The sequence below is a fragment of the Lonchura striata genome, chromosome 2 (assembly GCF_046129695.1).
Source record: "Lonchura striata isolate bLonStr1 chromosome 2, bLonStr1.mat, whole genome shotgun sequence".
Lineage (NCBI taxonomy): Eukaryota > Metazoa > Chordata > Aves > Passeriformes > Estrildidae > Lonchura > Lonchura striata.
Window position 1 is genome coordinate 55,926,346 of NC_134604.1, and position 288,358 is coordinate 56,214,703.

General features: G+C 36.0%; 1 protein-coding gene across 2 annotated transcripts; it reads left to right on the forward strand.

Annotated features, from left to right (window-relative positions):
- Positions 1-41,837: 41,837 nt before the first annotated feature.
- On the forward strand, positions 41,838-242,200 carry DIAPH3 (diaphanous related formin 3). 2 transcript variants are annotated; one of them, XM_031504802.2, is made up of 29 exons: positions 41,838-42,055; positions 52,790-52,822; positions 61,341-61,514; positions 65,011-65,115; positions 70,673-70,803; positions 72,912-72,986; positions 73,153-73,222; positions 73,586-73,722; positions 74,175-74,280; positions 83,190-83,300; positions 83,741-83,859; positions 84,584-84,700; positions 85,903-86,021; positions 86,140-86,204; positions 86,802-86,906; positions 89,140-89,472; positions 90,479-90,593; positions 121,995-122,027; positions 124,790-124,885; positions 125,819-125,913; positions 133,456-133,557; positions 144,878-145,117; positions 147,731-147,860; positions 157,405-157,529; positions 166,728-166,892; positions 170,787-170,922; positions 186,590-186,685; positions 187,125-187,184; positions 240,692-242,200. In XM_031504802.2, the coding sequence occupies exons 1-29, from the start codon at positions 41,906-41,908 to the stop codon at positions 240,946-240,948; spliced, it is 3,600 nt and encodes a 1,199-aa protein (XP_031360662.2). In that variant the 5' UTR covers positions 41,838-41,905; the 3' UTR covers positions 240,949-242,200. The 2 variants fall into 2 exon arrangements, with proteins under 2 accessions (XP_031360662.2, XP_077637497.1); XM_077781371.1 differs by lacking the exon at positions 121,995-122,027.
- The last annotated feature ends 46,158 nt before the right edge of the window (positions 242,201-288,358 follow it).

Sequence of the window (288,358 nt, forward strand, 5' to 3'; positions counted from 1 at the left end):
GTGCTCTCCTCACTATTTGTGTGTGTGCACAAATGCACACTGAAACGCTCACTGTTAAGACGTAGATGTGGGATAGAATTCTCTGCCTCCACACCCACACGTCTACCAGAATTAGTTAGTGTGCACCTTTCACATGTCAGGACGTACAGCCTTCATTATCCAAGCTGCATAAAAATCACAACTCCAACATTTTGATTTAGCAAAGAGTTTAGTCCAGTGCCAGCCTTAAGCGTGTAAGTAGCCCTGGTGAGTTAATGCTGCTCCTCACGTGACAGAACTTGAGCATGTGCTTAAGTGCTTGATTTGGGGCCAGAGCACTGAGAACACTGTGAGAGGGAGCTGCAGGCAGGGGAGTGTGCCCTGCTAAGGCACCGCTCAGATAGTAATGGCTTGGTTCAAAACTCTTTCTTTCCAACAGGCAAAAACTTTGAAGAAGCCAAAAGTTTTTGCGGCACTTTGAAAGGATCATCATAGCTCAAAATTCGAGGCAATAGGGGGAGCAAGGTGGCAGTACGGACTGGATATAAACCAGAAAAAAATAGGATTAGAAAGAACAAGAAGCATATGAGATACAGAAAAATGTCAAAACTAATAAGAGGAGATTTCAGCTACCCAGACACACAGGAACAGGGACACAATGAGAGAAATAAATCAAGCAACAGTCATGTACTATATCCTCAATGTATTAAAAGGTGGCAAAAAAGACCAAAGTTCTGACTTTCAACTGTGCAGCTGTTAGGAGACAGAGGTGGAGGACTCACTAATGACCATAATCCAGTTGGATTCATTACTGCAGACTGAACCTACAAGAGGAATAAAAAACCTCCAAGGACTTTGAACATAGAAGAATGGGGAAGTGCTGGAGGCAATCCAGTGGGTTAAGCACCTAATGGGAGGTGTGGGAGGAGGGAAGGACACGGAGGAAATGGAAACTGTTCAGAAAGCAATTACAGCATATCCAAGGGTGGTATGTATTATCCAACAATATGTGCACTAGGGTGAGAAAAAGACCGTAGCAAATAAAAACAGGATTGAAAAAGATATTGAGAGATAAATAAAAAGGATACATAAGCAGCGTAAAATTTCAGGTGCAGAGGGAGAACAGAAAATTGATACAATTAATTTAAGATAAATGAACACAAGGATACAAAAAGTGCAAGTAGATAATTAAATTAAATCAGAAATACACTAATATCAGAGTATATCCCTAGAAGATGTAACAAAAACTCTGCAGAGAAAGCAGGTTTACAGGGTGAAACCAAAGCGGTGTGATAGCGTGCACTGATTCAAGCTCCATTTGTTATGGCTGAGTTTGCCATTCCTGAAAGGTTGAAAACAATAAAACAATTGGAAACACTTGTTTTTAGACCAAGCTTCTCCATTTACTACACTATGGAAGAAAGACAATCCTTCTATCACCATCTCACAGCCACCTTTCCCAGTTCATTGCAGGTGAGTGAAAGGTAACCACATATCATCCTTAGCAGACATTGCAAGATGCTTGGGCATTGCTTCTTTTACTGCCATTCCACCTCCTCTTTTCACAAACTGGAAATTAGAAATTATAAGAGGCACTGGGTCTGAAGATATATTTACAGTTCTAGAAGGATTCATTTGTACTTTCAGGCCAGTTTGACCAGTAGGATGGGAAACAGACCTTGAGTGTAATTTGGGGTGTAATTTTTAGATAGACAGTTTGCCTGAGCCAAAATATCCCAAGTAGCACCCTACAGATAAGCTCCACAACATAGAGTGCACCTCTCTATTACTTCAGATGTGGGTTGATGTGGGTCCTTGTGAAAACATCATTTCAAGGACACTTTTTCTGTCTTTTCATTAACAACAGAGGAAATCTTTGCAGATCTTCCTCCCCAGGCCAGTCCTTGTCCTCTTCCCTTCTCCATCCCCCAGCTAACAACCTAAGCTCATACTGCTAGAATAAGTGTGGTTCAGCTCAGAGGACTCCTACTATCTTGGCAGCACTATAGATTACAGCATTATCAACTACCATCTTTCACATCTACTTGGTAGAATCTTACAGGACTTTATCAACTCCTTTCTTAGGAATGGAGAAATTGGTTTTTGAGCTGCCTTAAGTGGTGTTCCTAGAACCACCACTTCATATGTTTTTTTCTCCATGGCAACATGTTTCTGTCAGAAAGCTATGGTTGTACTTTAATAACAATTGGAAGAAGAAATAAAACAATAGACAAATAGCCAGCAAAAGCACATTACCTCTAACAGTAATTAGTGAAGTCCACAACAGAAAATATTTTGCTAAAAGCAGAAGACTACATCCCCTAATTTACTCCTGTATTTGAACCACAGTAATAAACTGCATAGGACAGTGTTGTTACTTTAATTACTTCTGTGTAGATGTCTCATTTTGTGAGCAAATTTTATCACATTTCTTTCATTTGAGATTCTCTACTGTTTTGGAAGGAAAATACAACACAGCCAAAACCAGTAACAACAATGTTAAATGACAGCTGGACATTGGAGAAATGCTGTACAGTTTGACAAACTGGTCCAGTCAATCAAATGCTGTATTTGGAAACAACAGATAGGAGGGCAGGTACTTCCTTATCACCATTTGTAGTGGAACTCTATCTGCAGCTCCAGTTCTGTTTGAGATGTGCGCACAGCACACAGTGGGATACAGAAATATAATAGTCAGAGAAGCTGCTTAAAGCCACAAGAGAAACCGTGGACTGGTTTGACAAAGATACAAAAAGCTCTTGATATTCATGAGATTCAGTAAGCACTGATATAAAAGTTCTTCTGATACTTAACGCTTTATAACTTATGGTTGTTTTTATTCCCACTGTAGCATATGCTCACACTCCTGTGAGCTACTGGGGAAAAAGCTGAGAACCATATACACCAGATATCATATGGTACCACTTCCCTTGTATGGTATAGTGCAGTTAATTCCCTCATGACATCTTCTTTTAAAATCCCAGAGCTAAGAAGAAATATAAGCTTGTCCTTTATTGATGGTTATACTAAATTACTTTGTTCTTTTGGTTACACATAAAACGTTCACTGTAGTTGAAGATATCAGGGCTATCTAATGTATAGAGAAGCTGTTGCTATTTATACAACTTTCACATGAAAAATATACAGATTTAATGTTATAACTTAACTCTATTAATCTCACTTAATCTGTACAAAATACACTTGACTAGAGATACCTCTGTCCCTTCTGATGTAAGTCTATAAACCAGTGTATGTACGGCTTGCCCTTTATAATTCCAGTCAGTAGCACACATACTGTATATAAATGTGTCTTGATTTTATTTGCTTTCAAGTTCTGCATCAGTGAGAATCTTCAATAATGGAAGTAAAGCACTTAAAGCTCTCTGCTCCCCTCTGCACCTTTCAGCAATAAATAAATAAGACCCCAGTACTTAAGGTAAGGCTAACCCTTTGGTCTACCAGGGAGACCTTATTTCAGTAGTTTCACACAGATCAAGTTAAAGGGTAAAGGTTTCAATTACTAACTGCAATGACTTGTCTTTTTTTTTTTTTTTTTTTTTTTACACAACTCTTTCTTTTCCACAAAAATATTCTGAATTTCAGAACATGGAAAACCAGGACATTTGACATAAAGTTTTCATTTGAGAATTTTTTTTAAACAGCTGAATATACACTTTATTTCTTCAGAAAAATAAAGGCATTTTAAAAAAATACTTTGCTAAAACTGTAATTAAAAAAGTCTTTCCTGAAAGCTTTTTTAGGTGAACTAAATTATACTGGACATATATAAATAAAAAAGAGCAGAGAAGAACATGAACATATATTACTAGTGTAATTCATCAAAAACAGTTGACACTTCAATCTAATCCAGAAATGAAAACACAGAACTTTATAGAGTTATAGGAAGTAAGCAATTTAAACGTACCATGGCACAAGGTCATCTAACAATGAAGATGGGAAGACGTTCTCTTTTATTCACTCTCCTTCACTCCTTTAATCCTTCTGAACTATCAAGTACAGATTAATATAAATCTTTTTAACAGCCAAAGGTGATCTTGAAATCAGATAATTAATAGTAGTGGTCCAAGTTTGGTATAACAGGTCTATCTTTCCATTTTAATATAAAATGAAAGGGTACCTTATGTAACTAAGCTATTACTCTGGGAAAGGTTTCTTTTTCCATATTAAAGTGTAGGTCTCAACTAATTATTTCATCATTTTAAAATGTAATTTTTGGTAAAATAAAATTTTACTCACTAAAATAGTTCATCTTTCTTAAAAGGGTGTTGATGTGGAAAAAAACAATTCTCAAAATACACTCATTGCTGCTCATTCAAAACACTCACTTGCCGAATCATTCCCCACATAGTTCAGAACTAAATGTATGAAGCCGAGGAAATGCACTCAATTTGCTTTGAAAGTAAACCTCCAAGGCAATTTTGTAAGCAAAAATAATATGCATGTCATACAGATACTGTGGTTAAGTCTATGATCCCAATTTGGCCTGGAAAGCTTTCAATACTCTAGAAAAAAAATACTTCACCAATCTATATGTAAATACTTCAGTAAAACCACTGAACAGTGATCAAGTTCAGTATTAATATCACAAATTAAAGATGGCATCTGAAAACATACTGTCTAGAAGAATGATCAGAGATCATGCTGAAGAATAATCTGTGTTTTCAGCAGCCTATAAGCATGGAAAAAACGGTGGTGTTTCAGTCATTAACTCACAGTGTTACACAGCCAGTGGTTTGGTGGCAGCAGGGTGGGTAGCAGGCAATCACCTAGAAATGTCAGTCTAAAGAAACTCATGGTAGGATTAGCAGACCTATGTTGTACGGTTCAAATTGGCAATTAAATATACTTTATGAGCTTGCATTTCTATTATATGTCCTTAAACAAGAAAAAAAATCAACCAAATAACCTAAATAACCTCTCCATTTCTAACTATTTGTTTGTATTACTGAAAGTGTGTTTATTCAAGCAGATGTGATGGCACATTTGTTTGCCCCAGGGGAGAGTGGGAAGAATTAGCCAAATGTCCTTTTGAAGTCCTATTGAGAGGCCAAGATAGTTGTACTGGAAGAAGGAACAATCATTCCCATACTTTCCAATAGTTTAGGGGTTTTGTAGCTCCAAGACACATATTCACATGTAACTTGTTTATTTTACACCACTGCCCACTTTCACATAGGCCAGCATTGCCCTAGGATTCTAGCTCTCACACAGCTGCACGAAGAAAAGCCAACTGGAGTGGGCCAGTCCATCTGGTAAGGTCTCTCAAATATTCTTGCTTCTGCTTCTCTCCCTTGGCTTCACTGTCTTATATTGAGTCTTCTGGATGTGGGACACAGATTCAGACAGTATAATTTCTCCAAGCAGCCACTAAATTGATGTGTAAATTAGCTACAAGACATATGGGGCAGGATTCAGGTCCAGATGATAGATACCAAAATAGAGGTGACCACCTAGGCAGTGGATACACAAGGTCTCGCTTCAGATAACAAAGGTTAACTTGGTACATATACAAAGCTGTTAAGCTCCATTTTAGATGGATGTCCTAAGGTCTCAAAGACATCAGCCAAAGATTAGCAGACGTGATACAGAACTCACAGGAGATTCTCAATTGCAGCTGGGATTCATAATAGCAACTGGCATTAGAACAGTATCCTACAAGTCTTAAATGACACTGCAATGCCATAGCAATGTCACATTTTCCTGCCTTACCTTCATAAACCTTGTCACTGCAAGACCTATTAACTTAGCTCTATTACAGAAATAGCATAAACAGGAAAAAAAATCACGCTTCCATCCACAATTCCTCATTGCTGGACCTTGTTGGACCAACCCAGCATAAAGAGCAAGAAGCACCTGAGTTCAATATGTGTACTGTCTGACAAGGCAATTTTCACAAAGAGATTCATAGGCAAGAGGAGGGCGCTCCATTTTTCAGTGCAAGGTAATTCTAAAATGGTTTTAAATTGCAAGGTGCTGAGAGTCAGAGACATTCTCCCTGAGAGATGAGCTGCCACATCTCTCACTGTGCCAGCATGGAGATAGGCACACAGGGAAGCACTGGGCTGCTCTGCCATTTGGGGGCTCACAAGAGATTTCAATGTGCAGTAGGCACCAAACAGAGGACAGGATCAACAACAACCAAGAACCAAAGCTTAACAGATAAATGTAAATTATGAAAAAAAAAAAATTGTTGCTTTTCTTAACATAATTTAATGAATTAGATATTCCTCTAAATGCTGTTGTGTCTAGGCATTAGATATCAGCTGCTTTTTGGTATGACCCATGAAAGAACTGAACTGGAGGAAGAGAAGGTCATCAGAGCCTTCTGACCCATTTTCAAGAGTTATTCTGTATGCTGTGAATGACATGGGATTTGGCATGCAGTTAGGCTGAAAAGAAAGTAAGAAAATGGCTATGGCAAAGACAGAGGCTTAAAAAGTAGCATAAAAGCCAATGAGTATATGCAAAGTAGGGTATGAAATTCCCTGAATGTGTAGAAGGGAAATCTAAACTTGATGAGAAAAGTGTGAGATTTCATAATACTTAAGCAAACCCTAAGAGACTGAAAGTCTTCAGGAGCCAACTTGCCTTGCTTGAGTACAGTCAGTGTAGCAGATCTTTGGATTAGGACTAATCAGCTGCAACATTTTTTCTGCTTACTCACTATTTCCCATGTGTCAAAGGAAAGGTAACAAAACACAGCTCATAAGGTAAAACAGTTTTCACCCACAAATGCAAAGAGACAGGAAGGCTCACAAAGGAAGGCTCATCTTCTGTGATGTGGGAGAAGAGGTCTCTGTTCTCTCAAAATTTGTATCTCATAAACAAAACCAGGAGACAAGACACCAGGAAGCATGCTAAAAGTACTTACCACAAAGTACAAATTCCATTTACAATTATACTGTAACTGCTTTTAGCTGACTTAAATCTTCCCCAATTGGAATTCACCCAAACAATACATTACAGTACAAAATATTTTATAGATGTCATCTAGAATTGAAACTTGTTGCACCTACCCATGGCCAGTGTGCAAGCTATGTGCAATAGGGATGATCATTTGTCTTCATGAAAATTATTTGACCTCAATATGTTACAATTATCTACGATACTGCATGATTGTAATACTTTAAATAATGGCCTAAATCTGCCTATGGTCCAGATCTTCATTTTGAACTCACTATTTTATAACAGTACAAAAGGAGTTTAACTTGTCAAGTGGTTGGCAAAGCTGAAAATGAAATATCATAAGAAAATATGTCAGACGTAGACCTTTCTGACCCAAACTTCTCTTTGGCCAGCAGAACAATTTGTCTCACCAGTGACTGTATTGGCTGCATCAATCGTACAGCTGATGTTTTTTCTGGACTTGCATCAAACAATCTCAGCACATTGATCAGGATATTCTTAAATCTCTGTCCTTTCATGCTATATCCAAAAGCTTTCTTTTCATGTGCACTCAAAAAATAGACATTCACAACCTCAGAACATAAAAATATGATGGATTTTATCGTGAAGGACCTAGAATAATTAAATGCAGCCAACTTGTTTCTGAAAGGTTTTCCTTCAGCTCTGCTTCAAGGATGTGACATTTTTGCTGTTTTCCTCAGTTTTGATTTCTTTTGCTTTGTCAGGGAAAGTGATACTGTTATACATCACACAAAATAGTGATGCAGTAGGGAGAGATGAGTGACAAAATGCAGCAGAGAAAAAGAGTTCAAACAAAAGTTTTCATATCTTAATCACTACAGGATTTTTCCAATAACATAAAAAATGTTAAGACTTGGCAGATACTTTTAACCAGGATTTGCTTTCCTTATAGAATAGAAAAAAGGAAAAAATTCTTACCACAGATAGGCATGAGCAGTCAACAAAAAACTTCATCATCATTAGGAATGCAAATTCAGGGTAAATTTATCAAATTACTTTACTGAAGAAAAACTGTGAAAGGTAAAGTCTGGAAGGGAAAGATCTAAAATCCATACTGCTGTCCATTGTTCATTTTTACATACATTTTGTTTTACCTTATTCACCTGCGTAATTCTGTGGTATCTGACATCACTGTATCAAACATCCTAAACACTTAAAATACTTGCAGAAATAGTTTACCTGTTTTATGCTCCTACACATGTGAAAAATTGGAACAATTAGGTGAAGGGCTTATTTTTAAATTTTCTATTCTAAACACAATAATCTGCATGATTCTTCTCATGGAAGAGTGGCAAGCAGAGTGCTATCAGGTAGCCTTGGCAGCACCAGACCAGCATGGCTAGCAAGGGACTGGCAGCATGAGGCACAGCTAACACAATCACCATCTCATTCTGGCTCACTCTGAATCAGTGCTTCCCAGTAATCCCAAATAATTTCAAACTGAGAGTGCAAATGACTGGAGAAGAAGGACCTATTTACGCACACATACACACAATTGACAGGGAAAAAGACTACAATTCTTTAGGAATTAATTATGGCTATTTTGTTTTTTTATCTCCATCAAATAACAATATTATTTATTGCATCATTTGATTCATGATTGTGCTTGTCAAGTCCAGGCAGATGCCCAAGCTAATAAAGATTCCAAATAACAAGTAGAATATATGCAATATTAGTTTTTAAAAGCTAGACACTCTTCCTTCAGAATAGTGGCTCTACTCAAGATCTCATTTTGATAGGCTATAATAGCTGAATAAACAAAACAAACTAGATTAAAATTTGATCATGCAAGCACCACTAGATCATTATTACATTCTTAGTGAAGGAAGGATTGTTTTAAAGAAAAATATGAAGTCTTATCAGATACAAAGCCCCATATTAAGTAAACACTATCTGTAAATAAAAAGTAAATACTTTTATAAAACAGCAAAGAGATTCATTTAATCATTGGCATATAGCTGCCTCTGTAAATCCTGGGTAAGTTAAGATCATAAAATCAATTAAATAGTATTACTGCTAATATCCTAATTCCTATAGTTATTTCTGATATTCCAATTTCTAACTGTCAGACACATTGAAATTCAAGGATATATACATGGCACCCACATTTAGTTATTTTTGTTGAATACTGGCACTTGAAACCAGGTCCTTTTTGTCACCAGAATATGGAAAACCACAGATAAAGAGACCACAGATAAAAAGATACTGCTAAGAAGATGGAGCCTCCGGATAACTGAATGAAGGAACAAAAGCAGTGTAAGGATTATGTTGATAATAGATCTCAGCCAGATGTTCACTGACTTTTTCTGCCTTTTAAAAGCAGTGAAGCTTGCCTAAGAGACATTTTCAATAGTACTACTGCACCTTGGGGATTCTGAATAAAACTGCTACTTGCAAATGTTGTGTACTTGAATTTTTTCCCCTAAGAATGACAAATTTAGTAGTTACTCCTTTTTATTTCTAGCCTGTACTTCATATTTTGTTAGGTTTCTTACAACTACATTCCATCTACTACAGCAGTCTGTGGATGCTGTGGATGCTGAAACTGTGGATGCCCCAGGTTGATGGCACCATGAACAACCTGGTCTAGTGGTTGGTATCCCTGCCCATGATTGGGAGATTGAAACTAGATGGTCTTTAAGTTCCTTCCAAAGGACAACCAATTGTCCCTTGCCAGGAGGAGGATGAAACTTCAGCCCCAGTTTTCTCTTTGCCGGGATTCAGAGATGCTATCATGAAAAAACATACTACCCTGATGGGAAGCATTGAGCTCAAAACTGTAAAGAAAATGTGGTTTGATTTTAATGTCATCATAGTTCATAGGAAAAAAGAAATAGTCAAGTGCAATGTTCACAGGACCCTGTGTAGGGAACAGAACAGAAATTGTGATATTTAGAGGACAGACTGTCTTCAGCATTGTGCCAACATTTACCTGTTGATACTTGCTGCAACACACCACGTCTTGTTTTTACTGACCATCTAGACACAGAAAATGGTTTTCCTTGTGTGGAAGACAGTGCTTCCTGAGAGCATGGAGGCCTCTCCAGAAGCTTTGTTTGCCATTCATTTCCTTCATTGTATGGGCATGTTCATCCTGTTTTGTTGCACTGATGTCTGGATGTGTCCTGCTTCCACCTATTCAAAGCATTAACTTTCTTCTCTCAAAACAGCATTCAGATTCCCTCCCAAACCAGAGATGCTGTCCCCAGCTATCTGCAACACAAATCTACCAGTGAATCTATTATACCTGCAACTCAGCCCTGGTGAGGGCACATCTGAGCCATTGAGATCCCCAGTGCAAGACAGGGATTTGCTGGAATGAATTCAGTGAAAAAAAAAAAAAAAGTTTAAGGGACTGGAGCATCTTTCATATGAGGATATGTTAGGAGAGACAGAACTGCTTAGACTAGAGAAGAGAAGGATCAGAGGGGTGTTACCAATGTATTTAAATACCCAATGGCCAGGAATAAAGATGAGAGGCTGTCACTAAGTAGTGACTAAGAAGAAGCAATAGCACAAGATGAAACACCTGAAATTACACTGGAACACAAACCAACAATTTTTTACTGCAAGGTTGATCCAACACTGGCATAAGTGGCCAAGAGAAGTTATGAGTTTTCCATCTGAGTACAACTTTACACTATGCCTGGATACAGACCTGGGTAACTTTCTGTAGCTGCCCCTACCCTGAGCTGGGATTGAACTGGATGATGTCCAGAGGTCCCTCCCTATCCAACCTATTCTGTGACTCTGTAAATCAGTCAAGATCCCTGAGTTACAGACTCACAGGAGAACTGACACTGAACTAAATTAAGAGTTTTACAAAAATATGGGAAAAGTTTATCTGAAATGCTAAGTTTTCTTTTTTTTTAAATACAGTAAATTGTAAATGACATCAACAGAAATGCAATTCTTGTGTGTAAAATTATATGCATGACAGATAAAACCAGCTAAAGCAGATGTAAGATGTAAGATGCATCAGTATTTTTGACAGATATCCTTTTGACAGATATTTTTTTTTTTAAAATTGGCTATTATCAAACAGAAGTAATTTGTAAGAAGTATTCTTTTGTAAGGTTAGGTGTATAATCAATTCAGAATTAACATGCAGCTTCTATCCCCAAGAATATTTTATAGGAAATTATTTTAAAATAAGATTCAAATCTTTATAATTAAGAAGGGCAAATAGATTAATAAGTATAAAGATATACATTTCTAATCTCCAACTTGTGCAAATTACTCTGTGATTTTTGTCATTTACTTCAGAAACAGAAGAACAATACAGTTTTTTCACATGCATGACAATCCTTCTCATTTATGTGCTTGACACATTGCAACTGGATATTTATTCTTACACAGCAAACTTTAATGGTATTGAGACTGTAAGTGCGTATCTTTCATTTAAATATATTCACACTTCTAAAGCCACAATGTTTATAAATATTTTTCTTTACAAATAACCTTTATAGGACTTTCAAAAGTAAGCCTATTTGAAATATTCATTAGGTACAGAATTACAGGTGGTTAAGGGGATGACTTTGCTTCATAAAAATATTCATATTTCCTTTTTGGCTTTGCTATATTATTGTCCACATGCCAAATAGCAAATTTGAACTCTGTAGTTAACAGACACATCAAATATATTTTTACACCTAGGAGAGAACTGTACAAATAGAAAGAGTTTGATATTGTCTCTCTTCACCCAGCTAGCATAAGGAAGAACCATTTGCTGACACCAAAACTGTGTAATCATGGCTATTGCACAGTGCATGTACAGCACACTGGGACTCCCTCTGCTCAGTTGAGGGATTAGACAGGACATGTCCAGATTATGCATTGGAGAAGCCAACAGAGAGTCCTAAGGTAGCTCAAAACAAGACAAAGGCAAGTGACTTGCTAACACAGCCTCACTGCTTTAAATAAGCAGTTCCTTTGTAGTAAATATGGGAGCTCTCCAGGCTCCTTGTTTCTCTGCTTTTTTCACTCAGAATGGGTTCCAGCACCTCTCATACTACCTACCTGATGCTGAGAGGCATATCCTGAAAAATGATTCATATGTTAAGAGACAGGAAAGAGGAATTTTCCCAGGGACTTGCAGGTAGCAGAGCAAGGAAGGGCTGTGGGCAGGGGAATTGAACAGCAGTGGGGAGGGATCAACTATATCCCAAGCTGTGCAAGCAGGTGATACAGAAGAAACACATGGGTGTTATGAATCCTTTCAGACTTAGGAGTGAAATTGTGACTGTAATGACCTGGGTTGCTTTGGCATTTTCTTTTTGCACTATGTCCCTAGCTTCAACCACTGCCTTCTAAGCACCATCCTATTCCCCATCTTTGTAATTTGTCTTTTGTGTGCCTTCCCTGTGTTTCTTTTACAGGCTCTCCATGTACTAAAATAGTACATTTGAGGAGCATGTCCTCCTCAAATGTACTATTTTAAAAAGAAAATAAAGAGGAAAAGAAGCACAGTTCCTATGTTGCTACTTCCTAAAATTTACCAAAACCCCATGTCAATAAGTTCACGTCAATTTTCATATTTGATGTCTATAATTCCTTTGGTTTCAGTAACTCTCCATTTTACATACCCAAGACCACACCTATGCACTGAAGCAGCTGACTAATTTGCACTGCTATAAGGAAACATGATTTGAAACTTTTCAAATGTAACTAATCTTGTGTAAAGATATAAATATTGGAAAGCTTCCTCCTGTGAGGACTCTCAATATTGGAGGCTACATTCTGTCAGCAGCATCACTTTCCTGTAGTCAGTGTCAGAAACCTTCATAACAGTCACACCTAATAGGCAGTATTTCTTCACACTGAAGGAGGACACAATTCTGCTTCTTAAAAGCAAGGGATGGTAGAAAGAAAAATAATCCCAAATAAAGTAATATTTTCTATATTCTTTGTAACAGAACTTCAGCACATATGCCAGTGCCAAGATCCACATGGGATGTGCCATAAACACTAGGTCCAGAAATACATACTGGAACAGGAAATGTGTTGCCCTGGCATAGCAGCTGTTTGTGTATGCTTTTCCAATCACATGAATATAAGGGACTAGAGCAGCAACTGCCTCCACTAAAAATCTGTCCTCAGTCTCTTTTCAGTGTCAGTAGAACAGGTTGACTTGATACAAATCAAGCAGTATCTTTGAAGCAGGCTGAGCTCTGCCTGTTTTGTTTCACAGAGGCTTTTAAGACAACACTGACCAGTAACAGTTTTTGTCTCATTCTGGCTGCATAAAGCAAAGTAGCAAAGGTGGCAATATTTATGTCACTCCAGATGTCAGTGTTTGGGGCTTACTTTACTCATCTGCTCCAAATCCTCATTGATCTTATGTCATTGTCTCAGAAAGTCAATAGGCCGTTGCTAGTCAGAACAAATAGCAATTGCACCTATAAACAATTAATCTTGTGAGTGTCTTAAAATGCCTTGGGAATCATGGCTCAGTTGAACATTAAAAAGGAAGAGAGGTCATCTGAATTCCAATGGCCTAATTAATTAGTATCAATAGCTTGTATTAATTCTTATTAATAAAATTACTGTACTGCTCTTAGGTGGCAAATAATTTTGTCAATATTCAGATAGAACACATTAACCAAGGGCATATTCTGGCACATATTTACTTGATATATTTTCTTCCTTAAGTCTGTACTTGTGATATTGCTGATTGTTCAACGAAATATCTTCAACTCACTACCTGTTACACTCACTACATTCTATGTACTCACTGAATAATTATAAAGAGTAACTAGGAGGTGCCACTTTATAGGCTATATATACTTAATGCCTGTGGTGCTGCTGCAGTGGAACTATCTTTGCATATCTTTTAGACAGAGGAAAAAGTTATGAGTTGTCAGTCAGTGACAGAACTAGAGACCACGTCTAATTCTGTTTTGTAGGTGTGGTGATTAACAGCAGTGGTTAACAGCCAAACTCCCACCCAACTGCTTATTCAGGCCCCTGCTCAGCTGGACAGGGGAGAAAATAAGACGAGAAGGCTCATGGGTTGAGATGAGGGCAGGAAAATTGTCCCCCAGTTACTGTCACAGGCAAAACAGATTTGACTTGTGGAAAATTAATGTAATATTTTAACAGTTGAATAGAATGGTAAGAAACAAGGACAAAACTAAAAACACCTTTAAAAAGTAAACCCCCCCCTCCCAACCTGCCTTTTTTGCAGGTTCCATATCACTCCTTAACTCCCAGCTCCTTTCCTTCCTCCTCCTCCTGAGTGATGCAGAGAATGGGAGTGGGAGGTTGGAGTCAGTCCATAAAAGCTCCACTGCGTCACTCCTTCCTCCTCAAACTTTTCCCATGCCCCACTATGGTCTCCTCCAGGGGCTGCAGGAGAACCTCTGCTCCTGCCCTAGGACACCTCTTTTTTTCTCTCCTCCCTCTCTCATTTTGGTGTCTTCAGGCTGACATTTCTTTAATGTTTTCCCCTCAATCGTCATTGCATGTGCAGCATTTAGCCTATTTTAAAATACCTTTTCCCTGAGATGTCACTCCCATGGCAGCATGGCCCAGAACTGGCTGTGTCCAGCCTGGGGCTGCCCTGGACACTCCTTGCAGTGGCTGCGCTGCAGCCCTTGCTGCCAGCACCCCACCATGGACACCAGTGCACAATGACACCGCTGTACGTGACAGGCATCTCTGCTCAAGAGTAAAGGACAGAATCAGCCTACCAGCTCCCATTCCCTGTAGGATCCATGGTGTCTATTAGTACAGGGATAAGAACAACAGAAGAGAGATTGAAAATGCAAAGCCTGCCTCACAAAGATTCAGAGCCCACTCCTCAAAATACCCTTCTAGGAGGGTCATCCTAGCTCTACCTCATTTTCTTGAGCATCAAAGCTTTAAGGAAAGTTGAATTTATCTTCTTGTTTCAACACTTCCAGCTATACTGAGGTAGAAACACAGCTTTGGTTCACACAATTTGAAGAGCAGCAGATGGTCCAGGTTGATTCCAAAGATCCACATGTAGCAAGAGTTGACTTGGAACCATATATGGACCAGATGAGTTCTATCCTGTGAAGAGCAGCACCCCCTCTAGCGCTTTTCAGCCAGTGAGGATGGCTCTGGCTCCACAGAGAGCTACAATGCAGACCCATACTTCTCTGCACGTGTAGCTCTCTGCTAGTGTCATGCTTTGCCAGGCTGCTGCTAGCTTATTTGCAACCACACTTACTGTGGGAGAAAATCAAGACAGAAAGTTTTTCCTAGTTGTTGCAAACTTCTGGTGGAAATGAACCCTAGCAGAACAAAGGCAAGAGCTCCATCTGATGGTCACCACTCATGGAGACAAAGGCCACCTTACCCTGTTCTCCTGCTGAGCTTGAAACACACTTATACCTGGGACTGCAAGAAATAGCTTTTCAGTCTCTGTGGCTCAGGTCCTTCTTCAGGTTCTTCCTCCTTCAACTAATTCTCCACATATTGAATTCCTTAGTTCTGCCCCTCCCCTCACACCTGATTCTTACCAACTGCTCTACTACTGAACTTTTGTAATTAATTTTACAGTATGAAAAACTGCAGAAACCAACTCAGAATCAGGAGATTTGCAGCAACTGACTATGCTTATTACCTACAGAAATATAAATGTCCAAGGAAGATAAAATTCTCATCATAATAATGGATAAAATGTGAGAGAATATAATTTTAAAATTCCAGCACTTATTAACTAAACAATTCAAGTGGGGGAATTGAAATTTACGTGAAATAATTAGAAATACTTAATATTCTTGAAACTCTCAAAATACATTTTTAGTGTGAAAAGTTCATGCATCCCTATGCAATATTATTATGAAAAATTGATTTCAATATTAAAATCCTATAAGTGCAATGCATATGTCATTTCTGTTGCTGTAATATAGATTTTTACAATGATCAATTCCCAATTATTAGCCTGAAAAGCATCTCAACAGACAGAAATAGAGATGAATACATCATTGCTATAGAGCCAACATCAGGTACTTTAGTAATTTTTTTTCCTTTTCTTTCAAACAAGGAAATTAAACCTCTGCTCATAAGATTTAGTGGTTCTTCAAAAAACAAAGTCATTAGAATGAGTGACACATGATCAAAAAAAGTGTATTCCAAGTGTCAGAGCAGTTAATAAGCTGTTGGACTTTGAGATATTAAAACAATAAATTCAAGATACAAATTCATGAACAAGAAAAGCTGTGAAGTGGTAGGCAAGTTCTCCATAGCATTCCATTTATTTATTTTATGGCAGTGAGTCCATGTATATTACAGTTCAAATCAAAATCCATAATGGAGACAGAGGGACAAAAGGTGGGGGAGTGGGACACTATTTAGGGGACATGTTGTAGAAGGCACCAGATAAAGTGAGGAAGAATAAAAAATGTAATTCAGGTGTCAGACTTCACCTTTGTCATTTTACTTCTGTCTTATTTCATCTTATTGACTTGTATTTAACTGCTGGGGTAAGGACTAATCTTTGAACTTTGAATATGTAAAATTCAACTTTTTTTTTTTTTTTTTTTTTTTTTTACTTATTGCATGTGAAAATCATATAAAAAGAACAAGATCAGCCAGCTGTGTTGCTTACATTATAAAACCCACCCATGTGCCATCATGTTTTCCAAGTCATTATTATTATACAGAGTAACATATTATCGCAGTACTGAAAAATATTAAACCAAAAAAATCCAGAGGAAAATGTCAGGTAAAAGTTTAAGAGACATGGGTTACTGGTGGATAAAAAGATAGACAGCAGTCAGCAATCTTCATTTGCAGCCCAGAAAGCAAACCATGCCCTGGGCCTCATCAAATCGAGTGTGGCCAGCAGGTCAAAGGAGGTGATTCTGCCCCTCTGCTATATCCTCATGAAGCCCCACCTAGAGTCTTTAACCATGTTGAAGTGTGGGGCAGAGGAAGGACAGGGACCTGTTGCAGCAGAACCAGAGGAGGGGCATGAAGAGCCTCTCCTATGAAGACAGGCTGAGTGAGTTCAGTTGAGGTTGCTCAACCTGGAGAGCACTCTGCAAAGACCTCATTGCAGTACTCTTTTCAGTACTTACAGGGGTTTATAAAAACAGTGGTGAGCACTTTTCACACAGGCAGACAGTGATAGGACAAGGGGGAATGGTTTTAAATGAAAAGATTTAGATTAAATGCTAGGAGGACATTTTTTACTGCGATGGTGGTGAGGCACAGGAATAGGCTGCCCAGAGAAGCTGTGGATGCCCCAGGTTGATGGCACCATGAACAACCTGGTCTAATGGTTGGTATCCCTGCCCATAGTTGGGGAATTGAAACTAGATGGTCTTTAAGATTCCTTCCAACCCAAACCATTTTATGATGCTATGATAGGGGCAGTTTGTTGCCTGAAAAATTTGAAACTATTGAAACAATTTTCATCAATCAAACCAGCAAGGTTCTAAAATACAAACTGTCCAAGAGTTTTCACAAATTTGTAGACTTCACAGTAAAAGAAATAAGACTTTGGAGGAATTATGGAATGTTAGTGAGCTGAATTTGCAAGTGTTACCTAAAAAAATCCCTTCTAGAGAGGTTAAATAGAGAAAACATAAGGTTCTTTTTTGAAAATTTTTCAAGTAAATCATGAATCTATGTATCATTACAGATTAGAAGAAATCTCTGAGGGAGAATAACTAAGGTGATAGAAAAGAAGATGCAGTAAAATGTTAAATATGTTTGCTTAAAGAAAAGGGTAGTCAATTCTAAACTCTTTCTTTTATGCAACTACATCTTTAAAGCCAGAGATCCTTCCAGCAACACAGCAGGATAAAGAAGGCTCCAAGATCTGTGTTGACCATTGCTTTAGAACTTGGACTAGGAGTAAGATCAATTAATTGGTGACAACCATACCTCAGGAATGAAGATCACAAAACTCAATTGTATAACGCTGCCTCGGAAAAGGACTTCAAATTTTCTTCTTTGTCTTTGGGATTACAAGTGCAGGCTATCTGCATTCTTTACTTTCTAATAAATAAAGCTTCAAAAAGACCACAATGAAAAATAAATGGGTCAATTGCTGTGTGAGGTCAAAAAACCAGCTTTACCCTTTGACTTGCATAGTATTGCACTGGGTGCAAATTAGGATTAGTATTTGAATAATTCTGTACCAGACAGTCAATTTGTATGATGAAAATAGAACTTGCCTACTCAATAAGCTATTTACAATTGCAAATGAAGGATGAGATTGATAAATCATCCAATTTCTGCCAACTTCTACACAAATAACTTACCTATAGGCCAGAATTAATTTGTTGCAATGACATTGCAAGGTCAGGTGTTCTAAGGAAGCATTGTGCTAACCCTTCCAAAAGGGATTATGGCAGTCATTCTATTTGTCCTCTTTGGGTTTAGAACTGATGTCTTTAGCAACTTTTTTTGACATGAAGAGTTGATGGCAGGTCAGATGAGGAGGTTCTGAACCAGCAATTTTATAGTGACCTGCATACTGAATGGAGAAGAGTAGTAGTTGCATTCCCAGTATTACTGATGGTTCAAAGACTGTGAAAATGGAATTTAGAGAGCAAATTTGCATCCCTGCATAATCTCACATGCCAGGCTGTTGTAGGGAATAGGTGAATATAAAATTCCTATCTTCATTCTTCATATGTAATTTTAACATACTCTTTTCACCTGGGAAGTCTGGCTCAATGAATCACTTGTCTTATCTAGACTCTTCTGCCTTAAAGGTTTGATAAAGGAGTATGGAAAACTACAAAATCTCTCTGTGGGAAGAGAAAAAGCAAAATAAAAAGTTAAAGAAGAAATAAGCTCTTCCTTAGCTACTGCCAAGTATCAAATTAGTTTCTGTTCATTTGAAGACTCACTTTATATTAACTTTTCTTCTGACATTATAGAAAACAGAACTTGCCTGAGGCTTCATCCTTTAAAGACTGTTTCTGAGATGTTCTGCCTGTAATTGTTGGTTGTCATGAGGTTGCCTTGCTCTTGGATCACAGTTTGTGAAGAGAAAAATCTCAACAAACATATTATTTTTAAAACCACGATGATATAGGATAGCAAAATGTCATTCATGTCCCGTTTCTGCGTAGTGATCTTTTCTCTGCATTCATGAGATATATTCATAATGGTATGCTTAAAGGGAAAAACATGTGCTTGAAAGAAAAAGACCCTGTTCAACAGTTTAAAATGCAAAACAAATCCTATTTACCAGAAAAAGAAATTCATATCAATGCCTATGATTCTCCTCGCCTCCAGAATGTAATGGAAAATATGAGGCAATTAAAACAAAACCCGAAAGTTTTTTTTTTTAATTTGCTTGGAGCACTGAGATTGAAGGACACTAGAGTAGTAAGACAATTAATCCTGATTTTGTTCTTTATTGGACACACCAGCAAGTTAGTGAGGATCTGTACATACAGGTCTTAGCTGAATTTATGACTAGGTAATGAAACTGTTGACCCTGAATGCAAGTGTTTCTAAAAAGTGCAGAGGAGCAACTGTTAGTAACCATGAATAGTAATCTTAGAAAACTGTATTTCACACTATTAAAAACTAAAACAAAGTATGAGATTTACTCTGTAACTGCTATAAATGCAAAAGATAGAATGAAGCAATATTAAAGTAAATCCTCAGGTTCTCTCTCTATTCAATAGAGAAAAATGTGGCTTTCAAAAAACTTTTACAGGGAAATTTTAGGCACCTAATTTTGGTGTCTAACTGCAGACACCCTTATCCTTCTTTATCTTTTTTTTTTTCTTTCCTGCTGTATGGGTTAAAAAGAAAGCCCTTTGTCATTACATCCCTGGGGACTCTATTGGGAGTATAAAGGCCAAGGAAGGGGTTGAGTTCCTATCCCTGGAGGTCTTTAAAAGGTATATAGCTGCTTAGGGACATGATTTAGCAGTGGACTTGGCAGTGCTGGGTGGGACTCGATCTTCAGGATCTTTTCCTGTATAAATAATTCTATGATTACAGTGGTATTGATAGTAGGAGCTAGTAACTCATACACATAGTTTGAGAGATGTAAGAAAAGGAAGGCTGGCTTGCTTTCTTTCCTTTTTTTGCAGGGGGATATCCTAAGACAAACTGACTCATATGCTTATTTACCATCCTAGGAACATTTTCTCCAGAAACACATTCTCTGGTGAACACTTATGAAACTACGTGAAAGTATATTAATGTAAACACAAACAGTTGCAGCTGCAAATACAAAACTTTTGTATTCTTGAACAAATCTTTTATCTTCTTTGCACTGGAACAACCAACCAACTAACCAAATGTGCAGGTACCAGATAGGCCATGTCACTCTTTGGGCTTCAAACCACAGCATCTCACAGCTGTGCTACTGACTCCTTTAGGCAATTGGGGAACAATATTTTTGTGGGTAGTTTCAGAGTTTTCTCACTTAGAAGATGGGTATACTATGATATACTAGGTATCTGACATAACTGATGAAATATTTAGCTATGGCTTTAACTATCTCACAGAATTAAGACCAATAGGTGAAAGTCCTTCCTTTATGAGAGATGTTAGGCCAGTGAATATTATTAAATATATGATTTTTTTTAAATAAAAGCAGACCTTTATGACTGAAAAAAACCAAACCAACCTCTAAGTCTTGTATTTAAAAAATCTTAAATAAGTTATCTGGGAAAGCATGTTTGAGAATGCAAGGACTTGTGCAATATCATGTCACTTTTCAAATTACAAGTTATGAATTTATGCTGCACTGTTAAACATTTTTTGTAGCTTTTCAGCCTGACAGTACAAAGTGCTAGTTATACATGACATAATGAAGTCATACAAGACAGAAATGAATTATTCATTAAACAGGTCATACTTATTCTGAAAAATTTTGCATTTATTATTTTTCACATGTTATTCTATATAGCTGGAAAGAAAACCTGGGAACAAAATGAGTGGGAGGTCTTCACAGACAAAGAATCCCAGACACACAAACTTTTCTAACTGTTACAATTTCTCAAACTGCATCTCAGTCTCACCCTGTTAAATCCAGGTCTAATAATCTGCAGCTATTTGGGGTGGCTATAGCAACAAAGTAGTCTCTTAGTGTGTTTGAGATGGATATAATAGCAAAATACCCTCAGAACCTTCTGCAAGAACTTGAAAAAAGGAGCACAATAGATTTTTTTCTCAGAGCTACTGTATTGTAGGATAAAGAGCACCTACTGAATCTAACCTTCACTCTTGAACTTTACCATCACATTTTTTTCACCCTTAAAATGATATATTAATTAGGTTCTTCTCTATCTTTAAATTATTAGAAAAATAAAAGAATATTACATAAATTACTCCTTAATTTCCTTGCTTGGTGAAATGTTATCTTTGAGGTGAGTAAACAATAAATTTACCTTTTTTCATGTAATTTCACAATTTATTATTTTTCATTATTGAAAGTAAGGGTTTTTTTTAAATACAGGTGACTCTTCAATGATTTCTGTGCACACATTCTTGCTCTCTTCCTGAAGAATGCTCCATTTATGAAATAAACAAAAAAAAGAACTGTTTTATGAATTCAGTTATGACAATGGAGGAAAGAATGAGTAAAGCAGAATGTTAAAAGCAGAAAAAATTTCCTTGCAATTGGCAAGGAACTACAAATATACCTAGTGCACTTGAAAGTATCAGGATTGTTCTCTGTGATGAACAAAAATGCATAAAGCAATTCAGTCCTTCAGAGGTCTGGATTTTGTCTTCTTTGATATGAACACTGAGACAAGTGTTTGGAGTGCTGTTCCTGATAAGAAATAAAATGAAGTAGGAGAAGGCATTTGAACAGTGCAGGGATAGTCACACTTGTAATGATTAAACACAGTTTCATACAGAGTAATTTCAAAAGCAAAATCATTACAAAGGGGAGAGAATATATTTTTAAAAGAGCTTTATCTGACATGGCAGCACTATTCTAATGTTAGTAACATAAGCTAGTTTCATAGTCTCTGTTTTGATTGTTTATGCAATCTATTATGTGTGCCAGGGTCCTAATAATTGCAAAGCTAAGCATCCCATGTTTCTTCTTTGTCCTTTTCCTTTCTCATCTATATTCTCAACTTTTAGAAGTTTTGCTGTTACTATTGTTATTATGTTTACTCTTAACTTCCAAAGATGAGGATCATGGATGTGTAGAAAGCAATGTAGCAAGGTTAACCTCAATGGACTGAGAGCAAGACATGGAAAGACAACAAACTGCAGATTTTTGATGACCTCAAAAGACTAGGACACCACTCTAGAAAACAGAAAATTCAATGTGGGCTTGTTTCAAAGTGTTCTGAATCACTTTGCTATTTTCATCCAACATAATCACATGCTAGTAATCTGCAAAGTAAGAGGAAAAACTCCATGCAGCATTGCAGAGAAGGACCAGCAGGGAAGCTATCTTGGTGGCCTGTAAGTTCAATGTGAGACAGCCATGTACCCTGTTGTGACAAAGGTTAACCACATACTGGGCTGCACCAGCAAAAGCTTAGCCAGCAGTTCAAGAAAGTTGATTATTCCTCTTTAGTCAGCACTATGGAGGCTGCATTTGAAATGCAGTGATCAGGTCAGGGCTCCCCGAGATGAGATATGTTGTCAAAATAAACTCCAACAGGACATAAGAAAAAAATTATTTCCGAAGGTGACATAAGAGTTGGAAACAGCCTGTCCAAATGGGTTGTACCATTTCCAGCATGGAAACATTCAAAACCCAGATGGGGAAGGCTGTGAGTCACTTCAATGACCATTGAAGTGCTCTGCTAATATCAGGAGTTGGGACTAGGTAATCTTCAGAAGTTTTTCCTGAATTATGCTATGAACTATTAGGAAACTCAGTTTCTTACTTATCCACAAACTAATTACAGTGTCATAATTCTCCAGTAATTTACATGTCGCACAGGCCAGCTAAATAAAGAGATCCATTATGGTTCCCTTATTAAGCCATTCATTCCCATCCTTTTATTAACTGCTTGCTTGTGCCAACATAAAAGTTTGTGCTTTGCAGGCAGTAAACTAGGCAGAAAAACTTTTCCAAGTTAAAAAATGAACATTTATTTCTCTTGCTCCTCTGCCATCACCTCTCTTTGTCAAGCACAGCTGTTTGTGTGGGCCCAGCAGCAGGAAAAGTAATCCAGGGAAGGCTGAATGTCTCTTTTGTCAGCTTGAGGAGTTCAAAGTGATGCTTAAACTACAGCATAAATTTCTCTAGCTTATTCCCAGCCAATCCCCCTCAGATCTCTGTAATAAATTGTTTCTGTGGTTATACTCTCTCCTTGTGATTTCTGCTCAGTTAGCTCACCTCAGGCCGTAAGTTGTGACCTCTGTGGCATGTTACATCTGCTGTGTAATATTAATCACAACAGAAGCAAAATTTTAAAAAATGTCAAATAATTTTTCATCTCTCATTTTTAAAATTTCTTATTTACAGGACACTAAGGCCCTCATGTGTCCTAGGGGGGTCTCCAGCTTTATTAACTACAACATTATGACAAGATTGAAACCCACTGAAAGTAATTTATGAAAATTTTTCTTCCTTTAAGTGGAGGAATGCAAAGAGAGAGAACTAGTTACTGAAAACATTCCTCTTAATCTTGGTAGGTGCCTCCATAATTGCTAGGTACTGATTACTGTAACTTTAAAGGACAATAGGTGGGGGCAGGGGGGAAATAATGCTGGGGAGTATCCAGCCAAAGCAGTGTTACACACACATAATCTTAAACTCTTACAAGTGTTCACCAGCTCCAGCAGCTCCAGGCCTGGGGATTCCTCCTGCCTGGCGATTGCAGCCCAGCCCAGGGAACCCAGGGTCTCTGTCCAGGCTGAGAGACATGGCTGACACTTTCTTCTTTTAAGATTTGCCCCCAGCCATCTCTTCTCCAGGCTAAACAGTGCCAGCTCCCTCAGCAGAGAGAAGTTGCAGTCCCTTAACCATATGAATTATCCACCACTGAACCCTCTCCAGTCTCTCTTGTACTGAGGGGCCCAGAACTGAGCACAGCACTCCAGACGTGGCTTCACCAGGGCTGAGTAGAGGGGCAGGATCACCTCCCTTGACCTGCTGGCAATGCTCTTCTTAATACAGCCCAGGATACCATTTGCCTTCTTGACAAGGACACACTGCTGACCCATGGACAGATTATTGTCTACCTGGGCCCCTAGGTCCTTCTCCACAGAGCCTTCCAGCACATCAGCCCCCAGCCCATACTGGGGCATTGGGTAATTCCTCCCCCGGTGCAGGGCCCTGAACTTGCCTTTGCTGGACTTCATTGGTTTCTTCTCTGCCCAACTCTCCAGCCTGTCCAGGTCCCACTGAATGGCAGAACAGCTTTCTGTTGTGGCAGCCACTCCTTCCAGTCCTGTATCATCTGCAAACTTGCTGAGGATGTGCTCTGTCCCTTCATCCAAGTCTTTGATGAATAAGTCGAACAAGCCGGGGCCCAGTACTGACCACTGAACTGGATTTGGTGTCGCTGACCATTGAGACCTACCATTCAGCCAGTTCCCAATCCCCCTCACTGTCTCCTCATCAAATCCACACTTCCTTGGCTGTGCACAAGCACACACACATTTACAGATCCCCTGAGCACTTGTATGGCCCCTCTGCCCACCTCGTACCTCTTCCCACATCTTGTTCCCCTTACTTGCCCCACAGGCCCCTGACTGACTGGCTGGTCCTGATGGATGCTCACTGCACACATGCAGCACTCACATACTTGTCCCACGGGTGTCCCACACTCAGAGGTTTGCCCAAATACCAGCTCAGACCTTTTGCCCACCTGATAACCCTGCCTGGACACAGGGCCACCTACTCCAAGCTGGTTCAGCTTGGAGTTTGCTGGGGAGTGAACACCCCCCCCCATATACACGTGGTTTGGGGCAGGTATGGCACATAGAACTGGAGTCTTTACTCATCCACAGATTCAGTGTGTGGCTTCTGAGAAGTCATTTGAGCTACTTTAGTCCTCAGTTCTTTTTCTCCAAGGCGGTGGTGAGCCCTCCTACTTCGCTGTGCTGTTCTAAAGATCAGAGAAGTCAACTTTAGAGGTCTTCAGACATTTAAATAATAAGGCCTAAAAAAAAGAAGAGAGAATACCTTGATGAATATACTGAACAAAAGCTCCCTTCAAAGCAGAAGGAAGGAACAGGGAAGATTAAAAAAGGCACCTCACTGAAGAGGTTCAAAGCACAAAAGAGGAGGAGGGAATTCCTTTCACCCAGCCTCAGTCAGGTGCCACATTAGCAGGACATTGTGGAGGTAAAAGAGAATCAACCTTCCTGATGCTCAGAAGATAATTTATGTAATGTATCATTAATTATTTGAGAAATTTCATCAACTACATCTACAGTGTGAAGCCTTCCCTGGTCCAGGCACTGACTACCATGGCTGTACTGTACACACAGACCAACCCTTCATATGCCTCTGGGTACTCACAGAAAAGGAATGTGCATTTGGGGAAGACAGACACAGCACATTTCAGTTGTTCCCTTATCTAGAAAGCTATGAATGACATTTAAATTAACCACACTAGAGAGGTTAAACACGGCCTTTGCGACTGGGTTTTCAGCCTCTGCTTGCTTTTTTAGAGTCACCATGGATCTGTATCTGAGCAAAAACAGAACTGGGTCTTACATCCCACTACAGTAATGTATTAATATCCTTCACATTTAGAAAAACTAATAAAACAAAATACTTCTAAGAACTTCTATTCTTAGTCCCTATTGCCTTGGTCCCTTGTGCCTTAGCACGTAGCTCAGCCTAAGTTAGGATCACTGAGAAAAGTACATAGATCACCTGCCTGTGAAGAATATGGGATCACACAAAATCAAAGAATCATAGAAAGGTTAGGATTGGAAAGGGCTCATGGGAGGTCTTCTAGTCCAACCTTCCTGCCAAGCAGGGTCTCCTAGAACTTGTTACTCAGGGTTGTATCTAAATGATTATTGACTATCTCCATGAGGAAGACTGCTCAGCCTCTACAGGCTATCTGTTCCAGTGCTTGGTCACCTGCACAGTAAAAAAAGCTTTAACTCATATTCAGGTGGAACTTTCTGCTCATTGCCTCTTGTCTGCTATTGCCTGGAACCACTGAGAAGAGCCTCTTGATTCCCTCCCTTCAGATGCACACCTGATAGGCCTGGCTCTTAACCCTTCTCTAGCTTCCTTCTTACATGACTGCTGCTGGCTGACTATTCAGTCTGGTCTCTGCTTTTCAGTTTGTGAGTTGTCTAAGATTTCTCTTCCTCTTGAAAGAGATTTAAGAACTGCCTCATGAAAGAACAGGGGCCTTGGTGATTAGCCTCCTTACTTAGCCATTATGTCTCTCCAAGTAGGAAGACAGCTGACAAATAAGATGTATAATACTACAGGACTCCCCACTGTGGCTGCTACCTAAAGACTACCTGTCATTAAAAGTGTCTCAGAAGCTTTTAATAAACTCGGGGGAAAAAAAATAATCTTTACAGTGGCCGGTGTCCCAGAAGGTAAAATGAGATTTATTAAGAATTTTTGCAGACTTTAGACACCTTGGTGTTCATGCAACTCCTATATTGATTTATACTAATTTCCATTAAATGTAGCTCTTTGTCAAGAAAAAAAAAAAGTTGTTTTTTTTTCTTTGAGGAGTAAAACATATAAAAATTTCACATTCCCTTACCACGCAATATAATTGAATATTATTTGTTTCTTTATTAAGACTGTTAAGGTTGAACATGTCCTCCTCAGAGGTATCTCTGGTGAGATTATGCATCTACACCCAACACTAATCAGCTCCACAGACTTTTAAAACATGTTACTTAGCTAACATTGAAGGCTATAAAGGAGAATAAACCAACCCAAAAAAACACTCTATATTCTCAGCCACTTGACAGTGAATAGATATAAAGATCGATTTAAACATTTTAAGATTGTTCTTAGACTTTTAAAACTACATTGCTAGTCTTCACTCCCACTTTTACTGCCTTCAGCTAATTTTCTGCTGAACATTAACAGTAAGCAGGTGTAATAAGAAATAGAAGAGGATTCACAAAACATACGGACTACATTTTACAAAATTAGGCATAATCTGGTCTAAATTATGCATACTGAAAGCTATATAAGGTAACAGATTGAGTGTAACACTAATACCTAACTTGTACTGCACAGGAGGCATTTGATTAATGAACTGCATATTTCAAGTTTTGAGTGTCTAATTTTGAAAATTTAGCCCATGTATCCATTTACTACAGCAAGTTACAGTAATGAATAAACCACTTTTACTCTTGTTGTCTATTTAAATTGTACTTATCCAAGTAAAATAGACAGGCATTTGGACAACAGGAAAATGGCTGTATTAGCTCCTTTCCTCTCCACCTAGATACATGTATTTCATAAAGCAGCAACAGAAACTACAAGAACCAGTTCACTTACTGGATTATGAAGTGTTCTCTGTAAGGAAAAAAAAAAGAGAACTCATAGACAGCTTGTTTATGACTAGAAGAGTGTAAACACACATCTATTTTATTTAACTCGCTAATCCTCTGACACAACTTGTGATGTGTCTGATCAGCAGGCTTCTTGTTCATCTTCTACCGTAGATGTATCTCGGCTTTCCTTAGGGGTATTGACAGCTGGCAGCAATCAAAACCATCTAACTGCCAGTATCACATTTAAAGGCAATGACATTCAGCTACAGAAATGAAAATTACTTTAATTCACTCTATTGTACTGTGCATCTCAATGAAAAAAAATGCAAACTCTCTTCTGGAAAGGATTTTGTTCACTTATCAGTACTTCAGCGGCGAGTAGTGCAGGATATTTCTTGTTCTTGGGCAGACCTCAGGCATAAAGCAGATATGTCTGTCATAATCCACTTTGGATATGTTGTCTTCAAGTTCAACATTAGGAAGCAATCTTCTTCAGAATTAGCATAATTGGTTTATTTGTGGTCTTTCAAACAAAGGCAACACATTTTTCAGGAAATCAGACTTTCAAAACAAATCATTCCACCTATCCGGATTTTCAGTTCATTCATGGCAAGTTAAGTATACGGTATCCTATAATGTGCTGGAGTGCTGGAGTAGAGTCTCGTGTAATTTCCTTCTATCTTGTCCTCTTATCCGATTCTCAAAGAAAGTCAAGCCAAAAAGGTTTTTAATGACAGAGATGGAAGGTGAAATAACTTTTCCTAAAAATTTCAAGTGGTATCAAGCTTTCTCAGCATATTGTCCTGACTTTGAAAAATGTTAGGGGCTTAGTCTCCTTAAACCCAGTGTATAATAAATTTCCTGGAACTACCAAGTAGCTTTCCAGCAATTCCCAGCTTCTCCAGTGTCAGGTTTTGATATAGCACAACTCCCTAGAAAAGTGAAAAAGGGAAACTGAATGTCCCAGTTCTCTAGAGAACTTTATATATTACTGTACTGATGGATTAACCAGAACCAATGATGGGACTGGAACAATCCTTTCCTATGTCATCTCTTGTAACTTCTGCAGAGCAGCCCTGGTTACCATAGTATGTCCTGGTTGCCACAGTATAAGCAGGTCTGTATCAAAATTTTAACCCATGCATGTCTCTACCATATGCCAATCATCTTTCTTGTCCTTTAAGTCGGTAGTTTCAGAGCATGGTAGGCTTCTTAAGCATAAATTAGTCCTCCTGAATTCAGTTCTTGGGAAATAATAGCTATGTCATGCTTTTATACATTAACTCTGAATCTTAGATGTGTATTCCAGTTTCCAATTTCAATCAGGATTTTTATCAGATGTCTCTTCTTTCCGGGCATTACATATTTGGCTTTTGCATCACTAACAGATTCTTACCTGTTTTCAGACTTTTTTTTACATTCATCCTTCATGCATTTCACATTTGTGTGGAAGGCTCCATCCTCTATCCGGCTTCATAGTGTATTGACATGATGAAGTTACTTAACAGCTATCTTAAATTATTAAAAATTATGAAGCATAACAAGTGAACCAGATATATGTGAAGTGAATGAACCAGATATAACTATGAACCAGATATAGTTAGAAGTTAAGGACATCATGATTGTCTTCCTCCTCATTCATTGCTTAGATGGAAAATGTAAGTGTTACTTAAATTTTTTGTTTGTCTTTGACAACGCAGGTGAAAATTCTAGTGGTCTTTTACATGTCCTATTTTTCAATTCAGATTATTTCATCTACCATTTACTCACAATACTTGTCTTCAGTAGCCACATCAGGTCAAAGCACTTAGATGATATCTTATTTATTCAGTGACAAATGCCAAATGTTTCTGCATAATAGAACACATATACAGTTCATTCTTTGGCTCTCTAATTCAAACCTGGTTATTATAACAGCAGATTATAAATCCTCACATTTCCTCACATTTCTCACATTTTTTTTTTCTCTTTTAACATGACAAGTTAATTCCTCAAATATAATTCTCTCTTTTAACATGACATGTTTGCTGTAGTCCAAAACAATTATTTAAAATAATATTTTAAAAGTTTACTATATCCCACATTTCATATTAATTGCATAACCTACAGATCAGGTTACCCAGAGGATGAACTGTGCTAAAATTCCATACTGAAAGACATGCAAAACACAAAAAGCTTTGAGTCGTCCTGTACCAAAGTAGACAAAAGTCCAGTTGTGGGAGCTGCAGTGAAGTGATGCAGAGACTCAAATTGACTCAAGTTGTTTCCATGGAATATTCTATGAAAAAATGTATCCAGCAAAACCTTGGATTAGGGGAGAACTGGTATTGCTATCTACTCACTACCAGAATAAATAACTCCACTGATCCAGAAAACTGACTACATTTCTTTCAGCTATAAAAATTAATCGAAATATTATCAGTACTCCTTTGCACTTTTCTCTGCCATTTTCCCTCATATCTGTATATTTTTCCAAACTTATTTTGAAACAAGTTAAATTTTGCACATAGCATTAGAAGGTATGCATTGAGCAGTTAAATAATGGGTACTTACTTTTTTCTAATTCCATTTCTGGTCCATTTTCTTGGAATTGTAGAAGGTCTTTCCACAGTTTTCCTAAACTGACTATTTCATCAGTCAAAGCCTAGGTAAATCAAGAGTAGAGAGATTAAAAATGTCATTAGTGTAAATGCTTATTATTTTTTCCTTGAGGCGACATCAGATACAAAACCCTTGCAGCTTAAAACTGAACCAAGATATATACTGCAGCAGATTTCCCATCTGGTGTGACTTCAGAGTATTAAAATATTCTGCAATCTATCAGCACAAGGACCAGTCAAAATATTTGCAATTGCCCAGACATCTTATTTCACACTACATGGAGTTGTGTGATCTCCAATTAAGATGTTCAGAATCATCATTATTAGCTTGTGATGAATGTTGATCATATCACCCAACCACAACAGTTCTGCATTTCAGTTGTAACCATCCAGCTAATATGAAGTTACTGAAACAAGGTTTTGTCTGTGATCCAAAATATTATAGAAAATCAGGAACTGTCATTTACAGTGTGAAATCAAATGACTTTCTAGACTCTGTTGAACACTGTCACTGTAGATTAATGTGATATACAACTTCTAAATTATTGCAAAGCCATGATTTACATAAGACTGAATCTGAATGAATATAGCTTGTATAATCTCCCAGTTTAAAATAAATGGTTATACAGTGACAATTTTGATTCTAGATACATAGACCATTTTCTTCTATTTCCAACTAAAACATAAATGGATAATTATATCTATCCCCACCTCCCTCTCAGAAGCTATATTAATAGACATGGGGATAAAACATTCAATTATGAGATTGTGCACATGTATAGTTCAAAGCTAGAAAATACCACTAGTCTGAAAACTGCATTGAACAATGTCAGTTATAAAGCATGGATTATTTACTAAATGTGGTGAACGTTTAGAAATTACAACAAGCACTTAGTTGTAATACTATTTGAAGAGTGGAAAGTTAAGTATGGAAAGCAAGCATTGTTTATTCTGATTTATCTGTTCTGGTGAATTTTCTCATGCAAACACAGGCAGAAGCTAAGAGAGAAAGTCTAGAAATTTCACAGAGTTTACATGTTGTAGTCTTCACATGTAACACAAGTATTAAGCTCTGTGTATTAATCAAGACATTTATTATTGTAAAATGCCAGAGCTGTTTTGAATGGAAAAAAAAGCAATGCCCCAAAAGCTTCCTGTCTCTTTGTGGAAGACAGACAGAAGATGAAGACTAAACCAGGAGCTATACATAACAATGAGAGAGGCTGTATTTAATGCTTCATTTCTGTGGGCAGTTTGGCAAAGGAGAATTCTAAAGAAAGATTAAAAAATAATAATTGAGTTGTTTGCAGATGCTTACATATGACTTCTTCATAGACTGAATGCCATCTGGAGAGAAGGCACAAAAGTATCTGTTTAGAAAGCTAATATATTAATGATGGGACTGATGTCATGTATCTTTTAGAGAGTTAATTTCTTCATCTTGCAAAAGTTTCCAAGGTTGAATGCAAAGCTCTGCAAGTGAGAAATAAAATCCAATATATTGTAGCTAAAAAGAAAAAAAAAGGCAAAACAGAAAAATGCAACAGATTTTGCCAAGGACATGTTTTAGAACACTTAGGTTAGTAGCAGTATTAATTTTTTTAATCACCATCCAAGTAATTCTGTACAACAGGAGAGTATAGTTGCAACTTAACACTTCCCACAGTTTTTGAAGTAGTTTAATATCCATAATGATAACAGCCTTCAGCAAAAGGAGTAAGGGAACTTTTCATTAAATCTTTCAAGGAAAAAAATATCTGTCTTCAGTTTTCAGACTATCAAAAACTATTTTCAAAGATGTGCAGATTACCTTGGAAGTGTGATTATTCAAGATTTTATTCTCTGAGGATCACAAAAGAATTTTATTGTTAATTCCAAGGAGTCATTAACATTGCTATTTAAATATATCTTTGATTCTGAATTCATATGAATATGTGCAATAAAATCTATTGAAAGGGAGTGAATATATTGACTGAAAATTGCTGAAATCCCCAGAATAATTTGAGAGAATGAGATTTACCTCACCTGCCTTTAGCATCTAAATGTACTCTTTTGGTCTAAACCAGGTATCAAAGCATCTTCTATAGTCAGTGAAGACAGAAAGATCTCTAGAGGTTCTCTTTTCTGTTTGTTTTAAATTCATATTTTAAGAGTAGATGAACTGATTTTTGTAGATGTTAGTTTTTCTTCACTAGATAAAAGTGACAACTTCACTTTAGTGCTAATTCCTTAATCATAGAATGAGCCTAGCTTAGTTCTTTACTAATTCAAACTCCCACATATTTTGTTTTACAGAACCATACTACTTTGAAATACTTTCTTATTTCAGTTATATTGTCACTCATTCCCAGTATCGTTACTGACTTGTGACATGAAGGGCCACAGGGAAGTCACATCACCTAAGCAGAACTTGGAGTGATCATTACAGGGACAAGGAGTGTTAGACTGTGTAACACCATTGTTGGGGGGTGGAGAGTGGATGAGTCAAGCTCATGATATGCTGAAGCAATGCAGTTTATTTGGGATCAGTACATTCCAGCACTCACTTCTCAGCAACATTCCATACATAAGCCTGCCTGCTGCTTTTGCTGATGAGCTCTTTGCCCCGCTCTTGCTCCTGTGCATGCTGTTCTTCCAAAAATACTTTCTTGATATCCTATTTCCCACAAAGAATGAAAAATATTTGGGCACTGTACTGCTTTTAATAATGTATACTTTGAACAACCTTTGGGGCAACATTCTTCCTTTTTCCATGTTGTAGTTCATATAAAGAAAGTACGTACCATGCACCCAATGCTGTATCTGGATTATCACATTTTGACTGCCTTTGTTAATCTCCCAGCATCCTGTAAACCTGAGTAGATAGATCTTCATATTCCCTCTCTTTCAATGGGACCAGAAGAGGTCTTTTTTGGTGCTTTTCTAAATGGAAAACTTGCATCTACCTGATGTCCAGATTTGAAGCTCGCAAAACATATGGTAAATAATAATTTTATGAGCACTTAGTGGGGTATAGTCATTGACTTCTTGATGACTTCCTGCTAGATTTTAAATCTTCTTAAAGGCTTTCCTTCTTCAAGGAGGCTTCCTCTTCACTGGTACCAGTGAAGCATGATTGCTCAATACAAGGGGAAATGAATTCATAAATGAAATTAGAGCTTTGTAGATGGATGAGGATAAGGAATTGCATTACTTTTCAGAGACTAATAGGCACACTTATAATAAGGATTTTTTTTCCTCTCAGATTAAGGGTGGCTGTAGAAGTAACAAAGCTCTTGAGCCTCATGTGGTTATTCATGGGAGGCACACACATGATGGTGTATCACACCACAGAAAAGAAGACAGACTTTCACGCTGCCAGATATGAACCCTGTTGATCCCGCATAGTATGTGACTCCCAAGCTTCTTGTGTTTCATCACTGTGGATACAACCAATCATCTCCAAACCCTTGTTACAGCTTCTGGAACTGTTCCTGACCCCGATCTTTGGCCTGACTTCCTCAGACTTGCTTCATCATCACAAAGCCGCCTGGCAGTCTGGACTACTGGATAAACCTGGCTATCACCTCTCGGCTGGTCTTTCCTTCCTCTGGCTGGGGTCAGTGGGATGGGCCCTAGTAAGGGCCCTTGTCCTGCTGGCCATGGTATCTTCCTCAGCAGCACATCCCTTAGGGGAAGCTGGTGTTCACCATGCCCTGACACTTAAACAGAGGCTGAGATTATGTTCTCTCTAAATGTTCCATTTATAAGGTAACAGAAGAAATGTCAACTGGCCTTTACTTTTCTGGAAAACACACCTTGGTTTCATAAGTGTTTGTTCTGGTTAGGCTGTCATACAATGAACCAAAAGCATCTTGAGACCCTATTGCCTATGGCCAGCTGAGGGGCAATCCTGTAATTGTTACAATTTCTTTCATTGCCTCCCTCCACTCAAACACATATCTGACAGCTAATTGTGTCTCTAGGTCCTACAGGATATCACAATCTAATACAACCATATCTCCATTCCTGCAGAAATACTTTGTAAAAGTAAGTGAAAGTGTTAGTCTTTCTTAACCAACAGCTTTCATTTATTATAACATAGGTAAAGGAGGATGGAAACTTATGAAGTTTGCTCTGATTCACACTGTCATAAAACTGCCACTTAAGAAATTTCCTAGGAAAAAACCCTAAGCTTAGCTGTGCTGCACTGGAAGACTACTTGTGATGCAAAGTACACGCTCCAATTACACTCTTCATCATCCTATGACAAGAGATGAAGCTACTATTTAGCATAAGAAAGGCAGTGCATTGCACTCCGTAGAAATTTATGACTATGTGTGTTAAAAAGCCATTAAAAATCAGGTTGTCCATTGAAACTTGCCAAGGAATAGAGCATCAAAAAAATAATAAGCAGTTTGGATAGCAACAGAGTGACTTCCATTACCCACAAAATAGCTGATTATGTTTCATATAAAATGTATTTCAGGAATTTCCCCAAATGTTATATATTGTTTTTTTTAAAACAAGAGGATGCTTTTTCTTAATCTACATGTACAGTACTTACTGTAACTGAATATTAAATTGCAGTAACCATAATATGATTAAATGCACTACTCTTGCAAGAGGAAAAAGTAAAAGTAAAGACGGATTAGAATAAGAAAATCAGTCAGAGAAAAATAGAAACTATATAAACAAATTATAGTCAAATTTGAGATTTCTGCAATACATAACTAACACATAAAAAGCATTATATATGCACATACATATATGTGTTTATCTCTCTTTCCCTCCCTCCCTCTCTCTCTTTAAATGATACATCTGTCAAAAGAAAATAAAGGATTTCTGAAAGCAAACTGTATCATGCCCTAGTAGAAAGTAATATAAATTATCACAGGGAAAAATGAAAGACAGAATCTTAGAAGGAAATTTGGAAAGTGAATAATAAAAAAATGCAGAAGTATATTAAAAAAGGAAAGCTACGAGGAATTTGGAGAGTTATCAGGAAGTAATGGAAGATAATTACATCTCAGAAGTCTGACAGAAGGCTTGAAATCTTTGCAGTGCATGCCCTGAAAAAAATCACTAAGCTTGATCACACTTCTATGGACCCTTATATTCACAAAAAAACCCTTCAGTACAATTTTATCTCTGAAAACATATTTTTTTTTTTTTACAAAATTGAATGCTTGCAATAATTTTACTAGAAGCATAACGATAGAATAGACAAGGTTTGAAAAGCTCATTTAATTCTTTAGGCGGCTCTGAAAATCCCATATGAAGTATAAAATTAAGTAACACAGCCTTTATTGCGGCCCATGACACTCAGACCATTCACAATTTATATCACCTGTCAAGCTTGGCCTAGTCACTTCAACTAAAGTTAGAACTGAAGATAATTTGGCCCATAATTAAATTACAAACCTGAACTTTATAATAATGTAGTATGCGATGTATCCTAAATAGCACCACAAATCACATCTCAAATATCCTCATAAAGATCCATTTGATGAACTGTATAATGGACTTCTTTACTGTTTTTTTCCCATCTAGGCAGTAACTTGAAGGAGGTATATTAGATTTCCTCAGCTGAATGAGAAGCTAGTCTAAAATATTTTGTGAGAAATTATTAGCAACATGTAATCCACAATAAATTGATGAAGCAAACTACTTTCCTACTTCTTATAGCTTCATCTTTTACAGAGTGACTTTGAAAGCTTCAAGAAGGAGAGTGGTACTATTCAGACCACAACTATTTCTGAAAGTCCTTAAATTCTAACTCGAAGACACAGAAAATGAATCCATTGCAAATTAAATTTCATTTGAAATTTCAAAAAGGTATGACTGATATATCAATAACAGGACTGTGACATATGCTGTCCTCAAGAATGCCTTTCTTGTATGTCCATTCTGGAGTAAAGACAGCTATATCTGCAGGTTCTATTAAAAGCTGTAAGATCTTGCTTTGTTGTTTTCTTCAGTAAAAACTCTCATGTTATAAGAAAAAAAGTTTCTGGTTTCCAAAAGTATTTCTACTGGTAACAGAAATGAATTGCAAGAAATAGGACCTTAAGACTTTCCTGGAATACAACCATAATACTTTTTATATAAGAAAGGGAAGAAAATAAGTATTTTCTGAAGACTCTAGTTCAGATATTTTTAAGAAACAAGAAATATATGTGCCAAGAGGTCTGTGCCAAGAACAGGTTTACCAACACTGTGATTGAAATGGCCCAAAGCTGCTTGCCTGTACAGACTATTTGCCATACCAGGCAAGACAGCATTTTCTTTAATTATCTGTCCTGTCATAAGTCCCTCTTTACTTCCACCTAAAATATGATACAAATATTAACTAGCACACCCTACTTGTCTTCCAGGGTGCCAATGAATGATGGCAAACAATTGTTTTGAGTACTTCCAACTGTACATAGCATGCTGGGCAGTCAAGACAGATGAGAGCAAGAGCAGGGCTTTAGAAGAGATGCATCATAAGACAAGTGGCATCCTACATTCTTAAAGCATCACATGAGAAAAACGATCTTGTCAGCAAAGAAGAGTCCAAGGAATATCAAAGAAAATTACTATTTTTTAGCACTGTCTTGGTTTAAGACAATATAAAGAAGTGCATTCTCTAAGATAAGTTACCTCCCCTAAGTTTCAACCAATTCCTTTCCACAATAAGCAATGAATAGGAGTCAATGTAAATGAAAAAATAACTATTTGCTAACAAGCAAAACAGCAAGAGGCAAAAAATAACAGTGAATAATCACTAGATAGAAAATTGGTAAATCTCACTAACTCCAGAGGAACAAAGAAACACTCAAAATGTTTTCAAATCTCTTGCAAGATGGTGATCCCCACTGCTGACTACATCTGGGGAGACAAAGGGAGAATGGTGCCTTCCAAGGGTGCCAATGCAACAACCCAGTTATTTGATTCCAGGATTTAACCAAAGTTCTTTTGCTCTGGGTAGGCACAAAGGAGACAATCCCAACCAGATATTCTTAAAAGGTAAAAAAATACACAAAAGTTTACTGGCAAAGCACAGGAAATAAAGGCAATAGTAAATGCAACATAACATCACTTATCTCACAAGAGACTTAGCCCGGAGAAAACATTTAAAACCACTTGATTTTATGTTATGAAATAAGAGAGTTAGAAGAAGAAAGAGAGAAAACCAGAAAGGCAGGAGAGGTATAGAAAAACAGTGATAGTTCTCAACTCCTGGGTTGCAGTGCTGTAACACCCCAAAGAGGGCAGGAAGGCTAAAAGCCAACAGGCTTCCCCTGTGGTCAGGCTTCTTAAAGCCTTGGCCTATCCAGGGCTCTCCTCCCAATGGGACTGGCAGTCTCTCAGCCGCTCAGGGGCTGGATCAGGCAACACTGAGGCTGCTCCATTGTGCTCTGACTGACAGACACTGTGGGCCTGGTGGGTATCGGGGATACGGCACCAAAGCAAGCTCTGACCCACCCGCTACCACACATTCCGAGCTTCCCAAGATGTCTTGAAACAGATTGCTTTTCCAGTCTTTGACAGCCTACCACGGGTAATCGTGTGGTCTGGGAAACAAAGGGAGAAGATGTTGGCAAAAAGACCTCTCCCAGGAAGGTAGCAAACAAAAAGCCAACTGCCCAAAATAACCCCCTCTGAAGCAGAGCCTCCACCTTCAGCAAACATGGCCAGGCACAAGAGCAGGTTGGCTCAGGTGTCCCAGACTTGTAAAGGGATCAGGGGACCAGCACCTCCCACACGCCCTGCAATTGCAGTCCTTGCCGTGCTGGGTCTGAAAAAGACAGTAACAAGTTTCAGACAGAGATAGATATAGAATATAATAACATTCTGTGTTACCCATGACAAGCATTTAGCTTAAACTCATTTCTCAGAATCTCTTTAAACACACGTGTAACAAAGAGAAGTTATCCTGATCATGAGCTTAAGCAAAGGAAAAATTCAATCCCTTATGAAGACTATTAAAACCAAAACTCCTTTTGTCACATTTTAGTAGACTTATAATTCTGTAGGCTTATACAATTAAGTTCATAACCATAACCATATATCAGAAAATGCCTAATACATTTTTGTCATGTAAGAACTTAAGGTTAGCGTCGTATTAGTTGGTGAATTTTCAGATCTTTCCTTTTTCTGATTATCATTATCTTCTAGGATAGTTTTCTATCGGTGCTACGATTGCCAATGGGGAAGAATGATGTCCAGAACTCCAATGATTTCAGAAGGCTAATTAATTACTTTATTATTCTATATTATACTATAACTATATTACACTATATTACACTAACAAGAACTATCACTAACTAGCTATAAAACCCATGACTCTCTCCTGAGAGTCCTGACACACACGTGGATAAAATTGGTCCATGAATCCAAACAACCATCACCAGAATCCAATCAAGCAATCAGTTTGGGTAAACAATCTACATACCACATTTCACATGGGCACAAACACAGGCACAGATAAGAATTGTTTTCTTCTCTCTGTGCTTCTTCAGGAAAAAACCCTGAGAGAGAGAATTATGTCTCTCTGTTTGGAGAATATGAGTGCCACAATTTTTAGCAATGGATTTTCATTTTTCCCAGTCTATGCTAAAAACAGAATGTAGAGATGACATATACTACTACAGTTGCAGTGACACTGACTAAAGGACAATCAAATTATGTGCAAAAAAGCCAAAATAATTGTTTGTTTTACAGGAAATAAAACTAAAGCAAATTTTTGTCAATAAAACTTTATTAATTGAACAGAGTATGAATTTTTGCATAACTGTAACATAAATTTGTTAATTGATTAGTAAGATAAACTTACAGCCATGTTCCTTAGTCAACTTAATAGGCTAGACTAGATTAACAATTTGAGATTTTATCTCCCCATTATCCTAATAATGAAATAATATGTTTTGCGAGCCACCCATTTTGTGCAAATTAAGTAAGATCTTATCCACAGGTTACATTTAAGGATATTACATTGCAATAAATTCAAAATAATAATGAATAAAAATACAACTATTAAAAGATTTTCTTAGATAAAACAAGCATCAGTTGACTCTATAAGACACAAGGACAGGCCATGTTTTTCTAATGTAATTTCTATTTGCCTTATGAGTTAACAATCATATCTTTTTGTAATTCATGTATGAACTTTTTTAATAAGATGGTAGGAAAGGTATAAAATACATATTCAATTGGTACAATGTACAGATAGCTATGCAAGTTTGAGGGATTTGGGCGAGAATCGCCTAGAATTGGGGCTTTCCATGGGAGAAAGGTGAAGCCATTTTCCTGAAAAGGCATGTGCCATTTGCTTGTCTCTACCAAGCCACAGGAACTGTGGCTAGGAAGGTTTTCCTTGTTACCATTCTTAAATAGAGTAGTATTAAACTTGTATGCTTGCTTTGTAAAAACAACAATATTGCTAACAAAACCCTTCATAACTTTTATGTGACAGGCCAAAAGGATGGACCTCATGAAAGAACAGTTAATTGACTGCTTTATCTTCTTCTTATAGGAAAGAACTAGATGTCTCCAGATGAAATGTGGACAACTGCCTGAACACAGCAGAGGCCATATTTGAAATACTTTGCACAGGAATATATTTGAAAAACTGCCTCTCTGAAACAGTGAATATTAGGAGGATAGTCTATTTTTTTTTAAGTCATGAAGCACAATATATTAAAAAAAAAATAAAAGAGACATGGAATAGGATGCTAAAAGCCTAAATGAATCCATTTAGTCTAAAGGACCTATTTCTGTAAATGTCCATGGTTAACTTTATGCACTTACTTTGTCTCAGACTTTCATATTTGAAATATTCTCATTTCAGTAAAAAAATAATGCAAAATGGCCAAGCTATTTGCATGCCCCAATCTGCATGCTATGACTAAATAGAATCTGCACAATTTTAGGATTAGTGATGCATTTCTTTCTCACAGTTTTTTTCCTCAGTCATGATTAATCTTAGTAAACTGAGCTGTTCCAAGAGTGTTTCTGTGAAACACCTTACAAGCACAAGAGGGGCAGTATAAAATAATAATAATAGATTTAGAGTATTAACATTTACTTTTGGCTTAGTAAAACCGTCTGATAAATTATTCCCTTCAGTGTTTCTCTGTTATTGCAACGCAGTACCTTGAAAGTGATGTATTGGCACAAGCCATTGTGTAGTACCACAGTGCAATTAGGAGGCCCATTTAAACAGCTTTATCATACGCACACATAACTTGATTAATTTTCTAATCAAATGTTCCAGGAAATCATTAACCATGACATTAAACACTGTTCTGCTAATTATAATCTCCACAAAGAATTCCAATATAAATTTACAAAACATCTATAGAAAGGTGCCAAAGGATGAACAGTTTAACGTATACGAATAATTACGGCATCTACTCTGCGTGGCCCCACAGCTCCTCGCCCTGCAAAGGTTGAGTCTGGGGCTGAATTCTGCTATGTTTCACCAGAACTCTGTGTACTGGCAGATGTTACATTTTGTAGGTCACTGCCTGTGTAAGAGATGGTGAAGGACTGAATGACAGAAAAGAAATTCTTCTGTTTTAGGAAATACTCTAGAGATATAAATGTTGAGTATTAGCCTTTTCTTAATGATCCCTTACACTGAGATTTGGAAATAGATTTTCCCCTACATAAGTCTCCAGTTTGCATCATTATTCTAACTACTCTTAATTTAAAATAAAGATAAATGCAATGTATTGATTGTAGTAATGAGAATTCAATTGCCTTGTAAACCATATGCAATTTGCTAGTTTACAGCATAATGAAATCTCTATTTATGTATTTTCCCATAAACCACAGTGTCTTGCAGGTCTTTCAGTGATGGAAAACAACGGATTGCATTAAACAAATGCAGACAGTAGGTACACCTGTTCTTTTGGCCTTGGCGGCACAGTTAACAGCTCCTCCACACAGACTGTGCCCATCATAGAACAGAAACCTGGGCGCAGGAAGATTATGGTTTTGGACAGGGACTGTGTTTCTTCTGTGTCATTCTGCCTTAACCCAATACCACCAAGTTGGTATAAAAGTAATATGAGAAGCATTAATAATATATAACATATATATGTATGTGTATATTTACGTATGTATGTCTATTTATGTATGTTTTGCTCTATACAGCTACCAGAGAAGAGGTTCTAATGGAGGTAGGGACAAGTCACTATTGTGACTGCAGTGGAAACCAGAGGAAATGTCCTAAAACTGAGGCAGGGGAGATTCAGATTAGATATTAGAAAATTATTTTCACTGTTCAGATGGGCAGGCATTGGAATAGGCTGCTTGGGGAGGTGATGGAGTTACCATCCCTGGGTGTGTTTTACGAGATGGTTTGGATTTTTGGACTGGATGATCATAAAGGTCTCTTCCAAATCTCATGATTCTACGATTCTATATTATAATGCATATTTACATATAAAAGTCAGTGCTCTGCTTATCTAAAAAGCTCATATAGAAATAGATAGAAACAAACTCTCCTTTCCTCTGCGCGCGCGTGTGCGCCTCGGAGGCGGCGCCCCTCAGCCCCGCGGGGCCGCCCCGCTCCGCGCGGGGCCGGCGCGCTCCGGCCGGGCGGGGCGGGGCGGGGCCCGGCGCGAGCCGCTGACTCACCGGCGACGGGCACCGGTCCCGCCAACCGGGAGGGGCCGCTGCGGCCGCGCCGGCGCGGATTGGCCGCGGGTTGGGCGCGGCGGGCGGGCGGGGGCGGCGCCGGCGGTGGCGGGACGGTTCGGACCGCGGGACGTTGCCGCGCTCCGCCGCCGCGGCCGTTGGGAGCGCGCGGCCCCGCGCGGCGCGGGCGTGGCGGGATTAGCGCTGCTCCTCGCTAAATCCTGCGCCGCGGGCAGGCCGCGGCTTTAGCGCTGCGCCCCGCTCCTCCCCCCGAGCGCCCTGCCTGCCCGAGCCCAGCTAAGCCGCGCTAATCGCCGGCGCCCAGCTCGGCCGGGGCCGCTGGGCCCGATCGTGGGCAGCGCTCCCCCCTGCCCATCGCCCTTCGTCGCCCGTGCGCGGCCATGGAGCCGCCGCGGCCGCGCTACTGCGCCCCGTCCTCGCCGCCGGGTCGCGGCGGGCGGGAGAACAAGGGGCTCCGTCGGAAGGGCCCGCCGGGAACCGGCAGCGCCGGGGGCCCCGAGGAGGCGGCGGACAGCAGGAAGCCTAAATTCGTAAGTACGAGCCGGTCCCGCGGCGGGGGTGCCCGAGGACCGGGGCCTCGCTGGCCCGTGCCGAGGGGGCCCGGCCGTGCGGTGACACCCCCGCTTGCCCCTCGCCGGCCCCGGCCTGGGCCCCGAGATCGGGACACTGAGTGGCAATGCTGGGCGCCGGCCAGCGCAGCCGGGCTTCGAAGGCTCATCCCGCCTGGTCCAGCTCGCCTCTTGCTTGTCCGTGAAAGGATACAGCAAGTTTACAGGTCCCTCCCGAGGGCTTCATCACAAAGGTTCATTGCCTTTACTTGCTGCGCGACAGCTGTGGGTGCAAGGGGAATAGAACAGACTTCCACCACTTAAACAGTATTACTTCTAATAGGACTGCAGTGTTTGTTTTGTTGGGTTTTTTTTTGTTCTTGTTTGTTTGGGTTTTTTTAAACTTTAGTTATATAACTCTACAGTGTAAAAATGGTCTTTGAATTTAAAAGACATAATAAGTTCTCTTCCGTAGGCCTTCTTTTATGCTGCACATCAAGAATTTGGCAAAGTCAAGATGGCTTATAACTGTTCACGAGATAATGTGTCTGCAAGATGAGCTCTAACCAAAGTGTACCCAGAAATAACCAGTTTTTGTTTGGACATGATGAAAATTCCAAGCATTAGAGTTGGGACCAATATATATTCTACAGGCCTTGAATCTACAGAATCAGTTGGGTTGGAAAAGACCTCTGGAATCATTGAGTCCAATCTATGACTGAACACCACCATGTCAACTAGACCATGGCACCAAGTGCCATGTTGAGTCTTTCTTTAAACACTTCTGAGGATAGTGACACCGTTACCTCCCTGGGCAGCCCATTCCAATGTCTAATCACCCTTTCTGTGAAGAAATTCCTCACTGTGTCCAGCCTAAATATCCCATGGTGTAGTTTGAGACTGTGTCTTCTTATCTTGTCATTGGTTGCCTGGGAGAAGGGGCTGAACCCATCTGGATACAACCTCCTTTCAGGGAGTATCTGCCACATGCAGAGGAAAAGCACCCCATGCTCATATTTAGGTGATGCATGTTGATCTTTTTTCAGCTGTCCCTGGGCCCACCTTCTCTAAGATGTATCTATTACATAATTACAAAAGAGATACCATAACACTTATATTAGACTCTTGATTCTAAGGTGTATTTATCTAACACTCAGTATTTGAGTGTCTGGCACTTGTGCACAGGTTCAAAAAAGTTAGCCAATAAACGGTATCAAACAGGCTGGCCAGACCTGTTCTGGAAGGTCAGAACTTGCTCTTGGAATATTCCTGTTTGCTGCAATCTTTTTGTATTGTGGCTGCAGAGACTGCTGTTTGAGCCATGTCTCTGTGCATTTTCTTGCATTTTAGAAGAGGCATATATGAAACTGACCAAGAGCTATTTGCTTGCCTTTATAAGTGGCTGTGTATCCACTGGGGACACGTGCGTTTTGGTCATGCAGGTGACATGGCGGGACACATGTAAGGCCCCTCACTTGATGAGGCTTTCAAAAGGGCTCATGGTTGTTCCTGTATTCTGAGTTAGATGTACAGGAGAAATAGCGACAAGATCTTCTCAAGAGATCAAACCAACAAAAAAGACTACTGGCAACCTCAGAAAATCAAAGATCTTTGGCAAAAGGTTTAGTGCAACATTCAATCAACATAAAATACATCTCAAAGCATTAACTTAGCCCATTTGACTTGGCAAACTTCAAGGCTGTTTGATTTTAAAGAAGAAAAAGGAGAGGAAGACAAAAAAGACATAAAAAAGAACACCTATAGCTACCAGCTGCTGGGTTCCATCACTGCTCAGCTGATAGAAATTCCAAGAGGAGGTAGGGTCAAGACATATGCTTGCCTCGTGTTCAGCTTTAAATACCCCTTGGCCTTCTGGGGCCCTCCCCCCAGGTGGGACTTCTGTTTGTTTGGCCACTCAGGAGCTGGGTTAGGGGCTCCAGAGGCCAGGTGTGCAGCATTGCCTCCACTGTGCCAGGGATTGGCAGTCAGTGTGGGCTGGGATACAGGCCCCAGGAGTGGGGTGTGTGTGCAGAGCAGGGCATCACCTCACCATGGCAAGGCCCAACCAGCCCCTTGCCCCACACACATGTACCCCAACTCAGTTGTATAGGGTATATAACCCTCTTGTAGGTAGGTGTGGATTTTGATATTTTTTTTTTTATTTTGTCTCTTCCTATTTCCCTGCCCAGTTTCTCTTTAAGCAGGGGTATATCAGAATGTTCTTAATTCATGAGAATGTTTTGTCAAACTGCAATTTTCAAAAGCATTTCACCCTAACGATAGTCGTATTTTTCATCTTTAAATAATGTCTTAAAGCAAAGATTTTATCCTTGGATGTTGATAGGGACTGAAGAATTATGGCTTGAACATGGATTGTATTCTAGGTATGCCATTAACTCACTGGCTGACCTCATTGCTCTCTGCAACTGGAAGGAGGCTGTAAGGAGGTGGAGGTCAGTGTCCTCTCCCAAGTAACAGAACAAGAGGAATGGGCCTCAAGTTGCACCAGGGTAGGTTTAGATTGGGTATTAAGTGAACTTTCTTCACTGAAAAGGTGGTCAAGCTCTGCAAGAGGCTGCCCAGAGAAGTGGTTGAGTCACCATCTTGTAAGGTGCTGAAAAGATGTGTAGATGTGGCACTTAAAGACATGGTTTAGTGATGGACTTGGCAGTATTTGGTTTATGGTTGGGACTTGATGATCTTAGAGGTATTTTCCAACTTGACTTCTTTGCATCTCACTCTTTCTGTAATACATCTTCAATGTAATTTTAATAGTTAAATTAGTTTTGTGTCAGAATGTGTAAAGCCTGGCTCTTATGCTTTTGGGCTCTCTGTAATCCAGTCTTAGATTTACTTTATGCCCTTTTCTCTATTTCAGGTACTTAGAGTGCCATAGCTCATTTACCTCAGTTATATTTCTATCTGTGTACATTTGTCAAATTAAAGTAGCTGTTAGATTTATTGACCTCAAGTAATACAGATTATGTGAGTGTAATATTTCTCAGTGTTCAAGGCTTGAAAATAAGTTCCAGGTCGGACCCTTCCAGTCAATGCAGCATATTGATCTGTCATAGTAGATATGCTAATCTGAAAAATAATTTGATTCCCTGACAAACCTTGAGGTGAAATTGGATTGCTCATTGACAAAGGTGACATCATTAACATACACCTCCTCCTTTTTCTCCCTTCTAAAGAAAATTCCTTTTTTAACTGAGGAAAATACTGTTTTTAAAAACCCACTGCATATGAGGTGTGGAGCGGGGAGAAGGAGGCATTGGAATCAGCCACTATAACTGTTTAGCCCTGCCAAATGAGGCCTTCAAGGACTCTTTTTGAATAAACTAGCTTTTCAGAAGAAGTGAATGAGTTTTAAGCCTCAGTTGTCTCAGTTCTTTTGCAGAATCATTTTAAATACTTTTTTTGAAGGAGTGATGTTTCATTTTGAAGCACATACCAGCATGATTTTGTTCAACAGGCCCAAGTTTTTAGAAGAGTGGGACTTTTAAAAGGGTAAAAGAATTTCTGTGGTACTGTGGTACTTCAGCTTATTGACTGTTATCTGTATATACACTGACTTAGCAAGAAACTTCTGAAATCTGAAAGGGCAGGGTGGGGTAAAAAGAAATTTTTTGCCACTTCCTCTCCTTGATTCCCCCCCTCACTTTAGAAATGTTTGGAAATCATTGCAGTGAGTGCTATATTATGTGACTTCCAACTGCACTTTACAGATACTCCGTATTGTAGACACTGGTCTTCAAAAGATCAACTTCAATTTCTAGATCAAATAAGAGGTGTTTCTATTAATTTCAGTTTACCATTGACCTGACTTCAGTGACTTTCAGGGTATGTTCTTGATTAAGTTCTCTATGAAATTTATGAGTCAAGAAGGGTTTGTTTACACCAATCTGTTAAAAATAGACAAATTAACAGTTGCATTTAACAGTGTCTATAAATCAAAGAAAGATGTAGTTAAGAAGAAAAACACTTCCATTTCTCTGGCATAGAGTAGAAAGGTAAGACCAATCTGTGTCAATATCTTTAATTACAAAGTGACTGAATTATTGCTGCAGTTATGCTGCAGTGTAAGACCTTGAATCTAAACTAGTCTTTTAAAGAAATGATTGCTGAACAGATGTTACTTAAAACACTTTATTGCGGCTTTGTAAAATTGTAAATTCTTCATGCTGTTATTTTTGTTGGCATGAATTAACACTGTGGGTTATGATACTAAATTTTAGTGTTGTGTTCTAGCACTTTGTTATATGATCTTACCTGTAAGCACCAATTTTGAGTTTAACTCATCAATGCCTAAAGAATATCACTGTGTAGAACCCGTCATGTTAAGGTGGTTTTGCTCCTGATTGCTTTTCAGTCTGCTTTTCAAGCAGCAGAGACAGAGTGTGCGATAAAGCCATTATCTAAATGCTGAAGTAGTATATTGGAAATTAAAAGCAAGAAATGGTGTAGAGTTTGTAAATTGGATTTTCAGACTGAGCAAAATTACTGAGGGAATATTGTTACAAAGGAGATCCTAAAGTGATAGCATTTTCTGTAATCATCCAATTAACTTTTCTCTGAGTCTACAGGTTTCCTTCAGTCCTTGATTTGGTCTTCTACTTGTGTTTCTGCTGGAGAAAATCCTTTGGGGGAAAAAACAGCTAGTGTTGAATCTGGTTTTGATGATAATATTAATGGCAATGCATTCTTGCTCACTTTTGAATTTATGAAGGTGCAGAGTGGATGATGTAATTATATGAACATCCCTAGTTTTCGTTTGTCTTGTTTCAGTGTTTAGGCGTTAGTTAGCTGGTTCTTCTAAAAGTCATCTTGCTTAAGCCCTCCTTTTTTCCATTTTTTTTCCTCATAGCCACATGCAGACTGGAAGCTCTTTGTAATTTATTAAAGAGACTATACATGTGCATGGTGATTTGGAGGGGGTGTTATATGTGGGTTTGTTTCTTTTTTTTTTGTCTGTAAAAAAGGCAAAATGAATATCCCAAAAGATTGGGAGTGTGGGTTTTTAATTTTTTTTTTTTTTGTAAATTGAAGTACTTCAAGGCGGTGGAGGACATTCATGTTGAAATTGTTGTTTAATTGCCTGACATCTTGTTATGTTGCATGCCTAAAGCCCCTCTAATATTGGCAGGGGTGTATGGCACTATGCTTTTCTGTCTTCTACTTCCATTTATGATCAAAAAATCATATTTTGTTGGTCTTTCTGTCATACTAACAGTGCCCATCTCTGCTAGGCATGATCTGAGTTCAAGTACTAAACAATCTATGTTTAAACTATTTGCTTTCATTCAGAGAAAGTTAGATGAGCAACATAATGAGCATTGTGCTTATGCCATGGTGAAAAGACCACTTGTGGAGAATGTAGATGCTGCCTGTTTTGTTGGAGTGCCAAAATTCTTAGATGATACAGACTACACTCAATATTGTACTAGGCTAGTCTTCATTGGTTCCAGGCCACACTGACCTGTAGTACTGGTGAAAAAAATGCTGAAGACATGGGATCAGAGTCCTATGTGAGATGTCATTACTCTGAATTCTAATCCTGTTTACCTGAATTGCTTGTACCACACCTAGAGAGAATTTTGTCCATAAATGTGCATATGTAAAGATAGGGAAATAGATCTAAAGACACACAAGATCAGACTAGTACTGTTGATCCAATTAAGTGGGATTTGCCATTGCTTTGCTTTGCTTCACTGTCTCTACCTGGACTTGACTGGGTAATTATATAGGCAATCCCTTAAGTTATTACATTCTGTCTAGCAGATGAACTTCAAGTATGTACTGCTGTTTGGATGTGTCATCTTGCATATTGATACATGGGCAAAAAGATAATGTTGCCCCATCACCCTCCCTGCTTCACCCTCTCCTCCCTTCCTTTCTTTTGATGCTGAGGCAAGGAGATAATGCTTGAGCTATGCAAAAAGCTGTAGCTATGTGGAAAGAAGTAGTTACTTTGTAACAGGGTATGTGAATGAATCACTTTTTAGAAATCAGCAAATTTAGCAGAACAAGCTCACTGCAAAAAGCTAACCAGTGGCTGTTTCATCAGACAAGCTTATAGAGCATGCACAGAGACAGGTGAAAAGTTCATACCCGAGGAAGACTTCTCAGCCTTCATCCAAAACCACCATCAGCAAGCTGATGACCACCTTGTGCAGAAATCTCACATGTGCTACAAGGGCTTTTGTAATCATGTAATTAGAAAATATGTTACAATGTAAGGGTTAGGAAAGTATAATGTGCACATCAAGTAGAAAAAGTATAAAAGCTTGTACTGTGCAGAGAATGGAAGAATGAGTCTGGGGTGGAGCTATCCCCCTCATTCCTGGCATTGAGTAAAATACACCTGCTCTATAGGCCTTATGCTTTGGAGTACTGTTTTCTTGCCTAGTTTTCAGGTATCAGTATGACAATAGGATTCTTTACTGTGAATGTATGAAGCCAAATAGTATTTGGCTTCCTTTAGCTGAGTGGTGTGAAAGTTCCATCACACGTGTCTTCATCATTTGTGATCTTTTCAAGAGACACAGTACTCCTGTCTTGGGAGCAGTCATCTTGTTGCTGTGCTTGTGTTGTGAAACTCAGCCCTTGCATCCTCTTGTACCTTTCAGCTTCTGTTTAAGACTCTCACTATCCTTGGAGTTTTGCCAGCTCGTCAAGAACACTGTACCACATGCTGCACATGTATGTATATCTTCTGTCTTATGACACTGGTTATTCAGCAGTATGCCTGAGGGATGTGTCAGATTGCTTGCTTTCTTCAAAAAATATACACCTATGTATTTCTTTCTCATTTGACTTAGCTTTAAGTGAACTGCTTCTACTCAATTGCAAAACAAAATTACCTCTTCCTCCATGTCCTAGACTAAAAACTAAGGTACACTGAGGAGTGCAGTTTTAAAATTTAGTTTATGAAAGTGTTTTTATAGCTGAAAACTAAGCAACGGTATTTCTTCTGCTTTTCTAACTGTAGGTACTACTGATAAATCTTTCCTGAACTGTCCTAATTGACTCTAATCTCTTTGTGCTTTCGTATATCTCTGACTAGAAAACATGTCATAATACTTAAAATATTGATAATTTGTTTTTCAGTGTTGCGTATCTACTTTCTACATGATAGACTAAAGGAATACTTGTACATAGCTCCTATGCTTTCAAATCAAGAATTCTGTTACTGTGGAGTAGTTCACGGAAGGCTCAGAATAGCACAGGAATATTTCCATCCATTGTGAAGCAGTATTCTGTAAAACTACTTAATGTTTTTAGCAGTGACTGAATATTATAGGAATATTACTTAAGTCATATTTATTCACTTGTGGGCCTGTGTTTAAGGCAACCTGTTCACTTGAGCAGAATGTATCTTTTGTGAACTGATATATCTGAGCCTGGAAATAGAAATATGTCCCTGTGGTACTAAAGCACTCTAGCCTCTATCTGGCATTTACCTGACTCCTAATCTAGTTAGTTTTCCCCTTACTAGAAATTTGTTTCGTTTGGCCTGTCAAGAATAAAAATATGTTCTTGTTCTTGAGTCACAGCAGTCCTCTATCTGCAATGCCATTAAAAGATCCAGTGTGGTAAGTTTCTTTATTGTGGTTGTTGTTGTTAAGACCACAGGTAATGTTCCACATCTCTATCCTTGAATGCTGTAGAAAATCAGTGAAGCTGTCAACTGATTTTATTTTTGTCCTTCAGAAGAGAAGGACTTGGTGAGGGAGAGGAGAAAAAGAGAACCCCAGTTCTATTTTAACTAACTCCTCTGACTGAGAAGCATTATAACATAAAATTTACTAAGTAAGTGTTTAGAGATGTCTTACAGCAAGTCATTCAGCCTTTTGAGTGCTGAAAGGACGTAACATTAGGTTGTAGTTTGCATGGAATTTCTTCTCCTTTATAAAGTCTCTATATCACCAGTGTTGATATTTGGTTCTGGTTAGGTAGATTCTTACTTAAGAACCTGCTTTTAGCATTTGCCTTCAAACTAGACTCCACAACTTTTTATGAAAGGAATGCTGATATTTTTTAGACTTCCATACTCTAGGTATCCAGTACGATGAAGACTTTGAGAGAAGGCTCATATCTGTATGTTGAGTTTGTTATACCATTATGGTATCCTTAATTGGTTGTGTGGTAGTCTTTTTTCACTAATTAGTCAGATGACTTGGGTCAGTGAGGTGTTCTGATATAGAAAATGATATAGAAACTTTTCATTTGTTATTATAGTAAATTGCACTGCTGAATTTCATGACTTAAAATAAAAATACTAGCTTGAACTATCTCATTAACTTCTGTCTTTTTCAAAGAACATAACCTGAATATGAAATTGCCTGGTTACCTGCATGATGATGGTGTCTTGTATGAAGCAATTACAAAACATCCAACATATGTTCTTAGGTGGAAATGAACCTGATGTTCTTGCTTTCCTGCATTTTTTTAGTGGAGTGTGCGTGCGTTTGACATGAATCTTGAATTTCTACTCAAAGCATAGAATGCATGTTGTTTCCATTCTGAGCAGATTATGTAATCTCCCGCCATGTTAGGGGAGCTCCGTGATGGTATTGGTGCATTGCTAAAGGCTTAATGGTTTAAGTCATCTGTATGAAAAAGGAATACATTTTCTCTAGCTAGTTGCAGTGTCAGACCATATGTTAGTGTGTTCTCTTGCAGTTTTGCTCTCTTAAGGACAGAAGTATTATACCAAACCTTTCTGCGGGATTTGTAATTCTTTTGTTTTCCCCCCGCGGTCCTTTGTCCAGACCCTGCGTTCCCTTGTCACTCCCCCTCGTTCCCTTGTCACTCCCCCTCGCCACCGGTCCGGTCCCTGCCCCCCTGCCTCTCCCATCGCTGTCCCCGGTGTTTCCCTGTCCCTGTCCCGTGCCTCCCGTCCCATTGGCCGCGGCTCAGGTTCCCCCCCGCCCCCGGCACAGAGCCGGTCTCGCACGGCAACACCTTTCTAAATGCAAAGTCATGAGCTTTTATAAATTACACCAGTTAAGACTTTTACTGTCTTTGTAGATATTTAGCAGAATGGGAAAAGCAAGTAATAAACCCCAGTTCTACAGCAGTTTGTGGGGCAAAAGTCTGATCGACCCCTGTGGCAGGAGAACACCAGTGAGAAGATTGGGATTACAGATCTTCAGTCTTCTGGCCAGATTGGCATAGTTTTCATTTTCATTTATTACAAATCCTCACTTATTAGAACATGGAATGGAATTGTCATAAAGGTTCAGTAGTAACCTACCTCCTTTTTTAACAATTTTTTTGATAGAGTGTAGTGTGTCACTGAATACTCTTGCACCTCATTTTCTTCTATTTTTAACTTCATAATCATTCATCAGACACTTCTTCCTCAGTTTCTTGACATTATTCAGACTAGAGCAATTGTGTGATAATGTTTGACTTAACACAATTGTTCTTTAATTCTGAGGGATGAGCCAGAGAAGATGTCAGAATTAATTGTCACAATCATAGAACCATTGAAGTTGGAAGCCTCTGAGATCATCATCATTAACTTAGCACCACCACTTTCACTGCCAAACCCAAGTGTTACATCTCTGCATGCCATTAAATGCTTTCAGGGATGTTGATTCTACACTTCCCTGGGTAGCGTGCTCCAATGCCTGGCTACCTTTTCAGTGAGTAAATTTTTCCTAATATCCAAGCTAACCTCCAGTGGTGCAATTTGAAGCCATTTCCTCTTTTCCTATTGTTAACTGGGAGAAGAGACTGATCCTCACCTTGCTATAATCTCCTTTCAGGCTGTAGAGAGTGATAGCCAATTATTGTTGACTTGGTGAAGAGTTTCCAAATCTGGTTAATTAGGATATAGCTGTTGACAGTTGCTGCAGCTGTTGCCAAGCTGTGTACACTAGGGGAGTCTAAGAGAAGGGTAAGAGTCTATCTCACTAAGTATGTGACTTCACATTCTTGACATTTTCCTGCCAAGTCTGTTCTCAATCTCTTCATAAAAATGAAACATGGGATCCCTGTAACACTGACTCATCAGTTGCCAAAGTGCTGTGCTGCTCTTTGGTTTTGTGGAAGAGCTGTACATCCTAGCACTTGCTGTGTTTGTGGAGAGGAAGTGCAGCAAGTGTTGGTTCAGAAACTGCTGTTTTGAGTGATCTAGATCAGATTTTTTTGGATGCTACTATTATTAAATGCTTAGTTCAGTTTCTGCTCACAGGTTCATGTTCTGCTTGCTGCAGAGGCATTATTTGAACTGTTCAACAATGTGAGTAGTTTGAGTGTTGCAGCTTGATGGATAATTTTTAACTTTTGAGGAGCTCTGTGTTCTTCTATGGAGTTTGAAATCTCTGGACTATTTGTTGTTGGTGTCCCTACAGCCATCTTGAGAAGACATATGTGCAGTATCTGAATTTTGAGCGGGTCATATATTTAGCTCTAAAGCATAATTTAGTTATGAAATATAATAAAACACAACTTGTTTCAAGCTGTGCTTAGTTCATAGTCTTTTGATGTTCCATTGGAGGATCAAATGGACGATTTTTTAAATCTGTATAATTTGCTGTGCATTATAAACCAGCAAGGTACAACTTGCCAAGAACTTGGTTTATTTCAAGTGTCAGGATTCAACACTGTTTAACTTGAATGTGATTTTGAATACAAAAACTATAACTGAGCTTTTTTTTTTTTTACTGAACAATTTTGACTTCTGCTTTCCCGTTTGATTTACAGCACTTAAATATCAAGACACTGACAGATGATGTGGTAAGACAACTTAAGTTTTGCTTTGGCTGGGTTAAGCAAATAACCTTACTGCTAATGCAATAGAAATAACCTTACTAATACAAGAAACTATCTTTGAGGATAATTTATTTAATTGGCAAAGTCTCACTGAACTGGTAATTATCTGTAACATGATCAGTATGAGTAGCAAAAATGTATGGATGGCTTTGAAGTATGCTCTAATCACAGCTAAATGAGCCTGACACAGGTAATTGTGCCAATCTACATGCAGTATAGTTAAGATATCTGTGATTGCATGTTTAATATTAAAGTTACTTAGGCTGCATGGCTAGCTTAAAATAACATGTTTAACAAAGTAACATTTAACATTTGCTTGTGAAATTCATTAATGCTTGTTCAAACCACTTTAAGTATATTCAGTGTCATGCTTAATACAGTGTTTCTTGAATTTGATCAGAGATGAGGTTCTGTATCTAACCACAAACCAAATTTTTTTTTGCTCTTGAAGTTACCTGTTTCACTGCCTATACTATTCTTTTGTGGGTAATAATATTTTTTCTTAAAATACATAATTTTATAAAGTCTTTGAATTTGCCTAGGAGGTAATGTGTTGTCATCAACTATAGATCAGCTGTTACGATTTCAGTGCTATACAGAATTCTTACTGAAGTACTTCAGTGTGTAGCTGGGAGCTGAAGTGCAGAGAGATTTATGTCTATCAGTACTAGTTTGACTTAAATAATATGTTTCTATTAAATGGAAATTTCATTAAATGGAAATTGTTACGAAGAAATTTGAGTATGACTGGCTGCTAATACAAATTTGGTTGATAATACAAGTTTGATTGTATAAACTTGTATATCTTGGAGAGCTAGGGAAATGCTATCATCTTTCTGAAAGCAAAAATATTTTTTGGTAACTAGAAAACAAGTTTTGATAGTGTCATGTAAGGATTGTAGTTGGGATACATGAGATTTTGCTGTTTGTTTTTGTGAGGTGCCCTTTTTCCTGTTAAAGAGGTTAGCTTGCTGCCTTTTTCCACTTGTATTTTACAAAGCTTATTGGACTTGTCATGCTTGTAATTGTAGCCCCAAAAAGTCGGCAGGTTTATTGTGGATTTTGGGATAAGGACAAAAAGCCTGTAAATATTTGAAAGTGGATTATGCTTTTTTGTACCATTATTCTCTGGTACATCCCATCCAGGCCCATAGACTTGTGGGTGTTTAACTTGCATAGCAGATCACTAGCTATTTCCTCCTGGATTATGGGGGGCTTCACTTTGCTTCCCATCTCTAACTTTCACCTCTGAGATTTGGGTTTCCTGAGCACAACTTGTTTGGTATTAAAGACTGAGGTAAAGAAGGCATTAAATATCTCGGCCTTTTTGTCATCCTTGGACACTACACTATATTCTGCAACCAGCAAAGGATAGAGACTCTCCATAGCTGTACTTTGTTGGCAATGTATTAATTTTAACTTTTGTTGTCTGTAACAACAGTGACCAGGTTTCTTTTCAGCTTTGACTATTCTACTTTTTCTCCTTACATAACCTTACAACGCCCCAAGTTGTCTGACCCTCCATCCAGAAGTGATTTTTCATTTTCCTGGTTTCCTGGTTTCCTTTTTTTCCCCTTGTTGTTTCCTTTTTTCCCCTTGTTGTTTCCTTTTTTCCCCTTGTTGTTTCCTTTTTTCCCCTTGTTGTTTCCTTTTTTCCCCTTGTTGTTTCCTTTTTTCCCCTTGTTGTTTCCTTTTTTCCCCTTGTTGTTTCCTTTTTTCCCCTTGTTGTTTCCTTTTTTCCCCTTGTTGTTTCCTTTTTTCCCCTTGTTGTTTCCTTTTTTCCCCTTGTTGTTTCCTTTTTTCCCCTTGTTGTTTCCTTTTTTCCCCTTGTTGTTTCCTTTTTCCCCCTTGTGTTTCCTTTTCCCCCCTTGTGTTTCCTTTATCTTTTTATTTTTTTTCCTTTTCCTTTTTATTTTTTTTTTCCTTTTCCTTTTCATATCTGAGCCCTGAGATTCAGCCTAAAGTTCTCTGTTTAGCCAGGCTGGTCTTCTTCTCCACTGGATTTTCTTATAGCATATGGGGACGGCCTGCTTCTCTATCTTTAAAATTTTCCTTATTAAAGTATGTTCAGCCTTCCTGGACTTCTTTACCCTTCAGAATTAATTCCCAGGGGACTTTGTCAGTCCATGTTCTAAAAACGCCAAAGTCTGTGTGCCAGAAGCCCAAAGTGGTAGTTCTGCTGGTGCCCATCCTTACTTTATTCAGAATTGAAGTGTGCTTCCACTGCCCAAAATGGCCACCGTGCACACCATATCACCCACTAGTCCTTCTCTGCCTACAAACAACAGATGTACTGGGACAGCTCCCTTGGTAGGTTGGGAGGGGATTCACCTGACACCCCAAGCAGGGACCTACCTGTCTCTTATGTCCCCTCCTGCCTGTTGGGGTGATCTTCCACTTTGTGAGATGCAGTTTGCTGGCCTGCCTGACTCAGTGTTGGCAGAGGGGGGAGAGTAAGACTCAGAAAGGTTAACTAAACCTGCATATTAACAGAATTTTATTAAAAGATATCTTATGGAGACAAAAAAGAAAAGCATACTAAAATTCATTAGAACATTAAATTATACTGATTTCATAGCAACTGCTTTAAAGATTAGAAAGGCTGTATAATTTTCAGTATATAGAGAAATAAGATTCAGAGTAAAATATTGTCTACACATTTAGGATGTGATTGTGCACAGGTCTAAATTCTATACATTTTAGACTGGTAAAATAATATCTGAGATTGAGTTTATTAGGAATAGGAAGTAATTTTATCAAAGGGATTCTTCTGTGTATCTTGGTTTATGCAAGTCTTGCTCTTCCTAAAAGCTCTACTGCTAGCAGTGGAATTTCTCATATACTAAGAAGTTAATCTTGTAGAGCAATTTGACTGTCAAAGAAAGAATATATTTTTTTAATCTTCTGGAGCTTCAAGGAGGAAAAATATGTTAAGAGGTCTTTGACTCAGAGTCATTGGAAGTAACTTCTTTGATCTTTTGAGAAGTATTTCTGCTGGTTGCTTTAAGTTCTGAAGATACTGAAATTAATTGTTGCAACCCAGTTCATAGTGTTGGTTCACTATCCAGTAAGAATAATAATTATTTCAAGTGAAGACACAGGATTTGTTCTACTTTGCTTTCTCCTTTTGTTCTTTCCTATGTTGTTAATGTTCCCCTAAGCCTTTGTCATCCGTCAGCATCAGGGTTTTACAGCAGACTTTCATGACTGAGCTGTTGGCTTCTGTGACTAAAATGACTGGCAAAATGTCTGGGAGACTGAGTTATTCTGTAGGGCTTGAGCAGATTTTTTAGATGTGAAAATGTGTTTACTGAGTATATAAATAGCAGGCAGTCAAAAACGTGAACTTGAAAATAAAGGGTGGAAGTACTTTTTGTCCTACATATCTATAAGGCAGAGTGAGAACACCCGGAAAAAGACCAAAAACTATAAGCAATACTCTTGGCTTTATGCTTTCACTCAAGAAAGGAATATTTTATACCTGTATATATTTCATATCAGAACTCTGCTAAGACTGTGCTTAGTGATCACCATCAGTATCTTGATGGCCCGTATATATATATATATATATATATATATTTATTTATTTTTTATATATATGTGAATGTGTGTGTCTCTTCATGAGACTGGGAGTGAAAGAAGGAAGGTTGTTCAGTAGTTCTAGTAATGTATTTTAGGTTAAACCATAATAATTCTGCAATGCTGTGTTTTCATGATGAGGTATCAGATGTTGTGTCCTGGGGAAGACAACCTATGGGGAAGATACCTTTGTCAGGGACCGAAGACGGGTCTAAGGCCTGACATATTTGGTCTGTGATTGTGCACGTCAGCAAGATAATGTAGAAGAAGAACTTATTGTTAGTTGGTAGGACTAACCTTCAGAAATGAAACTGTATCAGTGGAATTAGTTCTTTGAAAGGGGAATAATAAAGCTGTTGTTGGCAAGGAGGTGTGATCATGGGCTGTTGAGACTTATTTTCATGCACTGGCCCCATGTGAGATGATGTTGAAACTGGCCACTCCTGAGGGGGAGATACAAGAGTAGAGGAGAGAGGATGACATGATGCACACTGTTTTCATCAGGGGGATGCCCTGAAGGTGTGCTGACCTCCTGCCTTTTCCAGTCAGGAGCTGTGCACTATCTCCTTCTCCTGCTCAGCAGCTTCTCCAACATCCAGGGGTTGGTATGTATTTATTGCTAACACGACTAATAAAATTGGCTTGCTGTGTTATTCTGACTCTGTCTTGAGTTTTTTGTGTACAGGCATCCTTCTGAACCCGTAACAATACCTTCCTGCATCTTTCTTCCTTCCCCCTTTCATTCCTTCTCCAGACTGATTACAGTAGCCTTTGAGAATTTTAAAGATTTTGAATAACCTTTGAATAGCCTTGAAACCTACCTGATCCTTTTTCTTGGAGCCAGCATGTTATTGCGTATGGTTCAGGTCTTGCTTAAGATCAGACTTTTAATTAAGAACATCACCTGGACATATGTCCAAAAGCTGGATAGTTTGGAGTGGAGGAGTGTGTGGCACTGTATGGGCCGGTGTCTAGGGCAGTGGTCTGTGTTTGTACTTTACCCCTAGCAAGAGCATAATCCAGAAAAACTAGTAAAAGTTCTGGCCTTGGAAAAGGTGTGCTGTCACCCTAGTAACCCAGGAGGACCCAAACCACTGCAATGTGTTGGGGCCTGGCCCCAACTGAGCCATGCCCAGCACTGCCCAGTGCCCTCAGGAGGGAAAGGTGGTCTCCGAATCTGACCGTGAGACACCAACCCCTGCAGCTGCTCCAGCCACCGTGACAGACACTGGGGTTGGTTCAAGCCTGATGACAAACAGTGCCACTGAAGCAGAGAAAAAAATGTGCTGGTGTCACTTGCCCCTGTACACAAGCAGAAGAAATGTATATGAAAGTAACCCTTCAAAAAAGATTTAGCAAAAGCAGTCAAGGAGAACAAGGAGGTTGGAGAGAGTGGAGCAGATGAAGGAGCAGAGCCATCACACGGGCCAATTTTAGTGCTGTTACTAAGGCCATCCCTTACAGTGATAATGTTTTTTTTTACATGCCTGTGCTGGATTTAATTTTTGAGGAATTTCATAATATAGGAATAGGTGATTTCATGTGTTAACTAAGGGACAGATGAGGGTGGCAGTGAAGTAACACCTTTCATTCCTGCATGCATAGCAGCTCTCTTAATAGGTGATATTTTGATAAGCTGTAGTGCCAAAAAATATTCTAGCAGTAACTAATCCATTGATTCCTGCATTATATTGTGTAAGTTCGATATAAGCTCTTTTGTTATGGAGGATGGTATAAGAAGTCATCACTAAGATCAAAATCAGAGCACAAAAAGATTTACTTTCTAGGGACCTGATTAGAAAGTGTGATGAGCCAGAAAGTTTGTATTGTGGATCTCTGTGTAACTTTTTGATTTTTCAGGGCCATGGTGTAGGCATAAAATTACTTTCTTATTTCATGGGCTCTCAGTGGAATAATAGTCAATCTGTGAAATAAGCCAATAAAACCTTTCCATTCTTCCTTGATGGTTGCTTAATTTTGGCTCATACAGATATTTTTCTTATTGTCCTGGAGCACTGTTCCTGTATGCATCTATATGTATCCGTTGATAAAATAAATACAAAAAATTAGAAAAGATGCAAGGTCAAACCTGCTTTAAACTCTAGTGAAACTGTATCAAAGCTAAGCTTAGCTATAGCCTGTTGGTTAGCCTGATTTAAAATGTTTTGGTGTAACATGGAAGATTATTGAACTTTTTTTTTTTGCCATTTCCTCCTCTATGCACTTGGATCGCCAGCAGCATCAGTGGTAGATTTCATTACACCCAAGCAATGAAATTTCTTTTCTTTCTGTATAGTGCTTTCTGTGGACCATGAAATTATTTGCCTGTATGGAATACTGAGAAGTATTAACTTTTCTGAAGCACTATCAATGTATAATTCAAAAGGGAAGCGTATGTAGAATATCCACACTCTACTACTACTGTGCAAATCTTGTGAATTCCCTTTTATTAATGTATGTGAATCTTGTTTTTAGACTGCATTGTTTTAAATTATTTAAAGTAATTTAAAGTTTGACACATCTTTAAATGTCTTTATAATTCTATTATCTCAATTTGTCTTAAATGTTCTGTCTGATCAAATATATTCCAAGATGTGCTTTCCTCCTCTAGGATGAGTGGTATAGGATTTGGTGAATATGGGGAATATTAATGTTACAGCGTAATGTATAATGATGCAAAACATTTACTATACATTCAAGAGAAACTTAAAACTAAAACATAAACTAAAAATGGGAACAAGTGAAATATCTCTTTTCAAGGAGGAATAGGCTCTTCTCCCTGAATAAGGGCTGCCTGTTTCTAGCAGACCTATGGGACTGCATGTGATATTTCATGGTAGTTCTGCCTGACCAGTACTTCTGTTGTGGCTGCTGTGTGTAGCAGAAGGAAGAGGAGACACTTGGGGAGTACAGACTGTAAAGAAGGGACTGAGATTTTTCAGGAGATACTGGAAAAGGAATTTAGGGCACAGCTGTTGTAAACCAAATTTGTTTTCACTGATTCATGGGTTGAAATCCATTATTTCAGCCAAAGTGTCTTCCCTCTACACCTGTTTCAAGTCTGTATGTGAACTATCTGCAAATACAATGGCTTGTGTCTTAGGTTATGCACTTTATAGTGAAGATGTGGGGGCATGGAGAAGCTACTGGCTAACTCATTTTTAGGAGCGGGCATGTTGCCTTTCATCAGTATTCTGTGAAAGATGTTGCTTGAAAAGACGAGTCTCATATAATAGGATTTTTTTACAATTCCAGTCTAATCACTTCAGTATGAAGTCTGGCTTCATCCCCCCATGCTTTCCATAGACTTCTGATTTTAAAAGCAGGAAGGGAATTTGCTTTCTAGTCAAGATGCAAGACAGTTTCTGCTAGTGATGACTACTACTTCACTTGAAGTGATGTTGCCCTCCCTTTTGCTTTTGTTGCATTCTTTGTCTTCCTGGGTTTTACCTATGTAATTATTCCTGTAGAGCATGCTCTTCCTAATTGCCTGTTGGTTTGATGTGACACAGAAAAGCCCCATCATCCATGCTGAGCTCTTTTGTGTTTATGCTATATTAATTTTCTGCTTTTGCATGTTCTGCAACTATCTGTGAGTAGCTTATAATGTTAACAAAAAACTTTATTTTCAATTTTGAACTGGAAGAATTAGAGTCTTTATATTTTTTTCTGTAAGATTTTCTTTATGAATGTATCATAATCAATTCTTGCTCTGACTAGAGTGGAACACTTGTACGAAATTTTTGCTACTGATTTTCTTTGCTCCCTCTGATCTTAATGCTGCAGATGCTATAATAATTTTACTTGTCATTTAGTTTGGTAACTGTTGTACTTGTCTCAAGATACTTATCTTGAAGATATATTGAAGCCTTAGAATATCTTTACATAGCATTCCAAGACAGAAGTCTGTTGATATGGTTGAAATCTTGTCCAAACTCTCTTATGAATCAAATGTTTCCATAACTTTCTTTTGTGTTGACAGGTGTGATGTTGCTGTTCATATCTGTTCAAAAGGGTGTTACAGAGATGATGATGTAGCGTATCTCATTATGTGTTCACTGCTTTTGCCTTCTGTTGGTCCTTGCCCATGTACCTTAAAACACACAAGCTCTAGCATGGAAAATGTGTGAAGTTTCACTTAGTAACTCTTGATCAAAAAGTTGGTAAATATCTAACCAGTTAAAAATGCCACAACCCAAACCACTTTTCTAAAAAATGTTTTTGGCTCTTGGAAGGGTTAATAAAGCCAGAACAATTGACGTGTGCTGGGGATTAGTCATAAGGATCATTCATGAAATCATAAACATACTCTACAAAGCTTTAATAGAGGAGTCAATGGTTTCTCCAAAATGCGTTTCTAAATAATTGGAACAAAGGCACTAAACTTTGTATTACATGATTCAAAAAGAAATAGAAATAGAAAGAAAATAAATAGAACTGTATTTAAGTTATGCTATCTTGTCTTTTAATAAAAAGTAGTTTCTTTGCATGCCTATGTATTCTGTAGCCACGTTAGGAGTACAGCTGTTTCTGGGTAACTAAAACCGCTTTAAAACTATGCTTTTGGTAAATAAGCCTGCTTTCTCATATTCTACATGTAACGCTTGGAAAGACTTTTTCATAAATTGGTTTTGTAGATATCTATTCCTCCAAACTTTCTGTAAAATTCTGATGTTCTGCATGATTTCTTTCTAATGTAATGGGATTCTGGTCGGTTAACTCCAGTGCTAGGCAACTGACCATCATATGTATCTTTAGGAAAAGCCTTTAGAATGAGGCAGTTAAATAACAGGTAAGGTACCACATCAAAATAAGAATGTTCAACTTCCAAGAACACCCATCTTAATTAGGGTTACACAGAATGGAAGCAGTATGTGATATGTTATACCTTTTGTGTTTTCAGTTGGATAGATTTTCCAGTATAAGAATTCCAAAAAGTAAAAAAGAAAGACCTCCTCTACCACATATGAAGCAGTCACATTCTACGGATTGGTCATCCACACCCATGGACCCAGAGGATTTTGCTACAAAACCATTGTCGGAAAGAGAAATCATAGCACTGTTTGAAAAAATGATGGTAAGAGTCTTATACTTCCTTTTACTTAAAGAAAGACAATATGGCTAAGTGATAGGTGGAACAGGTATTCTTCTGTGCATGTGTTCTAATCTTTGCCTGAATTATTAATATTGTTTTGTGAGTTGTAATTGTGTGTTTATTAGAATGTTTCTCAGGAAATAAAGTATTTGAATTATTTTTGCAAATTTTTGTTCCAAGTATATTTAAAACAGAAATTAGAAGTGAGATTATACAACACGTTTCGAGGAGGAACAAGAAATGGGGGATTCTTCTTCCTTTTAAGATGATCTGAAACTTTCACAAAGAGATTTTATGCCTTCAAATGTCACAGCCATATTTAGTTCTCAATTTATATGCCATGTCACTCTTGCACAAACAGAGAGAATTGCCTCCAAAGCAGCATTTGTCTGCAAATTTGCTTATTTCCTTAGTTGTCATTGTTAGTGCAGTCACAAAGATCATGTGGCATTGGTAGCTCCTCAGTAGGTTGAGCTTTTTGTCGTGATGATGACATTTTGGGCAATTGAAAACTAAAAGGGGAATGGCCATGAGAAAAGAGTGACTGAAATCTGAAGAGCACAAGAGAACACTAACAAAGAGAATGATGCCTAGATTATTATTTCTTTCTCTGCCTTACAGCAAGTAACAAGTAACTCTTGAAATACAAAGGGATTACTAGGGACTACAGTGTGGAGAAAATGCAGTGTGCAATGAGAGAAGTACCTTTGTGGAATTTGTACTTCCTAGTACTCAGTGATGATAGTTTAGTTTGGAAGAAGCTTTTGTAGAACTCTTGAGAACTATGGCTGAAGGGTTTTCATGGTTAAGCTAGTGAGGGAAAGGAATAACTAAGTATTACCAACTTTTGTATTTGTACTTGTTGCCAAATGGTTCATTTTTCTTTGATGTCCTGCTTCTCTTAAGAATTTCACTGTAACTGATAATTGCTCAAATGTTAGGAAATGGGATTGTTCTCTTTAAAAAACTTGAAGGTGTGCATCCTTCTGCATGCCTCTTGCATTTAGATTGTATTTCTCTACCATCCTACAGACATTCTGGTATAGGGTAGTCTGTGATGTTATACTGTGCTATAAATAAAGGGAAACTTTTAATAAATCCTCAGAAACCTACTACTGCATGTCTAGATAAATATAGATGCTTATATCCATGGATTCTTAAATAATTCATTCTAATTTTTAAACTACTTTGCAAAATATGTTAAAGTACTGATGACATATGGATAATTTGAATGCTTTCCTAGTTTCATTGAATAACAAAGCACTTAAACTTGTATTAAGCTACTTTATCAGTGTTGTTTTATCTATAACATGCACTACAGAAAGGATTTTTCTGATTATCCACATTTGAATGGGCTGGAATAAAGCTAGTTTAGTCACAGTAGATTACATAGCTAATTATATATTGTAGCCTCTATTTTGCTGTTCTGATCAAATTAAGTGATTTGGAGGGGTGGATTGGTGAACAATTTGAACAATTTGTTGTAGCCAGGCTTTTAGAACTAATTTTGTATGAAAAAAAATAGTCAATGTGTTAGTACTGAAGGGAGAAGTTTTTAAATTCTTAGGGTTTATTTAACGTCTTACCTTGTACTTGGGGTTATCCTGGATGCATATAGCTTCCTTCTCCTAGTATTTTATGCAGTGGCATCTTGTGTGGTTTTCATGGCAAAAATTACAAAAGAGCTCATAAAACCAGATGGTTAAAGATAATAATTAACTGTCATTTGCTTCCTTTAATTTCTGTTACTGCTATTTCCTAGTGATATTAGGAAAATATCCATGTGAAATGATGTATTCTTATTTGCCAAAGAGGTATTGCTTACCTGTAGAATATATTTCAGTTATTTAAGAAATAAAGGATGGAGATGAAATATTTTATTAACTAAGCAATGTCTGTTATGCCCCTTGTATCACTCTAGTCTGTATAATTAATTGTCTCAATGATGTTTTGTTTGTTAAAAACAAGAACAAAGAAATTACTTTTTACTGCACACACAGAATATTTCCCATAAATTAACCTCCTGTTATATCTAGGCCTATGGAATACAGTTTATGTTGATAGGTTTCCTAATTCTTGGCGTTTTTTTGTGTTTGGAAGTTAGATACTTTTATTTAAGCTTAGAAGTTGCTTTTCAGCATACCTGAAAGAGCAAGTCTGAAAGAAACTACTTTAAATAGAAGAATGAAATTTGCAATAGCTACATGATAATGTGAAAAGGTTTTTTTTAGTTCAAGTCCAAAATTAACCCTATCCCAGCTGAAACCAGGACAGGGGTCAAGCATATTCTGCAATAACTTTTCAAAGCTTGGATTTATACAAAAGTGTAAATGTTTGTAGAAACTGTGATTCATTCTCTTCTACTTAGCATGAAAGCTATTGAAAGACAAGAAAACTTAAGTTTTGGTGTAGTACAAATTCTAAGCATTGTCTGTGGTGTTTTTCCATGATTCCTGACTAGGTGAAATAACTTTGATATCAAGATGGTTACTCACTGATTTTGTAGCATTGCTCCTGCCAATGCTGGTGAGGCTTCACCTCACGAGTCTTGGCTGAAAATAACTGCAGTAATTCTTGCTAAGCTTGAGTAATGCATGTAGTAAAGCACATAATGTATGTACTTTATATGTGTGTGCCAAAATTGTTAATTGTTCCTGAAAACTTTTTTTTTTTAATTTTCTTTTCTATTTTCCCTTTTATTCATTAACTTACACCATGTTGAGAAATGCCATTTCTCACACATATGCAGCTGATTACAAAGATCAGAGCATTTCTAGGCTGGAACAGGAGAACTCCCTGTGTCAGAAATAAAAAAAAATAGTGCTATTCAGAAGTGTCACTTGTGTAGTTTCCAGTGTAGGTCTCTCTCTGCTCTTTTTGTCCTCTGGATTTATGTTGGGGTGAATGAATTATCATGGGGTTTTGATAATGATTGAATGTTTTGATTTAATCCTTAGGAAATTTGACCTTTCTTATTGTAAAGGTGATTATTAATTTGTGAACTAGTTTCAGTGCAAACCATGTTCTGCTCCCAAGGTGAAGCATTTGGGAATAGAGGAAGAGAATTACAGAATAAACTAAAAATTAAAATTGAAATTAAAAATATGTAAAATACTGGTTTGAATACGTTTATAAATATGTTGAGAAGTATTCAATAAGGCTCTTCTGTAGTTTGGTGCATGCGTGTGTGGAACTGTAGGTCTTTCCTAAGAAGAGAATGTACTAAAAATGGTTGTGATACACTTGTTAATCCTAGCATATTTGACTGGTTTTGATTTCTTTCAGTCTGAGTTCAGAGGGAATATGGATAAGGATTTTTATGGTTTTGATTGACGTCTTATGAAAAGTGTTTGCATAGCAGCTTTCAGTTGTTTGAGTTTGTATTTTTGTGTCTTTATTTAAGTCAGTCTCTTACATTAAAATAATTCTTTTGATGTATAGCATTTAAGACTGTTTTTTTTTTTCTATCCCATTCTAGGAAGATATGAATTTAAATGAAGACAAGAAGATGCCATTGAGAGAAAAGGATTTTAATACCAAAAAAGAAATGGTGATGCAATATATTAGTACTGCTTCCAAGTCTGTAAGTAAATGGCTAAAAGCTTATGTTATTTCTTGTTGGTCAGAAAAAGTGATGCGTGCATTCCTTTGACCAACTTCTGTTTCTCATAGTGCCCTTTAAAAATGTTTGCGTCTGTCTTACTATTTTACAGGTTACAGTGGCAGATAGTCACTTGTACTTGAAATGTGTTTTCTATACAGAAACCAGCATTTCTTTTTGGTAAAGGTATGACTAAGAGTAGAGATGGAAAGATTTTGCAAAAACTTCTTGCAAAAGTGTGGTGTGAACCTTTTTCTTTTCTAGCATTGTTTAACAATAATTCCTCAACTGATGAGTCTTTTTCATGTGTGACTTAAAATAGATTTCATGTTTGATGCTACGTAATAGCTGATAATGAAATTGTTGTGCACAAAATCAGTTATTGGCCATTTTTTACCTATAGAGATAATGATTGGTTGTTCTAAAGCAGTGCAAGGAGTTGTATATAAGGGCCAAATTAAGGATTCAATTGGCATAAGAAAATGTGCTTAGTTTTTGCAGAATGAGAACTAACTCTTGCACTAAATGCTGCATAGCTAATCCTGTCCTCAGTTATTCTGATTGTTTTAGAATTCATATGTTTGAATCTTCAACTCTCACTGCTGTATGTAACTAAAGATAACAGTAAAATTTGCCTGGATGTAACTAAATACTGAGAGATTAAAACATTAAATATAGTAATTTAAGTGAGATATTTATCTTACCATCTACTTCACAGTATGTATATTATACTTTTAGCAAGTTTGGTATGCCTAGTGCAGGACCTAACTGCCTAGAGATTACTTTATTTAAGATGAGTTTATCCAAGCTACTAGTCTTGTCTATAGCTTAACAGGTCCTTAATACCAGAAGATTAGGTCTAGCTTGTTTTTCTTTTTTAGAGAAATAGCAATAGCATGAGAAATCAAGAAACTTCAGAGTAGTATATCTTAAAACATTCTTGAAATTTATGTACCCAAAATAGTATGTGAGCTACTATATATATTGGCACCCCTAGCCTCCATATGTATTTTAAGACCTCAGTTTTTTGATCTAAAAAATAATGAGATAATAGAATATGACTGGATGTGCAGAGTTGCTGCATTCATATCTGTTGTTGAAATCATAGCATGCTGATAGTGGTGATGTTAAGGCTTTCTTTGTCAATAGAAAGGTTTCCATGTCTTTGCTTCTTGGCCACAGAGTACATCTGATTTGTCCTTCTTTCTGAGCACCATTCATGATTTACCTTTTTTCTTTGTGATTTGGTAATGGACGTTCTTGCACTATGCCCAAAGAAATTGTATAAAGTGATTTGTTGAAGAGGACAGGTCTGTTTCCTCCCCCAGGGCAGTGATTTGTTATCACACACTGTTGCCTTGTGTGTTTTCCCAAGGCCCCCAAAAGCCTTTTCTCCTTTCTGTTCCCTTCCTCTGCTTCTAGCTGACGTATTCCTCTTTCTGTGGTGGGAGATGATTGAAGATCAATCCATGCAGGGAAAATTGTCTTTTCTGAACTCTCTTTCTGCTTTTGTGTCTTTACTGGAAGTGATGTTCACCTGTTGTGTACTAGGAGAGGCTGTTTCAGTGAGGCACAGATTCAGTACTTTGATCCACTTGTGCTGCAGATGATTATGGATTAGTGCTGGAGCTATTGGGATGGGAAATTCCTTCCCTTGCCATTGAAATACCTTTGTTCTGGGCATGCTCTTTCATTCCTTAAGTTAGCTGTACTGAGTGCCTTCTGAGTCTAGAGAGAATAGTGCACTGCACCCCAAGAGTACTTGGCTAACTTTTTGTGTACCTTGACTTCGTGAAAGTGTCATACTTTTTTGGAACAGTTGAAATGCCACGTAGCTCCTGACTATTGTGTGCAGCTAATCCTATCTCGGGCCTCTCCTTCTATATGTGTTACTGCAGTAACTTCTTTTGAGAGTTTGTACTTCATTTCATACTTCTTGAACTTTAAGGACATGGGTACTAAGATAGTTTGCCTTGGGAAAGCTATCGTCATTCATAAATGTTATGGAGAGTAGTGAGCAAGTTTCATTTAAAGTAATTATCATTTTAAGAACTATTAAAATAGTTCTTAAAGAAGAACAGAGATGCACCTCTAATGAATAAATGAAAATGAAACAGCCTCCAGTGATCAAAGTGGGCTCTGCTGTAATCAAAGCTTTATCACTGACCTCAGTGTCAGGGTTTCTCTTTCTCAGAAGTACACAACTTCTTGCCAATAATCAATCACAAAGCACACCTCTTTGCATAGTAATACTTGCAGAAAAGAAAAGTTTTGAAAATAAAATTCCATGTTATAAGGTTAATACTCAAGGGGAAATAAAAGTAGCATTGCTATCATGTTCCTCAACCATAGGTTTGAAACTACACACAAACTGGGTTTTTAAAAAAACCCAAACACACAAACACACAAAACTGGGTTTTTAAAGTGAAAAACAGACAAACTAGGTTTTTTAATTGAATTTTCTCCTCAATACTTTGTTTTTGTTGTTCACATTGTGCTCATGTGATATTTTAACTAGATTAATTAATGCTGACTTCATGTTGCATCTGCTCAGTTGTTCTTCAGTTAAGCAATTAAATTTCTAGAGGCACTGATGCCTCAAGATATTTCCTGTTTCTCAGTAAACTTGAACATTTTGAACTTAAGCAGCTTTTCTCATGCTGAATTACAGCTAATATAATCTGTTTCACAATTGATACCAAATGCAGCTCTCATTTTATTTAAGCACTGGCAGATGTATCATATTCTTATTATGTTGCAGAACTTCGGCGTAACTGAATAAGTAGTACTTAGCACTGTGGTAGGTTGTTGTACAGACATTCACAGTTTACTGGTTCTTTTGCACAAGGTAATGTTCCAGTGGGGGACTGAGTTTCAAATGGGATGACTGGTTACCCTCTGAATGCTGATGTGAGTCTCCACTGCATGTGGCACTGTTTTCAGATGTGTCACAAGAGGCTTTCTGAAATGTCATTCTAGCGAATTCTTCTAGTATGACTGGGCTCCTGTCCCATGTGACCTTTGCACTGCACACACTTGCTATTGATTATATTAAATTCCCTCCAAAATTAAATTCCCTCTCTCCCTTCTAACCACCTTAACTGTATGTCCTGTCCATATGACTGTCCTATATGACTGTGCATCAAAAAAAAAAGAAATTTTACTGACAACTTACAAGTATTTTGGTTCCATCAGTTTTGTCAATTTTACAGCAGGAACTGCTGGGAGAAGTCACTGGAAATGACAGATTCTCCACACAGGATATTAATCCTTATGCTTAGGCATACAAGTTGTGCTTATCAAGTAGTGTATGCGCATCAGGAGCTGCCAGCAGAATTTTTGAGACTTCTTGAAATTTCCAATTCTCTTGTAGCATTTAGTTAAATACTTTGTCATGAAGGCTGCTGAGCATTTGGTCATTTTGTCTCTAGTCAGTCTGTTATCTTATCTATGCAGAGTCTAGCTAGAATGATCCATGAAAGAAAACTGAAAATTCTGAGTTTCATTTTGTTTGTGGGAACATTTATTGTTCCTGATTTTTTAAAGTTTTCTCTGGGTTTCCTAGATGTGTCTTCCAGATTCTCACCTCGACCCTCATCCTTTGCAGTACCTCTCATCTATTTTTTTTGGTGGAGCATAGTTATTGGAAATTACCCTCATACTTAAGCAACTAGGGATACCCAACAATTCAGAAACATGTTTGGAATGACATTGCATGTATTACACATGATGTTTCAAAATATAACATGAGACGCTATATTTTTGGGATGGTTCTGGGCAGCAGGTGGTTTTTTTTTTGTTTTGTTTTGGGTTTTTTTTGTTTGTTTTTTTTTTTTTTTGCGTGTCAGGAGCATCTGTTATCAAGTCTGAGGAAATATAGTTGGAGTGGAGACTGTTATAGCCCCCAATGTTCTGTTGTCACAGAGTCATGGAATAGAACTAGATGAGACCCTGGAGATAGTCGCATCCAACTTCTTATCTATTCCAATTTTAATATCTCTGATAGGGGAGACTACACAGTATGCCTGAGGAATCTGTTCCAGTGCTTTACCAGCCTCATGCTTAAGAAAACAGAGGGAGGAGGGGAGAAATTTATGTTTGTCTTATGTTTAACAGATTTCCTGTATTCCAATTTGTTCTTCTTGTCCTTTCTCTGATAGGGTTCCCCTGAGTCTTCTCTTCTTGGAGCTAAACAATCTCAGTTCTAGCAGCCTCTCCATGTACTACAGATTCTCTTGTAATTGGGTCCACAGCCCTTTCTGGACTCATTCCAATATGTCCACATCTCTCATGCTGGGGAGTCAGGAACTGGACACAATTCTCCAGATGTCTCACCACTGCTTAGCTGAGGTGAAGGGTCATCTCCTTCAACCAGCTGATGATGCGCTTACCTGTGGTCAGCTTGTCATCCATCACAACTCCTATTTTCCTACAAGCCTACATTCCAGCTGGTAGCCTCAGCACATGTTAGTGCATGGGTTTATTCTTCCTCAGGTTCAAGATTTACAGTTTTCTGTTGTGGAACTTCCTGAAATTCCTCTGCCCATTTTTCCTGTCTGTTGATGGTCCTTCTGGATGGCAGCTCATCAGCCTAGTCTGTCAACCATGCTTCCTAGCTTTTAACTTAATTTCTTTGCTAGAAACTATTTAATCATTTTCTACTTCATAGAAGAAAATATTACATCTCAGTATTTCCTGAGGATCTAACAAAGGGATAAAACATCACTTGTATGAAACTAATATAATAATAATATAATGAGAGCTATAATAATATAATAAGACTATCTCACCATTTACAGTGAATCATTTCAAGTTATTATTGCACTGCAAGTCTAATTCTCTTCAATTACTGACTTAAGCCACTAGTTGATCAAGAACTATTTAGTAAGTCTCTTTGTGTAACATGACAATTGTGCTTCTATTTTCAAAAAAAGGAGTCTTGCAATGAATTAAGTTTTATGCACCATTGTATGCATGCTTTTTTGTATTTAGATATGTTCTGTAGAAAATATATCTGTCCTTCATGTGAACTGGATATTAGGTGGACTAGTCTTCTTATTTTTTGATGTCTACAAGAATGTCTACTTCTGCAAGAGCAGAAGTTACTGCAGTAACATGCTGAGTGTTCTGGTATGCTGCTTCTTGGCTCTGTATGCTTATAATAGTGCAGTCACCCTTCTGGACATGTGCCCCTTCTTCAGGGGACCTCATAATTATTTTTTTCTTCTGTTGAATATTGACTGTTAAGGTGTTTGCAATGCATAAACAGAATCCATTCAATACAAAAATTTTATTTTTCTGAGCATGCGTGATAAATTTGCACATTTCATGCCTGTTGTTTTTGTCTGCTGATAATAAATTTATTAATAAAATGACCAAATTTAGTCAGTATTTGGCAAATAGTAGATAGGCATCAGTTGTGGATTTAGAGGTCTACATTATATATTTTTCATGGAACAGAAATGAAGCTTAGCTGTTAATAATCTATTAAAGTTCTATATGCACCAAATAAGGAACAAGTGTATTTTCTGTGTTTCAGGGAAGTCTCAAGAACAGTAGGAAGATTTCTCCTCAGGAATTTATTCAGGATTTAAAATCTGGGTCAACGGATGAAAGACTAGTCACTTGCTTAGAGTCTCTCCGTGTGTCCTTGACTAGTAATCCTGTCAGGTAACACCATTAGCACATGTTGAAGAGATTAATAATATTCTAATTTCTTAATGGATTAAAATTAATGAATATGTAGATGTACATGTCTCACGGTTTTCCAGTTAATGAGTATGCATGCAGTAGTGAGTGATTTTAACTTCTCTCTTTTTCATTGATTATGTATCCTCTATAGGTCTGTTATGTTTAGTAGAGTTGGCTGATCTATACAGGGTAATACTAAGAGAAGGTAAATTAAATGGGATGCAGAAGCAGTTCACTTTTTTTCCTAGTGCTAAGTAGTCAATTGTTTTTCATTTTTATTTTTGAAATATTTTCTAAGTCTTTTATCTTCTAACTTATTTTTGTCAGGGTAATCGATAATGGAAGTTAGGCACCTTGGTGTAAGTTTATATATTTCTAAATATATAAGTTTATATGCATATAAATGTAAATATTTAGAAATATATAAATAAACCTATATATTTACATATATATTTCAAAATGTGTTGTTGCTTCTGTCCAGTGTACTTTAGGCTTTCTTCCTTCCTTCCTTCTGGTATTTTATCCTGTACCAGTAGGGCTTACCTATACAGAAGAAAGCACTACATTTGTTACCTGTGCTGTCTTGAAGCAAGGTTAACTCCTCAGTAATCACTGATAAGTCTTAATTTTGACTTGTTCCATGCAGGTTAATTTGTGAATGCTGACTTTGTTTTATTAAATTATATTTTTTTCTATTCTATTTACATTGTTTTGTTTAGAGTTGACATTTAAGACAATGGTTGTACACATGATTTGGGGAAATTGTTTAGGGTGTTAGTTGAAGATAATGCACATGAAATGTTGAGACATGATTAGAAAAGGATTTCACAACTTTCTTTTTTCTGTGTCTGGCTTGGCAGAGTTGGTGATGCGGGTCTTCTCTATGGCTATTTGCTTCTTTCCTTATATTAATTTGTTTCTTATTTGAGTCATCTTATTTAGAATATGTAATGGTTTATGTGGAAAGAAACATGCTTTACAGTAGCCTGAGTTATTCTTACAAAGGGTTTTCAATTAGTCTTTTCTGTAGATTGTATTTTTAGTTCACAGAGAGAATCTAAATCAAGAGTTACTGAGTTGTTTGATCTCTGGTAATTAGAAACAGTTGTTGAAATCTATGGTTTACTGCAGAAAGCTGTGGCTTTTTCCCATCACTATAAAAAAAAAGTTTCTAAAAGGACAATCTTGGTCACTAATCTTCAGGTAAATAATTTAGGTGTTTTGACCTCACAGTTGCCAGCATAGTTCATCAAAACTGGTTCAAGTGATCTAGTGTACATATTATTGCAGATAAGTAGTTATCTGCAACTATTTCTTCCCCTTTTGTGTAATTGTTGCAACACGTTGACTTTCATTAAGAAGACATTTTTTAAAAAATACATTGAAAATAAAAGCATTGATAACTTAGTATTTTGTCAGAATGACAAAAAGCTGAGTGTTTTCTTTGGGTAGTGTAAGTAGTCTTTGTTCTCTTGTGGAAGCAGAGGTAAAGGCAGTAAGAGTGCATCAGTACTTAGTTGATCATCCCCAACTGTTGGATGTACAGCAAAGAAGCTGCATATAATTCTGCTAATACAAAATGTTCAAAGAAATTAATCTTGTAGGATTATCTTTGGGACAGATATGCCAAAAATAGTTACCAGTTATTTGCCCAATTTATTTCAGAATAAAACACCCATCTGAGAAAGAGAAAATCTATTTTCATAATATATTTACTTTCAGAAGACAAAAAAAAATCTGTTTTTTTCTTTCTATAATTGTGCTACTGTCAGTGTGGTGTTACTTGTATTTGGTATGCAGGGGTTTTGAGCAATACTAAACAGGACCATGAAGCATCTCTCGTGAAAAAACAACTGGCCAAGTGTTTAACCTCATCAAAAGATGCCTTTGGTAGTAGCTGAAATTTAAAATTTTTGTTGTGTTTTCTTGAAGATATTTTGGATTTAACACATGCTTTTATTTATTTTATTTTATTTTATTTTATTTTATTTTATTTTATTTTATTTTTTATTTATTTATGGTGACAATTTTCTTTCACTGTGATTAGTTTTTGAAATGTCATTTTTTTAAAATGTCTTTCTCTCTAGCTGGGTTGAAAACTTTGGCCAAGAAGGTCTGGGACTGCTGTTGGATGTTTTGGAACGATTGGTTGAGACAAAAAAGTAAGGATTTAATATAAAATTAGCTTTTCTAAATATAAATAGAATGTAAATTATATATAATCTCTAATTATATATATAAATATCTTAATATAAAGTCTTAATATAAAGTTAACTTTTCTTAATATTTAAAGATCATGTATTTACACTAAATTTTTGATTTATTCAGTCAGGACAGACTTGTGAAAAGGAGCCAGCATAAAGTTATACAGTGTTTGAGAGCATTCATGAATAATAAGGTATGGGATTTTATTTATTCTAGAAACTAAATTACTACAGTTCAATTAGATAAGGTACCTGATGAGTATAAGTCCATGCAATTTGGTGAAGTGATGGGTTGGTCAGTTGTGGTTTGAAGTTCTTTCTGTCGCCCAGAAGTCTGCCACTTTCTCTCTGAAATGTTCAAAGACAATAATGTAAACTTTTGATGCTGTTATATGTCTTTCTTACAGAATAAGTGACCTATTTGGCACTTTTCTCTCTTTTTGTTATTTCACAGACTAAACTGTAATTTGAAATACCTACTTGAGGGGAATGGTGTCATTTAGGTGCTTGCTGGTCATTTGGAATCCCTCTCTTACAAATGTTCTTCTGTTGTTTAGTATGGGTTGGAAAGAATTTTGGGAGAAGAGAGAAGCCTTTTGTTGCTGACCAAAGCAATTGATCCCAAGCAAACTAACATGATGACGGATATAGTTAAACTCTTATCTGCAATGTGCATTGTTGGAGAGGAAAACATGTAAGTACTGTATTTAAGCAAGAAATAGTAAGTTAATTTTACAATATCCCAAATTATAGTTGTATCTCAATGAAATGATAAAATTTTCAATTTAGGTTTTAAAGTAATATCTGTAGTATATTGTCAGTTCTCAGAATACCTTTGTGTGTTTTTTTATCGTGGCCATATCAGTGAGTTTTCTTTTTCACATCTAGATGTACTGGTTAGATGGAAATAGTTATGCAGCAATTCTTTTGCTTAATATTTATTAGCATACTTTTTTTAACCCTGGTAATCCAGTAAGTCATCCTTTGGTTACAAAAATGTCTAAAGGCAACAACTATTGCTTAAACATTTTAAATTTGTTTACAAGAAATTGAGGTAGGTGAATAATTTGGCAACATGGGTTTTACGATAGTAAATAACTAAGTTTAAATATCTCTCCTGAGTGAATTAATACTCTTTTCTCACAGCCTTGAAAAAATATTGGAAGCTGTAACAGCAGCAGCAGAGGAGAGGAATGTTGATAGATTCTCTCCTATTGTAGAAGGTCTTCAGGATAACTCAGTACAGCTGCAAGTAAGTAACTTTTTTTTAACCACTGCAATAAGTGAAAATAAAATTACATGTTTTTCTGGACTGAACAAGTCATTACAATAAAAAGGAGTAGGGGTACTGTTTCCAGTTGGGGTCAAATTTTGGCATATTATTTATCATTTTGTCTTTCAAGGTGTGGCATGGGAAGATTCAGCCTGAAAACATGGGGGTGTTGCAGGTCAATTTGTTGATTTCTCTTCACTGAGATCTTAGCTTTATGAGTTAAAAGAAAGTATATATTTAAAATAAAAGTTAAGTCATATGTTTGGATGCAAAAAGATCATATCACTTCTGGAAATATTTGTTGAAATTGGATATTGATAATAATAAAAAAGCAAGTATTTATGGAACTGGAATTTATAATTAATGTTTTAAATCATTGGGAGGTCTGTCTCTCATGCTCACCTTATGATATCATAAAATTGCACTCAGAGGGTCTGAGGAAAGAAAACTTTCACCTTATTTTCATTTTGCTTCAGTTGGATGTAGAGTTTACTGCTGGAAGGCACAAAGTATTAACTTTGTTTGAATGATCATTATAAATCATTGATCTGAGAGTGTAGATGTGAACTCATTGCTATTCATGTAATCGGGTTGAACTGAGAGCTGTTCATAATTTAAAATCTTTAAAATCTACTATTTGCTTAACATATTTATTTGCTTACATGAGACATATTTCTACTTGCTTAAAACATATTTTGGCTTAAACTGCAAATCTTTATTCTTATTTCAAGTGTGTTTCACTATTCTATTCTAAAGCTTCAAGCCTTCTCCAAGGTCAAACACTGTATCCATCTCTATCTCTGAACTTTTATGTTTGAGGCCTTGGTAGCTCTCTGTGCTTGTATTTCCCACATCAACTCTTTGTTACTATTACAAAATACTGTCTTTAACTTCCTTTTCTTTATAGTTGAAAATGCATGTGGAACTCCTCTTAAAGCAAGCCATTGCTCTATTTGAGCCATCAGGCAGATTAAGTTAATCCTTTGTACCTCTTGTTTTACCCATGATGGGTACCCACTGCAGGGGTGCTCAGCTCCATGAGCAAGATGAGATCACTGGTGCGATAACCAAATCGGTGCAGAAAACTTCAGCTGAGTTACCTATACAGTAGCAATTTGAATTTTTCTAGGCTACTCTTCAGATATTAAAAACATTTGTTTCTACTAGTTATTCCTTCTATCAATTGGACTATACCTCCATCTGGTGTTTTGTCATCCTCTAATATAGAAGATAGAAGCATTGTTAAAAGTGAGAATTTCTCTAAATATTACCATTGCAATACTTCTGCTAAAATACTTATTCTAAACATATTTTTTTGGCTTTGCTGAGAGTGTTAGCCTGAAGTTCATGCAAATAGGTAATGCTTTGCCATTTAGTTTGCTATGTCTTGTGTAGACATGGAAACTCATTAAAAGTTCTTCTCTCTTTTTTTTTTTTTTTGGTTAAACTTTCATTAAAGTATGTTCCTTCTGCTACAAGGCTTTTTGATATTTACTTTTACAGACTTCATAAATGGTTTCTATATTTCTATTTTTTAAGACCAGAAAAATCAAGCCTCCTCATGTGAATCAGCTGTAAACTTTCCTAACAATGACATTGACCTGGTGGTTAATTTGACATGGTTTTAATGAGACAGAAGTTTACAGTTGTCAGTTACTTGGCATACTTGCCTTGATTGTCTGCTTGATGTATGTATGCTTGCTTTGTGGCAGTTCAATTTGACACTAACAACTGACCTTTTCAATTTTGAATTGACTTAACATTTCTGTTACTAGAAGACTGAATACATAAAAGGCCTCAGTAGGGTGATTTTTGTATTTTTAGTAAAAGCTCTATCTATTTTTTGCATTTGTTGAATGCAAAAGATGTTCTATCTTTCATAAAATCTAAAATTATGGAAAGCATACTTAATTGGTTTTGGTTCAAGACAAGATTAGTAGTCTTATTCTGAACATATAGCTACTGCCAGGAGTAATATCAAGTTTCTGGTTTTGTTAAGGTAAATGTAGTTTAACATCTTAAGCCTAAAAGGCATACCGGGCAGTCTGGTACCTTGTGTATTTATGATGACAACTGTAAAGTCTAATGCTTTGCTTGTTCAAGTCATGGAGGCAGGAAATATAGAAATACAGCTCTTCTGACACAAGCCATCTTGATATGTAAGAAAGTTAGGAAAAAAACAACAACAACTTGTTTATTGCCTTCTTCTCATTCTTCTAGGAGAATCAAATGAGTGCTTATACTCTCTAATCAACTTTCACCTCTGGTTCTCAAGCAGGAGGTTTAACAGGAGAGTGTTATTCTTCCATGCAGATTTAGTTGCAGATGCCATCTCCTTCTAATTTTCCAGTTAAGATTGAGAAGAGGAACAATGGTGAAACAAAGCTGCAATTTTTCCTTTCCTGGTTAAATTCCTGAAAAAAGAATACTGCTCATCCCTGTGGAAACATGCAGGTTCATGTGCATCCTAGAAGTGTTTTAGTGACAAAGTAAAAGATCCTAGGCATTCATCAATATCTACCTAGTGTTTTTAATTGTCAGGGAATACCATTTAATCTTTATAATTTAATAATATGAGGATGTGAGATGGCTGTGACATTTTGGTTTGCTGAGTAACTTGGTGATTCTTGATTGCTCTGTGCTAATGAGGTCCTTTCCATAACTGCTTATGTAATAGGGTCAATCAGAACAAAGCTTACCTTACCTAAATGTCAAGACTGCACAAACTAATTTCTGATTATTGTGATCTTGTGTGATTTAAGTATTTTATACTAACTGCTAGGTATCAAATTAGTTTCACTTTGAGTATGATTCAAATGTTTTTGATCTCCTATCAGGTTCCTGCTCTTGCCTTTATCTTTAATCCTTTAAAAAGTTTTTAAACTTAGAAAAAACATTTTGTGATTTAATTTACTCAAATCTAGATGTGTAAGCAATCTGTCTTGCTTAGACTTGTTTTTCTTTCCTTTTGTATAACTTTTTCTCATTCTGCTTTTTGTAGGCTTGTGTTTGGGACTTTCACTATTACTTTGTATTCCTACTCAAATAAATAGTTAGCTAATATTATCCAATGGGTCATCGTCTTCTTTGTTTCAGGAAGGCTAAAGTATGTTCTAGTTCTGAACTGCAATTTAATTCCCACTTCATCAAATTTGAGAAGAAATACTAGAATAGCAGTACCTCTTACTGATCAATTTCTTGCTTTTCATAGTTGTATCATGGCTCTGTTTGAGTAACACATACATATGTACTGTGTTGATTTGGGAAATTAAAATAATCTTTTTTTTGGATACAATAACATCTGTAGATATCCTTTCATTGAAATTGCCTTGCTGTCTCAAAGATAAAACTATAGTTTGCTCTTGATCAGGATTTTCATACTAGTACTTTTTCTCTGATTGACTATTCACTGGTAGTTTAAATAATCTGTGATAAATGCTGTTTCCTTGCTTAACAGTCCATTCACATAGTGTTTTGCAAGAAAACATACTGTGTTTTAAACTGCTGTCATAACAATGACAAAGATTCCAAATTGTGTATAATCAAACAACATGAAGTTGAAATATAAATGTAACCTTGTAGTACTGTACTTTGGTACTGACTCTATGGTAGTGAAGTCTACAATCATTGAAATGCCTCACTGATGTTAACAGGACAGCAGGTGTTGGTGGCAGCTGTCAGTGCACTGAATTACTGGTTTTGAATGGCACAACTAATTGAATACAGAAAGTGCAATTGAATGAAAGATTTTGTACTCCAGAGAGAAGAACTGGAGATGGTATAACTTGTTTCAACTAAATAAGATCAGAATTAGGGGAAGTAAAAATTTTTGTCTTGGCTGCTGAAGGGGAAGACAAATACTCATAAAGTGGACCATACCAAAACAAAAAGCTTTAAGAATAAAGTCCATACTCAGATAATAAGACACTATATTCAGTAAGGTTTTATTGCAGTAAATTTAACTGGTTTGGTTGCTTGCATTTTAAACCACTTGTGATGTTCAAATTCTTCTGTTGTGACATTGTAACTTGTGCAGTTTGTGAGCCTAAAAAATACACTTGGTATTCAAAGCCAAGGATTTAATTTTTAGTCTGAGTGATGTCTTAGTGGTCTAATAAAATTGCTCTCAGTAGTGCTAACAATTCTCCGCCTCATCCCATAACTATACATTTCTATGCTGCATTTCATTTGCAGTCATATTATATCCACTAGTTACAGAAATGTTGTAATGGTAAACTTTATTCCAGAGACTTGTACAAGGATAAGAAAAATGTGCAACTGATGGGGTGATAGTGATTTTGTTAGTAGACAAATCCTGTTGCAACTAAGTAAGTCAAAACTGAGCTCCAGACAGGCAAGCCAAGTCTCAATGAAGCTTGAGAGATCTGGAAGCATGTGATTGATGTTAGCTTCATACAAAACCCATAGCCTGTTATTAGCAAAAATAAGTGGGCTACAAGGCCACATGTCCTGAACAAGACTGTAGAGGACTACAGACAAACATTCAATACAAGGAGCTTTTTCTGTATTCAGAAGTGCTTGGTTGTGCAGCAGAACCTCTCATCTCTGTTGGTTGCTGTTGAGTCCATTTCTGGAAGATTTTATTCAGTCTACTTTTCAAAAGTGGACTGAGCACCTTAGCTGGTTTCAAAATTTTTGGTATTGTAGTGTTGGCTTTTGAGAATTATATTATTTGTATTTATCTTTTTGTTGTTGTAGTTTCCTTTGCTGGGGTTAGCACCCTTCTTTTTTACCTAGTGTAGAGTGATGCTTTGGCAGTAACAAACATATTAGAGTAACTCTCAGGAAAAAGTACTTGTGCAGAAACAGGCTTGAAGAGTAATACAGAAGTTTTGTTTGAATTTGAAGAAAATAATTGATAAGTTAACAAAGTCCTATTTTCCCCTAAGTTTCTAAAATACTGTAGACATACATACAGAAGCAAATTGTATAAAATGAGGGCAATAACATATTTCAGGGAGGAGAAGTATCATAAGAATTGTTCTGACAGGCACTGCAAAGATGAAAAATCCACTGTGACAGTTAAAGGCTCAAATTGTTATCTGTTTAGCAGCTTTAGAAGAAGAGAAGAATAACCAAGGCTTGTTTTTTATTTATAACTTCAAAGAAGCCCCAAATTGGGAAGATCTTTCTCCTGGAAACATACTTTATTTAAGGCAAAACAGTCAATGTTGTGTTGTTATTAGCTATATTTCTATTTAACTGAGTTCTTTTAAAGCTGAGTGCCACTAATGTAATGCCAATACCTTTCTGAAAGAAGACACACCATAAGTATGTTCCTCTTTGATATGTGAGGGTGTTTATTTTTACTCATCAGGTGATGATCTAATTGCCCTCACTGTATGGAATATGGCGAAAGGACAGGAACAGGCTTTCATTGCCTTGCCAAGTCTGTTAAATACTTTGCTAACAAAACATAGAACAGCAGACTTACAGTGAGGCAGGGGGGAAACCATTAGGAAATATTACTTCAACAGAATTTATTACAACATAATTTTTGAGCCAAAACCAAACTTTTAAACATCAAACTCAATATTATTTATTACTAGTAGGATTTTTGATTTGGCTACTTAGCATGCTGTTTCCTACATTTTTCTGAATTGTTTTGATATTTTGCAAACTTGTTTAAATTTTTGAAGTCCAGACTTATGTTGGAGCATTCTTGCCTGCTCCTTGGGCCTTTCAAACACCTTTCATTGATTCATGAAATAGGACTTTGCTTTGCAAAGCCATTTATTTATACTGTCTATTCATATTACATTTTTTGTATCACTCATTAATTTTGTTCTCAACTATACAAAATATATTTCTACTATAGAAAAAGTCAAACTTGCCCATCTGTAGTTGTCCAGATCTTCCTGGAAATGACCTTTTAAATGTAAATATAATTTCTACCATCGTCATTTTCTTCAGTGTCAAGATAAATTTCAGTATAAACTTGGATGTAATAGCAAGTACAGTTATTTTGTCCTCAATTTTTTTAAGGCTTTGAATGTTTGAAGAGTGAATGCTCTTTTGTTACTTCTCATGTTGGCTTGTTTCTCTGAGTTCTTCTGCCACTTTTGAACTGTTTTGTCTTTGTTCTACTTTGTGATATCCTTTCATACACCAGTATGATAAAGTGAATGCAAAGTGAAGTTGCTGTTTGTGTTGCTTTGTTTTCTTTGGACACTTCTTTACACCATGTTCTGTTACTGACCCTAAGATTCTATTGTTGTTTTCCTTCTTTTGTTATCTTTGAGGAATTGGACATGTTAATCATAGATGCTTTTTGCAAATTATCCTTCAAAGTTCTTAGTCTCTCTTAATATGTTTTCATGTTTGATTGGTTAGTTTTGATTCTTCTTACCCTCTACTGATGGTGTATTATTTTGTTTAGGTGTTCTAACTTGATTATTGTCTAACACTGGAGTAAGTTACACAAGTCTATCAGAACACTTATGCAGTTGATTTAAATAATACTTTTGAGTCTTGTATGCAGTTGTATGCAATACAAGAAGGACATAACATAAAACAACAGTCCAGAATGTGTCCAATGGAGGGCAATGAGGATGGTGAAGGTCCTTGGGGGGAAGCTGTGTGAGGAGTAGTTGAGGTTGTTTGGTCTGTTCAGCCTAGAGAAGAGGAGACTAAGGGGCGTTCTCATTGCAATCTGCAACTTCCTCGTGAGGGGAAGAGGAGGGGTAGACACTGATCTCTTCTCTGGTGACCACTTACAAGACGCAAGGGAACAGCCTGAAGCTGTGTCAGGGAATATTTAAGTTAGATGTTAGGATTTGGTATCAATTTTTCACCCAAAGGGTGGTTGGGCACTGGAACAGCTTCCCATGGAAGTGGTCACAGCACTAAGCCTGTCTGAGTTCAAGAAGCATTTGGACAATGCTCTCAGGCACAAGGTGTGATTCTTGGGACTTCCCTGTGCAGGGCTGGGAGTCAGACTTGATCCTTTTGAATCCCTTCCCACTCAGGACATTCTGTGATTTTTTATATTTAATTGAGTATGATTTTCCTTATTTATGTCAATAAAATACAAACAATAGTTTTATTATTCAAATGTAGATATTTGCATGTACTGAATTTCATAGAAGTTCTGAGGGAATAGAAGTTAATTTCAGCTCTTTCTTCAAGTAAGAAGAAGGAGCAAAGCTTGTTCTTTCCTTCCTTCTATTACTGTTTTCAAGTAACTGTTGATGCAAGGTACATGGTATGACAGAGTATTCTAAGAATAAATGCCGTTGTGACAGCTTTTATCCAGGAGAGGTATTGGATGGGTTAGGACAGTGGTTCCAACCATTGCATCCTTCCTTGAGCATTCTTGTCCTTTCAGACATCTCCAGAAGCTGAAAAGATGGTCCCAACTCCTAGTGCAGAATTGTGGGGCCCTTGAGGTTCTCTTTTCAAGTGACTCCAAATACCATCCTTTATGGGTTTGGGTGGCAAATACCTCATGCTTAATTGGGGTCATTCCAACCCTTGGTCTCTAAAAACCTGTTGTAGCTCACAGTCTGCTTGATTTTCTCAGCAGGTTCACATTAACAGATTTTTTACATTTGTTACATCTCTGTTCTCATAATTAAGCTGTTCTCTTCTAGAGTGTTAGCTAGTAAGTTCATCTACATAGACTAATACTGCAATCAAACAGGCCTAAATTATGCTAATTGCCACTCACTTCCATAACAGCTCAGCTGAAATAATATATAAAGCTACTCTCATGCTTACATACTTTGCAGTAGGATAAAGGCGAGATAATAGCTGTGGTCTGTGCTATTATGTAATCTTAGCATGTTCCTTCTGGAAACCTAAAAGGTACTATTTTTTCTCACAATCTGTATCAAAGTAGCTTGTACATCTTTTTACATAGTTGTTCTTGTGACCATATGTAAATTCAGCACTGGAATTACGCATACTTTGAAGATGACTGGGATAGCATCTTTCCAGTGTCACCTAAGGCATAATGCATCATAATTTTTTTAGACTATACAGCAAAGGCTCTTTTAGGCTTTACAGCAAAGTATTTGAACCAGATTGCTTTAATTATTGACATAGGTCCAAATAGAATTCTAATGGTCAGTGCTTTTAAAAAGCCTGTAAAATGCTGGAATTACTTGAATAACATATTTTTTGTAAATTGAAGCAAAACATACAAACAAATAAAGAGGGCAAAAAAAGGATATAATTGCTCTTTTAATCAGTATGAGAGGTAAACAGTAAGTTGCCATCATTCCAAAAGCTTGTGAATCTGGACAGTGATTTCCTGGTGCTCCTGGCTATGGGTTTTCAAGATGAGTCTCTTCTGATTTTTCAGAAGAGGATCTGCTCAGCAGTTGGCCTGATTCTTTCTTTTGAGTTGAAGGAGTGATTCCCATGAAGTAGTCTATAATGCTCAGTATGCTTAAAGAATGACTATTTCAAAAACAAGTGGAAAAAAACCCCATTCTGTTTGTCAAGATTAGTTTAATTTACTCAGCCTTTAAAAAATAGATATGTTTCACTGTACACAGATTGTATTCTGTCAATAACTTCTTATATATATGTATGAATAAATGTATATTTGCAATGATTTTTATATGTCCATTATTATGCTTTATCTGCTAAAGTTCATTGGCTAAAGGAACTTGATATTTGTATAAAATGATAAAATTCAGTGGAGTGACAAAATATTTATTTTTATGGAAATTTGTGAACTAGAGTTTGATATTTATAGCTCACATGGCTGATCAGGAATTTAACTAGCTTATTTATAAGATGATAGTAGTTTCATAATTAGAAATGATGTAATGCCTAATTATTAATTTGTTGTATCTTTTTGATTGTGATGCATATTGAAATCTAAGAAATAAGATAGTTTATTTTTTACTCTGTTACAGGTAGCTTGCATGCAGCTCATCAATGCGCTCGTTACATCTCCTGATGACTTGGATTTTAGGCTTCACATCAGAAATGAATTTATGCGCAGTGGATTGAAGGAGATATTGCCAGTAAGCATCTTGTCTTCTCTCTTTGCATTACTATCTAAATTTTTTAATTATTTGAGCCTGAGAGTGGGAGTAGGAGAACAAGTTCAAATAAATTATTCTCAGAGGCATTTTATTAAATTTGGGAAAGAGCAGTCAGGTATGAGAATCAGCCTTAAAATAAAAATGAAAAGGTGAAATGTGCTCTCTGAGGTTTAGTCTGATTTTATTCTGATTCTGTAGCATTTTATGACTTCGCTTAAGAACATGTGACACACTGTTGTGCAAAAATTTTAAGCTAGCCTGAAGTTACATTTAACTTTTGTATAATTAACTTAACTCATGTGTTCTTGTAAATTTAAACTTTTAAGGAATACAGATTTATGGAATTTATTAAAAAGATACATTTATTTACATATGGAAATGCTAATTTTTCAAGGCTTTGTACTGTTTCTTCTTTGCAGCAACTACAATGTATAAAGAATGAAGCACTAGATATTCAGCTGAAAGTGTTCAATGAGCATAAAGAAGAAGACATGATTGAATTCTCTCATCGTTTAGAAGATATTAGATCTGAACTAGAATATCCTTTTGAGAGCTGCTATGATCTTTGTGTGTGTCAGAAATAGTGTGGCCAGCAGGAGCAGGACACTGCTCATCACCCTGCACTGGGTACTGGTGAGGCTGCACCTTGAATTCTGTGCTCAGTTTTGGGCCCCTCACCCACAAGAAGGCCATGGAGGAGCTGGAGCATGTCCAGAGAAGGGTCTGGAGCACAAGTCCTATGAGGAGCAGCTGAGAGAGCTGGGGTTCTTCTGAAGAAGGATGCTCAGGAGGGCCTTGTAGCTTTCAATGACTGCCTGAAAGGAGGTTATAGTGAGGTGGGAGTCAGTCACTTCTCCCAAGTAATGAGTGACTGAAAGGGTCTCAAGGTGTGCTGTATGAGGTTTAGTTTGGATAATAGGAATAATTTCTCAGAGAAAGGGTTGTCAAGCACTGGAATAGGCTGCCCAGGGAAGTGGTGGAGTCCCCATCCCTGGAGGTACTTAAAAAGATTTCTAGATGAGGTATGTAGTGGCATGGCTGAATGGTGGACTTGGCAGTGCTTGGCTAATAGTTGGACTTGATCATCTTCTTAGAGGTCTATTCCAACAGAAATGATTCCATGATATCAGAAGGACAAACATGAACAAAAAAAAGCATATAATGGATATTTTTCTGCTATAATTTCTGTTTAAAGAAGTTATCAGTAAACATTTGACTGAAATTTTTTGATTCGTTGTTATTATTCTCCTTAACACTTTCACTGAAATAAATGATGTTTACAACATGGTGTGGAATACAGTTAAGGACACTAGTGCTGAAGGATATTTTCTTTCTATTCTCCAACATCTTTTGCTGATAAGAAATGATTATTTTATCCGGTATGTTTAATGCTGTGTTAAATGTTAATTATGGATTCTTCTTTTATTATTCAGTCATTAATAGAATATTTCTTCCATAAATTAAATGATAGGTTTTAGACTTTCTGTGTGGATTGTAATTTGTGAACTTGTGTTTAAAAGAATCAGCCTGGAATCAATAATGCCATCTATATGTTTTAGTATCTTCTGCTTAGTGTATAATTTTATTTTATAAACATAGAAAACTATTTTTGATAAGAACTTGGCCTTATTGATTGCAAGTATAAGTGATCGGGAGATATGTCTTAATCAGTTATAAATCACGGTAGTAGCATTATAATTTTGTGGTGTATTTGAGTCAAAAGAAAAACCAAGTATGCAAAGAAATGCACTTTATACAGAAATCCGAACAGATGTCTAATTTTGAGTAACTTTTGGGATGGAATTGAGTATTTTCAGTATACTTTATAGGTCAGTGTAGACATGTTTGTGTCTCCTGGAAAATTCATCAGATAAATTACAGGGAAATAGTTGATAAAACTTTGGTGTTTCAAGCTGACAAATACTTTCCTTCCAAAATTCTTGTGTTGTCTTTGAGGAAACACTGGAGGAACGAGGTTGAACTGAACAGGGGCCATCTGTTTTCTGCACCACGTTCTGCATAACCTTGCATTTCAGGCAAGGTCTAGCACAGATGTACATTTAAAGGTTAAGGGTACTTGCCTGCTATGGGTACATCTGTGCTAGATGTCTTCCACCTGAAAAGGTTTGAATTCACAGCTTGCACGTTCTGGGCAAGTGACCCAGCTGTCATACCCCCTGGCATTTTAGAACAAGGTGTTTTTCATTCCTTGTACTGAAGCAGGGCTGCAACGCACTTGTACCTACAAAAGTCACAAAACTAGTGGAATCAAGCTGAAGGAAGAGCATTTTCTTTACTGAGAGGAAGCAGGAGGTGGTCTTTCCTTCCCATATTTCCATAGGGAGGGAGATGTAGATTTTATAATGCAAGAATTATTTATCTTCAGGGCCACTGTTTTTTTCAGGCATTTTGTAAACTCTTTTTGTGTAATGAACTGCCAAATCTAATTCTCCTTTGAAACTTTTACCTTTCTATGGAAACAAATCAGCCCAAAGCTTTTGACTTTACTTTGTTGAAAGACAAGATTTTAAGTATAGATTGATTAATAAATATCTGTAAAATAGCTCATCTCTGTCTTTAGTCCACAGTATTTCAAATTAATTGAAGAGTGTGTGTCACAGATAGTGTTACATCGAAGTGGAACAGACCCAGATTTCACGTATCGTAAGAGATTAGATATAAATTTCAGCCACTTACTAGGTAAGTACTATGTTTGGAAATGATTAGAGCATCATACTTCCTTATATGAAACTGAATAGTTGATTAAGAATCTTTTATTCCCTGTGTATGTGTAATTGTGCTTGTTGATTTTTTCAAGATGTTTGTGTAGATAAAGCAAGATTAGAAGAATGTGAAGAGAGGGCTTCTGAACTTTCCAGAAAAGTAAGTAAATTTTACATCATGAGATCATAAGATGGACATTGGATTACTTAATAGATTAACGAATGACATAACTGAACTATGGTTTAGTTCTTAACTTCAACTTACTATTAGTTCTGTGTCAAAGTGGGAGTTTGGATGTTCCTTGTAGGTGATGAAGCCAAGTGGTGTAAAGTAGTTAACCTTAATTGAGAATCTTTATACTATTTAAGTTTTCATGTACAACTCTTCCAAAAAGCAACTGAATATTTTATTTTAACAGTTATCAGTTTCCCTATCAAAATAAACAGCGGGAGAATAAAAACAGACTCCTTCATATCTATAGTCTGTATTACTGTACTTCATGGCTTTTAAGCTACTTGTGTAATACTAACTTAATATACATTAAGTCTTTATGCCATTTTGTATAGTAAAGATCTGTAGTAGTGATTCAGATGATTCTTCCACTCAGCAGACACATGGAAGTTGGAATAGCAGACATGTGTCCTTGGTATTGTAATCACATGAATTTTAACAACCACAAAAGGAAAAGTTGGAATTTAAAGAAACTATGCAGAACTGACTGGTACCAATAATTTTCATTTTTTTCTCTTTTCTTAGTTTGAAAAAGATTTTGTAGTTCATCAGGAGACCCAGGCCCTGCTGCAAAAAAAAGAGGACAGAATCAATGAACTTGAAACAGAATTACAAGCTTTTAAATCACAGGTAAAAGACAGTATAAATTAATGTATGAAATAATATTTTTGAAAGGGGCTTCCTTTTGCATCTTCTTCAGACTCTGACAGTATGGTTTAGAGTTTTTTTCAAAGAATCTTTGTTATCCATTATTATTGAATGTTAGTTTCCTTTATTTCTGTTGTATATAAATAATTGTAATGTGACATTAATTAGCTGCGAGTTCCCAGATGATCCTTTTATGCCTGAGCTCAGTTAATTAAACTAGTTTCTTAGATTTCATTTGGGTTTTGCTTTCAGAGTCATAGATTTCCTAAGTAATTAACCACATAGGGTAATAAGTCTTATACTTTTGGATTAGCATTCATCATTGTGATCTTTATCCCTGCACAGGAAATTACTTATTATGCAGTTTGCTATACTGGGGCCTTACCATGGATATCCAGCAGTGAAAGAAATAACCTATGGCTGGATAAGAACATTTCCTGATAATTTTTCAATTTTCGAGCGTAAATAGATATTTGAAAATGTGATGGAGAGGAATAGTGCAGATTTTTTGAGAGTAATACTTGAGTTACTTGTAACTCCTTCAACTCTTAAATCTATGTAAGGAGACTGTGTGACCAAGTGATTTTTCCTGTGGTTTTTTTTTGCGGGAATAAGAAGAACAGTCTAAAAATGGCTAAAGCATAAAGCATCAGAAATACATGCTTTTTAGGGGTTTATTTTAATGCTTCTGAGGATTTTTTAAAAATATTTATTTGTTTTAATTTTCTTAGTGAGGAAAATTAATTTAGCTCTGCTTTGGTCTACTTAGAAATGTCATTCTAATTCATGTTTGTGGTCAAAATTGTTAATGTCAAAGTCAAACATTTAACAGAAGCAAGAAATTGTTGCATTCTAAAAAAACAAATATAGTAAGACTGGCACATCATTAAGAAAGTCCCTTTTTGTGTGTATCTTGAAGTCATATTTAAATATTTTTTGTAAGTGACATTGGTTTCCTCCCGTTTTTACTGTTATTCACTGCATGAATTTTTTTTTTTACATGCAGGCAGAGAGCCTAACATATGATTCTGCTCACTAATTTTCATATCATGAATTATACCACTGTTGTTAATAGAATACATGAAAAGTTTTGTAAGTGTCAGGTAATTGATTACTGCAACTTAATACTTTTAAACTTTGGCTTCCATATGGCATCAGTTACTACTTAGCATATTGACATATACCTCTAATACTACTTTTTGCCCTGGTCTCATTCCTTTACTCAATTCTTGCAACTGGTATGTGTTGATGTATTTCTTTCATTTCTGGGGCCCAACTGTTCAGTGTCTATTTGTCAGTGTAAACAATGCTTATGCTCAGAAATTCAAAACATTATCATGCTGTTGTGCATGCTTTTGTATTTATTGATATTCAGCTATTTCCTTTTAGAAATTTTAAATATTTTGCATATTGTATTTCCTTTAATTTTCTAAAATTATCAGTTTCAGCTCATAGTTAGTTGAAGAGGTAATTAGTGCTATAACCAGTAGATAGATAGTTCTCATTTATTTTTTTGTTGTTTTTGTCAGATACTTGCTCATTTATGTTTGCAGGCCTATGATAGAAGCTTTTAAAATAGTAGTAGTAACTTTATTAGAGTTGCTGAAGTCCTAATCTTATTTTGATACATTATAGATGTCATTTCTATATGGAAGAAGAAGCTAGTATGTAAGGAAGCTTAATTTTTTTGAAGAATATTTTTTCTTTATTGCTTCACGTTTTCAATTCTGTAGAATGAGAATGCTCCTACATTGGAAGATATCTGTTTTTCAGTAGAATTATTTATCTCTTCAGATTTTACTGTTATGTACTTGGAATGTTTCTCTGTCATCTGTAGATGAAAACAACAGAGACTAGGATGTTACTTTTTTTTTTAAATTTGAGTTAAACCATGGTAGCCTAGATAAGATCTCAGGATACCTATCATACCCTTTGTAGCTCATGGTCAGTGAAATACAAAAAGCAGGAAACACCATTTCAGTTTGTCATTTTTGGTGTGCACCCCCCAGGTCTGAATGTCCGCTTCAGATATTGACACTTCCGATCATGAAATCAAAAGCACATTGGGCTCGTTATCATCCTTATTTGACTGTTCTATACAAGACAAATGGTGTTGACTTTCAACTGGCTTTCTGGATTTAATCTATAGACTATGATTTTTGCAGCATTTTGTTGGTAAAACTGTGAAACTGAATAAGAATATTTTCCTTATCAGTATGGCTCTGTGCCACCTGGTTTTCTGCCATCAACTCATGGAGATGCATCTGTTGTTCCACTGGAAGGAGCAGGACCACATCAATTTCCACCCCCTCCTCCTCCACCGCTGCCTTCTAACAGAGCAATTCCACCACCACCACCTCCCCCTCCTCCACCACTTCTGAATAGCTTGGGAGCTCCTCTGGGTTTTGGTGGTGCTCCTCCACCACCGCCTCTACCAGGCCTGCCTGGAATACAGTGGTCCCCGCCTTCCTGTGCTTTGCCATTTGGAATGAAGCCTAAAAAAGAATTCAAACCTGAGGTTACCATGAAAAGACTCAACTGGTCTAAGGTAGTATTGATTAATGACAAATACTTGATGTAAAATCTGACATTGAACTTGGGGAAAATAGATTGTCAGAAGTAAGACTAGATAAGCAATTTATACATTAGTTAAAATTATGTAAGGTAAGAATAATTTCTCTCTTTAACTTTTCATTTTTTTTGAAAACTGTGTTTCATTAAGCTATGAATCATCTGGGGAAGTATCTGTTGACTTTATGAGATGCCTGAAAAAGTCAGTTCTGGTCTCGAATAAAATAACCTTGATAGCAGGATGCTTCTTATGCTTCCTGAGTCCTATTATGGCTCATTTTTCAGCAGACTCCTTATGTTGGATCAGTCACTGAACTATACTGATAGCTATACCATTTCCAAACAAGTCTTGAATATATCTAGCCTAGACTGGAAAGGAGGAGTGCAGGTCTCTCGTTTGTCTAGTACTTCAGTGTACTTACATAAATCTACTTGCATAAATTTAATGGCTGATAAAATACAGACTGAATTTGGAGTTTGGTTGGTTTTGGTTTTAATCATGTCAAAATTTTGACAAGATTAAATATACCGGTCTACTGAGTTTGGAGACTATAATTATTTAGACCAAAAATAAGTCAGTAAAGAGATTTTCACAATTACTAAAGTAATCCAAGCTACATTCTGAAAAGTAAGGTACTTAGTATCTAGTTAAAGCAACTGTCTTCAGAGATTATTTGATGTTTGCCCAACTTTTAAATTTAGACCAAAGCTAATTTGCCCCTTTTATATCGTGTATAACAGAGTGTATTGTCTGCATTGTTAGAATAATATTTTTCCAAACCCACTTATTTTAAGTGTTATTATTTTTAATGAGAAATATATTGACAACTGTAAAGATGAGTTGTGTATTAAAAGTTCACAAATATTTAATATTTAATTTTATATGCATATTAAATATTTAATATGCTTTAGACTTTACAGAGCACAGTTTCTGCATAGTATCAAAATAATTAATAAAATTTTCTTTTGTCTCTTGCTTGTAGATCAGGCCTCAGGAGATGACAGAATCCTGTTTTTGGGTTAAGGCAGAAGAAGACAAGTATGAGAATGCTGACATGCTTTGCAAATTGGAACTTACGTTTTGTTGTCAAAAAAGGGGTAAGTAGCTGATGGATTTAATTTTCAGTTTTTGGAGATACCTTTAACATTCTTGAGACTTAAATAAATATGTGGAAAAACCCTCAGAATATAACATTGATGTTCTTGTTTTTAAGTGGGATGTATGAAGAAAAATGTCTGAAAATCCTAGACTGCTTAAAGCGGTAATATTGAACTATTTTACGTAAGCATGGCAAAAATTGTGTGACCTGTAGTAAAACCTCAGAGAAAAAAACTCCAAAAAGTTCTTCTGGATAATACAGATTTTATTTATCACATTTAAAAAAATATTTATAAAATTTTATCAGAGCACCTTCAGCAATTACTGAAATCTAATCTGGAGCCCAGAAGATGATGTGTTTACCCTCAGAATTTATATAATAGTTGAAGTGCATTGGATCCATGATGGATGATAGTCTTTCAGTGATTTTTTTTTTTACTTCCTGATAAACCTGTAGGAGCATAGATCTCCTTTGATATTTGCTTAGCTTCTTTAGCTTTTAAGGCACCGTGAAGCAAAAATATATTTGAAAGTATTCCTGGCTTTAAAACTTTTCTCCTTTCTGTGGCAGTAAGTCACAGGAGTAGTAGTAGTAGTAGTAGTAGTAGTAGTAGTAGTAGTTTAGGTTATTCTGTCCCATATATAAAATTCCCATAAATAAAATTATGTCCCATATATAAAATGTCCCATATATAACATTTTTTTCTCCCTCCTTTTCTGGTATCAGAGAATGTACTACTTTAGAGCAGCCAAAGGGTTGTGATTTCTTTGCAAATTGAACAGGAGCTACTGTGTTTTTACTTTGTCTTAAAAATTCCATTTTTATATTTTTATTAATAGAATGACATGGCATTCTCAAATTTCTCCTTTTTTGGGGGTATGCTTTGGTGTGTATTATCCAATATTTTTTTTACCATTACCAAGAACTTTATTCCACTCTTGTCAAAACATGATTTTTATGCCTTAGAAGTGTTTCTACTGATTTAAGTATTATAGCTTGTTGCTCCTGATATCTAATAATATTAGGACTGTTGTACAAAGATACAAAGGCAAGAAAACCTCACCATAGACATGTTTGCTTGAATCTATTAAAATAAGTCTAGAAGCTAATTATGGTGCCTTTATAATGTTAGGAGAATTCCCAAGAATATTCACTGAATTAATAGGTTGGAAGTTTTAAAAGCCACTGGAGAAAATATTTTCCTATGTGTAATTAAACAGTAAAATTTGGGAGACAAGATGATGTTCAGGCCAAGCATTTTAATGCCTCAGAAGAGGATTGTGAGTCTCCACAGACAGCAAGAACATTAGAGTTAACAAGATTAACATCCCTCAATATTTAACTGAATGGACTGAATACATTGTTTTGACAAAACCCAATAGAAGAGAGTTACTGGATCTACATTTGGAAAGTCAGTGAAGTACACTTTTATACCAAACGTATGTGTGTGTGTGTAGCAATTTAAAGACTGTGATCTCCAGAGACAAATTTATTTCTTTTTTACAGATGAGGCTTACTGCTTAATCATTTTAGTTTTAAATTTTGAAATCTCTCTCATCCCACATGGGTGATATAAGTGTGCCATCATCTTAATTTTTCAAAGGAAGTGGAGACAATAAAGGTTTTATTTAGAACAGCAAGTAGATGTTTAAAGGGCAACATGGAACTAAATTTCATCTTTGTTCAAGTGAGTTGTTTAGAGAACTTTAAATGAAAGCTTAAGTGTGTTAGTAGGCAGGACTAGCTGTCAAGGTCCCTCGTTGACAGCATGAACTCCAGTACAGAGAACAGCAAAGCAACTACTTTTGTACTCATGACCATGGTGAGAGGGGATACTTCTGTAGCTTATACTTAATTTACTGATTATAACAAAACTTACCAAAGAAATTAGAGACATACACTTTACTTCACAGTCTTGAGGAGATTTAACACCAGGCTCTTTAAGGCAGAAATCAGCAAGCTATTCACTGCACTCAAATTGGGAACAGTCCTTAACTCTTTCTAAAGCTTTGTGTCTTAAACCAGAAAGAAGAGAAATTGAAAATGATTCTGTAGCCAAATTATGGCATGCAAAGAATGAGCTGGTTTCCACTCTGCTGAAGGGTCTGCTTATGCACTCTTTTCATTAAAATCTTTACATAAGAAGAGGTATCTAAGTAGAGGAAGTGGAGAATGTTCAATGACGCTTTAAGTGAATTTTATTATCATTAAGTAAAATCATATTGAGGTACTCAAATATTCAATTGGTGCATTTTGCCAGCTAATATGCCAAAAATGTATCAGCATTGATCTAGAAAAGGAAGTCTTATGTCTATGTAAATAATCCACTGAGGAATTTTCGCTAGAAAAAAGAATACAGAACATTATAGAATGGATTTGAAGATTCAGCAGATGTTTGTACTGGAGTTATAAAATATGTTGATTCTGAAGGCGCATTGAAGCAATTGAAAAACTGAAGATGCTATGGAGTTATGAAAGAAATACTGTTGCAAGAATAAAGAAGTGAAAGAGGACCTAGCTTGAGACTGTAGGAAATCATTGTTGAGTATATCCAGGGATATTTCAGAGACATGAACCATGGAAGAAATCCCTGAAAATCCAACACCTTTTTGTAAAGGGACTAGTCAAATTCATCTTGCTCAGGCCTTTCTCCAGCTGAGCTTGAGGTATTTCTCGAGATGGAGATGTAGAGATGGACAGCCTGTTCCCATGTTTGTCATTGTGGTGATTTTTTTTTTTTTTGATAATATCTTTTGGGATATCTTTTGTTGAAACTTTTGCCTATTTCTTCTTGTTTGTTTTGCACCTCCAAGAAATCTGGTTTCCTGTTATTTCTAGCCTTCTGTCAGGTAATTTTTTTTGTCATCAGTAGGTTTTCCCTTGTTATTCACTATCCTTCTCAAGACTGACCACTTTTTAAAATTTTCTGTCTGCATCTTTGTGTTTCAGCCCTCTAATCATATTGATGATTTTCTGTTGTACTCATTCCAAAGTACCTATACCTTTTTTGAGGTGGAGAAACCCATACAAAATACTATATATAGTTCTCCTTGAGAGTGGGAAAATATCTTCCTGAGAAGGGGAGTAGAGGGAAATAACTACTTCTTTGACTTGCTGCTGGCAGGAGTCTTGGTACTTTACTGGAGGAAATGTTTTCACTGTGCTGCTTGCTGATGGTGATTATGGAATGTCCACACAGATAGGGTATTTTCTTTTGTGTGTTAGAAAGCTGGTTTTGTCACTTTTCAAAAGTTGAATTATTTTGTGAAAGCAGCATGTTTTATAACAATAAAACCTTGAGATGAACTCTGAGAAGTTATCAAAACACCAGTTGTTGATGGTAGTTTGGTAGCAACTTACTGAAGATGAAATGTGATTTTTTTTTTTTTTTCATTGATTTAGAATTTAGTCAAGGGGATAATGGCACACCAACTCCTTTGTTATAAAAGCCGGAGCGGGAGGGCTCCGTGTGTGTCAGTGTGTGAGTGTGTGCTTTGGGTCATTGTTCCTGTCCATGTCGTCATGATATCCCTGACTGATACAGTGAACCTGTGAAATGCCCCTGGATTGTCATGGTGGTTACCCTTGTTGTGGGTTTGTTTTGGCTGTTAGTTTTGGTTATGAGTTGGTTACATGAGTAGAGTTGGTTTTGTGTACCTCTGACAGCTCCATGACTATTCTCTGTCTGGGGGGAAAGAAAAGTATTTGAGAAGCTCTGAAAATAATGGTTTGCATGGGTTATCTTTGGTTATCTGATACATTTTAAGAGCAAAAAGAAGGATTGGTATAAAGGATGGTTCGAAGAGACATGAAGAAAAATAAATGAGCTATCTAGAGTTCAAGAATTACTCACCAGGGTTATCCTCATGATCTCAGACCAATGAAGGAATTCTGTGTAAAGCCTTTCCAACAATGGTTTCAAAGGAATCTCTTATTATGATTTTTGGAAAACATTTAACTAAGTGTGTGACTTAAAGTTAATTGATATGTGAGATATTGAATAGCAGAGCTGGAGCTTACATGTGCTTTTATATTATTTAATCCTAAGAGATAAGATGAACACACACAAATGCTCATTATTGAATGTCAGCTGCTTTATAATGCACTGGAAGCCTGATGGAAGAATAATCACTGGTCTGTAAAGCTAACATGCTGCTAACGTTGCTGGAATTATTAGATGTACAGGCAGGGGAGTGACACTTTGCATAAAGTGAGCTCTAGAATCATGGATTTCTTGTGGGGTAAAAGAAGCCTCCTATGCAAAACCTTGTGAATGGAAATTCCTTCTAATAATAATTTATTGCCTTTCAACATGTATATGATGAGAAAATGTTAAGATTAGAGAAGCTGAATATTTTGTGATAATAAAGTAGGAGATTTAACTATATCCAGGATTTGAGTAAACTTTGTACTGTAATAGAGAAAAATTGCCAGCAGCTAAAGCTGCTGGGGTAAAAAAACTGCATGTGACTTGATAGGGAAGTTAGTAGAAGATAGTATTGCAAGAAAAAAGTTAGCATTAGTAAAAGTGTGAAGATAATGAGAAAACTCATTAAATGTATTTAGATAAATATAAACAGGATATTCTTCATATATTCATTGTGAATCTTGAATTTCTTGCAAAGGAAACCTTTGCTAATTAGCCTAATTAGCCTTCAGCTAATTTTGAAATGTGTATTTAATTTTTTGTATATGACGCTAGCTAAGGAGTTGGTGGGCCCACTTGGAGACAACTTCAAAAGTTCAGTAGGTTCAAAGAACATTAGAAAAATTCAGGGATAAATGGTCCAAAAGAAATAGGAAAGGTTATATTTGTAGGAGGGAACTTTTCTCTTTTGCTAAGTGAGGACAATGGATTATAAGATGTGGTAAGACTGGTATAATATCTTTTCTATGAAACTTTTTTTTTGCAATACTTGTTTTTAAATCATTGATAGGAGTGCCAGGCTGCTTGGAGTGGCTTCAAACTACTATGTTTAAGACTTAAAATACTGAAATAAGGTAAATTTTAATATGCAAACACTGGGTTTGTAGAGTTACTTTGAAGAGTACTGGTGGAAAAGACTATAGCAGTAAGTTGCTGAAGTCTGTGAGTAAGTGTAATTAATGTAATGAGACTGTAGTGGTTAGGCATAATGTGAGGTATGTGTTCAGGATAATAAGAGAGAACCAGCTGCATATTCCTTTAAGTAATCCTTTGGATGATTGAAGTGGTTTGCCAAGGTGATTCCAAGACTTAGGAAGTTGTATAGAGTACACAAGAAGGCAACCTCTAACCAAAAAAGAAATCTTGAAGTGTTTCAGTCCAAAATGACAAGTTGGAAATCTCATGTATGCAAAATATAAGAAAGATAGTAATTTCATTAAATATGTGGTTTATAATTAATGTGCTGTATTTATAAATATCCTACCAATAAGTTGATTTGGCTTGATCCAAAGACTCTTATGTTTAAAGTGATAAAGTCCAAATGAAGATTAGAAATTGCACATCAAGCCTACAAGAAATCACTTGTAAATTCTTCATTATTTTTAGCAATATGCAGATATCTGCAGCTAATGGAAGATGGCATGAAAAAATTAGAAATGTTCTCTTCTTTCTTTTGTAGATATCAAAGGGAATTAATCTAGGAAACTTGAGAGAGAAAGATTCCATGATCTCTCTATTTTTTTTTATCAACTAGGACAGATTTTCATCCTAATCTTATTGGAAATGGCAGTGTCTGATCCCATCACACCAGAGCTCCTGCCAGACTTGATTATTCAGAAATAAAGCACTTCTGTGGGAGTACTATCTCTGTTGGCACTTGACTTGAAAAGGTCAATATAGTTATAATTTTTTTTCTCCCCCGTATCCTCTGTAAGAAAAATCAAGACCTAAGGTGCTAGAGTGCCAATTAAGTCTCAAATTTTTTAAATCAGAAAAGAGAGTAAATGCTATCAATAAGATCAAATTAGCAATATAAATCAGTTTAGTGTTGTGTTTAACATGCCTACCTTGCATAAGCAAGAGAACATGCTGTCATCCATCTAAAAGATTAGGTGGAGCCCACTGTGTCTTTTCCTGCTCCACCAGAGGATTTGTCAGAGGTAGCTCCAAACTCTACTTCTTGTAGAATCTTATTATTACAAAACTGTAAGACTGCCAGCAATATAGTTTAGTAACTTCTGCTATACTACAGCACTGAGTAACCCGAGTTACCTTTTAATGTAACTGTACAAGTAGCAGTAAAAAATTCTGCTATGCATTTGTTTGGCTGCCTTTCAGTATCATCCTAACTATCCTGAAAACAGAATTATTCAAAGAGATTTGTGCATATAAAATGAAATAAGGAAAAACAGTTACTTTCTGAAGAAGGCAGGAGTAAGTTACAAGCATTTGCAAGGAACAGCAACTAACACATTGAAATGTCAGTGGTATCTTGCAACTTGAGTGTATCATCTTCACATGGAGAGAGTGGATGGTATTCTTAGTGTTGCTTAGTAGTAACTATATTAGTTGTTTATATTCTTAGCAGATAGAATGATTTCTGCTCTTATCCTTTTGAAATATTTGTACCAAATCATATTTGTTATGTAGAGGATGATGTATAAGAATCAGTGAATGAGTATACTTCTGTGGTGCACTGAGCTTGGCTGGCTGCCAGATGCCCACCCAGTTGCTCTCTGATAAAATAGGAAAGCTTGTTTCTCGAATTAAAAGCAGGGTGACCACTTACTGATTACTGTCACAGCAAAACAGACCAAATTTAGGGAAAATTAATCCAACTTAATTTTTTTTTTTTTTATGTCCTGTTATGGATAGGAGAAACATTCAATTATTCAGACTGTTAAATGTATTTAAAGAAGTGGGATGTGAATAACTCTTAAAACCTAACTTTGATATCAAGATAATTTCATGAATGTGTGGCAAACAAAAAAATAGAAAACCTGAAAAAAACCATTAGCACAGCAGTGGTTAAAATAGCCTAACAGTAGCTTTTTTTGCTTTTTTTTTTTTTTTGTAGTTTGATTTTTTGGAAGCTAAAATTGTGGCATATTTTCCCCTTTATTCTCCTTCTTTGACAATTTCTTAGGATTAATTCTCCCTTGAATTAATTAATTATTGAATGACTCTGTCATCAGTGTTCTAATCTATATACTCAGAATCATGAGTAACATCAGATCATTCTTCTGGTAGGACTGTAGAAAAGAGTGGTTCAGCAGATGTTGTAAATAGGATTAGAAAAACTTTTATTAGATAAGGTATTTTGATTTGTATTTTCAGTTAAGAACTACTTTGTCAGATAGTGAAAATATATTATTGAAGAGTTTGTTACAACATTTGTAAGCATCTACCTAAGCACAGCATTAACTATACCTTAATTTTAACTTTTTACCCCTTTTTTTTTTTCTTTTTGACAGAGTTGTAGTATGTGCTGTTATTAAATGACTGTTTCTTTCCTTCTATACACAGACTATTATTTCCTGTCAGCTTCAAACCAGATTGAGTTGCGTGTTAACCTTCTCTCCCCAGTGAAGTGCCTGGACAGAATAGTTCCTTTAGTTCACCTTTACATTTTTATTGCAAATAATTGATTATCTTTTTTTAATAGTTGATTTCCACACAAAAAACCATATCAGTCTGCAGTTACTTTATGTTTGATGAAAATATGACAGTATATTCAGGGTAACAAAAGCACTCCACTCCCATTTCCCAACACTTGATAGGAAAAGCCTTTGAAGGCTTCATGTTTTAGAAGCAATAAAAGCATTCCTTTATTGATTTCTACTAGAAAATGTTTCCTAAGTTTGAACGAGTAAGATCTTAGAGGAGGTAGATATTATTTTCATGTATCCAGAGATCAAAAAAGTCAACTCAATTTCATAAGGCCAAAACTATAAATTCCAACAAAATAGAAAAATGAGTTTGGATCCTAAAATGCAAGTTACAGAAAGTCATCCCAGTGCTCTGCTCAGTCTAATAATTTTGTTTATTTAATGGAAAATAATCACTTTAAGAACTTTAGTATAATTGTCACTATACTGGTGAGGATTCTGCATGAATTAATTTGCTAATGTTTGTATCACACAGGAGGTATAAATCTCTACACCTGGTACAAACCTATTTTCATGGGTTTTTACTTCCTATTTGATTTTGCTACATGTTTATGCTCTAAGTGCTTTTGATGAATTTCTAATCTAATGTTGCAAGCATTTACATCTGACTAAAGGTAACACTATATTTGCGTGTAATAAAATCTTCATTACAACACTGCTTTTATAGCAGCCTTTATTCATTGTGAACTGAGAAAAATAATTTACATGCAAGAAATGTTTAACAAACCTTATTTGGCAAACCTTCAAAGTCACTGTTGATGAAAATTATTAGCATTTAAATTTCCATGAGCACTAGTTTTTGTCCTTTAGAAAATCTGTCATTTAGTTTTTCAGTAAATGGCTTATTTCAGAAGAAATTTATTTCAAGGACAGTTCATTTTGAAAAACAAAAACAATCAAGGAGATTATGTGTTAATGGAGCAGTGATGTCCAGTTAGGCAGCTCTTAGACAGTACTTGGGTACTGGCATTCCCTGCAGACTTGAGCAGTATTATATTTGGTAGTCTTTGGTTCTGTTTTCATTTGATCAGGTTCAGCTGGAACAATAGTTATTAATATATTTATGTCTATAGATGTTTTCTTTCCTTACCCACTAAGATTACATACTCTTCATTATCTACTGACTTTGTATAACTATGACCCAGTCTTATCTAATGCGTAATTTATTTTCTTAATTAAAAAACCCAGTAAGTTGAGTACTTATGAATTTTTTGTGAAAGAGGCTTCCATTGTGTGCTGCTGTTCTCTGCATGATCTCAACATGATAAATTTCTCATACAATTTCCTTATTCTAAATAGATTTTTCTAGTCTTTATCTTGTTCCTGATAGCTTGCTGACAGATATTTTAACAGGGCTCTTTCAATATTTTTTATGAAATAAATATCACCATGAGGCACTTGTGAAAATGTCCTGTAGATGACGTACCCCCTTAAGAGCAATCGGTTTCTGAAGATTATGTAAGAATTGAGAGAATTTATTTGATCTGAAATCATAGGATTTTTTTGGGGTTAAATTGGAGCTTTAACAAAATACTGTTTTACGTAGGATATAATCGAGTTCCACATTCTGAAAACTTTTGTAATAGGGCAGGATGTGTTTGCACTATTGTAGTTGTTGACTGGCACAATAGTTGAATATTTACAGTAAAATAGTTGTGTTTTCAAACACATTCTTCTGAATGAGTTTGTTGCATTCAGTGTCATTTAAATTTAAGAGAATGAGGGCATGGACAACATATCCTGTCGATTTTAACAACTTCATATTTCTATTTTATGGCTTTGCTGCTCCACTCTTCCTATTTTTACAACTTAGTGGAACTCTACTTTTTAACTCACAAGATAGTTCTTCAACCTTACCTCTAACATCAGTTACTGAGTAATGAAACTTAGAAATTTCATCTGCTGTATTACTTGGCTTAACAGTTGTAAAGACTAAATGTTTCCTGCTGTGCAATCTGACTTGTCCTTTGATATAGAAATGCCTTTTACTAAAACTGTAAATGCATATGTATAGCTGGCAAGGATAAGAAGCTAGAAAGCGCCTGCTTAGGGTGACTGCTTATCTTTGTCGTTCCTAGACTGTGCGGTTTAATGTCTTGTGGCACTTAAAATTTGTCTGCAATGGACTTGATACATATGAAACAGAATTACAGTTTTGCTTGCATTTCAGTGTAAGGTCTTGAGAAATATTGGCTCATCTATTTGAAACAGTGGGAGGATGAAAAAATCAAATAGGTGTTCAGCAGGATTGTTTGAATAAAAGCTGCTGCCAAAGTTGACAGCATGGAAGGTAGCTCTAACTGGAATGCTGGAAGAGAAACTGGGATTCAAGGCATGGTTTCACATTGCAGCAAAAATCTTGGCATCTGTAATTCAGCAGATCTGTAATGTTGCTGTGAAGAGAAACAAACATGGATAGATGTCGCTAAAACCAAACTGGGTTAGATCATCTTAACTTCAAAAAGCCAAAAGAGAAAGTTTATTTTCAGTACTAATACAGTAGTGTGAGCTACTGTTCTGTGAACTGCTGTTTTAATGCTCTATAGAAAAGAAGCAGTAGTGATAAATGGACTTGTTCAAACTTCAGAAAGAGGAAGATAAAATCCATTTGCTGCTAGCAGTTGACGCTCTGAATGTACCTGGATTCTTCCTTATTCAGCAGAATAAGGAAGAGGTAGTGATCAAGTAGGGACAAATGGTGACATAAGCTGAGCGGTGTAGATGCATGCTTTATAATAAAGGAAAAGAATGTCAACCACTTCAACAAAAATAGGTTTTTGAGAACAGGATACTTATATGCACTGGAAATAGATAGTTCTGATCTCCAGGTTTCTGTTGCTGAGAACCTGGGAGTATAGACTGAAACTCAAAGTAGGAAGCATATTGGAAATATATAAAGCCCTTCTGAAACTACAGTGGCAAAAATAAGTCAGTATGAAAAGAATAGGAGAAACTAAGGACAAAGCATTCCTTGTGTGAAGCAGCTAATGTGCCTCTGATTTGTCAAGAAAATAATGTGATTAATTTTGCTAGAACTCATGTTTGCCTTTAGGATGAAATGTAAATTGCGTTATGCTTAACTTCCTTAAAAATAATAACACAAATTGTTAATTTGTATGACTCTTGTTTGTTTTAGATTGTCAGTATAGCTCTTGGTACTTATGCCATTCCAGCCTCTCAAGCTAAGGCTTATTCTTTGATCACCTGCTGAAGTTTTCTGTTTTCTTAGGGTAATATTTGTATTCCACCTTTTGAGGGGGAGGAAAGTCATATAGATTTAATCAAATTATAATTCTGTTGCAGGAACTACATTTACATATAATGATATTTATGTCAAATAGAATGGGTATGTTGTTACTAGTAGAACTACTAATTTTTATGCATCTAAAATTAGGCTAATTCCTTAAAAGTCTGCAAGGTCTAGTGACTAGGTAGTCAACTGTTATGAATACATGTATGTAGCAGGAAAAGAGGGATAAAATTCTGTTCTATAGCATTCGGAAATTGTAACTAAATAATACAAAAAAATACTCCAACTTCCCTTTTTGTGTTTTTCCTGCATTTAAAAATCATGGCTAGTGCAAAGATGTGTGGCAAGATAGTAAAGAAATACCACTGTTCTCATATGATAAATTATATTTTTCTTTACAAAAAATGTGTGCAATAACCAAATCTGCATACTAGACTAATTATGCAGAATCTCTGTAATAGAGACTGCATCATCTTCAGTCTCATAGAGCTCTAGCACAGACTTTGAGGAGCAGGAATTCAAGTAGCTTTCATTATACAAATTTTGTTTGCCTGAATTGCTGGAAGAATGAGAAACTTTCTGGACAGAGGCATAAAAACATGCTAATTAGAATTAGCCTAAAACTATACTTCCAGTATATTCCAAATTAGGTAGATAAATTAGATTATCAAATATCAATTTTTGCTGCAGAAATATATACCCTCTTTAACATAAAATAGTATGAAGTTACATTCACTTTTAGAGTGTGATGTGGTATTAATGTGTTCTCAAAGACAAGAATTCACTTGCAATTCCATAATTTCTGTTGTTTAGCTTTTGTCAAATAGTCTGTCAGAACAGGATTTCAGTGAGAATGAATGCTGCAGATCTCTCCTGCTTGCTTTTAATAAAATATTCTAAAATGGTGAATATTCTTAAAGCTTGCTTGCCATGGATACTTTCGAAGTTTGAATCTTTCTGTTTATGATTGGCTCATCACTTCATTCCTTAATGTACCACAAGAGTGTCTCATAGTACAGTAAATGATCTGTATTACTGAATAGGTTTGGTGAAAGAGGAGAGAAAATCCTAAAAAATACAGATGTTGCAAGTAATGTCAATTGTACATCTGTAACAATGCAGAAGAAATATGATTCTGTAATTGGAACATGCACAGCCACGATTTTAACTTAGAAAACTCTTTTTGCACTTTTTGGAAAAGTGAAGTCTTGTTATTTCCTGCAACATTTATTTTCAGTGAAATAGCACTTGTCTTGTAACCAAGAATCCAATTGCTTCACTGATTCCTGTTTGCGTCATATTTTTCATATTTCTCTGTCATATTAGAGAAAACTTTTTACAGAGTATTTTAATTTGAAGAAAATTGTAGCACTTTCATTGCTATGTATATGGAATAGTAGACTGAATGTTTAATTTTTGAGTCTATTTAAATATTGCTAAGCACTTAGGCTGTGAATTAATGGAAAAGGTTCTTTTGTGGATTCTAAATCATGTGAACTCACCTAAATTACTAAATTTACTCCACTCTTTGTATTTTTATAGTAGTGATTAAAAGCTTTTAATGTGCAAATTGTGAAAAACTGTTCCAAGATTAGAACACTTACATGTTCTTGGAAAATTGTGCTGCATATTATTATATAGTCTTCAGTAATACTCTCCACTTCTGAGGAAAAGGTTCAGGTGATTGACACATTTGATGTGCATCCTGTTTACTTTCATACAGGACAGTTGGAACTTTTTTGTCTCTTCCTAAATAATTTATTTGTTATAGCTGAACAAATTATTTGAAATAAATCCTCATATCCTGTTTCAGAGTTGAGAACTACATAACTCTTTACATTTTATTTTACTGCACATCTCATGCCACTGGCTAGAAATAAATAACATGTGCTTTTTGGTAGAGTTTATGTGGCTCTAATTGTTAAGTGCAATCACAAAAAATACACTTTAAGATATGAGGAAATGTATGCAAAGGAAAAGTACTGTATAAATGCAAACATGAAAAACAAGTTTCTTGAAGTATTTTTACTAGGTAGTTTTGTATTGCTAAGTGAAGATAAGCAGTAGCTGAGAAAATCACATTAACTGGTATAGATTATAAAGTTTTTAAATGTAGATTTCTGGAAATTTATAGGAGAAAGTAAGGACTATTTGCACAAAATCAGCCTGTGGATGTATGACAGCACTGCTAGGTTAAACTTTGAGAATTAAATACATGCGTTTCTTTCAATATCTTAGCTCTGGTGCTGCAGTATAGCAGACTTGAAATAATCAAGAAAGTTTTACTGGTTTTAGTATATAACCAATATTTCAAACTCATTTATTTGGAATAAAAAATATGCAAACTGCTTGTGTTTTTCAAAAAGTTGGATTGGTATATTACTATCAGAAGCAGCACTGAGAACACTACTACTTGCCCCTGTTTCATTTAATTATTTTTATAATCTGGAAAGAACAGATGCTGTTATTTACAGTAATTAACCAGATCAACCTAAAACCCTCTCTCTGTTATATGTTTGGATATACATTGATAAGTGTATTGATAGGAATCAGTCATGGTAGTTCTAATTGCTTGTTTTTCTTATAGAGTGCTATTGAAAAATATTGGTTAATGGTATTAAATATTTTACAATACAAAGCTATGTCTTATTTACTGAGTATTTTATATGAAAGTCCTTGTATCCCTAAGGAAAGAAAATACTCTGGTAGCTAAGTAATCTGGTGTCAAGAGGTATGTAATGCAATTTCCTTGTGCCATATATACCTTCAGGAGTATATTATGAATGGAGCAATTTTATCTGTTGCAGTTTCTGATAAATTTACTTGTGGATAGAGTTCCTACATGTTCCTTTCCCTCTTGTTTGGACTTTTTAGTGCTCTTGTCTTTCAAGACTTATTTCAAGACACTCAGAACTTTAATTGACAGTGTATAAAGTCATAAAATTAACTAAATTATCATTGCCTCATTTTATATGTTTTTCTCAGTACTTTTTACTAGATTTTTTTCTATGTTAGATCTGTCTAAAATCAATAGCTTAAATGGGCATTCATCTGAACAAACTTGAATAATTTGCTTATTACAAGGTATATTAAAGCATATAATCTAAATAAAGGTATGCTCCATTTACTGTTATTTGCAGTCTCATTATGGCTTGAGACTATGTTGAGAGTTTAGTGTTTAGTGTGATTCTTAGCAGTGTAACTCACAAGCTTAGAGAGAATATCCTGTACCAGTGTAATCTTTTGCTTGAGGCACAGTGCATTTAAACTTTTAAAACCTCATTTACTCTCCTAATGTCTAACTTTAGCTATTCTTAATATACTGGGCAGCCCTTAAATGTGTCTAAAGTGGTCCTAAAATTTGATGTAAACTGTAAAGTGTTAGGTAGAAACTTTCAATCTAGAATATCTCGATTGAATCCAGTTCTATCCAACTTGAATGTATGAGGTCAGTCAGATCTCTCGGCCTGTTGAAGACTCAGAAATGGCTATTGTTTCTTGACTGTTAAACATCCCCCCAAGAAAACGAAAATTATGCACCACCCTACAAATTACCTGCCTTTGCTTGTGCTCTGGAACACTTAATCTCTTTCACTAGTTAATTTTTAACATTTTTAAAGGTGTACTTAGGAAGAAAATTGAAATTGTTTATCAGACTTTTAAGCAAAAATTATTACAGAAATACTTAAGAGTAATTTCTGTTGTTTATGAGTTAAGTCAGCCTTAATTGTATGAGCTAGTATTTAATTTTAAAAACATTTTTTCAAAAATTATTTTTAGCAATGTTAACACACTGGAATGAGTGTGGAGGTCAGGGTGGGAAATAAAGTTTAAGTGACTGCATTCCTGTATCTTTTTCTGCTGAGGTTCAGCATATTTTTCAGTATGAGTGACCCCTTGAATTTAAAGGACATCTCATAAACTAATTGTATTTGGTCTGAAGTCCTCAGGCTGTTGTCAGAAAGCTACTTTTGATATGCATTGTATGACTGAAAACCTAATATTTGTGATAGTTAATTAATTCCTACTGCAAAATATGTAAGGCTATTATCTATCTTATTGAGGAGCTGCAGTACAGACTTATGCATGGCAGTTCTTAATTCTTAATTAGCTTTTTTCTACAGAATGTGGACTCTGTTGTTAGAATTCATCTATTAACAAGTTAATGCAGGATTTATTTATTAAATATGGCAAGTCGAGCCACATGAAGATTTTGTGTGACCTTGATTGACGTTGGCTTTTAGTTATGGACCTCTAACTTGTTTATCTTGCAAGTACTTCCTTGTGCTTTGGAGATTTGCTGTTCAGTACAAATTTTTTATTACACTTCAAAGTGGATTACTTTATTACTTGCTGGTTTCTATAAGTTTGAAAGATACATTAATGCTGCTTCCAGTAAGTAAATAATATGGTTCATTCAGATTTTTCTCAGAAACTATTTTGACATATTTTTATCAAGTGGAATGTTCCCATGTGCAACTGAGAGCTTGCTCACCTGCAACACGATTACTACGTGTATATTAAGATTCAAATGCCAGGCTGAGTTCCTTCACACAGACTTTTCTCAGAAATCTGTACATGAATGCAATGATAGTCTGTGTTCCAGAGGGATAATATATTCTCCTATTTCTTGGACATTCAAGACTAAACCTCGAAGATGCCCATAGCACAATAGCTATGCACTTTGTGCAACTACACTGCAAACTGTCTGCTCGCTTCAATTTATATGCTGTCTGTTTCCACAGTGCTACGTATTGTAGTTTAGTTGAGCTGGAATGTAGCATTCTTGTAGGGAGACAGATATGTGAGATATGGACATTCCCTTAGTAGAGCAAACCAAACATTCTTATAACTGTAACTTCTACTGTTCATCTTAATTTCCTTAATTCTAGTTAATTTTAAACCTCAGTCTTTACTTTGAGGACTTTACATATACTTGTAAGAATAGGTAGATCAGAATTATGCCTGTTGCTATTACTGTTATTATTTGGTGTGAAACTAATGTTTAAAGATGATAGTTTAGTTGCTTAAGTATAAGATGATAAATTTTTTGAGTTTTACCATGTTTAAATCTGCCTGATGGTTTAATGGCTGAGATAATTTAAATTAAATAGACACTTCTGTTACCTTAGATCTCAAATGGTTTAAATTAAATCAGTCAGTTATTACTAATGATTATGTCATATCAATATAATATGATTAAAAAAAATATGTAAGCAGTCTTTTCGTAATCAATGAGATTATTCTTCTAACAGAAACTTAATAATGATCAAGAATTATAGTTTGCACTTATTTTCTAGTAGAAATAGTAATGATCTGGTAAATTTCTGGCTCTGAACTTTTTTAGATTTATCAGTAGGTTTCCAGTGTATGTTTCTGTCTTTGTATATTTTTCTTAATTTTGCATATATTATGTGAAATCAGTGTAATGTCTTATGTTACATTCTTGTACCACGTCTTGTTATGTATCCAAATATTTTTAAAAACTATTTATGCATGTCTTTTTGACTTTCTGCTGCCTCCTGTCTTCACCATAGCAACTATATTCTTGTATCTTTTTTCAGCCTGTGTTATGTCTTATATTACTTCGACCTTTCTACCTATAAAAAAGATTCCAAACTTTACTTATCATACATTCCTATTAAAAACAGGTCTTAACATCATATTGGATAAGTTGGTAATTTGTTCTTCTCTGTAAACCTTGCAACCTCTGCTTTTTTTGATAAATAGATATGTATGCTATAGTTTTAGAGATTAGGAAACGAATCTTTATTTTTCTTTCATTTTTGTTGCACTTTAGAACTGTGATTTTTAAAAATATTTGGTTGAAAGTATGATTTTTAGTATGTGTTGAAAATAATGGCTATGCAGCTCTAAGTATGGATTTTTTCCCCCAATCTGAAACAGTAGCAGTTTTTAAAAATGTGTTTTCTATTATAGTTAACTTGTGGTTTTAAATATACCCATAGAGATTTAAAACAATGCTACCTTTATAGTTTCTAATGAAGAAATGTCATCTTATAACAAAGTTTCAGTTTTTCTTGGAAAGGTTTTTTTGTCATGATAGGTTTCAAGATAAAATATTAAAGTAATGTTTTGTAAATTTCTCTAATACATAACAAATAATTTTTTTCTACCAAATTTCAGATAAAATGCAGGTCATAGCTTAGAAACAACTATGCTTCTAGATATGTACAGTATTTAAGTGTAAATCTAAACAACAATACCTTTGCCTATTTATTGAGAGAATTAAAATGATGTCTCTGAGTGCCATATATAGTCAAGTCCAGATCTATGTGTTGATTTGGAGTTAAGTGGACAGAACAAAAAAGAGTATTTTAAAATTTGAACAGGTCTGTTATTGTTTTTTGATTTGTAGCTTATGTGGCCGCATTTCTCACAAAGTAAATTCAAGAAGGCAACTCTGGATCATTTTTGTGGTGAGATAGCTTTGGAAGTAGAAGAATTACTGTGCAGAGTTTCAGTGTCTGCTGCTGAAAACCTGGATGATAGTAAGAGAATTGTAGTTGTCAAGTGCATGTTCCAATCACTGAATAATGAATCAATTATGTTGGTACTTTTGATCAACAACAGTAAAAATATCAACATTATAGAGCTAGCATAAGCTTCTGTATTTCTAATCTCAGTGTCATATTTTTACAAGTGGATAGTGTAGAGAAACATTGTTTGATTTTAGATGGTACTGAATAGAGTTATTTTGAACATTGTATAGTACAGACTCAGTATTTGGAGACCTAACTTTTGAAACATTACAGGATCTTTTTGATTTATTTGGTTTACTATTTGAAATATTGAAACAGTATGGAAAGAAGTACAGTAAAAGGGACTGAAAAGCTTTGGGAGAAGAATTTTGCATTTTTCATTGTCTATTACAGTCCTGGTTATCTATGGTGTTAGTGTGGACAGTTTTAAAGTAGTCATGAAAAACTGAAGGCTCTACTTGGAAGTGGGAAACTGCTGTATAACCTCCCTCCTGCCTCTTATAGAGTAATGTAAATACAGCCACATTTTTCTTCAGGTTGGCTGGGTAAAAGGCATTTTGGATTCAACTGCTGAGTGATTTCAAAGAGGCAAAAGCTTCCTATTTTCTTTCTGAAGAACAAAGGCTTAATTTTTCAGAGTGGATAAAAAAGACAAAAGTCGGAATTAGTGTCCTGATTTTGAATATTGATCAAACCAGTTCTTCTTGAACCCACCACCTCAATTATAGAATATGACATCATGAATATGTTGTTATGACACAGTATCCCTTTTTCTTTTCTTAGCCTGAATTTAAAATCACTAAGTGAAGTTTTGTAAAGTGTATTAAAAAAAAGGAAATGAAAAAGTGAGCATTTTCCTCAGAGGTTCATGAACTGAGCTATGATCATCTCAATCCTGCATAATGAAGGCAGATTACTCTATTTGACTATGGACAGAGTTCAGACCACTTCCTTTCCTAGAGGTGTTCGGTGTTTGTACCTCTGATAGGGGAAAAGAAGGAGAGAAGGGCAGGAGCATAGCTGACAAAGAACCTTCAATGGTGACTGCATAATGTTTAAAAGTCTTGATTTCTGAAGGCAGAAACAAAAAATTCTTCCTATGATTATATGGCATTTTTCCATCCTTTTACTTCCATTTTGGGTAAAATTAAGTTGCTATATCGATTTCCATGATGCCTGGTTTTTGTTTTACACGTGCAGAAATTTTTGTATTTTCTTTACAGAAAAGTTTATCCATCCAGAATGCAGAGATATGAGATGTATATTTATTTCTTTTTAGCAGGTTTTTTTTTTTTTTCTGCTATAGATTTTTGGATGAAAATTCCTTCCAAAAGTTTTATCCACCTAAAGTTTTGGTGGGTATGTATCTTTGGATGCATTTGGGGTCCAATGGAGCCCTAGTAGAGAAAATAACTCAAATGGGTAGATAGAATTGCATCTACCTTCTCTTTTTCTATAAAGTCCTTCCATAAAGCACTGTTAACTTTGATGTGTCCTTAATCCCATTTTCCAGAATAAGTACGGAAAGTCTAAGAGTTTTTGAACTTATTATTTTCATAGTAAGTGTTGGAAGTGTGAGAACTATAGACAAACAATGCTTAAGTATTTGGGAAAACAAAACTATCACCGCCTGCACTCCAGCCCTCCCCCCCCCCCCCCCCCCAGCTTCAAAAAAAAAAAATACACAGGAGAAACCCAGCAAACAGTTCCAACAGATTTGTCTCCATTCTTGACAGGCATTGATATAGTTAAACCAAAACAAAACATCATGTTTGCAGCCCATCTGTTGTAAGTGTGTCAAATTCTGTATTGTATATAAGCCCCATATGCGTCAGACATTTTTACAGGGGGAATGGGTGGGATTTAGGATGAATAAGCATTGATTGCTATATGGAGAGAACTTTATGATAATAGTGTGGTTGTTGGTTGCTTCAAGTGCATTTATGATTTTACCAGCTTGCTGATATCTCTATGCATCATATTGCTTTTAAAAGAATGATATTTATTCTGTAAACTCCAGGATGCCATTCCAGGTGATGGATGGTGTGTGAGTAGAGCACAGTAGAGAGTTACACAACTGTTAGAGAAATTGCTTGTCAGTGATTGGAATTCATTGAGGCATGTTATCCACATGTACAGATGTGATTTTGAATATACAAATTTGAAAGTAAAGTTCCTGCACCATGTTTGTATGGGAACATCCCCAGCTTTGGGGAAGACCTTGATGACTTAAAGTATACTTTAAGAAACGGCAGTGGCTCAAAGACTATGGTGTACTTGTGCCCTTACACAGAAACTATAACTGCATTTGTTCTCAGTGCTGCCTTTGGGAGATAAGTGCTACAGAAAGCAATTAATTGATTAACAGCTGGCTTTAAACTGTACCTGAAATCTTTCCTGCTTCCTGAAGATTTGTTTGATGCAGAAAAGTAAGTCTTGTAGTTTCTTTCATTCTTTTGTCCTTTCTTTCTTTAGTTCTTTCATTTGTAATGGTGCTTGTCCAGCATTCTGTTTGGAATGGGTGCAGTGGTCTGTCTCCATGCTGTCATTATGTGCGTTCTTTTCCTAAGGCAGTGGAAAATTTTAATTTGTCTGTTTCTTTTTTAAATTGAAATTATTTTTTCCCTACACAATTGCTTTCTATATAAATTGACATCACTACCTGTTACTGGAGGCCCGTTTACTTGTTATAAATTGAAGAATTTGGTCAGGATGTAGGTTTCTAATGGATCTTAAATACAGTTTTTTTCTGCATCTAAAGTCAGACTTTCTGTTGAAAATCTGCTTTTATTCTTATAGCTCTTCTTTCATCCCCAAACTTTTCTTTTTATCCTAGTAAAAAGAGTGAATAATTTCTGCAGATATGTCACTTAATAATAACAATACTAACAAAACCCATTTTTATTATGAAGTCAGCCTTCTAACTATGAATAATTTTAAAGAAATAATGTTTTTCTAGATACAGAGATTTTTCTGTTGCTGAAATGAAACACTTTGATTTCAACGATTTCCTGGGGACCTACAGATAAATGTAGAGGGAGTTATCCTCTGACTTCAAAAAAGGTTGAGTTTTGGGGCAGCAAAAGCAAGGGATAATGCAGCATAGAAGTGATTATTCTAGAAGAGACAGGGAACATTATCAGCACATAACAGTGTATTAAAAGAGTTAAAAATCTGAAAGATTTTTTAAACATTTCTTATTTCATAAGTAATCTTGTTAAGTTTTGTGTTGTGGGTTTTTGATTGGTTTTTAATTTTTATTTTTGTATCAGTACATTATGATAACCATAGATTAGGTAGATATAAAGTCTATTTTTATTTAGCTTGTTATGGAATACAATTATACAGCTCTATATGCAGTTGTTTTCCTTAGTGATTTGTAATTGATCTGAATAGTTTTGTTATATTCCTAAATATGACACTTGCAGAGGAGTACGGTAAAGTTATCATCAGAGTTTTGTAAAGGTGTTTTGTGATCTGGGAGTTGTATAAATTATTTTTGTTATTTTATTATCATTTAAATTAATAAATGACAAACTGAGCTGCAGTTTTTACCATGTGACAGTTTTATAAATACTATGGAGCTGTGAGCTCACTTATTTCGATACTTGTCATGTGTTCTGGAGAAATTTCTTTCTTAGAAAATATAATGCAACTGGGTTTTTAAAGCCTAAAATATGTTAGGATTTCTTTAGTTGCTAGTGAAATATCTTGAAAGCTGCTGAACAGGACAGATGACTTTTAAAGCTAATTGTAATTCATTGAAGCACACTATAATCTATAGGAAAGTTCACCTCTGCACTGTTCCTGTCCAGTTGTTGTCTCAAACAATTATCAGCAAGTTATTGTTCTGGTATGAGCCATGTCTTGCTTCAAAGTGAAATGAAAAAAATTAATGAGAGTGCATGAATGCTTGTTAAGTAGATACAGTTACATTCAGTTATGCTCCCAACATTCTTCACTATGACTGTTGAGATTGAGGCAATATACTCTAATGAGACCATGCAAACAAATGTGCTGATTGACAGCTCTTGCTTTAGCAATAAAAAATGTTGGCTAAATTCATATTTTGTTTCAGCATAATCCTTCAAGTGCTTGTGCACATAAAATTGAAGTGCTTGTACACTTGAATTTAACTTATACTGTGGACCATTATTGTTTTTTTCTTTATTCAATTATGTAAATCCATTTCACTGCTTTTATTAGAAACTGTGTATGATATTTAGTGATGATTGCAAGGGAATCATGCATCATTTAGTAGTTATAGCAAGGCAATACTGAGGGGATTTTTATTTATTTTTGCTGGGAAAAAAGACAGCACCTTTTCTAGAAGTTGCATTAAAAAATGACTGAGGACTTTATTTCGTATGTTTGTTAGTTCATTATGAATGATATGCAGAAACACTGAACAGTTTTTCTACACATTATAATCAAAGACACAGTGGTAAAAGGAGAGTGAAGTGTATGTCAGATTCAGCATATGAAAAGTAAATTATTCTAGGCAGTAGATAACATTTTAGTTTTTTGAGAAGATGACAGTTTTTCTAAGTGAAACAAGTATGATCAGCTTAACCTCTGGATCGCAGTAGGACTTCTGTTGTACCAATATTAATGAAAAGTGGGATTAGCTGCTGACTTGTAAAACAGGTAAGTTTAAGAGGATGTGGGGAATGTTGAAAAACAGTGCATTGGACTTTGAGGCTATTAATAGAGTTTCTGAAAGATCAGTTTTGGGAATAATTACTTATTAAAAAATCTCAGTGATCTGTTGCATATGTTAAGAAAAGGCTGAAAGGCTGAATTGATGGCAGTTTGGAAGCATTTTCAGATTCAAGAAGGGTAGGATGCTACAGAAGCTGAATGAGTAGAAGAAAGACAAATTTGAGAACAAAGCCAAATACTTAAGTATGATTGGCAAATGTTATTACTTTTATGTCCTGTTCTGAAAGAGCTTGCTCTATTCAAGTGCATTTCAAGTAATCTTAGGATATTTACACTACATGTGGGATCTACAAAATCAAAACTGCAGGACTTTTATACAAAACTTTTAACTGTAACTTCACTTGTTTGTATTTAAACAGAACTTTTCTCATAAACAAATAAATTTTAACATGTTCAATCCCTTGTTCACATTGCTAAATGTTGCTGTATTTGCCTACCTGGTATTTACCAGTATGCCACTGAGGCCCCAGCATGTACCTCATGGTTGCAGGGGTGCCAGTACAGAGAGCAGGACAGGAAGACAGGCAGCAGTCGCTAAAAAGTTTGTTTGTTACTGGCTTTGTGTTGCCTTGCTGGCATTCCTCTGCTAATAATGGATTATGAAGACCTATAGTAGCTGATTGACTACTTAAAGGTGGCAGAGTATTGGTGTTGTTTGGGAGTGGAGAGTGTGAGGGCAATATTTTGTTTCAGAAGAAAGCAAAGAAAGCTGGTAATTAAACACCTGAGAAAGAATCAGTCTGAAACAAGCTCACACTTCTCCAGTCCATTTGGATAGATTTGATATTGTGTAAGACTATGGCATAGTTCCCTTGCCTTCCCTTATGGTCAGGGAATCAGAACTTAGTGGAGATGCTCATGCCTGAAATTTAACATTGTGAACACAAATTTAGGTTAGCACTAGAATCTGATTTTTACTTCAGTTTATGTAGATATGGGTATTTTATGTAGATATGGGGACTTATATATCTAAAAATATATTTTGTTTACAAAAAAAGGTTGTTTACAAAAAAAAGGAAATAAAGGTAAGGGAAGAACAGCAGAACAAATCCTGGATTTCACAGAAATATTTCCAGTAGGGAAGCATTGTCATTAATATGTTTACAAGTCATGCTTTGTAATGTGACTTTCAGTTCTACTGTCTCAGACTCAAGGCAGATTAAATCACAGATGCGTAGAAGCTGCTGGTATCATCAGGTGAAGAGATTAAATGGATTTGAAATATTTAATTAAAAAAAATCAAAGATCATGTTGTAGTGCAAGATCTTATTCTTTAAGAAGAGCGTTAGAAAGGGAAAAGAACTGTTTAAATCACAAGAAATGAGTAAAAAGTAGTAATGAATAAATTGAACTGTAGATTGGTTCCAGACAAATAGTTCAGAGAGATTCAGGCACATTTACCTTGCCTTTTTAAGAAAAAGACCTCAATATTTTGAAAATAGACCTAACAAAATTATGAAAAATGTATCTGCTATGCTTTGTTTTAAGAGTGACCTGAACTTTGGACTGTGAGTTCCTATTTTACATTTATTAGATGACACAGTAGTTTCTATTAATTGTTGCAAGAATTTAAAAGTAAGGTATAGATTTGCATTCCTTTATCTCATCTCTCCTGCTCCTATACACTACACAAGGTAAATGTTTGTAAGCAGCAGGTTTATCAGGAGTGCATGAGGAAGAGGGTGGGCTGCACGTTGCAGGATGGGAGATCCACAGCTTTTCATTTGCTTGCCTCACATATTTTCCAGCTCCCAGGGATTGTAAGAAGGGGTAAGCAGTCTCACTCTGAAGGTTCAAACTCTGGCATCTGACCTGCAAAGCCACTACTTTCAGGGTGCTGTTCAGCTAATGCCATCATCCTGGAGATCTAGTCGCACTGGCTGACTATATACCAGCACTTCATGTCTTAGGTTGATAGAAGTGTCCCATCCTGACCTCCAGACATGCTTCAGGTGCTTTGAGGTACTTGTATGGGAGTGCTCTTTATTATCTCTGATACCCTTGGTTTTCTGCTGCCTTTGTAATTTGGCATTCCGCTGCTGGCCATGGCTCTTCATTCAGTTTGACTCAGAATACACCAGATCCTCCCTAATAATCCCAGTTTGCTATTCTTGTCCATTTGCCCTTTCAGTTTGGAGTCCCGTGTACTGCTGTTTCTTGTCACAAGTTAATGATCAGTCCTTTGTCAGGTTGGTACTGCCCCTGCCTTTGTGGTTTGTGAGGCACTGACAGTGCTATGAGGTGACAGTGGTAGCTTACTAAGTTTTTTGTCCCTCTTATGTCAGATCATTCATTCCTGCCCTTGCACTACCCTATCTATTCTAGTTCCATATCTTGGGTTTTTTTTTTGTATAGTCACTCAAAGAATTAGGTTGAAAGCCTGAACCAGTGTTTCCCTCCTGGAAATATCTTGAATTATTTTAAGTTAATATCAGAGGTTAATGAAAGAATTAAAAATAACATCAGAACACATAGAGTACCCTTTATAAAAACTGTTCAGCAAAAGGACTTACAGATGAATAACGTATAGTGCAATATGCATTATATTGTACTACAGTGTTCTGAAAAGAAATTACTTCTTCATAATAACTAATAAAAATTTTCTTTCTTCTGAATTGTTTGGGGTATTGTTCATCAATAAGGATATTTAGTTAACCTGATTTTGAGAACTGGGTGCTGGTAAGAGTATACAACAATATTTTACACAAGTGAAATGAACCCCATAGTTTAAAGGAAGGAGATGAGATCCTGATGGAATATTTTTTCTGTTGGAGATATATCTTCAACCTATGTGTATACTCAGATGGTACTTGTTAAATTTAAATCTTACAATAACAAAGATGAAATCAATTATGAAAAATGTCTCTCCTATCAGTTACAGTGTACTATTCTGAGCGACATGACCCTTAAAAACAAATGGTTAATTAAAAATGTGTAATTTCTATTTATAATATACATGACAACAAATTTAATGAATTTGTTATGTGCCGTATTTCAGTGGCAGGCAAATCTGGTGCTGCTAGATGGGGGGAGTCCAATTCTTTTTCTTGTTTGACAGTGTTTATATGGCTGTGCAGGGAATTGGCACAACTGAAAATTAGGTTCTGGAATTCACTATATAGATAAAAATAGGAAAATGGTGAATAGTTTCTTTCAGATGCATTGCAAACTTCTGCTCTCCTGGATCACAGTATGGTGCTCTTTGAGCAGCAGAACACGTGTCAGTTCATTGATGCTGAAGGCCTGACTGATGTCTTCTGCCCTGCTTCTGGTTACATGGTCTGCCACATTTTGATGCTCATTTGATTACTCCACAAGCTGATTAAACTTGCTACTTTGATATCACATTTTCCCCCTCTCCATTAATTTTTTGGTCATTTTTGTCAGTTGAAGTTTTTAAAGTACATAGATTATTTTGCCCTTTTCATAAATTCTAGGAATATGCAAGCAGGAGGAAAGCAGAGTGTGTAGAGCAAGGAATGGACTCACATATATTTCCAGAAGTGCTCAGCTGTGTCTCCATACTGTGACTTTTGGAACCATAGAATAATTGGGGTTGGAAGGGACATTTAAAGGCTAAACTCATGATGAGTCAAACTTACCTACAATGGGCAGGAACTTCTTCAATGACATCAAATTTCTCAGAGTCACATCTGGCCTGACTTTGAATGTTTCGAGGGATGAAGCATCCACCACTTTTCCAGGCAACCTGTTCCAGTGTTTCTTCACCCTCACTGTAAAAAATTTCACCTATCTATCCAATTTAAATCAACCCTTTTTAAGGTAAAGCCCTTGTCCTGTCACAATAGAGACTAATTTCTATAAGTCCCCTTTAAATATTCAAAAGCTGCAGGGTCTCCCTGGAGGCTTATCTTTGCCATGATAAACAAATCCAACTCTCAGCCTATCTTTGTAGAAGTGCTGCAGCTCTCTGATTGTTTTTGTGGCCTTCCTCTGGACCTGGTCCAAGAGGTTCATGTCCTTCCTGTGGTGGGGACCCCAGAACTTGATGCAGGTGGGGTTTCACCAGAGCAGAGGGGCAGAATCACCTCCTTTGATCTCTTGGCCAGGCTACTTTTGATGCAGCCCAGGATGTGGATGGATTTCTGGGCCACAAGTGTACATTGCCATGTCATGTCCAGTCATTCATCCACCAGAATCCCCAAGCCCTTCTCCGAAGCTGAAAAAAATTACTATATGTTCAAAGACATATAGTCTTAAAATTCAAGGCTGAAAACATCTGTATTAAACTGAAAGTTAAGATTATGATGAAACAATTTTGCCAGTGTAGTAAATTAAGATATAAAAATGAAAAAGATACTTCTACCTATTCTTGTGAATAAATAATAAATACCAATGTCTTCAAAACTTGTACAGTAAGAACTAAAATTAGCTTGTATGTCGGACTTTGGTCTAGAAATAGGCCAAGTCCAGCTTCTAGAAGCTATTTAGTGAAGTTTAAAGAGTTTTGATATTAAACAAAGTAATGAATTCTTCATTAAAAGATTAAAAAATATATAATTATAGATTCACCTAAAAAACCCCCAGAGTATAGTTAAGGAAATACAGAGACTGCAGCAAATTAAACATATTTAACAGATGCTACATAAAATCTATATGCAGCAGAAGCCATGTCTTTGAGTCTTAGGAGTATAGGCGTATATTTTAATTGTGAAGGACTTCAGTAAGTTTCTGCTTGTAACTGCTTTGCTTTGCGATTTAGAGCTAAGGTGTTAAAATTTTCATACTACTGAATTTTAAGCATGGATGAAGATGTAATAAAAATGCTCTACAAAAGTATGATTTAGTGTGTCATAGCTACCTTCCAAAGAAAGAAAAAAAGAGTAGCACACCTTTTTTCCTGCTTCCAAATGCTAAAGCTCTAAATTATTTCTGTTTGACCATTAATGAACTTATCTCCAAGCTGGACTTTGGGGAAACACCACATTAGAGCAAGAAACATAACTTCTGTGATCAGTAGAGTGAGTTTTAGGATAGGTCAATAAAGTGGACAGTAACAGATTGCTAAGACCAGCTGGTATTCACCCTGGACTTCTAAGGGAACTGAAGGATGAAACAGCTGAGCTGTGAACTGTGCCGTGTAAACTATTGCTTGAATTTATGCCAACATCAGAAGAAAGGAAGCAAGGTGACAAATGTGATGACAGTTTTAAAAATGGTTTGAATATCTACAATTGCCAAAGTTGATACTAGTGGTTGGACATATTGTAGATAATCAATGATAAATGGCAGAATTAGTTAGCAATCTAATAAATTACTGATATACTGGCAAAAGAGGGTTTTGGGAACTGTTAAGAAAGGAAAACAAAATAATAAGTAAAAGGGTCATTGTAAAAGCTCAAGCTGTACCCACATCCTGCATACTTTTTGTGGTTTCCTTTCTTCTTACTAATAAAAAGTACATTAGAGTTACAGCAAAACTGATCAAGATTATAAAAATTAGGTCTTTCTTTGTACAATGCACAATTAAGAATTGAAACTGTGTGCTGAAGGACTTAGTTTAAAATTTATTCGATTTAAAAAGCAATTACACAAATATGTGGAAGAACAGCCTGTCAAGGATTATTAAATGAAAAATATTTTGCTCCGGAATTCAACAGTGTCTGAAAGGCTACTGTTGGACACCAAATAGTGGAGGGGAACAGTTGCCATTCCAATTTACAATCAATAATGTTATGGTGTTTCTTGAATCAGCTATGCTCCCTTTGGTGCACTCAGATCTATTTTTCAGCTTTTGATGCTTTTGACAAGTGATGGATCAGCTTTGTAAGGCCCAAACTGCTAAATCTTGATGGTAGGAATATATCTTAGAATGGGGAGAAGTAGAAGCTATACAATTATGTGTCTACTGGCACTAGACTCTGTTCTGCTGGGAACAGCTGTATGTTTTGCTTTTCCTGTCCAGCAAATTTCATTGTAGTAGAAAGCTCATTTCAGCCTCCCCTTTTATCTTTCCCCTCAGACAAGAATTAATTAAGTTTCAGATCTTTCGAAGAGTTGAATCACTCTTGGTTAAAACTTTCAGTTCTAGTGGGGAGCCCAGCAGGTGTTCAGATTGTAACTAAGAGAATGATTATTCTGATTTTGTATGCCATATTTCTGTGAGCATTTTCTTAACAAATAATACTTCAGGGTTGTTTTTTTTTTTTTTCTTCAGAATTTTGTCAGCTACTGTTTAAATATGTGAGAGTTTAATGTTCTTGGTTTAGAACGAACTATAATTTAAAACAGATCTTTAAGTGATGAGCAATCCCTGATGCTAACAATTGTGTTGATACAACCTTAGGTTGCTTCGTTTGGCAAGCAGAATATTTATCAGCTTCCTGGTATTTCAGTGTACAGGCATTCTTCCTGCTTCTGTGGGCTATGCCTAAAAACCTTATTTTAGCCTTGTTTTCATAAAAAAAGAAGAAAGGTATTTTCAAGGCTATTGTAAAACTACTTAGATCTAGTTCACAATTTCTTTTTAAACTATTTAAAAGTAAATAGTCACAAATAACTGCTGGTGAACAACTCAATAAGAAATATGTAAGTGGAGCTGATGGCACATTTGTAGTGTCATGGTCTAGGTCATAGGCTTGGTGATGGCCTTTTTTTTTTTTTTGAGACTATAGGTTTGTTTTGTTGCATGTCATATTATAGAACAGTAGTCATGCAGCTGCTAAAACAATCCAAGTCTTCAAAAGTTTTTGTCTTGGCAGTCAAAAGACTCATATTCCCTACTTGGCCTTTGATTTCAGCACTGGCATGGCCACAGCTGGAATACTGTGTCCATTTCGAGGCTCCCCAGTGAAAGAGAACATAGATGCACTGTGAAAGTCCAACTAAAGGTCATGAAGATGGTGAAGGGACTGAAGCCGCCCTCCTGTGTGGAAAGGCTGAGAGAGCCATGAATATTTAACATGGACAAGGGGAGGCTCTGGAGGGTCTTGCCAGTTTACATAAATACCTGAAGGGAGAGTGCAAGGAGGATTGAGCCAGACATTGCTCCGTAGTGCTGAGTGACAGGACAAGAGGCGGTGAGCACAAACTGAAACAGAGGTTCCTCCTGAACATCACAAGCCCTTTTTTCATTACTCTGTTAAAGATCTTTTCCTTTGATTCCAGATAACTTATAGGAGATGAAGAACTGCAGGTTTTCCAGTTGAATACCTTGCTATATGGGACACAAGATATCATTTAAGAATTAGAGCTCTATACAGATGAACCAGGCATCTACTTTCGTAATGACACTCGGTATGGGTACATCCTTTGAGTCCATCACCCCAGGCTTGTTCTTTCATTTTTCAGTGAAGAGAGAATGCAAGATGACTATTGTCTTAGCTAAGAGGCTAGGAAGAGTGTAAGGTCACGTGTAATCTTCTGCACGCTCTTTTTCTTAGTGACAAAATAACTCTTCTTAGTGATGAAATAACTCCAAAGAGTGTTCTGTGAAATGTAGTTTTCAAGTTTCATCTGAAATAGGAATTCACTTTTAAAAATAAATGTTCAGATCGAAATGTTCAGATATATTCCTTTTGAAGCTTGTATTTCAAAGCCATTTTGTTTTGATTTTTTCTACTAGGATGATGTATTTTAGAAGATTTTTTTTTCTTTAGCATACAGATGCAGAGACATGATTTTTCTTACAAAGATTATGGGTAGCAGATTATATCAAGACTTGTAGCAGAAATAGAAATGTGTATTGCAATTCATGAATGTCAATTATTTCAGTGGCACCTACCAAGAATGTAATTGTTTCAGAGGTTTGCAGAACAGCTCCATGGGATCCAGGCCACAATTTTATGAAGTGCTGTTCTGCAGGCTTCCAACTGTAGTATTTATAAAACAGTCCTGTCGCCACTCTTTTCAGGACTCTAATTTCAGTCAGGTCATTGGCACAGATGGAGGTAGTTGACTACATTTGAATGGGTATACGGATCTGAATTTGAAGTAGACAGTAAAAGCAATCTGTCCAGTATCTAAAACTCCTTTGAGGTATTTGTGTGTGTGTATGTTGGCAAGCACATCTGTTAATTTTAGAGTCTTGTTAATACGGATGTGGGGTGTGAAGATAGGGTGGGGAGTGCATTCTGTGTGTTTGAAAGTGCTCTAGCACTTTGTTTCTCATCCTGAGAGGGCTGAGCAGGAACATCAGATGAGGTACAACTGACAAAACATAGCTCAGATGCTAGGGCCATGTGTGTGTCCTGCAGTGGTTAGGCCTAGCATATAGACAGAACTTTAAAGGATGTGTGGTTTTTTGTTGTATAATAGCTGAAAAATAATTTTGAAAAAATGAATGCTTTAGTAAGATCAAACCTGTCTGCGTATTTTGTGATCCCCTGGTTTCTTCTCTCATTAGCATGGTAACGTCTCACATCTATTTCCTTCAAACATTAACATCCTTTCTGCAGCAGCTGCCCACTCCCACTAGGCTGCTTTATTTTTCTTACACTGTAAACTGATGTTCCCGTTTTCTTTCTTCTGTATACTTTCCTCTCTTTTCCAGTGCTCTCCACAAATGAAAATTTAACTGCTTATTTTATTTGATTTCCTTTTAGTCTAGATTTATACTTCACCTGTTCAGATATTTCTATTCATTCCCCTTGTCTGTGGGATATTTTTTTATTTTTAATTGTTGGAAATGGAGAAAAGTTATGTTTCTTGGGATTTTGGGGGCTGCTTTTTTTTTTTTTTTGCTGCCTGTCCTGGTTTAGGAGTGGCACTCCCTCATTTAGTGCCCCCTCTTCCTCCTTCCATGGGAGATAAAAAGGGCAGAGATCATAGGTTGAGATAAAAGCAATTTACTGGAAACAGCAATGAGATAGGAACAGTAACAGCAACAATATTAATAACAAAAGTTTGCAAAAAGAGAGTGATTTGCAGGGAATTGTTCACTGACTGGGACAGTGAACAAAATGGTGGACAGACCATCTGCCCCCATATTTTTCCCCCAAGCCCAAAACAATGAAGAAATGGCAGACAGATTGGGACCAGTGTTACCCCACCATTAGGTTTGCCACTTGGTTCCCTGGAAAAGGAATTCCTCCGCCTTCCCTCTCTTTTCCAGGAAGCAAGAGAGAGACCCATTTCCCTCCTCCCTGGCCCTTAGGTGAGATGGGATTGAATAGCACGATGTCTTGGCCATGCCCACATGGCTCCACATGACCGGTGTCCTTTTCTGAAACCAGGATGTTAGCAAAGGAGGTGATATTTTCTAGAGGCATTAGGAGGTATCAAAGTTTTCAGTGGGAAGTGCAACATTTCAAACCAGCAAGAAAAGTAATACATGTCCTCTGCTTCTTATTGCTGCTAACTACATAAGGATGTGACCTGACTTCTGCTGAAGAAGTATCATGTAAGTTTGCAGTAATTTAGTTTGTTGCATAATTGTAGAACTCTGCATACAACTCCTGCATGAGTTTCCTAGAGTAGACATGTTCTATGCTTATATGGTTTTTCTTATGTTGTGATACCTTAAGTAGTGCTGGAACATTGTGTATAACCCCCTCCCGGGTGAAAATTCCTGAGGCTATTAGCCAGTTAATTTACAGCATTGCTTCTTGATTTGGAAGTAGAGAATTAAGTAGTGCATGTTTAACTGTTAATTCTTTTTGCATGTTTGTGTGTCTGTATTATCTTGGTTATAAGACTCATAGTTAATAAATTTTGCTTTCTAGTGCTGGAAGAGGCAATTTTTTTTTTTTTTTTTTTTTTTTTAATTTCTGCTCTTATTAGCATCCAGTTTGAGACTGTCAGGTCATGTTTAAGCAAATTAGTAAATTTAGATAATTTCACTACTTTTTATTGTGACTACAAAGGAAATTATTTTTTTTCTTTTAAAGTTCCAGGTTTTTTTGCAGAGTTCCAAGGTAGCCATAAAGCATTTTACTGTATTTTCATTAAGGCATGAAAATTGCTTGGAACCTCTGCTAGAGGAATGTACAGGTCTTCTAGGATAATCTGCAATTCTAGCATTGATAAGACTTTGAGGTAACTCAAAAGTCATGTTTTTAAGAGTCAGTGTTTTCAGTCTGTAGTTGAAGAAGTTATGAAATGTGAGAGGTCTGTTAAAGTGTGTAACTACAGGAGAAAACAGTCATGTGATTCTGGGATCTGCAGCCCCTTGATGTAGCTTGACATAGCCTTCTGGGTTCAGTAAGGGCTCTTCTTCAAGCACAATCAGAAAAAGTGAACCTTTAGTGATAACCTTCTTTTTATCTAGTACTGTTAATGTCATTCTATTCCTTTGGAACCTGGGCTATAGAGTTCTCACACTGGTGGTGAAAATCTACTTTTGCTTTCACATGTATAGTAAGCAGGGTGTGTAGTACAGGAGACTGCTAACCATTCTGTTCAATGTGCTAAAAGGAATTCAAGGTCAAGAGAATTTTGTGGTTACACTGGGAACAGACGAAAGAGGAGGATTGTGGCTTTGTAACCCATTTTCCAGGACCCTGGTTATTAGTCCTTCTTCTAAGGACTGCTTTATGTCTTAGCTTAGTGATTTCATTTTTGTAGAATACAGGTTCTTTTCTGCACTGTGGCATGTTCTTGGAGCATTGGGCTACCTAGCAGAGTATTAAAAGTGATTTAGGAGATGATTCAAATTTCTGTCTTTACCTACTCAGAAGGGACTTGAATCTGGTCCTTCAATCCCTGTGTGAGGAATTGAATTCCTTATCTCTTTGGTTGTATCTTAGACAACAAAGATCAAAGACCTCAAGAGGTCATTTAGTCTGTGTCCCAATCCTTGGCAAAATTTATCATGCTTTGGAAAACATTTTTAAGAATGATGTAGCTCTTAAGTATCTCTCGTAATATTTTTGGAATTAATTTCAGCTTAGAGAAATCCTCTTGATAATTCATGCTTATGTCTAGTTTTGTCAAGGATCATCACAGAGCTAGAAATTTTAATCCTATGTCTCCTTGACAGGACTTCTCGTCTATACCTATCTCCTTTGGAAGTCAGTAGCATTTATATTATTATAGCATATTTTCTTCTCTCAAATATTTGAAGCATGTATAACTTAATTTGGAACAATCATAGTATAAAAGCTTGTTACTAATTTAATTTGTGAAATAGTGTACAGAATTAGATAAACAGTAGCAATACATTTGGTAAATAACATTTGACAGTGAAGATTTGTGCTGGGGGAAGGATGAAGGAAAAGTTTTAAAAAAGAGTATTTTGTATTATGTATTATTGTAAAATAATACAATACCAGATCATATTTAAGGAAAGATTTGTGTCGTTTTCACTTTTTTAGTTTTTTTTCATAATAATTCCTACTAATACTTTAGCAAGTCTATGTTGTTATTTTAAGTGAAATTCTTATGACAGTGTGTGACAAATGAGAAATAGATTCAGTTTACACAATGTATTTGGGAGATCCTATTTGTATTAATTATTTTCTATTTGCATGAATTATTAAAAGAAAGAATAAGCCAAAATCTCCAGCAATGTTAATATATGTTTATACAAACACTTTTTCTTTGTGGTATTTTGTAATAATGTGATTACATCATACATTTAAAAATACATCTTTTTGAGAGGAGCAGGAAAATAGATCTATGTATATACCTATATGCTATATAGATATATAACAACTTCTGAATTCATGAACTTAGTTATATTCTAAGTTAATGTTAATTCTTTAATAAGCTGGTGATCTTGGATAATTTTGGTGCATATAGTTAGATAAAAGCAATCAAAAAAATAGATATCTCAGTGTTGAGACATATTGCCATGTTTTTTAAGATTTGTTATTGTTAAAATCCAGTTCATAATCCTAGCCTGGCCAGGGTAACTGGAGCATGTTGCATGATATTTTCAATATGACTGAATTTGTACAGTTAACATGTTTACTCAGGCCCTGTATATTAAAAAAAAAAGTCTAGAAGGCCAACAAGCTGACTGAAGAGCAAATTTGGCTGAAGAGCAAAAGTTTTGGAAGAGAAGCACTACATGCAAAACTTCTCAATTTTTTGTCTGTGTATTTTATGATCTTTTCTCTGTGAATTGACTATGTTTGATAGCAAATATGCTTTCTGAATTCATGACTGTTTCCTCTAAATATTAAGAATTAACCATGATTGTATTTGTGATTAATTTGGCAGTAAAAAGAGAGGAGGAGGATTTTGAAGAAAAGAAATCCATTAAGAAACGAATCAAAGAATTAAAAGTTTTGGACCCTAAGATTGCACAGAATCTGTGTAAGTAGATTCTGTTGGTTATTTTTTTTTTTTTTTCCTCAGAGTAATGTATAAATGTTCCATAAAAATGCCTTTCTCTCTTGTGTGATTGCTTGGTAACCACTTCTTGTTTAAAACATGTTTTTATATGTGCATATTGTTTTTAAGCAGAAACGTGAGTTTTCACAACTGAAGCACTTTAAAAAACCTGAGAAGTAGTTAAAGATTATTCCTTGTTCAAGACTATGTATTGAAGTGCAAGCATACAGCTATATGCTGTATTATACGGCTAATCCATTTGTATTTCAATATATTCATCAATGAATATTGGATGCCCCCTCCCCCTACATGTCCTAACCCCATGTCAACAAAAGAATGAAAATGCTTGTAGCATGTCTGCCCATCTCATGAACTTTGTAGAAACTAGGCCATACTTGGTATCATGGAATAATATGCAAACAAATAGAATACAGTTTAGATGAGAGGAGTTCTAGGAAGAACAGGTTCCTAAATGCCAGCAGAGATGAAATAAGAAATAACTGTAATATGGTGATTAAATAGAGTGCTTATAAGAATATTTAACAAAATGTTCTGTTTCTGTGGTTTGTTTTTGGTGTGTTATGGTGCTTCTTTAAGAGAAGGCTCTGAAAGGCTAGTGAAAAAATTACAGTTGTCAGCTTAGCACAATATACTGTAATAGAAGTGATTCTTCTGCAGAGTAGACTTGTCTCTTACTACTTATGGAAGTCGTCTCTGATGCTGGATGTTGTATGTAACAAATTGATTTGGAGAAGGCTGGAATTGAAAGAGAATAGTGATTAAAAATACATTAAAAATTGTTCTCTTACCTATACAATTTGGTATAGTGTTTGTTAATCTGGAGATGTTATGACCTCTTTTGCTGGTGTTTTTTTAAATAGAAGCCAAGATCTTGTCTTGCTTTCTTTGTTTTAGCAATTTTCCTTGGATCTTTCCGAGTGCCTTATGAAGAGATCAAAATTATGATACTGGAAGTAGATGAAACACAGCTCTCAGAGTCCATGATTCAGGTAACAAAAATGGCACTTAAAATTCCAGTATTTCAAGAGAAGCTTCTCAGTAAATAGAAACCCATAGATAAAAACGCCTCTTAATGTAAACTTCTGGCTAATCGTTAACTGCAAGAATGTTCTTTTCCTGTGAATGGTAGATTTTCTTTTTTTAATTTCTAATGTTAATATTTTTATGAAAGCAGCTTGTATTGTTTTTGAGTTAACTTTCTTCACAGTGGCTGATATGGGGTTATGTTTGTCTTTGTGCTGAACACGGGACTGATAATACAGAAATGTTATTGCTGAGCAAGACTTATGCAGAGCCAAGGCTTTTTCTGCTGTTCATACTGCCACGCTGGCAAGGGGCTGGGTGTGTATAGGATACTGGGAGAGGACACATCCAGAACAGGTGACCCCAAATGAACAAGGTGACATTCCAGACCATATGACATCATGCTCAGTATATAAAGTGGGGGGAAGAAGAAAGAAGGGAGATGGAGTGGTGGTGTTTGTCTTTTCAAGTCGCCATTACATGTGATGGTGCCCTGCTTTCCTGAAGATGGTGGAAAACACCTCCCAGCCCATGCGAACCAGTGAATGAAATCCTTGCTTTGCTTGTGTGCACAGTTTTATCTCATCCTGTGAGTTTTCTGACTTTTACCCTTCCAATCTCTTCCTGATCCCACTGCGGGGAGAGTGAGTGAGTGGCTGCTTGGGGCTTGATTGCTGGATGGGATTAAACTATGACACAGCTGAATTTATATTCTCAATTTTCCATATTGTCCACACCTAAATAGACTTTTTTATGGGTACATATAATGTTTTGTTTCTTCTCTACTTACCAGAATTTTCTTTTCTTTGTTTAGCTCTGTCTTATCTGCACAAATCTCTGTTTTGGTTGTTTAGTTGTGTTTGGTTTTTTGGTGTTTTTTTTTTTTTGTGTTTTTTTTTTTGTTTGGTTGGTTTTTTGTTTGTTTGTTTGTTTATTAGAGCTGTAACAATCCAATATCTTGCCCTGCATGCCACAGCATTCACCACTTCTCTTCCATGGAGGTTATTTAGGTAGTGTCTTCTCTTTCAATATTATTTTTTTAAAACACAAAGTCATTATGACTATGTGGAGCCAAAAGAAACTAGAAGTTCTTCTATATGGAGTGATATTTAAGTGTTGAAAAGCTGAAGAATTTAATTAAATAAACACAAATGAGTTGTTTTAGAGCAATGGGAAAAATAACTTGGAAGGAGTGTATTGAAGTCATTTGAGCAAAGGCTCTGCTCAAAGCCAGGTCAACTAGAGCAGGTTGATTGGGGCCTTTTCCATCCAGTTTTTAGTATCTCCAAGTCTGGAGACCCCATAGGCTTCTGGGCACCTTTTCCAGTGTTGAACACTTGTAGTAGAAAATGTTTATTTGTTTATCTAACTGGAATCTTTATTGTGATAACTTTGTGACCTTAGTCTTCTATTGCGGAACTCTAAGAAGAGCTTAATTACACCTACTTTGTACCATTTAGTTGGGTATCTGCACACATTAAGGGCTCATAAGGCTTGCTTTCCTAGAGTTCAACGAAGTGACTTCTGTCAGTGCCTGTCATGTGTCATAATCTTGAGTCATCTTGATGGGCATCAATAAATGTGAAAATGTCTGTCTTTAGAAAAATTATCTGCTTTGGACAGGACTCTGGCATACTGTGACAAACTTCAAATTATTTATATTATGGTTCATAAATGTCAAAACATAATATATCAATAATTGATAATTACTATCTACCAGTAATGTGGTATAGGTTTTAGATAGCTAAACTCTTCAGCATACTTTAAAGTGTGTTACAGACCAGTCCCTACTGAAACATGAAAGAAAGTTAAAGATAGATTGTTTTTTTAGAAATATACTCTTTTTGCATGAATGTTGATTAGGTAAAACATGTACAGGTATCAGGGTTATAAAATTAGTTGCTACATTAAAGCTCACTGAAATTCAGGTGTGGCTTGTACTGCAGCACACAGGAACTTGTATTCAGATGTCAAAACAAGACAAATCTGTATTTCTGTGGTTTTCCTGCAAAATGAATTTCCACCATATCGAAATATCAACATAACATCTTATCATATTGCACAGGAGGCTGTGCAATGCTCAGCATGCCCTTTTTCTTCCTACATGCAGTTTTGCCCTCACTTCATGTGACTTGGATTTCAAAGATGTTTAGTCTCTCTTCAGCTATTTGGACTTCACTTTCCCTTCTTCACTGAAGAATGAGATGTTTCTCTTAAATATTTGAAGGAGCAAGCATGAATCATGATTTCCAGTGACAGTATATATAGTCATTGTATAATTCTCATTCTTTTGTTCAATGATGCAGTTAATATTGGTACTAAAACTATTACTTTAAGGTTATTAGGATGAACATAGTTTACACTTCTAAAATGTTTTTTAGTCTAATTTGCACTTAGATCACTTTTTCAAGGTTTTCTTCATGCTCAACAGCAGCCTGATGTCTATCTTTATTTTATTTTATTTGGTATAATAGTAGACATTTTCTATGGTAGCATGAAAAACTGAGAGATGGAATATGCTTTGCTATTATGTTCAGCTTAAACTCTGTCTTAGATAGTTGATCCTTGCTCTGAGACTATCTCATGCTATTTGATCTTAGCATTGTTTTTCAACAGTTAACATTTAACTTGTTAGAAAAATTAGGTTCTCAACAATTAAATGAAGCAACCTGTATAAATAAATACTGTATATCAAAAATATGAAAAAACATCATTTTGATAATTTCTATGTGTGTTATCTAAAGAAGGCAAAATTTATTTTTGCATTTAGACTCTGGGAAAGAAAATCATCAAACTATTAATGGATAGTTAATTAATGGTATACTTCTATGTGAAGATGCAGTAATCTAAGAAGAGAAAATGTATTTTATTGGATAATTTGTTCAGTTTCGTATAATTATTTTTGTTTTCTTCTGTGGACTATTATTTTCATTACAATTGTATATGCCTTGGGATAAAGAATACCTAATTTTCAGTATATTTAGAATATCTAACACACCTTAATCCCACTGGAGACAGGTCTAACAATATAATAGGATATAACTTTTTGACACTATGCTGATAATCTTGTGGCTCTATTAATTGGTATTGGCAGTAAAGTATGTTGAAAGTCAGTGTATATAGTAACCTCTCTATGTAGCATCAAAATTGTGTCCAAAGTGTTCTCGACAGTAGTTGAGCCCTGTTGGAACTCAAAATGTCTCTCAGACATTTTTAGAGGTTCCAGGCCTTGGTCAGAAGCATCTTAGACCCTGACAGGCAGCTGGAAACAGCTGTGATTTTGGGTTTGAGCCATGGAATGAGTTACCAACTTTGGAGGTGGAACAAGCAGTCACAAAAGGTTAGATAATATAGTAAAAGTAGTTCCAAAACAGAGGGGAAATTTTTTTTAGTATTGTACAGGGGGGTTTTAACACTTGTACAGGGGGGTTTTTACTTTGTACATGGGGGTCAGAAGTTCTAAGATGGAGGAAAGTGGGTTGACCCTGTCCTTCCTCCTTCCTTTTCCTTGCCTCCATGTTCTTGGTGATGTTGGCACTCACAGATTGTTTAGAGTAGAAAAGCACCTTGTAATATAGGTAGTAGGTATTGGGGGAAAACTATAAACATGCAATATGTAATATATCATATAAAAGATAGCAGCAGCCCTGGGCGGTGGGAGAGAAGGAGAAGACAGCAGATAGAGAGGATGCCAGGGTGTGTGTGTGCCTCTGTCCAGGCCGCTGACCAAACCAAAGTAGCCAGAGAAGACAATCTTTTAGATAACTAACAATAAACTGCCTTGAGACCGAACAGCAAGAGCCTGCACAGTTTTTCTTTGGAAGCACGGGTTGGAGGAGAAATTTCACCACCACATGGGAACCCAGAATAAGACCGGGGTTCTCACAGAGCACTTTTGTGTTTGCTTTTGAAGGAGAGCGAACAATTTTATTTAAGAAAAGGGTAAAAGAAGATGAAGAGCCAAAAGTGAAAAATTACATCAAGAGTACAGTGGTATTAGCAGCTGCTGTGATTGTGTAAAAATCAGTGGAATGGAATACAAGTGATCATGTGCACAATAGCCTATATTAACACAGTCGTATATATCACTCAAGAATATAGACTGCATTTTTTTTGCCAAGTGATTACTGTCTTGAGGACCTAAATCAGGTGGAAAATTTAGTAGAACTTAGGCTTCAAATTTAGTCTGCAAGTTTGTATGTAATGATATTTATCAAATGGGTTCATCTAAATTGCTTATTTCTGGGTAAAACAACCCTATAGTAACTTTGAAAAATGGACTGAGTTTGAACTTGAGAAAGGGCTTAAGACACCCAGCTTTCTTTGAAAGAAGTAGAACAATGTGCTTATTACTTCAAAAAGCTGGTATCCACATTCATGTGTACCTAGATTACTAAACAAGTATCCAGCTGTATGTCTCTATTTCTACCTTCAAAATCCTTTTCAAGTATGCATAATGACCATGCTGTGAAAATGTGTTCCATGTATTTCATCATTCTAAGAAGAGGGTAAGCATACATAGGTTTGCAACCATATGGCTAATTTTCTTCATTCATATAAGTCACCTTAGATATTATGGTACTTCTCCTTTTCAGGAATTTCTTGATTTCAGCAGAATTTTTTTTAGCTGTAACTGTTTTGTTCAGTGGGTCCAAATATCACTGTTTCTGAAGTTGGAAATTTGTTCTTAATCCAGCTCTTGTTACGCTTAAGAAATAAAATGTAGTTTTTCTCCATCTGTCTCCATCGTCCTCCCTCCACCCCTCTTCAGTTAGAAATTAGATCTAGTGCTTAAAAATGTAAAAACTCCAAGTCATGTTGTAATCCAAAAGCTCAATGACTAATTATTGAAATGTTTCCTGTGACTTAGTAAAAATTCTTTCTCCTGCTTATTCCTTGTTTGATATTCAAAATATGTTTCATCTCTAGCTGTTCAAAAGCTTTATCTGAGCACCATAAAAACTGCTTTGATATCAGCTGCTCCTTCTATTTTGGTTGCTTTTCTTTTATGTTCTGATGCTCAAAATTGAAAATATTCATCTAACACTTGACTGTTTTTGATTTTTGAAAGTTTTGTGGGCAGTTTTTCTTCATATGAAAACTATTTCTGCTTCAAACAATAACATTTTAATTTCAGTAAATATTAAGGAATTATATTATATTTAAAGCTGTTTATGGGAATGTTGGATATAAAAAAAAAAGAAATAGGTGTGTTATGAATTTCTAATTTAAAATGTATCTTGTGTACACTTTCATTTTTGCTCAGTGTTACTGATTTAGTGCCAGACATCTTCATCCATATTTAATAAATGTAGTCCATTATACAAAAATATTTTTCCAAATGTAAGAGTGGTAAGTGTTCACTAAGATTTAGTTTGACCATATCCAAATCAAGCTCCTAGAATTTAAGTTTACATTATTGTTTTAAGCATCATCATTCATGCATTTTTAATAGTTTTGTCTTTTCTTACCAAAATCCTTATTTGAGCATGGACATTCTGTTGAATCAGTCTACTGATTTAGGGATATTTTTCAGCTACTACTCAAAAGAGTAGTGAACTAAAGTAAACATACTTCTTAAACTAAAGAAGTATGTTTAGCAAAGCATAGGTATGACTTTTATCTGTCTGGCCACAGAGAGGTAAATTTTACATCTGGCTGAATTTCCTGTAAAAGAAGGAATTAGGATCTTTAGTGGGCAAAATGAGGGGTTTTTTTAAGACTTTCAGATGGAGATTCTGTTCACTAAATGAAACAATTTATTTTTTTCTCATTGTATATCACCAAAGCTATTTACTTGAAAGGTAATAAAACAAATGTTGGCAACCAAAATATCTGCCTTTTCCATCAAGTATGGGGAAGTGGTGGAGTTGGTCTTGTTTCTTTCTTGAAATATGGTAATAGGTAGTGGGGTGGCTGTGTATCCTAGACTGGCTTCAGCGTTAAATGGATTGAATCTTCAGTTCAGTTCCAGAGAGTGATCTTACCAGTGAGTGTTTTAAGAAAGGAAAATCTAGACCAGGGAGTGTTTTAAAAAAGGAAAATCTGTTGTGTTTTTCTCACTGTGACAGAAGCTTAACCCATGTGTAACCAGAAACACGAGAGTCATAATCTGTGAGACACAGCAGGCTGTAGGGACTCTGGCTGTTGCCCAGTAATTGCAGCCGTCATCTTGGAAAGGGACAGAATTGAGCTACCGACTCAAATTTTATACCATAATTAAGTGTGTGAGAAGCTTTCTATTTCCAGAATATCCGAAAAGCCATTTTTAGCCAGCCTAGCAGAAGCTAATTAGAGTGGGGTTCAGGCACCCAAATGTGAGTGTCTTTATGTGTTCTAGTTTGAAAGCAAAACCAGTGAGAGACTCCAAGTCAGAAATACAATTTATTGGGAAAAGGGAAAAAGACAAAAACACATGCAATGATGCAAAATGAAGACCACTGACAAAGTCAGAATACAACCTGATACCCCCTTGGCCAGCGTGCTTGTAGTAGTCCAAATTAGAGTGGCTGCAGTCCTCTTGGAATGGCACATATGGTTGCTCTGTCTTCTCAGAAACCTGTGGAAAGGCTGCCTCTCTGTCTAGAAATCCCTGGATTTATCCAGGTGGGAATGACTAGCTCCTCCCCTTGGGCGGAGCATCTCACAATGGGCTGATGTTATTCTGAGTCACGAGGTGTGTCCTTAATCACCTGTTAAATAGAACTGGCTCCTGGAGAGTGTTATCTCTGAGTTACGTGTCGAGACATTGATGGGCCTATGAACATGAGATAAGGAAAACTGCCCCGAGGCAACTTCTACTCGGATGGTAATAGGAAACATCTTGGTGCTACAATCTTGGACATTATGTAAATAATATGTGCCTAAGTATTCAGGAAACTCCAGGCAGTCAGAGGATTCTTCAGATGAACAGATGAAGGTAAAATCTTTGATTCCTTTACCTGTAAGGCATTCACTTTATATGTGTCCAACCTTCCCATATTGACTACTGAATTCAGCTGAAGCTGAATCCCACCTCTGATTTACTACTTCTAGCAAGTTTTCGCTCTAAGTAGTAGTGAAGTAAGTAAGGTAGTGTAATGCTTGTAAACTTTTGTTTTGAGATGCTTAAAAATTAATTCTTCTTTTTCAAAATACTTTTCATTTAGCATTAGAAATTCTTGCCAGCCTTTGGTTGGCTATGTTATACTTGAAATTCCTGTTCTGTTTCTTTGAAGTGTTCTGTTTCCATCGTGCCTATCACACACATTCTTTCTTTAAAAACAGTTTTTAAAAAATTACTATGGAAGTGTGTGGAATCAGTGTCAGGTGCTGGCAGTATTGTATCACTTATCTTTGACACTCTCAGTTACTTTAATTTGTGTGTTGCTATCCACATTCTGCTGTCTTCAGGGAAGAGCGTTGTCTTTGGAGTGTATGGCAGTAATGCATATGTAAACCCATTTGTTTACAACAATAGAAGCCACATTGAATCTGAGATTTTTAACCTATTTTATTTTCCTTTATAGAATTTAATAAAACACCTCCCTGAACAAGAGCAATTGAATGCATTGTCCAAGTTCAAGAACGAGTATAACAATTTGTCTGAGCCAGAGCAGTTTGGTGTTGTGGTGAGTTCTGTTTTATTATAACAGTGGTTTTTTTGGTGGTTTTTTTTTTTTTTTGTCCTTTCTGGAAATACAGTTTTAATATAATATTATAAAAAAAAGAGACAGTTGCTTCTTCCACAAAGTGAAGGGGTTCCAGACAGGGAGAAGAGTACAGGTGCTGCTGTTCAATTGGACTTTTGTTGGACTTAATCCTAGATGTGAAAGGCTTGATTATTGAAAAATTGCTTCTGGAATGATTTTGGATTCTCTTTGTTTAAAAGAATTATTTTGTTTTGCAAAAGAAACCAAACCAAAACCATAAAAACTTTGGTATTTTCTGTGGCAAAGTTTCACTGGGAAATACAGAGCTATTTTTGAATTTTCATACCTAAAATAGTTTGGCCTTATTTTTGTTTGCATTGATAAATCTTAATGTTTTTTACTGAGGTTTTCTGCACTTATGTTTTTCTTTCTATTCTCCACATAAATGAGAAGAAAATAATGTCATAACGATCATGTTGACCTACTCTGCCTCCTGCCGCCTGTGTTTTATACCATATTCTGTAAAGAGTACCCCAATCACTTTTTCCCTTCCCTCTGGAAAGATATGTTTGTAATATCTTCCAGGTTGAATTCACAAAGGAAGAGTGGAAGTGAAAAAAAGAAAATGCTAGTTCAGAGCTGGCAGTTGATGCTTTTTGTGGAAATACAGTTTGCATCTAATTTCTGTATAGCTCATAATTCAGTTGGTAATTACTTCATCCAGATAAACTCAGAGTAATGCTATGCAGTTTCCTGGTGCATATATCTGTACAAGTCTTTGATTTTTCTTGCCAATTCTTGGCATTTCAACCTAAGGTGGTTATTACTAAGATTATCTTATCTGAGGGAATTTCCCATGAGGGAATAATACTTACTCAGTTAGATGGAACTGTCAGTTGATAAGAAGAGCTAGACCAGTAACAATGTAGGTAGAGTCTTGCTGCACCCAACTTTTCTGATAAATTTGTCTTTAAAAGTTGAGGCAATGTGATAACTCAGAAAAATAAAATAAATTTACAAGATCATAAAAGTTCTTATATCTCAAAAATTTCTGGAACTTCTTTTCTGAAGGAACAAACAGATTCCCACTGAAAAGTGCAAGTCCTTGCTTTTCCCAGTTTTCCACGCAAAACATTAAAAAAGTCTACAAACAAGACCAAACTCCATCATCAGTTTCTGTCATGTCACAGATTCTATGCATGTAGTAGAGAGGATTTGGGAGAACAAGCAACAATGTTTATTATGTGAACCATTTTTCATTTCTGTTCCAATGGGAGAAAATTTGAATAAGTCACTTTTTTTACTCTGAATATAGAATCTTATCCATTTACTTTTCATCAAAGTTCTTCAAGCTCCATCTGGCTCCCCATATCTTTTCTTTTATTGTTGTCCACGGAGTGGGCTGAGAAATTCTTCTCATTTCTTAGGAAGCCACTGTTAATGCTAATGTGAATTTTCACATTATTGCTGGTTTTGTTGGTTTTGTTTATTTTTCCTTAAAATTTTTGGTTTATCCCTTAATTTTTGCTGTTTGTTTTAAATGAGGAGAATCAAACTTGAATACAAAATGCAGGACTTGAATTCTTTTAGATGAGGTGTGTTTTATAGTTATGTTTTTTTAGAGAATTAGGAGATTCCATGTTAACTTGCTCTGAAGTTGTGATTGAAGGACCAATTAAACTATTTGATTCCTAAGAATCTAAATAGTGAATAAATGGCTACTTACTACTTGTGTAATAAATTTTTTTTTCATCATAGAAACCTGTTATTTGAATTGAAAGTCAAGATTTGATATTCTGAAACAAGCAGCAAGACACTTAGTGAGATATTGCCTGTCTGTGACTGTTACAGTATTGTATGCTTCAACCAAGGTTAATTAACTTTTGTTGTTGGTTTAAAGACCTTGAAGGCATGATTCTAAAGAGTTCGGGTTTCCTTCATGAGTGCTGCTTGTGGTTTTGGGGTTTTGTTTGGGTTTTTCTCTTACGGTTGTGAGGATTTGTTTTCTTTGAATTGACCCTATGAGTTGCTTTTGTGGTTCCTGCCTTCTCTTTTCTAAGTTATTTATCATTTTTATATTTTCTGTTCATTCAGCAGTAAGTATAAAATAAAGCCTTTATATGGCCCTTATCTTTTCTTCCAGACTTTGGGTTTTCTTTAGATAAACTTTATTTACTACTAGGTTCTTTCTTTCACTTACTCCAAGCTGATGTCTCAGCGCGCAGATATAATCACCTATTACTGTGGAGTGGAGCTTTGTTTTTTTTGGTTTAGGGTTGTGGGGGTTTTTTGGAGGTGGGAGGGGGACAGGGAGGAGCTTGTACAGATTCATTGACTATTTCATGACAACTACATTAATTCTGTTCATCTTACTAAAAATTTAGTTTACTATTGTTACTTTAACTTGATCTTATATTGAGTATTGTATTTCCTTGCTCATTATGAGATTTCCTTTCATTATGAGATATGCTTGTGCTTGATTAAAAATAAATACTCAATTGCGTTTTGTTTTACCATATTTCTTGTTGTGGACTTGGTTATACTTACTGCAGTAAACTTTCTTCAAAACTTCTTTAGCCTTCATATTATTTTCTTGGTGGTTTCATTGATTACCGCAGAATCACAAAATATTCTCAGTTGGAAGGGTTCCACAAGGATCATTGACTCCAGCTGTTAAGGGCATAGCCCATATAGGGATCAAACCCACAACCCATGCTGAATCTTGAATAAAACTTGATAATGATGAAGATTATCTTTGTGAAATACGAAACCCTCTAGAGATGAATGAGGTTTCATCTAGATGTTCATTTTGTTAACTGTTGAGAGAAGATTGTATTTTGGAGGTTTTCACATTTTTACCTGCTTTTTCCCAGTGGACAGTATAAATATTTTGTTGCTTTAGAACTTTAAGCAATGTCGATTTGTTTTGAAGGTAGTTCTTTGCTACTAAGAAAAAAGCATTATAAGCATTTTTTTAGAGAATATTTTTTCCTATTTTTTGGTGTAGTGTCTGTCATTATATCAAAGAAATGTTTATGGAGTAGATAATTTAGTAAATGTTAATCTAATTTATTTTGAGTGAAGCTTATGTAATAAATACTACTTAGATTTATTGATCATGACTGATACTTTGAGTGCAGTAATCTGTTTAATGGATTTTTACTGAACTATTATCATACCACTGGTCAATATCTTATTCATAAGGAAGTTGGAGACAAGCATCTTCCAGCTGTTCAGAACTTGAATATTCTGAATTCTTACAGAATTCCATTCTATGAGTTGATGTACACTTGTTTATTTACAGTGCCTGTGAGTCTTTGTGCTGTAAAATAGTCCTAGAGAATTTTAAATGTATTGTATGGTTTGATATCCATAAATACAATTCCATTTAAGTAATCACAATTTTGATGTTCTTTATCAGGCATGCCTGTGCCTCTAGGTCTGACATTTCAGGGCATTTATCGAGGCACAGTGGTGCATGGCACTGTTTAGTCCCATACCAGATGGTTCCAGATCTTTGCTGCACCTCCCCTCAGTGTCCTGTAACTGTAGTTCCCCAACTTTACAGCACCACACATCTGCCTCTTCTCCCTCTCCTGCCCACACAGCAATGCTAAGCAATTGCTGCCCACACAGCAATGCTTCAGGCCTACTCATGCCAACATATTTGAAGTGTTCTTTGCCCTAGGAACCATTCCAAAAAGTAGTTCTGAATTGATAATGCTGCATGCATATAGCTGAATCCAGTAGTAAATTCCAGCATGAGATAACTGGAACATTTTGCCAAGAGAATGTGGATGCCCTGTTCCTTGAAATTTTTCAAGGCTAGGTTGAATGAGGCTCAGAGCAACCTGGTCTGGTGTAAGGTGTCCCTACCTATGGCAGGTGAGTTGGAACTAGATGATTTTTAAGATTCCTTCCAACACAAAAGATTCTATGATTTTATGTAGCCTCATTAGTGCCTGTAATCTTTAGTGGTATTAAATGGTCCTGGTCCATATGGCTTGAAATATATAAATATATATATATAAATATATAAATATATATAAATGCAATTCCATTTAAGGAATTGAAGTTGTGATGTTGTTTGTAAACACTTCTAATGTAAAAAGTTTCCAGTGCTTGACAGGATGATATTAGTAGACACTTGACCTCAGGTGGAGGCAAGTGTAGGCTAGCATTCTTACATATGACAACTGCCTCAAGAGCCATGTGTGATAGCTCCTGCTGTCTTTCTTTTCTTGTAATCTGAGACATTTGGAAAGATTTCCCCATATTGTCTAGTGGTAAAAAAAGAGGAAACAGATTTTTCCTTGATCATTTATATTTGCTCAAAGATAAAATTGAGGGAATTACAAAATATTGTTTCAGAAATAATTAATGTTCAGACCTTGTGAAATTCACTGACAGCTAACCCAAATAGAATTTGGCAAGCAATCCTCATGTGGCTTCACAGCTTGTTCACTGATGGATGTGTTTTTAATGAGTTCCTACCAAAGGAAAAGATTTCACTAGAGTAAATTGAAGATTAGAGTAAGGCCTGATGAAGGCTAGTTTGTCTTAAATAATTCAGCGGACACTTAAATTGATCAATTCCATATTCGGCTGATAGTTTCACCTGTATGTTCTCATTGAGGATAACTCAAAAGTGTATTAATTTTTTTTCACTGTTGTCTGGAAAATATACTATCACTGCTTCTGCAGAGGCATACTCTGTCTTTCATAATACTTGATGCTTGGACACAGCTATAGTGACATTTCAGTCTGTTTAAAATTCCGAAGTACTGAAGTGCATCTGGGCTGTGAGATATTTTGATTGTGTTAATTTCTATTTGCAAACCTTATCTTCTGTGTCTTCTAGATGTCATGTGTATGTGCTGCTCTGCCTTGTCAATGTTCTCTTTCAGTACTTCCAGCCTTTCCAGGAGTGTTGCCAAAAATTAACTGTGTATTATATGCCATCTGTGAGAGTTAAAAAGTCTTTATGACAAATTGCAGTCAAGTTACTATGCTGTTGCGAAGGAGAACATCCTTAACTCATGTAATATTGACGTATTTCAAACCTTGAACCTAAGTAAGGGCAGAGAGCAAGGCTCCAGAAATACCTTCTGAAAATGGCCATCATGAATGATCAGCACTGATCTATTTGAAGTTGTCATTGGATTTGCTTATATTACTTCCTTTCCATCAGTGAAAGATTGTGATTCCATATTATAGATGAGTGCTCCTGTAAATGCTTCAGTATAAGCAGATCTTACTCTCATCTCTGTTTAGTTCTGGTAAAACCATTTTGTGTAGTTAATCTAAAGAACAGTTTAAAAAATTGTCTTGCTGCCTGATACTAATTCAGATGGCTAAGTGGGTGCTTATTATTTGTTCTAGCCCACACACAGACTATCTCAGTTTTCTTCTTGGCAGATTTTGCTACAGCTTTAGAGCAGGAATGTTATTTCTCTGAAGGGTCCCCATCTTTTGCTTGCAGCCATTCACTTTGCACATTCTGTCAAGAGCCTGTCCTGGATCTGATTTGATGTTTTTCTTCACTACTAATGTAAGCAACCCTCTAATATTCATGTCATGCTTTACACATCATAAGGAAAACACTTCTGTGTTGAGTAAGGACCATGATCCTGCCATTTTGACTTAGCAAATTCAAGGATTTTTTGGAATTTAGACACCTAAATTGACTTAGGTATCCAAATGACTAGGTAGTGTAGGGCAGTTGTGCTAAAGAACTTTGAGACTGATCAATACTTATTAAATCCCTAGAGCCTGAAAGTAATGTGCAGTTATTTCACCTTTCCAGCTTCAGACATTAGAGATCAGTGGAGCTCCAAGTGCTGAGCTCCAAGAATTGAGGAACTTTCTCCAAGTCATACAACCTGTCTTCTCTAGCATTCACTTACGTGACATATCAGACTGTTTTTGCGACAGATTAACTGTGGTTCCAAATACATCAAATAACCGTATGGAAAAAGATTCCCCAGTCATTACTGAATTTGCTATTGATAGGGCTAGAGAAGTTCTACAGTGGAGTGTTTTTTCCTTAGCAGTACTGTCATGATCATTGACACATATCTTCCTTCTTAGGAAATTAACTGGGACACACCTTGTTGGGTCAATAGAGAAGGTGATACCAGATAGGGATGGTTGGAGGCCTGAACTTTTTTGTAATAGGTCTTGTCTTTCACAACAAAGACATTAAAATCAGCTGCTAGCTATGTAACATCAAATTCCACTTTTGTGTGGGAATTGTTATGATGGTTCAAGCTGATGGGAAGTGCTAAACTTGCTGTCATGATTTTGAGACATTCTCATCCAGAACTTGATCTTGTGTCTTCATTACCTCTGTTTTGGGATATTCTTTATAGTAGACTTTTCATTAGGAGGTGGATTCCTAGTAGTAGCCAGACAGAAAATGAGGCATTTATTTTAAAGTCAGATTTTTCGATCTGGAATACAGTTACATCTGATTTACTTTTACGTCTGATTTACTCCATCTGGATTGATACTAAAATATTTGATTTTAAATTACTCAATGACATCTGCCCTTGACTTCTGATGTTAATTTATTTATTTTTGCTACCTGTATGGATTAGAGGTTTTCCAGAGGATTTTTACCTATATTAAACTCTTGACTTGGTTTCCCACAAGGAAACTTTTTCTAGTCTAGTAGCATCTGCTCCATATGTGTCTTTTAATGAAAATAGCCTTTCAGACATCTGTTAGGCTGGCTAAAAATAGAAGAATTTGGGAAATTTGGACCCTCCCCTTTGTGAAAGATTCCTTTTTAGGAAAATGTCATTGTCTGGTTTCAACTTGGAGAATCAAAAGCTGTCTGCATTTCATACTGATCAAGATGTCAGTATATCTAATTGTGTTTTTTGGATAAGACAAATGAAAAAGACCACTTTCTTTTCACACAACTTACCTTCCTGTGAATTTCAGCATGAAGACTGTAAGCTCAGCTTATTTTGACAGCTGTGTTGTAGCTCCCATTGGCACTTCTGAGATATGCTCACTGACCTTGCTGGGCCATCTTTGTTGCACATAATGCAATCCAAAAGAGTACCAGGGATTTTCTGCGCTGCAAATCCGTGCACTGTCATGCACAAGACAAGTCGCCTATGTGTGACTAGGAGGTAATTGATAGGTGTTGTCCCTGTGTTGCCTACAATACACTGCCTTCTATTCTGCTCTGAATATCCTTTAGGAAAATGTTGGATTTGCAAGAAACTTAGTTAATAGTTCAAGCTGTTTATAATTCAGGCTGGAGAAGCATAGTAACAGGACATGCTCTCCATCACTGCTAATAGGTTGAAATGTCATTAGTTCAATTGTTTGCATGTATACACACATATATATATATATATATGTGTGTGTGTATGTATATATGTGTATATATGTACTCAATTCCTCTTAAGTAATTTTAATTTTGTGTTGGCAGTTCTTGACTTTATTATCATTTCCTTGGGGAAAAAGAATATGTCAAAGGTGAAGAAAGAGGTACTATTTCCACATATACATAAAAACATTTCAACAAAAATACTGATTTTTATTGCGAATTGACTTTCCATACTTGAAGTAGTGTTTGATCTTTCCAGAATCAAAAGATTCTGTAAATCTTTATTCACTGGAAATCATCTGCTGTTTTTCACTAAGATTTAGGCATGTTAGCTGTCCTTTTCAAATTGAGCAGGATGTTCTTTTATCGTCTTTAAATATGATAAAATATCTGTTAAGGTATCAGTCCTTTCCTATTTGATTTTTTCCTGCTTTTCAAGTGCCTGGGTTTAAAGATAAGATCAGAAATTCTCAATTTTTACCTCTGCATTCTTAGGAGTTCACTGATGCTGCAGAGGTGAAAGCCATACATTATCCACAGGGAATGGTGTTCCAGTTTGCTTTCTTTAGTCAGCTTGGCTGTAACTGTTATTTTACTTTTTGGATGAGGAAATTTTCAGGTGGTCTGACAGCCTCAGCACTGTTGCTCCTTTTAAAGAAGGTATGAAACTGAAGCACTTGGAGTGTTTTTTTCTATGAGCTTGTGACAGGAATGAAACCCCTTCATTGATCAAAATGCAGTGTCAGTGAAACTTCTGAGATGCTTTCCTTTACCTGACATCAACAGAAAAAGATAGTGAGAGTACACATATATCAGATTGCACATTCTTGTAGTTGCCTTGTGATTTATGCTGTATTTGAGAGAAAAACCTGTCTTTGCTGTTGGATGTGAGATCTCTGAGAGCTGCTACTGGGTAGCTCAACTCATAAGTCAGTTCCCATTTGGACTTGCTTGTAGTGAGACTCTTCTTGTGGGCTATTACACAAAAGGAGTAGACTTCATTACCTGTACACTGAGCTCTCTGACAGGTATAGGTTTCTAATTCAACTTCCTTCTTTTAGTTATTTGGCTTGTTCGTTTTCAGAATTCCATTATCAAGACTGATGTAAACTTACGTCCTTATATGATAAACTTATGATAAAAAAATACAGGGTGTTAAGATGGTCAGCATTGCAGCACTTAAATTCTTAGCACCTCTTGTGGTAGGGTGTTTGGGTTTTACATTTTGAATATAACTGTGAACTACATGTCACAAAAAAAGCCATATGTTACTTAGGAAACTCTTCTCAATTATTGACTTAGCAAACAGGTAAAGAAATAATACCAACAACATGTGTTGTGCATGGATTTCAGAGCATTTTCAACAACAACAATAATACTAGTAATAGCAGTAATATCAATCCCAGTGGCACTTCTTTTGTGTTTCTGGCATGTGTTCCTATTTCTAATTTTTAAGATTACATATTTCTACATTCAACTTTAAGAATTACATATTTACATACTGGACATCTGAATTTTTTGTAGTTAAGTGGTTCTGATGAAAACGTTGCACCTTTTATGCAGATGTGCATGCTCATGTTTGTGCAACACATCTTTGTGGTCAAAAGTGTGTGATTATTTCAGTTTCAATGATCTGCCTGTCTGAAAAGCCAAGAGTCAACAAATGATACATCTTCTGGTGATTCAGTAGTATCTGGAGTTCAATACCATTTAAAATCAATGAAAATTACACTGAATGTTTTTAGTTTCTATGGTTTAATATTAATGATCCTCTCTCTTGCACCCTGAGTAGGGTATTAAATGCTAAAAATATAGATAATTTCAATGGAATATTGTGAGGATTTTTTACTAGTTTAGTCTCAGTTTTTTTCTGGCTAACTTTAGGAAAAACTTAAAACTAAAAACATGTTCTCAAGATTCTGAGAAGTAGTAGTACATATACACATTTAGTAAGATAATTGAGTAAAAGGAGTTAATAGTGATTCTTCCTGATAGAACTTGGAGAATGAATTTATGACATTGCCTCTGTCCACTACCTTAACATTCTTTTATATAGTTATTCTTAAATTAGGTATAAAGTTGTTAGCGTATGGTGTTAATTTCATGTGGAATTTAGGTATTTCTGTTTCTATTTTGCTGTTTAAATTCAAGTGCCATTATACTTATTTATCCTTTCTTAAGTAAGAATTTTACCACACTTGTTGGATGCTATTTCATGTAGTATAAGAATAGAGTATCTGCCTACAGTTGGTACTGAGCTAATAATGTTCAAAGTGTACAATTTAAGTACACTTTAAGTGTTTTAAGTGTGCATTTTAAGTGTTTTACTTGATGACCAGGCTGGAGGCAGTCAGTCAACTGAAGTATAACAGTTGATTTTCAACCTAGTTTAATTTGAAAGACATCCTGATTATGTGCTCTGCTCTATGATGAAAAGCAAAGTACGGTCATTAGAAATGATTTCTTATTTTACATAAAGATTTTTTTACCTGAACTAAAATGCAAAATGGTGTGTTTACTTCAATGAGACATCATCATGTGGCTGCACAGCTATGCAGACAATTCTGAAATGGCCTAGTGACATAAAATGTTAACTCTACCTGATTTTATTTTCTTCTACTGTCACAGTAAAACCAGTAAAATAAATTGTAAATTCCATCCTCTTCTGCTTCTATATCAAACCCTTTGGCTGAAACAGCCTTCAGTTTCACTTTATACTGAAAATGGATGGAGTGTCACCATTATCCTTTACACTGGGTCTCTGGGGATAATCAGTGCCATATGACTTATGAATGCTGCACTGTCAGAGGAATTTTCACATTGGTAGAATAGATCTGTATTGAGAAATATTCTGTAAAACCCTTAAGGTATCACTGTGGTTTGGAGGGGAATATGTCCAATTTAAAGGCAAAAGTTTAAGGCCATTATATGAAGCTTGCTGCTTTGTAGAAGTGCCAATATTATTGCACTTGTTTCTTGCATTAAGAAGTACTGATAGCTGGAAACAATGTGTTCCTTATTAAGAAAAATAAAAAGTGAAAACTTAGTTTAAGATTCTGGGAATTGTAAAGAAATTATTGTCTTGAACCTTGCCTTGAGAATGAAGAAGACAAATATGAGGAAGGAGATCTTATGGAATTCATGAAATTGATGAAAAAACAGGGATAGAGAAAAATAAGATAAGCAGCTAATTTAATAATTTTTAGTGTTCCTTGTGCGGATGTAGTAAACAATGTGCAAAGTATGTCTGGAGTGAGAATTCAGGGACCTAGTATATAAGAAAGTCAAACTTTCTGTTGAAAATTCACAATCAGTAAGCCATGGAAAAAGGCAAATTTTTTTGTATATGATCTACAGAAGCTGTTTTCCTGGAAGCATTCAGCTGCACCTAATGAACTGTATTAGGTTAGTATACAGGAGTGTAGGGGGTATGAATATTGGTATGTATTAGTGTATGCTATATTAAGTGTTTCAAAGATTTTTTTCAAAACTGTTATTTTCCTGCAAGTTTATCATAGGCTCTTATTGACGTCAGCTTTCAAATATTTGCACCAGAAAATGAGATTCGTCTTGTTTTGGTACATCCGGAGTTATACAAAATTTGTGAACTACTTTCATTCCTTTGCAACTACTGGGTCATAAACTTGGATTAGTTTTATAGGATTTGGTATATGAGTTGACAGATGTGATATATGATGACACTTTATCTTTTATTGCTTACACATACTAGTTATTTGGAAAGGATGGGAGCAGTTCCTATTAACCATAAGATGGGATTTCAGTTGCTTACCCAAGTGTCTCTCATTCATTCATTCATTTGCTATCAGTTATAGCAGATATATTGCTTCTTCAAGCCTGTCACACCAATAAATCATTTCAGAGCGTATGCATTTGTACAGTGCCAAAGTGTACCATGAATTTTAAAGGAAATCTTCTATTTTTCTTTTCAATCAGATGAGCAACGTGAAGAGACTACGGCCACGGCTCAGTGCTATTCTTTTTAAGCTTCAGTTTGAGGAGCAGGTGAACAACATCAAACCCGACATCATGGCTGTCAGTGCTGCCTGTGAAGAGATAAAGAAGAGTAAAAGCTTTAGCAAGCTACTGGAACTAGTATTGTTAATGGGAAACTACATGAATGCAGGTTCTCGGAATGCACAGACCTTTGGATATAATCTCAGCTCGCTATGTAAAGTGAGTTTTAAAATGTCCATGTTGAGTATTACATTCACTTTTTTTTTGTTTTAGAATGTTGCATAAATACTCTGGCTTTGATGTTTTTCCAGCAGTTAATTATTTGCTTACTATTTATTTTCCTTATTATTGGCATTAGTTGATAGTTTCAACAGTACAGCTAATCCATGAATAGTCATCTTAGAACTGATTTGCATTTAATCACTTTTAAGTGAGTCTATTTTAAGGGAATAGTAGAAAACCCAAACTAAATAAGGTTATGTAAGGACCTGATGACAGTTTTGTAATTTTAATATGTCTGAGCACGTCTAAGATATCTATCACATCTTAGTTTGTTTTAATAGAGTTATGTTTTCCTTAGGACATGAATTTACTCCTTATGTGATTCTCTTATGTTGCTCAGTTTCATCAGTTTCTTGCTTCTTTTGATTTTTCTTAAATTTTCACTATTTCAACTTTTGTATAAGGTATATACAAGAATGTATCTATACTTTTCTGGGTGTTCATTTATAATTCATTCTAATGCTAATTACCTTTCCCATATTTAGTGTTATTTTTTTCCTGTGCTCTCTGGAGATTACTGAACAATCTTCAGAGTGCATATAGTTCTTACAGAGAATGAATTATTTGGAACTTTGTATTTTTTGTCTTTCTGTTTCTTTATCCTTTTGCACAAGAGAAAGCACAGTATGTTAACTTCTACATTCATGTAACTAATCACCCTTATTCTGCCAGATTTCAGAAGAATTCTTTCACTGAGTGTTGAATGTGATACCTGTTACACCTATGACATATTCATAAAGATTAAGTTATTTCCCTAGTCTAAAGTAAGCATTAAGCATGAGTCATCCACCTAGAGTTAATACATTGTAGATTAAGCGATTGAGTTAAAAATACAACTTGTTGAAGAGCATATTCAGAAGGAAGATACTAAAGGTACTTTATACAATTCAGTGCATTCACTTAAGTATGATTTTACAAGAATCTGTCCTAGGTCTGGTTATATCTCTGTTTTTTTAATGCATAAGACAAAAAATATATTTATGAAAAGAATGTGAAGGTAATTGATATAAGCACTTTGCAGAGCAGGATCAAAAGTCAGAATTTTTCTTGGAGAAATAATTTATTAAGATATAGAATATGAAGATTTTGAAGATAACCATGGAGTACTAGATATAGGAGAGGGAATCGATATATATAGATAATGAAGGTATGTAATGAATGATTGTATTAGTTCTTCTGCATCAGAGAGCAGCCATGAGTAATCTCAGAAGAGAGATACAATATTTATATGCTAATACTCCAGCATTCATTAATTGCTGATGTATTAAAATTATATGCATGTTTATAACACAGGTGCATATTTATAGCTAACTATTGGTACGTATCACAGTGTATTGCATGTACCACAGTGTCACATTGTAGAAAATTTTCATGGTGTTATTGAGACATCTTTCATCAAGGTTTTCCCAATAGAACAGAAGCAACATATTTTATAACATTGCATACAGTAAAGTTCCTAGAATATATTTTTGGGTTTTGATATATATGTGTTCTATTTCCTGTTTATTTGGAAAACTGTGTTATTAATACACTTTTCTGAAGGACAGCATGCATGATCTGGGAGAGTATATCTCAGCATTGTAGCATTTGATCTTTGGAAATAAACAGACTTTTTAGAGTTAATTATGAAAAATCAATACTGTGTTAAGGACTTGGTGCAGTGATATTCAGATGGACAAGTCGTTGTGTAATTGTGACAGCCCTTTTTTACTCCTGTTTACTTTGTGCCTACACGCCTGTATACTTTTCCTGCTAAATTTTTTTATGCAGAAATAGTTCTTAAGTAGTGAATAAACACTTTCATATGTGATGTCATTTTCTACCTATAAAAATGCCTTTGATTTAAAAGATCTCTTTTGAAAGACTACAACAGAAGTGTTTGTCAGTTGTCAATTGTTAGTGTTTTTATACAAGTAGATGCATGTTTTAAAGTGGCCATGCTTGAAAATAATTTTGTATGTATAAAGAATCCAGATAGAAAGCTTTACACTTAAGAATTCTTTAAGTCAGCGTTCTTAAACAATAAGACCTATGAACTCTTATTTACTGTAGTGAGAATTGATAACAGAAACTTGTGCATGTTGAGGTTGTGTAGCTTCCACTACATAACTATATTTAGGCTAGAGTTGATTTCATACATTAAAAGGAAATCATGTAATCAGTGGATATGTGCATTATGTATAGTTAGATTTTGCTGATTTAACTTCAATTTTTCTTTTTTGCACTTTCATGTGCTTATTCACAGTTTTGTAAATATCCCTATATTGTTGAAATAATTGCATTTTTAAAAGAAATATGTGTACTGTTTTTGAATACTGAACACAAAACTTGCATGAAATTAAAAAAATACTTAGTGCAACCTTTCTAGGAATTTTTAGCAAGGGGGGGAAATGAAATAGCTCATTTCTGTCTTTTAAAAAAATGTACTACTCTAATAGTTTGCACTTTCCTTTCTCAGATTAATAATTACTAATATATATCAATTATTAGAATGGCCAGAACTAAAATTTTTCTCAGTGTTTTTACATTTCTTTTTTTCCCCTTGCCCAGCTGAAGGACACAAAGTCGGCGGACCAGAAAACAACGTTGCTTCATTTTCTTGTAGAAGTTTGTGAAGAAAGGTATCAGGATGTCCTGAATTTTGTTGAGGATTTTCAGCATTTGGATAAAGCTAGTAAAGGTTTGTGTAACTAACTAAAAGTTTTGATTTTGACACATTACAGTGTCTTGTGTATAAGATGATGCTTATTTTTTACTAACAATATTTAAAAATAGGTATTAATAGTCAGTATCACAGATCAGTAATTTAAGCTGCTGCAAATGGTCTTGAAGATACTTATTGTTTGGTCCTCTAATATTTACTACAGGACTTCCCATTACAGTTCCTCTAACATATTTTCTAGAACCATTTTCCATACCGGATTTCTTTTAAAAGTTATTTTCTGTTACCAGATCTTAATTCCAATCTTCCATCTTTTATACAGTAAGTGTATCACTCACTGTCTTCTAATTCAAACATGTAGAAAGGCTGTCATGACATCACTTTATTTTATTTTACTTTTTTCAAAACACGGAACAGTTTTGTCTTCCCTACATGTATATTTTACATATATCCAGCAGAGTTTTTTGAAATGTATTTCTTAATTAAAAGTGCCTTTTCCACATTTTATCAGTTTTAAGTAATTTAAACAGACAAAGCATAGAGGTAGAAATTGATGGTACCTTACCATTGTCCTTCTCGAGCAGGAAAAAAATGATTGGATGGGCTCAGTTAAAAATATTTTAATTTATGTCAGTCTGGAAAATATCACAGTTTATATATATAATGCTTTGTAGAGTGTCACTCTTATACCTCAGTCAGTCTCCTGCCACAAATTACAACTCTGCAAAACCTGCCTCTGATAGAGGACTTGAGATAGTGGTCACTTACCTAGAGTTCACTTTCTGCATCTTAAAATTTACAGTTTTACTTGGTGTATTATAACCCTTGGAAAGTTAAATTATTTTTAATTAGTTGTCAAATGCTTCAGCCCTTCACCTAACTTTATACTGGTAATAGAAACAGTTTCTGCTTTATATTAATTGGGTGTGTTTGGCATTATTTTCTTTGTTAATTGGTAACTGATTTTTTTCATCATTAATATGTTATTGTATGTATTGTGCTTGAGTTTATTTTTATCCTTAATAGAAGGCAGTATTTTTAGTGTAGACAGTTGTCTTATTTGGCACTGCTGACTGTTTTCTGGAAAAATTCTGAGATCTAGATCACTGACCATTCAGAGAGTAGCCAGTAAAATTATCAGTTAGTCCAGGCCTTTTGTTCTGTTCTAGGCATCTGGTAATGACTAGTTGAGTCTTTGATCTCACTCAGTATGATGGAAATCAATGATCATGTTTTCAAGTTTATATATTGAATTTACTGCATTGTATTCTGAGATGCATTTGCATTTCAGTTTTACTGCATGAAAAAGACAAAGGCGTAGGATGTCGTTAACAGATTAGGGTATCAATGTGATATATCAGTATATCAAGTGTAAAAAACAATATTCAGTATTGTTTATACTTGTTTCTCTACCTGCAAAACTCCATTCTGTTTTTGAAAGACTTCTGCTGCACAGGAATTTTGGAAAACCCAGCAGATCACAGAAACTGTAACTCATGGAGTTTTTTTTAAACTTTTAGTACTTCTGCAAAAGTACATTTTTATGAAGCAAGTTGATTTAGTATGCACCAACTTTTGTACAGTAAATTTTTAATGAAGTGGCTATTTTTGCTTGAGCTTAGCAGAAGGTCAGTTATAAAGTCTGTGAATCTGTTCAGTCACATCCACTGTAATGGTCTCATGTATTACTGATATGCTGATGAAATCTAACAAGCTGACCAAGAGAGCTGGAAAATCATGGCAGATATTACAGCAAATATTACAAGCCATCACTATGGCTACTAGGAACATTGATAGAGGGGAAATAATCAAAAATCTTTATATAGTCAAATATGTGTATTCCAGAAAAAAAAAAATTGTTGTGGTAGAACAGAACTTTGCTACTGAGGGCTTAGAGGATTTTCTCCATTCTAAGATATTGTAATTTAGGGGTTTAGTAGAAATAAGCCATCCAGATTTGCATTTCTGGGAGGCAATTTACACTTCTAGTAAATCTGGTAAACCACTGGATGCAAATGTTACATCTAAGCGTTACAGGCCACTGATAGCACAGAAGGGAGGAAGTCAGCCTTGGTATTTCCTGTTATCCAATAGAAAAGTTCTATTCACACATATGCTGCTTTTATCTGCAAAGTTATTGGGTGAAGAGACAACATTACTCTTTCCTGCTTTTCTGTCATATTAATATATTGTTCAATATTTCCCTGAATCAGAGATAGTATTTTGTACCAGTACTTGTTTTTAAATTCTAGCTTTTGTCCTGGCAAAGGTTAGGGCCTTGTACAGGTGGTGGAATTAAATTTCCTTCATGGTTTTACTGAACTTTGTTTTCTGAAGCAATTTTTAAAAATACTTTCCAAGAATAAATCAATGAAGTTAGATAAGAATATTCTATTCTCCTATGCCTTTGTTGCAAGCTGTTTTTTATTGAGCTGGTTTTATCACCTGTCTGCATATTCATGGCTTCAGATACAATAATTTCACATTCTTTATCTGGCATAAAAGTATTATTTGCAGGTGTTCTTTAAATTATAAATCAAAATCAATGTGGTAGAAAGATGTGTAAATTCAATTTAAGCAATATTAACAGAAAACTTGAAGTAGAACCTATGCATTTATATATAAAAGTAGAACTCTATTGTTAGTTTTGGCTTGATCATCTTCAAGTAATTGTTGATTCTTCTACAGGTTTCTCAAAACAAGTTTCTTAAAGGATGCTTTTTTTTAGAATTCTTCCTTGACATGACTGTTGTACCAACCAGCCTATTTGTAGCATGCCTTGGATATTTTCTGTTTTATACTTGCTCATTCTTGAAACTTCTCTTTCAAATATTTCTTATTCAAAATGGTGAACATTAGAACATCACAATGTTTAGCAACCATTCATTTTCTTTTTATACTTTCCAGAAGAAACATTCATGCTTCTTTAATTTCATTAAACATTGTCCAGTGATCATACAGTGAACTGTTAAAATAGCTTGTAAGACTTCAAGAGCAGTGTCAAGTGACTACACCAAGTTAATGGTGAAGCGAATGTATTTTATTGTGTTTTATAAATTATTGAATATTCATAGTATGTAAATTAATTGTTGCAGGAAAAATATTTTTAAAAATCTGATTTTGAGAGGCAAACAGGGATGTATGACCTGTGCAACTGAAGTTTGCTTCAGGGTATTTAAGGTATTTAATTTGTGGTTTTAGTTTCTTTCCATTGTATGTTAAAGTTTTGGTTTTTACTTTTGTAATATTAGAAGTAGATTTAATTCACTGTTACAGTACATGAATTAAAGATACCTTTTTACTTTGAAGTGTAACAAATCCGTTTTCCAAGTGCTCTTAGATCAGCAGGAGGAACTTTCATTGCAGCTAATGAGCTTACAGATATGACAGTTCCTGAAGATTTATATAATTAAAGCTGTCCTTTCTTTTAAACATAATGACTTCCCTGATTTTCTGTTAGTATTCCAGACAAGAAATATTTTGGTAATTCTGTACAATTTACTAATTTCTTTTTTTTTTTATGGTATTATAAAGCTTTATATTGCATTTATGCAGGCTGCTGTTTTACTTGATTGACTTTAATTTACACAGGCCTTACAGGTGTGATAGAGGAGTCTTTCATATTGTACTAACTATAAAGCTGCAGATTTTTCTTTATCTAAAAGACATTAACTCATCACAGCTTTACAAGTAACATATCCATTTTCTCCATTTTGAAACTTAATGTAGTTTCTTTCTAGATAATTAATTTCACTTCAAAATTAAAAAAAATAGGAACCAAATTCAAAATGTGAAGTTCAAACTATATTAATGAAAAAATAGCCCCACCTATAAAACATAAGGACGTTAGGGCAGCATGAGAGAAAAATAGTAATATATATGTCATAAGAATTCTATATGTCATAAGGAAAGGGTGTTTTTCTTATTAGAGAAAAGGTAACAACAATTTTCTCAGTACTATTAAATAATATATTTATGCTATGCATTGCTTCAGAGGCTCTTGTTTTCAGTCCATCAGGGTTCTATACTCTGTAGGGGAAAAATGTGGGTATCTGCTGAAATACAAAAAATATCAAATGGTTTACACAGAAATCAATTGCAAGAGGAACCTTAAAATGGTGGAAAAGGCAATTAAAAAAACTGAATGCATTATGTGGATGTGCAGACCCTCGAAGTTGAGAAAGCTTAATTTTAATGAGTAGGAAGGTGCTGAAATTGCATTTAGATGTACATGTGGACTTGTGTATCTTGCTACCTATATACCTCAAGGAATTAGATCTTAGAGTGACAATATTGGGTAGAAAACTGATAAATGTGGCTACTTTAAGACTTTTATTTTTAACCCTACTAGACTGATCTTTATTGCCATTCCATGCTAATAGTTCATTTGGAATCATTATTAATCATTAATCTCACCGCATATTCAAAACAGTTAGTTATTAACAGTCATACCCTAAATTATTTGCAAGTATACGACATGCTGTAGTCAGCTCAGCACTTTGTTGTCCCCAAGGAAGCAGGTGGTGAGGCTCAAGAACTCTTCAGCAAGGGAAGCTGCAACTAATGCAAGGGTCTTCTTTCTGCTCCCTCCTCTGAATTTAATTTCTTTTTTTATAAGATGGTTTTGTCTCTTGATAGATCCTGGTCCACCACTGTACCACATCACTGTGTTCTGTGCAGCAGTAGGGGACCTTGATCTCTGTGTTCAGGGCTGGTGCCATATCCTGTTGCTTGGCCATTTTTTCCTGCTTGCTTTAGCAGCTGCTTCTTTCTTTCAGTAGCAGCTCAGGGGTGAATAACTGACAATCAGTGAATTGTCAGTCAGGTGTTTCTGTTTTCATCTGTTTCCCATATTAACAATTTCTGAGCTTACACTATACATTAAAAAAAGAGATGTGGTGTCAGACTGCATTTCTCCCAGGAGGCTCTTGAAGTTTATAACAAGTCCAGCAGGTCAGGGTTCTTGTGGGGGGTAGTATAGGGCATAGTTGCTGTAAGATCGGAGGCCTAATAGTACTGGTGAACTGGGTACAAAAATGCTCCCACATTGTTTACCAGTTACACTACATTAGTGTGCTCATATGTGAATTCAAAATAGGAGACAAAAATCCTTTCTAGGTGCCTTTTTTCATGTGTGAAACTAACTTCTGCTCTGGCTACAGAAGGGAAAGTCTGAGTGCTAAAAAGCCAGTGGCATTGTCAGAGCTTTGGGGAAAAAAAGATCTCAAAAGGAATATTGTATGCACCTTAGGCACACACACACAAAGAAGAAAGGGGAGAGAAAAGGGAACAAAGACAGAAAATGGATGTAGAGACGAGGAAAATCATTAATTTGGGAGAAAAAAAACTCATAATTTTTATATTTTCAGTGCTGTGTGACACTGAGTCTATCCAAATAGATCTTATGCTAGTGTTAATGGATATTTCCAACCTTTACTGGTGCTTACAGAAGAAGTCAATACTTTTCCTCTGTAATATTTCTTTGTTAGTGCTCTAAATCCACCTGAAACTATGGATGAGGTTTTTCTTGTTGGTTATGGGGCTTTTTTGGCTGTATTTTGTCATTTCACCTTACTTTTAAATGCTGCATTTATAATATGATGACAATTTTAAAGAATTATTCAGTAAACTCAATCAGTCCAGTGTAATTTTCACATGGCAAAACCAATAGTATATTTCTAGAATATTTTTAATAATATGGCATAATTTTTTGTATCAGGCTAGAGGTCAGTTTGTCACTGTCACTCTCTCAGAATAAAGGGGCCATAATAACACAAGGGAGGAAAAATACCTGTAGATGAGAGGATGAAATCAAGATTAGGAGATGGCAACATCCAAGCAAATTGTCATAGAATGTGGGCATATAAAATGCCTGAAATATCGACTGATGCAAAAAGTAGCAAAAGGTTTGCAGCAATAAAAATGGGACAACTTGCAGGTATTGCTTCACTTTGGAGAATTATTTTTGTATTTAAGATAAAACAGGTATAGTTTCAAATCTAGTTAAATATTGCTTTATTTTTAGGCAAGAATAATGATCTGGGGATGGGAGAGATAGGAGTGAAAATTCTCCATAGAAATTTTTTGAAAGAAGAAAATTCAGAGTACTGTATTCTCATACTGTAAATACCAGTTTCACATTCTGCATCCTGAGATAATTGAGATAAAACTAGAAGTTTAATAAATACATTTTTATCAAACTTTCCTGTGGCTATATTAATGTTGTGCTACTGTAGAATATTTAAGAAACCTAAAAAATTATTTGAGCAATTTCATGTCTCTATATCTGACTTTATCAACATAAAGATTTATAAAGGAAAGAATTATCCAACACAGGGAGAGGTTAATGAGAGTAACATAAAATAAAAATGAATTTATTGATAGCTTTGGTTATCAATTTTTAATTTTTTTTTCAATCCCATAAAATCTATATTGACTTCAGTAAAGCACTTGATATTATGTGCAATAAGACAATATTCAATAAATATTGAATAAAAAGTAGAAGAATATTTGAATAAAAAGTAGAAGAAACAAAATACTGTCTTAAAAGGAACATGGTAAAAAAAAAAATTGTGGTATTGCACCAATGAGCATGTCTGACACAGGGTTAGATAGTTCACCAGATGAGAGAGGTATTGAGTTGTCATCACTGGGTGATCCTGACAAAGCAGAATAAAAGAAATGAAAATCAATAACATGAATTACGAGATCATGCATCTTGATACTGTAATAAGGGCTTTGGTCAAGAAAAAAAAGATATTTTGTTGTAAATTAATCAGACAAGGTATTCTCAGAATAACTGGAGAAATTGTAATGCAAAAATTAAAGGGCTGGTGAGTCATCACCTGAAACACTGTGCAGAAATATTTCAAAACAGAAGCGGTGAAGAGGCTTCCGGAATAATAGTGATATTAGAAAAACCAGATTCAGAAGCCCTAAGAACGAAGTTGTTTTAACAATAAAAAACAGATGATGGGAAATCTAATTATTTCTTATAAAGATAGCAGGAGGCATTCTGGAAGAGGGCTGTGAGAGCTTAGGGGGTATGAGCAGGTGTAAGTAGGAGATTGTTTAGGCACACATTCATTGTATTCAGCAAACAGCCTTGCTTTGTGGGCTTACTGACATTCAGAACCTCAGGGTTTGACTTTGTTTTTTAACTAGCTTATGAGTTGTGTACTACAGTTTGGCTTGGGTTTATTTCTGAATTCCTCTAGGATTAGGGGTTAAAGTTAAGGAGATTTTTTTTTTCATTTTCTGCCATTCTTCTATGTCCCTTCAGATTTTATATCATGTCTTTCAGAGGCACACAAGAAAAGGTTGGCAATTATTTTATATGATGTTTTTTTGGAAGAGCTGGTTATAGTACAAGGTTTGATTTTTTTACAAATCTGTTTTCACTAAATTGAAAGCTGCAAAGACAGTAGAACCAAACTTAATAGCAGTGTATTGTGAACTAGCCTTTATTTGAGGCTACTGTCAGAAATATAGTCTTAAAGGAAAATATATCTAATAGTAATACACTGCTGAAATCAAAGGCATGCTGAAATCTTAAGTTCAAGAACAACCTAAGATCATGACAGTGGGAAAAAAAAAAAACCTCTTCAGGACAAAATAGAGATGAAGATTCTTGATCAAATAGTTAAATGTTCAATGTTAAAAAAACTGAAGTGCTGAGTGATAAACTGGCTTTGCTGAAAGCAAGAGCTTGAAAATCTCTGAATAACCTGTTAATCAGCTCTAGACTCATAGTTATTTTGTTGGGTTTCTCATCTGGGTAAAAGAGTGTAGCTGTTAGCTGCTGTCTGAAATTGGTGTAGAGGATTTTTTTTGGTGGGTTGGGCTTTTGTATTGTTTTTAAATCAGTGTTCCTTGCCAGCTCTCATAATTTTGGCATTACGTACTATATGTACAATATGGATATGTCACATTAATTTATACTATGAACTCTATGCAAGACAAACAGTCTTGTGAAGAGTTCAGTCAATAGACTGCACATAAGTTGTTGTATTCTGTATTTCTTAGCATCAGTGACATAAAATGGTGTGTGCCTGACCCTCAGATGCTTCTCACACCAGCAGATGTATGATTTTCTATTAAAATCAGGTTTGTTTCTGGGGCCAGTGAAGACTGAAACATGTCTTTGTCAACATTGTCAGCTTCTAATTTTAGCTATGCTCCCCAAACAAAGCGTTTTTTTAACTACTGAATCCAACTGACCTAACTGGTGATGATTTTGGCTTACCAATTGAGTCAAAATGTGCAAGTCTAACATGCAGTTGAGAAAGTAGTTTTTGAGTAACCAGAGGCATTTAAAAATGATGTTTACAAAGCAATTTTTCACATTGCCATGGATCATTTTATAGTTGTGTTAACCTTTCTGCCATTAATGGGATTATAGTTGCTATTGAGCATTTTACTGTAGTCATTTGAGGACTCTGTCAGGCTTGTATCAAGGGAGGATGTGTTTATTCTATGTATTTCATGTTTTTTCTCACATAACTATTTGGTGGATGAAATTAGGGATATACTACAGATTGTATGGTAAAATGAAGGTAACTATACCTTTACAGATATTTACAGTATATTGTGAATGAAATAAATAATTAAAAAGAAAAAAAAGTTGTTAGACTAGAATTCACAGTCTGTTCTTACCTCTTTATATATTGCTCCTGTCAAACTTAAATAAATGTTGACTTCATAAATAATCGAAAATAAGTTTTAACCGATGGCTATAATACAGATCTAAGAAAGAATACATTCTAAGTATCCTAAAATTACTCTGGTGATCTTGATATTTCAATCAACTATTTACAGATCAAGCATTCAACTCTACATGCATTGCTTCAAATGGATGAATGTTGTATCTTGCTTTTCCTGGCAAAGAAAATTTTTGCTTTTTTTTCATCCTTCTATAAATCCCTGATGTTTTAGCTCTGCTCTTTTCTTTTTCCTAAGTCCCTGTGCTGCTCTGTTGTACCCTCTCAAATGCTTGGCTAGCACTTTTGCTCCAACAAATTCTGTTGGTTTTTTTTTACCATACATAGTGCTTTTAAACTAGAGAACTAAGGTTTGGGTTTTATGCATAGATGTTTAATAGCCCAATTTTTTGTGTTTGGGAATCTTATTTTCTTTGTGATCGTTCATGAAAATGTTTGTATTTTCTGTTTTAACAGAATGAGATGGAGATAAGCTTTATGGTTCTTAGAATATCTTGAAAACTTGTCCTTTGGTTAATCAGAAGAGAAAGACTGGCATATGTACATCTCAGATTCACTAAAACAGAGCGTTAATTGCAATGCAAAACCTTGGGCATAAAAACATGTAAATATGTAAATACAACATTCAAACAGCATGCATCTAGTGAGAATAGGGCAGCTGCATAAGAGAGAGCTGAACATTATAGAGTGACGTCCTCATTTTGCATAGTAATTTGTTCAGTGTGCTTTTATTGCAGAATTAACAATGTAGCATGCTGACTTGGGTAAGGTTTTAACTCTTGCATTTTGGAAACAATGATTTTTGTTTCGTGTTTTAACAGAATGAATGTTCTGTATTTTAGTCTCAGCAGAAAACCTGGAGAAGAGCCTCAAGCATATGGAGAGGCAACTTCAACAGCTTGAGAAGGATTTGCAGACTTTTCCAGTTCCTGAAGATAAGCACGATAAGTTTGTAGCAAAAATGTCAATATCCTTTGAGACACTCTTAAAAAACAAAACAAATCAAAAATCCCTTAGTGATTACTAAGTAATTTAAGTAATTTAATCCCAAAGAAATTTTAAATTTCTTTGCATAACTTCTGTCTAGTTTGTAGCATGTATTTTTGAAAAATCTGACTTGTTTTTCCTCTCAAAAATGAAATACATGTACAGTCCAATTAAAGGATTACTCCAAAGTGGAATGAATGAGGAAAAAATGCTTGCTGTTGGCTTTTATAATGTATAGGAGTTTCTTAACTTAGTAAAGAGAAGTTATAATAGGAATGTTAAGCACTGTGGGTGTTACATGGCATTTTTGTATCAGAATCTCCTAGAAAAATATGTCTGTCACCCTGTGTCTCTTTGTTTTCTAGTGTATACATTACCATTGTGAATGTTTTTGTATATGCAACCACAAAACCAGTAAATTTCTGTTATTTCAGAAATGAGATTTACAGTCCATGAAAACTGTTTTCTGGCATTATTTTTGCCAAAATTCTTTTTCTCACTATTTGTTCCAAATCATGCAGCCAACTTCACTGCTTGTCTTTCATAAGAACACCTTGTGAAATCAAGATAATTAATTAAAGTGGAAAAAAAGTAATTCTTTCACTTAAACCTCTTTAGCAAATGTTAGCCATGTATTCTTGGCACCAAGACTAATCTGAAAGCAGAAATATGAGCAGACAGGTTGAAATTTGCTCTGCAGGCTTGGTTAGGTTGTTACCTAGCTGGAAGACTGCTCTGTTAGGTACAAAGGCTGGAGGACTTGGGACACAGTCCTCTTGATTCATCTCATCCTATTACACAAGCCATGGCAAATTACCCCAAGGCCAGGTGAATGTACTGGTTCTTCCTGTGTGAGGGCCAGTTCTGTCTTTGTTAGATGCACTGCAACACAAGTGTTTGCAGCTTAACTGCTGTGTGTTATCTTTACCTTCCAGTGTTGTTACTAATTTTTTTTTAAAGTTGGGTATTTTGTTGTTGAGTTTGTTCTGTTTAGTGTGATGCATTTTTTTTCCCAGCTCAATGTGTTTTTGGAAAATACATTGCAACCCCCCAGCATGATGTCTCTACAGTATGAAACATAAGTTTGATCATGAAGAAAGTGACAGCATAATAGGAGAACTAGGAGATGGGTTCTGAAGGGAAGAGATAAAATATTGCCAGGAAGTTAGAGGAAAATATATCCATAAGAGCTTTTGGAGAATATTGCTAGGACTCATAAAGTCTGCATTTTGTTTGGAAAATTATATGTTACTCTAGGAAGTTAGGAATGGGAAGCACTTGTTAAAAATTCTAAACTATGAAAAAGGACAGGCCCTTTTTTATCTGTTAAAATATAATAGACGATTTCAGTTGGAAGGGACTTGCAACAATCCTCTAATCTGAAATAGTCGTGATGCAGGGTCTTCTAACTTTTTGCATGTGTTTTATATCCATTATATGCTAATACCAAATATCTATATTTAAGAATGATGATGTAGGATGCTTCATTTTCCTTTGTGTTACTGACTTTTTAGGCATTTATGAAACTTCCTAGCAGAAGTGAGTGGAATACTGTGATAAAAAGTTATAAGTTGTATTTAAGACAGAGTAGGTAGGCAGACCTTGTCAATAAGTAGCATAAACTTTTTCTGGGATTGAAATTCCATTGCGATATATGACGACCATTAGAGCAGTTTACTGAACGCTTAAAATGGATAGTGATCATCTTAGGAAATGCAAAGGAGGACCTACAGTTCGTCTTTTTCAGGCATCTCAAAAACTCTAATCTGCTAGAAAATATGTGGATTATCAATGTAGGTTAAGAAGATAAGTCATAGCCATAAAGTTAAATTTGTTCTTTGCATCAGTTTTCTTTAGGGAGAATTTCACTTGACCCTACTGTGTAATATTGTAATTGGAAGGATGATGTTAAATGAAAGGATCAGTAGAATTCTTTTTCTTAATATAGAATACATAGCAATTAATTCCCAGGAGTAAACAGTGATCACAAAACACTTGAAAAAAATTCAAAATTAACTCAAATATAAACTTAATGGACTACAGACTCTTACATGAACTAAGCTAGCTGGAGCCACAAAGGAATCATGCAATTGAGGAATATAAGAATAATTTGGGTTGGAAGGAACCTCAAGGATCATCTTGTTTCAACCCCTCTGCTATAGGCAGGAACACCTTTCAGTAGACCAGATCAAAGCTGAAAAGAAACCCACAGGTTTTTTAGAAGGGCTACAAGGAGGATCTTCAAGTCAGGCTTTCCTACCAAGAAAACTGTTGAAGACTAAATATGAAATGAACATCTATTAATTGGAGGTAAAATGTGATGGCAGAGAGTCATTGTGTGTTTTGTAAAAAGAAACCATCCTTTACAGGTCTATTGCAGCATGCAGATAAAAGTAAGAAGTCAATAGAACAGAACTGAATTTCCATCCATGTTTCTACAAAGTGTTTTCACAGAGACTTAAAAGGAAAGAAATTTCTTAGGTTAAAAAGTGTTTTGATTACTTTTTTTCTATTATTAATATCTTTGAAAAAAATCCTTACATCAAAGGGAGATACTGGCAGATGCTGACAAAACAAGTGAACCTCAGTGATTATAGACTGATATATAGAGTATATACTCTGTATAATATGTACTCTGAGTAATTATCTGATGTTGGAAAATCAAAAAAGTTAAGAAAATACAGTAAAAATAATTGTAATTTTGGTTCCCATGAGAAGGAAAGAGAGGAATATATTCTTCATGTCTTTAATTAACCATGGGTTCATCCCACATGAAATACTGTCCAGCAGGTTAAAAAACACTAACAGAAATGTTTTCATGGACAACAGACAATTAAACTGAAAACGTGAATTAATTTCATGTAAGGCCTAGATAAATGGCTAACAGTAGCCTAGAGGCAGCTTTAGCTTAGAATAATGACTAACATCCAGATTGTTAGAAACTGACTTATCATGCTACATTTGCCAGGTTTCATTTCCTCCTTGTTTTTCCTAATTGTTGGATATTGACTGCTGTCAGAAACTGGCAGAAGAAATATTTGGTCTTACTTAGAATATATCAGTTCAGGTAAAACCAGCTGTTAAAATCTGATTAATGACCTGAGAATATATGCTGAAGTCAATAATGCGCATTTTATTTAACAGTAAATATGGGTCAGTAGGGGGAAAGGAGAATGTAAAGCAGAAGATAGTCCTCACACGTGGATCCAGTGGCATGCTGTTAGTCTTCCTTCACCTTGGGTTTCTTGGTTGTGGTGTGTCCTGAGGTGGTTAAAACTTTTCGCTATTTATATATTTTACCAAACAAATGAATCAATGGTCATTGGCTACACAGTTCTCTTAATGTTAGTCCTGTGCTCAGTCTTTCTCTTTGTTTGAGTCGTGGGTTTTTTGGTTCAGTGGGTTGTGATCTTTCCCTGCTAGAATTACCTTGCATCCAGCTGGAGCTGATTTCAGCACAGTTGCTGAGTTGGCTTTCCTAGTCAAAAGGAAATCGACTTTGACTTGGAACTTGTACTTTCTAGAAATTCTGCATTCTTTGAGTCCATTATCAGTGATCTATTCTTCTCCCCCATCTTTGTTGCCTTCCCCTAGGTCTGAGATAACACCCAACAATAGTACCAGCTTTATCTTAACTTGAGTTCCTGTCACAGTAGTTTAATTTATAGTCCCTAGGAGGCATATTTGTGGAAGGGCATCTTCAGTAGTCAGAGTTGCCCATCTATCGCATAACTTGGAATGATCTTTGTTTGAGCAGTGATATTTCAATTGCAGTTGCTTCTTTACACAGATTTCCACAGTGGGAATTGTTGTCTGGATGCATTAACCAGGATTTGCTACCCAGATCTCACCTCTTCCAGGTTAGAAACATCCTGTTGCTCCCTTCTGTTCTTACCTCGTGGCAAGGTTCTTCTATGGCCTAAAGAGTATTTGAGACAGGCAACTGTGCTCTTTAAGTTCTTACAATAGCCATACTACATATTTAATCGTATTAGACTATTCAAATACAATATTTTGAATAGTAAATATTATGAACAGAAATAGTTAATTCTCACCTACTATCTGACCTAGCAGACAGCAATTTCTAAACAGCATAGTTGCATACAGTTTTTAGTTATGTCTATGAACGCGCTAATTAAAGCAGCTCACTTTTAAGAAAATAGGAACTTCAATAAATTACGAAGAAGAAAAGGTTTGATGTAAAGGTTAGATAATCCTTCACAGCATGATGAAATCTGGACCTGTCTTTACTTTTATTCCTATGACAAGGAAATCTGAATGGTGATGATGTCTTGAAAAGCATTTGGCTCATAAAAGAAACCAGCAGGAAGGCTTAAAAAAGGAGGATAGTGCTTTGTAGAAAATAATTTTTCATCCTGAGTACAATTAAGCTCTATGGACAAGCAGACCATTACATCCTGTCGCTAAATATCACAACCCAAAGCCCCCTAATGAACTGATTAACATTCTTGTTTCTTTAGGAAGTCAGAGACATGCACAGTTGGTTCACTCTTTTATTGACAAAGTCTGTAATTATGAATATTTCTACTATATATTAGATTGTGTTAATTTGTGAGCCATTCTGTGTATGCTAGCTGAAAAGAAATAGTTATTATCTCAATTCTTCTGTTTCCTTTAATTAGGGAAGTCAAAGAATATTGAATTGATATTGATCTAACGTATTAAATCCATTGAGTTAAATGTTCCATAAAAAGCACAGTGAACAATATACCCTTGTATGTTCAAAATAAAAATTTAGTGGGTTTAGGGAGAGTATTTAAATTGCATATTAAAAGTTTAATTAAGTGATTTAGTCAACATGCTGTTTATCAATACAGCTCCCATCTTCTGATTTTCCAAGCACCAGCTGAGAAAGTTTGAGCTTACTGATAAAAGTGATGTTGATGGTATTCTTTACAGAAACTTATGGAACTAATACTTGAGAGACAATCAGCTGGTGCTGCTTTTCAGCTAGGAAAAATGTCCTTTCTTCATCAATTAGCTGTTCCTTTGCCATTTAATTTGATTTGTTGACATTGTAGAAAGGGGAAGAAGAAACAGCACATAAATAAGTCAGAGCCTTCAGTACCAAATGAGGTAAAAGGAACCCATTTCAGCTGCAGGGAAGGGTATTGCTGCCTCCAAACTGTTGGTTACTTAATTGACCTCATAGTTTGAAGTTCCCCCTGTGCAACATAAACTGAATCTGTAAGATGTCCTTGTATCCTAAGGACTTTGTGGATTACAGGACCTGAGCTCTTCAGGTAAAAAAAGATTGTGTGTTGCTCTTTGGTAGAGGGTCAAGATGTTAACTGTGTGGACAGGTAATGAGATAGGACTTTGCCAACCATTGTAAATTTAATTTAAGTCTATGCTTCTTCTAATATCTGGTCTGGACTTAAGGCATATAGCTAGCACTGGTTTTACTTGTAATATATGATACATACACAGTGGATGCAGCAGCTTTTTGTGATACAAATACTTGGCCACTTTGTTTAGTATTGTAGCATAGAGATAAGTAGGAGTGACTCAAAGAGAAGGTATTATTTGACAAGTACACTTCAGAAGGTACTGATATAAAAATCTAAACATTTCTATGTGTTTCTTGAACTATTATTTTCAGATGCAGAATTTTTCTGTTGAACTTTGGTATATGTATATAAAAAGAATTCTCTTTGACATGTATTTTTCAGACAATTGCAATTATTTTCCTAAAATGTGAGAAATCCTTAACAGAGTCCAACAGCATTCACTCTGCTTGCTATGAGTAGAAAATTATTTGTTGAAATGGTTGGAAGTGACCTCTAAATCTTTTTGCATCAGTCTTCAAAAGGTTTGCCATGCTTTGTGGAGGCTGTTGTCATCTAGTATATGGCACTCTCAGTTCCCTTATGAAGATTCTGCTAAAATACAAGTAGTCAATATTGGGGTCTTTTAAGGAAGTGTTAAGTAGAGATTAACGTTATTCATCATCTTTTCTAGGGTAACAGCTGCTTTTACTTGGGATTGTTATGCTGAACTATATTAGTATTCTATATACACAATGTATTAAAATTAGTATGAACTTCAGACAACCAATTCACTGTGAAAAGAGCTGCCAGAATATGCAAGACCAAACATATAGCAGTTAAAAATTTTGCCACAGATCTTGTTTCAGCTGTGCAGTGCTGTCCTGTTACATTAATTAGCAGAATGATCTGTAGTCCAGTGATTCCAAAAAGGCAGTCCATGAAGTAAAGCCACTTCAGAAAAATTAACAAATACCAAAAAACTTGATTTTGTTTTCTTCCCACCTGTGTTGCAGCTCAGCTGTACTTCTGTCTTCATTCATCCAAAACCAATGAATCGTTTAGTTGATAATATGTATGTATCAACCTGTTCATAATAATTACAGTTGGGATTGCTGTAGTCAGTAGTATTCCCTGTTGTTTCCAGTTTAGCTAGAGTCGGCTAACAAAAGACATATTTAAGGAGAAAAGGAAGAGGGGTTATTAAAAGTACGTAAATTGCAGCACAGTCTCAGTAGAATGCCAAGATCTTAGGGGTATCTCATAATGCACCATATGGAAAATAAAAATCTCAGGATTCATTGTGTCTGGCATTGAAATACTAGATAGCAAAACATCTTGCCAAAATACTGTAGTTTGTGTTTAAAATTATGCATCAGATATTCAAAGGGAGTCAGTTTTCAACAGTGTAAAATTAACCAGCTTGTATGGACTCTATTAACATAGCTATAATTTTAGCTGTGTCTTGAAGAATATCACAGAAATTTTCTCTCACTTCCCCCACTCCCCAGGTTTTCTTTTCAGGATATTTTTTTGTAATTTACAAGATGAAGTCTACATTTTACTGATCATTTCAACCATTTTTTTTTGTTTTTGCTTCCTAGAAAAGTAAAAATACTGGAGTGTTTAATATCTGTCATTTATGTAAAGAGACAGCAAAATGAATTTATCTAATTTTCCTTTACCCTTCACTCTGTGGAAATAAACACCCTCATAATTGCAAAAACCTGTATTTTTTCTTAAGATCTGTTAATAGTAATAGAATCACAAATAGTAAGTATCCTAAATATTAGTATCAAAATTAAACCAGATGTCAGAATTATTTTTTCTAGTTTCACTCTTTTTTTGTTGTTTTGGTTTGTTTGTATTTTTGTGAACTGGTGACATTTCTTTGATGGTCTTAGTTTGTGTTTTGTCATGTCTTGTTTCACAGAATCCTTTTTTATATAGTCCTTGGACAGCATTTGTAGACAAACTTCTCATCAACTTTCTTTGATTTCCTACCAATCGCTTTTTAAGAGTCAGAATAATTTTTTAAGAATCTCAAGATCAGTTTCCTGTGTGCTATGCTCATCTTGGGAGCTGAGTAAAGGCGATTCAAAGTGATGTAGAAGAAAAGAGGGCTGGCAGCATCAGTTCTCTTTGAGCTGTTGCCAGCCAGTCAGCAAGGCAGTCTGGAGCTGCTTATGAGCTGCATCTTGTGAAGTTACTAAAAGCATGAAAAGAAGCTTATACTGGCAAAAGAGCCATGTTGAGAAAGTCTGAAATTAGGTGGTTGAGGGGTGATAGAAGATGTATATTTTTAAATTGTTGAATCTTGACTTTAGTTAGTCCTTTTTCACAAGACTGTAGTAGGGGAGGCTGTTCTGCACTTACATAATCAGTTAGTAGCCATTAGTGACTAATTAGAATATTGTGAAAGTGCATTATTTCTCCCTTCCTGCATATATCTGAGATCATTATTGTGTGAATTTCTGGCCTGGATTCTAAATCACAAAATAAAAAACCCAGTAACTGCTTATTTGTTATTTTTAAAGCAACCTTAACAAACCAGAAGGACACTTAACAGTACAACAGAAATGTAATTCAGCTTCTAAACAAAACTAAAAAAGAAGCATTGCAAAAAACTTGAAGAGTGAAAACAGTCATCCAGCTGTAAAATGTTATTATATATTATATACTGGTCACTTGTGGAGTTCCCCAGGGCTCAGTATTGGGGCCGGTCCTGTTCAGCATCTTTATTGATGATCTGCACTACAGGATTGAGCTCACCCTCAAGCAAGTTTGCTAACAAAATGAAATTAGGTGGGAATGTTGATCTGCTGGAGATAAAAAGGCTCTGCAGGGGGATCTGTGCAGCCTGGGACAATGGACTGAGGCCAATGGTATGAGATTCATTAAGAAAAAATGCTAGGTCCTGTTCTATTCTGTTGGTTTAGATTTTCATGAACTTGATTAAAAATTCTGGGCTTCATAAATTTTCTTTTGCAGTAGTTGAGGTGGGCAATTGAGAGTAAAGATAAAATGGCTATTTCTTGTCTTTTGTAGCATTCACTACAACAAAAAAATAATGGAACATAAATATTTGTTTAGCTACCAATGTGTTAAAGTACACACTTCCTGAAGTTGCCCAACATAAAAAAATGGTTATGTAGAATATTTTGTCTTTGAGCTTCTTTGCCAAACTATGTTATTGGAAGTTCTGAATAAGCATAGAGGTTTTTATTTTATATGCAATATTTTGATGCTGTTTATAAATTGTTTATCTTTTATATAAGTAGTTTTATTGCTTTCACCTCTAATTTAATTAAGTTGTGTTGACATTGCAAATAGCCTTAAAAAAAGCATAAATACCTAATGCAGCCTTCAGGAACAGAAATAAATGTATTGCTGTTACAATGAAGTTTTTTATCTTTCATTATTTTTACGTTTAATACTGTTTATCAGTATTTCTGTTTCTACTCTAATTTTAGTAGGGACTATAGTATTTATTGATAAAATATTCAAGTTAATTATTGATATATGTACCTAAATTCCAAGGATATTATAATTTATATACCTAAGCATTAAGCTTCAATAAGGAGACAGTGATACTAAATAAATTACATGGTTGCTTGAAATTAGATTAGTTACATACATTTCATTTAATTGCATAAGAAATTATCTAGTAATTGAATAATCTTTAAATTTAAAGTGGTTGATGTATTTTGATAAAAGTCCCTGAATTTATTCATAGGCCTAGTATACATAGTAAATACAACATGGAAAGAATTGTTTTGTCTTTATTTGAGGAAGTAAAAAATGTGTATGACATACAAATCAATGTTAAATGAAAGCAGTATATTTGATTGGATTCACTGAGTATTCTTGCAGCCTTAACAGCAATGTACAGCTTCCTAGATCATGCCAAAGAAGATTTTCAGAAACTTTCACGGATGCATGAGAACATGGAAAAACTCTATCAGAATGTGATGGGGTATTATGCCATTGACCTGAAGAAAGTTTCGGTGGAGGAGTTTTTAACAGACTTAAACAACTTCAGGATGATGTTCATGGTACAATATGTTTATTTTATACCTAATGTTTCTTAGAAGTTATATTTTGTAACCTTATCTATATGTATGAATTTGGATAATAAGCTGATTTCTGTCACACCTGTCTTCTTATGATGACATAGCTTAACTTACTGACTACACTCCTGCAGGGGTATTGTATGAGCATGAGTTTTGTGGCAAAATCTGGACGAGTGATCCAACAAATGCCTATAGATCAAAAGACAGAAAGATCGAAAGATTCACTTAGTCATTTTCCACCTACTTCTCATTGCAGCCTGGTCATTACAGCTTATTATTACAACACATGTATTTAGGTTGCTTGCATGTTTCCAGTCTTCTTTGGTTTTATTTGGTTGGTTGGGTTTTTTAATATTTTCTGATTATAGGTGGAGAAAACTACTTCTTTCACAGGTACTGAGAAACAGTTTGAAGTTCATATATCTATCAGTTTTGAAGAAAATGCTTAAACTGAAACCCATATTTAGCAACCATTTGGAACATGTCATGATTACTAAGCCTCTGCTTCTTCAGAGTTTAACAACTAAAACCCTAGATACTATTCAACTGCAATGATTTTGCTTGACAAGTTACATATGCCAGATTTTTGGGAACAGGGGCATTAATTCTGTTTTCCTAACTTGAACAGTTCCTAATACGAAACTTAGTAGTCTGATTTCAGAATTAATAAATATTATGAAGTAGTTGTATTATTTTAATTTCTGATGTTTAAACCATACCTTCCATGTAAATGTTGTAGAAATTTAAATGCTTACGTTCATTTTGAGTTGGAGGCTCTAGGAAAGTGGATATGCTTTGCATTAATTTGCCCATATTTCTTCTTTGTGTCTTTAAAATTAGCACTGATGCTAGCTTCTACTTAACAGCAGTTTCATAAAGATAGATTAATTAATGCTTCAATACTGGTATTATTGATGAGCATGATAGAAGGAACCTTGAGGAAAATTAACAATTCTATCTTGCAGAGCAGTTTGAAGGCTGTATGAAAAAGGTGGCATGAAACCCCTTATAATTCAATGACACCAATCAAAATCTTGACTAGCTGCTCAGCTTTGAGACTTTTCAGAAAATATTTTTGAGATGCCTAGCATGAGACATATGAGCTGATTTTCATGATTGTTTAATATTGGGGTTTATTACTGACAGAAACTGAAGGTGATGGTTATCTTAGAAAATTTTGTTCAGAAGACTTGTAAATTTAGTGCTAAAAAATCACTGGATTATTAAGAAGCTCAAACTAAAAGATGACTCATCACCAGTAGGTATGGGAGAGTGAAGTTCAGTCAACTTGTCATGCAAAGTTTATGATTTACGTGAAGTATTTTCCTATTTATAGGATTTTTTTTCCATTCTTAGTTAATGGAAATGTATTAAAAAGTTTTAAAAATCTCTGTGTTTAAATTTGGAGCCCTACACTTGAGTTTTGTAGCTAACTTTGATTTGCGCTTTGTATTTCAGTGTTATTTGGTAGCTGTGACAATTATTATTCGCACTCTTTGAGCACCACATCTAGAGTACAGTTACTTGGCGAGATCCAAAAAAAAGGGGTGAAGCATCTTGTCTTCAGAGCTTTAGCTTCCACAGCTAAATTCCTGGTACACTCGGTGGAATATCTTAGCTATTAGAGATCCCTGTTAACCTCCCTCTATACTTTCACAGCATCATGGGTACTGCTAACAAGTTCATTCCTTTCCTTGGACAGATAGCTTTCATGATGAAGAAACTGTTTAATGGTTAGAATTTTCCTCTAGTTGTAGGAAAGGGAGCAAACACACCTTGAGGTAACAGTTCTGTCCAAGATGAATCTAATCATAGGGTGCAGAAACCCCTTGCTCCTATTGGCACTAGGTTGCTCTTCAGCAGAGACATAACTTCAAGAACCAGAAGAAGAGTAACCAAGTAAGAGTGTTCCCTAAACTCTATTTTTCCTTTCTATGAAGCAAATGCTTAAATGAAAATTAGAAATTACCCTGGAAATCACAAGAGAGAACCCAAGAATGCCTCAAGTTTGGAGAATCTAGGTCTTGGCATTCCACTTACATTTCCTGTTGAAAACACTTGGGACAGGTAGGATAGAATTTGGCCTTAGGGCATATTTGTATGAGAGTTTGAGTGTCTAATCTTGTGATTTAGGCAAGGGAGATGCATACTTAATTTATTTAGTGGAATTTGGAGAGCTGTCTACCTGATGTCTCAAAGGAGACATAACAACAGAAGTACCTAAGCTTCCTGGGAAGTGTCTTAAATAGTACCCAAGACATCATCAGCCTGAAATTTTAAGCTTTGACATAGAATTTATGGAAAATTGGTTTCCTGTTAGAGAAGGGCTGGGGGCCAGGTGTGATACTCCAAAGCATCCAATTTGCACTGCATATGAAGGTATAAATTATTAAGTCAGGCTCACTTGTTTAATATGATTAAAAAGAATAGACAACTACATTAGAATTATTGCAGTCTGAGGCTGAGTCCTACTGATAATATTTTTTTGGGAAAAAGTAGAAATTTCCTTGATCACTCTATTAGGAAAGTGTGTGATTTCTGCCAGTATTATACTTGTCAAGTACCAGGTCCCATTTGAATTTTATCCAGTAGTTTATTCTACAGAATGCCCAGTCTGAAAATCAGCAAATCATTTGTCAAAATTAATTCAATTAAAAATTTTATAATTTTGTAGGAAGCATCTATCCTCCTCCACGTGAATCAAGAAATTTGACAGAGGTGACTTTGGAGAGAGTCACTGTGAAAGTACAGTTTTGCTTTGTATAAAAAATCCATTTCATTGTCATTTTTTTCATGATGGAAAGCTTATTCTTCTTCAGCTATCCAACACATGTATTTCTTCACAAGCTTTATGTGATTTTTTTCCCCCCCTTCTTTTGGTCACTCTCTATGGCAGTGATACTGCAAACAGTGCCTATGTGCCTGTGCAAGTATTGCTGTAATCTGCATTTGTCTGTACTATGTAATACTTGTCAGTCCATTCTTTTTTTCCTGAGTGCACTCTGGACGTTTTCCCTCTAAAAACAAATGAGACATTAATTATCCCAGCAAACTTGAAGCTTTTGCCTCTGTCCTTGTGAAGATGTTAGCCATTTTGTAAGAGTGGACAGTTTAATGTATTATCATAGACAGGGTTTTATATAGCTGTTCTGAAAGAAACCAGCTTTCTGCAATGAAGAATAGGTGCACTTTAATGCAAATGTAAATTCTTAGAGCACTGAGAATTTACCCCTGTACATATAGCTAACATTAAAATAATGAAAAGTTAATCCCAAAATACTTTTGTTAAAAATATATTGAATGTAATAGAGTTCTTTTGCTTAATTTTTTTATTTCAAAACTCTGAAACTCATTGTTTCGTTTTAGCTTCACTGGAAGTTTTGGAGTACATATTTATGATTCTAAATAAACAGTATTGTACGCATATTAACCAGATTTTTTAAATCCAGAATTAACGCATGTGTTAATAAGAAAAATGCAACACTTACCCAGGTAGCCTTGTTTTGCTTGGTGTACTGGCAGCATGAGAAAGAAGAAAGTGTTGAAATTGTTTTAGAACTACTGATGCTAATATACAATTTTGTAGAACAAGGTGGTTTAGAGATTTTGAATTCTTCCTATATTAACATGAGTATTCTTAAGATGTATTTCTTGCTGAATTTATAATCCTCATTTTGGGGCAATTATTATGCTTTTAACATGATTATTCTGAATTTGCTTTCTCTTCTGAATAAAATATTTTAAATATGGAATGTGAAATACTTGATTTCATAAATTGAGGTTAGAGGTTACAGTTTGAAAGCATTTTTCTTTGTTTTTAAGGTTCAGCTTTTTTTGCTGACTTCAATTTTAATGGAACTCTTACTTTTTTCATAGCAAGCAGTAAAAGAAAATATGAGAAGAAGGGAAGCAGAAGAAAAACAAAGACGTGCTAAAATAGCTAAGGAGAAGGCAGAAAAAGAAAAACTAGAGAGACAACAAAAGAAAAAACGCTTGCTAGAAATGAAAACAGGTAAGTGATACAGAAAACATATTTAACCAAGCATTTTACTGGAAATAAATATTCTATTTTTTCCATTTTCTGAGTGTGCTGTGAGAAAAAGCAAAATAGATGAATTCTTTTTCACTGATTAAATTTTTCAGCAAAGAGGTGTTTAAATTTTGGGTTTTTTTAATGGGCTTTCCTAATCGCCTGGGGTTTTGAGTTATAAAATAACTCAAATTGCTGCTTTTTATTTTTCCCTTGGAATATGTTGAACCTTGTGTGACAAAGTGTAAGTTCAGTTATGCTCAAAACCCTTTATGTTACTTGAGAAAAGACATTTTCCAAATCACAAAGCCATTTTCTTTAACTAAGGTTGCATACCCATTTTTGTTCTCCTCCTGAATTACTTGGTATTTTATTTCGATTATGTCAATTGTTATTTTAACAGTTCCCTATTGAAACACCTCAAAAAGCCTGTCAGCCATGCATTTTAAAAGTTACTCGTGCTATATTGTCTTTTGTACCAAAAGAGATGGCAGATGCTGTGAGTTTTCTGTTATGAAAAGAGGTGTCTGATGATCCTCTATATGCTGTATTTTATCCTCGACTGAGCTTCTGTAGTCCCTCAGAATGATACATGACTTACTGTGCAAATTGCCATGAGCTTCTCTTTTTTCTTTTTCTGAGCAGATCTTGTTAAACAGTTCCCTACCTAAAGCCTGGTTGGCACCTTTGGCATAAATGATTATCTGTCTCTTCCAGTTTTCATTAATAGCCAGAGTAGGTGTGCTTAGTTTCAGAGATGCTTCAAACCAAAAGTCTTTCATTCATTTTTATATGCCTGTCCATGTTTTGAGGTGTGAGTCTAAAGCTTTCTTATGGGAAATCAGGCAGCTGCTCTCTGAACACAGAAATTCTAATTCTTTAGTAGTACAATTCAAGACCCAGTCAGAAAACCACCAGTGACAATCTTTTCAGTGCTCATAGAAGATAAGGAGGATGCAGAAGACTACGAAGGGGTAAAAGTGGTGTCTGTATTTATGCATGGCTGGAAGTGTTTCAAACAAGATTTCTCTCAGACATGTTGTATGTATGACTGATAGCATTTTGGATGGAAAATTGATAGTCTTTTAGTCCAAGTTAAAGCTGCTTTCAAGTCCTGTTCCTCAAAATGTCATGTTCAGTCTTCCTAGGTGCCAGTGTTGGAGACTTAACGTGTTATGTACACATGTGTATGCAGGCCTCTGGATAGTGAACCCTTCCACTTCAGCTGATGTGGCAGGGAGCTAAATACTTGTCCTCTAGTTGTCTTTAAGTAGCCTGGGGTTTTGATATCATACAAGTGCATAGAAAGATGTTTCTTCTCCTGTGAGTCATTGAAGGTTCAGTTTGGAATGGCTGATCTAAAGAGCAGATAGTATAAGATGATCACCTCAAGCGATAAATGTTTTGAGCCTGATATGACTAAAGTGGCCATTTATGAGTTATAAGGTTTTTTGTGCCTTTTTGCAACATATTTTTAAGTCTACTAGAAAACCGGAATTTTGGGAGCGGGAACGAAAGCATTGTGTGGTAGATTTGTTTGTCAGGGAGGACAACAACAAATGTGTGAAAAATGGGCTTGGTTGTTTTGTGGTTTTAATGATGATTATTGTTATTTTGACAGTCTTACCAAAACTGCACTTACAGTATTTAATTGGAGGCATAATGTAGCTCTGATATTTTGGAATTATATAGATAATTTTTTAAAAAAAGCTTTTTCCTTTTTCCTGTTTTTTTTTTCCTAGCTATGACTTGTTCATTGAAAGGCTGTCTTCTCATTAAGAATCTGTAAATCAGTCATGTCCGATCTGCTAAAAATTTCATAACCAGGTCCTGTCTGTCAAAATATCAAAACAGTCTTACCTAAAGTGTGATGTAGAGTAACTGATTTTTGCTGCCTATTATTTTTTTATATGGTGATTAGATCTCATGTTAGATTTGTAGGAACATTATTTCAAATATTGCTCAAGTAAAACTCACTGAATGTAACCAACCCAGAAGTTTTTTTTGGGGTTCCAAAGAGATGCATACTTGGTAGAAAAGATGAGAGTATATATGCTAAATGTTTCTTCAATATTTTTTTTTTCTCAGTGGATAGATCATAGTGTATTCTACATCTCAGCTTTTTATTTTTTTTTTTTTTTTTTAGTAATATGGCTTTTTAACTGAAAATGATTTGAAGATTAGGAATGGCTGTGAATCTCTGTACTATGTGCTACTTCATGGTTTCTTAATTGTTTCTTCTAAACTTCTTTTAAACACTCTAAGAAGAAGTGACAGCAATAAAAATAAAAATAAACAACAAAAACAATTAAAAAAATCCAATTCCACTTTTCTGGGTTGACAGTCATTAGCAGCATTGGTTGTGCTATTAACTTACCCATGTCACTATAATTAGTTCTTAGTAACTATCAATCACTACCTCTGCATAGTCTGTCTTAATATCTGTGTCCTAAATTTAATGTCAATATAAAATCCCATGGAGTTGATACTATAGTGTTGGTGATGATGGCTACCCATGATGTTCCTAGGTGATAAGATGACATATTGAAATTTCAGAGGTTTTATGCAAGGGAAGCTAGAGTGGAAATAGATTTTTTTCCTACTCTACCATCTCGCTTTCCTTCCCCATGCACAGTTTTGGATCTTATTCTTTTATAAAATGGTTTCATTTCTAGATAGTTCAAATACTCTTGTTGATCTCTAGGTTAGAGGATGTAAAATGCTTCAGGGTGTGTTAGTTCCCCAGGCCACAGCAATGCCTTTGATTTTCTCTTGCTTAGCTGCTGCTCCTTTTCATGAGGTAAAAGCAATCTTTCACAGTGTTTGAGGTTGTGCTTTTATTCAATGACTGTTAATTAGTCATTAGTGACTACTTTATGATTCTGGAGCTTCTCTTTCAGCCTATACTTCATACCTTTCAAGACCTGAGGTGCTTAAACAGGATTTTTGTCATCATCCTTGACCATTGGTCTCATTTACAACACAGACATCTAACCATCCCCAGATTCTGCTTTGTTCTTGAAGTCCTTTTCTTTTGGTTTCTTCATCTTTCATCTGCTTTTGGAAGCTATTTGAAGAGCAGGGTTTTGTTGCCTATCATGCTACATTTGGCTTCATGAGGTGGGGGAAACTACTTTTGCATAACAGTAACCAACATAATACTGCAAAAGTTTCTAGTTACTTGGGGGGGTATTTGCTGACTCTTTTGCATTGACAAAAACTTAATATAGAATCATAGAATAATAGAATACCAGGGGGTTGGAATGGACAATAAACCCTGGCCCCTCTGCCATGTTCAGGGACACTTCCATCATATGATTACATCATGTATAACAAAATATAAATTTTATTAAAATATACCCAGTATGTGACTTGAGTCATTAAACTCACTTGCATACAGCATGTTAGGACTGTATTTATACCAGTTTTGAATGAACTACAAGAAAAAAAAATGAAGACTACAAAGGTCATATTAACCCAAAAAGAAAATCAGTCTGGATTAAAGGTAACGCCTCAGTTTTAGTTTAAACTAATTTTTTTCAGGATGAAAACAATAATTTTATTATCAGCAATTGAAATTTATGGCAAATATGAATTCTAAGGTAGTCCTGTAATATATTTGTCTTCTCACAAACTGTAATAATCTTACTTAGCCTGCATTGTGTCTTTGATACACAGGCAACAACTGAGTCATCTGGATCACAGGTATGCTCTGTCATCTGTACTTCTATATCAGGCTTTTTTTGCCATACTGTTGCACCAAATTCAGTGTGGATAGAGTAATTTTCTAAAATTAGATAAATATGTGTACTTTGTGATAAGTCTTTGTGAAGTTTTAAATTCAATTTTTTTATCTCTCAGATATAAATATATTAATATTTTATAGTTTGTGAGGTGTGTAGTGTTTTATGAATACACAGTACACCATGTTTTAGAAAAAACCTCAACATTTTAGGACGCTTTACAATATAAATTTTAACCTCTGCTAATAAGACCACAGACTTCTGTTATTAAATGGAATAGTTTCATTTACCCTCTTGCAATCTTTTTTTGAGATTTGGACCTGCCACCAGTGTCAGATTTACATACCTCTAAACTGTAGTTTGCTAAAAATCTCTATCTCTACTTTACATCTTAGCAACACCTACATGTCCTAGTGGTCACAGCTCAAATAGTTCACTGATAAAGATGGCTGTGAGTCTTCAGCTTATGTAGTAAAAGTATCAGATTCATATTTTCCTTTCAGCTCCATCCTAACTTGAAAAGTAAGTGGAATTCAGTAAACATTTTTACTAAGTAGTGAGTGATACTTAGAATTTTGAAATTTATGTAAGTAAAATATGTCCACTAAATATCCTCTGGACTACAAAATTATATTCATCATGAGATGCTTACTTGCTTTTGTGAAGCCAAATCAAACTATCACACACTGCCCTTCCAAAGGTAAATAGCCAGTGAAAGGGGATCTTTATGTAAATGCCACTTGTCTGCATACTATTAACATTCAGATATATACTTTCTCATGCTGTTCAGATTCTTAGTAGAAGCACACCAATCAATTATTTTGATCTTATCAGAATGTAAAGAATTCTATAGCTGACATAATAGCAGCTAAATTTATTGTAATATAATTGAGAACTCCATCATTGTGGCATTTTCATTGTGTCTTATTTTGAATACTATTTAAGTAACAAGCCACTTTTATCAGTGGTTATTTACAAAGATTGCCCTTTTCTTGCATAAAAGCAGTGAAATACTGGCAAAATTGAATATCTGATTTCCAATATAGGATATTAGTTTGTTTTCAGTTGTGTTATTCAGTTTCATTTTTATCATAATAATCTGGTTTTAAATAAGTTTTAGTTCATTTAAACAGTTATGTCCTTATTTGCAGTCAATTTTGCAGGATTTATTTTTGCAGAGATTTCATATTGTTTATCTCATTTCAGAAAAAAACCCACATTCGTGTCTCACAAATTTGCTAAGAGCATTTTAAGCTTTTGTTCAAAAGCTTACTGCTTTATTGTCTGCTATGTTGAGCAATATGAATATTTTCATTAGTTCTATAGTGTTCTTCAAAACAAAAGGACACCATGGGTGCCAGTACTGATGGTTTAAAAAATGAAAGTAGTAAATATAATTAGGTAATTAAAGTTCAGATTACAACAGATAAAATGTTTGCCTTTAAAATAAATCTAAAATCCCCAAAGTTATTGATACTTGTAGGTGCCTTCAAAGACCCTACTTTACCTGTTTAGCTCAAGTTTGTAAGGCCTCCATTTTATTAATTTGTTCTCACTGGAGTAAGAGATTCAGTACTTCTCAAGAGTATTCCTTTCCTCTGAGGGGAGTGAAGGACTGCAAAAATCACTGAAATTGCACCATTAGTTTCCAACATATGTTGGTAATTTGTTGTTTTAAAATGTCTGCTGAGATAATAGCCTGAAAAAATACTGATTTTTGAACAACATTATATATATTACTAGCTTTTGGGAATTTAGGAGTATGTTTCATTCAACTAAATTAGTAAATTTGGTTGAATTTAGTTGTAATGGGGACAAAAGATCTGACAATTATATATATGAAGATGTCCTAAGGATATATTGTTAATACCCAACAAGCATCTTGTATAAGTTATTTTCTCCAGGTAGTTTCCTCTTTTGGAATTTCAAATGCTTCACTGAAGTTGGTTCCTCTGTGGTGCTGATAACTTTTTCCTCTTGTTCCCTGATTGCCTCCACTTATCCTCAAATTGGACCCTCTTCACCAAGAGGACTCCTGAGGTCACTTTCTCTTGTTTGAATTCAGTGTTTCCAGTGGGAAATAACTCTTTTCCATAACGTGAGGAGTGTAAGCTCTTCCTCTTATGTTAAATCACAGTGGCAGAAAGAACTAGAGTTGCTTACTCAGTATTTGCTCATGTTAATATTTACTGGACAGTTCGTAGTAAGCCCATGATGATTTTGGAGAGTAGATCTAATATTTGCATTATGTCTGTTTACCAAAAAAAAAAAAAAAGTCATGCATATGAGGAAGATGTGACAGCCACAAATTCACCAGAAAGGAGGTATCACTTGATACTTCCCTAAGTATGAAGTTATTTTTCAGATACAATTGTATTGTTTTGACAGTAAAGTATAAATCTGGGTAAATTACCAAGAACATCCAGATGTTCCCTCAAGAATAATTGGCAAATACATGCTTGAATAAGGTTCCAGAGAATGATAAAATACAGGTATGTTTAATTAAAAAAAAAAAAATCTAAAATACTTAATGTGATACATCTGATGTAAAACATCTGCAGAAGCCACAGCAAAAGATACAGCAAAACCTTATCTGTTCACAGAATTTGATGTTTTTAGTGCAAAAAGGTAGAACTGATCTGAATGTATATTAATTTAATCAACAACTAATAGTCACAGGTTGTGCTCTAAGAAGATGTCAGAAGTGTTAAGTCTTCTGGAACATGGAGGTTCATGTATTTATTCTCAGCCCATGGGCTGAGAATGCAGCAACTGCTGTTAGTTTGTACTATGTAGAAGCTCCAAAAGAGCAAGTTGTTTAGAAGAAACAATTATTTTCCTTCTGAATATTTTACTTAGAAGTGGAATCTTTGGAGATAGCAGCTGAAAAGCTTCTGTGAAACTGAGGTTTACACAAAGCCCAAGGAAAAATAAATAGCAGCTGTATTTGGGAGAGAGAAAATTAATTAGAACAAACAGAACTGTTGAAAAAATTAAGGGTCAATAAAGTAATGTCTGCACATGAATATTCTCCAAAGTCTTGCCATTTATATTATAGGAGTAAAATTTCTCAATGAATGTAAAAACAATGCTGCAAACTTAAAATGGCATTACCATGAAAAATAATTACAATCTCTGGAGACATCTTTGGGATTAAGAGCTCTAACAGCTCTAATGTTTGTACACATAATAGGTTTTGATTTGAGCAGGCATTTCCTACTCCAAATACTACCTCACATCTCCTCTGTAAGGAGGTAGACTGATATCAGAGTCCTCTAAACTCTCACTCCTGCTATATGATGCTTTTATTCTCTTTGGTTTTTTTTCCTCTATCATCTAAAGTTTCTTTTATCAAGTTGCAGAGGAAGGAAGGAATAAATATCCATACCAAAGCATTGGAGGATATGCTTTATTTTTACTTTCCTCAGTTCAAGGTTGTAAAAGAGCCAAGAACCTGCTCTGTAATTGTTGAAAAGCTATCTGATAGGAAGGTCACATCTCTGACTCTTCCTTCAAACAGAGTGTGCTGCTGCTTCTATTACTATGCTGTTTGCTAGGATGCTTATCTTCACCCAGCAATACCTCAGTGGTTGTACAGAAGTACAGTCTTGTTACTGCATACCAAAATATTCTTACTCTGAAGCATGCTGACAAAAGTTGCTTGATTTCTCTGGCAGCTTCTCTCTATTGAAGGCTACTAAATTCAAATACCAAGTCTTTGAATCATGAACAGCTGGAGACCAAGAGACCATTCTAGAAATGTAATTATATATTTATCCTGTCCTTTGTATAAATGTTTCCTATTGGCCTCTAGTGCACAAAGGCTGCAGGGGTAGATGGGCTGTTGATCTGATTTTTCTGGATATTCTTAGTCATTTACACTTACCCAGCCAAAGGGTCTTTCCCACTCAAAGCTGTCCAAAAGTTTTCCTTAGAGTAAGCTCAGTCATGCAGTCCAGTCAGAACTTTATTCCTCCACTTGTGAAAAAATATTTAACCTGAAAATTTCCTTGAGCCCCTCATCTCTGTAGCACAACTTCCAGTATGAGCAATCACTGTGTATATTTTGTAATTTATTGGCTGTTTATAAATTTAAATGGAAACAGTACTGTGCCCAATAAGCTCCTTCAGAGGCACACAGTAACCAAGAGACAAGATGTTTGCACACACCCACACAGGTATATTATATCCACCTTCATATATTCTTTTAAGAAACTATATTCAATTAAAAATGCTCCTATAGTTGTTCTTCCTGCTTTCTAAACGAAATTGTAATTGATTCATCTCAATAATAGATGTTTGTATTTTTTTTTCCCCTGTGAAACAAAAGTAATGAATATATTAGTTTTTGGCTAGTCTGGAAAGCAGATTGGTTGTATTCTTATTAGTGTCATTGGAGCTGTCATGTGTAAAGAAAATGGGAAACTCCTTAATAGTAAAATGTGTTGACTGACTTCTTCATATGTAATCAATAGTTCTTGCTATTAGCTGTCCTTTCAAATCATAGCCTTAGATAATCTGAGTGCATAAGGCTGATCTGTTTTAGTTATCTGTGGTTAAATAAAACTAAAAGAAACTTAGCATTGTTCTCAATTTAGCAGGCTTTTTTTCTCCACTAAAAGGCACAGCATCCCAAGCAAATAGGAAAAGGACTATAAAAAGATTGAGTCTTTTAAGTGGCTTTTATAAATATTAGCAAGTAATGCAATGTAAAATGCATTTCTAGACTATCCTGTATTGTTGAGCTGGTGAGACAGTAGTGTGTGCAAAATTCAGTGGACTTAGTGAAAAGGCAACCTCTTTGTAATCAGTTTGTGCTCATTGCCTGCTGTCCTCTCTGGGCATCTCGAAGATGAGTCTGGTGCAGTCTCCTTTACACCCTGCAGCGTTCCCACAGATGTTGATAGATATTGATAAGATCCCCCTGAGTCTTCTCCTTTCAGGCTGAACAGTTCTAGCTCTCAGTGTGTTCTCATATGAGAGATGCTGTAATCGCTTTAGCATCTTTGTGGCCCTTGACTTTGCTTGGGTCTGTTTGTGTCTCCCTTGTACAGGGGTGCCAGAGCTGGGCTCAGCACTGCAGATGTGTCTCACCAGTGCTGAGAAGAGTGGAAGGATCCCTCTTGTGACCTGCTGGCAATGCTTTTCTTTGGTCGCCTTTGCCACAGAGCCACAGAACTGACTCATGATAAGTATGTTGTCCACTGGAATCCCCAGTGACTTTTTTTAAAGATGATTTCCAGCCAGTTAGCCTGCCATCTGTGCTCCTGGATGAGGTTTCACCTCATCACATACAGGTCTTTTGTTGGACTTCATTCAGATCCTTATGTGCTAAGCTTTTCAAGGTTCTTCTGAATGGGTCAGGCATTATTTTGAATTTTGCACCAAATGCAAATGATCAGAGTGCAGTCTATTCCATCATTCATGTAATGAATTAAGATGCCATAAATATTATCCCCAGTATGAAGTCCTTGGGTACACAGCTTCTAAGGCTTAGCTTTCTGTTAATTCTTTTATAAGCCCAGTTTACCTGGATGTCTCTCAGAAACCCTTGCTCTGAGAGTCATTCTGCTGGATCTGGCACCAATATAAATAAAACTCTGGAAAACTCTGTGTGAGTTTACAGTGGCTTTTTTTCTGTTGTCATAAAAAGAAGGACTTACAGACTCACAATGAACATCAGAAATGGTTTATTAACATTTTTATTAGCTCAGTATTAAGACGATTTCACTCTCAGTCCCCTTACTTATATGGGAAATTGTGATCCAACTGAGATGCAAGAATTGGTACCTTACACCACTAAAGTATTTTGGTATCTCTGTGGTAAAGAACTCCTCTTACCAGAGCTTACCTTTGATTTGTATGAGTGACCTTAAATTAAAGTTGTGTTAAGTACCAACCTTAATTTCCAGAGCTGATTTGAAAGGAACAGCTGTCTTTCAGAGTTCTTGAATGGTGGAGTTTATTTTTAATTTAACTTGTTTAAAGCTGTCTGGAGCTTGGAGCCCTCCTTGTTCATATGCTTAGAGTCAATGTATCTATTTCTAAACCACAAAAGCACTCTAGGACAGCTCATCAATGGGGAAGTTTATCAAGAGCAAACAAGATGGCATGAAACCTACTCTTCTCATCTAGATTTATGGAATGGTGCATCAGTCATTAGGAGAAATCATAGTGTTTTAGATTATATTTGCCAAGGGCTCTGAATCACTATCAAAGACTTTCTACTTTATCTTGGGAATAAATAAGAAATGTAACTCTTCTGGTACTGGACTAGAGTGTTGATTTGAAATATGAGGTATGTGCATGTGTTTTGCTTTTGGAAGGGCTGTTGTGTCCTTTGCCTTTGCAGTGAAGTCACTTGACTGGAAGTGTCCTTCCTTTGCAGTGAAATCACTGCAAATAGTGATACTTTTCTTAAGTTACATTTGATACTTCTAAATCTAAAAAGAACTGTCCTTTCAGCCTGTTCATCCAAGGCACACTTGGCAGCTATTTCTGCTTGTAACTGTAGACGGAAATTTTCTTTTTCTTAGTTTATTGTAACAAGGTTCTTCCAAAATTTTGTCAGTGTCAACGGAATCTCTGTGTTCTGGGTCATGGCTCTTGTTTGTCCACTGTTATTGAAAGACAGACTGATAGTAATGTATTTGTTAACTCACCTGTCAATGAAGATTATCTGGCTGCTGCTATGGCTCTTACCAGAAAAAATTCAAAGCCTTATATAAAGGTCAAGTTGAAGTCTATGTATCCTGTGCATTTTCTTGACAAAATTGCTCTTATCATTCACCCACAATTTCTTTGTAAAATTGTATCTGAATTTCATTGGAATGAAGACTCAGGCTTTAGGTAGTCTTTGCTAAATGACTTCCTAAATGTTTCAATGTTACATTGAAACATTAAGGTTGCTTTATATTTTTATGTTTACAAAGTAAAAGCCTTCAGAAATTCTTCTGCCCTCATCTTGTACATGGCTGAAAGATCTAGAAATTGTTCAGATCAGCACTATGAATACTGCACAGAATCTGGCTGCCTTACAGTCTGAGACTGAAAAGATGGAACCCATATCTAAAATGTTGGAGCCCACTGCTGCACTGATGGCTTCAATTATCTTCCTCTATGTGATCTGCTTCCTGGAGCCCAAGTCATTCAAAACTACACATGCCTAAAGCTTTCCTCTTGTGATTTTGTTCAGAGAATGTTACTTCAAATTTTATTCAGATGGAGGCCTTTAGTCAGCTGAGCAGTTCTTTGTAGCCTGCACTAATCAAAATCAGTCCTTAGAAAAACAAATATAAAGGACTTTTCACAACATCTTTAAAGTAAAGGTACAATATTAGTAAAGTTAAAAGATGTAACTTTCTTTTTTCCTTCCTTGTGCAAATAGTCTGGAAACATTTCAGCTGTCACTGTCCCAAGCCTGGTTATCATTTGCCTCTGAAATTTTTGTAAGTAAATGCAGAAGACAGGAGGGAGCTAAACCTGGAAGTAGGCTGTGAAGGGCTTACATTTTAGTCAGTCAAAAACTCGATGCAATATGGCTAACTTGAATTATGTCCTGAGCTGAAGAGGAAGGAAAAAAGCAGTCTGTATTCTAGCAAACAAGAGCAAAAAATTATCAATTCTGGTAGTTACTGAATTGAGAGAAATTAATTTTTAATATGAAAAAAACAAATCAAATAGCTTCAGCACTCCAGGTTTGTTGTTCATGTTTATAAAGGCTTGAGTGCTGCCATGGAATTATGTCAAAGATGAAACAAAGATATTTAAACTCAGCTATCCAGCTAACTTCAGAAGTAGTAGAAGTTTTGATTCCTTTTCCTTCTGTAACAGGTATGGAATCTGTAAGGTCTCTTTTTAATGTATGTATGTGTCCAAGTTGTGTGGTTTTAGTCTCACATAAAACTTAGTGTTTAGCTTTAGGAGCTGGTCCTTTACATTACCTACAGTATAACAAAAAAGCTGCATGTTGTTTCAATGCCATAAATAAAGGCAAGTGGAAGATGATAGTCAAAATCCCTGTAGCTAAATCTCATAAGTGCACAGATTGAGTAAACAACATCAACAGTAACCATGCTAAAGAATTCCTGGTTTGCTTTTCTGAAACTCCTTGGTATTTTCTTTTGTGAGAAGACTAGCTGAATAAAACTTTTATTCTGTGAAAAAGAAATATGTTTTCCCCTGGTAAAGTGACCTCTTGGAATCTTAGTGTTCTGTGGTTCGTTGTATATCGGACAGGTTCAGTGGAACTGTAAAAATAAAACATTTTTCATCCAAAATAATCTTGTTGCAACATACTTTTTATAAAACCACATTGCTAATGATAATTGTGATTCTATCATGTCAGTGGACTACTGTCCTGGAATTATGGTATATGTAATTTGTTCTTTATAAGTACATGAAATGCAGGTGTCACTACTAACTGCAGTATCTGTTGCTATCATTATAAGATATTATAGACGCACATGTAAAGCTAATGATACTCACTGCACTAGAAGAGAAGGGTCTTTAATATTCTTAACATTTTTTAAAGATGTAATTATGAAATTAGGTAGTTTATATCTGACTTGGCACTGAAATGTCAAGGGCAAGACTCACCAGCTACTTTGGGAAGTTTACTTCTCCTTTAGATGGTATTTAAAAGACAGTTGTATGAGTCTTAATTAGGTATGATATTAAAAAGTGTTTAAATCTTCTATTCTGCAGTTGAGGGAAAAGAGATCATTTAAATCATAAAAGGGTATCTTTCTCAAAGGAGTTGCTGTGGACTATGTAGCTATCTGCAAGCCAACCAGAATTCCTTGTTCTATGATGTCAAAAGATTGATACACTTGACTAATTAGGAAGATGGTTGGGACTGGTGCCAGTCATCTGCAGCAGCTTGTGAAAGTTGATTTAAAGGTCCCTTAGGAAGTGTTAATATCGAACAGTATTTGTGACTCTTGTACTGGCATGGTAGCAATGTTGTATACAGCTGTCCCAAAATAATTTAAAAGATTTCTCACATACTGCATGGTAGACTCTCATTTCGTAATCTTCCTATCATAGACACTTGGACTACATTAGTAATAGTGAGGGTACTGATAGTTACCTGCATAACTTGACAGAAGCTGTCACAGTCAGCTGCTGATATAGGTATCAGAAGGATACCAGAAAGGCAACCAGAATTTGGAGCTTACTGAAACTGTATGAGTTTGAAAACGAGTATTTCTACTTGTTTTGTGTACAAAGATTGTTAAATATGTGCTTTTATTTGCAATGGTTAGCTTGTTTCAATACATCTATGTATACAGAAGTGTTTATATATTAGAGGAGGTTTTCATTCAGGTTTCAATCTATAATTTATTCTTCTAATACTTTTTTGTATGTCGATGGAAGCACTAATCTATAATCCACTTTGTGATTACCAGAATATTTCAAATAAGTGTGAAAAACAGATAGTGCATGTAAATGTTACAACTTTACTACAAGATGTTGTGGGTTTGCAATATTTCTGTTTCATTATTTTAAATATTTTTTTAATTTGTTTGATTAGCCTTTTTATAGTAATCAGGGATTTTTTTATACTGAAAATTTAAGTTTTTGAAATTACTATGAAATCTGTAGTAGTATTGGACAGGCTTAAGAGGAAACAGATGACATGTTGAAATAGTATTGAAATTTTTCTTCTGTTATTCCTACTTTCTAAAGTAAAACTTATTAATTCTTTTCCTAGACATTAATGGCATCATTTTGGTGGCTGTGATACTATTCAGTATTGTTTGAATTGCCATTACCCAAAATGCTTATAAGCTTTCTTCTAGCATTCATATTTGTTAATGTAACCAATGGCTTGGCTCAAAATTTCCTCAGGCATCATGTTGGTTTGAAACTATTCACTGATTATATTCATTCTAGACATTAGTATTTTAGAGAATTGCATGACATCAGATAGAGAAAGTTAAGTAATAAAAAACCTCCTACCAAACCAACAAGAAAAAATAACACCACAAAAAAACCAATGCCAAACCAAAACAAAAATAAAGGCAAAACAAAATCGAAGCTTGAAGAAGCAAATAGGAAGCCAAAGACATAGTCTGAGTGATTTTTTTATAAGGTGTATTCCAAGCCATACTAATAGGTGTGATAGTCCATTAATCGTAAGACAGCAAACTTCAGTGTAATAAAGCATGTTGTAGCAAACACAAAAAAAATGAAAAAAACATTCAGTATTTTAGTCTTCATGTTTATTCTACACCTACCATAATATAAATGCTAGGCAAAATTATGATTTGTTTGCTAATTTTCAATTCTTTGGTTGTGTGTGTAGCACTTTTGTCTAAGGTTGAAAACTAGTCTTGTAGTACAGAGTATAGAGAAAAGAGAAGAACTAAGGGTTACTGTTTCCTGAATAAAAAGCTGGCAGGATGGCTGAGCCCAAAGAGTGGTGGTGAGTAGAGTTACATCCAGCTGATGGCTGGCCATGAGTAGCCCTCCACACGGCTCAGTGTTGGGCCCTGTCCTGTTTAGTATCTTTTCAGTAATCTGGATGAGGGAATTAAATGCCCCCTCAGTCAGTCTGCAGATGATACCAAGCTGGGTGACAAGTGTTGAATTGCTGGAGGAAAGAAAGGTTCTGCAGAGGGATCTGAACAAGCTGGATCTGTGGGCTGAGGCCAGTTGCATGAGGTTCAACAAGGCCAGCTGGTGGGTCCTGGATGTGGGTCACAGTAATCCCCTGCAGTGCTGCAGGCTGGGGACAGAGTGGCTGGAAAGCTGCCCAGTGGAAAAGGCTCTGAGGGTGTTGGTTAACAGCTGCTGAAAGTGAGCCAGTGTGTGCTCATGTGGCCAATAAGGCCACTGGCACCCTGGTTTGTGTCAATAGTGTGGCCACCAGGACCACGGCAGTGATTGCTCCCCTGTACTCAGCATCTTGTTATATGCACCAGGTAGTTTAGATCCTGATTTGCATAGTCACTGTTAGCAATAACTGCTGACTCTATCCAAGATATATAGGTCAACAGTGTTGACCTAGGGAATTTTGCCCAGTGGGGTATAATGAGATTTCTATCATGGAATTCTTTATTCCTCCATGTAGATTTTTTTGTTGTATAGTTAATCCCTGGGTTCTGTTCTTTGTCCTCCCATGCATACATACAATGGGGCAACAAGGTTAAAAATATAGCACTTTCTGATGTGTTTAGTAAAGGAAATAAAAGGAGTGTGTTTAATACTTGCGTTTGGTTACCATCTCTGAGTAACATTCATAATTCTTTTGGGGGTTGTTAGGCACCTGTGTATATTATTAGGCATTATAAGCATATAACTCGATGAGTAGAATTTTCCTGAACTGCATCAATTATTTAATATTGGCCAGAGGTTATTAAATGTGAATGGAAAATGGCTTTTGATTAAAGCAACTATGGATATCACTATATCCTATCCAGTCCAATACTGTTCAGTCAACTCCCTGCTGAGAAACAAATTTAACTTTTTATCACAATAACTGAATAGTCTTTTGTTAAATGTAACAAATCATATAAAGGACAGCTCTCGAAAGCTGACATGAGACTGATTATTTGCAGTTGTAGAAGGGTACTAAAATGAAAATATGAGTTAAATGACATTTCACTTAAAGCTATGCTTGACTCTCTATATAAAGAGGAACGTGAAATTGGTGGAATAGAATTTGGTCTAGTTCAATCTCTAGAAGACCAAGTCTGTTGTAGTTAATTGCAAGAGAGCAATTTGTAAATATTAAAGCACTGGTCAAAGTTTGAAATTAATTGTTTTAATAATACTATTGGTATTGGTATTGATATGTATACTGGTATTATAATCCATTATTATTGTTTTTTGTTGGTGTTATTCTTTATGCTTTGATATTGCTGTGGTAACCAAGAAGGTTCCTTGTTTTTGCTTTACAGAAGGTGAAGAGACTGGAGTGATGGATAGCCTGTTGGAGGCCTTGCAGTCAGGTGCGGCTTTTCGAGACCGAAGGAAAAGGATACCTAGGTCCAAAGGTGAATAATCTATTTTAGATTTTATTTTCCAGAGAAAGTTAAAAGCATTATGGGTCCAGTGCTCTAGAATTTAGATACTGTCAGATTTAATTTGTTTGTGGAGTGAGTTTTCAGCGATGTTTAGATTGTTGCCTATGTCAGTAAGACTGGAAATTAATGTACTAAACTTATTATAGCCAGATCATTATGGCAAAACTTTTCAATACAGCCAAATGTACTTTAACTTTTTAGGGTTTATAATTATATGGGGTTAGTGACAGTTATCTTGCTCCATAAGTGAGTCTGAGTCAAATTATTTCTCTGGTATATAACTGTCATTTATTCCAAGAAATACCTAACTTGTAATTCTTAAATTCCTAAACTTCTGCTTTGTAATGTTGTAATACTCTGGTAGCTTTCAAATCGGTGTTTTATTTCCATTGTTTCTTTGCTTTTGCAGACACACCACAAAATCTCAGTCCAACCACACAGCGGCCTGTGCTGAAAGCTTGTAACCATGGTAATGAACCATATTCATGAATTGCATGCACTTCTTAGCTTAGCTTATGTAGTTGATCTGTGCTTTCAAGACTGCTGTGATTATTTTTTCAGTTTTTTACATTAGTGGAGTACTAAACCATATCAGAACTTGTTTTATAAGAATCATCTGAATATTACATCCTGAAACTATACTTACTAATTCCTCTGCAAAGCTCTTCTATCTTTTGTGGGATTTTTATTTATTAAAAATCTAATTATGTTTTTAAATGGTAGTACTTTTATAGTCCTTAAGAATTATTATGCAAGTTTTTTAGGGTTTAGGGAATTGTAATAGAAAGCAGAGATTGTGTAAGGTTTTAAGTGTTACTAAGTGCCTCTTATGCTGAATCTGAGAACTTTTGGCATTCATTCTGTGTTTCTTTGTCTTGGTTTTCTTGGTCCTATACCTGGAATGGTTTAAGCTATTGTTTATCAGTATTAATTCAAAAAGAGTGTTGACTCAACAAACTTATAGTAAATGTTTATTCGTAAACTCCTGAACTATCTCACTATAATCAGTAGAACTTGTTCTAGCAAGTTACAGTGCAGGTGTTGGTGCCTGTTAGCTTTGTTAGTCAGTCTACACAGTATTACTATATTGACTGTGTTTTATTTTTGAGGAGTCCAGAGTGACTAAGTTGCTCATGACTAGTGGTTTCAGGAAAAAGTGTCTATCTGTAGTCCTGTTAAAGAGAAGGTTTAATAATGGGGGTGGGGAGGTAAATCCTTTTTCTTAATTTTTCTAGAAGATTGCAATATTTCTTGATATGTAAAAGCACTACAGGTTTTATAGAACAGATGTCATAAAATTGATTCTATTAATTATACCTCATGTTTGAGTGTTTATTTCTCTGAGTGAAACAAAAAAAACAAACAAACCTGTTGAATTTGGCATATAAAAAAAATTGAAGAAAATAGAGCTGAAAGGACTTTTTGTCAATAATTACAGAAATTGGATCAAAGAGAAATCAAGTATATTTGACAGGTACTTGTCTAGCACATAACATATTGATATTTAAGAAATTACTATAGAGCACATCTGAATTTATACGCTAAGTATTTCTGCTTGTAAGAGCAGTCATATTGAATACTGCTTCTTATCAGCACATTCCATCTAGTTATCTGTCTGTGGACAGACTGTAGATTCCAGTTTTCAAACTTAACTGCTTTTGGTCAAACATTATGGCCATGTTTCAGATTAAAAAACAAAACAACAAAAACAAATAGTCACATTCACCAAAATTTTAATGCTGAAAAATCTTGGTCTAAACCATTGAGGAATTGGTAAATCAGATGGATATAATTTGGTTCTAAAGTTTGAAATTCAAATATCTAATTTGGAGGGAAGAGTGGAAGTAAGCTCTTGGATTTTTTTTGCCATTTTTACCAGTCGGTTTTTCCATAGAGCATTTTGAGACAGTCTCATTCTAAGACATTTTAAAATGAATTCAACATTTCTTTCACTTGTCTTGTTGGCTCAGAAACAGGCTAGTACAGATCTGAGCTTTATTTTAAGGAATTCATTAGCATGTTCTTGATTTGTTTAGACTTGTCACAATGTCTGTGTGTTATATCTTACTATCTTGAGCCAAATAGAGCACCAAACCTGGTGTAGATTATGTTGAGTCCAAAGCATTGTTTTTCTTTTTAATAGAAGTATATGGTCATTTAGATTACTTACTGTCTAGAATGCATGCTAGACTTGGAGTGTCAAAGTCAATTTTGGATAATAAAGTTAATGTGGTCAGTCAAGATAGGAATGATAAAGTTTCTTTAATTTTCTGTTTCTGGGTTCAACAATGTATAATGTCAGTATTGTTCTCTGTATCAGTTTTTCTTGCACTTTATATCTGATATGTAGATACATGCTCAATAGCCTGTTAGTTCTATCTGTATGTGTATATTAAGTGATGAATGCTCTATATAATGGTCTATTAGTTAGAGACCATACAAGCAAGAAGTCTGTGACTTCAACTCACTTCAGCTTCACTTCTCATATCCCCAGAAACTGGGATATGTCATTAGGCAGAAGTATTGGCTTGGTTGTTCCTAATTTGCTGGTTTTTTTCCCCAGCCTAAAACTTCAAATGGATGCCAAATTTTATATCATGGGAAAAAAACCACTGTCTTACTGTAAAGCTAAAATATGTGAAGATTGCTGAAAGTCCTTAAGTAGCAATTCAAGCACTTTCCATGTTTGCTTCTGTACTGGATTTGGCTGTTTCGTTTGACTGGTAACTGGTTTGGTTACTGTTTATTCTGCTGAGACTGACAGATTCACTTATAGTAGATATATTCTATTAATGCACACTGCAGATTCATACCTAGGATTCATCATACAGTCAAAAAGAATTACAAGTCATGACTTGAAAAGGCTGTCCTGAATCCTTTAGAGTGGAGTAATCTCTGTTGAGCAGGTGCCATCAAGTTCTAACTAATCTCTTCTGTTTAAAAACATAACCAACCACATTAATAAAATCTAGTTTAGTCTTTCTGATTACAGATATTTCTCTTATAAAAGTGGAAACCAAATCAGATCCAAGCATAAATAGTGTTATAAACCCAAACTGTCAATTAAGTGCCTTGCAACCACATTCTCTGTCTTCCCTGGTGGGATGGAAAAAGGTAAAGCTCATGTGTTGAGAAAAGAACAGTGTAATAATTGAAATAGGTTAATAATAATAATAATAATGATAATAATAATAATAATAATAATAATACGGAGGAGGAGGAGGAGAAGGAGAGTGGAATAAAAAGTAGAGGGAGGGGGAGGAATGAAACACAAGAGAAACAAGTGATACACAATACAATTGCTCACTACTGCTGACCCAGTCTCTTTGTAGCAATCAACTTCTCCTGACCAGCTTCCTCAGTTTGCATGCTGAGCCTGATGCCATATGGTATGGAGAATCCCTTTGGCCAGTTCAGACCAGCTGTCCCAGCTATGCTCCCCCCCAGTTTATTGTGTCCCTGCTCACTGAGCAGGGCACATGCAGAGCATGTGAGCATCCCAGAGCATAGGAGCCTAAAAATTCCTTGACTCAGGGTAGGCACTGCTGAGCAACAACTAAAACATCGGTGTGTTATCAACATCCTTCGTAGATTCAATTCAAAACAGAGCACTGTACCAGCTATTAGGAAGGAAATTAACTCTATCCCACACAAACACAGGACAGGAAACTGGTTTCATGTCTCACAGGGCATGAAAAGGGAGAGAAATACAGCCTGAATGCACCCTTCTCCATAACTGTCATATAAATGGAAGCAGGAAGGAAATTTGTCTAGCCATTGCCAAGGTCACTTTCATTGCTACAGAAGGTATCAAACTAGCATTTGCTTTTCAAGCTTAGCCAAACCCTGTAAAACAAAGTAATACAGAGAAGCAAGCCAATGCAGCTCAGGTCTAGAACTGAGAACTGAAATAGTTTCTTTTAACTAAATAGACTGCTTAAGGGTAAAAAAAGAGCAATAAAAAATTTAATTAAATGCTAGCTAATGCATGGGCCATTTTTCTCTTCATGATCTGTTGAGTTTCCCTGAAAGCTCTAGTCGTGTTCAGCTGGTACTTCTAGTTTAAAAAGTACTCATTCTCATGCCACATTCCATGGTAGCTGAATGTGTGTTATTTTATTTTCAATCCTACTGGATTCTTCTCTTATTGAACATGTTTCTAACATGATTCATGTTTAAAACAAATATGTGTTTAAAAAAAGATTGGATGTGGGGCTTGGTGCTATGGTTTAGTTGAGGTGTTAGGGCATGGGTTGGACTTGATGATCTTCAAAGTCTCTTCTGACCTTGTGAGTCTGTGATATGCAGGTTTTGTCAAGTTTAAATCTGCTCTGTTTTTGTAACCAGAATTACCAGTTGTATTTTTAATGCTTGTGACAAGGCCCATCAAGTCAGAATATTTCTTGTGGAGAAAAATTCCTGCTGTATAACTAACAGAAGTAATACACATTTGTAACTGCTAAATCTTGGAAGTGTTTTAATGCCTTAAGAATGGAATTAATATACACTAGATTTTAGCGGATATAGATATGATTGGTATATTTCATTCCCGTTCATAGTGGTTTTAATTTTTAAATTACCTACTGAATTACACCTATGTGCAAAACTATGTGTTAATGCTACAGTTTGCTTTAACTGCAAAGGACCATGGACTGCAGTAAATATTGTGGTACATACTTTTGCTGTAATTCCAATTCAGAGCACTGTTTGACACAGGCAAAATACTGCTATAGTTTTAGTGGCGTGCTTAGGATTCAATAGCAACTAACAGAGGAGCTCTTTTATTTGGGAAGCAGAAGAAAGTACTTAATTTTCAGTGATCAGGATTTTGCACATTAGAAGATCATTTCAAGCAGCTAATAGCTATGGCTGATCTGAGTTTTTCAGTTATTTACCACAAGAGTCATTTTCAGTTATTTACCACAGTCATTTGCAGCTTATATATTTACTTCAAGCTACTGAAGTCCAGATACATAGAACAGCATATTCAAGGTAGGGCAGAGCCCACTGCAGCACAGGAAACTGCATTATTCACTAAGTTTTTGGTCAGGTTTTGCAGCCTGCTTTAAGTTCTCTGCTGCTATGGCTACACATTTATTTGCTGTAGCATTAGCCAAGCTAATACGACCTGAATTGCATGAATACAAATATGACATGCAGCTTTGATTGCATATAAACACATACCTCAAATGCAGTGGAAAGGGTTTATCTTTATGAGCAGATCATATTAAAAATGCTGTGAGTAAAGAAAAGCTATAATAAAATGCAAGCAAAAAGAAACCAGATTGTTTTTTGAGACTGCAGTGGTTGAAAGAAATCTTTCTGTCACAATCTGTAATTGCATTGTGGACTGCATTTCTAAAGATGACAAAAAGGTCTTGTTTCTATATTGAGATCAAACTTCCATGGTAAGAGATGGTTGTAATTATTATAGCTGTTTGTTCAGTATATCTGTACACAGTAGAATAATTTTCATGTCACATGTAGTCTGAAGCATTTTAAAGACTTCTGTTATAAAACCCTTATGTAGTAATGTCATTCTGTCCCAATTAAGCATAAGGAAAACATTTTTTCATGTGTGTTGACTTCTTTTCATCTCATATTTATAATAGAACTGTCATCTGATATTCATATTAATGTCTCTGTCTCTGCTACCTTATTTTTGACAAGTGAAGCTGACAGTGAGCTCAAGCTCATCTTAGTTCTTGAAACAGTGTGACCACATAGAGGTCATTTTTATTTCATCATTGTATGTGACAGCAAGCTATGATTGGCATTTCAACTTAATTTTTCCTTAAGTCTGTGTATGTGACTCTCTTTTCCTCAACTGTATGTAGTGAACATTAGGAAGCACCTAACAGTGAAGTAGCTACCCATGAAGATAACTTTTTCCCCAGAAGATGTTAGCAGTAAAGTCACCCTCTTGAGCATTAGCAGTCCTTCACAGTAGATACTGCTTTCAAGGCACTGTGCATGTTTACCCATGGGATCACAAAACATCAGCACCACTGGTGGAGAAAATTTTTGTAAAGCTTTGTGAAGTGTTAGGCAAGTTTTCTAGTAGAAGACATGGAATAATTGTAGGCACTGTTATGAAAGGAAAACATTTAATAGGATTTCTATTAAAAAATGGTTCTCAGATGTTGCCATTTTAAGACCAGATCTTCACTTCAATATTGACTTCATAGGTCAAGTAAAATTGCTGCTTATTCTAACAGAAATAATTCCCCTGGAACCATCTACACAGTTTATAATAGTTTTTTTTTCCTAGCACATAAAGTGGAGTTCAAAGAAACTGACCATAAAAGTCAATTTTGCATGTGTGGAAAGAAAAAAATAATATGCAGACAAGGAAAATGAATTTGCACATTTTTATTTCTTTCTTTAGAGCTATTTCTACATTGCCACAGTTGCAAACATATACCATCACAAAAATATCCATGAAGAATTTTCATTCTAAAATATCTAGGAAAAAGATTAATTTTGATGCAGAGTTTTTAGCAGTCTCTCACATTCATAATTTAATGTTAGAATTAAGTAAGTTTCCAACTCAGAAACGACGGCAGCCAGGAAGAAGAGATTAGAATGAAAAATGAGAACTTCTTTGGGGGCAGCCTTTTCTAACAAAAGGTTCTTTAATAAAGACTGATATAAAGAGGTATAAACCACTCATTTATTTAATCATTTATTTATTTTAAAGTGCTGAATGCTGAAAAATGGTTGCAGACTGTCAAGAGTGGAAAAGGATACTTCAAATTAGTAGTAGTAATCACATATTATTACTGTGAAAATACTGATCTAGACAGAAAAAAATGCTATCTTGCCCTTAGTATAAGACAAACACACATTGGCAACCTTTAAAAGGGTGAGGAGGAATTGTAATCCTACTAAAAATTTCTCTATTTTATTTAGTTCTTGTGAGATTTCCCTTATCAACTCTCATGAGTGAGGTTGTACGCATGTCCTTCACCCTGTGTCTTATCATATAGCATTACATCTGAGCATAATGTAGACAAAAAGGAGAACCCAAGCTTTTTCAGAGTAAAAATTTTAAGTACTACCCTTAGACAAGGTAGACCTTATAATGGGGTATTTTCTCCAGAGGTTTGACAACTTCATTCTTAAAATGTGCCCTTTGAAGATGTCAAATTAGACATTTGGAAGGGCTAATTGCTCCTGTAAATATTTTGCCAGTGTTCATTGGTATTAGTTGAATAAGATCACAGCTCTCAGGGGAGGCAAGGACACTTACTGCAAGATAAGAACAGTAGAAAAGAGGTGACATTTGAAAGCAGTGACACTGTATATTCCATAACTGCATGTAGCCTAAATGTCAGCTTCATAATCACCTAGGTTGGTAACCAGATTTCCAAAAGCTACAGCAGACAAGTTACATATGCAAATCAGTCGGCTGAATATTTATCAGTGGAAAATCTTAAATCTGAAAAGAGAGCTGTAAATTACAAGCAATTTACCCATATTTGTCTTTTCTTATTTTAGGCACACAGAACTTCCCATTTGAAGACAATTACCATGTTTATAGTTATAGCAAAGAGATTCTTTCACTTCTCAGAGAACTTTTCAAGTCTCTTCCATATTTGTTAAACAAGATTTTAGGTATAAATTTACCAGTTTGTTTCACTTCTATTTTCTGAATGTTAAGAACAAGTAGTATCTAAACTTCTGCCTCATTCTTCAGGGGTTTTCATAAATTTGATCTGAGTAGCAGATTTGCTGAACAACAGCCATAAAGCTCTTTATATTGTGGGCTTTTAAAAATAGCTAGATAGATACACACACATATATATTTTCTCAAAGGGGTTATCTTTCATAAAGAAACCACAAATAAACCACAAGTGAAATATTAGGTAGGAAATTTTCATCAACTACACATTAAAAATGAGTTTTCTTTGGTAAAGATTTCACTGGGGACAAAATCTGAGATCCTAACAGAGTATGATTCCTGACCTGAGTCTGTTCTGTGACTTGTGATGTTTGGTTAATGCAACATTGTTTAGTCAGTCAGAATTCAAAAGATTTAGAGGAAGCACAAACATTTTTCCATTAAATTCTTCAAGCACTTTTCTTAAGTCATGTTTTTTTTTCCATGTAAGTGAATGTGTTCTATTAATGTTCTGGGATTTTTTCCTCCTTTGGGAGAATTTTGTTTCATTTTTTTTCCAAAGTGGTTGCTGTAACAGAAAAAAAATGTGTGTAGAAGAACTACTGGAGTTACGTTTCTTTATAGCCCTTTTTCTTTGTAGCCAATTCTCTGCAAAGGTGTAAACATGCAGAGAAAACAAGGGTATCTTTAACTTCTCCCTACTGTTGGGGTGGGAACACTTGGAAGATTTACTTTCAAGTTTTTGAATACTCTAAAGGGAAATTGGCAGTTCAGTTGTATCAGAATTAGTGCTTGTGCCTGCAAATTGCTTGATAAATCCAGTATCTTATTTCATTTGAAAAATAAATGAGTCTTGTGTATTTCCACCATACATGCCTAAGGCAATATCTGCATCAATCATCCAGCAAAATAATCTGAAGCCTCAAGAAGGCCTGTTAGTGGCTCAAACCTGGAGTTCATGAGTGATAAAGGAAGGAAATGCAGGAGTCAAATGCAGCTCTTGCCTGAATGGTAGAAGGAAGGATGATAGCCAGGCTTCCACTGAATGATCAGAAATAGTGTGAGCAGGTTGGTCTCCAAATCTGCTTTTCTTATGGTGAGGTAGGTTACAGATCCAAGATGGGAAGCTGCAGTTTAAGCAATTTAGGGAAAGAATATTTGGATTTTGGAAGATACTGGACTAATAAATCTATTCCCTTTCAGCAAGCACTCTGAAGTAGTTTGGCTTCTATACTTGGCATGGTAATCTTTAGCTTTAAAAAAAGTCAACAACTTTTTAAAGCAAAATTGTTTTAACCAAATGAAAATCTATGTGAAGTCTGTGCAATTTCCTACATGATTTTACTTCCTGAACTATAACTAGTATATGTTTTTTTCTTTGAGAGACTATAACTGTCTAGTTAGTAGCATAGTCTTTCTGTTACAATAGCTTGTCATGGTGTCTTCAAAAGAAGGCTTGTTTGTAATGGTGATGGTTTTTATTTCCATAAGGGAAAGAGTTTTTATCATGCTTTTTTGTCTCCTGATATTATCTATCTCCATACACCAGAGAAATAAAAGAAAAGCTGTTACCTGACCCTATAAGCTTGACCGTGTTTGCCATACGTTTTAAAAAAATCTGAAGACAGGGATTTGGAAAACTAAGAGTGAATTTATTCTATACTATTCAAACTTGCAGTTCTTGATATTTTCCCTCCTTGTAGCATAGCAAAATGATAAAATAAGAAATTGAAAAGATAACATCGGGACTACTTAGTGTCATAAACAGGGAAATGGAATGAGATCTCAGCAGATTTTCAGCACAGGCAAATAATTATTCCAGAGGTTTTTCTTTTTATCTGTTTTCTTAGGCTTTAAGCCTGTTTCCTTGTATATGAAAAGAGATGAGTGTACATGGTGCATTATAATACAGTGCACATAAAAATACTTGAATTAGCTCTAGACAGTCTACTTTGTGTACTTGAGGCAGGATAGCTGTTAGGTCAGGAGCAAATTTGGATATCACAGCCAAGTTTGGGGGCTTCAGAAAATATTTGAACATCTGTGTACTACACCTAATCGAACTATGCAGTTTCAGAAGCATGTCCAAGAATGTGGCAGGAATCATTACCATCCATCCCAATCCATTATGATTATTTGAATCAGTAGATTCACTTACATTTATTATTTATAGTGGCACTCTGTCAGTAGAGGAGCTAATGAACAGAAGGGAACTTTCCAGGGATATAGAAAACATAGTTTAAATCCTCACCTTGAGGGAACAATAAATCTTGTTGAACCAGGGTTAAACACAGCTGAGTAAGAGCTTTCATTACTCGGTTTAACTTTGGCACTTAGGTTTTACTGGTCTTCTAGCTTGGTAACTAAATTTATTAACAAGAAGAAATTAATATCAGAGTTGTGTACCTTAGCTGAAAGGCAGCTGTTTGAGTTACTACAGTTACATGTTAGCCAGAAAAATAAGTTTTAAAGGTGGTTGATCATCCCATTGTTTTCTCTAGGCTCTAGAGAAGGGATCAGAATATAAAACCTATTAATACATAAAGGCTTCTGCTGCTCTTATAGCTTTATACAAAGTTGTTATTTTATGATTTTGGTTGTTTTTTTACTGTAGTCATAATTACATTTGGTGATTTTTTTTTAATGTTGCCTTAGTTTCAAAAGCAGACATTAATCCCCAAATACTTTCAACTCCTTGCCAAAATTGCTTTATTTTCAGTGCATAAGCACAAAAATATTTATCTGGGGACATATTCTTATTTCAGTGGGTGCATTTTATTGGTTTATTATTTATTATTATCAGAGAAGGGAGAGTGAGTATATTTTTTTTTCTTCCTATGCTCTAAAACATAAATATCTCATTTAATCCATCTTTTCCAAGAGAAAGTGAACTTTATGGTATCTAATCTTTCACTGCCATCAGCAGTTCAAGAGCTGTCTGAGTCAATCTAATGCTTCCAAATCTGCTGATTAATTCATATGAACATAATGCCAAATTAGGCAATTAGGCTGGGGGAGGAGCTTGTGGAGGACATTGTTTTGGTCAGTATTTATAAAGTGAGATAACACTAAATGACAGCTATGTCAAAATAAATGCTACAAGCTAATAGAGCACCCCATCCTTTCCTCTGATCCTAAACTTCATGGAGGTGAGTGGGAAGTGGCTTTGGTTTTGGGTTGCTTGGGTTTTTATAGAATCATTAAGGTTGAAAAAGACCTCCAATATCATCAAGTTCAATCTTTGATCGAACACCACCATGTCAACTGAACAACGGCACTAAGTGCCACATCCAGTAATTTTTTGAACACTACCAAATATGGTGGCCCTACCGCCTCCCTGGGTAGCCCATGTCAAAGCATTGCCACCCATTCAGTGAAGAAATTCTTCCTGGTGTCCAACCTGAAGCTACCCTTGTACAGCTTGAGGCTGTGTACTCTTGTCCTGTTGCTGATTGCCTGGGAAAAGAGGCCAACCTCCTCCTTGCTGCAACTTTCTTTCAAGCAGTTGTAGGGAGTGATAAGGTCTACCCTGAGCTTCTTTTTTCCCCAGGATAAACAATCCCAGCTCCATTGCCCTTCTCTGGACATGCTCCAGCACCTCAATGTCTTTCTTGAGAGGCCCGTAAACAATCAGAGGGTTTGAGTGCCACTTGAGTGTCTCACCAGTGCTGAGTACAGGGGGACAATGAGTGCCCTGGTCTTGCTGGCCTCACCATTGTTGACACAGGCCAAGATGCCATTGGCCTTCTTGGCCACCTGGGCACACACTGGATCATGTTTAGTTGCTGTCAACCAGCACCCCCATGTCCTTTTCCACTTGGCAGCTTTCCAGCCACTCTGCCTCCAGCCTGTAGTGCTGTAAGGGGTTGTTGTTACTCAAGTTCAGGACCCACCAGTTGGCCTTGTTGGACCTCATACAGTTGGCCTCAGTCCATTGATCCAGCTTATCCAGATCCTGCAGAAACTTCCTGACCTCCAGCAGATCAACACTCCCACCCAGCTCGGTGTCATCTGCAAGCTGAATATGCACTTGATACACTCATCCAGATGATCAGTAAGGAGATTAAATAGGACTTGTCCCAGTGCTGAGCCCTGGGGAACACTGCTAGCAACTGACTGCCGGCTTTGTTTAGTTCCTTTCTCCACCACTTCTCCACCACTCTCTGGACCTGGCCATCCAGGCAGCAAAGAGTGTACCCTCTCTAAGCCATGGCTTGTCAGCTTCTCCAGGAAAATGGTGTAGGAGGTCTTGTTGAAGTGTTGAAGGTCTTACTGAACTCTGTGTAGACTACTTCCATAGCCTTTCATCGGTCACCTGGATGATGAAAGGAGATCAGGTTGGTCAAGCAGGACCTGCCTTTCCTAAAACCGTGTTGGCTGGGCCTGATGCCCTGGTTGTCCTGCACATGCTGTGTGGTGGTGCACAAAATAATCTGTTCTATAAACTTCCTGAGCATCAAGGTCAGGCTGCCAGGCCCGTAATTTACAGGATCATCCTTCCCACCCTTCTGGTAGAAGTGTGATATTTGTCACAATTTGCATTGTTTGGTTCATAAACTGAGATCTCCAGACTCTCTTTGCAGATCTCTACAATTACATTGAAAGGTAGAATCAAAACAATAAACACATAGAATGGCTTATAATGTTAATTACTCGGGGAAATCAGGTGTTAAGCATTTTTAACTGACCTCCAAAATTATCTATGTATATAGTCTCTTGAAGAGATAAAATATCTTATAAACAGATGCACAGGGTGTTTAGGTTCCTTGTAGTGAGTGGCTAGAGAGAGGTACATACCTATCCTACACAGGAGTTAGCCTATATTAATTGTTAATAATCAATGACTTCATGCCTCCAATTTACAGTGCTTGAGGCTGAGATACCTGGTAAGGGCTGTTCATGTTTTAGTTCTCTGTCTCTTTGCATAATAAAGTTAATAAAATAGGACACAGCACACTCAATACTGCAGATGAAACAATAGCTTGAATAGCTACTCTTTAAGTTCATGTTCCGTCCTAGGCAAGGAATGATACAAGTGCTTCTGAGGGGCAAAAAAAATGTAGTTCTCTTACATGCACAAAATTTACATTAATCTTGGATAGCTAACTTTGTTATTCTTCCAAATTCTAGTATTTTGATACTCGTCTCTTTTCCTTTACTACAGAATATGCTTGTGTACATGCAGCTAGTACAATAATAATATTTTTTTATCTACTCATGCTTTATTTAACTGGATTAAAAGTAAATAGATCAGTAGTGTGACTTTAAGTTATGCAGCCTTCCTGGAATGCAAGGTGAGTTCTTAATTTCATCATAAACAGTATATCAGGATTGATGTGTGAGTAGCCCCTTTTTGGCTATTCAGCACAGAATAAAAAGTACTTTGCTATCAGGTAATCCTGATAGCAAAAAAATATAAAAATTAGTTTTATAATTGTACTGTAGATGGTAGTCTTCCTCTTTCTCTAAGAAATAGAAAATCATTTTAATTCTGTGTGATCCATCATCAGGCAACTACTCAAAAAAGTAACATTCTTAAATGCTCTCAAATGTCCAGTAGCAAAAATAAATGAAGGGCAGAGTGCATTAAGGGATTTCCAGTTGTGTCTCACAGGGCAGAGAAAACTGCTGTGAGAGAGCTCCTGGGATAGCTCCTACTCTTGCTGCCTTTAGCAATAGCTTCCTGACTAATCAGTCTCTGAGCTTACCCCAGTGCTTTAAGTCTGTTCTTTCTCTGTTGCCAGCTGCTGACTGAAAACAGGACACAGCCAATTACTCTCCGCTGAGCTTACCCAGTCTCTGTTTATCCACCTAACAGCAGTTGCTCTGAGATCATTTTATTGAAAACTTGTTATGTAGTGAGATCTGCTATTATAAAATCCTGTATTTGTTTCAGTGGGGTCAGAAATACAGGAATCTGACAGTCTAAGATTGGATTTTATTATTTGGAATAGTTGCTTCCTATGGGACAGAAAACAAAGCAGGCTGAAGTGGAATTTCTTTCTTTTCCAGATTCCAATGCCCATCAAATAGAAAAAGGATTATCTTTAATATTAGAAGTTAAAAAATAAACTTTTAATGACTTTTTATTTGCAGATACTACTCGCTATATCCTAATTTCTTGGCTTTGGTTCTGATCTTCCTTTGTGGATCTTTTTTCTTCCTTCCAGTTCACATCAGAAACCATATGAGAGTTTTTCTTGTCCCCAACCACACCTTGTAGCATCCTTATTCTAACCCATCTTTCTTACTCATTTATCAGTCCTATAGAACATTAGCACATTCAACAGAACTACTTAACTCTAGTTTATAAAACATTTTACTCCTATTTCAGTCTGTAACTGCAGGTTTAACATAATAAAAAGGGCATTTTTGACCTGTGCCAATAAACTATAATATGTACTGCGGTCTAAAAATGAGAATATTACTTATTATAGAAGTCTTTTACACTCACATTAATAATAAAGCTTTGGTGAAAATGTGCATGTTGAAGGAACTAAGCAACCAGAAAGGCTGCAAAGCACCTTTGGCTGATGTTTTCTGGGAAAGCTGTAGAAAAAATATACTTTTATTACTTTTCTAGTAACTGAAAGTCCAAAGCGATACATTTTAAAAAATGTAAAAGCTAAATGAGAGACAGGTCAGCAATAACTTAATCTGCTGTCCAAAAGCAATAAATTATTCTAAAATTAAATAGCCATACAGTTTGCATCCTTTTAAAGTTCTGAGGTGAAGGTGGTGGGGTGCGATTCAAACATCTTATGCTTAGACCTCCCATCCAAAACTGAGTGGCATTCAGAATCTGGTTTTGCTCAGATACTGCTGCAAGATGCACTTTAGGATCTGCTAGCTCTGGGGTTGCATCATGCAGTCAAACAAGATTTTCTTAATCTATACCTCTACAATGCTAGTGCATTGAGTACTTGCAGGGTATTTTTTTTCTTATACTTAGTAACTCTTTGCTTTAATTTAGCCCATTTGAAAAAAGTCACCAACAGGTGTTACTTCTTATTTTTAATTTAAAAATCTTTATACCCTTAGCCTGCACTGACATAATGGAAGTTATTTCAATGTTTGCATTACAGTAATACATTTTTGCAAGTGATAAGAAAACTTACTTGGTCAAGAGCACTTTTAACAAAAGTACTAACTGTTTCATATGGAAATAAAGTTTGACCACATTAATCTACCAGGGCCTGGCTTTTTCAAAGCTAAACTAAACAAGTTAGGGAGAACAGTAGGAAAATATCAGAAATGGGAATGCTTATCTTAAGCTACCAGTGTGTTTGCTAGTAAAGAGTGCACTGCACTGCCTTATGTTCTTGACTTCAGTTGCAGATTTCAGCCTTGATTTTTTTTAGTTATTAATGTAGAATTATCTCTACATCAAATTGTCTACCTTCAAAAACCAAATTGAGTGCAATAAAATTTTCATAATCTGTTTATTTTCTTGGAATATGGTGAACAAGTTATTGGAGAAGTCTACTTCACAGTGCTTTGTATTTGGAAAACAGTGCTGCAGCGTTGCTGTCCTAAACAAGATTTTCAGATTTTGGAGCTAATTATATACTTTGTACACTTACATGAGGTATACTGATGAGAAAAACATATTGCTCTTTCTCGTGATGAAGCTGCTTCTCTGGAGTATTAAGTTCTGCTACATATCTTTAGGACAGGAAGAGCTTGGTAGTTTTCACACTGCATAATACTAAAAGTATCATAATTGGTATTTCAATGTCTTTTAACATGTTAATATTTGGTGTATCACAGACATTAAATTTAAGCTTTGAGATGATGCCATTTTCAGTACATATTGAAATCCTTACTCTGTTTGATGAAAGTAGCATACTTTAACAGATGTTTTACCTGTTGTCTTTGAGGAGTTACTTGACTTTGAGGTATATGAGCAGTGCTGGGTTTGATGTTTAGTTCTTAAACTTGCATAGAAGTGGGTATGTGGGAGTGAGCAAAAGAAAGCTGAAATATCTTTCAATTTACTCAGTAAATCAGTCCAGGCTTATTAAGTCAGCCTAAGAATAGAACTTCTATCAGCTAAACTTTCCACTGGGATTTATGATTGGAGTGCATATAATAACTCATTACTGATCAATGCACGAGAGATGCTCTGTTGTAATATGTATTCATGGGAAGTATCTGTACTTGTTTTCCATTTTACATTTTTGTAAATAAAATCCCATTAATTATTAACAAAAAATTGAGTCAACCTTGAAACTCTCTGGATCACAGTGCATCAATCAAACAGAAGCAGTGACTTTTCTAGGATTTTTTTTCCCCAAATAGTTTTCCAATTAATATTACTTATTTCTTCCTTGTTGGGAAATTACATTTTCGGCACTTTAAGGAAACAAGAAATACTGCTGTCTAACCAATATTATTTGTTGAACTGAATTAATCCTTAAAGCAAGTTAATAAGAGTATCATCCAAAGCCATAACAAGAGAATATAAAAATTACCTGAGTGCTGCTACAGACACTTTTGATAAATATGTTCATATTTCTTCATCACAATTGGAGTTTACCTAAAAGTTTAATTTCTAATACAATATAAATAATTGCAACTAAAACTTGGGGCAGAGGTCTATTAGTTTAAAGAAGAAGTGTTTATTGTTTTTTCTTGTTAATGTTTTGAAATTGTTTCATTTGTGCTCATTCCTTTGATAATTTGAATATGAAGATAAATATGGAAATAAATTATTTCACACAAACAGTGGTGCTAGAAATGAGATTGTATTTTAACTTCTGAGTCACTTTTTAAAACCTACTTTGATAATGGTCATTCTCCCCATGTTAAAAAAAAAGAGAAAATAAAGCACTTACTTTGCAGAAAGATATCAGCGAAGTATCTACATTTTTTACATTTTCTCTACATACAGGATGCTATACAAAGATGTGGCAGGTGACATCATAGTCAAACTGATTTTTGAAGTCTTGAAGGATACTAATTTCTTGGGATGGGTATTTGATTGCTAGGCAGTTCAGTGGCCCAGCTGTGTTAGCAAGAGTCACCTGAAGTACTGTTTATAACCATTATTCTGGGTTGAGTTTGTGTTTGATAAACTCATAAGCATTACAAAAAAAAAGTAACAAGTCTATGGTGTTTTCAAAGGTTTAACAACTCACAGCAGCTTCCTGACTTAAATGTGTCAATTCAAAAAGAGGAAAAAGCAGCTTGAAGTTTGCTGTTTTGTTTGGGATAAAAGTTTTGAAGAGTGCTTCTGAAACACTTTATTTACGTGTTTTATTTTCTGGTACAGTATTTTCAGTTAATTCAGATTCAGCTCAAATTAACAACTCTGTGTGCTTTGGGATAATTAAATTATGTTTCCTCTTATCTTGGCTCACCATGCAGACTGTTGCCCACCCCTATAGCTGCTTTTACTCCATTGCTATAGCAGCTCTGTTATTTAGGGATAAATCTTTTCTTCTCCCCATCAGTTATTGTGAAAGAAATGTAAGCCACCTGTGAAAAAAATTAGCATATTTGCAGTGACTTCTTGTGTTGGTTGTCTGGCTGCATTCCAGGTAATTTTATGTCTGTGTAAGGGAAGAAGAAAATAAAGGTATTTCAGCTGTTCCTAGTTCTTAAAATTGACTCTGATGTAGCATGGACTGGGAGAAAGGGGAATGGGAGGATGAAGAAAACCCGGTTCTTATGAATCAGAGTGGAAAATGAAGGAGGAGGGATGTGAAGGGCGGCTGCACGGGTGCATGAGCCCAAGCCTGCTGTTGGGAGCATCGGCCGCCACATCGTCCGGGCAACCCAGGTTGCCATGGCGATGGCAGCAGGACCGAGGGATGAGTACAGCTCCCAGTGCCCAGCCCTCCCCCGGACTGCAGCTGCCAGATGAGTGTTAGAGACTCCCTGAACCTTGTTCTGGCAAAACACTTTTGTTCCCGGCTGAAGGGAGCACCAAACGAAGCTGCTGCTGAGTTTACAAAGCTGTTGCACATTTAGCAAAGCTTTACAGTCATGGGTGCTGGCAGTTGGTGAAGAGCAGTAGGACTTAGAAGGTAGATATGGAAAACACTGGTTCTGCTCCAGGGAAACCTGCCATGATGCAGTTAATTTTTAAAAAAATATTTATTTAGGAATATAGGTGACTACTAATAGCACAGGCACTCTAATTGCCTCCCAGAAAAACAGCATAAAAACTGATTTTTTCCCTGTTATTTGTTATCAAGAGGTCATTGCATAGCAATACATTTCTGTAGTAGTAGCACACTTTATTTTTACTGCACAAATGGGCATTCTCTGTAATTTCAAATGTGAGTTGTACTTAACTCTAAATGAGGATTTTAAGGAACATGTCTTTATATACTAGGAAAGAATCCTTAAAATAGCCAATTGCATTCAACCTTAAAAATTTCATCAAAGAAGGACATTGTGTGTGTTTGTTTCTAGAAGGTTAAAATTGCTTGCAGTTAAAACTGGTTACAGTATTTTAGATGACCAAGATTTTTATCACCATTGTACTGTATCAACTAGCTTAAAAGGCAAAATGCTTGTTTTTCTGCTTTTTTTATCCTGTCTGTGCACATATACCTATTTATAACATCCAATCCTATCACTTGATTATTTCCTTCAACTCCAGGAAAATGTTTGAAACTGACTGTTAAATGAGGATTTTGTTGTGCTTAGGTTTGGGAATTTGGGAGTAGGGGATGTTTGCTTGGTTGCCTGGGATTTTTCAGGGTTTTTTGTGTAGTGGGGAGGAAGGGTGAGTATTGTTGTTAAAGTTGTAATGTGATACCCAGAAAGATTTAGTAGAAATCCTAGGTTGAAAAGAAATGTGGTAACTCTTCCATAAGTGAGTCTGTCACTGAACAGCAGGCTGACTGCCATCAAGAAACACTTCTGACACAGTAGATGTATTTTGGGAAAGGGGGGAGTAATAGAATGGGTTATTTGATGGGGAATCTGAGAACGTATTGCCTGAGAGAAATGTCTGGGGCAGAGCTGTGATACCTACTCTTTTTTCTTTTTTTTTTTCCTGTTGCTAAGACAAAGAGAAAAAATAAATTTTACCCCAAGTGTACATTTTTCTGCCTTGTATTCAAAACTGAAATTTCTTTCAGTTTGGCATGAAATATTTGCTTTTCTAAGAGAAAGAAAGAAAAGCAATTGAGAAAGAAGGAGATGGATGTTACTGTCTTTGCTCAACACCCAGATTACTTCATCATTTAGCCAGGAGATGAGAACACAGATTCAGTTTTGTTCCTTTGTGTGAGAATGTTTGTGAATTTTCTAGAAATAAACAAGTCACCTACCCACCAAGCTTAGCTGCTCTTTCCCAATCACTGCATGCTCTGAATATCTATGAGTAGTGGAACAGTCCCAGTAGATTAAGTCTAACTTAAGTCTCAGTGAGAAATGGGTTTGACTGAGTTAATCAAGACATCCAGACACTGCATTGGATCATCAGCCTACTTTTTAGGTGAAATTGCAAGGTTTATGGCCTCGGTTACTAAAGTTTAGATAATCCTTAGGTCAGGGTATAAAATCTAAGAAGATATAGATTCATCTATGCGCCTTTTGTGTGAGGTGCAGGATTTTCTCTGTGGATGATGTACTAGTAGAATCAAAAGAAAACATGCCTGCAGCCTTTCTTTTCACATCTTTTATACAACCCTTCTTTTTGTAATAACCTGTGAAAACATGCCACAATAAGTGGCAATTTTTTTTTATCTGCCTTTGGAGAAACAGAATCCCAAGGCACCTTCCCTGAATACCTTGGGAATAAAAGCTTCTGTGTTTGACTAGTTCTCAAGATCATAGGACCAATGCTTTTTCTTCACACTTTTTCCCCTCTTTTTCTTTCTTTTCTTTTGGAGGTTCACATTTTGCAACAGAATTAAAATTACCGCACTAACTTCTGAAAAAAGTTGCTATTCTAATTTCACTTCATAGTTTTCCAGATCATCTCTCTCACTGGCCTTTTCTGGGGGCCTTCACGGGAGAAATTGTTTTAAAAGGATGATGAATCAATTTAGGCAAAAGCAAGATAAATTCTTCTACACTTTCAGGGAAATGTCTCTTGTATTTTTCTGTCAAATGATCATCAATATGTATTAATGTCTGGTGTGCAAGTACTAACCAGTCATTTCCTGAATATTTTATCTATTTCTGGTTTTTTCTTCACTTTTTTTTTTTCCATTAGTTATGGTTAAGATAAGCATTGAAGAGCATAGTATATGTTTGTCATGTCCCTGCCATATTTTCCTAAACTACCAGAAGGATATAAAACAGCATTTAGGTTAGGGTTTTGTCCCAAATGAACATGTTCTTCCTGGTATGTACATTTTATGAGAACATGAATTCATTCTTTCCTGGGTTTTACATTGCTGTGTTAGCATCTTCCATCACCTCAACAACTCATCCATTTTTCCAAATGCATTCCTAGTGTTCAGTACATCTAACATAGTAATACATTTTAAAATAAACAAACAAACACAACAACAAAACCAAAAACCTTCTACTCTTGGACTCACTGCATGTTAAAGATTGAAGTAATTGGTTGGCAATGGTGAGATAACATTGTAGGCATAACTGTTCACTGGATAGCAGGTGAATTTTTTTTTACTTTCCATAATGTAGAAGGGGAGCCTCTTGTTAAAAAAAAAAAAGTGTCAGAGCACTCAGAGGAACATCAGAAAGGGAGTTGCAAACAGCTGATTTGTGTGGCTTTGGTTGGTGTGGGTGTTGTTGGTTTGCTTTTTTAGTAGAATTGGATGTCCCAAAAACTGCCAGAAATCAGTCCGAGAGGTTTTTCTTGTTCTTTCATGAATCCTTTACATTTTGGCTTAGGGAATCCTGGGAATATTTTGTGATAGTTTGAGGTTTTTTTGCAGAAGGAAAAGTGGAATTATATGTTGATCAATTAATATTCTCCCCAGGAGAAGTGCATACTTTAGTGTTCTGTTCTGTAAGACTTAGGTGGTAATGGAACTATTTTCTCTGATTTAGCTACATAATATTAATATTATGGATCAGAAATAATTTTTCTAAGTGATTTAAATAAGGATTTATTTTAGTCAATGCAAGTATTACCAATTTAATAACAGTGGCGGAAAGTTCCATTATAGAATTATCATTATCCACAGTGGAAATATAACATGCTTTTCATCCAAAAACACAGATATAAACCCTTAAAACAGCATTCCTCTACAGAAACATCTGAACAGTGGTTTGCTGGAAATCTGAGTGTGACAGACCTTTATTTTTAAGCATACACTGTAACTTGATACATACCATGGTTTAGAGCTTCTCACAAACCAGAGAGCTGAACCATTCACCAACTGCTTTAAGCAAAGGAAGATTGCAATTCATTTAGTGATTCAGTTCTTTTCAGATCATCCTTGGAAACTTAGATGTGAGGCAGATCCATGTGTTGAGATATGTAACATCTCTGTTGCCACACAATTCATTGTGCTACTTAGTGTATCAGTGAATTCTGTAATATAATGCAAACTTATATTTGTAACTACAGATGATGTTTTAAAATAGTATAATAATTTTAAAATATTATAATTATTCTTTTTCATCTTTGTAGAACATTAAAGATCTTCTCTTTTAGTATTAACATACTAGCTGAGCATGGTACGAAAAATACAGAGTTTATCTATTATCTCATGGTAGGAAAGTCTGAGTTTCATTTAAATGATTCACTGTTCAACATTCAGGTATAATTACTGTAAGGCCATAATAACAGGTCAAAAGGGGAATTTCTTTTTGGTTCAAATGATAGTATTACCTAATAAAGAGAAAATTCCCAACAAAGCTAGGTGTCAATGAATTGTTAAAATTACAGAGTATAATTCTCTTGGTTCCTCCTCCCATCTTTAAAAATAATTGATACTTTATATTTTCTAAGTGTTGCTCTGGTGCCAGTGTATAGGAGATTCTAAACAAAACCAGTTTTATACATTAACCTTCCTGAATAGTTTATGCGTTAAAAATTGTAACAGTAAAGTGAAACCAGATGGACTGAGTAGAGTTGACAGCACCTTTCTGAGTGATGAAATTGCTATTGATTTATGACAAATGCCACTAAAAGCAGGCAGGGACTGTTTTGTTGCTGTCAGATGAGAACTGAAAGTAGGCAGGTTTTGTTATCAATCATTTGTTGTCGGTGTAAGACAGTGGCAGGCTGCTATAATTGATTTGATAGCTCTGTCTGACTTGAGCTCCAGTGGCCACCACAGATCGTGGCAATGCAGCAGTGCAGAGAATTGACATGAAAAAGAAGTGGCATGACTCCTCAGAGGCCAAGTTGTATGATTTAAAGGTGCATGTTTGTCAAAACATTTTATAAATCAGAATTTTCAGACTTAGAGGCAATTTATTGATAGCATGCAGTTTTGAGGTTAGTCTGGAAATGGGCTTATGTTATCTTGTGGCATTAATTTAATAGATGTTTTATGATCTAAAAGGATTTGCATGGGTAAAGAGGCTTTTTTTTTTTTTTTTTTTCTTTGCCTTGAAGAACAGCTTACAGGATTTCATTCAGTTTGGTCTTTTGATGAAACTTTTCCCCTGATATAGTATCTGTCCCAGTTATGCCTAGTGTGATTGTAGAGTATCACTATGACACTTTGATCCTCTGTAATAAGCTGGGTTTTGTGTTTTAAAGAAATAAAATAATGATGGCTACTGAAGACCTAATATGACTATTGAATAAAGCTTTGGAGACTTAATTCTGAGATAACCCCAAATTAATCTGTAATGTAATGTCCAGAAAACCTTACATATTTCTCTGACTTTTTGATTTCTGAACAGTTTCAAGTTTGGTTCCAGCTGAGTTAATTAACAAACACTTTGCCGTTTCCTACAACGGTAAGGATTATAGAACTGGAAAACACACAGCAGAGAATTATCTTAAGAAATATGAAGTCATGGATGCATTCTTTCTCTTCCTTTTTTAAGCATTAGTTATATAAATTAGATACAAACTTTATTCACAAAAAAACCTCTGTAATTATACTTATTTTATGTATCTGAGAGCTAGAGAGACAAGAAAGCATCATGAACTTTATATAAGCAGAGGATTCATGAGCTGGGAAGAACTTGGACAGTTAAGTAAGTGTAAAGATCAGGCTTATTTTTAATTCCACTGCTGTGCATCTGTACAAAAAGTCAATAGTTCTCTGTCTGGATCAAGAGAAATATTTTTGCAAATAAAAAGTGCGATATTCACAGTGTTCAAAAATAATTAATTCAACTAGACTTAATGTAGAGCAAGGCTGCTAGGTTAATACAGACAAATAGACTATTTAAAATTAAGTGATTGAAACTGTGGCTTGTTTAGTCTAACAAAAGGAAGACAAGAAGAAAGTGTATGTGTACATAGATGGTGTGTGTGTAAAATACACAGATCTGTATTACATGCAATTTAAATATAGATACAGTTATAATATATACAATCTGTCGTATATGTTTGGGAGGGTAAATGTTAGAGAAAAATGTTAACAGCATAAACACAAGAACAAATGGAGATTAGTAACTAGTGCAACTAACTAGTGCAATTTTGAAAATAGCATTCTAGCAGGATGGATTGCTGGTCCCATTTATATGGGGACATTTAAAAAATTAATCTATTAATCAACAAGTAAAAGTATATTAGCATAATTATTTAAAATAATTAAAGAACTGGAATCTCTTAAGTCATATATCCTATATTTTAATTGTGACTTTCTCCACACAAATTTGTATTTTTCTCAGTCAGTTCCTGTTTACTTAAAAGGGTTATCTATTTTAGATAAAATGTTCTCTCAAAAAAAGATGTTCATCAGTTGTGTTTGTATTACAGAAAAAAATTGGTAGGATTTTTATACTCCAAGTGTCAAATATAGCTAGATCTTTTAAATATATATAGCTTTCCTGGGTTTTTTTTCAATTTTGTTAGCATCCCCAAAGTGAAAGGAAAGAAAAAAATGTTTATTTTATTTATGCTGATGGATATTAATTGCAGAGTAATATTATATATAGTATGAAGAAAGCAAAGGCAACTAATGGATGTAAAGAGAGATAATACTGTTTCTAAAAAGATTTGAGTTTAAAGAGAGTATCAGGTGGATAAGACATGGAAAGCTACTTCAACTACCTGAGTGTTTTGATAAAACACTTAAAGGTAAGATGTAAAGACACAAAAGGAGTCCTGTATTCAGGAAGAAATCAGAAGAGACTTAGAAAATTGAAACAACTAGGATTAAAGGTTTAGGTAAAGGCAGAAATACGGCAATAATCTCAGAGTCCTTGAGTTTCTACAACCAGAAAAAGTTGTAGTGATTTCACTGTTCCAACTCCTAATTGTTAATCTAGGAAGGGATATGCAAAAACTCTGTGAGAAGAAATTTTCTGAAGAATTTGGATCTAAATTATTTGGACTTCATTATATTTATCGTCTTAAGTTTTACCTAGAAACATTTACCGCAAGGCATCAGAACAAAGGTGTAATACCTTCCTGCTGATTACTGAGCAACTGCATGAAATGTAGAAATACTGGCTAAAAATACTACACAATTATAACATAGAAAATTACGCATTTGATTGCTCTACTTTTATGCCATATATATATATTCAAGAGTAACACTGTAAATCCAGTCAATTTAAGCTGTAAAATACCCTGAAAGATCTGTTCCACAACAGGTCTGAAACTTGCAGCAGATGATCTGGGTTAATTAGCTGCAACCTTAAAGACACCATTGCAACATGCTGAAGTTCATGGGTTTGACATAACTGGAGTACTGAAATATCAAAACTGCTTCTGTCAAAGGTGATTGTGCTTAATGATGTATCTCGGCTAGTGGTGCTTCTGCATCCTTGTCTCACTCTTTATCTGCCTCACTTCATCATTAATGCTGATCTCTATGCTTGTTTCCACAAGCAGTGCATTTCTGTGTCCCGTGATTTGTTTAATACACTAAGTTCCCTGGTTGAGTGGGCTGCTCACTCATTACGGAGCTGGCACTGCACTGGGGAGGCTAACTGAGACTCAGAGTTAAAAGTAGCTGCTCTGCACTCTTGGTATGCTCATTACACTATTGGTTTCTAACCTTTACCTCTTGCCTTCCCCTAAAACAGTATCTGAAAACATCATTTCAGTTATTAAACTTGTATTTCTCTCCACCAGTACTCTGAAATTTTTATTTTCTATGTGCTGCTTCACACTCCTGTGTCCTCTTAACAAAATTTGAAACAATTCACTAGAATTTAACAAGAGTAACCTCTAACATTAAGGGTAAAAATTCTGAAAATTTCTCATCTTTCATTAGATACTGTGAGCCCTTTCCTTTTGAAGTTACTATTATTTGACATGAGCGACTTAATAAATCTTTTCCAAAACCATTATCTGTATTAAATAGATGTGAAACCATTATAAAGTAAAATTTACTTTTACATATCCTGTAAACTATATTTGAGCTTAGTTACAGATAGATAAAATGAGTAGCTTATTTCCGTAAGCATAATTGCACTACTTGGGCAACTTGTTATGAAGCTATATAATATATAGCTACTGATTTTTTTTAAGTGTACTAATTCAGAAATTCTCCTTCTGGTCACCTGGATTAGACCATTAACATTTCAGAGAGCATTTCATTAACATTTACATAGTATTTCATCAGACCGTTCTTTGACTTGATATAGCATGAGACCAAATAATCTCTGAGATTTCCCAAGGTGCTTCTTGCCTCTGAAGCTTGTGTGTCAAAAACCCTTAGGAACTTGCATATTTTTCAGCTAGAACATAATGATGGGACTGCTATTCAGACAGAGCTTTGAAGGAAGTGTACCAAAAGACACAAAAGGCTCCCTATTTATCTTCCTGTTGTAGAAAAATATAAAAAGAATAAAATAATTATGTATGTAGCAAAAAATCAAAACTGGTGGGTGAGCTGGATGACCTGAAAAACTTCAGAATCCATTTGTATCCTGCCCTCAGTGTCCTCTGAAAAAAGTTCATCTACTTCATCCCCTTCTATTTTGCATTAAGGAACTTGGCTGAAGTTGAGTATGATTGCTTCCTCAAGCAAGAAGTAAAATGCCCCATCTCCAAAAACTTCATATTCAGCTGCCTTGCATTTGTCAGGGGATAATAAACAACCAGCCTTTCCCCCTCTGCGATCTTTTCACAAAATGGCTGTTACTGCGCCTATGCAGTGAACTATGAACAAACATACTTTACAGCTATTTTCTATATAATCCTGTTACCTAGAAATAAGTAAAGATAAATAAAATCACTTCAAGGTGTCCAAATCTTAACTGATGCTTTGGTGGGGAGGGGAGCAAAGAAAGCTTTCAGTGTTTGCCTCTGCAATGTTGTCCATGAATCTGTAGGTTAAATTTTATTTCTTTCTTATGAAATATTTTTATTGTCAGTGGTTCTTTATTTTCTTAATTTTACTCCCCTTTTTCCTAACTTGAAGAGTAAGGCCAGATTGCACTGCAGTAGATTATATATTTATAGCTTAATACTTTGTATTTGGAGTTTTTAGGGGATACATTTTAGCTTGAAATTTTAATTGCACGCATTTATATGTAATTGTGTATGCCATTTCTACTTTTTGTGCTTTCATTATTCTATTTTTCATGCTTTTCTGTCCATTATTGCTTTGCAAAAGTCCAATGCAAAAGAGGAAATGGGTAAGTTAAGCAAGGTAAATAATGCAGAATGTTCCCTTATAGAGGAGCATTATTCCTTTATTTTATTTCTTTGAATTCCATTTGGGCAAATGTGGTTTTTAAGTTGGCTGTGTCCTTTTTCTAGCACTTGAAGACATTTATTCAGATACTGATGGCTATCTAAATCTTACTGAGATATGGAACAATCTACATCATTCTTTATCCTCCTAGATACCTTCCAGTTTTCCCTTTCACCATTTTTTTCTGTTATCCTGAAAGAAGAGGAAAATATATCCAATGACTCTCTATTCTTACACTGTTATTTCAGATTCTGTGTTCTGAAACTTTGCAAGCCTAAAAAGGCCAACATGGTGATCACCTGACAGGAGTTTTACACTAAGAATTTCACCAGGCCAGTGGACTTTTCTCATCTGCCTCTGTGTATATGTGCATGCACTTAAAACATACGTTTTTGTGTTATAGATATATTTATATCTTAAAATCCACCCTTGCCACACCAAATTGTCTCTAATTTGAGGTGCCTGTGAGTTAACACTTCAGGTATTTGACTGTACAATTCATTATCTGCTTCTGCATTGGTTTCAGTGTGTTAATGTAAAGCATGTCTGTGTGAAGACATATTCCGAATGAAAGGAAACAGCTTTAGAAAAGTACTGTAGGTTGTGGTACCAAACGCTGCTATGAAATAATATGCTGTATACTTGTTGTTGCTGGAAAAGGGTCTAAATGTATTGTATGGATAGTAAAAAAGAGAGAAAGGCTGTTTCTTAGTGGTCTAGTGCTAGTGATCTAGAGGCACCTGATCTATAGACACTTTGCAGTTAACAGTCTTAATTCAGTGGGAAAAGCTGAGGGAAAACCTACCAGAAAGGGATAATAATTAGTCCTAATAATCCTCTTGGAAATCCTGAGGAGTTAAGAAAATAAACTGTCATTTTTGATTGAGACTGGTAATTTTAATTTAGGATGGCTAATCCTAAACTATGGATCAGTCATAGACATGTAAAAAACAACTGTTTGAGAAACTATACATTAAAGTATTGTAGTTGGGAATAGAAGTAAATACATAGTCTGGTCTGTAGATTTAAATGCCTGGGTGTTTAATTGATGAAACAAGTAGTTAAATATAGTACTTTGAAGGAAATTCAGGAGCTAGGAAGAGAACTGCAGGGATAAAAGGGAGAGGTGTTATTGCTTCTGATAGGCATGACTGGCACAGTAGTACATTTTGTACTTCATTTTTGCATATAAATACATTCTAAGATTGTTGTGATAGAAATTCTCATCTTTTTAATTAGTTTCCTTGTTTTTTTAATTCATTCAGACTTCTAATGTGAATATAGCAGCCATTTCCAAATTAAATCAATTGGGTTTTTTTTTAATTCAAGTTGTAGAATTTATAAACACTTAGAATGTCACTGTCTGTTCTACAATTGAAAATATAGACTGCATTGACTGTAAGGCTTAAGGAAAGCTTTTGGTGTGACGCTGCAGTCCAAGTCTTGTTTTCTATCTGTTCAACTTTCCAGAAAAAATAGATTTAACTAAGAGTTATTTTAGTATTTTAGAGGTATAAGTAAATTTAGAGTTGTATTGCTTACCTCTATTTATTACTACTGTGGAATTTCTGTTAATAAATGTCAGAAATATTTAAAAAGCTGGTTCACAGATGTAATTTAACTGATAGCACATGGTCCGTCCATCACATCTTCTCATCAATACTACAGCAAGAATTGCATGAAGTTTCATGTTGGGTGTGGCAGATGAGCTGCAGGGGGATTTTTCAACCAATCCATATCTACCTTACACTTGCTGTACTCCTTGTTTTTGTTACCCTGATTTTGAGTAAAATAACATGGTTATATTACTCAGGAGAAACAATAAGATCACTTTTTCACATGTTAGATAGCTCCCCTTCCTTTTACTACATTTAAGATTCATAAAACTTAATGGGTAGTTAAGAGTTTATTTAATCTATTTCCCTTTCACATTATGAGTTCAAGGATAGAGATGCCATTCTCAATGGACCTTTCTACAAACAAACCACATCCAGACTGGAGAAAAAGAGCAGCATCTTTTTTTCTTTTTTGCATATTTGTTTCATTTTTGCTTCTTTATATATATTCAGAAAAAAAAATTACTGATTGAAGTGTCTTAATGCAGAGGAAGACAGACAGCACTGATCAAGGCAATAAGAGGCTTATGTGGACTTCTGAAGTACCTCTACTATCCCATCTTTTCTGTAGTATTTTGCTATCTGCAGACATATCAACATGATACTTTTTTCTGCCTGTTCTTGTAGATTTAGGATTTTCAGATATCTAAATTTGAAAAGGCAACTTATTTCTTATAGTTCAGTGTCTAAACTGGGCAAAAATCTGAAGCTGATGAACAGGAGAGCTAAGGCATAGTTCATATTTTTTGAAAGACTATGTTCCTGTTCATATGTCCTAGAAACAGCCTGATATTTTGACCTAAGTTGAACAATTCTGTGGCAGTTCTCTCCTTTGTTATTATTAGAATAATAACTTTAACATTCTTTCAGTTTTCTTAAATCAAATCTCTTCTAGAAAATTTATCAAATGTAGCTGCAATTTTCTTTGAGGTTACATTACCTAATGCCCTGGGTCTGATTTTATTTGGGGTTTTGGGGGAGTTTCTTATAAAAAAATCAGTCAGCTGTGTATTAGTGCTCTCTCACATGCATTAATTGTATTCAGAATGCAAATCTAGTGAATACTGAAGTAAAAGATTAAAAATTAAACACTTTGGTGATCTCGTCCACTCAAAGCTTTTCTTCCCTTTTGAGTAATGAACCAAGTCTTTATTTGTTCTGCTCCTTATCAGGATACCTAAAGAGTGGTTTTTTTTTTCCTTTCTTTGCCAGTTGTATCTCATTCTGAGTACTGATGTTAGTATTTTGTCCTTAGGTAATTGTCTATATTCATCCTTACTAATTCTCTCCAAAGGCTGTGGTTGCTGCTTTTCATTTCTGAATTTCAAATCATAGAAGTCTTTGTGAAATAATCAAGTTGATTTCTTACTACTTTTTCTGTACTTTCTCTGTGCTGAGATAATGGTATTTCATTACTTTTATATTGCATTGTTAAAACACACCAATGTTTTTGAGTGCACTCTTTCCTAGTATTTCTTGCTGTGGGAACTTTCTTCTGTGCAAAAAATAATGTGGGCAGTGTTTACAATAAAGCTAATAAAACCTAAATTTATTTCTCCTGTTTCAAGGCATTTCTTTTGAGGATACAAACTATTTCTAGCATTAATCTAAATTGGAATGTTGGTGTTCCAATCTATTTATATTAATAAGCAGCAATAAGTAATAATTTCCCTCTTGAAGACTGAGCAAAATGCTATATCCAATGACTTGAAAATTTCCTTTTTCAGAAAAAAATGTATGTTTTTCTAGAGAAAACCAGTTTTTATTTAATATCTTGGTTGCAATCAAAAAATAGAATGGATAGGTTTCCTGAAACCAGTTCAGATTTTTGGAATATCTATGATTTTGTCAGATAAATATTTCAGATATTTAAAATAATATCAAAGCAGTTCTGAGAACAGCTTCTGCCATGGAATTAAGTGGCTATGTTGCCAAAGACATTACATAGATGCATTGTAGATGCCACATTTGTGATGTATGGTTCACAATCCGTTACGAGGTGAAAGAATCCTGTTCAAGGATTGTGATGCCAACATGTAATTGGGAAGAAAAGCAGCCAGATAACAAGCTAAATAGATATAATATCACATCCATCAAATTAGAATTGCTTTCTACTTGCTGAAAGCTAAGTAGAAAGGCTACTCTTTCAGGCTACTGAAAGCTAGTAGCTGAGAAAACCCTGAACAAGGTTTTTTTTTCAGCAGCAGCCTGGGTTGGTAGATGGTGAATACAACCTGAATTTGAGAAAATTAATATAAACTTAACTAGATAGAGAGGAATATGTTAAATACAATAAAACTTGTTTGTTGAGAAGATTTTTATATTTTAGCAAAAGAAGTTTGCTTTCCTATTTTATGAAGGTTAAAATGATTTTTCAAAGGAACTCTTATCTTTTATTTTCCTTTTTGTTGACTCAGCATCATTTATAGACATCTTTTCATGTCTTTGTTCTTTTTCTCATTATAATATGTAAATATTATTTTTGAATCCTTGTAATGCACTTGGCAAATCTTTTTTTCTGAGAATAAATTTGTTAAAGGTGAACTGCTCTTTTGCAACTGAGTTTAGACTAACAGCTGGGATTTTGCACAGTCACTGTTTCAAAGTATTTGTGTAGATTATTAACAGAACTTCTGTTGGCATTAATAGTTTTACTAAAACCTGTTGAGTCAAGAAATGTGCGTGTAATGTATATTCATTCATAATATTTGCATGTGTATAAAATGTCTATAGACATCATCATTTTCATATGTATTTAATAATTATATATTTGTTAGAATTGGGCATTAATTTTTAGTGGTATCAAAATTAGGGTTTTCAAGGGGGTTAGTAATGAAAAATATTCTCTGTAATAGTTGTTGTTCAGTGTAGATATGGGTTCAGTTGCTTATATTTTTTCAACTTAAGGGAAACAATTTGGTTTCCAAAAATAGCACATTAAAATATTGTAATTTTTTTCTTGTCTACCTAAATCACTCACTAGAATTCATAGGTCAGTTATGTCTGAAATTCATTGACTTTAGATTGACCTGAGTAAATAATGTGTTTAATAAAAAACTGTTTTACAAAGAATCTCTACCATTAATCAGTATTTCAGATAACTGTTGTCCTCTTTTTTTTAACATCCTGACATGTTAAAGAAGAAAATTAAGCTTTTTAATGCAATGTTACCAAAATATCTAGAAAGTAGTTGTGTATTATGAAAACAATCCTATTACTGATTAATATTTATTATTGTTCATATTTGTGATTCAGATTCTTTTCTTAAGCTCATTTTTAAATATATTTACAGTGCTTCATTTTCAAGCAATAATCATATTTTAAGCTTTGAATATCAGTTTCTTCTTGTGACAGTTCTACCAGAAGAGAAGCCCAGTTTGCAATGTCTAATTACAGTGAAATTCTGATTCCCTTAGCCTTGTTATTGGCAAGAATTTTGGCCATTGTGGAATTAAGCTGGTGGTAAAATTGTATCAAAAAAAACCTACAAACTCAAAAACTTTCATATTTGGGCTTCAGGTTTTTTAAGGTTTTAAAATCATTTATTAGGCATTGTCAGATAATTTTTTAGCCAGTGCAGAAACAGTCTGAATTATTACAGTGTGAATTTCTAGCTATTTACTTTAAGAATGTAAATAATGTGGCACAAAGCCATATTTATAATGACTAATGAAAGCTGTTACACTGCAGTCAGAGTGATGCAGAGCAACAGGGCAATTCATTAGGAGAAAAGCAGTTAATAAACAGCTAAAGCATGCCAGTTTGAACCTTTTCCTTTCAACTTCAAAACATATACTCTGCTCTTGGTTTGTTATGCTAAATAATTATTTTTAAGGTAAAGTAGATAAGGAAAAGTAAGGTTTATTCCTGCCTGCTGATTCTTGCTTACTCACAAAAATGCAAAGAGAAGGTGTAATTTCTGGCTTTGTTATGAACAGATAAATATGCTTGCCATGTTCCACTTGTTAAACATACTGTACTTGTGGTTTGTTGCACTGGGATGTTGATTCAGCACAGCATATAAGCACATACATCAGTCCCTCCTGACTTCAAGCACCTCTATTTAAATTCAGTGTTCAACTAAACTAGATCAGGGAGTCAGTAAAGTAAATTAGGCAATCTGGACTTAAATTGTATACTTTTAAATTACAGCTTCTATAATATTAACAATGTGTATCTCAAAAGACACTGCTGACATTTTTGATTGATTTTTCTTTCCATTTTCTGTCTTTAAGACACCATTACAAGATATATAAATTATAAAAGCTGCATTTAATTTCAATTTCTCTTTTATGTAAGATATATATATAAGGGAAAAAGGCAAGTGCCACAGGTGCTAGATGATAAACTTCATAGTTTTAAAAACAGGTTTCATCTAATATTTTATTTTTGAAATAGTGCAAACCCAAAATTTGGACAGATATGAGTACTTAAAAAACACCTTGCTATATTTATTTTAGAAATAGCATTTTGTACAAAGTAATTTTAGGAAATGCTATTGACAAAATTATATGTCTTTGTCCTTAAACATTAGCAATATTACATGTTGAAATCTTATTGTGACTTTAATTGTATTTGCCCATAAATCACCATTTCCTGTATGTTTTCATTGAATAGTATTTCATTAAATTAAATTATTAAAAAGTGAAACATTCAGGCAGTAAAACTGTAGGTTACTGGTACAGGAGAAGGAATTTTAAGAAAGCGTCAAATGACCTTACTGCCATATTTCCATCTCTTCTCCAGACAAAGCAGGATCTTACACTTATATGATGCAGTTCAAGGAAAGACCCATTTCATGTTAACATGTTAGGTGAAAATTCAAAACTCATTTGCAACTACAGTTATTTGTAATCTTGTCCTATTTCTGTGATATACAAGTAGGTATATTTGTGAAATATGTTTCAAACTTCTCTCTAATTTTCAAGGCTGTTTTTGTTAAAGATGCTCAAATTCTGTTCCAGATGAATTTTGTGTAGAACATAAAGAATACAAACTTTGTGTATAACATAAAGTTACTCAAAGTAATTTCCACAACTTGCAAGTACCTCAGGTTTGTTACAGTTAGGATAGTTTACCAGTAAGAAGTTCCCTGCTATGGTATGGTGATGTCTGGTTCTACAGATTTGTGGTCTGTCCCGTGCATGTCAGCCTGCTAAGAGTAGAGGTGCCGATGCTTTCACAGAAGCAATGTTTTCTATTAAGTTGTTTTCATATCTGTACTTAAGTAAGAAATCCAGAATTTCAGAATCACACTGAAAGTTGTAAAGCATTAAGTGAACAACTAATCATAGAATCATAGAATGATTTGGGTTTGAAGGAGCCCTCAAGATCATTAAGTCCCAATGCCTCTCCTGCACAGATGCCACTGACTAGGATGAAGTTGGTCAGGGCCCCATCCAGCTTAGTCTTGAGCATTTCAGGGATGTGACTGCACAGTCTCTCTGCACAACCTGTTCATTCTTCAGCACTCTCTGAGTAAAGAATTTATTCCTATCATCTAATCTATATCTACTGTCTTTCATTTCATTGCCACATGTCTTGTCAATATCTGCTTGCATAAAAAGTCCCTCTTCTCGTTTTTATAAGCCCCCTTTAGGTACTGGAATGCTGCTTTAAGGTCTCTCCTAAACTTTCTTTTCTCCAGATGGAACAACTGCAGCTCTCTCAGCCTGTGTTTGTAGGAGAGATACTCCTCTCTTTGTGTTTAATACATTTCCTGATTTTCTGTAAATTTTCCAAAACATAAAACTAGCTTTTGTAATAAGTTGTGGGGTTTTTGTTCTAGTATAATTTTAAAGGAAAGTTTTAGATGTTTGAAAATGTGAAATCAGCATTGCACAAAGCAATGTTGCAGACCAGAACTGCAACTGTAGACTTGAACATGAACAACTTCGGTGAAGAGTGACAATATTTGAAGTAAATTAGATAAATCAGCTAAATTAGATTGCTTCTTTGGTTATGTTTCAAAAATAACTACTAGTTAGAAGAATAAGTACTAGTTTAGAAGACGACCACTAATTATCTGAAGAAACATTTTTGTTCCTACAGCATTGCATTACCTATTAAGAAAAGAATATTAGAAAGTGTCAGGTGTGCAGCAGATTTTCTTTTTTTCTTAGCCCTGGTCAAGCAAAATAATCAATTTTCTGTAGAAATCCTTTATATAATATTTTCTTAAATTTGATAGGGGAGTTAATAACATTTGGACCTGCAATCAACATGGTTCTTCTAAACAATCAGTGATAGATTGCTTATAAGAGTTGACCATACCTAGCACATTTTCAATCCACTCCAGAAGAATTAACTTCTTATGTCTCTCTAATCTTCTAAAATTATCGTCTTTACATCCCATACTTTCATATATGTTTCAGAATCTATTCAATATATTCAGTGGCACCTAAATTTAATAGGTTTTCTTCAATTGAGTCAGTAAGAATTCTAGAATTTAATTCCTAAGCCTTTCTTAATTTTGAAAATGGCAATAGAAAAACTGTACATTCAAAGAAAGAAATAAGTCATATAAGGAAAAAAGCCCCGAAAGATTTTGCTCTGTGTGCTTTATTGTACATGAAGCTTGGTTACTGTACATTTGCGTTCATTAGTTGATAGGCTGTTGAGGTGAACTTGACTTACTGCTCTGCATAGACTAATCATGCTGTCCTACACAGAATGGATGGACATTTTTGGTGTTATCTTTGACTACTTAATTCAGGTGATGTGATTAAACGTCACCAAGGTTAAATTATGAAGTTTGAATCTTTAACAGTCTGTCCTTTGAAAAATTTTATGATCTGACTTAACAACTGTATCTTACTCTGAAGCTGGGTTTGAACCAGATGTCCTCTATAGAGGTCTTCACCATCCTGAGCTTTTTCGTTATCTGAGAGAGCTCTATCTCTTTATTAAATTTTGTGAATTAAAACACATAAGTAAATTTTGAAGTTATGACATATGCAAATGTCTCGAATATAAAGGACCTGTTTCCATCAGGAGCCATATAGAAGATCTGATAATTAATTTTTAGTAATATTTTCACATCCATATAAAAAATAAGAAGCTCCTTGATTAACATAAAAAGTCATTTGTCTTGCATTCCTCAGATTCTAGTTTTAATGGGGCACCAGACATTTCAGATAAGTGTCAGGAATTTTTAGGGCACCTATTCTACAGTACCTAAATCTTCAGTATTTGTGTTTCATGTCAGCAAGAGCCTTGGTATTTTTGCATCCTCTTTATCAGGGGAATCTCAGGCTTAAAAGGCTTTATTATTTTATTTGTGGTTTTGTTTTTAGGCTGATAAACTGAAGTATACATTTTTGGACTTCCTTATAACTTTTGTTGGTCATGTAATTAAACAACTATCTTTGCATGTTGTCCTAAAATCCCACTGGAAAATTCCTTATTAGGAAATCACTTAATCCTAAGTTTTATTTTGTGATGTTTCAGGAGAATCTTTTTACCTTCATGGTAAGCTGAGCAGTTCTGGAAGCAATACTACTATGTTTTACCTCCTGAGGATTTACTTGCACCAGCTTCAACAGGTCACAAATTTGATGGCAAAATTTAGTGACTCTGCCTCATGCTTTGACCACTAAGAGACTTTCCCTAAAGTACATATTGCAATAGTTACAAGTTTTTATCTATAACTTCTTTTCTTCATAGCAATAATAGGCATCTCAGTAAAGATGAGAAAATGCTTTGCATTGATGGAATTAAGCTTACTGTAAATGTAGTAGCCAACCTTGTCCCATTCAAATTGGAAAAACGAAAAAAAAAACCACTGTCAAAAATTCAATTTAGCATTACAGAGATTACTGCAGTATAACAGCCCTTTATCTGTAGTAGTGTATAAAAGCACTTCTAACAGTGCATCAATTTTCACAACCATTTAGTAGATTAGAAAGCAATTGTAAACAGAGTAAAACCCACATTAACTCCTGTCAGCAGCCTGCCTTTTTCTCAGTTATGGATTTGTTTGAAATAACAGTGAAGTCTAAAGTGATTGCATCAACATCACAGATTGTATTATAAATATGAATGAACCCATTGTAATAGACTGCATAGTAATAGATGGCAAGAATCTGTCCCCTCCCCTCAAAGTAACAGCTTTTGTAAGGGAAGAATAGCTGTGGCATAAGGAAACATGTCACTCTTCAAGAAGTTACTGGTCCTCTTGTGAAAGAGTAACTGCACCAGGTGACGGATTTTTAAACTGCCCCTATTTTAATAAGTCTTGTATTTCTTTTTACTGAAATAAACTGAAAGTTATATTTAAAAATTCTAAATCAAGTATTTTTAAATGAACAATTATTTAAACAACATTACTGGTGGTGTTTTTTGAGGTATGGAGAAAGAAAGTAGCCGTGCATGGGATTATTTATTTTGGAAAACTGCCTTTCTTTTAACTGCTTAAAAATGATAAATGCAGTGAAAATGAGAAGAATACTATTTTTTCCATCATCAGGTAGCACAGTGGTAGTTACAATAAACTGATTCATGGCCAGTTTGGTGAAAGCTGATCTTGAAAGACTTGAAGGTTCTTCATACACAAAATAATGCAGAGTGGACTGTTTTGCATTTTTTTTTTCATTTCTCCAGAAGATGTCTAATGTCTCTAGCAAACACTGGTCACTAGATATTTCCTAATCCCTGTTTCTAAAAGGTGTTCTACTGCATATCTGGTTAATTGTTGCTGTCCATTTAGCTATTCCTTACAGACTTCAATAAGGTCTACTATTCAAATGCTTTTGTTAGAAAACTCTGGCTACCAGTGCATTGTGATAAATGTACCACAGTCATAATGCTATAAAATAGTGCTTCTCTGAAGTAAAGGGGACAGTACTGTATATTTACGTTCCAGTTTGTCACACACAGGATATTAAACACTGAAGACCAAATTTGCAAATGAGGACAGATGTAATGTTTCAGATTTATGGGAGTAAAATCTGTTAGTAAAGTAACAAAAAAAGATAAAAATAAAATTTTCTCCAAATTGTAAAAATGAAATGTGACAATATTTATCTTCTCTCACCTGTTGCATTTCATTGTTATTTTGTGAAATATTATGGCAATTACTCAATGAAACATTTTGGACAAACACTTCATTTAAAAAGTCTTTAAATTTTGGCTGAGAAAGTGAGTGTTTTTTTCCATAGTTTTGTATTTCCTTGATATCCCATGTATAATTGTAGTTTTTAACCTTCAGCTTTGTACATTTAAGCAAAAAGTTTCAGGAATGGTAATTTCACATTAGTGAATTTTCTGCTTTACCGTGTTACATCTATTTTTTATATTTTTTTAATATTTTTGCAAATATAACAAGAAAATGTAATTAATATTTTTGAGAATAAAATGCGTAACCAGTGCTATATCTAGGTTTATATTATTTCATCCAATAAAAAAAATATCATGGTTTGGTAATAATAAAGGGCATTTAATGAAACTTGAAAATAATCATCACTAAAAAAATACAAAACATCAAAGAGTTTATTTTAGAGCTGTGTGATTTCTTGATTTATATTTTTCAAAAAAATTCAAACATTTTTTCTCTTTTTTTTTCAAAAAGTTTAGGTGAATGAGTGGTTTCTTAAATTGGACCCAGCATTCTAATGTAACTTCCTGTTGTTAAATGTTCCTATATAGTGGATTTCAATATTCCAAGTCAAATCAGTGCACAGAATTCAAGTGCTGTTCTGTGTTCTAGACTTACACAATCATAAATTTGATTGTCTTGCCTTTCTCTGTCTTTCATTTACCTTACATGCTCTTGGGTGCAGCTGAAAGTGTTTTTCCAAAACTCTCTCATCCATCCTAAGTGCTCAGTTCTTTCTAAGATGCTTTCTCATCTAATGCAGATTCACATGTAGCCAATGTTTTATATAAATAGATAAAATTCACTGTACCTTGCAGTAATTTTAATTACCATTAGCTTAGTAATCTGTCTTCTTAAATAAGACTTAAATGCCTTTTAAAAGCAAGAGAAACTACAAAGGAAAGAAGTTAGAAACTATAATGGGTGAAGGTCCCATGGCTGGAGAGCAAGCTATCACCTCATTAGGACCTGCTTTAGAATGAAATCCTCAGAAGGAATTGCAGTTGAAACTGAATTTGGGCATTGTTACTGAATTCAGACAAGTACAGTCTCCTCTTACTGACGGTCCCATCACCCCTTACTGACGGTCCCATCACCCCTGAAGCAGTCAAGAGTCGCTGTTCTCTGAACAGCAGAATTGTCTTCCCAAGGCAGGTGAGGTATCCCAGTCCAAGATTTACCAGTCGTTCTGGAGAGGAAGTCACATCAGTGCATCCTCTGCAGCCAGCCAGCTGCCCACAGTGCTGCCCTTACAGGTGTCTGTCTCTCATTTACTCTATTTAGCTACTTCAGCCCACTTCCCTTTCCAAGTTACACCGCTTCTGTTTGAAAAAAACATATTTTAAAGACTATTGGTGAGAAATTACTGTTCAAAGCTGGCAGTTTTCAGACAGGTATAGACACATGTAAAGCAGGTAAATAAACTTTATGTTCAGGTGTAGATATATTGCACTTAATTACATGGGATCTGTTTTGCTTGCCTTCAGTATCTGTTTAAAACTAATCTAAGCTTGGCTCTGTCTCTAATCGAAAGAAGCCAATAGATACCTAAAGTATGTGCTTTTAATTGTGCTCTGAAGATTGCCTTTTTCCCTTGACTAGTCCCTTGACAGTGCAATCTCTTTGCCATTATTGTTCTGCAGAGTCAGGCATAATGATTCTGCACCAGGACTACCATGCTCTACAATGATTTCATTATAGTGAAATACTGTCCTGGTGGGTACATAGGATCCATAGATAACATTCCACACTTTGTACCGCTCTCAGAAATTCTGTATTTTGTGTAATTAGTACGTTACAAAACAACTTCAGCCATCCAAAAATAGATTTTCCTATAAATGAGTTGTCTCCTAAATTTGAAATACCTTTCAGCTGAATCCTTGTGTATCACAGTCCTTCCTATATGCACCTATGCACATGTAGTGATTATGGGACTGTGCATAATCTGATGAGGAAAATGGCAGTTTTATTTTAATTCTGATGGGCATAGATCATTTGGATTAGTTTTTGAATGAGTGATGGAATATATATTAAAGTCTGTTAAACAATGAAAAGATCAATGAAAATAGTCTTTTCAAATGATTGAGTCTCAAGTACTGGCATGTTTTTGTTTCATACCAAAAATAGCTTTGTATGTTGGCATTTTACCATGTTGAAATCTTAATGCTTTTCTTTGCTAGTTCTTTAGCTTTATGTTTTATGGAATAATTCAAATTTAACATAATATTTAGTATGTTGTAAGAGAAAAATATTCTGTAATATATGTGTAAAATATGATGATAAGGCCCAGTTTTTATCCCTTTGTCTTTAATTTGGTGCATACTCTGCAAAAGCAGTGTTATGTGTGTTTTGGGTTTTTTGGGTTATCTTGTTTTTTAGAGAGAGACTTCATAAAACATTTTCATGAAACTCAAATCTCTGTTACTTTAATTCTTTCACCTACTAATCTATCTTACTTAACAAAAATGTGTTCACTTCCAAAGTAATATCTAATAATCACAGGGTTGCCTTCCCTTTTAAACTATCATCTCTAAAGACTAAGCTTAAACACTTAGTCCTCTGTGGATGTGAAATTCTTAAGATTTGGTGTAAACAACTAGAGTTCTGTAAGTTTTGCAGGGCCAGGACTAAATCCAAGCCAATTTGAGTTTAAAGAAGTGATGATTTTCACCTCAAGGGTAGGATTCCATGTACCAATGCAGAAGTAGAAATCATTTATTTTATAGGCTGATTTTTAAATCCAGACTATGTTTCAAGCTTGTCAGAAACTTGCAAAGCTATACAGAAGTTTGGGTATCACAAATCAGAGATAAGAACCTAAACAACTATAAGAGCTATGTCTACTAGCGGTAAATGTTCGTGAACATGACGGATTTTTAAAAAATAACAAATGGTGATAGGTAATGGCTGAGCAGTGTACTTAGTAATGGTGTCTTTCACATCTACAATTCTTGTCAGCGTATTACATATTAAACACTTTTCCTCTGCTTATATCCAAAGTGTTTACTGTAGCAATTGTAATTTGTTTTAATTATATTCTTCATGTAGCCAGAAAAAGCTTTGTGCAATTTTACAGCTTCCATTAAAGAAATTGTGAGATATATACTTAACAGTCTTTCAGGCCTTAAAATCACAGAATCTGCACCGTTGTCCCTTAGAAGGGGAGGTGTCATCTCAACAATCTCTTGTCTCTGTCCAGACTACAAAATACACCTTTTATGCAGATTTTGCTGCAGTCAAAAGTCTAAAGGTCCCAGATACAGAAGTTACTTTTAGATATCTGAAGTGTGGGCTCTCTTTACCTGTTTAAAATACCTACATTAGGGTGAAATGAAGCACAGTTTAAAAGTGCTTGTTTTTCCTCACTGAATGTGAAGGGAGCCCGAGGCAACCAGCACAAATTCATTTGGTCCGCTTAATCTCGTACTGGATCAAGGGCCTTTGGTCAGGCACAAGGACACACAGGACTTTGCATGCTCTTGTTACAATTTTATATAACACTGAAGAAAAGAGTCAGGTTTGTTTCTGTACCTGCTAAACATATAAATCCATAGTCAATAAGTTATATATATTTCATAGTTGTAATTGTAATAAGGCCAGTTAAATTTACAGTTTATTGTTTTAAATGTAACTGAGAATATTTCAAAGTATTCATTACCACAAAAAAAAAAAAAAGGAAAAGCATCTACACAAACATAATTGAACTTTTTGCTTTAAGCCGTATTCTTTTACATAACTAAAGAGCTATAAATTTATACATCTTCTTCAGCTTACTGAAACTGTCCTGATTTTGAGCTTAATTTCTGGAAGAAATCTGTTTGGCTAGTAAGCTCAGAAGAAGCAAATGTTTTTAAGAGATATAAGATAAATTATTGAATGCAATAACTGAATTCTTAGACATAGAGGGTATTTTCCCTTCACACTCCCTTCCACAAAGTTTTCCTCATTTATGTGTCTGAAATAAAAATACATAAATAATTAGCCTATTATTTTTGCTGCAACATTTTTACAAATCTCCTTGGAGTCAGCTGAATTGTTATTCTTAACACTTCTAACATTGAGACTCAAGATAATAATAGCAATTGTATGTGGTATTATTTTATGACACAAAACTGAAAATTATATTTCTTCTATAGGACGCTGATTTGAAATTAATAGTAACATGCATGAAAATTGCATGTTAATAAATTTTCCTTAGAAAAGTGAACTTCTGAACACTATGAGATTTTTCAATTGCATTTTTTTCCTTAGCATTTAAAGCTACTCAGGTGTAGCTTTTCTCTAGAAATGAGCACTAATGAAGGTGTTAGAAAAAATTAGAGAATATATCTCTAACATGTTTAGTATGAGTGACTAATTAACTGATGAGCTAGCAATGAGTTTACACAATATAGTTGTTCTAGAAAGAAGTGTCATTTTAATAGTTATTATTTATATTGTGTTTCCTAAAAGGTATTTTTATCATCTCTTTAGAACATGGTAGGAGGAGAAGAATTCTCTTTATGAGAATTGTGTGGCGATTGTGCTCGTGTATAACTGAGAATAACCTATAGACATTCTAGCCTGAATGAATTTATGCACACATGAAACTGTATGTGCACCTTGTGTCCTAAAAAAATCTTTTCAAGTCTTTTGAGTGGTCTTAAATTTTTGAAGAGTTTCTACAGAACTTCTCCTGGCTGTCTTCTAATTTCTTCAGTTATGTATGGAATAAAGGAGGGGAAAATTGAGGAGGTTTCTGAGCAGACAAGTGATTTCCATCACAGACAATCTTGGTCCTGGAAATAAGCTGTTTTATGGATTGAGTTGGCATCTATAGTCAGTACAGTTGCAAAGTAGTAAACACTAGTGATTTCATACAAGTGGCAAAGCTCACCCCTAAACAAGATTGGCAGTGGCTGATTTAAAGGCAGTGAAGTGTCTGCACATCACCATTTGAGAAGGAATTGTCATTGCTTAGATGTGATCATGTACGGGCTTGGAACTAAAGTCTAGGCTTGTAGTGGGGTGCATGGCAATATAAACTGACACAGTAAACAATTAAACAAAAGCCTAAACAGGAAAAAATTGAATTGTGTAAAAGTTTGCTATTAAAATCTGAAATCTGTCATGTAAACATGACAAGCTTCTATCAAATTCATATATGCAATGGCATAGAGTTGTTACACTATCTCCAGTTTTACTGGGGGTGCCAGGATTGGCCTTTATGTTCTCCATGGCAGCCCATAAGCTGCTGTGCTTTGTCTTAGTGACTGGTGATGCCACCAAAACAGTGTTTTGGCTGTAGCTGAGCTGTGCTTGCACGGTGTCGTGGCTTTCTGTCTGTCCAAACACAAAAACACAAAGCCAGGAGGCTCAGGGTGGGAAAGGGGTTGGAAGAGGATAACTGACAAAGCTGACTGATGCTCCATATGATGTCATGCTCAGCAATAAAATCTCAGGGAAAGGAGGAAAGTTCTTTTTGAACATGTTCCTTTACAACCTTAAGCATATTTTAAAAGGACTACATTTTCCCCAACTTCATTCAGAAAACCCCTTCACAGATTTTATACTTTTATGTGTCATAGTATGAATAATATTTAGTTGAACACTCAGAGTAATTGAAGAAAGAAAAGCATTCATGCTAATTCAGATAAATTTCAGTGGTCTTTGCTGTAATATATTGTTCTCTGAATTCTTGCACTGTCTTTACATTTACATTTAAAATGAGAATATATGTGACCATGCATGCTATGGAGAAATAAGTTAAGCATATGTTTTTTTCTTTGTGAATGTCTGAGCTTGTGTATTATTATTTTAATTACCCCTCAGGCAATCTTCTGATGTGTGATCAAGTGCAGGTCAATGTTCTGAGAGTCCTTCCACATGACACTTCACAGAATAATTATCCTGTCATCGCACCTTGATTCATTGTTACATTGTTTCTTGGACTTTTTCCTCTTTCTCACATTTGCTTAGCAACCAGATCACAAGTCTCATACTTATTATTCAAGTAATCACCCTCTGCAGCACATAGATGCATCAATTAAAGCTTTACAAGGAAGCATATTGTTCTGTGTGGAATCCTCAGGTGTCAGGAATTAAAAACTGATTTTAAATGTTGCAGTCTGCGTTCAAATGGCTCATCTGTGTTTATGTTAAACAAACAAGCATGCTAACAATTCCAAACAAAAGAGACAGGTCAAAATGAATGATAAAATTATATTCTGTTCTTAAAGCACTTAGTCTTTTAGAGATTTAGCAATTAAATTCAGCTCTGAAATGTCTGAGTGCCAAACATTTATTTTAGCTCTGTTTTTTCAGGTGCAAATCAATTTGCTTTATATGTTCTTACCTATGGTCTTTGTAAACATTTTATGGCTAATTTTCCGATTTGTGTAAATTTCACAGCAATTTATTATTAGAATGAAATTCAAGTACCCAGAAGCTGTCAAGATGGTTCAGTGATTTAATGTTGGCGTCCTGCAGCTTTGACTTTAATCAGCAGATGCTCTGGCATTACCAAAAATGTTTTCTTAACCATCTCTGTCAAAACAAAAAAAAAACAAACAAAACAAAACAAAACAAAAAAAAAAAAAAAAAAAACAAAAAAAAAAACCAAAAAAAACCAAAGGGAGAGACAGACATTATTTTCCTGTTTGGAGTCTCCTGTTTCTGATTAAATTCGGTTTGGGTTCTTTTGCATAATTAATATACCATGATGATCTCTAACCATTTGTTTTTAATATCACCTTTTGAGCTAAACTCATTTGCAAGACTGCTTCATAAGTCAAAACAGACAAAAGATAAACAAGTCTGTGTTTAAGAATCCTCTGTTTCTGGGCTTGGGAGGTCTTATTGCCTTCTGCCTTGTTTTCTCAGTGAGTATAAAGGCTTCAGGGTTTCAGTAGCTCAGTTTTTCATATTCTATGTAATATTTTAAGTTCCTCCATAAGAGAGAGGGGGCTTTTTCTGTATGCGCAAAGGTGTGTTGCATTTTAGATTTTTTAAAACTCAAAAAAAACTCCTCCTACACAATAAGATTAACTTTTGTTAGTTGGTGATTACTAAATAGTATTTGAGTACAATTGATGAGGAATAGAAGGAGGAAGTTCTACAGTTAGCTTCTGTTGATTTTAAAATACCAAAGTGGCTGCTAAGAGTTTAACTGGTCAAATATAGGACAGTAAATATGTTCATTGCGTAAAAAGTGCATGCCATTAGTGACATTAAACACAGCATTTTGAATTCACAATGACTGGATTAATTACCCATGATAATGTAGCTTGAATTTGTCTTATGATAATACAGTGGTATTTGGAGGAGTCGGTAAAAGTAATTTTTAAATAATAATTCCTCTTTCAGAGACTGTTGAAATCAGTGTCCCTGTTCAGAGCAGTTTGTCACACTTGCAGAATACAGTTGTTGGTGTCAAATGCGTATATGGCTGTATCATGTGCAGAGCAGAAACATTTTTTTACATCCCGTCTCTCTCCACACATGAACAAGGCCGAATGAGTCCATCCCAAAGAGAAGGAATAATTAAGTGAAAGCACATAGCATTAATCAGAGCATCATATAAAGAGAGAGAAGAATTGTCAAAGGAATGTTTATGCAATCTTGTAGAGCTAGGGAGAGAGGAATAACTTTTTCTCTGCCTTTATTTCCCAGTATTTACTTTTGCATGAGAATATTCTTGAATATGTACTATTTCCTGCTCCAAGGTTACATTCTGCTCATTAGTATGCTATCAATTATTTTCTGCAGAGCTTTGTCAGAGGAAAGTAAGACCCATAATAATAATATGAAAGTTACATGAATTAAGATGATTTGGCTTCATTCCATTTCCATCCAGTGTATTCATAAAGGCAATCTTGGATGTTAATTTACACAAGTTAAACTTCACAGTCAGGTCTGCTTCTGCACTCTTAAAACTCACCCATGCTATAAAGAAGTACAGATTAGAATTCAGAGTTCTCATAAATACTTGTCCAGGTTAGTAAATCACTGCACTCTTCCCTGTCACAGCATTAACAGCATGTAGTGCTCTCTGTAGCTCTTCTTCCAGAGACCTCTTTTAAAAACGTTTAAAGTTAGGGGAGCCTGAGAATCATATGCTATTCTTGCAATCTTTTGAATAATAGTGAATGACAGCCCACTGTGACCGTGACCTGTGTGGGAAGAGCTACCCCAGGACATTGGTCCTGTGCCTCTTAAGCAGTGTGAGGAGATTGTGTTTCTATTCAACTGTTAAAACTAGTACCCACCTCATTTACTCTCAGCTCTAGCCTCTCCTCTTTATGCTGTTCCCAAAAGTATTCCCAGGACTCTGTAGATCTCCCCTTAGCTTAGTAGTAGTTTGATTCCTTAGGAGAAAAGAGCAACAGATGATGAGAGAATGATGGTTTTTCTCGTTGGTTTGATCTGATATTACAAAGTATTTGTGTTCAAACTTAAATCAGTTCAATCTACCAGTACTTTCATTGCTGGTATAAACCTGGGAATGGAAGTTTGGGATAAAAATAAGAAATAAAAATTGCATGGAATTGTAGAAGCAACTGGAATAGCTAATTAATATCTTGTAAACATTTTCTATCAAGAGTAGTGGATAAGAAATATTAATAGTGTCAAACTTTTAAGGCAATTAGTAAAAATAGATGCATGTCCTGGTTAAAGGAAAATTTGGGAGGAAACTTCTGAAGGGGTCCCTCTAGAAAGCAAATTCAAGTGGCCCTCCCCCTACCACTTTGGGAGACAAATCTCCTTTGAGAAAAGCAGAAAAACTTCTTTATTTAACAAGCAAAATACTCACAAACATGATAAAATGAATAATATTAAACAATAAAACCTCTCTTTGTTCTGAAGAGATGGCAAATTTAGAAAATCCTTGTCATTACTGCAGCTCAGCTCGTTCAGTCTCTTATCAGTCCCTCCTGTGCTGGAAATTGCTGCGCCCTGGGTCCCAGTGTGCCACAGATGTGAGCTTCTGGTTTTTCCTGGGTTTTCAGTCCAGAGCAGGTTTGAACAGTTCCAAGAAAAAGAAAAAAGCCACAGTTCAGGAAACTTCTCTGCCTCAGCTAGCAAAAACCTGACTAAAAGCAAAGGAGAGCTCTGTCCCCGCTGTCCCTGCTGCAGACAGCACAGTCCAGGAGCCAGAATGCAGAGGAGTGAGCGCAGCTTCTGAAAGTGAACGGCTGCTCCTTCTCTCCCCCTTCGCTCTTGGAACCAGTCTTAAAGGGGCAAAACTTAATATCCAGCCTAACCAGAACAGACAACTTGTGATACAAGCATCATATAGCCAACCCAAGACAATACATGAACTCATAAAATAGTTTGGGTCAGAATTGGCCTTAAAGGTCATCTAATTCCAACACCCACACCATGAGGACAGACACCACTCATGAGATCAGATTGCTCAAAACTCCATCCAGCCTGGCCTTGAACTTCTCCAGGGATGGGGCATGTTTTTTGTGGAGTTTTACTTGTTTGTCTGGGTTTTTTTTCAATGTGTATGCTAAATAGTATATACTGAACAGAAGTGACAACAACATTTAGAACTGTGGTGAGAAGAATCTCATAAATATAAGGTCAGTCTTTAAGATTTGCTTTGTTGTTTGTATTTGTTGTGGGTTTTATTTTCCAGAGGAAGGAGGTTTCCTACTGTGTTTTTCCTTAACAGTTGGTAAAAAGAAGACAAAATTGTGTTTCTTTTCCATTTCAGTTATTTTCATCAGCATGTTGCTTATCATTCCCCATTGCATCTGCTAGTGGCTTTCCTTTGATGGCAGCAGTCTTTATGCATATCCCTGAAGTTTTTTTTATCAAAGTGCACCTTGAAAGCGGTATTCATCTATAGGGAGCTGGTTTGCAGACAGGTTTAGAGACTAAATGTGTCTACTGCTTGAAGGCAGTTTAGTTTGTGTGAGCTACATTAATTATCATCAGCTGAAGAGGGTGGCTTTAGACTATGGACTTCTGTGTATCTTGTCATAGGTCACTAACATAGTCATCATTTTTGACTGTTAACTCTAAAGACAGTTTGGAATGCAAGATGTAGTATTGCTGTGAAGAAAATACAACAAGTAATGAACCACATTCCAGGATTTTAAAATACTCTAAAATATGTTAACTTCCAGTTTTATTATCATCATTTCCATGATACTTTTTGACTTAAAGAAGAGAAAAAGTTGAAGTTTATCCTATTTGTGTCTTGAGAAACATCCTATAAACATCTAGTCTGTGGTTTGTTTCTGCCCTCTGGGGCCAGAAGACCCATGCCTCTGGTATTCATGTAGATCAGTATTTACCTTTTAGCTGCCTTTGTCTGACATAAATAAGATTAATTTATTAGTTATTAATACTAAAGTAATATGTAATAAAAAAGTAATATGATTTATCCATTTTGAAATTAAGAGACTTAGAATTTAGTTTTTCAAGAATGTTTCAAACCATGTGCTCTAAAAATCATTAATGACCACAAAGCAGATTTCTATTTTGGAAATTTCCATTTTGCAGTTTTCCTAGAAACTGCCAAATGTGCCTTCTTTTGGGGAAAAATGCATAAAAAGACACAGAAAATCAACTGTAATGCAGGCTGAAATAGGAAGGACACCAAACTCCAAAGTCTGAAACAGTTGTCTTACAAGACACCTGCAGAGGTTTCTTCTCTCACTGACCTTGGGTGATTTCTGTCAGCAGCTTGATCCACACTCTTGTTCTCTTATCTTCTTGACAGGTTCTCAAGACTTTTGTTAAAATCCAGTAAAGTGAAAGTTGCATTTCTTATAAAAAAAAAAAGTAATTGTCTTATCACAGGTGAGAATATATTAGTTTAAACAGAGAAATTGGTTCAAGCTCATTGCAATTGCAAAGTGTCTTCGAAAAAGATAGGCAAAACTTTGAATGGAGTGATCAGCAGGAAATTAAAGTAGTCTTTGAGAAGATATAGGGAGGAAAGGAATTAAAAGAATTTTTAAGGGTTTTACTTTAGGGCCAAATAAAAGGGAGCTGATCCAGCATAGTTCCTCTTGTCAAACATTTATTTGCTCACAGTTTGTAATTGACTGTCTTTGAAATTTAGTTTCTATAAATTCTCTGTATTAGCCACACTGTGTGCTGATAGATTCATTTCTTGTCTTTGAAATGCACATAAACCCCCTATATTCACTATTTCTGAAAACTGTCTCATCTAAATTGAGCTTCCTGATAGTGTTTCTTCCCTGTGTTTCACACCTTTTTAATGCAACACTCAAGAACAGCAGCAACTATTAAATGATATGTGCATAGTTTAAAAAATAAATGTTCCAATATCAGTAACACTTTTTCATGTCTCATGAGTTATTGTCTGCTTAAGATTAGTAGAGTTGTGAGAATTTATTATGAAATACAAAGTGTAAGAAATTGCTTATCAAGCAAAGGTCTTTTGAGTACAGCTCACACTCCTTTATGGATTAGGGTTGAAGCTGCAGGCTCAAACAGTCATAACATTATAACATCATAAGTTGTAACAACACACAGTACTCCTTTTACCAGGGACATTCTTCAAGCCTACCCTTGTCAGTCAAAGATATTGTTGCAAAAACATGAAATCAATAAAAATATTTTAAATATTTTCCATTAAACCATCCAGAAAGAAGCTATCCTATTTTTGATGAATGATCTTATATAATAGATGGACCTTCTAGCTATAGCAGTCTTTCATATTATGTCTAAATTCTGGTTCTGAGGGAAAAGGCAAGCATTGAGCAGGATCTTTTCTCCTGATATTTTGCTGGAAAAATACATGAGCACAGCATCAGCATGCTGTAGCTTTTTGAGAATTTCAGTTCCATGCATCATGGATGAGGAACCAGAGACAAACTGTGGCACCAAACTAGGGAGCCAGTGGTAAGTTATGGCTTGGGCTGTTACCTTTTCCAAGCTAAAGGCCTTTGGTATGGGGACATTCCTTCAGGGTATTGTCTAGGAGATGACTTAAATGACAAGTAAGGACTTTAAATGTAAAAATAATTTGCATTGCCAGTTATGTCAGTATGGGTGGGCTTTAGAAAATGTTGGCATACATATAGCTTCAGGAATATGGTGTAGCATGTGGAGCACAAGTCAAAGAGATCAGAAATATTCCACTGGGTTTATGACCATTTTTCCCTGTTGACTTGGTAAGAGATGTAATGAGGTTGTAACTGCAATTGTTCTTTTTATGTTACAGTTTTGTCATGCCCTGCATTGAGATGTATGACTGTAATACGAGCATACAATGCCACGCAGTTCTGTTCTCCTTATTGCATTTGCAAGTTTATTTTTCAATCAGTCTACAAGTATTTACATAAAAACAAAATATGTCCTTATCATCAAGACTTTTACTGAGAAACTGTGATGAAATAAAGCTTTTCAAAACTCTTTTTAATATTAAATATTTATTAGTTGTTTTAAAAAAATCTATCTCGATTTTAGTGAGTCTCTTGCAATCATTTTTTTATCTCTTAAAGATAATATTCAACACTATTGTTGGATTTTAAAATCTCCAACTGATCATATTTTTTTTCCCCAAGTTCACAACAGGCGAGTTTCATACTACTGATTTCTTTTTGTTCAGGTACTAAGGCACAATTTCCTTTTCCTGAATATCATGTATCCTTTAATAGGTTAGTAAGTTTAGCTGTGTTAGGACATAATTTTGACTGTGGACAGCTATTTTAAGCACAATTTTCTGTCAGCTGAATTTCTGAGCATTGCTGTTAGAAGTCTTGTGTGTAGATGATAGTAAGTATATGGCTCTAGGTTTTGCGAATATGGCTTGGGAATGTTTTTGATTAACAGCAAATTTCAAACAATTAATATCTGTAAAAACTGCATTTGAATAGGTCTGGAGGACCCACAAAATTTCAATATTGAACAAGGGAAAGCAAATATTTCAATATCTTTGAATCTGAACATTGACACTTTTGTAGTAGACATTATGATCTCTGCCTAACCCATGCCTGGGAGCATTCACTAGCAGTAAAGTCAAAACTATTATAGGTTATCATCTGAGCATTTAGAAAACCTAATAATGGATTCAAAATTATTGATAATTATTGATTTTTTTTCCTCTGCATAGTGATTGTTATGATACAGGTGAATGACAAATTTCAATTGTTGAAAGTGACCAAACAGTAGAAACTTGGCTCAGCTACTTCCAGTATATACAGGAATAATAAGTTCTGTCTTTATCCAGTGATTTTTAATGTCTGATTTCTTTTTGTCTTGCTACTACCGGAAGGTGCGCCTTGCTACAGTAGGTGGACAAATAGTGCATCTCCAGAAATGTAAGCTTTCTTTTGAACAAGAATTCATGAAGAAGTGCATTTCCATGAGTAGTTTTTGTTTAACCTTCTGTGTGTATAATTATATTCAGTTCTTTAGAAGTATATTTGAAACAATACATGAGAGTAAATATGTAATTTGTTTCAAATATAGTTTATTGTCAAAAACACAAAACAAATTTATGTATGTCTATGATGTAATGGTTCAAAACATTTTAGGAAAAGTCTTAAAACCAGTATGGTTTGTGGATTTTCTGTGTGTTCCCTTTTTCTGGAAACATAGGTGGCCAATGTCACTAAGTCATGTCCTGGCTGTTTGGGCAGCTATATCAAATACTATCTTCAGAAACAGATCAAATTCCTGCTTATGACTGGTTATGGTTTCCTGCGTGCGCATGTATGTATATTAATTCCAGAACTTCATTACTGTGGTGGTTCCAGGTTTTAATGTCTAACAGTAGTAAATTAATGGCTTATTTATTATTATTATTGTACTTACTTTGTCAGTTAATCTTGCAAGTGAATAACTATATGCTTTATAGCCTTTATCATATGGAGCTAAGGAAGTCCGGTTTTTCCACAGTTGTGGTCAAAGCTGCATGCTAACGTGCAGCAGTTTGCAGCCATGTAGTTCTGAATTCACATGCAAGGTGCACTGTTTTTATTAAACCACTCACCTCAACACTGACAGGTTGAAAATTAACTTCTTTGGTTTCACCACTATAGCATAGGATTTGAGGGAGGTGAGGTTACAATCCCAAGGCAAGGCAGTGGAATGGATGTGGTACCAAAACACCAATGCATGTGAGTTTTGAATCAGTATGTGAGGCAGTATATAGTGCTTAAGTTTGGATTTAACAGAAATTAATTTCTGTTGTCTTAAATTAAAAAAATAAGGAATTAATAAGACTTTTTATCTTGACAGTGCCTAACTAATTGTACACTTTGATTTAAAGAGAATTCATCTTTACTCTGATAAGAATGCCATGAGCAGCATGTATACCTCAAGGAATACAGTGATTAATTATTTACGCGCACATTTACTGAAGTGAAATCTAGGGCTATAAGTAAATGTGTATGCTTTCTAAGACAGGCCTAGCAAAGTTCAGTGTTTCTGAATGACATTTGCAACAGCCAATATGGTAAGCAGGGAATTGTCTATATCCACATCTGCTAATACTGGATTTGCACTTAGGTATAGCAATGCTCTGTGGAGAAGTTCCGCCTTCCTCCTTGACTGAAGAATGTAAGCAGTAAAGATGCCACCTGATTTAGAAAGCAGCTGAAATAACAACTTTGAGATGATAATACTGTATTTAGATAAAATGTGTGCACGTACTATTTTTTTAAATTTACTCTAGCTGCTCAATATTATTTGTAACATGGCTGAGACCAAAGTGTCCTCATTATTAAGGAATGCTGCTAATCACTAGCATGAGACTTAGTGATTTTTCTAGTGAATCTTGACATTATCATTGCAAAGGAGATAAAACAAAAACTACTCACATAAACGAAGCACTGTTTAATGCACTTTCCTAATGCCATTTTTCATTGTTGCAGGACCCTTCAGAGTGAAGGGAAAGGCTGGTCATTCGAATTAAGTGTTGCACTTATTAGTCGATGCCTAGAAATTCACAACTGCTGTTGTTTTAATGGGAAAGAAAGGCACAGCTGTTTTCAGCTTTACTCTGTCCTATCCCTACATGACAATTCCAGACTGTAGGCAGCAATCTGTGGGAAACACTGAAGTGAAAGCCTCAATTAGTTACTGAGTTTCAGAGTGGTAAAAGAGTTTGGATAGATCCCATGAGCTTCTACTTATTAATAGCTAGCTTGCAGCAGTTCCCTGCTTAGGCAGCAGTTGTGTCTCTCTCTAAGGCACCTCTACTCTGCCCTGTGTACACTATGAGAAACTGGGAGATTTTACTGCTGGGTTTTATGTTGAGGCCTCAATTAATTAGAGTTCCCCATGTTTGTTATACAGTCTAATTCACCACACCTAATTCATCCTCACATTGTGGGGTGAAGACTGCTGAAGCATAAAGTAGTTAAAATTTGGTTGGTGGTACATTTGAGAAGCTTACTTTCAGTGCCTAATTTCCTTTAGACTTTTTTATAATCCAACAGCTATGCTTCATCTCTGATGATGATATGACAATGTGTTTTCTTATACTTAAAAGTGTTGATTTTTAAAAACCAACTATTTTTCCTGTTGCCCCTTCCTGAATGTAAACAGGAATGTCTGTGGTGCAGCTGGTAGTTTGTGTATTGACACAGGTAGCACACTTTTATCTGCTTGCAAATATGTGTTCAGAATCAATAAGCATAAACATTTAAATAGAATGGGATATTTAAGAGTGCACATAGAAGGGATATTTTTATTATATATGACAGGTTTATTACATATAATTATAAAGATATGTTCATAACCAGTCATTGGCCTCCTGTGATTCAGGAACACTGTACTGCTGCATATTCAAGGTCAAATTATTTTCTATAGTGTAAAAAAAAATTTTTTTTTTCAGTTAAATGAAAAATTAGTCTTAAAAAATTTTAATTAAGAATTGCTTATCTGTTTTAAAAGATGATGGAAAGGAGGTATTTATTTTCTTCCCACCTCCCAAAAGGTGATCATACTTACAAAATTTGCTGAGATTGTCCAAGAAAGTGTGTAAAATCCTCATCCATCACCGAGAGCCCCTGGTCAGGGAATGACAGTGCAGTAAATATCTTCAGCAGCTGCCTTTTAATGTACAAGCTGTTTTCGGTAGGAATTTTCAGCACTCACATAAAACTCACTGTCATGAGTGACTGCCTGTGCTCCAAAGTCATTACTATTGGGATGATGGAACATCTTTCAGCGAATAACCAAAAAACTTTAAATGTCATGTCAAGTGTGTTGAAGGCATTTTCAAGCCTTGCTCAAGGTTACATGAATATTGAGTAGGCCTGTTTTTAAAAAGTTTGAGATCTATGAGAGAAACCACTCATGCTGGTTTGGAAAACAGTCACTTGATCTGGAAGGGGGTTGGGGAGTGACAGAAAAAGAAGTCTGTCTATTAATATATGCCAAACCTGCAAAACTCCTGCCTGGATATTAACTGAGTGCAACTTTGTGTGACAGGCAATGCCAGTGATGTTTAGCAAAAAATAGTGAATTATGCAATTTCTTGAAATTACTTAAAAGTTCACTAAGGAAAGAAAAGGTATAACAATGGATAATTGAATTAAAATATATTTTAAAATACATTTTAAAATTTGGACAATTAAAAAGTATGTAGGAAATGTAATTAATGAGGTAAAACCTTGTAAGACACTGAGAGGTGCTAGGTATCTCTTTGACTCCAGTAGGAGGAAAAAGGAGAAACAAGGATCCTGTCATGCTATATCCGTGATTTTCTAAGAAATATGTATGTTAATTTAATGAAGACAAGTTAAGTCTGTATCACTTCCAAGGGACCCGGTCCACTGCTTTTGAAGTGATAATATATTTTGTCTTGGCTCCTTGGCATTCATGACTCCTTGTAGTACATCATCTGCTTGTAAAATGTTTCTGATCAAGAGGTCTTTTTATGTTACAGAATGTTGAAACTGAGTAATTTAATAGTGAAACAAGGTTTGTTTGATTTGTCTTCTGCAGAGAACCAGAAAGGACAGCCAGAGAAGCCGTGTTCACACCACAGTATCAGTTTAAACTCGACAAGAAGCCCAGTCACCAAAGAAGTTACGTATGATGTGGAAACAAGTTCCAAGGTGTTGAGCAAGGCTGTTGGGAGAAAGGAAGCCTGTCATGGAGAAGGTGGCAAAGAAAAGAAAATGGATCGTATTGGATCCCCTCCTAAGGGAGAAGCCATTCCAGAAGTAGAAGCTCTCTTGGCAAGACTGCGAGCACTATAGAATAATCATATAACAGATTAAATAAAAGTTAAAAACAATAGCCTACACTACATCTTTAAAGAAATAATAATTTTCTATTTTTGATGTTACATATTTCTTACTTTCTAACTTCTCTGTGGATGAATGATCTGCTTCTAAACTTTGTTTGCAAGACTATACAAACAATACTATAGTTTTGCATAACTGCAAGATTATTTTTTATTATATGTTTTTACTTAATAAGCCTATGAAAAGTATCAGAAGAAGATAAATAGTAAATTGTTCCAAAGCACAATCCTTTTAGTGGACAGGCTGCTAACCATCTGTTTTGAGTGCTTCTGAAAATAGGAATATCTTTTAAGTATTGTTTAATCATCATGCCTGAGAATAGGGTCAATAAATAACAGAAAAGGTATTCTTATATTTTCTACTGTAATTTTTATATTTAAGAGGCTAAAGCACCAAATATGGATCATGATAGTGTCCTTTACAATTACAGTAATATACAGTATCAGCCATATTCCAGTTTGAGCTCATCAAAGAGCATCAAAGCTCTTTATAGAAGAGAATACATCTACATTATAGATGTATTTACCAAATAGTAATCCATGGGCAGTAAAAAAAAATGCAAATAATATATTTATGTGTAATTAATATATCCCTGCTTTTAAGGTTATTATGATTATTATATCAAAATAATATATACAATTGCTTTGATTGCAATGTTTTGCAATTGTGTCTTTAGCTGGGGAAAATGTCTTCACAGTTATTTACCAGTGTAATATTTTATCTTTTCACATGCAAATTAATGTTTCTATAAAAGGGTCATGTAATGGAGAAGATTTTTCAATTGGTTTTTCACAAACTCATTTTCCAGTAGCCCATAAAGTCTTACTTGCTGGCACAACAGGAGTTTTGCAAGCGATTGCATCTTTTTTATCCCACTGTCACTGTACAGGGTTGCGTGTTTGCTATCGTATTTATTAATTGCACATCAGAAAGAGTTGCTACCAATGTTACTAAGTAGGGAGCTATTGTTAGTCTCTTTGCTCTGTTATTTAAAGCTTCCTTAATATAAGAGTGTATTAAGAATCTAATATCTTTCTTCTAAATTGCTTTATTTTTCTTTACAAGATGCTGAAAAATATGTCTTTCAATAAGAGTCAGTTACATGAAACCAGTGTTTCAATGCTCCAGTGCTTTTTATATCCTTGTTTAAGTTGCCTTTGTACTCCTGCACTAAACATTAATAAAGTTAATTAGAACTCAAAAACTAGGCTTGATTGCACACATGGCGTAGGGGGGTTTTCAGCCATCATGGGAATCAATCTCCTGTTTCTGGGACCGTTGTAGCTGTCATTATGCCCTAATTATATTTCCCGCCTTTGCTGAAAAGAGAGGTATAAACACAAATCAGGGAAGGGTTCAGAGCAGGCCTGTCAGACAGACATCTCTTCAGCTCCCCTTGCAAACAATGGGCACAGCTGTCATACAGACACACCTTTGCTAACTTGAAATATATCTTGAATGTAGAACTTGAAATACAGTGACTGATAGTTGTTCCACTAAGGTCTTCTGCACCTCCAGTATTAAGACTTACTACCCATATTTACAGGGTGCAGTAAAAATTACTATCTAAAAAGTCCAGTATGATTGACTACATAAAATGACATTTCAAACACAAAGAAAATGCCTGTTCCAGGGGAATAAAAGTTAGCAATAAACTGGATCTCCTCAGTTGCTGGGGATATACTAAAATAAAAGGGCTAAAAGTAGAGAGCCATCTCTTAAATATTATGATGTTCCTCTTATGCTTGGAGGATGGTAGTGTAGGTGGTGTGTAGATGGAAGTACAAATTATTTTCATGAACACTGTAAACTTGTTCATTTGAATTAATGGGTGAAACTCCACCTCAGAAAACTGACTACACTACTGCATAGCTGATCAAGCAATGAAAAGTTAGAAAACTATCTACTGAATTTTTCAATTAACAAAATGCTCCTAGAAGCCTAACATCTCCTGATTTTAAAACAAATATTTAAGTTACAGAATTTAAGCTACTTTTTTTACAGTTTGGGTAGCTTTTAGAAAAGTATTCCAGGGCTTTTAGTCCTTTTAACGTATTGTGTTTCTGAATTAATCCTTTCAAGCAGTCATCAAGTTAATTTGCAGAGGCAAACAAGGCAAATAAAAAGCTGTGCAACTTAGAATACATGTACATACAGTATCCATTTTTTTTCCTCCTTCTGTGTTTCTTTGTACCATCATAACTTAATCTACTCAAAGTACATGGTCCAGTTGAAGTACACAGTAGGTTTGCTTTCTACGTTTTATTTTTCTTTAATTTCCATTAGACACAAACTCATTCACAGGATGTTTTTGATCTGAAAAATGCTAGTATTGCCTAATGAGTTCAGAGAAAAAAAAAACTTTGAAAGTATTACAGCTGTATTGATTTCTATGATTTTATGTTTTGATTAAAGTATAAAACTCAGCTTGTAAATTATATAGAGTAAATTATTTTAATTACATTTAAAAATTAATTCATTTATTCAGTTTAAAATTTGAAGTTAATTCAATCTCAGAATACTTAGGGTAGAGCTTTATTGATGCGTGCTAGTCATTTTTAGTAGGTATTGAGTCTACTCCTACAGCTGAGGGATTGAGACATGAACCACTTCTGTTAGAAATGGACAAAGGTTTCACATACTGGGCCACACCCTCTCTATAATTAACACCTGAAAATTAATTCCTTCTAAAAAGAGCTTCCTGATTAAGTCAAACACAACTGTTCCAATAAAAGCATTTGAAGTAATCCTGCAGGACTCCTTCCCTACCTGAGCAGCAGAGAGAAGGCGCAAACATCCATGACTTTTCTTGCCAGTACAACTGTAAAGGTCTAACACATCTTTTTGATTCTTCATATACATTTTGGATGAATTTTCATTTCACTCAGTAAAAGAATTTTGATTACTACATTAATTTTTACTTCCTGTAGACATTGTATTGTTTGTGATGGTGGTCTAAATTCATATGAAATGTTCTAATGTTTTGATCTTAGCAGGGCAGGAATGTTTGGAGCAGCCTCTTCAAGCTGCACACAGCCACGCTTGACACCTGGCTCACAGGCTGTAGGTAATACCCCAGTGTGTGTAAACCCAGAAGGAAAAGTGGAGGAAGTGCTTTCATTACAAAAAAGTCTAACAGTGCCTGCACCTGGTGGCTGCCATGAGACGTGATAGTGCTCTGGATTAGGCACTTCATTGAAGAAGCATGGACCAGCAACCTGAAAATACTTATTTTTAGTTCCAGATTATTATGGGAACACTACTGCTTAGGAGACTGAAAGGACCACATGTAGGGAAAAAAAGTCTCAGATGCAGTTGCTACAAATAGTTTTTCTCCAGCACACAGTTTTCTTTGTTTTCCCCCATACAACCGTTACTCAGCCTGGCCCATCCAAAGTCACATTCTCCAGAACTGCATGAGTTAATGCTGACCAGCTGCAGGTGTTGCAGCCCTTCAGGCTTTTATAATAAAAGTTGAGAAGGACGACATTTACTGCTAACGCTTTTTCCACATCCATTTCTAATGAGTAGGACCAAATTATAATTTTTACACTAATCTTTCCAGGCCTTACAATACTCAGTAACTATAAAACAAATGGGCAACAAACAGATGTCAATAAACCCCAAGCTATGGCACCTAAAATATTATAATAAGCAAGCAGGGTCAAGTGAAAGAGCTCAGCAAAGCAATTGCTTTCTCCAGAATGAAATAAAGCATTACTATACCATTTTCTAAATTTTTTTTAATGTGATGCATGGGTTCTACATAACTGAACTGCAGCAGAAAAATAACTCCTCTTGAAAGTCTGAGGAACTGTTTGTTTATTTTATGAAATAAAAAGAATTAGATAAATTGCACTTTATCAATTTTTTAGTCTAATTTTATGCCAAGATTCCTATATCTGAGAAATTCTAAAATTACCATCTGCTATTAAATTAACTATGGCACCAACTAATGAACTTGGTTTGCATTTTTTTAATACATGAAGCAGGCACTTTTTCTTCCTTTCCAAACACATTTTGTCCATTGCCTTATTGTGTATTTTAGCTGAAGTATAGTATTTAGAACAGGGCTCCACACCTCACTGTAAAAACATGTTTGATAAAGCATTCTGGTCACTCTGACAGCAGTGCAAAATAAACAAGAGGTGTTCAGACACAATTTTTCTCTCCCTCCCAGCTGCAGAGATAGCCATTGTTTCATATGTTAGCTGAGTACATTTAAACTCCTCTTCTTCTTTCATAATGCAGCTTTTTCTTTTTGTGATCCATGCGAAGGATCACAAAAAGAAAAAACAGCCATACCAAAAGGACACTAAGCAGATGACTTTCATGCAACATCAGCCCTATATGCTGTAGGAGGCATAACACTTGAAATGTAACCCAAACAGGCAGATAAGCTATTTCATTCCACAGAAAGAAAATGGTTCCTTTCATCTAAATGAGCTTATTCCACTGCTGATACCAGAATAGTATGTATTTTGGGAGGATAATATACCCCTATTTTTAAATCTGTGTTACATTAGCCAGAAAAAATAAACTATGGAAAGACAGAAGTGCAGAGGCTGGGAAGCAGAGTTGATTAATGTGCTGCCTGATTTCACTTCTGGGACCTGAAATTGCATTCAGTGCAGAAGGAAGGAACTAGGGGGAAAAAACCCTGTCTCATCTGACATCTATAAAAGTCATGAAGGAAATGATGGTGGGTGATCCAGAGCTGGTATGGCCACAGGTGTCTTGTCTTTTCAAAGACGTATATCGAAATATCCTCAGAATAAGCAATGCTGTTGGGCTGTTAGTTCTTGAGGCCCTCAAATGAATCAAAGGGAGGAAAAGTCTGGCAGAGATGAATATGAGCTACCATAAAACCTGAGAATATTTTCATCTTAAATCCAAGCACCAGCCCTGCTCCTCTTCACTTTGGTAGCTAAAAGAAGACCATGAGGAGAGAGAGGAGTCCACATGGTGGCCGTACCTTCCCTATGGCTGTGCCAGACAATGCTGCTCTTGTGCCAGGCAGCTGCCCTGGCTGGCACAGTGAAGGCAGCACAGATGCCACTCTGCCCTCCCAGTGTTTCAGACCATGGAAAGACACAGGAACCATGGCCAGCAAACGTGGCTTCAAATCATGGGACCACCATAAAAAGACCCCATGGTTCTAGAGCCACACATTAAGTACAATAAAAAATACATTCTTCTAAATTATTCAGGTGTCAAAACAGCACCAGAATGTGCACATATTCCTTATGCCTCCTAAAGTCAGCTATTACACCCAGTCTCCAAGTCTGATGACTCCATGCAAGCTGCACAGAAGGAGCTTAAATTCTCAATTATTTTGGCTTCTTATATATAGTTCTGTCCTTAATTGAAATTTTTAGTCCAAAGCATGCCATTTTAAACTTCACAGTCTATAATTGTTAGTTTAAAAAGAGGCTTTTGTAAAAGCTCTGTTTAATTTGTTGTATTTTGATGTGAGGGTTGTTGCACATAGTTGAAAACATGGAGTGTAACATGACTTTTTCATTAACTGAGACAGAAATGGCAATTATGCAGTCTGTTGATTGAATTCCTTACTAACAAAGGGTACTTTCTGCTAATGGATAGAAAAGCAGAGCAGTCCAGTCAAACAAGTCACCTTGATAGTGGAATGTGAGACCCATCAATTTTACTCACAACTTCTTCAGTAATGAATCTTGGAGCGCAACACATCAGCTCTGCTCCTCAAAGACAACCACTGAGGTAGAGAAACCACAAAAAGTGGTTTGAAATGAAAAATGGGGTGAGAGATTTCCACCCCTTTAGAAGGGGAATTGGTTATGATGAATTTATCTCCAAGGTGCTTGGGCACAGCATTAAAAAGACTTGGACAGAAAAAAAATACAGTCCTGCCATGTAGTTGGTGGCACCTTGCCTTTTTGTGCTGCAGCATCATGACAAGATAACCAGACCCCTGTCTTCATCTCCATCCTGGAGTCCACTGACATTGAGAAGAATCAGAAGGAGCAGGAACCATGGCAGTATGAGAATTTTTTTCACTTGGGATGTAATGGATTCCAGCCTGCAACGCCACACCACAGATTAATTGCTCAAGCCTCTGGGTGATGGTAGGGAAGAGCCAGCTTTCTCCCTGTCCCCTCAGCAGGGGACATGGGGCACTCTGGTCCAGCAGGAACAGAATGAGCTGTCATTAACTTTGGCTCCAGAATACAATTTTTTATTCTTTGGTTACCAAATCCCCAAAGAGACATTAGATATTTTTATTTTTCTCAGAAGTAGTACAGTAAATCTTTCCATTATCTAATAACCAGTTAAAATTCAATAGCACCTAGGCAGAGCATCAAAGTCAGCAGGCAAGAACAAATTAAGTCTTTCATGAAAGAGGCTGTGCAGGATCATTTCTTCCATTTCCATCTCCAATATCTTTAATACTAAATACACAAACCTATATTAAAGTTAAAATTGCTTTTAATTAGATAAAACGAAGAAGACTCGGTGTTCATCTTATACCTTTTGCACTGGTGCTTTGATTAGCAGTTTCAGCACCTTGTCTCAAATTATTAACCTGCCCCATTTTCAGCTCAGAAGTCCAATATATGAACACAGATGCCCAAAACCTAATCCTGTGAGGTCCCCAGCATGTGCTCGCAAGTACTCGTCATCCTCAGACTGCTTGAAATTACTCTGATCAAAGGGTGAGTGTAGCCTTTCAGGATCACGCCCTAATGAATAAAATATACAAAGGTGACTTGAGTGAAATCCTTTCCAATGTGCTGACAAAGGTAAAATAAAATATTCCCCTTTAGGACATTTTCCTGGCAGAACAACTTGACCCCTTTGTTATTGGCCTTCAGAAAGAAATGGATAATGCTCCAACTAACTAATTCATTCACTGAATTTTTGGGCAATTTTTTGCCAAATGATTGGTGTGTTCCATCATATATACAGCAGATACATTTCAAAGCACCATAAAGTTTTAGATGAGTATATAATACATTTTTAACTTCAAGCCCCTTGCATGCAAACTGCACTGCTAATTGCTGTGTTTTTATTTCTAAATGCTGCCTATTTTCCAACCATAGAATTTTTTTTTACAAACCTCTCCCATGCTGCACATCAAGCATTACCCCAGAAATTCAGCTTTGTCCTTGCTCACTGATGAAATTTTACTATTATGTAGTAATTGCAGTGCCCTGAACTCTCGTCCTCCTGCAAATTTTATGTTCCTCCAAGGAGAATGTTTCTTCTTAAAGTGATATTATTTCATTGGTACAATGTGGCTCACTAAGCTTGCCTTTTGCCCCCTTGTTCATAGACTTTAAAAGGAAACTCTAACAGTCTGATCCAGCACCTACTGAGAAGAAATCAAAGGCTCCCGTTGACTTCAGTGAGTGCTGGAGACAGCTCCTAAATAGGATGACTCAAAGTGCAGTTCTAGCCTGGAGGCAGCTATGCAGCTGATACTGTGGGGCTTTATTGTCTCATTGCTTCCAGCTCCAATCTGTGCGGTTTTTTAGTATAATTATGATTTTCTTGTTGCCAGTCCAATAAATATCACGCTGGATAGGAGAGTTGAATTACTGCCTGAAATTTTAACCAGCAAAAATGATCCTGTAATCAGATTTCTTATGTCATGCAGGACTCAGGATCGTATACAGTTCCAATTTTCCTTAAATGAGCCACAATCATAAGGACCACTCAGCAGAAAACACATGGTCTACAAGGCAGCATTCCAGTCAATGGCTGAGCCAACTGGGAACAAAATGGGCAGGCCATTTTGAAGGCCATGTCCCAGGACACACGGTCTCTGTGTTTTCTGTTGTGTCACCCCACAAAATGTGCATGGGCGTATTGGCATAGGTCAGACTTATTTCAGGGACAAATTAGCAATTATATAACGTGGGGGACAGTGGGCCAATGCCTCAGCCCGTGCTATGACTCCTCGTAGGCTACTGTTAGAGACTTTGTGAACTTGAAATCCACAATCTAGTATTCTCATAAAAACAAAGTACATTAGCATGCTTCTCCTGTCCACCCACAACTAACTCAGGCATGCTTTACTGACCAGTAACAGAAAATTTCCCTGCATGACTGAGATCAGTCATGCTGGACAGAAACAACTCTTACCTTTAAGGCAGGTCATGTTGTTAGTGCTTGGCACAGTGCACCTCTCTGAGAGCCCTGCCAGGTTTGTGTGCAAGCAACAGAACCACCAGTAGTTTCTGCCTTTGGTCACCACTAACAAGTGGAAGAGAGTTAATCGTGGTATAGTTAAATTAACACAAAATGCCTGACTTGTCTCATTCACATTCTTTTGACAGTAGCATATGTTCCTGCTTTACACATGAAAGCTTAATTACAGCATTTTAGGTGGCAAACCAGTTAATTATATAAAAAATGGGGCCCAGAAGTCTGTGATATGACACCTTTCCATGTTTCCCTGGGAGATGTCATGAACAAAAGAAGATGTTTATTGTTAGCAGCATCAGGCTGAGGGCTGCAGGGGAACATTGCCACTGAAGCCTGAGCTCCCTGTGCACAATCTGGCTATAATGGAGAGCAAAATGCATTTTATACAAATTGCTCTTGCTAATAATAAAAGTGAAAGGAAAACTCTTTTTTGCCTGGAACAATACACAATCTCTTGTGCAGGCTTCGTATCGCCTCACTTCAGATGTTGCTGATGTTAAAATCCCCAACAGAGATCATCATTCATCTCAGCTTTTCTTTATCACTCATCACGGCTTTCCTCCTACACAGAACAGGCCAGTTTGAACTCTTTCAACTGCATATGTTGGGAAGAGAGAAGGCAGTCTGCATCCATGCCTATAGCCTCCTTCAACTAGAAAGAGAGCCTGAGGGGACCAGCTCAGGTGTGGGCAGATATAACTGAACATTTTCAAATGATTAGAGAAACCAGTGTACTACTTAAATCTAGAATAAAGGGAAGATGGAGCCCCTGCTCAGCATCATGTCATGAACTCCATGTGCTTTATTCTTTCTTGCTAGGCTTGAAACAGCAGATGTCTCTCGTGCTCACAAAAGAAGGTGAATTGAGTCCTCTTGGTGGAAAATTCTCTCCGTGAGTGCTATTAGCACAAGTTTTTTCCTTTCAGAACCTAACACAAGTACCTGGACAATTCTTTTCCCTGGGGACCTTCTGTCTGCCTTGCAGTTGATGATATGCTGGAGGCTACCACATGTAAAGCATGATGCCACAGACTGCATGTTTTGACCCTGTGGTGTTGCCTGTTGTCCCATGGATTTTCTGCTCAGTTTGGACCTTGAAATTAAATTCCCACTTTTGACCCATCCACCAACAGTCACTCACTAAGCCTATGGCAAAACAACTATTCACTTAAAACCAACCCACCATCACAGCAGCAGTCACTGCAGGGCAAAAAACCCAGCAGCATAAATTTGTAGCAATCACCTGACAAGAAGGTGTTTTGTTCTTCCTCCTGTATGTTTTTGTGCTTTGCATCAGACTTTGACTGGGACAACAGCTATTCATAGCCTATGTATATTTGGAATAATCAACTTCCACAAATGTCTTGACATTGTACTTGGATGAAGTCACTTGTTTTCCATCTCATATTCTGCAGGTACGAAAATTCTCTCTTAAAACTAATATATATAAAATGTACAATAGGCTGTTATTATATCTATATATATTATATAGATATAAAATGTACACATCAGGCTCTTGATGACAAGAATAACTCCTTGACTCCTTGAACTTCATCCTGCAGGTTTATAATGTGACTCTAGGATTTTTATAAGAGCAAAGAGAAGGTACAACTGTAGTGTTACATAGCAAAGGACTTGCTATCTGTGTTTTTAGAGACTATCTCAGAAAGCCCTGTGAACATAGTAGGATAAATTACTTAAGCTTGCAAAAACAAGGACATCTCAGAATGCTGACCTCCCAGTTTCACCTTTATCTCATCTAATTATATCAACATGGAGAACTGGATAATGCCCTGCTACAGCTTTTCAAGATGCTTTGTATATCATAGGTGCAGCAGCACACTGAAAGCCTTTGACTTTACAGCAGATTTGCACTGTTTCAGGGAAGGCAGAGGGGGATTGTGTCATGTTCCAAAAGGGTGCTACTTTTGCACAGAGGGCTTCTGAAAGGCACAGATGCTATCAGATGGCAAAATACCTAGTGTTGATATGTTTGCTTTTCTTTTTTTAAGCAATGGGAAAAGCAAAATGCACAATCCTCCAAGACTACTGCAGATGTGGTGTCAAGACAAAAAGCAATGAGATTTTATTCTTAAGCAAAGATTGCTTTGTTACTGAAGGCAGAGAAAACTTTATACCAGCAGCTCACAAAAGAAACCATGAGATTTTCTAAAGGTAATTGAATACTGGTAAAGGAACATAGCAACAAAAACAAACCATCTCTGATCCCTGAAGGGGAATGCAGGGACTTACCTGGGTCTAGCACTTGGAAGCTATGTGCTATGGAAACGATTCAGTCCTGTAAACATGTCTAGTACTCATCTGATCTCTCTTTCTGCTGTTTTTCCAGTCATGTAAACATCTCTTGTACACAGTGTCCTTTGGCAAGGAACTCAACTCTCTTACTCCCCCCACGGCATCTCCTTTTGTTTATTTTGAACCCGACTCCTACTGACACCATGTGCTGGCACTGATCCTCATGCTGCAGGTGTAACACCAATCTCACTGGCAGCTTAGGAAAAGCCACGCACTCAAAAGGCTCGGCAATTCATCATAATTTCCAGGAAGAAGCAAAAGAGCAGTGGTGGTGATTGCTGCCTCTTTCCTAAGGGCAACAGAGGAACGTATCTGTCAACAAGGCATGGCATCCAGTGAAAGCTAACAGCAAGTGCTCCTCTGCTGCTCATCCCTATGGTATTAATAATACTGACAGGAATGACCATGGCAGAACAAAAGTGACTATGAGGAGTTGGAGTGTGTGTAGAAACCCTTGCATGTGCCAATTGTTCCTAACAAGAATCATGTTTTGGGTAACAGCAGAAATGGGCTTCTGGGGGGGGCACTGGGGTGCTGGTTTCTCATCTATGGGCTGTTGCTTAATGAGCAGCTGGTTAAGGATTAAGGTAACTTAATGAGTGTGTCTGTATTTAATAGAGGATAGTGAAAAGATGGAAACCCATCCTGGAGGATGGCATCCAACCCTGGGGTCCTCAATCCAGTGACCTGTTGGAGTGGGCCCAGAGCAGGGCCATGAAGGCAAGCAGAGGGCAGGAACAGCCTCCTGTCCTCCTCAGAGTTGGGTCTGTTCAGCCTGGAGAAAAGAAGACTGTGGGGAGGCCTTTTTGCAGCCTTTCAGCACTTAAGGGTAGCTTAAAAGATGGAGAGAAGCATTTTAGCTGGGCCTATTGCACTAGGACAAGGGGTAATAATCTTAAACTGAGTGAGGGTAGAATCAGAATAGATACAAGGAAGATTTTTTTTTTTTTTTTTTTTTAATTCAAAGCTGGTGGAACACTGGAATTGATTTCTCAGAGATTTAGTAGATGACCCACCCCAGGAAACTTTCAAGGTGAGGTGGGTTGGGGCTCTGGGTAACCTGATGTAGTAGAAGGTGTCCCTGCTCATTGGAGAATTGGAACTGGATGAACTTCAAAAGTTCACCAATAAAGTTCCCTTGCAACCCAAACCATTCTATGATTCTATAAACAGACAGCCCTAAAAACGGGGGAAAATCAGGACATGCCATAGAGTTCATAGAGGAGGATGTTAAACTGGTCAGAGTAGTTCAGTTTCTGTATTCTACTGTAAGTACCTGAACAGGAGAGCATGGAAAGGTAGATACATGATCAAATCTGTAACTGAATCAGTGTAACACATTCAGATGGATAATGCTTACCAGAAGAAGGAGAATACTAAACCAACCTTTAGGGTTCCAGGGAGACACTTTCATGAATTCAGAAGTTTGCATGATAAAATCATCTGTGATTCTGATCCAAAGTAAATAAGTGTTAAGATGGCATTTCCAAAGAAAATATGAAACAAATAAAACATGGGAAGAGGTACCTACCTGTAGAGGAAAATGTTAGCAGATACAAATGGGAGTTGGATTTGAGAGTCAGAGAGGTTTCACAATGGGACAAACATAACTCAGGTTTCAAACGACAAAAAAAAAGAAATATTCAAAGGCACAGAAAAAAAAAAAAAGAAAAGCAGCAATATAACATGATATTCAATTACTATGGGACATGGAAGATGGCAAGAAATTGGTTTGTAAGAATACTGGTGTATCCACCAAGATTAAGAAAAGTTGTTGGTCTGATACTCAATGGAGAAGGAAAGCAATCAAGAGACAGCTTCAGGAAAGCTCTTTAATCTTCTTGCATGCATTTGCTGAAAAAGGGAAACTGATCTTGCAGCTGCCATTTCATATGTGTGAGTATGTGACACCTATGCCACAATTTTTAGCAGGGAAATAAAGGCTAAGAAGTATTTAAGGCATAAAAAGTTAAAACCTTTCACATCAGTTAGGTCTCAGTAGTTTTATTCTAGTTCATACAATGAACCTTGAGTGCTCCTAAGGGCTCAGGAGGGATCAGAGATCAGGACAGGATGAAGTAATTATGATACTAACAGAAAAGAGGGTTGCAGCACCACCTTAGACTGTCATATATCGTGGATTCCATATAACATTTCACACCATCCTCTGAAGCTTTTTTTGCAGGAAAACATGACTATTCAAAACCAGTTCCAAATAGTTACAAAGCTGGTTAGAAAAATGTATTTTGTTGTAGGCAAAAGTAATCTGTTGTGCAAATAGAGAAAAAAGAAACCACTCTAGTTACATGAAGTCACTATGGTAGTCACCTTGCAAAACATGGTGAGGGTTTTGTAGAACCAAGGCAAGCACAAAAAAACTTCAGTCATCATACTGCCTCAGAAAAAAGGTAATCACCCTGTTGGGGCTTATAGATCCTTCTACAGCATGGCACACCTTTAAAGTAACCAACTCATTTTGTCCAGTCCTGTCAAAACATTCTGGGAAAGCTGTGTGCAGTTTTCCAGCACTGAATTTCAAAACAAATCCAGACACAAATCTTAAGAGCAAGGACACCAATCAGAGATCTAGCAAAGCCTACCTAGGAGGAAAGATTGAAAGATTTGGAGATGAGGAGGGATGCAGGAAAAATGTTCACAAAGAGGACTACCCTGTTCTTCAAACTTTTAATGGTTAGGACAAAAGTCACAGACAAACTGAAGTGACAGTGCTTCAGACAGACAATAAAAAGGAAATAAAAGAGAATTCCTAGCCATGTGGAGAAGGGCAGTGATTCCACCATACCTCCTGCTACCGTCACACCCACCCCTCACTGCAGAGGATGCACAGTCCCCACACTGGATGTCTTTCAACTGCTTAGTCAATCATCTATCAGAATTTCCATAATTAGAGCTGAACTTGACATATGGCAGGGTGATGGATTAAGTAAACAATCCGTCTCGCCCTCTTGTGTTTTTTGTCCATCTAAGAAAACAGGGCTTTTATCCTCCTCCTCCTTCATGATACGGTAGTCAGGATAATCCTCTGACACCTAAGCTGATCTGCTGGTGCAGATCATCCCCAGATGTGTGTCCCACATTGCTATTCTTTATCTGGAATAAAACCACAATATTTGACTGCCCTGTTCTCAGCAGATGTGATGCTGATGCAGAACCCCGTTCTTGACATGTGGGAGGGAAATGGGAATAGACTTCTGTTTCTGTCACAAGTGGCAGCACATGGTGCTGCACCACAAGTATCCCAAAGACTTTTACTGAATTCAGTTCAAATAGGTGAGGGTGAGGGTGGAGATTTCAATTTCCATACCTAAGTTTTGCCTGCTAGGATTCCTTTCCTTTTCTTTCCAAAGCTCAGTATGAGCAGAAGGCAGCATGAAAAAGGGTTTGTGTGAAACAAAAGAGACAAAGGATAAGACAGCAGTAGAGCTCTGAACACTAATCCTGCTCAAACAAATCTGTTATTTTGGATATTTAAAGAAAGAAGTCTGTCTGCTTGACAAACCAGAGTGGTTCCAAAGAAACGATTACAACCTGTCGCATCAGGTCATATTGAAAAGAGTTTCTATACAGCCCATGATTCTATAAATTACATTTACAGTCACTTCACTTTCCAGCCTGAAGCAGTGCAGACAGTGCAAAATGAACAGTGACAAAATTGTGCAGGTTTTACACAGTGGGATTGTAAAGAATAATATGGAGTTGGGAATGAACTTGATCGAATCACAATGAAAGATTAATTGTGTGACGTGTATATAATTGGTTAATGGGACTGGGTCAGCACTTGGTGTCTGATGGTTTGAAAGGAGGATAAGAATGCAGCTTCAGCTATTTGAAAAAGGTTTTGCAGGCCAAAATGTTCCCAGTTCTGTAACTTGCAGAGTCTGGAAATTAAATAAATTTAAATGTAAATTACAAAGTTGTCTGAGGCAGAAAAATCTGCTTTGAGACTGATATTCACATTGTCCAGGTCTGAGGCACAAAGAGGCCAGAATGGGCATCCAGAAGGGAAAAAAACATGGGCTGGGCAAATGAACCTGAATGAAAAGTGATGCATTAACCTGGAAGTAATTATAAGGAAAGGGCAGGGGGTAGCCTTGTTAGCGACTCCTCAGTGTGTAACAGAAAGCCATTATGGTAATATGAGACTGTAAAAAATGAGGCCTTGTCTGCTCTGCAAGGATATTAAAGAATGAGTGACACTTCTCTCATAAAAAGAAGGATTGCCCCATTGTCCTTCACAAACATTTTCTCTGTCTTGTCAACAGCCTACCTGGCTATTGCCCTTCCCTGCAGGTTGGCTACATCTCAGCTGTGTATACCTGTGTGTTTTGGAAAGGTAATAAACTCACTGCCGCTCTAAGAAAATTATAATGTAAAGATTATTTTAGTTGGTATTTAAATAGGCAACTTTTCAAGATTATTCATGAAAGTTTCTTTTTTCCCCTCTCTACTACAATATGATAAATTCACATTGTACTTGTCGGAAATAAAAAAAAAAATCCAAAATGAAATTTTGGTGAATTGTTTTGGTGATCCAAAATAATTTTCTTTAAGCATTAAAGACCACACTCATTGTGATGTTCAGAGAAATTGTCAGCACTGAAGATTCTCTTTCAGAATCTCACAGAATGGGATTTTAGATCTGGATTGACATGTTTGCCTACAGAAATAAGTAACACTCTAGATCTAGAACTACAGGCAAGAACCTACCACTTTATTTGATCATGCTGAAATGCATGCAGGGATAAAATAAGAAAAAGTCATTTTACAAGGAACTAAGGACATGAAAAAAAAAAAAATTAGAAATTAAATAGAAGTGTGAAAATGACAACAGAATACACAGGCTTCTTGTTCAAATCGGAGGACAGCAATAAGTAATGGTACAGTTTTATGAAAAATCTCTTGCACCAGTCTTCATAAAAAATGTCATGTGTGATCAGCTGCCTAGAGAAATGGTTTTAGAAGAAGGGAGAAACATAAGCTAGGAGAGGAATAGAATAATGAAATAACACTTAAATAGTCTAGATGAATTCTTGCCAGTATTCCTCAAAGAAAAGTTTGCTAAGGTACTGAAGAATTGAGAGAAAACAGACTCTGTAATCCTCATGGTCTTCAAGAACTTGTGGATTCAAGGCAGGATGAAGTGATCAAGAGGAAAGTGAATATATCCCCTGTCTGATTAAACAAATAGAGCCTGGGCAACCAAGAATAATTAATTAAAATTTCATCCATGGTGACACGCAGGAACAAATGACTACACAGCAACTGACAAGCTCTGGAATCGCACTCCTGACCCAGGCTGGATGCTGGGAAGAGAACAACAAAAAATATGACCCCTTAAGGACCAGATGGCAATCATGGACCAACTCCATCCCTCTTAAAGTGGTGTCCTGAACCATCAGCAGTTTGACAGACACTGGCCTGAAGATTGAGGCTGGGTGGACAACCAACAGAGAGCTGTGAAGGATAAACTGTGACAGACTTGTGTCATTCTCTGACAGGATGTTGTGGATCAGAAGGGGTATGTCTTTTGAGATACTCCGACTTTACTAGGCTTTCTGATGTTAATCTATGTTACTTTTTTATAGCCAAAACCCATGTAATTTTATCTAAGTGAAATTGCCAAGTGGTACCTCCAGAGCTGCTCAAAAAAGGCCTCACAAGTGAGTTGCTCTAAGTAGTACACTGATAAAATGAGGAGAACATTTTTCAGGAGAACCAGATCCCAAGAGATTGACCATGGACCCACTTCTATGCCAAGTTTATTTTAAGTGGCTGCATTGCAGGAGTGGTTACATTTGGAAAATGTACAGATGGTACTGACCATAAGGCCTTGCAAGCATTTGGAATAATAGGATTAAAGTCTTAAATTGTTCTGTAAATTTGGGACATAGTATGAAATAAGCATGACAGTGTTCAGTAAGAAACAAAGAGTAAAACTTGAAAGAATTAATAGAACAATAAAATATAACAAAAAAAATGTGGAAAGCTTGATTAATACAGTAGTGTACTGTTAAGAAATCCTATTTTGAGACAACAAATTACATTGTAATTTGCCCTTTTTTGCATTTTGGGATGTATTTATTGATATATTCACTCAGATACATACTTATTTTGTATGTATATATTTTATGATTTTCTTACACCTACACTTATGCACACACATGAAGGGACTAAAGCCAGTCATTGTCCAAACTCACTGAAAGAAAAGACAGGGTCAGATTTGCTCAGGTCACGACACTGCAAAAGTTTATTTGAATATCACCAAATTACTAGGCATGACAGAAATGCTGTAGTCTCACTGTTCTCCCACACCAGAGTAGCTGAGGAACAGCCTGACCTTAGAGAGAATCCATGAGAGAGCACCTGTTCCTGTGGTATACCTTTTAAAAAATAAAAAAAAATGAGACTATGCTGCAGAGCTTTGACACAATTGGACATATGTACAACCAAAATTTTTGCAATGCATCATGCATGGAGTGCAAATCTAAGAGATTTTTAGACTCTTCTGTGGAGAGAAGCTGCTAATCCTGAAGCATAAAGATCTTCTGCTAAAAAGAGGGGAAACAGGAGGCAGTCTGCATCTCAGGCCTGTAGTGAAACAAGGGATGTATTCCATTGTTAAAATGAATTTTACTTCACTTACAATCTTGTTTCTTTCAGCCTGTGTATCTATTCCTTTGATAGATGACAACTGGATAATTACACTTGTAATTTGTTTCATTACAAAGACAGCCTAGTTTCACAGGATGAGCCAAATGTCATGGGATGAACCAGGGTGGAGATGATAAACTGGGAAGCACTGCCTCTGTGGAAATGATCATCCAAAGGCAGAGTGTAGAGATCTAAGTCCTCAAAAGGTTCAGTGGCTGGCGAATACACTTTACAGGAAGGCAGCACAGGATGATTGTGCTGCAAGATGTCATTCTTGGAGATGGAAAGTATCAGAAGATGTATAGTTAACTGCTCCCCCTTCTCCCCCAAGCATGACACTCATCACTGATTTACAAGGAAAAGGTTAGACAAACATCAGTGCAAGGTACTCTAGTGAGGGCAGGCTCTTCCTCAAACGCAGGAGGATGAACACACTACCTAACTTACATTTATCTCACTAATTTACCGTGGTACAGTGCACAGGACAGACAAAAACACCTCCAGGGTGTTTGTACCAGCCCAATCCTTCCAACAGTCCCCCAGCTTCCTCTGTGGTCTGGCCTGGCCAATTTACTACATTTTGTAGCCTGAGAGGGTCCTTGTTAAATGAAGGAACTCACAGTCAATTAACAATAATGTGTTTTTATTCCTAAGTGCCATCCACTCAACCACACTAGGGAAGCGATATCCTGTTTCCCAAAGAGTCTAAATTGGTCTTTAGGTCATTTTTACTCTGAGGGCAAAAATAATTGGCCTTGTGGTTTGATCTCCTCCTGGATATACACGCTACATTTTACACCCAGTGAGATCCATAACTCTGCTTGAACAAGTGATTGATCTGGCACTGACTGTTTTCACACTGAGAGTGCAAATAGGATGCCAGTTCAATTCTCATTCTGGCAACCAATCTCTGCCTTGTAATATGCTTTTATTTTGCCTTTTTTATTGCACAGTAGAAAGAATGTACCACCAGGTTTTCTAACATATATGCAAAGAGTGGAGTTTTCAGTCATGCTCTGCACTGTTACAGTGCATCTTCACAAATCATATCAGCTCACATCTGCTGTGGAGGTTATTCAGCTCCACTGGTACATTGTAATGCTTCACTTCCATCCTTTCTGAGCAATGAAACATGTGCACTTCATTTTCTTCAGAGCCATTTGATTTATTTTTCTTCCAGCCTCACTTCAAAAAGTGTTTGACAGGGGACTTTTGCCTTTTTTTTTTTTCTTTTCGTACCCTTCCCCTGCCCCCAAAATGCTCAGTTATTACTCATTTTGACCATTAATTTTGTTTTCAAAATCTACAGTTGATGATCTCTTCAGAGGCATGAATTCTTGTCAGAGAGTCTTCCCATTTTGCCTATTTTCATCAGTCTGACATGCTGTGAACACACACTGTAAAACTTAAGTCTTGCAGTCCTGTCTCCATTCCAGTGTTGCTACCAAAGCAGAACTGCTCAGATCACATTCTCTTCCAGCAGCTACTGTGCAAGAATGCTCTTATTTCTGAATAACCTCGATGAGTCTATTTTATAGTATTTCCTTTATGCCAGTGATTTTCATAGAGCTTTTCCCTGTCAACCACCATGTCACTGGTGAGGTCTGTTCAGCACAGCACAATACACTCCAATTGAAGCTGGTGCACTTGCAGCAAGAACTTACCTGCTGATCCTGCATATCATTTTACAGAAGAAAAGATCTCACTGAAACTCTCTGAATACTGCAGCCAGTATAATACAGACACTAGCACAATCTAGGCTATTACTATTTCTATATTCCTTGCTGGAGGTTCCCCTCTTGCCAGTGGTAGTGGAGCCCCACATCTCTTCTCATTAATCATAGAATCATAGCATAATTCAGGTTGGAAAAGGCCTCTAAGGTCTTTGAGTCCAATTGTTACCCTTACACTGCTGAAGTCCTCACAGCACCCTCCAGCCCAGCATCTCTGCTGCCAGCTGTGCTGTGTCAGCCACAGAAAGTAAAGGGCAGGGACATGAATAGAGACAGAGACCTCTCACCCACTGCTCAGCTCACAGCAACTACAGGAAAAGACAGCAAGATGGGAGAGGGAAGAGGAGATGCTGGTGGGAAACTGGCTGTTGGTCCAGTGCAGACTGAGTGCTCCTCCCTTCTTTGGTCAGGATTTGGTGTCAGGAGGTTTTTCTGCAGGAACGGGAGGAGAGCACTGACAGGTATACAAAGATACTGCACAAAGGTCTCACTTCAAGAGGATGGGGAGGTCCTCAGCCTCAACAGAAAGAAATGTAACTTCCCACAGAGATTTAGTCACTAGAGGGGTGTTCTCTACATGTCTCATAGCTGGCATTCTGTGCAGACAGGGTAGCAAAAGGCACCAGATCTGCTAATGGACATAAAGGAGCAGTCCAGAGTTAACTCAGGGCATTACACAAAAAGGGAGAGTTTGGAGTCTGCTCCTCTTTTCAGGGTATGAAGTAAGTGTAATGCATAAACACCTGGGCTGATTAAGAATTAACTCCTATTTATTTTCTTTAGTTTTTTGTTGTTGTTGTTGTTTTGGTTTGGGATTTTTGTTTGTTTGTTTGTGGTTTTGTTTTGTTTTTTGTTGTTGCTGTTGCTGTTGTTGTTTTTGGGTTCTGTTGCTTCTGTTGGGTGGTGGGTTTTTTGCCAGCTATGTAGAGAGCTCTCTTGCATGCCTGGCTATGCATTTAACATGAGAGCTTTTAAGTTTTTGTACACCAAATGCTCCAATTAACTAAGAGCATTCTCATAGTTTATCAGAGGCTGGTGTTCAACCAATTTTAGGCTGAATAAAGGTTAGAATGTGGCTTAGCTATTTCTTGTATATGTTCTAGTCATTGATTTCCAAAGGCATAAGTTGTGCACTACCACATCAGATGAAGTTAGATGTAATATCAGCCATGACTAGATTTTGGAGTTGTTTTTATTTTTCAGGTGGCTTTATTGTTTATTCATTTTCCCCTGAACTCAGGATGATAAATGACAACTATATACTTGTATTCCCAGAAAAGTTAATGCTGAGAATTTACATCACATAGGGTGATATTTTATTACTTGGCTCTGTGCAGGGCTATAGAGTCCTGAAACACTTATGGTAATTTTTTATTACTTGAGCCCTAACTTGAGTAGAGAGTAGGTTCACAGTGGCTGTGTATGAAGGCAAGTTTGAGTAATGCCCTAAACACTCCAAAAGCTGTAAAGAAATAGAAAAACACCAAAACACAATTTTATTTGTAAAGAAGTTTTAAAATAAAGTTTTATTTTGTGTATTATTTATATGAATACAGCCACATAGTACTGCTTCAGTACTGTAGCCATGCTAATACTTTTGTAAATCAGATTAGCTCCAACACAATGTGAGTCCCTTCTTCGCCTTCACTCACACTGCTTATCTGGCTAGTAAACTACAGCTGGCTTGTGGTGGAACATCTGGTCTCCATGACCTTTGCTGGTTATTTAATGATTCATAATCCTGAGCTTAAATACTTATTTTTCTTTTGTGTGTGTGTGTGCTGAACAATCCTTAATGCAGCAGCACTTTACTCCTTCAAGTGTTGCCCACCTCCAAGCTGTGGCCTCAGCCACGATCCACCTACCTTAAAACAGCTACTCATGCATGCTGCAAGGAGTTTCTATCAATCTGCATTTAACAACATTTCAAACCACAGAAGATCCCTTCATACCTATTCCCTGAACACCTGCGATGTTTGGAAGCAGGCAGGAGTCTTGCAAGTAAAACCAAACCTACCAATTTAAGTAGGTCAATGAAACCTTGGGCAAACACAGCCTGGGACCAGGTCTCTGTGAACAACAGCAGTGTTGTCATTATCACAAATTCTTAAATTAGAAGGAAGATACCTGTTTTTCCATAGGAAAAGATACCCAGCAACTTGCAGGACTCCAGCCTTGCTTTCCAAAAAATCTACATTTGGTAGTTTTCACAGGTACAGTTTGATGTACAGCAGTTTTTTCCCCCTGTTTAAGCTCTTTTCCACTCTTACAAAGCCAAACTTGGGAGCATTTTTGAAAGCAGATTTTATTCAAAACCATTGCAGTTTGGAAAGTTCAGATAAGAATTGGCAAAGTTCCACTTTACATTACAGAAATGTCAGTCTTTCAAAGAGTCCCAAAGACAGAACTGAACTCTACTATAGAACTACTTCTTAAAAGAAAATGTGAATCAAGTGCAAAATAAAGGTCTAAATACTGCAGAACCAACAATTTATTTCAATACTGAATCAACCACAGAGTTCACACAAGCACAACTATTTTCCCCTGTGTGAGTCTCATTAGATGCTCAAATTGAAAATTAGTATTTAACTCAAAATGAGTCAAGGTAATATTTCAACAAGGTTTCAATAAGTTTGTCATTTAAGACGAATGAATCCCCACCTTCCTGGTAAACAAGAAACGTAAGCTCAATGAAGTACCTTGCTACCCCTATGAAGCAGAGAATTCTTGCTACCATCATCTGCAGGGGTGTGCTCAAGTATGTATTCTTAAAATTTCTCAAAGAGTGTGGGATACTATGATAAAATTGCTGGCACAGAAAGCACTGGAGAGAACCAGCACATGGGAGGAAATTGCTGACAATTGTGGAAAGAAAATGAGGGAAGCAATGACTGCTAGCTGTGCTGGGGAAGCAAAATAGCTGTCTGGACTGAAGGCAAATCTGAGATTTCATCCTCCAAGAGGACCAGCACTCAATGCCATGGTCTGTGCAGGGAAGCACACAGACTGCAGATCCAAATTTGGCAGTAAAGACTAGGCTACAAATGATCTAATTTATCTCAATTCGTATCAGCTTAGCAAATTTGGAAGATTTTATATGAAAATAGGTAACAAGGGAGTCACAAAAGCACAGATTTAAAAGTCTTTAAGCAATAATGACTTTTCATAATGCCTGATCTTTTTAATTGATGTCCCTCTGGTAAACAACAAGGAAATAATGAAGAACAGAATGGAATTTTTGTTTAGGAAAGGTAAGAAATATTGGAAAGCAGGCAAACAGATTTTGTAATGCTTTAACAAAGGAAAATAGCCTACAATTTCACTGTCAGGGTGAAATACAAAGAATACCTCTGTGCATGTTTATACAGAAAACAGTAATCAGTCAATCATCGACATAACTGATTATATACTTTGATATACAAGCATGAAGCATAAAGCTAAAATGCCATAAAATTACTCTGCTGACATCATTTGCAAAAACAAAGCCCTCATGACAACAAGAATGATTAATACAGGAAAAAAAATCTCAAAAAGAAAATAGTATTTTTAATGCAAAAGCATTTAAATCACAAGGGGGGCAAGAAATAATAGGGAATGTAAGTAATGAATAGCGGAGAGGAAAATAATTGCTATCTTCTTCATTCTTTTCTCTATAAGACTGAAAGGACATCCAGATACAGTGGAAGACAACAACTCCGAATTTGAATAAAGAACAGTTTGATTGAATAGGGAAATCAGAAAAGTGTGACCATCCTGTTAAACGGACTGTCACAGGGCACTCTTGAGATTAATAAACCAGCAAAATTAAAGGAAGTCTACACATATTCCTATTTATAAAATTGTCCAGCTATAACATCAAGCAGCAACACCAAACAAAAATAAAGAGGTGGAATTTAGAGTTTCAGGGCTGATCTGTAAGGAGAAAACATATTAGGAACCATATGATATCTTATGATGATATCCTACAATCATTTGGTATCCTAGAAGCATTTGGTAGTAGCTACTGGTGCAGACTATTCTTTAGACATACACGCAGCCTAAAATCAATGAGTGTCAATACTCTCAGTATGACAATTCCTAAATTTGTGTGCTGTGTCGACATTCCATTGCAGTTTACAAGGTATTGTTCCTGATAGTTGCATACAATGTAATGTTTCTTAAAGGCTTGTCAAAAAAAGGGCAATTTTGTTTGTTTGTTTGGGATGTACATGTTTTGAATTTTTGTTTGTTTGTTTGGTTGGTTTTGATTTTGTTCTTTTAGTTAGAAGGAAATCAAGGAAGGCTCTTGTGGCAAGAAGAGCATTGGCAGGAGACAGAGGGAGGTGATCCTTCACCTCTGTCCAGTCCTGGTGAGACATCTCTGGAATGCTGGGTCCAGTTCTGGGCTCCCCTGTGCAATACTGACACAGATGTGCTGGAGTGAGTCCAGTGAAGTGCCATGGATGTGGCAATGCACTAGACAGACCTGAGGATGGTTTCCTTGGGGAAGACCAATGGCAAAATTTTAAGCAAAAGAAATGTCACAAAAATTGTTGATATAGACTGTTGAAATGCGAAAAAGTATTTTTATAAGTGTTGGTTTGGATACACAACTGCCATAAGAAAACTTAACACATAACATTAGTTACAAACCTCTGTTGGCATACTGAAAATATATTTCAACAGTCTATATGAATAATTTGCGAGAGGTTAGTTTTTCTTATGGTATCCATTCATTTTAGACTTTCTACTATATGCTGTAATTATCAGGAAGCTCCCCCATTTCATTACTTCTAATTGAGACAAAATCACTGCATGGACTTTAATTAATCGCCTGGAAAAACAGAGTTTAGAAATGACAAGCTGCACACAGACAGCTGTCAGATCAAACCATGTGTTTGAGTTATTCCCAAATCAAAGCATCCCAGGGACATAATTCATTAAATATTTCCTCTCATTTCACCAATGTTGCTACTGCAGCCTCACTATTTCCACAGTATAAATCTCTGAGAGGAACCTGAAGATATTTCAAAATTAGAATCTTGTCCAGAACATAGGGAAAAAAAAAATTATGCTATTATTTATGCACACAAAATTAGTTGGATCTGTAGCAAAATGGGGCTGGATAAAAAAAGTCACAGGACCACAGGACTAACTACCTTAAGCCTAAAACGAAGATCAGAAGGTTGTTTAGGGTCTTATTTCTCTGTGGGCTTTTTTTTTGACACATATGATGAAATGCAGTGTGTGGCCTTGGACTGCCACTCACTGCTTTTTATTATCTTCAGATTTATTGCTTGTTTTGCACTTAGACACTTCTCTCATTTTTCTGTCTGAGTATGTTTGTAACATGGCTAAAGTTGTATGAAGAAATTCTCATTTTGTCCTTATTTTTCTGAACACCTTCCCTCTAAACAGCAACTCATATCCTGCCTTTCACCATTCATTACTGTTACATCGTAGATAACTGGCCTATGTGAACTGACTTACTGATCTCAGCCCTGGCTTAGCAAGTTGCAGAAATGCTGTCACAACTGCTGCTGGTTGGCACCTTATTTATAGACTCAATAGCATATTAATCAGTATCTCATGGAAAACTGCACCACAACTTTCCCTTTAAAAAATGTCAGTAGTTTTCCAGTAATGTGGCGGCACCACATAATATGTTGTCAAAGAGTCATCTGATATTGCTTCAGTGGTTTTATGTTGTACTCCATAAAATATAAAAGGGGACCTCCCAGGTTATTGCCCTGCTCATGGATAAGAATAAGATTTTAATTACCTACAAGATAACTGGATTTCTTACATTGAGCTTTTCTGTAAATGAATGCTGATTTATGGAATGCAAGCAAAAAATCAGGACTATTATATTATTTCAGAAAAAGAAATTTTTTCACTATCTTGACAAATCTAAACTGTGTCTCCATTAATCCCAAGGTCATTTGGCTGTATCTTTCCCAAGTCTATGGCAAACCATCTACCAATATGTACTGAAACTTAGGGACATGTGCAGCACTTTGCAATACATGGCCAGATCTGGTGCACACTGTGAGCAATGTGGGCATCACAGGGGTGTAAGCCACACTGTCTGGATGGGCTGACAGGGTGCCAACCCCCTCTGCCACCTGTAGCTGTTCCCTCACACCTTAACACTGCTGTCTGTTTCCCTCTTTGTAATGTAGAGTGTGTCTGAGTGGCCATGCTGACATGGAGGTCAGGAGAAAGACCAGCTGCAATTTAAAGAGGTTCCCAGTCCATGCTGGGTGGTTTTCTTTTATCCTGGTGGTTTTGATGCTTTAGGTTACAGTGCAGCCCCAGTAAAAGTAAGGTTGGTAAAACTGATGGGCTGGTGAGATGTAGAACAAATGCCTGGGGACAGAGGTTCTTTCAGCTGTCTTTTTTACCAGCTAAAAATTGTCACTGGACAACACAGAACATTATTGTCTTTGGGAGATCTTCCCTTTGGACTTTTTCCATCTTTTTTCCGTGTACTCGGTGACCAGGCCACTCTCTCAAAAGATGAAATCTGAAATGGATCACTGCCCAGACATTCCCATTTCTCCAGCTCTGGTAGCATGACAAGTGCATCTGGCATCTGAGAGTCCTTCTTTCTTCAGGGATTTGTGACTGCTGAGCTGACTGCAGTTTTTTTTTGGAATGTTTTTTTTTTTTTCAGAACAAAGCACTCTCTTTTCAAAGGTACACACATGCAGAGCAGAGAGCTAAAAATAAAATAACCTTTTCTGGTTATTTCCTTCCCTCAAAGAAAATTTTTGCTGAAGCTTTGATACATTCCCGTCAGCTCAATACACTTCATCCAGTTTATGCACACCTTTCTTTCTCAGAGACTCTTACCCACCTGTTGGTAACTACTTTATTCATCTTCATTCCCATTAAAACCTACCATCATTAGGGGTTCATTATATCCTCAAAATTTAGGTTTAGTAAGACAGACTAAAATTTCTCAGTCTAGTTAAACTACTCTCAAAACCTAACTTATCCAGAAAAACAGCCCTATAGTATAATACTGATTATTTTCCAATCTCCCATAACTTCCCCTGTTCTCCTCATTCTACCTCTTAAAATCTTTAACTCTGGGCAGGCAGGATGATATCTACCTGTAAATGGAGCTACAAAGAGAACTGAATACCAATCACATCTGTATTGTTTCATCCTCTGCCAAGTAACATTGATACAAAATGCTTTTCAGATAAATTTTTGAAGTAATTGGGAACAGAGCTCCAATTTACTAACAGGACCCCAGTTATTACAAATTAAGCACCTGTTATATATGAAAAGAAGTCATAAGGAGGTACCCAGAAGAATGCAATTTCCTGTGTTCTCAGGAGAGCTAACTTACAGTATGTACATATATCCCTTTCTGCTCATACCTCAGTGGGAAGTGCATTTATTGACGTCATGGTTAGTCTCTGGTTAAATTCCTCCTGTTTCTTCAAAGGGTTTGAAGACAGTGATGGTACCTAAACAAAAACTTTTCTAGTGAGGAAAAGCACAAGACTGTGATAACAGAGAGTAGAACATCTCAGCATGTGAATCCCTGCATCCAAGTTTTTGTTCTTGTTCATGCTCAATTAAAAAAATGCAAAATGGCCCTGTTGGGAAATAAGAGTTTGAATCTATCGAAGCCAAGGAAGACACTGAGCCAGGTTTCCTGCCTTTTGAGAAGGTATCTTTAACTTCTGCTTTACTGTAGAAAAGGCTGCTGGTTACTTTCAACTTATGAATATCAGCTGCTGGAAAATTCATTACCAGTACAATCCTAATTGTAATATAGGGATCATATTGGGCCACAGTGCTGAAATCTGGATTTTATTTTGCCAAAGCTCCTCATGCATGGAGAAGGTAATTTCTCCATAAGAGAAACACAAATCTCAGTTTTCACTCAAAAATAATGGATGTATTCCTGAACAGGACTGTGGGATTTGGTTTATAAATGATGATGAGTTTTGTCTTGAGTTGATGATAACAAATCTGCTGTTGATGGACATTTAATGATTTTGTGTGAAACCTTTTTTTTTTTTAATTCTTTTAACCTAAAACTAAATGCGAATATTTACCAATCTCACTGATAAATTTTCATTCAGAATCTTCATGTGAATCACATTACGTAAACAATGGCCTTTTGTAGGCAATATATTAATATATGGGAATTACATTTAGCAAGTGCATATCTTTAAACATGATCAAACACAGAGCTTAGCCACATTAATATAAATGAAAACCTGATTGTATTACTGTTTGCAGTTGCACAGTGCACTGCACTGATAACAGAGGTGCCAGTGCACGCACTACAGGTTATGCAGGACAAAGAAGGATTTTGCTTTGTGAGTCTTTGTTGCTGAATATGTTTTGAAGAATAGAGATTTTTGTTGCTAATGCCATTTTTCAGTAGAAAGTCTGAAAAAATTTTGGAAACTTTTGGCAAGTATACAGAGAAGATGAAGAAACATATCTCTTCCCTGTATTTATACAAAGCCTTTGAATTAAGAGAAATAAATCAAAATAATCCTTTTTTTGCCTCCCTTAAAAAAGGTTTTCTTTGTAACAGGTCAATAATTGTTATTTTCATAGGCCCTGAGTGTGCATAATTTTGATAGCTATAGTAAAAATATACATACAGCAGGAAAACAGACAAACTAATTGCTGATAAATATTTTCAGCATCAGATGACCTTCCCTTACAGAATTTGAGGGTCCTAAGCATTGGTTATTATTTAAATGATGAACACTTACTTTATGTTCTTTTTCAAGAAATGAAAGTATTTCCACAGACAGCTATAAGAAAAACTTAAACACTTTTTGATATTTACCATACATATTTATCAAAACATACATCCTGTAGTCTTTATAATCTGTTCTTTCTCAAAAAATGTCTTGTATTTTGCCTAGTTTAGACTTCCCAAAAGTAGCAGATTTTGAAGCTAAAGCTCATTTTCAGAAGGGTGAGACATTTTGAATCATAAGTCTCCTTGACAGTTAATGTCATTTTGCTTCTAAATTACTTCTGGGAACAGGATTTGGAAATGCAGATCAATGAGATTTTTATAAGGATTTATTTCCTGTGGTCTGAAGGAGGAATCTGAAAATCTTGAAAAGAAGTCTAAATACTAAATAATATTTTCTGGTTGCTTGCAAGAATTGATGGGTTTTTTTCAGTCAGCATGCTTGGTTCAAGACTTCTCACCTCTGTAGGCAAGGCTGCATTTTGCCATCTTTGTGTTCTCAAAGAAATACTTTAAAAAGTATTTCATGGAAAGATCACTAAGATGTTGTGCTCTGTACCTTTCTTTTCTTCTTCTCAGGAGCACACACAAAAGTTCCAGCTAATGGAGTGAAATAAAAATAGAGGAATAAAAAAGGTCCAAGGAGCAAGGTACATCAGTGGGCTCCTCCTCATTCTACTCTTGGTTCATGCCATACTTCTACCTTGCACTTCTTCATCTAGGTCTCCCCAAGGCAACCCTCTGATGGAAAGGACGAGGAACCCCATGAGTATAATTAACCCCAGAGTCAACTGGGTCCTACACTAAGAGAGAGAGCAGGAGAGTGAGAGCCAGTTTCTGCACATCCCAACTGGCTTTGTCACACTGCCTCAGTTGCTCCTCACACCTTGGGGCTGGCAGGCTGCAGTGGGGCTGGTGGACTTCTGGATTTGGTACAAGAAAGCTCACATGGCCCAACCATGGGGAAGGTGTGCTGGTGGGGAAGGCATGTTCTGACTCCCAGGTCCCTTAGGGGTGGTCCACGCAATCTCTGGAGAACCACTGATTAAGCCAAAATACCTGGCCTAATAACTCTAATAGCTCAGCAAGTAGAGCTCACAAATCTGGGGGGAGCCTGAGCATTCTACCTGTCATGCTAAACTGGTGGACAGTGCTTGAAAACAGAAGCTCGGTCTTCAAGTAGAAAATTAAATATTGTTACCTGAAAAATATCTAAACACCTGTGTTTGATAATGCACATTGATAGCAACTTGTGTCTTGGAATGCAGCCATCTTTGTCAGATACTGACAGCAAAAAAAAAACAAAAACCCAGCATCTTCCTTTAATTAGTATGTCCAGATTAATCCAAAGTTGCAGCCTTGAGTCAAGCAATGCTCTAAAGAGTCAAGCAACACTCTAAGCATGACAGAATCTGTCAAACTTCACTTCATAATAACAAACACAAGTCCTTGGATATCAATCTCCATTTTTATTTCTAGATATTTTTTTTTATCTTAGGGTCACCTAAATCAGGGGATATTACTACTTGAAAAATGAAAGATTACAGGCAAGATTAAAAATATTTTTCCTCTCTTCTCCCTAAAGCAGTTATACTGAGTATTGCTCAGGGGAGTAGTGGAATTACCATCCCTGGAAGTGCTCAGCAGTGGGGTGTGGCACTTAGGGACAGGATTTAGTGAGCGTGTCGGTACTGGGTTAACAGTTGAACTCAAGGATTTTAGAGGTTTTCTCCAACTTAATGATTCTATGATGCTATAGCAGGCATTTTTACTTGTCAAGGCAATACCAGAATTAAATATTGTTCAATATAGAAAAAATAAAAAATTACCAAATGATATGGGTATTAGAGTAAAACAAATCTGCTATTTAAAAATGGAATTGGATAAGAAAAAAAATTCAAAATACATATCTTGATGGAGTCTCATATTGATGAGAATATGTTATGAGCTACACTGTCAGCATTTGTTAATATATGAGAAATTATGACTGCCCCCACCATTCTCCCTAAGGACTGGACTTGGATGCTTAACCAACACAGAAATATTTCCTGATTTTACTTGCATAAAGACTGAAATTTGGTGCTCTGTGTATCTTATATAAGCACTGGTATCTTTCTGGAAGAAATGTCTAACAAAAAAATACACTATTAGAGAATAATATACATTATGAGGCTTATTTTGTGTCTATTAGCTAAAAATTAAATTTTAAATTACCTTTTGCAGGCAAGATGCTTGATATGACTTCAAAAATATATGATGCTGTTTGGTACCTGCCACTGAGAGATTTTGTTCTGTTGTCATGTTTTGGACTGGCAGAAGTGGTCTCGTTCTCAGCTTATCACAGGGACATACTGGGCTGGGAATAGCTCTATTGAATTCAATATCCTGTAAGGATATACTCATCTCATATGGAGTTGCCAGGCAAAATGTTGAAATAGCACTCAGCTAAAGCTTTATAAATACAAACAGCTTCTTGTTACATCACTTCTCTGTTCAGAAGCACATGGTACTTTTGCTAGTGAGTATAAGAGCAAAATCGAACTGTCCCTTGCAAACTGAGTTAAATTTTACTTGAATTCCAGCATCCTTGTATAACCTTTTGCTGATGTAATAGAGGTAAATATGATAATGGAAGACCTTAACAACATTAAAAATCAGGTAAAATTCTTTCTTAACACATCCAGAGTCTGGTAAGGAGCCACTTACCAGACTCAGACTGTGGTTGTTGCCCAAAGATAGCAGTCCTCAAGGAAATCCTTGTAACTGAATAGTATAACTAAACATAAAATCGTATGAATCCCAGGAAGATACTGAAGCACACTGCTGAAATATCTGACTTAAAATAAAAAAATCCATCTACTCACTATGGTTGCAAGAATGGTTGAGATGATTGAGATGCTACAAAAACTGTATGAAAATAATGAGTGAGTTAAATTTAGTATCTGTATACAAGTAATTTATATGGTGTATAATTTTGTGCTGCTCTACTGGCCAGATTGAAACTCCAGTGTGAACTTGAGATGAAGGGACTGGGTGTGTGAATGAGGGGGCAGAGATCCACCTGCAGCCTGTGGAGTATCCCAGGTGGATGCCTGAAGGAGAATGGGACATGTGACCTGTGGGATGCCAGTGATGGAGCAGGTTTGCTGGCAGGACTTCTGACCTCACGGGAGACCCACGCTGGAGCAGTTTGTGAAGAACTACAGCCCGTGGGGAGGATCCATGTTGGAGGAATTCAAGGAGGAGTTTCTCCTGTGTTTAGGACCCCACAATGGAGCAGAGGAAGAAAAGATTCTCTTGCAGCCTGTGGTGCAAACTGTGGTGAGGCAGGCCATGCCCTGCAGCCCATGGAGGACTATGATATGGACTGTACTAATGGAGAGCTCCAGCTTGAATCCCTTGTTAACCAGGATGGGAACAAGGAGAAGAGTTCTTTGCAATGTTAAACCAGGTAACTGGGCCCAAAACAGCCAGGAGTGGAGATTGAAATGGATGTGCCTTTCAGTTGCTGTGAACCATGATTTGAGTTGTGTGTTACAGGAATTAGCATAACAGGAACCTCCTGAACCATGGGAAGCAGTCAATTAATTCCTTGTTTTGCTCTGCCTGTGTGTGCTGCTTTTGCTTTCCTGATTAAATTGTCTTTATCTCAACCCAAGAGTTTTCTTGCTTTTACTCTTTTGATTCTTTCCCTGATCCTGCTGGTAGGGGAGTGAGTCAGTGGCTCCATGGGGCTTGGTCGCTGGCTGGGGTTAAACCACAACATATAGAAAGAAGAAACACATTTTAGTAATCCTGAGACAGCTGGAGATACTTCTAAAGCTAGACTGAAGTTTACTGATTTTTTTTTTAATATATAATTTTTATTTGCTCTACTTTATCAGTTATAAGACAGGTTTGGGGTTTTTTTGATAACATCAAAGATAAATACTGGTGTGGTTTACAGACAAATGGAGAATGACAGGAACCCTGCTCTAATAAAATTGCATCTGTTTTATTTATATATAGTTAGGAAACATGAAAGCCCAAGGGAGCATATCATTGCATTTAAGTTATTCAGAGTGTGGGGTGGGGAGAAAAATTATTGTTCCTCTGTTAAGCTCAAGAGAGCTGTCAACTCTTGGGACTCTGAGGTATGTATTTGCTTTCAATGTGCAGAAAATAGAGAAAGAATCCAGACAAGAGGCAATCTAAATAGCTAGAACAAATGAAACAACTGAAATAAACACTCCTGAGGGGATTCAACAATTCCCTCAACTACTCTGACATACTGGCACTTGTGATTAAAATGGATTTCATAATGGTGCTGAATTTTCCTACCAGAGTTTGCAAAAGCAAAGTAGAATAGAGACATACTCTTACATTTATTGCCTCTGAAAAATACCTAGTAAGTTGGGTTAGGGACAGGGTTCAAAGTTCAAGAAAGCTTACCGCTTCAGGGAAACTGGGGCTGGAAAAGTAATTCCATGTGGATCATTCCAAGGCAGTAAGATTGTTGCCTCCATACCTTTCTAATCTGGGCTGCCCATGGTGATGGAATGAGGGGAAGCCATACGAGAAGTGACTGAGATCACTTGGTCTGTTCAGCCTGCAGGAGACTGAGGGGAGACCTCACTGTAGTCACAACTTCCTCAGGAGGAACAGCAGGAAGTGATCTCTTCACTCCTGTGACTTGAGGACTTGAGGAAATGGCCAGAAGCTGAGCTGGGGGTGGCTTAGATTGGATATCAGGAAAAGGCCCTTCCCACAGAAGGTGTTGGTAGGGCCCTGGAATGGCACTCATGGGAAGTACTCACAGCACCAACCTACCAGAGGCCAAGAAGCACCTGGACAATGCTCTCAGGCACATATGATTGCTGGTGTAGCACTGCAGAGGGCCAGGGCATGGATTTCAATGATCCTTGTGGGCCCCTTCCAACTTAGGATATGTTAGGATTAGATGATTCTAGACTCTAGGAAAATTTTTTATCTCAAGGCAAGAAAGCACGAAGGTAGAAGCACTTCCTATCTTCCTGAATTAGATCAACTTAAAGGTTTTGAGCAGTGATTGCAAAAAACATTTAAGGCATAATGCCATCAAAATGACCTTATTGTTGCTTTAGAACACTTCTTGCTAGTGCTGCAAGGGTGGGGATTTTTTATTTTTTTGTTTAATTTTAATGCATTTTGTATAATTTTCTACCTCGATTCCTTAGGTCTCACTCTGTTTAGGATCAAAATACATGCAAGTACTAGTATGCATGCACATCTTTCTGTCCTTTCCCTGAAAATTTTTGAAAATGGAGATATATTTTAGAAAAATCTTGCTTATATAAATGGGCAACTAAATAAAGAATGTTCTCCATTACTACCCTCTCTTCTCCAAGGGAAAAGCTGCAGATATTACTCAACAACAAATTTCTGCAGTCAAAAATGCATGCTAGGAACTTTTCAGCTAGCAAACACTTCAGCTGAATTCAAAGATCAAAGAATTCAATGAGATGACCAAATCTTTTTGGATACCAGACTTCCTTATCTCTGCTTCTGATAGATCTACCTTTTGTCCTCATTTGCTTTGAAATGCACTGATCTTGAAGTGTCCTTGACTCCTAACATGCCTCATTTTTGGAGATTAGGGCAGATTCCTGGAAACTGTACACCTCTCTGATAAATTCTAGAGGTACACATGTAGGAGAGTGCAAGACTATGATAATTAATAGGAATAACTAGTTGCATTCCATGAGATATTGCTGAGAGTACTTACTCTAGACAGTTCTATTCAAGAACAGTTTAAAGTTAATACTGTAAATATTACTTATGACCTTTCAAAAAAGACAGTGACAAGCCAATATGACCTGTGAACTTTGGGGATGATCTACTAACTTAACAAAGTGCTGACCTCGTAGGTCACATGAAGAAGACACACGAAGTGCACAAAGTCAAACTCATTCCTGCAGGAGTTATAGCTAGAAAACCATATGGGTGCACAAAGACATGCACAATTATATCACTGTGGATGGTTGGAAAAGGTTTTGTTTAATAAATTATAATTATTTCTTCAAAGTACTGCACTTAAATCAAAGGTAATTTTTCAAAAATAGACATGGTACAGTGAAAACAATGCAAGATTAATAGCTTCCCCTAGTTACCAGCCTCTCTCAACATCATGCAGATATGATGAAAAAGCCTCTGATAAAACAGACTAAGGCTAATTTACATATCCTCTGCCCTGACATGAAATCCCTTTTGGCCGATAAGGTCTAATTTTCTCTCTAATGCTGTGCAAATTCTAAAAAATGAAGAGTTCATTCAGAGAACCTAATGAAGACTTTCCCCTTAAAATATGTGCCTTTTTTATTTTTCCAAGAATTCCTGTAGGTATATTAGTTTTCATTTCATGAAGTAAAACCAAAGGAATGTACCCAGAACCAAAACCTAGTAGGATGGCAGAGGACAATGTGAAGCCTCTAACAGACTTACTTCTGTTATTCCTGCAAGCTAAACTCATGATAGTCATGAGTCAAAGAGAGAGAATCACTGAACAGCTTCCTCCTTAAAGCTTACTTACAAATGGAGAAAGAAGATCCCACCCAACAAAGGTGATAGCTTATGTCTTGAGAAAGGAGATGGCTCAGAATGAACAAAGACACCTCAATTGTACATCTTGAGGTCATGTTTCCAAACAGTGATTTTTTTCTGGAAAAAAAAAATCAGCTAGATATGGATTTGACATACTTCAAGCTTTAAGTACCCAGGTCTAAACATTAACTATTGACCCTTATAATCTGACATTTTACCTCCATGGTGAAAAGATAGCGCAATAAATATCAATACTTTTTCCAGACCTCTGATAGACAATATGTATTATATATCCCACAAGGCTTTCTCCCCATTAAAAAATGAAACAGAACATTAGACAGTGCCGCCAGATAGGCTTTCATAAAAAATCAGTTAGAAGACTGGCAGATGCTGACACCAAAAATAGGGATTGGGCACTTGCACCTCAGCCATGCTTACCTCTGTAATTTGCACTTCAAGAGACCCTTTTATCTAAACATGTCAAAGTACCTGAAAAACATTAAATTTAACAATCAAAAGTTTCCAGTATATTAACTTCCTTGTAATTGAAAGGAAACTGAGGCACAGTATTGTTAAAAAAAAAAACATATTAAAACCCCCAAACACTACAGAAATAGAAACATGTTTTTAGGTAACAGACTTTCTATCCTGTACTTAAATAATCAGTCAAAAAGTTCCTTTGTAAATGAGATATATTTGCCTTCCTAATGAGCTGACAAAAGGCAGCAATCCTGATTATCACAGCACAACAATTACTTTTGTGTTATGCTGGCATTTCTGCAGAGCTGCTAAGACTGAAAAGACACACAGGAAGCCAGGCTAACACTATAACAACCTCTCTTGCACCCTGCTATCACACATTAGAGAATAAGCAAGTTGTTGAGCTAATGGGGCCTATGGAGATTAACATCAGTTTCTCCTACTATTACTTTAGTTTTGAACTCCAAAACTCCAGCTGTGAGAGAAATATATATGAGTGAAGGAACAATAGAGGAGTCTGATGCTGTCAAACTACCGAGCTTTAAAATTTCTGGGGGAAGGGAACTTCAATCCACACCACTCCTATCAGTTTGATGCTAGGGCCAGTGAGAAATGCCCAGAGGCTGGAGAGGGATTGCAAGTCAGGAGAGCACCTGAAGTGCAGCATAAAGGAATTCCAGCCACTTCAGCCAGCAAACCAGCTTCACTGTCAGTCAGTTAAATACTCCTGTGCAAATACATATAGCAGGGGGAATAAACAAAAGGAGTCAGAGATGAAGTCAGCCCCCCATGCTTGCAGAGCTGTGATCCTATTGGCATCATGGAGATGTGGTAGGATGGCAAGCATTGGAAAGGAAGGATACAGGCACTTTAGGAAGGACAGGCAGGGGAAAGCAGAAGGGAGTGTCACACTCTATGTCAGTGGCCTAATGCAGTGCATGGAGTTCCACCTGGGGATGGCTGAGGAGCCATTGAAAGCAGGGGCAAGGTAGCATTATAGTGGGGGTCCAAGAAGGCTGGTTAATATCAAGGAACACCTCCTTCAAGCTCAGGAGTGACAGAGCCTGAGGAATTCAGACAAAATACCAGTAGGCCTGTATGGATGAATATGGACCTGTTGGAAAGAGTCCAGAGGTCACAAAGTCACAAAGAGAAGTCACAAAGATAATCAGATGAATGGAACACCTCTCCTAAGAAGACCTGTCCTTGAAAGAGTTTGGGTTTTTCATCCTGAAGAACAAAGGCTCCAAAGAGACCTTGGAGCACCTTCCAGTACATGAAGGGAGCTACAAGAGACTTGGAGAGTGACTTTTGAGAAATGCATGTAGTGCATGATAGGACAGGAGGAGAGGTTTCAAACTGCAAGATGGTAGATTTAAATTAGAAATTATTAAAAAAATTATTTACTATGAGGGTGATGAAACACTGGAACATGTTTCCCAGAGAAGATGCAGATCTCCCATCCCTAGAAGTGTTCAAGATGGATGGGGCTTTGAGCAATCTGATCTTGTGGAAGGTGTCCCCGCATGTGGCATGGGAATTGGAACTAGATGATCTTTAATGTTTCTTCCAACCCAAACCTTTCTATGTTTCCATGAAAATTTTTCCTACCCACTTTCCTTAGGGAACATTCATAGGAAATATCTTCACAAAGATTTGCAGTTGTGGTCTGTTCTGACCGGAATAGGCACATCAGCAGGTGTAAGTGCTGCATGAGTTTCATACTATGTGCAAAACTTCTCTGCAACAAAATACTGCTGGGAAAAACCCCAACTAGTTAGCATGTTTCTGTGAACTGAGCACTTATATACCCTTGGAGCAAACAAAGAGTTTCTGACTGGCCCCCACAAAAGCTCTCTTCCTGGGTGCAATCTTTTATCATTAGGTTGAGATCAAAAAGGCTGGAATAATATTTAATTACTTGGGCAAAAATGAAGCTGCTTGTCATCATTCTGCCATGATCAGACAGTAAAAAAAGATTTATATGAAGTTTTAAGGTCACTGATGTTTTCTTTACTCCTTTCAGAAAACTATTTTAAAATGCAGACATTTTGTGGTTTCTGAAAAATCCTAAAGAGTCTGAAAAGAAGTGACGGCTGTGAAGTTGCATCACTGAGATAGTATAATCCTTTATTACATTCTATCATTTTTAGATTAATTTAATCTGTGCTGGATCCTGAAATACTTCAGAAAGTATATTCTTGAAGAAAAGCAGAGAAATCAACTTTGTTATTAGGAAATGATAAATTCTTGTCTCTCTGACTTCAAGAAGGTGTGCTTAGGATCTGTCCCCATTCCAGGAAAGATCATGGCAAATACCTTGTACAGGAATATACTGTGAAGAGGCCTGTGAGATGTCCCTTTATGTGAAAACTGAGATAGGAATCACTACCTAAAGAGTTTTGATCTGTGTCTTTGACTCACTAGTTTTAACATGTACAGGGATGGGTAAGGGAGCAAATACAATGCTGGCAGAATGTGAGTGAATGTACAGCTATATAATAGATAACGTGCTCTGTGACCGGGCTTTTCAAGCCTGCCCTTAATCTCTTTCCTCATAGACTCAGATTTCCAGCAAAATCTTTCAAATATAGAACACTTGAAGCAAGTTTTCCTATCCAGTTCCTCCCCCACCTCCCTTTCCCTCGCCAGTGTGTTTCCTGCAGGGAGGTGGAGAAGGTCAAGGCTGGTGACTCCTCTCCTACATCAGAGGCCATGTCATGGGGCATCACATTTTTGTGCCATGTTCCCCAGCTGTGGGAGTCTAAAGGGCAGTCTGGCTCTCAGTCACTGCTGTGGCAGAAAAGAACAACTTGTACCCACTGGCTGTGAGAGATGGGAGCTCTGTTTACCTCTTCCTTCATGTCTGATGATCTCAGGCTGCAAAAAAGTAAGACCAGATCTGGAAGGTTTCCAAGCAAACACCATCTGAGGATTATTACACTTCACTCAATGTCTGTCATTCCCTATATCTTTACCTGCCCACAAGTTATGTGTGGGGCAAAATAGCTCTTCCCTGGATTATAATATCTACTATAGTCCAAGAGAAAGAAGAATTACTATCTACATACTGTAGACTTCAACTATTCAGAAACTTTCATACTGTATCTCTCATACATTTCCAGTAACTATAGAGGGTCATTTTGCCAATAATTCTAATAATATAAGAAAGCCTTATTTCTACCTAGTCAATAGAGCTACATTTGTGAAAACAGAACACTGACAGGAGACACTAAAGGTTTAGCTGTATCCAAATGTGAATGACATTTTTAATCTAAATAATATCAGAATGCATTAAGGGAGATTTCAGAAGGGAACACAGAGAGCTGAAGTGTTAAAAAGTCAGGTGAATATCTGAACTGAACCTTTCTTTTCCTTCATGTTGAAATTCAGAGATGACCTGTCTGTCACTACACAGTCTACATTTGTCTGCCACCATCCAGGAAAGAACACTTCTAATGTCTGTGGATCATATCAGCTCTGTTAAATCTTGCCCACTTTTGCCCTCATTAGGCTAATGAGATTATTTCACACTGATGATGCTGGTATGAGATAGAGCCTTCCTTGTTCAGAGCCAGTGTTTCTACAAGCAACAATAAAAGACAAACTGGCATTCTCACCAAGAGAATATTTTCAGTTCATTTTTCAGGGAGTATGTTGAAGTCAGACCAATATTCTCTATTTCTGTCACAACTGTATGGATGTAGGCACTTGCATAATACTATTTCCTTCCAAGAAAATAGGGCAGAAAAAGAAGTGTACTGAACTAGTATTTATCAGAAAAAAATAAATGTGCTGTTATACAGGTTGTGAAATATTAGACTGTAATAGTGGGAGAGCTGTCTGAGCAGATGTAAATAACAGAGTGCATATAAAATACAAGTGTGCTAAATCAATGGGCAAAGCAGCAGACTGATGAAGGCCCAGACTAACTTCATTTGTGCTCCTTTTAACTTTGAGCAACTGGGACAAGAAACTAACCTTCTGTACATGTAACAGAGGTATATGTTCTGCCTTATGGATGGAGGAAAATATTGATACTTCAAAAACATAATAGCTCTTTAATATTTTCAATTACCTAATGACATTTTGTTTTCATTATAACAGTTGTCTCAGCCATTTTTTCTTCCTTCCTTTTTGTCTTTCATATAAGGCTCTTTATTACACAATCACATTCTATATTGTATTGCATTAAGAACAAAAAAATGGCCTATAAAATATTATTTGAGTCACCAGAAAAGCAGAGTAGGATAAAGTGATCTATTTAAAAATAAACCGTTTTACTTCACAGAACAGCTACAATTGATATTGCAGCAGCAGTCCCATGTTGAAAAATGCTCTACTCCCAGATATTGTATACAATGAACACAGCACTGCTTCTGCCCAGAGATCTTATGAGAAAGCTTAAACAACGTGTTTCAGAAATTAAATGGCAAAAACTTCATGCTATTTTCTATAGCAAAAAAAAAAAAAAAAAAAAAAAAAAAATCCTATTTGCTTCTAATTCCACAGTTAAGCCACCAGCATTCTGTGACTGTTAAATACATGAGATTAGAATTTCAAGAAATTCAGACTTTGAAAGATCTTGAACATTCTGCGGTTTATACCAAGCCAAGTAACATAACACAATACCATGAAAAAGTAAAAACCAAATCTTCTCTAAATATCTGATACACCTTTCCATCAAGCATGTCTGTTTAAATATACTTAAGTCAGATGAATCACGCACAGATGAATACAGCTTTCCATTATCAGGCATGAAATGCAAAAGATACTAGGTTTGCAGAATTACTCTATGGAAAATGAAATATATCAGAAATTAAGTTAGAGAAAAAAAGCACTATTTTTGACAAAAATATGTTACAATTAGCATTAACTGTATGGGTGGGTCTATAACACTGTACCATTTACAAATGCAATCTAAAACATCTACAGTTCTCTAGCTGCTTATTTAGATGGAAGTTTATGAGTTTTCTATGCTTAGTGTTGCTCTTTAAATCACTTTTCCTTGCAAGATATTGAGTTAAAGAATACCTCAATCTTTTAATTCGTATCATGGCCAGAAAACATCAACGAGATGGCAATAAAAAGGCTTTAAAGGAAAGTGTGTTGGGATAAAAGGTTGTCTCACGCCAACACAAATGAGAAGGGAGTACAACTAAAATTGCTAGTTGAAATGAAATAAAAAAATTATTGAGATATTTCAAAAATGTCTGAAGTTGTTAAGTGGAATATATTAGCTATTATGTTGAGGACTGACTAAAAAATATCATACTGTATATATTGCTCTGTATCACTGAGTTTTATGAATTGGACATCTGCAGTTATAGGTAGATCCATTTTCTCTACTTGAAGGTTTGTGCTTGAAAAAAAAGATGAGAGGTAAAAAATTGCATTGTCTAAACAGAAGACAACCTCTTTTTCTCCTGAAGAGAACAAACCACAAATGGTGTGAGGAAATGGTGGAGACTGCATTTTGCACAGCCATATTTGTCAAGACATGTTTTCAAAGTAATTGCTTGATTTCAGTTCCTGTAAAAACATAAATTGGGCAATCACACCCCAAAGAAATCAGGAAATCCATTGTAAAAATCAAATGGACTACAACATCCTTACATTCCTCTAATTTCTGTTTTAGCACCTTGCTCTGGAGCAAGCCATTTTTATTTCTTATCATTAAAGTAATTCACTACAACTGAGTGGACAGATCATGGTCAAGGAAAGAGGGCTATTTAAGCATACACAAACGTTTGTGCAAGGTTAGAATGGGGAAGAAATGGACAAGACCATTCTTTATAAAATGTGGAACCAAAGGAATTACATTTTAAAGCATTTGATTAACAGCTAGTCTCTGCAGCAACAGTGATTAGTGTCCATCTCTGTCTAAGATAATGGACAGTGACTGCCTGAAGGACCCATGGGTAAAAATAAAGAAGAAATAAGTTTTTATCCAGAAGTATCATAAAGGCATATTCATGACTACAGACTGGAATGTCAACTATTTTCAATTTTTAAACATACACTGTCCAGGAAAAACAGCTGCTTTATAAAGGGGTGTGACCACCTAAATGTGAACAATCAGGGATGATTGAAAAATAAGAAAATGAAACAACTTCTGAGTAAATATGCTTACAAGTGAAAAGAGTAATGAAAAAAGTCAAACTGGTCCCAGTGCAATTTTTGACAACTAAAAAAATATGAGACTGGAGAGGTAATTTTAAAACATTGATCTCAAATCTAGTTCACATCTGACTATAACTGAGCAGGGTTACCAAACACTAAATTTGGTTTGAATACCAGGGTTATACTGTGGACACCAGGAAACCTGGATTAATACCTATGTTTTCAAAATAATTTGGACTGATAACATCTCGTAAATTGAGTTTCTTCACACCTTGCACATCTGATGACATTACTATAACAAAATCTGACTACTTTTCCCCTTTTTTCTATATTTTTACTTTTAAATTTAATTTTTGATTGCTGTATCTTTGGAATTTCCTTAAGACTGATTCAAGATCAGACCATGAGGTCTGTATCTTTTAAATACTTGTGCAATCAGATCAGAGTAATGCTTGTATCTTTCCAATGTATCCAAATAGAGACACAAACGAAATCTTTCTCTTCCTTGTAAGACAGAATTAAAAAAAAATTACAGCTGCATTTTTATGTCTGTTGTGTTCACAGCTCTTCCTATGACATTTTGCATTTGGACTTGACTGACAAAGCAGTGCCCACTTCATCAAAACTTGTGCTGACTTTTAGTTTTCCTAGTATGAATTCCTGCCAAACAGACTCTCAATTCCCCTAGACAAATGCACACGCAATGTGTGCTGGACAGTAATCTCAGGGCTCAGAGAGTGTGTGTGTTACCTAAGGTGACTTCACAGAAAGCTGTGCAGAGCAGTTCCCCACTGGAACCACTCCAGCTGTGTGCGGAGGGAGAGCAAGGGTGCAATGGGTGCAGTGTTACTCCCTTTTCTGGTAAATGCTTTTGCTAAGCAAAGGGGTGTGCCTGTCACTGGCCATTGCTGCTGAAGCCTCAGTAAGAGCAGTGGAAGATGAGTGTGACACCGTAATGCACATACAGTCAAAGAGGGAGATGTCTGCCAGGGGAGAACTCCACTTTTCCTTTATAACTATGGAGAGAGAGCCTTGGTGGGCATCTGTGACAAAGCAATTTTGAAAGACTCCACACTAGCAAAGCCTCTTATTCTGGGACTGGACACCTAAAATAAAAGTACACGATGCTGAAATTTGCCACTGGGATGTGCTGCTGATCTTTTTTCAATGTAATTAGAAGTCAAAACTGGCAACTATTTACTTCTAAACTCCGTACAGCACAAGTACCCTCTTTTATGATCACATGCTAAATGTGAAATAAAATTTTGGGGCTTAGGTTTCTGTTCTTTAGAATCTGAAAAAGAATATGCAAAGGACCACAGTACCAATCATCTCAGAGAAAGAATCTGAATGATTTTCATCTTTGCATAATCTCAGAAACAGAGCTTGGAAGCATGAATGTCTATGGGATGGGGGAGAGGGGGGAAAAATATCGAAAGAAAGAAAAGAGGGCATAAAGAAGAGATCAACTGAACATGTACCTGCAAAAAGGAGTGCTGGAAAAAAGAGAGAAGTTGAAAGGACAGAAATTAATTTGCTGAATAATCCTTCCTGAGGCGACAATGGAGGGAAGGCCCAGAAAGTAAAGTTGCCTCACAATTTTGTCTGAATTCTGAATTTGGTCTCTGCTTTGTTTGCATGTGGAAGTAATTTTAGTTCCCTTATTCTTAGTTTCAGAGGACTGACTCTTACTTAACCCAATCTTTATTTAGGCAGGACTGTTAAAGACCTCAAAGAGCACTTAGCTTCAACAAAAATCTGAGCAAGGGGATAATGATGTGATTTTCTGTTTGTTTGCATCCTATGATTAGGTATGAGCTGGTAGTATCTTGCTGGCAGAAGGAAGGCTGTGGAACAGAATGACCTGGCCTTAGTGGAGATGTGTGAGTCAGCCAGCATTGACTCCAGCAGACATGGGGGAAGCTTCTGGCAGCTCCTCAGAGAAATCACCCAAGTAAAACCCCCCTGCAGCCTCTTGCTACCAAACTCTCACCATGCAAATTCAATTAGTATCAGGTTAAAAAGTGGGCGAAACAAGTAGAAACCCCTAAAGTTAAAGAAAAAAATCTTATGACATTTTGAATTACTCTATTTTAAAAACAAACAAGAAAGTCAGATTAAAAAAAAAAATCTGAACATAAAATAAAATTTCTTCCCTGTGGCATCTTCAGATGAAAAAAACAGCTAGAAAAGACATGTTAGCACCACATAAAATATGAATTGGATGTAACCTGCTGGGTCACTGATCCTTGTGGTGTTGCTGGCAATTACATCATATAGCTCCCCTCTGTCAAATGATTGTATCATCTCTGCTGGATGCTTATGAAATATGACATCATCCTCAGAAATTAGATCATGCATAACCCTAGTTATCAGGCCATTACAATGACATTATATGCAAAAATGAATCTTCAAAAAATTACCTTCTTTGCTTCATCTGTTCAAGTTCACCCAAAATAGACTAGACTCTTGAAGTGACTGAAGGAAGGCAAATCTGGGTCATGTCCAGCCACTATGCAAATTGTTCCAAATTACCCTAAAATACTTGTCAAACTTGTATTTTGTCCCCACAATCTGTTTTATCATAAGTACCTCATTTAAAGCCTTTTTAAGTCTACAATATTATTCCTACATGTAAGCAAGGCATTTTTGCTCCTGCTGGATAAAATGTAGCAGACAGCACCTATGTCCTTCCTAACCTATCTCAAATTTGTTTGGAAGTTCTATTTGATGAAATAAAAAGCCCACTTACACTTTAGGTGCAAGGTGTTCTATGATATTAATAGAGGCTTGATTAAGATTATGCTTGGATCAGAATTGGTATATGCAATGTTTTTAGATAATTATTTTCATTGTGATGCAGCCATTACCTTGTTATTTGGATTCCTTTGTTTCTTCAGCACAGAAAAATCCTAGCACATAGCACAAGTCTCATTCACTAAAACATTATCAAGGGCTGAATTTTTTGCTGATGTAAGTGCCATTGAAACATCCAGTCCAAATAAAGCTTAGTTGATAACTACCAAAGAGATGATATTCAGGATTTTGACCTGCCAAGATGATATCCAGGATTTTGACCTGTTTTGGATTGTAGTCTTTTGTGTCAGATTGTTCTAACCTATCACACCCTGATTATATAATGACACTCCTTCTGACCCATGTAATTAATTTGGCTCTGGAAATATCAGCTTCCCAAACTGTGTAGAATGAGGGACTGAATAAATGGGTTGGCGAAAGGAAAAACTGAAAGATAGATTAAAGAATCAAATAGGAAAACCTGAATAAATATATTAAAATATGCTATAAATACAGAGAAGAGGGAAAATAAGAGCTATTTTTTTTTATTTGATACTTAAATGGCAAGAGAAAAATAAGCAAATTAAAGAATGCACAGTAGGTCAGGGTGTGGAAGCATTTTGGATTTCCCAGTTCATCCTCCCAAAGCAGAGGTAAAAAAAAAAGGTTGATAACAATTGATTAAACTCACCTAATAGGTATGTTATAAATTCCACATACTGCATGTACTGTGCAGCCTCATAAGAGCACAGAGTTAAATAGTCAGGGGACCCACAGAGAATTAGGTAGGAGAAGCTGGAGGGCTATCATTCACAAAGCTTGTGTTAAGCAATGGAAATCCTTTTCAAGCATCAACAGTTCATTCTTAGCATATGTCACATATCTAATGTATGTGTCTCAAGACTCTGAGACAGCAAGAGTGACATGCAGCAACCAACATATGCCTGGCACTTTTCAAGTACTGACATACTGAGCGAAACAGCAAGTACAAGGTGAAGAACAGCATGAGAGTATTAGCATCTTCCATTTTCCTGGAAGCTGGGAGTGAGAGACATTCTGTTGTTGCCAAAGGCAATATCAGCTTTACACAGAGGCTCTAAGGCACACAGGATGTGCACTGTGTGTGTTACTGGAGATACCACTGTATATGCAAAGCCGGATGCCTAGCTGGGTACCAAAATACTTAACTGACCACCTTCACCACCATGTATTTTATTTATTTGAATGTGAAATTGGAGAGGTGTTGGCTTAGTCATGAAGCCTCTTTTTACAAGCAGTTATTGTGCCAACATACAGGTGGAAGAACTCCACCTATAAAAATAGTACTAGAGGAGGTCTTGAGAGCTACAGACTAGGCTGGAATTTCTGGCTTCCACTGTTGTTAAGATGGTGGTGTTTGTATAACAGAGAATTACATCACTGAGAGCCCAAACAGACAGGGTTTGCTGTAAAAAGAGTAAGCACGACTTCTGTAAAGTGAAATCTTGCAACACTTATCTGCTTTTACTTGAACAGGAAGTACCTGGATAAAGATAATACCTGCCTAAATAATATATTTTATTCTTTTTTAATTTTAAATATTTGATAAAATTTTATGCCAAAGATTATGAAAGAAATTAAGCTGCCACTGTAAGTGGTGAAAGTGCTCTTTTGTAGACTGGAAGCTGGACAAAGATTAAGTGCTACACAGTGAGGTTACTGGTCTTGTTTCTAAATTAAAAAGAATCTTCAGTGGTCTCCCAGAGATCATCAATGTCTTAGAGAAGGAAATAAACAGTAACATTTCCTAGTCTGCAGACACAAGGCCGCCTAAGGCAAAAAGGCTGGCAGGTGAACTTTCTTGTAGACAGAAATGAAGTAATGCACCTAGGAAAAAAGAATCTGAACCTTGTCTACTTGGTGCTGACATCAGAACTTGTATTAAATCCAGTGAAAGAGATTTTAAAGCAGAAGAATTGGCAGTTCTCTGAATCATTGAGTCAGTGTGTAGTGACTGCCAAAAAAGCCTGCAAAATCTTGATCACCACCAGGATGGATGCTGTGGACAAGAAAGGATGTCACTTCACTTCTGTACAAAAGCTCAGCTGTGCACACACTGAGTTCTGTGTGCCATTCTGTTCTCATTTTGTTCTGTTCACCCATCTCAAAGAAGAGTGCAGTGGAGTTGGAAAGGGTGCAGAAAAGGACAATTAGAATAGCCTATGATGAGGAGCAGCTGCTTTATAAGGAGTAGAGGCTGACAATCTTCATATTGGAGAGACTAAGCAGGAGAGAGGATATTAACAAAGTTTGAAAATTACTGAAGTCAATCTATTAGCTGAAAGCAGAACTGTTATTTGCTAAATAACAAATTATTAACTGTTATTTGTTGTTTGCTTCTGCATCACTTCCCTATAATTTCCTCCCATGTCAAACTATGGCAATATTGCATACTAAACTGGATTGAGCTGTGGGAGTTAAGATTAAACTGAATAAAATAAGGGTTTTTTTTTGTGCAGTAGATAGTGTTCTGAGCACAGAGACTATGGAAGCAGACAGGATTAGCAGGACTTAAAAGAAGTTAGATAAATTCATAGACAGCACATCTATTAAGGGGTACTAAAAGGACTAGACAGGAATGCAACAACTTAACTATTCTAATACAGCACTTCTAGATGTCATGGGAGTATAAGGAGAAAGATCATAGAAAGAAGTCAAGCCCATGTGCTCTCCTTAGAAAACATTCTCTTTTGCCACTATCAGAAACAGAATTCTGTTCTTAGCATTTTCTTGGCACCTAGAAGTTAGATATAACTCAGCAGTACCATGCTTTGGGAGACACATACCCAGCCCTTGCCAAAATCCTAAAGCCCCAGGCAGAGATGGTTAGGATTCATACAGACTCATAGCTGCCCAAGCTGAAGAATATTTAAGAGATGCACAGAATTAATTAAAAACAAATACAGCAAATGCTGATTATACTAGCACAGAACTGAGTTAAAGCACAGCATGGATTTTATACTGACACTGTCCCATGCTTGTCTGAATTAGACCACAGATTGAACTGTGCTGTGTCTGTCTACAAATGATAATGTAAAGTCCATCTTGGACTTAAAGGGAGCAGACCAATGTACAGAAAAGTGAAAACCTAATAATCTTACACTGACAGACAAGGTCCAGTGCCCAAGCTCCTTGGCCCACTTTTGTGTAGCAACACATTTATGTTCACTGGTGCTGGATTGTTTCACCATACCCACTGAAATGGGGCCAGAGCCAAGAATAACTTTTCCCTGGTCACTACACTCTTAACTACAAACTTAAGAGTGTTGCTCATCCTGCTGTAGCACAGGCTGCTTTAACATTAGTGAGGCTGGATCCTGCTAGCAGTGTCATGAGGGCAGATGGGAGCCCAGCAGGGTTATGTCTCCTAGTTACATGCCTGAGGTCTGCACAGACTTCTTCTGCAACATTTAAGCTCTGTATTGTTTTTACTACATTTTGTTGTAGCAGAGTTGGCAGCGTACAGGAGCTGCATTTTTGGATTCAGCATAGGCAAATTTTAAGCAGAAAAGGAAGTAAAACTCACTATGATCACTCACTATGCCAGTAATTTATTTTGTAGAAGTCCACTTTTCCATGCACACACTTAAAATATAAATAGAAATGGGAAAATAACACTTTTTCATTTCAGGCAGGAGAGAAACTTTTCCCTGAAGTGCTTTGATGGTGTTTTTCATTGCACAAATTTTTGCCATGTTTGCTGACATCTGATTTACTAAGAACTCAAATGTGTCAC

Bases quoted from the DNA above. Each gene is read 5' to 3' on its own strand.
- DIAPH3 (XM_031504802.2), top strand. From the start codon at position 41,906: ATGGAGCCGCCGCGGCCGCGCTACTGCGCCCCGTCCTCGCCGCCGGGT. The intron at 72,987-73,152 runs GTAAGGATTTAA...TGATTTATTCAG, and splicing joins CGATTGGTTGAGACAAAAAA to TCAGGACAGACTTGTGAAAA. The intron at 157,530-166,727 runs ATATCCTTTGAG...ACAGCAATGTAC, and splicing joins AGTTTGTAGCAAAAATGTCA to AGCTTCCTAGATCATGCCAA.